Source organism: Globicephala melas, chromosome 3 (genome assembly GCF_963455315.2).
Source record: "Globicephala melas chromosome 3, mGloMel1.2, whole genome shotgun sequence".
NCBI classification, from domain to species: domain Eukaryota; kingdom Metazoa; phylum Chordata; class Mammalia; order Artiodactyla; family Delphinidae; genus Globicephala; species Globicephala melas.
The window spans coordinates 137379970-137618683 of record NC_083316.1 but is presented as its reverse complement, the minus strand read 5'-3'; the positions used below and the strand labels follow the sequence as shown (position 1 = coordinate 137618683).

Here is a 238714-nt window from a genome sequence, read left to right as displayed (position 1 = left end):
CCACAATTTTACTTCCAAATCCTAAAACACTGTGAGGGGCAGTAGAAAGAGTAATACTTGGGTGGCTTCCTGGGTTTGTCATTAACTGGCTGTGTGACCTTTGGCAACTCAATGAGCATTAAAAATATTTAGCAGAGCTATTGGTCTAGGTCATCCTCTCTTTCTTCTACATGTTTAACAAAAATCCATAGTGACAGTCATAGAGAGAACAATTTTTGACATAATCCCCAATGACCGCATCATTTGGTTAAATTTAATTTGACCTTCATTAGAGACAAAACTTGCTGCTACTAGTCAGAATAATATTGAGACTTTAAAAAAGGATGAAGGCCATCCAATGAATATGTACTTAGCTAAACATAAGGCCAAGGAGTTAGACAGAAGACAAGACCAAAGTGAAAACTAATTTTTTTACGTGTCTGGAAGGTGAGAAATAGACGTTTAAATTGGACGCAGGAAGCCACGAGGGGCCAAGCGAATGACAGCTAGAGGAAGGTTACGGCAGCTGTGTTTGTAAAGGGTTATGCTAACTCTGTTCTTCTGAGAATTTCAAAGGACTTCAAGAAAATAAGATACTGGCTCCCTATATTTTTAATTTTGGGGGCTACAGAGAAGTGTTCTTTGGCTGTGAAAATAATCTGTGAGACTTCTTTCAATAAGAGATTTGTATTTTCAGCCTATAGTTTAAAGGAAGGTTTGCAATTCAAGTACTCTAAAAATGAAACATCATGCTACAGAGCCACATGTAAGACATATGAAGAGTGCTGGATGCTTTTAGAGAGCTGATCTGATGGGAGTGGGAGGCAGCAGAGTGCTGGTGTTGCCACATGGGGTGGCCTTATTATACCTAATTTACAGCTGGTAAAATGGAGGCTTATAAAGGCTGAATTGACAGTTGTCAAACAACTGGTCAGTGGTAGAGTTGGGATCCCAATGATGTCTGACACCAGTGTCCATATTCTTAACCACGCCGAAGTTTTAGGCACAGAAGTCTTGAGCTTCACCCACTTCATACCTTTTCTGTCTTGTATCTCTACTCCACACCCCAAACACATCTCTTAATTTCTTTGAAGTGAGGAGCATTATCATGCAAAACATGATCACACTGCTCACAGATACAATTCACATAAAGGGAAGGAAGTGTTGGAGAATGAGACAGGGAAGAGGGGGTCACACTCTTTAAGACAAACAAGTCCAACCAGACACTGACCTGACACCATAGATTAGAATGCAGCATTTTTATTGTAAAAGTCCACATATTAAGCAATTCCCTTTGTGAAAAGGTTTTCAAATACATAGACCAGGAGCAGCTGATAATTAAGAATTAGATTATGTATAATATATATTCATGTTGCCAATACTATGCACACATTGGAAAGCTAGCTTTTTTGAGTGTCCCCATTAACGGAATACATTTCAAGTCGACAATAGTAACATGTTTCTCGTCATTGAAAATTTGCCAACAACTCTCCCAAAGAGTCAACATTTAATATGTTAACAATTCAAAACAAGAAAATAATTCTATTTACATGTGTTTGAGGTTATATACTAGAGCACTGATACAGTAAAGGTTTGTAAAATTGGCAGCTAAATGTATTTCAAGATTCATCCAGATGACTTGATCATGACTTTACATGGTTTTCTATTAACAATGCCACTTTCTCTTCTTTTCTACTCTTTTTAGATTATCTATAGCTATGATTGAATTCTGACTTAGAGCAATGATTGCCAAAAGGAAGAACTTGCAAAGGGTGCTGTTTTAGAAAAATAAGGATTCAGGATGAATACATGAACATGGAGCTCAACTCATTATGTTTGAAGTCTGGGACCACCACTTCATGTGAGTACAAGATCCTTGAATGAGGACACAGTCATAGGCTCAACCTCCATGTAAGTCTTTCATTTGTTCTTTCATTTTTTTAAATGTAAACTTCAGTACATTTTGGTTTTCACAGAGCGTAGATTACTCCATTCTGAACACCAGTCAGGTATGACTCCTGCTTATGTCTGTCATGTGTCCTCAGTGAAGGGGTGGATGGGTCAGAGCTGACTCCCCTCCAAACCTGGAACAATAATACACAGGTTCTAATTATGCCCTACTAGACTCATTTCTGTACATAAATGGAGGATGTCAATATTGTTCTAAAAGGAGTATGGACTTTGCCTAAAGTAAATGTTTGATAAGGAACAAAAATAGCCAAAATTCTTTGGATCCTTCTGTTTACTTCTACAAGATCAAAGAGCACTGCCTAATGCCTATGTGAGAAGATGAATCACTGGTTCCAGACCAGCTCAGAGAGATTCACCAGAAGCATATAAAGCCAGTTCACTTCCAACCACATTTATTGAGCGCCAGCTATGTGCCAAGCACTATACAAGGTGCTGAGGACCCAAAGAGGAAATGACAAGGATTCTGCCCACAAGGCATTCACAGTCACTAGAAGCAGATCTTGAAATGGAGAGTAAGTTCTGTTATGACCTATCATCCTAAAAGGAAGAAACAAAGTAGCAGCGAGCACACACATTTACTTTATTCTCTATGAAACTGGGCATATTTCGAGGTGGCAGATGTCAATCATCCAGTCTGTATTTTACTTAAGGTGTTTCAATATGTCGTACGAGGAAAACATAAGATGTTTGAATCTTCATGCATGAGGGAGAAGGTAGAGAAAATTCCTCCCTCCAATTCCAAACCCTAAACCCTTATAATTACATTCATGATTCTTTTACAGCCCAAAGACACAGAATAAAATACTTTATGATGTTAACTTCAATCCATTTGTTTTGGCTCTAGAGAGATGCATGCATTAAACTTGAAGCATTCTACGTTACTGAAATATTTACATCATTGTACATGTGATGTGGAGGAAATTTTCCTCATATCTTGGGCTGGAGATGAAATCGATTTCTAGTGTAGGCTCCTATATTTAAAGCAGGTTGTGATTTTTCTCAGATAAGGGAGATCTCCTATTGGGATCAAATTTACCACAACTTGACCCCAGATGAACAGAGGATACAGTTTGGGATCTTTTGCATCTAATTGTATTTTGAATTGAGTAAGGATACCACCACTGTAAATAGTCATGGCTTTCACTATTGCAATTCCTGTTGTGGAAAACAAAATCTTGTTTGGTTTCAATGTTCCTGCTCTAATTTCACTTGGCCTTGCAGGTTTGAGACACAGCGAACAGTATAGCTCAAATTACACTTATTTACCACAGGAGAGTTGGGTGCAAACCATATGACATGAATACAATTTACCAGGTTAGAACACAGAAACAAATTCAGAGTATTATAAACCACTCAGGGGATTATATAAGTGGACTTAGAAAGGACATTCTCTCTCCATGAGATTTAGTGAGTAAGACCCACATCAGTAACACCCATACCTCTTCACAGGTAAAGGTAGGAAACCCAGTAAACCAGATTGAACAAGCAGAAGGCAGTGGGGAAGAAGATCCGCGCATAGGAGTCCATCTTGGCGATACGGATGTGTATCCTCCCATGTCTCCAAGCTCCTGTTCGGCAGTCTTCGAAACAGCAGAAAAAACTGGCACAGTCCTTGCCGTCCAGACACTCATACCCATATTCTTCATCTCTCTCTTGAAGGTGTGTGGCATTATTCATTTGAATGGTTGCTGATCGTGGGCGGATATCAATGGTAGGGGCCTGAGATAAGGGTAGGGAAGGAGAGGGATCAGAGTTAGTTATACTTGCTAAATCCTAGACCATTTCTCCACAGTGTCAACCAATGTGAATGATGAATCTGAAAATGAGTACTCAGGGAATTGCTATGACATCATGATCTACAATGGTAAAATTGAACTTAGAAGGATAGCACATTTGCAGAGTTCAAATTTTGAGCTTAAGCAGTGCAGCTGAAAATAATACCACCAAGCTAATAGCTATAGCAAGAAGATTGAACACCAAAAGAACTCAAAGTTTAAAGATTTAAATCACACAGCTACATGGAATCTTATTCTAGTAAATATTAGATGTGAGGTTGGTTACATGAAGGCATTTAATGGTGTTGCACATGAGTAGAACAGAGAAATAAAAACGCGTCAATTTTGAAATCAAATTTTCTGTCATGCTCATCTATATAGGCAAATACTATAACCCCATTACACTGAGCAAATGTATTGAATGCTTTTAATAGAAAATGTCAAGATATATATAAATGTAGAAGTTTCCTGAGTTTATACCACAATGGTATGACTTACTTATGTTTTAATGGAATATATAAGTACTTTGTCTAACGTTCACCATTTAGAAGCTTCAGAATGTCAGCAATATTAACCTACATGTGAGTGAAAAATTCTTTTAAATGTTACTAGCTATCAAACTCTGTCTGGCATGAGAAGAAACTAGTACCAATTAACTAAATGTTAATCTAATCTTTTCTGCTGCACCAATTACAAAATTGCTAGAAAACTCAAACATTTATTTAATGTTAATTTGGATGAGTTAGTTTTAGGGTAATATAAATCCAAATCATATTGTCTGTGAATCAGCTATCAGAATCCAGCTGAGAATAGAAATCTCATTAAATATTGCATGGTAGAGCCAAAGGCCCCTGGATCACCCTAGAAGAGAGGGATGGGTGTTTTAACTTAAAGCATTTCAAAAAGACTGTATTATTTTTATAGAACTGACAGGTAGAGTTCAGGTCAGTGGAGATTATTGCATGTACTTATTGAAAAACAATCCTTTGTTGAATTAGGATTTACAGAGTCAAATTTTAGGGCATACATGGTATATATGGGACATGGTAGGTACAACCAGTGAAACTGGATTCCATTTTTATCTGAGAGGAGAGGGTAAGTCTTGGCTTTGACGTTTAAAGAGGCCCACTTTACTAATGACATCTCATAGAGCTTACAGATATTTTTAGCCTCACGTTAGGTCAAAACCTCTGAATTAATGTAGGGTTGCTGAATCAATTCTAGAAATCTATAGAACTTTCTCCATCTTAAATGTGTTACCTCTAGTGGAATGCTAAAATGTCTGCTCATAAAAAATAAATAAAACACCATGTAAGCATTAATAGTCAAATTCAGCAGTTGCATGCAGTGAATTTCCATTCCAAAAAACATTATACCTTGAAGGAAAACATCCGAAGAAGCTTTGGGTTTGTAGACAGAAAAGAGAATCACATTTTTTTAATGAAAAAAGGAAGAAAAAAAAAAAAGACAAAATAAGATAAATTAAAAATACATTTTGAAAGCATAGCAAGTGAAATGAACTGAAATTGTAAACAAAGAAGGACAGTTCTGAGCTTGGAATAAAGCATATGCCTAAAGTTGGACAATGAAATTTGGTGATTGATTGCTAGTGAAATCTCCAGTAAATTAATCCACAGTGATCTAACTGCAAAGGCCAGTATTGTTCACGTGTGAGGAAGCTTTCTATTGCCCGTTTTCCCTGATCAGAAATACTGATTTCATTTTCTAATTATCATCAAGGAGGCCTTACTAGGAGAGCCCTGACACAATGAACCCAAGGGCATATTAAATGGGAAACTGAAATTTCAGCTTCTCATTCACAGCTTGGGCTCTTGATAGTTCTGATAAATCATCTAATTGGCTTAAAAGGGGGAAATGCATGAAGTTCTCAGGTAATTTCATTTTTGCAGGTTCTTCAATTCCCTTTCTCCTCTGCCTTCTTTTCTTCTGCCATCTCATGACCCTGGCTTAAGGAATCCAAGTGTTTTGTATCTCTGCAACAAAATCCACTCCACAATAGAGAGGACCAGAGGGCTTTGTCCTCAGCCAGTCCTCACATCCCTGTTTGTACTGCCAGGTAATAATGCTGAGTGTCTGCAGAACCATCTTTGGGGGGAAAATGAAATAGCAAGTGAAGGAGGGGAAGAAAACAAAAAACAACACAACAAGGAAAATAAACTAAGGATAGAGAAAATGCAAAGGTAAAGAGAGGCAATACAGACAGAGAAAGAAAGGGCTGCATAAAGTATAGTGAATATTTGGGCAATTAAAGATAACAGTTTCTTTTGCATTAATCATCAAGAATAATGATGCTTCTTCACCTGTTATATAATGTCTTACATTCAAATAAACACGTGCAATTTGTAGAATTTCACCTGGGTTTCTGGAGATGCATCAGGATGCAGTCTAGCATTAGCTAGATTCTGTGGTTATAATTCAGCTCCCCAAAGCCTGTGGGTCAGAAAGCTGGCCACTATCATGACCCTCATAGCCCTTAGAGCAGAAGACCAGGAAAGGCTATAAATTCAGGAGTTCCTTTGCCCCCAGTATTGTAAGGAAATGGACTAATTTTCATGGGGCCTCCTATGAACCAAACACTGTGTTTAAGTGAGCAAACGGGTAGCTACATGCTCTTTTCAACATCCATAATAAAAGACAGTTGCTTTAGGCATTTATATTTATGCTTCATCAACTCTATTTAAAGTTAGGTGGCAAGGTGAAGCCATCCTACCTGTTTCCAAGTCACTGAACTCAATCCAGGTTGGTAACTGCGTAAATCATCAACATCAACCACCATCATCAACTATAATTGCAAAGTACTATGTAATGTTTTTTACATCCATTACCCCATTTATTCCTCACAGCAGCCTCATAAGATATGTCTTTTTTGTAATACTCATTTTATATATGAGAAAATAAAGGGAGGCTAAAAAAATACATTTTAACTATAAAACCAATAGAAGTCCTCTGGCAATGCACACACATACACACACACACACACACATTATTTGCAGCAGTGTGGTGATCCCTGAAACTTTAAGAACCTTGTGGCTTCCTATTAGAAATCACTGGATGAAAAATTTAAGTTAAAACATCAATAATTTAAAAATATTAGTTAAGAGGCAGAAAGATGAAAATCAATGAAACCTAAAATAACAAGCTACTAGAAGATGAATGCATTGTTCAGCCATGGTTATACTTCCAATGAAATAGAGAGAGCAAGAGTCTGCCTTAGTGAATCAGGTCTCTCCCAAGTAACTGATGACCTTAATGAATCCTTATGGCCTGGCCAAACACACACAGTCCCTTTTCATCTTGCAGCCCAAAGTGTGGATAGACTGCAGACAGGCTAAGCAAGACCAAACCAAAACAAAACCAGGTGATCTCTGTGCATACAAATGTCAAAGGTCCCAATAAGAAATGATACATACAGGGTTTTTCTTCTTTTTGTCTTTGTCCTTGCTTGGTTTCCGGTTGCTGACAAAATAATGCAGGGTGCCGTACTCCACCAAAGCAGAGAAGACAAAGATGAAGCAAACAGATACGAAGAGATCCATTGCCGTGACATAGGAGACCTTGGGGAGCGACTTCCGGGCAATGGTGCTGAGGGTAGTCATCGTCAAGACAGTGGTAATGCCTGCAGGAAGACACAACAAAACAGATCATGTGACCACACCAGCAAGGGGGATAACTGTCACTAATAAAACCAGACGTGTTTTGTGACTTCTGAGGAGCAACCTCAGTATTGGGAAAGGAGGTGTAACTCAGATTCAGTCACCCAGTTCACAGATGTGTATTGCCCGCCTGCTACATATCATCTACCGTATGTGCTGAGAAACGTGCTGAAAATGTGCTGAGAAATAAAATAGACACGGTCCCTGCCCACATGTTCCTCGTATTTCAGCGAAAGACACCACCATGGATCAAGTAAGCAAAGAAAAGTATAATTACAAATTATGGTATGTGCCATGCAGAAGAGCAGGGATGATCAGAACTTACTTAGATGGAAGGCCTCTTTGAGGAGGTGATATTTGAGGCGAAGCTTAAAAAATTAGAAGAAACCAACCTTTTGGCTATTAGCACTAAATAAATTAAAGGGAGGTTCTGAGGAAGGGAAACCTTACCTGTTTTTGAATTTTTAAACTACCTGGCTTCTGGGGATGGGTGGGGAAATCATGGTGATGCTGGGGAAATTGAAGTTCAATCATGCAGAGCATGCACAGGAGTTTGCATTTTATTCAGAGTGCAAGGAGAAGTCATTTAAAAGTATTAAATAGAGGAGGTGCGTTGTGTACGACTGACATGTTCTGATGGATAAATTCTTTAGAGGCTATTTGTGATGAAAATAGGTATCTCAGAAGTAATATCATAACTAATATTTACTGAAAACTTCCTCATGCCAGGCACTCTGATAAGCATTTTATGTGCATTCTCCCTTTGAATCTTTACAGCAGATATTTTCATTTTGATTTTATAGTTGAGGAAAAGGAGGCTAAAGGACCAGTGCCATGCGGTAAAGTAGCAGAAGGATTTAAACACAAAAATTAAATGTCTGATTTCAAAACACTTCTTTTCCCCCTTGTGCAACAGTGCCCAAGCAAACAAGTCCTCCCCCATAACTGTTTAATAACAAAGAACAAAATTAAGACAACCTATATGTATCTACAGGGGAAGGGTCAGGGGCTTACCTTCTGTAACAGCTATGTTAATTATAATAAAGGCAACACAGATTCAGTATCTGCATAGGTTATAGCTCCAGTTATAGGAACTTAAGTCACTTCAACAGTCTAAATTTCTGCATCTGTTAGTGATCGTGGAGTCATCCATCTCCCTGTCTAGTCTATATACTTTGTGACAACAGATAAGAAATATATCTTGATGTCCATTGTAATCCCATAGTGAGTATAGTGCTAGGACTCAATAAATATCAAATGAATAAATAAAACAATTGAAGAATAGTGTATATATGAAAGACTAGAGACTCAACCTACATTTGAAAGTAGGAATCCACATTGATGACTTGGGGGAGATAGATACTGTTCTGTGCAATTAAAACTAACACTTAAGAATCTCTTCCTTTGTCCAAGTACTATGTTAAGTACTTGTATAATTAATTATCCCACAAAATCCTCACAATGACGTAAGCACTGTTATCCTTGTTTTGTTTTGTTTTGTTGCAGGTGAAAAAACCTGAGTACAGAAGGAATAAACTAGTTAAGTGATAGAGATGACATCCAAGCCTAGCAAGTCTGACTTTAAACGCAATGCTCTGAACCACATTGCTGTATTTCCTCTCTATAAATAGGTCCATAATATGCAGGATGTTTTTGTTCTTAAGGCAGGTGGGTTAAAACTTTCAAGTGCACAGACGAGTTATATACATGCTTACTTTCAAACACTTTCCAATTTTGTTAAGGGTTTTCATGGTCTATTTTTGTTCTGGGAGCTATTGTAAATTCCTAATTTGGGATATGATGGAGATATGTGGGTCTTCCATGTTGTCATGACGGAAACGTAAGAATGGGCAAGTTTCTCAATTACAAACTGGGGATGGTACAAACTGGAGATGGTAGTGACTGGGGGAACTCCCTAAGGCTCTTGGGAAGACTCAATTAAATAAGGCACATAGAGTGACAATTCCTAGTAAAGTCTCAATAAATAGAAGGTGTTATTATCATTTATTTTAGAGAAGAAAGATCTGCTTCTCAAACTAAAAAAAAGCTTCACTTAGGTTGTCTATACGTTAATTCATGTAGAAGTTTTTGATTATACCTAATCACAGCTGATGTTTTTGTGGGGGAATTTCAAAACTAAATTGGCACTTTGGTCTTCACATTCAGGCCTCAAACCACATATGACCTATGAGAAGTGAAAATGTCAGTATTCACAGTAGATACCATGGATAAGTTCACTTAAGACAATATGGCCTGTCTCATATTATTAAGTTCACTTAAGACAATGTGGCCTGTCTCATATTATTAGGCTACATGGAAGTTCATCACAGCCATGTAAAAGAAGAATCTTAAAAAATGCTTCAAGATATTTTCAGGTCTGCCTGGAGCCACAGAGAAGAGAACAATGAAGAATAGACAAATGGTAGTTTTAAGTGATTTGCCAACCAACAACAAGATCGCCTGATGTGGTTTTTTCGTTTGTTTTTAATGTGTTTAAGCCTAGTTTTGCTAAGCAAAGAAATTAGAGTTCTCTTACCTGAGATACATGAAAAAGATCCATAGCTTCTTTCCATTCCTCCAGCTTTGGCATGAAGTAAGCTCTTCAGGCATGTTACCTTACCTCATAACTTGGGTGAAAAATACCAATTCGTATTGTCCTTGTTTCATCCATCATCCTTACATCATGGTTAAACCTCACCAGCTACCACTTGTGTACCAAACTATACTCAAGTGTTGTAAGTTCCAAAACCAATATTCCCCATTCTGTGGTGATCTGAGTTTAGAAAGCAGTCAGTCTCTGAGCCACATGGGTATATTTATCTCACTCATCAAATAACTTGGCTCTCTAACTGTTCAATGGCAATAAACTTGAAGTTCACAGGTGTTTAATGTCATCTGGTTCAACTCTTGATTGTAAACACTGGAAAAGGCAATTGGACTCAGTGAAATCTAGGTCAGTGTTCTTAAACCTGATCACACATTAGAATCACCTGGGAAATTTTGTTTTTCTTTTAATCCTGACACCCAGCCCATGCTGTCAACAAATTAAATAAGCGTCTCTTCAGGTTGGACTATGGCAGCTGTACTCTTGAAGGCCCCCTACTGAGTTAAATGTACAGTTAAATCTAAGAAGCACTGATCTAAAGAAGTGAGACAGCAAAGCTAAAACAGAGAAACCAGCTCAGCTCAGCACCCTACCTTTTCCCACGACTGGCCTTCAACAAGGTCTCACCCAGAGCAAATCTAGGTGTCCATCAGCCAAGGTACAGATCTACTATCTACTGGCTGTGTGACCTTGTAAATGTCATTTAACCTTACAGCACCTCTGCTTCCTTAGCTCTAAAAGGGTGATAATAACCTTTATTATCATTACAACTTCTATGTGAGGCTGTTGTGAAGAGTAGAAAAAGCATGGGGACCATGTTGAAGACGCCTGACTTATAGTAAATGATCAACAAATAAGAGGAGCACCTACCTGCTATTTGCTTGGGGACCCGTCCCTTGTTCCTCAGCCCACTCACCTTGATCCCTTCTCCCACCATGGTCTTGTGCCAGTGAGCACTCATTGAATAAGTCGTGGAAATGAGCTACTAGAGTGGTCTTAAGAGGGATTTTGACTAGCAGGAACTAGACTTCAAGAGAATAGATCGATCTAAAATCCTTCCCTTAAAATATTTTTGGAATGGGTAGATTGGAATGCATCAGTGCATTTTTTCCATCCATTCATAAGTGCATACATTCCTTGAATAATCACTGAGGTACCAGCCATGTGCCAGGCACTATACTGGGAGTGAAAAAGACATTTACATTCTGATGTAACAGACATATAAGCATGTAATGCAGTACACTACTCACAATCACAGGTAATAGTCCTTAAGTATTAGACTCAGCACATTTTGGGTTTGTCTTAGCATGTAGCATTAGACAGGACATTATAATTGTTAAGTACAGCCTGTAACATAAAGTACCTCATATAACAGAAAAACTCAAAATAACTTTATTTTGAAACAGATGGGAGACTAAATTAGGTTTGGAGGAGAACAAAAATGCAAATGATGTCTTTTTTTCCCAGTAATCATTTCTGCCCTCAGTTTTAATAACGTGGTACAGATCACTTTGTCAGAAAAGACTATAAATGCTAACATTTCTGAGGCCCTACTATGCCTTGTGAACTTTGCATGGAACACCTAATTTCACCTAATAAAACCCCACAGTTAGGTACAGGAAATGATACATGTTTCACATGTGAGTAAAATGTGATTTGTAGAGACTAAAGGGTATATCCAAGGCCATACCATATGTGTGGGTTGAAATCCAGATTCTCTGGACTTCAAAATCCAAGCTCTTCACTATTACATGATACTGCCTCTCTAGTCAGAGTGAGCAAGAAATATGGTTCTAGTTTTCATACAGATGATAAAAGAGGACAGTGGTTTTATAATTCATTTTTCAGTAATTTAAGTCTTTAGGAAATTTTATGTAGTATGAGAATTTTATTCATGGGCCTAGACTCCAATGTCCCTGTGAGTCTGTGGCTTTGTCGTAATCTACGTGAGTCCTCTTTCCTTGTGTGAGGAAAAAGATGTGAAACTCCAAGACAGATATCACCATATACAAGAGATCGAGCAAACTGCAAATAATATTAAAAGTGGAGAGAGGGGTCCCAGAATTTCACAGGTAATTATGTTTTCCCCCAAATAATCTTTTCAATGGTTCTTCTATAAGGAGCCAATTACTGTGTATGTATGTCTTCAAATGTCACAATAATTATGCATGTTGAAATTAATCAATAGCCAGTGGTGTGCTAGTAAATGTGTAACAATTGATTCCCTAGAGAAAAGGTGCCCCTGATTTTTAGTGTTTGCCTATTTCCATGTTGTTAATATCTTCACCATGGTTGATTTCACTACCAATGTGGCATCACTGAACACAACTTGGGGAAAAGATAAACACAATCAGCTCTCATGAGCTGGTGTGAGCAGCTCTAGTGTACTACTGCCCAGAGATCAAAACAAAAAAATCTACTGAAAAGAAAAGGTTTCTTTTTTCCCCCCCAAGTTAATTTAAATTACTTAAAAACTTACTGAAGAAAGCCTATGGAGGTAATTTAGCAAAACAAAACTAGGAAACTTTATACACTGCTTCTTTTTTTTAATATGCTAGTTTTCTTTAAAATGAAACAAATGGCATTTCTATGTAATTGATGACTGAATTAAAAGCAAGTCAGTTTTTAAAGGGGAATAAAGATTAGTCATATTTGGTACTTACCTTGGGACAGTACAACACAAAGAACTGTGTCTCACCTAAAGAAGTTCTGGCTGGAACAGCATCCTTATTGATCCAGAAAGACACCCAGGATAGGACAACGATGAGTGTGCAGGGGATGTAGGTCTGGATGGTGAAGTATCCCATTCTTCTGCTCAGGTCAAAATAGACAGTCATGACCACGTAATCCCCTGGAACAGAACAAAGATAGACCATGAAAACCCTTAACAAAATTGTAAAGTGTTTGAAAGTAAGCATGTATATAACTCGTATGTGCACTTGAAAGTTTTAACCCACCTGCCTTAAGAACAGAAACAACAAAAAGCAAACCCCAACCTGTACTGAATTCTGATCCTTTTAGAAGCAATGTGATTACTGACGGAAGGAAACATTTTTGAGCACATTGCTCATATTTTCTTCTTTCGTGTGATTTTTGACATTGCCTTCTCTGCCTACTTAATACACACAATGTGAAATTTTTTGTTTGGTGGAGAGGGAAAGAAACAGTGTTTCTGCTCTGTGCCTTTCTCGCCTGCCTGCGGTGAATCCTAAGGTTTGTAACAATTTCCTCTTGCTCTCAGGACCTTTCTCCATACAAACCAGAGAGAAATATCCTGGTACTTGGTACTAATAAATGACTGTTTTACTCAGTTTATAACCACATTTCTGTGCTGAGTCATTTTCTCATATGTCCGTTGAATCCTGTGATTTTCCTTCATAGCAGTTAACTTCAGTTTGTAATTTCTTATTCATTCGTGTGGTTATTTTTGTAATATCTGTCCCACCTATTAGACTTTATCTTCATGAGTCCACAGACTGTGCCTCCTCTAGCCCATGATTGCCCTATCAGTACTTAGCATCCTGCTTGATTCCAAATAGGCATTCAGTAACATTTGTTGAGTAAATGATTAAATGAATGAATATATTTAAATATAGAGAAAGAAACAAAAATCAAGAACTTGTATTCTGGAACATTTGGGTTACAAAGGAGTTTATGTAAATAATACAGAGAGTAATCAAGGAATCCAAGAAGGACCGTATAGCTGTGCATGAGAACAATGTAATGTGACATAATCCCAAGTCTCTGATTTGTTAAAATCATGATGCATGCATTGTTTTTAAAATTCCATGTCTTTCATTTTGTATGATTCCAAGTGAAATTTTACAAAATTTTAATTTTTGAAGTTAGAAAATATACTGTAGAGACATATCCCAGTTACTATATATTTATGCTTCTTTATAGTACTGTTTGAGAACATCAGTTTCAAAGACTATATACACTCTCCCAATGTGAGGCAAAACATGAGACCACTTTTCAAATGCTGCTTCTTTTTTCTTTACTAAATTGTGATTTGTCCTAAAATGCATGGACAATGAAATCCAAATCATGTGTTTTAGTTGAATTACTTGGCTTCATGTCTGTGTTTCTCTACTTACTTAGATGATTTAGATCTGATTCGAAAATAAGGCGCTTTAGAAGCTTCACGGGGAGAAGACTGACTTAGCTGGGTGGATTTTTACTACCTAGTCCACTTCTTCCTTCCCCCTCTCAAGCTTCACTCCACACCCTTCTAAGCTGCTGAGACAGAAAACCCTTCACTGGGTACTCTTCAAGGGAGTAAAGACTCCTCTAACCCTGCAGTGTTTCCTAAGTGGGGTTATGAATACATCCTAATACTGCCCTTCGGTGGACTGATGGCCTGTCACTTGTCTAATTCAGTATCCTGGTTAAGGCAACATTAGTGACCCAGACACTAATTAGGGAATTAGGCTCCCATGGGAATATTGGTTCCCTGTCCAAGAGCAGTGATTAGCCATTATTTAGCAATTATCCCTGAAAAGTTAAAGGTAGGAATTTTCTTATTGAGCATAACTAGATTTTGGTTAGTTCCCTGAGATGATGCTTCTCTGTGTTGATTTATTTGGACTTAAGCTATTTAAAGTCATAGCATTTCATAAATTTGTTTGGTCTTTGTTTTTGTTCTAATTTAGAGTATAACAGACGCAGGCGATGATTGAGGAATAAAGACATTTAACTTGAGATGATCCCTATTAATATCTATCTTTTTCTTTCCTGTTTCTTTGATCACAATACCAGAGGCGAATTCAAGTTTCTTATTCTACATAGGAAACACAAAGAAAGAGATGTTTTCTTTTTAAATACTAATATTCAGGGGCACTTTTTCTCCCTATTTTCCAAGCCCTTGAGAATACTCTGCGTATTTTAAACATGTTTTTAAATGAAACTTTATGAATTATAGTATTTTAGATAAATCTAGACAATTTTAGTAACTCCTTTTTTACTCCTTATCATGTAAGTGAATGAGAATCTACACTTTGGCATTAATGATCTGACTCTTTTTAAAGGTGAACTTTAATTTTGCCTCAAGTGAACAGATAATTATCTCAATTTAATTCTCCACTTCCCTTCAGGTCAGAATCTAAACTTCTACAGCCTATTTATCTATCAATTTCTATTTTAAGGTAATAGCTTCTGAGCATCTTTCATCTTTGCCAGCAAATCCAAAGCTTTTCTGTCACTAGATTATGGATTCAAACTTGGGAACAGGCCATTTAAAAGCAAGGCAGCTTCACAGTGACAGCCTGATGCCTGTCATATCTACGGCTCTATCACTTTTTGTATTCTTAAAAACTCTCTGGCTGAGAACCCTATAAAATCAAATCTCTTGAAAGTGCCACATCAGTGATTTCCCCAAGCCCAAAAGGATTAAAGTCAAAGGTGGTTATTTCAGCCACTTCAAATTTATTCTATTGATTTATTCTAACATATATTTAAAGTCATAGCATTTTATAAATTAGTTTGGTTCCCTGTTTTTGTCCTAATTTAGAACACACAGAGGCTATGACTGAGTAGAGAAGACATATAAGTTGAATAACACCCATTAATGTTCAGTTTTTATTTTTTGTAAGATTCTTATGTCTAGTTTTAGGAAGACAGCAACATTAGTGAATAATGAACTTCAGTTATTATTTTTTTAGTTGTGATGTTAACCATTTGAAAGCTTTAAAATTCAGATTTGTTGGAGTGTTTAGGCTCTTATTTCATACATGAAGCTATCTCCTCTTAAAAACTTAAAGAGTCCATGATAGAGACATCTTCCCCTCCAGTGAATGCCTGAAATAATAACTATTTTCTGTTTACCAGGAAGGAGGACCTACTATGTGCAGACACTGGGCTGTATGGTTTGCAAATATTATCTTTAAACCTCCTAAACGTTTTGTCAGGATGCTGAAAAAACTAAAACTACTTTGTTCCTCTTCCAAGTTTCTTACTCTACTTAAATATAGTTGAATAGAGTATATATTCCCCACCAGGTTAAGTTGAAGGCATAATTAGTGTTAATATTCTCTTCCTTACATTCCTTTCTCTAGTTTCTTTTTTATTTGTCAACAAATATTTTAATCGTTTTTATACAAAGAGCACTATATAAGGTAATGTGGAGATACAGACCGATGGAATCTCACAGACTGATTCTAAATTAAATGGATTAAATGAGAACAAGATTATTTTGTCTCTTACTACAACTCAGAGAGACAGAGAGAGAGATGTATTGAGACAATGCAATAGATCTTCCTTTATCACTCCTCATTGAATCTGAGGCATAATTCCACAGGGCTGGTTTTGACCACAGGCAGGCAGGAGAGTTTGTTGGCTACAACTTCATTTACGAAAAGTGTTTTCTGAAATTAGATCTGTACCTCACCTAACACACAACAATAAATTTAAGATCTACTGAAGATTCAGATTTAAGCATGAATATAAATACTACTTAAGGAAAAACTATACTAGAACATCTTCACAACCTTAATGTGGAAAAGGCTTTGTCAAGTACACCATAAAACAAACATAAAGGAGAAAAAAAATTACAGGTTTACCATGTAAAACTTAGAACTTCTGTATTATAGGTATTTTTCCTTTAAATCATTTTAGAAGGCAAAATACCACATTTGAATAAAATATTTCCCAAATAAATAAGAAATTAAAGGCTAATATCACTTATACATAAGTAATGCTCTTAATTATTGAGAAAGAGACCCACATTTTTAACTAGGCTGAAAAAAATGAATGGACAATTCGTAGATACTAAATACAAGAAAAGATTCTCAACTTCAGTAGTGATCAGTGAAATGCAAAGTAAAATCATAGTATTTCATTCTTAGCCTATCATATCAGGGAAAAAAATAAACTGGTAATTTCTAGTACTGACAAAACATGGACAGAGAACAGAGCTACACACTCTTGGTAGGGGTGTACACTGACGTAAGCTGGAAGGTAACCTGGAAGCACATAATATATTTTACTTCTAGATATTTGGAATAAACACTGCAAAAAAAAGTTTATTAAATATTGCCTTTCAATTGGCACCAAGTTGTTTTCAAGATTTGCTCCGTGCCCAAAAGTATGAGCAGAATACCCAGTCCTTGGGCAGAATCCCAATCCCTGACCTTATGCACCTAGAGCATTGTGGGAGAGGAAAGGCTTTCAAATTCAATCAGCTGCTAACGTCTATGCACGTCACTACTCCCAAGTGTTTCTGCATCTGTCACTCGCCAACCATTCCCAGTCATGGCTTAGGCTCTCAGCTCTTCTGGAATTACATTCAACGTTTTTCTGGCAACTAGGTCCTTGGAGGTCAAGAGAGGGCAAAATAGCTAAACTGTAATCCTTGCCATGAGGGAGTCCTCAGGCTTAGAAAGACATATGAATATAGTGTCACTACTCCAAGGCACAAGGACTCTAATAAAACAGATGCTAATTTATCTTACATACCTTGATTAGATGAAGTTTCTGGCAAGCACATTTTTGAAAGTTCTGCTTAAATGTTAATCTTCCCAAACCTTTAGAGATCCATGCTTCTCTTCACAGAAAGTCCAAACTCCTTAGTGTGGCATGCAAGGCTGTCTGTAATTTGAGTTTAATCTAGGTTTCTCTCCCTCTCATTATTCCCTTCATGTTCTCTAAGCCCTAGACAAAGTAAATATTTTCATTTCATGCTTCTATGATTTTCCTGTCTTTATTCTTCCTGGCATCATATCTCTCCCAGATTCCCAACTTATCTCTTCAATCCTTTTCCTCATTCCAACCTTCCAGGTGCCCCCAACACCAGCACACCCTGCACACATATACCCCGTACTGTGACTAGACCTGTGCTAAGTGGTAGCCATCTTAAGTAAAATTGAAAACTAAAAAAAATTTTAAATTCTATTTCCTCAGTTGATCAAGCCACACTTCAAGTGCTTAACAGCTATTTATATATTTATATATAAAATTATAAAAGTTACTAAATTATAGAAAGCTCAATTGGACAGTGCTGGTCTAAGCTAATCCTTCTAGAATGCATTTATGCTCATGCCATTCCCTTCAAGTTTTTCAGAATAAAATCCATTCTACTCAACACGTGATTCTAGTCCATTTTGCCCTGGTCCACAATGAACCATCCCAGCTGTGTCTCACACCATTTATAATCTCTCCACTTTATGCCCACCCAACCTGATTTACCTTCTGCTCTCCCGAGGGGTCCTGTTCATTCTTTTGTCCTCATTTGCCTATGTTGCCTCCAATTTCTGAAATACTTTCCACACCTCCAATCATGTCATATACATATACCTCCAAACCCTTCCACTATTGTCCACTGATATCAGGACACATTAAAAGTCTTTAACTTGTCCTGTAAGATTTCGTGTCGTCTTTTCCCTGACTATTCTCCAGCTTCATCTTAAATAGTATTTCTTTACACTCCAGCTGGGGTTCTTGGAGTTCCTTAAATGCTCTCTGCTACCTCTCACGTTAGGGTCTTTTCACATGCTGATTCCCTCAGCTCAAAGTCTAATATCCCCATCTCTACTTAACTCCATTCTTTCTTCAGATGCCGATTAATGTATCCCATCATCAGAGAAGCCATTATTCGATCAGATGTTCTCAGTAAGATCTCATAGCACCACATGACTCTCATAGAGCTGATCTTAATTGGAAGTATATGATTGGTATGAATATTGAATTACATTTTAGACTATAATTAACCCATGGGCTCCATGACAGAAGTAGCTATAGCTATTTAGCTCACTATTTCATTCTCAGCATCTAGTACAGTGCCTGGTACACAGAAGGAATTCAACAATTATTTGTTAAATGAATAAATACTGTAGCTCAGATGGCCATGAAAAAAAATTCCGGATGAACTATACACCCAAAGCATTTAAGACCAAGGCAGAGGTCAACATGGGCTTTTAAAATATTAAACGTTACTTTAGAAATTATTGCCTCTGGAAATATTTTTTACTGGATACCTTGCTGAACTTAATCCCCAAAGATGTGGATATAAGGACACAGTGAGCTGTTAGTAGTCTTAGCTGCTTGCCAAGAAGAAAAAAAAGAAGAAAAATCAGCTGCATCAGAGTGGCTACACCATTCTGGCTTATTAAAGAATCGATTGGTGATTTGAGCATCTCAGCTAGATGCAATTAGGGAAGGAAGAGGACAAAGGGCTGAAAAAGCCATCACAGTCTTCCACATTAAGTCTAATACGTGTGCTTTCATTTCAAAACTTCACCATTATTATTTCATCTGTTGTTTGTTCAAGCTCATATGGTAATGAAAAAAGAACAAAATAGCAATTGGGGAGAATACAATGAAAAATAAAAAGTGTAATTTATAATTATTTTCCAGGCTAAATCTATCTTTTCAAGACTCCCTGAGACTGTCTGCACTGAGGAAAGGGAGCACAGATTGTCTTGAAGAACAGGAGCTGCTTCAAGTTAGAAGCCAAGGTGGAGTCCAGAATTCCTGCAAGGGTGACTTGTTGGGGTTTAGCTGTTAGAAAATGGGGAGTGAGGGAAGCAGGCAAGGGCAGCAGAAAAAAGCTAAGCATGGATTTGCTTCAGCCTGAGGAGGAGAGCTTCCAGGAGGTTCTGGAACAAACTGCACCACAGAGTTAGTCCCACCCTGAGGCCAGAGCAGCAGTCATTTGTACTCCACAGGCTAAGGTGGGGTGGTCTCAATCTCCTAGTTCATATGGCTCTAGGCTGGTCAAAGGCAGTTCTCCAGAGAAGCGGACAGTCATGAGCTGCTAGCAGCCAACCCTTGCAGCACCCGAGCAATGGGCGCACCAGCTCAGAAAAGGTAATGGGAAGGAGGGGATATCAAAAGTGTCCACTGCAAGGACTGTGGTGTCAGGCTGGGTTCTAAAGGTCTAGTCCTGTCACTCACTGGTTGTATGATTTTAGGCAAGTGCCTTAACTCTCTTCCTTATCTGTAAAGTAGGGATGATAAGAGAATATACCTCATAGGGTTATCATGACCATAAAAAGAGTTAAGATATATAACGTGCCTGGTAAATTCCTGGCACACAGTAAAAGGCCTATTAATGTCCGTTATGATTACAAAGTAGTGTAATCTGTGGAATATAATTAACACCATTCTGGCACATACAAGCATAGAAGTGCTACTAAACATTCAAAAGAGAACGTTAGAAAGGGTCAGCGTTTATACAATCAAGTCTATCCTCTTCAAGTTTCAACAATTGAGACCCATTGAAAGAGACAGGTGTTTTATCCAAGGACACAGAGTGGCAGACCCAAGACTCCCGCCTCCCAAACCAGTACTCTTTTTGTAGTAAACAGCCTGCCCATTTTGAGCCAGTGGTAAGGATCATGGAGAAACAGCAAAAAAACAGAGAGTTGAGCAATTACTGAATGGGGTTAATATAGAAAACTGGTATGGATGACTGGGGGCCCCAATCATAACAAGAAAAATTCCTCTCATTTGTTCTTAAACCTTATATAATAGACCTGTTACTTTTAGGAGGATTGAAATTCATTTGTCTAGAATGCCAGCCTAACAACCATTCTAGAATTTTCCTCTTGGAGAACAGCTCTAGATGAAAGGAAATTCAATATTGGCAAAGCCTCCAGATAGTGGTTTTCTCTAGGTTCAAACAGGACCTAGGTATTTGCTAAGATCTCAGTTCTCTGCACTCTTTTCTAGAACACTTTTTTTTTTTTTTTTTTTTTTGCGGTACACGGGCCTCTCACTGCTGTGGCCTCTCCCACTGCAGAGCACAGGCTCCAGACGCGCATGCCCAGCGGCCACGGCTCATGGATCCAGCCGCTCCGCGGCATGTGGGATCCTCCTGGACCGGGGCACGAACCCGTGTCCCCTACATCGGCAGGAGGACTCTCAACCACTGCGCCACCAGGGAAACCCTAGAACGCTCTCTGTATTAGTGTAATAGCTTCTATTCCTTACCCTCTGAAAAAGCCACCACTGATTCTTAGCTCAAGGAGGCTTTTGTAATTTTGAGCCCATCATCAAATTCCCACACTGTAGCAAATGAATCCACCTTGGGATTTATATAAATAAAACAACTCTGGCTTAGAAATCTAAAGGTGAAGATACAAATGAATGCATTTGTTACTTTTATCCATTCAAAAGAAACGCAACGTCCCAGTGTATTTAAACTTAACTCTTACAAACATCTGACTAGATACTAAAACGTGTTTTACATAAGGGCAGAGTAGTTCACTGTAGTGGAAAATATACAGGATCCAGTCTGAGAATTCAAGTATTAGTGATGTCATTAACAAGGTGCAGGGATTTGGGTAAATTGTTCAAATTCTCCCAGTAAAATACGGATAATCACACCTATCACTAGGGCTGTGGTGAAAAACCATATTTTCTAATGGTAGGGAACGTGTTTTGTCACCTTTCAGAGACAGTGTATAGATGAGTGGTACATGCAGCTTCCTGTTCAGTGATTTTTGTTGTTGTTGTTGTTGTTAGCGTCTGTTAAAAGGCTACCTGCAACTGTCAGGAACAATAGTTAAGAAGTCAGCCTTGTTCTTGTTTATATGAACATATCATTTTAATATAGTTCACAAATTTATGTCACAAAAATTGCATATTCTTTTCTGTTCAACTTGGACTCTGAAGTACAGACTAATCACATAGCAACATGGCTTGGTATTGAAAGGTAACAAAATATCCTTTTATGTGTGGTTACTCCTTATGTAGCATATTACAGTGATACCACCAGATCTCACAATGTTTCTCTTTGAGAAGTCTCATTTCAGGTAAAATTTTAAAATGTGAATTCATATTCCACTTAGTTCTCCTGGCTTCAAGTTGCTGACTGGAAATATTTTTAATAGCTCAGAAAAGAGATACCAATAAGAAACACACACCATACTAGAGTAATATCTGTCAACTTTGATAAGAAAATTAGACTGGCTTAATGGAGGTATCAGTGAAAATCTGAGAAATCCTGAGAAAGATAGCAGTCATTTACTTCCAGTCAACCTGAGGTACATGCTAGCTGGGGAAGGACTTTATGCTCCTTGTAATTAGAAATTTCAATTGATTTGTCACAGTGATCATCCCAGGGCTACAGAAAAGTGACCAATATGTTATATTTTGCCATTCTGGCATAGAAATGATGAGACTGTACTCCTTAGGAGACGAGTAGAAATCCCAGGCATCATCTTTGGAAAGAAGCAAGACTTCCCAGTAGGAAAAGGCATGGTTCATAGTTCAGCCCCCGGAAAATGAAGTCTTTAGGCATAAGCGGCCACAGGTTTTCATCATCTCTCATTTTTTCCTGACCTATTAAATAGGAATTTCCACCCTTTCAGAAGTACTGGATAGAAAACATTGCCCGCTGACTTCTTCCCAATTTATTCATTCTGTGTTATCTGATTGATGAAATTGGCACAGTTAGCCAATTTCCTTACTTGTGTTTCCTTATTAGATGGATCTGACAGTCACTTGTGTCTGTTCTCCATTTGGTTAGCTCTCCTGAGTCAAACCATGGACTCATTTTTAGAGGTTAATCTAGAGCTTTATCTCACTTAGTCCCTGCTACAGGGACTCAGTGGGAGCCAGCCAGTTAAGCAAATATGTTGGTCTTGCACACCCAACTCTCCTTTGAGTTGGTTAATACCAAAGATTAGATTTGGATGAGCTACAGTAAGAATCCCAACTCTGACTACAAATTTATCCTCTAAACCAATGCTACCAGCAATGAAGATGATATTTGAACTCTGTTGAATTTATGAATGCATCTCACAAATGGTTTCAAAGTCAGGAGACAAAGAGAAATATTATTAGTAATTGTACCTCAAAACCCAGAAAACTCTTCTGGAGAAATAAGCATATTAGCAAAAATACTTTATTTTCTCATTTTTTTTTCACTCTTTCAATGGGCCTGGCATAACTTTGCCTTTGAAGGCAGACGTGCTTAGTCTAACCCAGGCACTGACATTTGCTTAAAGAAAAGACACCACAGAGGTTGAGAAACCTAATGTTACCAGAACACCAAGCTTTCTAAAGTGACTTTGAAAGCAGCTGGAAAAAGAACATCTGAATTCAGGCAACTGCAGGCAATCATTGCAAAAGGTCAGATCACAAAATGTTCCCAAAGATGTCAAATCACTCCTAGGGATACTCTGCACAATTGTAGGCTTAAAAACTTGATCTCACTTGCTCTTCGCTCTATGCCCAAGCACTCCATTTTAAAGGTTTGTTTTTTGTTTGTTTGTCTTGTTTCATTTTGTTTTCCTTCCTGCTGGAATTCTTTCACCCAGGAAGTTGTGCATTTTGTGATATTCAAGGTAGTTTTTAAGATGTCTGTCAAAAGTCATTACTACCGTAAAATATATCAACTACATCATAAAATATATCTACTACATCATAAATTGTATCTACTACATAGAGTTGGTTCTAGAAAAGCACTGCGACTCACAGTCAGTGTGTGGGTTCTAATTCCTGTCTGGCTATGATCTTGTGTGATCTTGGGTAAACCTCTTTCTCCTCTTTTGTCTTCTTTACAAAATATGACTAATTTAATTAGATAACAGACCTTGTGGAAATCCTATACCAAATGTTAAGTATTATTTTAATATTGAAAAATTATTCTTAGTGATGTTATTTAAATCTGCATATTTGAAATATATGTCCAGATTTCACCAATGGGAGTTTTAAAATCTATTAAAAAAAAAAAAGAAGGAATGAGACATTTAACCAAAAAAAAGAAAAAAACACTAGCTATTTCTTAGTTGGACACTCATTTGCTCCATAACCTTGAGCAGATTATTTAATGTCTGTTGTCTCGGTTTTCTCACATGGAAAAATGCAGATGATAGTCACCCTTACATCACAGAGTTGTGATGAGGATTAAGTAGAATGATTCCTGTAGAGTGTTTATAACATAGACTGAGACACAGTAGGTGCTTAATATGTGTTCCTGAATGTTATGACCATTTTTTTTCCTTTTTAAATGTCTTTACATAAGTCAGACATATGTATGACCTTGAGAATTTAGTTGTATATAGAGCTTTTCATATTGATTTATATTTACAATAAATATTTGTTTTTCTCCACCTGTCAGAAAATCAAAAGCTTAATCTCATTTTTTCCTCCTCTGGTTTTAAACCTAAAGATTCTATAGCTCTACACCTGACAGGACCTCACCTTTTGCTCTGTAACGGCCACTTGGGGTAAAAGAAAAGAGAGCAGAATAATCCATTCTCTTCCTTCCCCTGAGAAGACTCCATTACAGACAAAAGCATGAGAAGGCCACAGTGCAGCCGTGAGAGCAGAAGCCTCCCTATTTGTGGGCAGCAGGCCTTGTGCTTGAGGTGTGAGTCTTTGCAGACTCAAGAGTCCACCTCAGAGCTGGTGAGACGACATCTGTCCTGCCTCTGCTTCACTGGTAGCACAATCGCTTCCTTCTATCCACCAAAACACCCCTGTAGTGGACTTGCTTGTGTAATCAATGAAAACAATATGAAAACTTGAAAAATGTAGGCAACCACATCCACTTTCAGATTACATTTGGGATTCAGACCTCAGGGCTGTCTTGGTTTTCAATTTATATGTCCAAGAATAAATTCTAGCATCATTGTGTTTGCCACATAGAGTGTTGTGTCTCTTCCATTATGTACAGGACAGTCTAGACCAGGGGGTTGATGCCCAGCATTCTCTGTCCACAGGGAAGATGAGGATTTTGTTTCTGAGCAAAATGGGCCTCTATGAGCAGCTGTTCTGAGAGGACGATCGTGTGAGTTGTAGTATGCAGCATTTGCTATCTGACTTCTGCTATGGCAGGAGTGATGTAGGAGATTATCAAAAGCCTTCCAAATCCATGTGTTGTTTTTTTTTTTTTGAGTTGGCACTTGCTTTATTTTCGCAGATGGTATTCTGTGTCTAATCAGCGTCAAGAACAATGGTGTAATGCTCTGCTCACCAAAACTGGAAGTGTCTTTGGCCTCGTTACATAGGGAGTTTTTAATGCTTTCATTGCTGAATTAGAATTTGGATTTGATCCTACAGTGTCAGAGCTAAAAGAGAGTTTAGAGATCAGGCCAGTTTCTTCATTTTCCAAAAGAGAAAGTGGGGCTCTGGGGAGTACAGGGGCTTCCCAAAGATCAGGGTTCTCACCATGGAACTTGCACCAGGAGCCACGTCCCTCAATTTACCCTGAGAACCTTTTCGTTTTCATTAATACTGTCATTTAAATAACTGTGAGTTGTAAAACTGAACTGTAGTTTTATGCATTAAAGATTTAATTTGATTTTCTCTCTTCTTTCCCTTGCTTGAGTTTCTGAATAAACTTTAGAGTTAACCAATGCTTACTGTGGAGTAACTGCTTTTATGATTTGCAAAGAAACAGAATAAAATAATAATAATCCTTAACTTTAGACAGTTATGTTATTTGCTAAGCACTATTGTTCTCTCAGCATTAAGGAAACAACTTCTCAAGCAGCTGCTCAGGAGAGATTTCCCAAGGAGGATTTGGTGTCGGCATTAATGAAATTGTAGCCCACTTGGAATCTGGTGTTTAAATAGTGAGAAAATGGAAGTCCCTTTCTTCCCCTCTACAGCCTTCTCTGTAGGGAGGAAAAATCTCACTGACTCTTTTCAAGCAGTTTCTATAGGATGTGCACTTTGTAGAATTTATTAATGTATAGCTCCTTCACCCCCCCAAAATTCTGTAACAACATACTGATTTTTGTGGCATGGAAGTAGTAATGGGAAACATTTGTAAACTGGTTTGCAAGTATAGGACGTTACAGAATTGAAAATAGCTGCTTTAAGTTAAACGTTAGTATCTTTAACCTTTGCAAAGGTAGGGAAGATACTCTTGGTGATGTTTTAAGACCAAACATTAAAAAGAGAAGATCCCTTCTCTGCAAAAAGAGAAGGTCTCTCTCTTTTCTTCTTTGCCCTGCGTCAGCTTTTTTTTTTTTAACATCTTTATTGGAGTATAATTGCTTTACAATGTTGTGTTAGTTTCTGCTGTATAACATAGTGAATCAGCTATATGCATACATATATCCCCATATCTCCTCCCTCTTGCATCTCCCTCCCACCCTCCCTATCCCATCCCTCTAGGTGGTCACAAAGTACCGAGCTGATCTCCCTGTGCTAGGCGGCTGCTTCCCACTAGCTATCTATTTTACATTTGGTAATGTATATATGTCAATGCTACCCTCTCACTTCATCCCAGCTTACCCTTCCCCCTCCCTGTGTCCTCAAGTCCATTCTCTACGTCTGTGTCTTTATTCCTGTCCTGCCCCTAGGTTCATCAGAACCTTTTTTTTTTTTTTTTAGATTCTATATATGTGTTAGCCTACGGTAATTGTTTTTCTCTTTCTGACTTACTTCACTCTGTATGACAGACTCTAGGTCCATCCACCTCACTACCAATAACTCACTTTCGTTTTTTTTATGGCTAATATTCCACTTTATATATGCGCCACATCTTCTTTATCCATTCATCTGTTGATGGATACTTATGTTGCTTCCATGTCCTGGCTATTGTAAATAGAGCTGCAATGAACATTATGGTACATGATTCTTTTTGAATTATGGTTTTCTCAGGGCATATGCCCAGTAGTGGGATTGCTGGGTCGTATGGTAATTCTATTTTCAGGTTTAAGGAATCTCCATACTGTTCTCCATAGTGGCTGTGTCAATTTACATTCTCACCAACAGTGCAAGAGGGTTCTCTTTTCTCCACACCCTCTCAAGCATTTATTGTTTGTAGTTTTTTTTTGTTTTTTTAGTTTTTTTCGGTACGCGGGCCTCTCACTGTTGTGGAGCACAAGCTCCGGACGCTCAGGCTCAGCGGCCATGACTCACGGGCCCAGCCACTCCGCGGCATGTGGGATCTTCCCAGACCGGGGCACGAACCCGTGTCCCCTGCATCGGCAGACAGACTCTCAACCACTGCGCCACCAGGGAAGCCCTGTTTGTAGATTTTTTGATGATGGCCATTCTGACTGGTGTGAGGTGATACCTCATTGTAGTTTTGATTTGCATTTCTCTAATGATCACTGATGTTGAGCATTCTTTCTTGTGTTTGTTGGCAATCCGTATATCTTCTTTGGAGAAATGACTATTTAGGTCTTCTGCCCATTTTTGGATTGGGTTTTTTTTTTTATATTGAGCTGCATGAGCTGCTTGTATATTTGGGGGATTAATCCTTTGTCGGTTGCTTCATTTGCAAATATTTTCTCCCACTCTGAGAGTTTTCTTTGCATCTTGTTTATGGTTTCCTTTGCTATTCAAAAAGCACTTAAGTTTCATTAGGTCCCGTTTTTTTGTTTTTGTTTTATTTCCATTTCTCTAGGAGGTGGCTCAAAAAGGATCTTGCTGTGATTTATGTCATGGAGTGTTCTGCCTATGTTTTCCTCTAAGAGTTTTATACATGTGTCAGCTTTAATGGACAATTCATAATCTATGCGAATGTCAAAGTCACCAAGCTTATGTGTAGTTCATCTTTTGTAGATACCAAAAAAATTGTGGTAACCTAAACATTCCCCATATTTCCTCATAGTTCTCTTATATTGTCTAGCCGTTGTTCTTATTAAGAAAAGACACTGGGCTTCCCTGGTGGTGCAGTGGTTATGAATCCGCCTGCCAGTGCAGGGGACACAGATTCGAGCCCTGGTCCAAGAAGATCCCACATGCCGTGGAGCAGCTAAGCCCGTGTGCCACCCATTACTGAGCCTGTGCTCTAGAGCCCGTGAGCCACAACTACTGAGGCCGTGTGTCACACTACTGAAGCCCATGCGCCTAGAGCCTGTGCTCTGAAACAAAGAGAAGCCACCTCAATGAGAAGCCCATGCACCACAACAAAGAGTAGCCCCCACTCATCACAACTAGAGAAAGCCCGCGCCCAGCAACGAAGACCCAATGCAGCCAAAAAATAAAGTAAATAAATTTATAAAAACAAAGACAAGACACTGATAAAGAATAGAATATAAATAGACCCCCTTTGTTCCTAGTTGTAAAATCATTCCTTTAAACCACTATCACTTTAAAGTAAGTAAAAAATGTATTAAAAGGAAAAGAGATAGCATATAGCTTAGACTATTTAGAATTAGAAGGAATCTCAAGCATCATCTAGTCCAGCTGAAACTTGGAGACTTAAAATTATACCTCCAGGGACACAAAGGATCAGATCTAAAATACAAAATTTCAGTAGCTTGATTCTCAATTTGAAATTTTCTCATGGTGACTTTCCATTAAAAGCATGACGCCAATTTTGGGGTGCATGATACTGAAATGATAACACAATAAACCCATAGAAATATGCAATTTTAGACATCAACTTGTTCAGTTCTCTTATCTTAGAAATGAGGAACGTAAGAGAGGCCCCTCACTCCCCAACCTTCCTCCTAGAGAACTGGAAGCTCTCAGTTCATCCTCTGTCATAGGTTACCACACGTAATACTGCAGAAGATGGAGAGGAGAGGAGTGGAAGGAGGTTGGCTTTGGGGGAAATTGATTATCTGCCAGCTGAGAGCTGGGCTTGGAGCAAGAGTATTTTTCAAGTGCTGATGTTTCCTTCCTGTATGTTATGAGAAGGGAAGCCAGGGCAGTTTCTAGCATTGTTCCTTGAAGAGCTGTGACATGCTGTTATGTAAAACAAACCCCGAAAAGGGAAGGGATGCCAACAAACAGTCTCACCACACTTAGTCAACTGTCCTCCATGGAGACACTGACAGTGTGTCTCTGCCTGCACGAGTAAAAGCACACCACTTGCTGAACGTAGGTTGAATGACCCAGATGAAAATCTGAGCTGTAATCAATATACCTCCCCACTGTATCTTAGCCAGGGAAGAAAATTAGGGATAGCTAAGCAGCAGAGATACTTGGCTTGGCAGGTAGCCGTATTTGCTAATCCCCGGGGAAGGAAAAGCATTCAGGAAGTCAGACCAGCAGTTATAAGAAAACAGTTTTCCATTTTTCTGCTTAATTCTGAGGATCTAAACAAAAGCATGATAGAGGCTGAAATTATATCTCACGTTTTCCGTTTCTCTGGCCTTTTCCTCTTGATGCTCTCTGTCCTGTGTGACTGACGATCTCCTTTCCACCCACTGCCCAACTTCACACAGGCCTTCCTGACCTGCTTTCCCTGAACAACACTGTTTCTGAATCATGTTTATGCAATGAAAATAGTGTGGGCTTTGAGATCAAATCTGGATCTGTACCCTGACACGAGTTCTTACTAGGTAGATAACTTTAGATAAGTTACTTAACTCTTTGGACATGTTTCTTCATGTCTACACTTAACTGTGTCACATTCCCTTCCTTCTGGTTGATCTAGGCGAAAGAAGACATGATAGACTAATTGTCTAATGATTGTCTTTCCTAGCAGCATTGCCTTTTACAGGGGAATTCCTGTAGACACAATACCTTAACTCAATGGACAAGAGTTTTAATGTTGGGATTCCTGGTGTCATAGCACATATGAGTCCAGAATCATATCCAGCTCCATCAAAGCCACACGCTGAGAAGACTGTCTAATCCACCATTAAGTCCAAACCTCGATATTCCTCATGTCTGGAGATTTGTGCTTCCAGGGGTTGGATTACATGATGAATAAGAATATTCCCAACTCTATATAATCTTACAAAAAGCTTAAGTGTAGTCATAAACTCTAAAGCAAATCATATCAGTGTTTAGATAAAGAAGATAGACTAAAACATCCTAATACGAACCTAGAATACTCTCAATTTTTTTAGCATAGTTTTAATTTGGGAGAAAAATCCATTTACCCCAAATATCTAAAGTTTAGGCAATAGTGAAGAGATGAGTCTCATGCCAAAAGAAATGACATTCATATTCAAAACACATAGATTTGTCAGTGTGTGATTTGATGACTTTGCTAAAAACAATCCTTAACATGAATCCAGGAGCTCCAGGCAATTCTGGTCTCTTAATCTCCATTACTTATGTGTCTTAAGATATTTTTACTGTTATCCTTTAAGAGTGCCACTGTTGAATTCTAATGAGGTAGATTTGCAGGGATAATGATGTCTGGGAATTACATCTGGAATTTTGGAATAGTGAAAATAAAAGTTCAGGAAGCTCAATTACTACTGGGAGTTAAATAGCTTTATAGCAACTGATGTCTATTGATCACCTGCTATAAGCAACTCCCAGCTTCCCTGAGCCGGAAGCTGCCTCATGGACACAACCTTGAGAGAGTAGGTGTTGTTGAGACCATCTGGATAGTATATTAGACTGAACCTAGTTAAAGCCTCTATAGAGAAGTTTCTATAAACACTTATAAGATTCTGGCAGGCAGAAAACGGAACTACTTGTCCCGTGGCCACCCAGGACAAGCCTCGTGAGTGCTTGATGCTTCCTGTGTGGGGAGAGTTCTGCTGTCTAACCAGGTGGCTTCCCTGCCAGTCCTCTGAATTGGAGTCAGAAACATATGGATCCTCTTTTTAATACAAGGGGGAAATCAAAGCACACTGGACTTGGGGTCACAAGGCAGGGAATGAATCCCAACTTTGCAGCTAAGTAGCAGTGCTATGACCCTGGGTCTTAGTACTCCGGCCAGGTGTCAGGCATGATATTCTGAGGTGGGAGAGCCGAGCTCAGGACACTGCTCTACCAGAGACCTCCCAACAGCACGTAATATCAAACAGTGAAAGCTCTCCGAGAGATCTCCATCGCAACGCTAAGACCCAGCTCCACTCAATGACCAGCAAGCTACAGTGCTGGACACCCCATGCCAAACAACTAGCAACACAGGAACACAACACAACCTATTAGTAGAGAGGCTGCCTAAAATCATAATAAGTTCAGAGACACCCCAAAACACACCACCAGACATGGTCCTGCCCACCAGACATGGTCCCGCCCACCAGAAAGACAAGATCCAGCCTTATCCACCAGAACACAGGCACCAGTCCCCTCCACCAGGAAGCCTACACAACCCATGGAACCAACCTTAGCCACTGGGGGAAGGAACCAAAAACAACGGGAACTACAAACCTGTAGCCTGCGAAAAGGAGACCACAAACACAGTAAGTTTGGCAAAATGAGAAGACAGAGAAACACACAGCAGATGAAGGAGCAAGGTAAAAACCCACCAGACCAGACAAATGAAGAGGAAATAGGCAATCTACCTGAAAAAGAATTCAGAGTAATGATAGTAAAGATGATGCAAAATCTTGGAAATAGAATGGAGAAAATACAAGAAACATTTAAAAAGGACCTAGAAGAACGAAAGAGCAAACAATGATGAACAACACGATAAATGAAATTAAAAATTCTCTAGAAAGAATCAATAGCAGAATAACTGAGGCAGAAGAACGGATAAGTGACCTGGAAAATAAAGTAGTGGAAATAACTATCGCAGAGCAGAATAAAGAAAAAAGAATGAAAAGAATTGAGGACAGTCTCAGAGACCTCTGGGACAACATTAAACACACCAACATTCGAATTATAGGGGTCCCAGAAGAAGAACAGAAAAAGAAAGGGACTGAGAAAATATTTGAAGAGATTACAGTTGAACACTTCCTTAATATAGGAAAGGGAATAGTCAAGTCCAGGAAGGGCAGAGAGCTCCATACAGGATAAATTCAAGGAGAAACACGCCAAGACACACATAACCAAACAATCAAAAATTAAATACAAGGAAAAAATATTAAAAGCAGCAAGGGAAAAGCAACAAATAACGTACAAGAGAATCCCCATAAGGTTAACAGCTGACCTTTCATCAGAAATTCTGCAAGCCAGAAGGCAGTAGAAGGGCATATTTAAAGTGATAAAAGGGAAAAACCTACAACCAACATTACTCTACCCAGCAAGGATCTCATTCAGATTTGACAGAGTAATTAAAACCTTTACAGACAAGCAAAAGCTAAGAGAATTCAGCACCACCAAACCAGCTCTACAACAAATGCTAAAGGAACTTCTCTAGGCAGGAAACACAAGAGAAGGAAAAGACCTACAATAACAAACCCAAATCAATTAAGAAAATAGTAATAGGAACATGCATATTGATAACTAACTTAAATGTAAATGGATTAAATGCTCCAACCAAAAGACATAGGCCAGCTGAATGGATACAAAACCAAGACCCATATGTATGCTGTCTACAAGAGACCCACTTCAGACCTAAGGACACATACAGACTGAAAGTGAAGGGATGGAAAAAGATACCCCATGCAAATGGAAATCACAAGAAAGCTGTAGTAGCAATTCTCATATCAGACAAAACAGACTTTAAAATAAAGACTATTTCAGGAGACAAAGAAGGACACTACATAATGATCAAGGGATCAATCCAAGAAGAAGATACAATAATTGTAAATATTTATGCATTCAAAATAGGAGCACCTCAATACATAAGGTAAATGCTAACAGCCATAAAAGGGGAAATCGACAGTAACACAGTCGTAGTACGGGACTTTAACACCCCACTTTCACCAATGGACAGATCATCCAAAATGAAAATGAATAAGGAAACAGAATCTTTAAATGATACATTAAATAAAATGGACTTAATTGGCATTTATAGGACATTCCATCCAAAAACAACAGAATACACTTTCTTCTCAACTGCTCATGGAACATTCTCCAGGATAGATCATATCTTGGGTCACAAATCAAGCCTTGGTAAATTTAAGAAAATTGAAATTGTATCAAGTATCTTTTCCAACAACAACATTGTGAGACTAGATATCAATTACAGGAAAAAAATCTGTGAAAAATACAGACACATGGAGTCTAAACAACACAGCACTAAATGACCAAGAGATCACTGAAGAAATCAAAGAGGAAATCAAAAAATACCTAGAAACAAATGACAATGAAAACACAACAACCCAAAACCTATGGGATGCATCAAAGGCAGTTCTAAGAGGGAAGTTTATAGCAATACAATCCTACCTGAAGAAACAAGAAACATCTCAAATAAACAACCTAACCTTACACCTAAAGCCATTAGACAAAAAAGTACAAAAAGCCCCAAAGTTAGCAGAACGAAAGAGCTCATAAAGATCAGATCAGAAAAAAATGAAAAAGAAATGAAGGACAACAGTGAGAGGCCCGCGTACCACAAAAAAAAAAAAAAAAAAAAGAAATGAATGAAATGGTAGCAAAGATCAATAAAGCTAAAAGCTGGTTCTTTGAGAAGATAAAATTGATAAACCATTAGCTAGACTCGTCAAAAAAAAAAAAAGGGAGAAGACTCAAATCAATAGAATTAGAAATGAAAAAGGAGAAGTAACAACTTACATTGTAGAAATACAAAGGATCATGAGAGATTACTACAAGCAACTATATGCCAATAAAATGGACAACCTGGAAGAAATGGACAAATTCTTCGAAAAGCACAACCTTCCAACAGTGACGGAAGAAATAGAAAATATAAACAGACCAATCACAAGCTCTGAAATTGAGACTGTGATTAAAAATCTTCCAACAAAAGCCCAGGACCAGATGGCCTCACAGGAGAATTCTATCAAACATTTAAAGAAGAGCTAACACCTATCCTTCTCAAACTCTTCCAAAATAGAGCAGAGGGAGGAACACTCCCAAACTCGTTCTATGAGGCCACCATCACCCTGATACCAAAACCAAAGATGTCACAAAGAAAGAAAACTACAGGCCAATATCACTGATGAACATAGATGCAAAAATCCTCAACAAAATACTAGCAAACAGAATCCAACAGCACATTAAAAGGATCATACACCATGAGCAAGTGGGGTTTATCCCAGGAATGCAAGGATTCTTTAATATACTCAAATTAATCAGTGTGATAAAACATATTAATAAATTGAAGGAGGAAAACCATATGATCATCTCAATAGATGCAGAAAAAGCTTTTGACAAAATTCAACACACATTTATGATAAAAACCCTGCAGAAAGTGGGCATAGAGGGAACTTACCTCAACATAAGTTGAGGTAAGGCCATATATTACAAACCCACAGCCAACATCGTTCTGAATGGTGAAAAACTGAAACCATTTCCACTAAGATCAGGAACAAGAAGAGGTTGTCCACTCTCACCACTATTATTCAACATAGTTTTGGAAGTTTTAGGGACAACGGAGAAGAAAAAGGAATACAAGGAATCCAAACTGGAAAAGAAGTAAAGCTGTCACTGTTTGCAGATGACATGATACTATACATAGAGAATCCTAAAGATGCTATGAGAAAACTACTAGAGCTAATCAGTGAATTTGGTAGAATAGCAGGATACACAATTAATGAACTGAAATCTCTTGCATTTCTATACACTAATGATGAAAAATCTGAAAGAGAAATTAAGGAAACACTCCTATTTACCACTGAGACAAAAAGAATAAAGTACCTAGGAATAAGCCTACCTACGGAGACAAGAAACTGTATGCCAAAAACTATAAGACACTGATGAAAGAAACTAAAGATTATACAAACAGATGGAGAGATATAGCAAGTTCTTGGATTGGAAGAATCAACATTGTGAACATGACTATACCACCCAAAGCAATCTACATATTCAGCGCAATCGTTATGAAACTACCAATGGTGTTTGTCACAGAACTAGAACAAAAAATTGCAACATTTGTATGGAAACACAAAAGACCCCAAATAGCCAAAGCAATCTTGAGAAAGAAAAACTGAGCTGGAGGAATCAGGCTCCCTGACTTCAGACTACACTGCAAAGCTACAGTAATCAAGACAATATGGTACTGGCACAAAACCAGAAATATAGATCAATGGAACAGGATAGAAAGCCCAGAGATAAACCCACACACCTGTCTTCAACTTACCTATGACAAACGAGGCAAGGATGTACAATGGAGAAAAGACAGTCTCTTCAGTAAGTGGTGCTGGGAAAACTGAACAGCTACATGTAAAAGAATGAAATTAGAACACCCCCTAACACCATACACAAAAATAAACTCAAAATGGATTAAACACCTAAATGTACGACCAGACAGCATGAAACTCTTAGAGGAAAACATAGGCAGAACACTCTGTGACATAAATCACAGCAAGATCCTTTTTGACCCACCTCCTAGAGAAATGGAAGTAAAAACAAAAATAAACAAATGGGACCCAATGAAACTTAAAAGCTTTTGCACAGCAAAGGAAACCATAAACAGGATACAAAAAAAACTCTCAGAATGGGAGAAAATATTTGCAAACAAAGCAACTGACAAAGGATTAATCCCCCAAATATACAAGCAGCTCATGCAGCTCAATATCAAAATAGCAAACAACCCAATCCAAAAATGGGCCTAACAGTCATTTCTCCAAAGATTTACAGATTGCCAACAAACACATGAAAGGTTGCTCAACATCACTAATCATTAGAGTAATGCAAATCAAAGCTACAATGAGATATCACCTCACACCGGTCAGAATGGCCATCATCAAAAAATCTATAAACGTTAAATGCTGGAGAGTGTGTACAGAAAAGAGAACGCTCTTGCACTGTTGGTGGGAATGTAAATTGACACAGCTACTATGGAGAACAGTATGGAGGTTCCTTAAAAAACTACAAATAGAACTACCATATGACCCAGAAACCCACTACTGGGCATATACCCTGAGAAAACCATAATTCAAAAAGAGTCATGTAGCACAATGTTCGCTGCAACTCTATTTACAATAGCCAGGACATGGAAGCAACGTAAGTGTCCATCGACAGATGAATGGATAAAGAAGATGTGGCGCATATATAAAGTGGAATATTAGCCATAAAAAGAAACGAAAGTGAGTTATTTGTAGTAAGGTGGATGTCTCTCTCACTAGAGTCTGTCATACAGAGTGAAGTAAGTCAGAAAGAGAAAAACAATTACCATATGCTAACACATATATAGAATCTAAAAAAAAAAAAGGTTCTGATGAACCTAGGGGCAGGACAGGAATAAAGACACAGATGTAGAGAATGGACTTGAGGACACAGGGAGGGGGAAGGGTAAGCTGGGATGAAGTGAGAGGGTAGCATTGACATATATACACTACCAAATGTAAAACAGATAGCTGGTGGGAAGCAGCTGCATAGCACAGGGAGATCAGCTAGGTGCTCTGTGACCACCTAGAGGGGTGGAATAGGGAGGGTGGGAGGGAGATGCAAGAGGGAGGAGATATGGGGATATATGTATACATATAGCTGATTCACTTTGTTATACAGCAGAAACTAACACACCATTTTAAAGCAATTATACTCCAATAAAGATGTTAAAAAATATATTAAAATAAAAAAAGCCACTCCCAGTGGTAAGAACTGCAGATGCAAGGGTAAACAAGAATGTCCCGGCTGAAAAAGGGCCACTCACGTACTTCAGGAAAACTGGCAATTTGTGGTGCCGTTATAAGTGCCCTGAAAGAGGAGAATAAAGGAAGAGAGTTCCAAACATTCTCAGAGGTTGCTTCATGTCAACTCAGTATGAAGGACAAATAGCAGTTGTCAAGTGAAGAATACAAGAAGAACATTCTACAGAGGAAGCAGCAAATGCAAATTCCCTAAGGCCCGTAAGGGCCTGACACGTTTAAAAAGCTATAAACAGTTGTTGTGACTGTGATGTACAGTGTTTGGACTAGGTGAAGGAGAATGTAGAGAAGGAAAGCTTGGAGAAGTAGATATTGAGTTTCATGTATGTCATACTAAGGAAGTTGGAATTAGTCCTAGGGCAATGTGTAGCATGTCCCAGGCCTTCTATCACCATTATCAAGCTGAGTAGGGAAACCCCATGCTAGGATAATATCTGCCTTCCCCAAAAGTGTCCACTTCATTTAAAGGTGTCAAGTAGAATCTCACACTTGGTATAATCCCATCCTCCCCAACATAGGTCAAGAGTGAATCAATGCACTAGTCTAAAACAATGACTCTCTAGGCCTTTCCAGTCATCAGGTGTCAACTACTGTGGTGGGCTGGACCATACACTGGGGAAACCTGTTTCTTCAGAATGTCTTTCCTCCTTTATAGGGGAAGATTAAGTTGCAGATAACTCCTCCCCAGGCATATCCTCTACAACCACATCAACACTAGCTACCTTGAATCTACCAAGTCTAATCTTAATATGCCCAGATTTTCTTCCCCTAGTTACTTGAAGATTTTTAACTCCTGGCTCACTGCCACACTCTCTGACATCTCTGATATCAATTCTCAGTTTTCAGTCTACAAAACTCTGTCCCATGAGTTCCCTGAATTCCTCTGGTCTGATGCAGTGATGTTGATCTCAATACTACTTCATTCACCCACTTGTGTGGCATATTCAACACCACGTTTTAAAAAATTAATAATTGCAACTTTTCCATAATCTCTGTTTTACGAATCTTGCCATATGGTTAACATCTCATTTGCTTCTAGTTAACTCCCTCAGGTAGTCTGGTCTTCAGAATCTTTTGACCTAACAGGGATCTTTAATCCATTGTTTCTATAACATTTTTACTCTCCCTCACCCCATCAATATTTTCTCTCTCTCCTTACTCTGTGTCAATTCTTTGATCATTACAGACCCTCTTTTATACTGTCTCAACTCTGCTGCCATTCATCAGATTCATCTGGCAAAATCACCACCTTGGTTCAACCCAAATTTTCTTGTGCTTGATGTCTATTCCCAGCCAAAATGACTTTTCTTGCTGTTGCTTAGACAGTGCAGGCATCCTTTTGCCCTAGTGACATTACAGTAATTACCAGTTAGTGTCTAGAAATCTGGGAATCATAACTCTCCAGAAATGTGTCCAGGACCCCAACAAACCTTATATATCAGGACTTAAAGTATAGCTTCTACATACATTTGTACTGAGGACCTGTCAGTGTCCATGTCACCCACAATGTCAGTGGGAAATGGCTTAGTCACTAAAATTTAGACACCACTGATTATTTTATAACTTCATAACAAAATTTTAAATGATTTGTAAAAATAGGCACTAACAACAGAAAGGATACATGAGGAGACAGCAAGGTAACGGCGAATATCCAGAGGATTAAAAAGGACTCCAGTATCCAATATAGTTAGCCAAAAGATTCAACACAAATAAATATAAATTCTAGGAATTAGGAAAAAAAATAGACAATAGATTCCTTTAGTTGTTCCTTTACCAGAAAGTGAAAATCTCTGTCATCTCAGGTTACAGCATATTTATCCCAAAGTCTTAATCATTTCATATTCAATTATTTGAACTACTGAACACAGATGAGGTACAGCTGAAAAGGTAGCATGACCCAAGGTGAGAAACCTTGTCTTCCAAGCACTTTTTCATATGTTTAGGTGAAACTATACACACAAGTCCCTCCATTCCAAAAGGAACAGAGGACAGTGTATCTTATTTCAAGACTGTTCTTATGTTTAGGAGATGCTCTTTTTAGGTCACTTATGAGATCCCTTGAGCCTTTTTGCAGAGGAGTAATTTCAACTCTATTTAATTGCTACAGGAAATATTTAAGAGGAGCAGGAATGAAAGAGTGGATCTCTACCACTGTGTCAGGTAGAAAATTAAGAAAAATAACCAATTGGGGGGATTTTAGGTATAGATTTTCAATTTGGTCAAGGTGGAGGGATGCTGCATATCTACTCCTGATGTTCCCATCCCTGTGAAGGAGCTCTGCTAGAATAACTGTTAGCCTTTCCACATCCTTTTAGTCCACCCCAGGCGAGATGGATTTACTGGGATGAGTAGTGAGCTTCAGAAGGATAAACTGGACATTCATTGCCCAACTCCTTCCTGTTCCTCCTCCTTTTTGGGAGTGAGAGCCCTACAGGGCACATGTGTTCTACTCTGCTTTTCCAGGCATGGCTAATCTTAATTCTTCTGGGTGGATAATTCTAGTTCTGGGGTTTAATGTTATAAAGTCTGCTATCTCACAGGTGTTTATGAGATTTTCCAGTTATCAGCTTTGCTGGTAATAAAGAGGATACTGTGGTCACTTTCTACTTATTCATTTGTGAGATTTTCCAATTGTTTTTGAACACGAGACAAAAATGAGGTGCTCCTAACTGGACTCCTTAAACACTCAACATTCACAGTTGCTTGAATAAGCGTGGTCCTTCTATATCTGAGCCTTTATTTGTGCTATTATCCTTGCCTAAATGCTTCTCCTCTCTCTTCAGCCTATCAAAATCTCACTTCTAGATGATCTCACTTCTAGCACTCTATTTTCCAGGGGGACCTTCTTTGGTTTACCAAGCATCTCTGTTCCTATACTGGGCATTACTTTAACTCTAGTTAGTCCTAATCTTGATTTGCTGGTTACTACTATATTTTGCTCATGTGGACATAAGAGATTCACTTTTTCCCTAGATTTTTTGATGACTGTAGTTTGAAGACATGGCTTGTATAGTGGGAATTATTTCAAATATTTCACACAAATAAAAGCCTTAGCACAGTTATGAGTACATTCTTTGGAGTGTGGCCCATTTTCAAGTCTTGGCTTTGCCACATTCTAGGTGACCCCAGCCAAGGTTCTTAACCACTCTGTGTCTCAGTTTCTCATCTGTAGAATAATAATCTAATTCTTCATAGTTACTGTAATGATAAAAAGAGCAATGCCATAAGACACTTAGCTTAACTCCTAACACATGGTCAATACCCAATAAATGATAGCTACAGTTAGTCTTTATAAATATCCCTGTGTGCAGAGCACGCACATGCATATATATGTTCCTTTTCATTTTTGATATAACTCACAAGACATACTGAACTAAACCAGAATGTTTTGTATTTGTCTTGAAAATGTGTAATTATTTTTTTAGTGGTTAATGCCCATCAAATTCCATAGGAAAATACTGTTAAATATAAAGTATTCTATGAAAATCCCATAATCATACAAAATAGTTAAAGGATAAACAGAAGTTTCATCGATACATAGAAAATTCTGAAAGATTTCAACAAGTATGACTGTATTCCATCCATCAGTAATCCCAGATAAACATACCCTTGACGTTCAATATATGTTTAAAGCAAGACGGAGCAGAATTTAGAAAGGAAGTAATATTAGAAAGATGATTTTCAGACACTGAATCTGTGCCCCATCTTTTCACAAAGACAGTTGCTAAGTCTTTGTAGAATATCCAAACATTTAATTAGTCATCTTTGAACTAAAAGGACTAAGCACTTTGTTTTCAAATATAAATGATTATCATGTTCAATATGTTCTAAGGTGTTTTAATATTGGTGCTCTCTCGATTGTGCCAGAATCTACCTGCCACACAGGTACTGTGAGATAACATTGGTTTTAAAATGCCTTGACTTTAGACAGATTAAAATGTAAAATAAATATGCACCTTAAAATCAATAAAGTAAGGTGATTTTTCTCAGTAATATTTATTGAGAATATATGTCAGATTCTATGCCAGGGTGTAAAACAGATGCCAAAAAAGGCAGTTTTCCTGCCCTAATGAATACCAGGAAAAATTATGTGGGAAATGTATGAAAAATACAGTTAGGGCTTAAAAGCATCAAAGATTTTTATCAAAATTTTTATTCATAGCTAATTTTGACTTAACTGCAATTAAAGAAAAAATTCAAAAATAAAATTTTAATGGATGCTAATAATGGTAAGAGTAAGAAAAATAATCATACTGACTCCTACTTCAAACTATAAAAGGAGGAGCTTATATTTCACCAAACCTCCTGATGAGATAAAACTATAAAAGCTGGATAAAGTTTTTTTTAAAGGAAATGAAAGCATATTGTTTGAAACAGGAAACAGGAAACAAAGGAGGCATCCAGAATCTCTCTCAAAATGTTAATGAGAAGAAAACTGCAGTAACTCATATTTTTTGATTCAGCAGTTTCATGATGCTATGGTAGTAAAAAACAAAGTTCCAGGACAGACCAGAGAGAGGGGTTTTGGAAAACAGTCTATGCCATCAGTTGATTTTCTAATTATTGTTTCTAGTATATAGAAATAATTTTCTATTGACATTTGATTTTGTGACCTTGTTAAATTTTTATTCCAGTAGAAAATCTTCCAATATTTTACAATGTATAATGTTTGCTATAGTTTTTTTTTTTTTTTTTAAACTATTTATTTATTTATTTATTTATGGCTGCGTCAGGTCTTAGTTGCAGCACGCGGGATCTTTCATTGTGGCACATCGGCTCTTTGTTGCGGCACACGGGCTTCTCTCTAGTTGTGGTGTGTGGGCTTCTCTCTAGTTGTGGCATGCAGGCTCTAGAGCATGTGGGCTCAGTAGTTGCAGCACATGGGCTCTCTAGTTGTGGCACACAGGCTCAGTAGTTGTGGTACGCAGGCTTAGTTGCCCCCTGGCATGTGGGATCTTAGTTCCCTGACCAGGGATCGAACCCACGTACCCTGCATTGGAAGGCAGATTCTTAACCACTGCACCACCAGGGAAGTCCCTATATGTTTTTATTTTGGATACCATTTATCATACTAGAGAAATTTCTTTCTATTCTCATTTTACTAATTGTTTTTTATCATTAATGGGAAGTAGGTTTTCCAAATGAATTTTCTGCATCCACAGAGATGATTGCATGCTTTTCCCTTTTTATTCTCTGACTGTGATGAGTCTGACATATATTGTTTGAGTTTATATATTAAGCCAGCCCTGCATCCCTGGAATAAAACTCTACTTGGTCATGAAATACCATCCTTTTTATATAACATTGGAGTAGATTTGTCAACGCTTGGATTACAGTTTTACTTCTGAGTTCATGAGCAAGACTGGCCTGCATTTTCTTTTTTCTTGTTCCTCTTCTCACTCCTCTTCTTCTTTTATTTGTTGTTGTTCTTGCTTTTGTTTTTCTTGCTTTTGTTCTTCTTGTTCTTCCTCCTCCTCCACCTCCCACCTCCTCCACCCCTTTTTCCTTCTCATTCCCTTCTCCTCCCCCTCCTTCTCCTTCTTCCTCTTGCCTTATTATGCCTTTGTCTATTATTATGTCTAATAAAAAATGTGCAGGACCTATACACAAATGCATGCATGCATAAACACTTGTGGGTGCAGACACAAACTAGAAAGTTTGAGATAAAACTAAAGAAGATCTAAATAAAGGGATGTATGTATATACCTTGTTCATGGAAGGCTCAATATTATAAAGATGTCAGTTATCCATAATCTAATTTGTAGATTCAGTGCAGTGTCAATCATAATTTCAGGTACTTTTAAAATTGATAAGATCTGGGTTTCCCTGGTGGCGCAGTGGTTGAGAGTCCACCTGCCAATGCAGGGGACACGGGATCGTGCCCTGGTCCGGGAAGATCCCACATGCCACGGAGAGGCTAGGCCCATGAGCCATGGCTGCTGAGCCTGCACGTCCAGAACCTGTGCTCTGCAATGGGAGAGGCCACAACAGTGAGAGGCCCACGTACTGCAAAAAAAAAAAAATTAGGTCGTTTTGAAATTTATGTAAAAATCAAAAGAACCAGTGATAGCCAAGAAAAAGAATAAAGCTAAGGAACTGTAAGACTAAATATCAAGATATTTATAAACAAGAGTAACTGAAACACTGGCACAAAGAAAATCAGACTAGATTTCATCTCAGAAACATACATGCAGTAACTCAATTTATTACAGAGTTGCCACTGAAATGCATTGTGGAAAGGACTGTCTTCAAAAATTACTGATAGATCTGTTATATATACATTTGGCAAAAGTTGTTTCTTGATTGCTACATTACTCCTTACACAAAAATGATTCCAGATGGATTATGGTCATAAATATTAAAGGTCTAACTGTAAAATGTGAATTCTAGAATACACGTAGGAAAATTTCTTCATGACATTGGGGTAGGCAGATATTTCTTAAACAAGGTGCAAAAAAAAAACCTACTACTAAAATTTTAAAAAAAAAACTATTGCTTTAAAGTAAGAAATTCTGTTCATTAAAGGATATCATAAGTGAGAATGGAAGTTAAAGAATAGGAAAAGATATGTATCTATTTGTTAAAAGACATGTATCCAGAATATATAAATAAATCCTACAAACCAATAAGAAAAAGATAAAAACGATGGACAAAGTCTTAAGGAGGCACTTCACAAGGAAGAATAGGCAAGTGACCAATAAGCATATGAAAAATTGCTCAACTTCAGTAGTCATCAAGGAAATGTAAGTTAAAACTACAATGAAATACCACCGTTCGGGGCTTCCCTGGTGGCGCAGTGGTTGGGAGTCTGCCTGCCGATGCAGGGGACACGGGTTTGTGCCCCAGTCCGGGAGGATCCCACATGCCGCGGAGCGACTAGGCCCATGAGCAATGGCCGCTGAGCCTGCGCGTCCAGAGCCTGTGGTCCACATTGGGAGAGGCCACAACAGTGAGAGGCCCACGTACCGCAAAAAAAAAAAAGAAATACCACCATTCATCCATCAGAATGGATAAAAATTTTTTTTTAATTAAATTTTTAAAAAGACACTGGAAATCCCAGTATTGCCTAGTATGTAGGCATACTTCATGATTCAGAAATTTCACTCATGGGTATATGTCCATAAAAAAATCTATAAATGTGTATTTATGTCAAACCTAATCTCCCAATTCGTCCCACCCTCCCCTTCCCCCTGTGTCCACATGTCCATTCTCTATGTCTACGTCTCTATTCCTGCCTTACAAATAGGTTCATCTGTACCATTTTTCTAAATTCCACAAATATACGTTAATATACAGTGTTTGTTTTTCTCTTTCTGGCTTACTTTGTATGACAAATTCTAGGTCCATCCACATCTCTGCAAATGACCCAATTTCGTTCCTTTTTATGACTGAGTAATATTCCATTGTATATATGTACCACATCTTCTTTATCCATTCATCTATCATTGGACATTTAGGTTGTTTCCATGTCCTGCCTTTTGTAAATAGTGCTGCAATGAACATTTACTCCAATAAAAAAAGTAAAAAATTTATATATGCACCAAAAGACATATGCATGAATGTTTACAGCAACATTATTTATAGTAGTAAAAACTAAAACAAGTTCATCATGAATAGAATAAATTGTGGTATATTCATGAAATTGCATATTATGTATCAGTGAAAATAAATGAACTAATGCTGCTCAAAACATAGATGGATGCACTAAATCTAAGATACCAGATGAAAAGGTATACACACTATATAATCACATTTATGTAAACTTTAAAACTCTGCTAAGAAAATAAAAATCCGAATAGTGATGGGGGTAGTGATAAGTGGGTAATAAAGATTTATTAGGGAGGCTTCTGCGGTGTTAGTAATAATATTCTATATTTTATCTGGTTAGTGACAACATGGGTGTATTCCCTTTGTTAAAAATTCATTGAGCTGGTACAGTAATCAAAACAGCATGCTATTGGCACCAAAACAGAAATATGAATCAATGGAACAGAATAGAGAGCCCAGAAATAAACCCACACCCTACAGTCAATTAATCTTTGACAAAAGAGGCAAAAATATATAATGGAGAAAAGACAGTCTCTTCAGCAAGTGGTGCTGAGAAAGCTGGACAGCCACATGTACATCAATGAAGTTAGAACACGGCTTCACACCATATACAAAAGTAAACTCAAAATGGCTTGAAGACTTAAATATAAGACATGACACCATAAAACTCCTAGAACAGAGGCAAAACCTTCTCTGACATAAATCATAGCAATGTTGTTTTAGGTCAGTCTCCCAAGGCAAAAAAATAAAAGCAAAAATAAACAAATGGGTTTTAATCAACTTATAAGCTTTGGCACAGCAAAGAAAACCATAAACAAAACAGAAAGACAACCTATGGACTGGGAGAAAATATTTGTAAACAAGGCAACCGACAAGGGCTTAATTTCCAAAATATACAAACAGCTCATACAACTCAATAACAAAAAAACAAACAACTCAATCAAAAAATGGGCAAAAGACCTAACAGACATTTCTCCAAAGAATACATACAGATGGTCAATAAGCACATGAAAAGATGCTCAACATCACTAATTATTAGAGAAATGCAAATCAAAACTATAATGAGGGCTTCCCTGGTGGCGGAATGGTTGAGAGTCCGCCTGCCGATGCAGAGGACATGGGTTCATGCTCCAGTCCGGGAGGATCCCACATGCCGCAGAGCGGCTAGGCCCGTGAGCCATGGCCGCTGAGCCTGCGCGTCCGGAGCCTGTGCTCCACAACGGGAGAGGCCACAACAGTGAGAGGCCCACGTACCGCAAAAAAAAAAAAAAAAAAAAAAAAAACCAACTATAATGAGTATCACCTCACACCGGTCAGATTGGCCATCATTAAAAAGTCTACAAATAAATTCTGGAGAGAGTGTGGAGAAAAGAGAACCCTCCTACACTGTTGGTGGGAGTGTAAATTGGTGCAGCCACTACAGAGAACAGTATGGCGGTTCCTTAGAAAACTAACAATAGAGTTGCCATATGATCCAGCAGTCCCACTTCTGGGTATATATCTGGAGAAAACTCTAATTCGAAAGGATACATGCACACCAGTGTTCACAGCAGCACCATTTACAATAGCTAAGACATGGAAGTAACCTAAATGTCCATCAACAAATGAGTGGCTAAAGAACATGAGATATATGTATATATATAGTCACGTATCCAATATATATATTGGAATATTACCCACAAAAAGAATGAAATAATGCATTTGCGGCAACATGGATAGACCTAGAGAGTATCATACTAAGTGAAGTCAGAGAAAGACAAATATCATATGATATCACTTATATGTGGAATCTGAAATATGATATAAACAAACTTATTTACAAAACAGAAATAGAGTCACAGACATAGAAAACAAACTTACGGTTACCAAAGGGGAAAGTGGGGAAGGGATAAACTAGGAATTTGGGATTAGAAGAGAGATACTACTATATATATATATATACGTAAAATAGATGAACAACAAGGTCCTACTGTATAGCACAGGGAACTACATTCAATATCTTGTAATAAACTGTAATGGAAAAGAAAAAAAAAATTTAAGTGACTTCATAAAGCTGAAAAAAACCCCACTGAGCCGAAAACATTGTTTTTGCACTTGGTTATCCTTCAATAAAAATGTTCATTAAACAAAGCAAAATATTGCTGCAGCTAGAAAAGCCATATTAAGCAAAGTTTTAGCCTGTAAGTGGTATCTAGATCTATTTAATTGTTATTTGGCTTTTCTGATTTATACTCCATTCATTTCATGGAACTTCATAGACCCCACAATAAATAGTCAGTATTTTTCCTCAGTTTCATTGGTGGAGCCTGTAATGCCACTAATGTAAATGAGACAAAGTATATGATGAATTATGGACAGAGAAGCAAAGAAGAGACTCATAAAATATTTGAAAAGTCTCTACATGTATGACGAAAGTTTCATCAATGATATGATCCCTATAGTGTGTGGAACACTGGATATCACAGCAATCAAGCCCTGTTGTTTCTAATCTTTGCTCTGCCACTATTAAACCCAGTGTTTCAGAAGTGCTGCCTGGCTTCATAAAGCCTCAACTTCCCCATTTCTACTGAACAGATTGGGCTTCCAGTCGAAGAATTCAAAATATACACTGCAACATGCTTATGGAAGAATGTTAAGACAAAGACACAAATGAGCAACTTTTAGAATTATCTTTGGAACTTCTTTTAAAAGATTCCTATTTTATACTTCTTAGCTCATACTCCTCTATATTTTGCTATACTTGTTGTTGATCTCAGTGGAGTTTACAAATACCCAGCTGGGTGAACAGTTTTATACCTCTTAGCCTATATTTATCTTTGCTTTGCCATTCATGTTGTCACTGACACCCACAGAGGTTACTCAAAACTTACTCAACACACAGTTTCATTTTCTTGGGGCTAGTAACTTCCACTTGTGCTGTGTATGAGGATGCTCACACGTGTATCTTGATTTTCCTGTCTCTCTGCAGCTATTTTGCTAAGAAAATAATTCAATTCTAGAATGACTTGAAGATACTCTTTTGTTACATAAAATACTGAATGCCCATGTGCTATATTTTGCCCCCTATATAATTCATTTATTCCAAGTAAACTCTGAGGTACATATTATTTTCTTCATTTTATAGATGAAGAAACATCCATTTAAAATAAATAATGAGTGACTCACTAAACTGGTCAATTGGGAGTTTGTGGTTTAAAGCTCAATTTTTCCAATTACTTAGCCCATGTTTTCCCCATGCTTGTTTAAAGAGCTGCGGCCAGTTGGAAGTTAATGATTCTAAGGTACAAATTAATGTCTACTTAGGTGTTTCCCTTTGAAATATGTGAAGCTCCATAGTACTGTCTGACCACAGAGACGCCTACATTACCAAACAACTCTTAATATATTTGGTCAGATGTTGTAGTAAGAAAGAAACCATGCCTTTGGTTATACTCCTGCCATTTCTAAAAGGAGAACAAGAGTTTCCTTAGTATTCCTTGCTCTCTCTGGATTAATTTTCTGAAGAAGGTTAATGCACTTTCCTTTTCCAGAAGATGTTCGGACACCTCCACTTAGAAAGCCCAGATGCCAACCACTGGCAATAAGAAAGGTACAATTAAATATGCCAGGGCATATCAAATATAATAGAAGGGACTTCAAATGGTACCCCTGGAAGTAGGAATGCAGAATGCATTATACAGTGTAACATGGGAAGAAATTTGTTGGGGTGAGACGGAATCACTTATGCAAGAGGAAATAAGAAAGCCAGCTTATGCTTAGAATCTGAGGCAGCACTTCTCAAACTTTATTACACCTAAGAATCACCTTGGGACCCTGTTTAAAATGCTGATTCCAAGGCCACACCTCTGGAGATTCTAATTCTGCAGATATGGGGGAGGCAGTCTGGAAGTCTATACCTTGATGAAGTAGCTGGAGTGATGCTGGAATATCCATAATGTATTGTGAGAATTCATACTCTAAACAAATCAAAGAGGTAAAGGACTAATTAACAAACATTTGGAATAAAGCAACAGCCGAGTGATTCCAATCCTACCTCTTTTTATTTCAAAGCCCTTTCATTGCCATAAAGGGGAAAAGAGTCAATCGTCTCTCTAAGTCATTTTAATGACTGCCATGAGTGGTAACACAATCATTTGGATCAACTGCAGAGATTTAAGTAAAGACTTCATTCTTTACCCCACACCTCTTTGGGGGTAGATATGCTTTGAAGCAATTTTCTAAAAATATTTTACAAAAGTAACACAAGGCGTATGACACAGTCATGGAACAATTCAGAAGGGTCTGGGGCAGTAGCCATAATCAAACATATTTATGTTTCTGCAGGAAAAGGTATGGACGCTTATACTTTAAATGAGATTAGGTCTATGACAAGCTTCATGTCTTTTCAGGTTAGTTCTTTCTGTCAAATGAGTTGAGATCAAGTCGTTATTTTTATGATAATGGAAAAACTTTAATTTTCAAATTAGTACTGTAGCTTGAGAGCAAATACTGTGGATAAGATACTATGGACTTTAAAAGCTGTAGTTTATTGAATACTTAATATTTGTCTGGCATTGTGGGTAGTATTTTATATATGATTTTTTGTTCTTGCTGTTGTCTTCACAGTATTCCTATGAAAAGAAATGTCTTATTAGTCTTACTGTAAAGAAGAGGAAACTGAGGCCCAGAGAGTTAAAGTGATTTGCTCAAGGCCAGGCTAGTGAGTGGCAGAGCCAGGATGAGAACACAGCTGGTCTGACTTTAATGATAATATTTTTATACCATGGTATACTGCCTTACTCCAAAGTCCTCTCTTCACAGCTAAATTAAGAACTAAAATTTGCTTCAGTGATAATATAAATACAACTTTGAAATCTCTTTCCATTAATTCCTAAAATATTTCATTAAATATATGTTATGCTTTTGTATAGTTCTTTGTGCAGTTCACAAGTGTTCTCATTTTCCTTTCTGCCTGGACCATGGTAGAAAACCACTGAATCATCCCCTATGAAGATAGACACGGCCTTGTGATTGCTTTGGTAGCATCATCTCATTGGATTGTTACAGCATTCATAATCTGCTGGTTACCCAGCTTTCTTGCTTTGCATCTATATTATTGGCTTCAGTTTCCATTCCTAATCTATAAAGTGACCAAAGTAAACATCATTTAATAATGTTGTGTAATAATTTTGCTATTGACAATGCCACTGTTTCCAACTCTGGGCCATTTCTACCAACAAAACATCATTAAAGAAATATAAGAAAGGGGTACCATCAAGATGGTGGAGGAGTAAGACGCGGAGATCACCTTCCTCCCCACAGATACATCAGAAATACATCTACACGTGGAACAGCTCCTACAGAACACCTAATGAACGCTGGCAGAAGACCTCAGACCTCCCAAAAGGCAAGAAACTCCCCATGTACCTGGAAAGGGCAAAGGAAAAAAGGAAAAACAGAGACAAAAGGATAAGGACGGGACCTGCACCTCTGAGAGGGAGCTGTGAAGGAGGAAAAGTTTCCACACACTGGGAAGCCCCTTCACGGGCGGAGACTGCGGGTGGCAGAGGGGGAAAGCTTTGGAGCCACGGAGGAGAGTGCAGCAACAGGGGTGCGGCGGGCAAAGCAGAGAGATTCCCGCACAGAGGATCAGGGTCGAACGGCACTCACCAGCCCGAGAAGCTTGTCTGCTCACCCGCCGGGGCGGGCAGGGCTGGGAGCTGAGGCTCGGGCTTCAGTCGGAGTGCAGGGAGAGGACTGGGGTTGACGGCGTGAACACAGCCTGAAGGGGCTAGTGCACCACAGCTAGCCGGGAGGGAGTCCAGGAAAAACCCTGAACCTGCCTAAGAGGCAAGAGACCACTGTTTCCGGGTGCCCAAGGAGAGGGGATTCAGAGCACTGCCTAAACGAGCTCAAGAAACAGGCACGAGCTGTGGCTATCAGCACAGACCCCAGAGATGGGCATGAGACGCTAAGGCTGCTGCTGCAGCCACCAAAAAGCCTGTGTGAAAACACAGGTCACTCTCCACACCTCCCCTCCAGGGAGCCTGTGCAGCCTGCCTCTGACAGGGTCCCGTGATCCAGGGACAACTTCCCCGGGAAAACACCCGTGCGCCTCAGGCTGTTGCAACGTCACAGTGGCCTCTGCCGCCACAGGCTCACCCTGCATTCCATAACCCTCCCTCCCCCAGGCCTGAGTGAGCCAGAGCCCCCGAATCAGCTGCTCCTTTAACCCACTCCTGTCTGGGTGGGCAACAGACATGCTCAGGCAACCTACATGCAGAGGTGGGGCCAAATCCAAAGCTGAGCCCCAGGAGCTGTGCGGACAAAGAAGAGAAAGGGAAATCTCTCCCAGCAGCCTCAGGAGCAGCAGAATGAATCTCCACAATCAACTTGATGTACCCTGCATCTGTGGAATACCTGAATACACAACAAATCATCGCAAAATTGAGGCAGTGGACTTTGGGAGCAACTGTAGACTTGTGGTTTGCTTTCTGCATCTAATTTGTTTCTGGTTTTATGTTTATTTTCGTTTAGTATTTAGAGTTTATTATCATTGGTAGATTTGTTTATTGATTTGGTTGCTCTCTTCCTTTTTCAATTTATATATATATATATATTTGTTTTCTTTTTTCTCTTTTAGTGAGTGTGCATGTGTACGCTTCTTTGGGTGATTTTGTCTGTATAGCTTTGTTTTGCCTTTTTTTTTTTTTTTTTTAGCAGTACGCAGGCCTCTCACTGCTGTGGCCTCTCCCATTGTGGAGCACAGGCTCCGGACGCCAACACAGGGGACACGGGTTCATGCCCCAGTCCGGGAAGATCCCACGTGCCACGGAGCGGCTGGGCCCATGAGCCATGGCTGCTGGGCCTGCACGTCCGGAGCCTGTGTTCCACAATGGGAGAGACCACAACAGTGAGAAGCACGCATACCACAAAAAAAAAAACAAAAAAAACAAAACAAGACCTGTACATATGCTGTCTACAAGACACCTACTTCAGACCTAGGGACACACAAACACCAAAAGTGAGGGGATGGAAAAACATATGCCATGAAAATGGAAATCAAAAGAAAGCTGGAGTAGCAATTCTCTTATCAGACAAAACAGACTTTAATATAAAGACTATTTCAAGACACAAAGAATGACAATACATAATGATCAGGGGATCAATCCAAGAAGAAAATGTAACAATTGTAAATATTTATGCACCCAACATAGGAGCACCTCAATACATAAGGCAAATGTTAACAGCCATAAAAGGGGAAATGGACAGTAACACAATCACAGTAGGGGACTTTAACACCCCACTTTCACCAATGGACAGATCATCCAAAATGAAAATAAATAAGGAGACACAAACTTTAAATGACACATCAAACAAGATGGACTTAATTGATATTTATAGGACATTCCATCCCAAAACAGCAGATTACACTTTCTTCTCAAGTGCTCATGGAACATTACCCAGGATAGATTACATCTTGGGTCACAAATCAAACTTTGGCAAATTTAAGAAAATTGAAATCTATCAAGTATCTTTTCTGACCACAATGCTATGGGAATAGATATCAACTACAGGAAAAAAATATCTGTGAAAAATAGAAACACATAGAGGCTAAACAATAAACTACTAAAAAACCAAGAGATCACTGAAGAAATCAAAGAGGAAATTTAAAAATACCTAGAAACAAATTACAATGAAAACCCCATGACCCAACACCTATGGGATGCAGCAAAAGCAGTTCTAAGAGTGAAGTTTATAGCAATACAATCCTAGCGCAAGAAACAAGAAACTTCTCAAATAAGTAATCTGAACTTATACCTAAAGCAATCAGAGAAAGAAGAACAGAATACCCCAAAGTTGGCGAAGGAAAGAGATCATAAATATCAGATCAGAAATAAGTGAAAATGAAATGAAGAAAACAATAGCAAAGATCAATAAAACTAAAGGCTGGTTCTTTGAGAAGATGAACAAAATTGATAAACCACTAGCCAGATGCATCAAGAAAAAAGGGAGAAGACTCAAATCAATAGAATTAGAAATGAAAAAGGAGAAGTAACAACTGACACTGCAGATATACAAAGGATCATGAGAGATTACTACAAGCAACTCTATGCCAATAAAATGGACAACCTGGAAGAAATGGACAAATTCTTAGAAATGCACAAACTTCTGAGACTGAAACAGGAAGAAATAGAAAATATAAACAGACCAGTAACAAGCACTGAAAGTGAGACTGTGATTAAAAATCTTAAAACAAACAAAAGTCCAGGACCAGATGACTTCACAGATGAATTCTATCAAACATTTACAGAAGAGCTAACACCTATCCTTCTCAAACTCTTCCAAAATATAGCAGAGGAAGGAACACTCCCAAACTCGTTCTATGAGGCCACCATCACCCTGATACCAAAACCAGACAAAGATGTCACAAAGAAAGAAAACTACAGGCCAATATCACTGATGAACAGAGATGCAAAAGTCCTCAACAAAACACTAGCAAACAGAATCAACAGCACATTAAAAGGATCATAAACCATGATCAAGTAGGGTTTATCCCAGGAATGCAAGGATTCTTCAATATATGCAAATCAATCAATGTGATACACCATATTAACAAATTGAAGGAGAAAAACCATATGATCATCTCAATAGACGCAGAAAAAGCTTTTGACAAAATTCAACACCCATATATGATAAAAACCCTCCAGAAAGCAGGCATAGAGGGAACATACCTCAACATAATAAAGGCCATATATCACAAAGCCAGAGCCAGCATCATTCTTAATGGTGAAAAACTGAAACCATTTCCACTAAGATCAAGAACAAGACATGGTTGTCCACTCTCACCACTCTTATTCAACATAGTTTTGGAAGTTTTAGCCACAGCAATCAGAGAAGATAAAGAAATAAAAGGGATACAAATCGGAAAAGAAGTAAAGCTGTCACTGTTTGCACATGACATGATACTATACATAGAGAATCCTAAAAATGCTACCATAAAACTACTAGAGCTAATCAATGAATTTGATAGAGTATCAGGATACACAATTGATTCACAGGAATCTCTTGCATTCCTATACACTAATGATGAAAAATCTGAAAGAGAAATTAAGGAAACACTCCCATCTACCACTGCAACAAAAAGAATAAAATACCTAGCAGTAAACCCACCTAATGAGACAAAAGACCTGTATGCAGAAAACTATAAGACACTTATGAAAGAAATTAAAGATGATACAAACAGATAGAGAGATATGCCATGTTCTTGGATTGGAAGAATCAACATTGTGAAAATGACTCTACTACGCAAAGCAATCTACAGATTCAATGCAATCCCTATCAAACTTCCAATGGCATTTATCACAGAACTAGAACAAAAAATTGCACCATTTGTATGGAAACACAAAAGACCCCAAATAGCCAAAGCAATATTGAGAAAGAAAAATGAAGTTGGAGGAATCAGGCTCCCTGACTTCAGACAATACTACAAAGCTACAGTAATCAAGAGAGTACGGTACTGGCACAAAAACAGAAAGATAGATCAATGGAACAGGATAGAAAGCCCAGAGATAAACTCACACACCTATGGTCACCTTATCTTTGATAAAAGAGGTAAGAATATAAAATGGAGAAAATACAGCCTCTTCAATAAGTGGTGCTGGGAAAACTGGACAGCTACATGTAAAAGAATAAAATTAGAACACTCCCTAACACCATACACAAAAATAAACTCAAAATGGATTAAAGACCTAAATGTAAGACCAGACACTATAAGCCTCTTAGAGGAAAACAGGCAGAACACTCCATGACATAAATCACAGCAAGATCCTTTTGACCCACCTCCTAGTGAAATGGAAATAGAAACAAAAATAAACAAATGGACCCAATGAAACTTAAAAGCTTTTGCACAGCAAATGAAACCATAAACAAGACCAAAAGACAACCCTCAGAATGGGAGGAAATATTTGCAAATGAAGCAACTGACAAAGGATTAATCTCCAAAATATACAAGCAGCTCATGCAGCTCAATATCAAAAAAACAAACAACCCAATCCAAAAATGGGCAGAAGACCTAAACAGACATTTCTACAAAGAAGATATGCAGATTTCCAACAAACACATGAAAAGATGCTCAACATCACTAATTATTAGAGAAATGCAAATCAAAACTACAATGAGGTATCACCTCACACAAGTCAGAATGGCCATCATAAAAAAATCTACAAACAATAAATGTTGGAGAGGGTGTGGAGAAAAGGAAACCCTCTTGCACTGTTGGTGGGAATGTAAGTTGATACAGCCACTATGGAGAACAGTATGGAGGTTCTTAAAAAAACTAAAAATAGAATTACCATACAACCCAGCAATCTCACTACTGGGCATATACCCTTAGAAAACCATAATTCGACAGGATTCATGTACCACAGTGTTCATTGCAGCTCTATTTACAGTAGCCAGGACATGGAATAAACCTAAGTGTCTATCAACAGATGAATGGATAAAGAATATGTGGCACATATATACAATGGAATATTACTCAGCCATATAAAGTAATGAAGTTGAGTTATTTGTAGTGAGGTGGATGGACCTAGAGACTGTCATACAGAATGAAGTAAGTCAGAAAGAGAAAAAAAAAATACAGTATGCTAACACTTATATATGGAATCTAAAGAAAAAAAATGGTTTTGAAGAACCTAGGGGCAAGACAGGAATAAAGACGCAGATGTAGAAAATGGTCTTGAGGACACGGTGGGGGGGTAAACTGGGACAACGTGAGAAAGTGGCATGGACTTATATATACTACCAAATGTAAAATAGCTAGTGGGAAGCAGCCGCATGGCACAGGAAGATCAGCTCAGTGCTTTGTGTCCACCTAGAGGGTTGGAATAGGGAGGGTGGGAGGGAGACACACGAGGGAGGAGATATGAGCATGTATGTATATGTATAGTTGATTGGCTTTGTTATACAGCAGAAACTAACACACCGTTGTATAGCAATTATACTCCAATAAAGATGTTAAAAAAAAAGAAATGTAAGAAAATATATTCTGCTTATAGTCTGACACCAGAGATTGCTCTTAACCTCTAGGCTTAATATTAAATGAGAAACGGTAAATTTGATGTTAATATATTTTTTAAGTGATATCTCTTTTTATTTATTTTTCTTCCTATTACTGGGATTTCATTCTAATGTTCTGTAGGCTTAAGAAAAACAGCACCAATGTTATGGATCTTTACAAGTCATTTACTCACTAGCCCCTCCCTCCCTTCTTCTTTGACCAAAACACCCTAATTTCCTTTGGAGAATTTCCTGTTCTCCTTCGTCAGTCATTGAATTTGGGTGGTACACACCCGATTCCACATCCTAGGGTGTGGATTTATTTTATTTTATTTTTTTATACAGTAGGTTCTTATTAGTCATCTTTTTTTTTTTTTTTTTTTGCGGTACGCGGGCCTCTCACTGCCGTGGCCTCTCCCGTTGCGGAGTACAGGCTCCGGACGTGCAGGCTCAGCGGCCACGGCTCACAGGCCCAGTCGCTCCGCGGCACGCGGGATCCTCCCGGACCGGGGCACGAACCCACACCCGCTGCATCGGCAGGCGGACCCTCAACCACTGCGCCACCAGGGAAGCCCTAGTCATCCATTTTATACACATCAGTGTATACATGTCAATCCCAATCTCCCAGTACGGTGGGGATTAATGTGAGGGTCCTGTTCTCATGCCTAGAGCAATTGGTTTAGTGATGTGAACCTCACCCAATTTAAAGCTAATAGAAGAGAAATACCAAGCACTCCAAGGAGAGAGTATCTTTGACAATGCGGTGGGATGATATAAGGTCTGGTCTCACTGCAGCCATTTTACTACAACAAAGTGAGAATTTGGACCTCCATGGTGGTTTTGTGTAGAGTCTGAGTATGAAACCAACACCATGGATAAAAGATGGGAGACATGGAGAGAAGCCAGATCTTTGATAAACACTTTTTGACTTACTGAATCTGATATTCGTGACTTAAATAATCAGTCTGACACATATTTTGATTCTAAAAGTAAATTTTACTTAGACTACATCGAGACAAAAGCAATATAAGGATCTTTCCATAACTTGAAAAATGTTGACTGTGTTTTCTCAAGAAGACCAAGTGACCAACTAGGCTTTTGACATTTCCCCAAGAATGCCCTGAGCTTCCACCAAAAATCCACTCAAAATCATGCCACAAGAGGTGTCATTTAATACATTTGTGTTTTCAGTGTATTTACAACCCATTTGGAGAGGCAAGAAACATAGGTGCCATAATTAAAGAAACACAAAGTTCTTAGCTGCATGGTGGTGAGTTGTCAGTACAATAAAAATGGTAAAGATAGCAATATATGCAGCAACAGTTGGGGAAAAGGTCACATACAATGTCACTAGATCTTGGGTTTGAAGGTTGTGTGTGATTTAGCCATAGAGAAAAGGACTGAGTGTTTCAAGGAGGGGGAATAGAATAGTAGTGGGATGACAGTGGAGAAACAGAGACTGCTCCATCATTTACTCTGTCAGCTATGGGGCAAGGCCCGTTTCCTACAGTGTGTCCTACAGTGTGTCCCTGTGCATCTCATGATAATCCTGTAATGCAGACAATATTAACACTTGGCCAGTTAGTTTAGTCTTGGTTTGGTTCGATTTGGTTCTTACAGGTATAACATTGCAACAGGTCTAACTCTTACAGTTATTAGGACATAGGATCTATGAATTGCACTTAAATATTCAACTTCCTCCTTAATTTTAACCAATACAACTTCCTTTTGACTCTGAACAATTCAAAATTACTTCAAAGTATACAAGTACATATTTTGTTAGATTTTAAAAGAAGCATATGCATCAGTGTGTTTGTATGTGTGTTTCTTTGTGTGTCTCTCTATGTACCTTATACAGTCAGCAAAATATTTCAAGCTCTAGGCTAATGGAATAAGGAAAGATAGATATTAAACTTGTCTCATTCAATTCCACAAATTGTATTATGCTTCTTTATGTAATTTTAATAATTTCTGAATCTGATTTTCGCCTTCAATAACATGAAGACATTGCAGTGTTAGTGATGGCATTAATTTATCCCTGCATGCATGCATGTTTCTGTATGACCCTTTGATATCTAGCTCTTCCACATTATACAGGCATAGACATTCAAGTGCCAAACTAAGCTTTTTCAGTAAGAACAGGAATTAATTTTCCTGATGTCATACTCTCACTCTCTATTGAAGGCCAACAATTGTGAGAAGTAGAAGCCCAGAAGTGTGAATCATTTTTCTGAGATATGCCTACAAATCTTAATTACATCAAACCTTAATCCCTTACTCTCATGAGGACACGCTGATGTTCTTTCTGCTCTGTCCACGTCTCTAATAAAACCTAATATCTCCCTGTTTTCAAGATTCAGTTCAAATGTTTCTATCTCCATGATTCATTTTGCTAGCTATCTTCCATTCTACAACAGACATTTATTGAGCATCTGCTATGTGTCAGGTCCTGTACTAGCTGCCAAGGAGATAATAATGAAGTTGGACTTTATGGCAGTTTATCTATGTTCAGTCCTATAAAGGAGAAGCCCTCTCATCAAACAGAAAGAGCTTGTGGTAGGTTAGTTAATCAGAAGTGATCTTTTATCAGGTTTTAACAATTTATACAATGTTTTAAAAGGATTTTAACCTAAAAACCTACAAAGTGCACACTTTATCCACCATTAAAATAGGCTCAAGGCTCTTTTTCATTGAACAAGAGTCTGCCAGTTGGTTTTCAAAGTGTCACCTTTCACACATAAATAGACCCTAAATTAATGGACCACACATCTAAATTCATCCAGTTAAGATATATCAAGTGCAAAAATTGTTTTAATATTTGTCATTTTTATAATCATTCTTAACCCACACCTAAATGTATGACTTCATGTAATAGTTAATATATCATTAAAATAGTAGTTCAACATTCATGAACGGATTTGGGCAGAAACCCAACTTGTTTTGGGTAAATATTAAATATGACAGTATTATATGGACATGTAATAGAGTAAACCACGAGCCTAGAGTATTCAAATTGCCAAGGACGTCAGTCAACACTTTCTACAGAGGGAATGGAAAGGGTAGCTGTGTAGACTAGTTTAAGTGAATTAAATAAGGAGAGTAAAGAGAGCGTCTACAGTTTTATAATCATTGAATAAATAACTAAAATAAGTAGGCTTTAAGCTTCTTGAAAGTGAGATTCTTACCTCATATAACTTGAAATCTAATACCTCTTGGTACAGATTTTATTTATCATCTATGCCATGGAATACTAAATGAATAATAAAGAAAGTAACTAACTGAAGAATACCTTGGTTAATGAAAGCAACGTTGGATTTCAGTACCATGTTTCAATGGAAATTTTTCATCTAACCTGGCTGGTTTCCTTCCTGTACAATGCTGTACAAATGATCCAATAGAGTTCAATGATTATATAATGCAATTATATAATATGGTTTACCAAATAGAATATTTCAATTATTATTTTTATAGGCATGGAAACCACGACTCAGGCTAGAAACATGCCCAAGCCTATGATGCTTGCAGAGATGGCATCAGAGCTCAACTTATCTGACTCCTCATCCAAAATTCTCCCAACTCTACCGCTTAGACTAGAAGGCTGCATTATTCAAGTAAAAGCCACAGTGCTGGGGCTTCCCTGGTGGCGCAGTGGTTGAGAGTCCACCTGCCGATGCATGGGACACGGGTTCGTGCCCCGGTCCGGGAGGATCCTACATGCTGCGGAGCGGCTGGGCCCGTGAGCCATGGCCGCTGAGCCTGCGCGTCCGGAGCCTATGCTCCGCAACGGGAGGGGCCGCAACAGTGAGAGGCCCGCGTACCGCAAAAAAAAAAAAAAAAAAGAAAAAAAAAGCTACAGTGCTGGAGTGCTGACTGTAACCTCCTAATATCTCCTTTGTACAGAGAAATCTAGTAGGTATAATTTCATATTTAGACATGAAATTGTACCACTAGAGCAATGGATCTCAAAGAGGTCTCAGTACTGTCCTTGACCATGATCTATTATATTCTCCTAGGCCACAGAAAAGACTCCTGAGGGACGGAGGGTAAATTCAAAGGTTGGATGCAACGTCAAATGATTATCATATCTAGAGCTACAGACACGTTATATTTGTCTAGATGCAAAGCTCATGCTGGTACTTCCATGGACCAAAAATTGAATGTAAAAGACAGGGGAAGACATGCAGAAACCATGCAGCATCTCACTCAACATGAAATTGGCACAGCTATAGAAATGCCACATTGGCTAACGTTTTAGCAAAGGTTTCCCAAGCAATCCCCAGTTCGCTGGGCTGGCAGGTGATCTATACAGACACGTCTCTCCCACCACCTCTGTCTGGGAGGCACCAGGCATTGCATGAATGGCGGTAAGCATCCTAACTGCCAGAAAGAGGGGTGGGTGGAGGTAGGCACCTCTCTAAAATAAGCCCCTGGAGCAGTCACAATTATAAACTACAATAGCCCTTAAACTGGATAATGACTGTACCAATGCTTTCAAATTATATTCCAAACACATACTAAGGTACTTTCAGAATCTGAGATATTTTAAAGGTAATGGCTTCTCTAGTCAGAAAAAGAAAAAAAAGTGAGGATGACATGCTATTGAAGCATATGTGCATTAAGGTGTTCTGGTGTAGTAAAAAGTATGGATTTTTGTGTGTGATGCTTTACCAGGCTTGTCACATAGAGAGTAACGTAAAATACTATTTAAAATTCGGTTAGATCCAGCTCATTGTCATTCCATTGGACTGAGAGCTGCTCAAAGGCAAGGACCACGTCTAATTGCTTGTCTTGAACCCTATTAATGATGCTTGGAACATAGGAGCCCTGAATAAATAACCAAGGAGCTCAGCTTAGCTGACCCTAAAGAAAGGAGCTAACCAGAGCTTGGAGCCACTCCTGGGAGAGTTTGGCAGTGTTGCATAGATGTATACAGGCAGGTTTGCAGTCTGGACTGAGTCCGAATTCTGGCTCTTCCACTCACTGGCCATGTGACCTCGAGCAAGTTATTTATCCTTTCTGAACTTCCATTTTTGTAATTTGTAAAATGGCTGTATTAATATTCTCTGCATGGACTGAGAGAATAAATAACATTGCCACTAGGAATCAATAATCTCAATAGCAAAAAAAAATAGTATTCGGGGATTTTTTAAACGTTTTCCTAAAAGGTACATTTTCTTTAAAGCGATGAAAGTCTTGAGTCAGTTAAAAGAAAAAAGTGTGGCAACCATATTTCTATCCAATATGTTTTGAGTGGGTTTACCCACTAATTTGCATGAATTCCCTAATCTACGTTGAGTTTCTATTCCTAGAGTTGGTGAAATTCAGTGGTAAATAAGCCTCTAAGAAATAAGGAAGCTGACACATTCAGGTGCCCAACAGGTGATCTTTACAAAAGAACAGCGCCCTTGAACCTGCCTTTGGCATAACCTAGTACTATTTTGGCAAGTACCTCCTAGGCAAGCTGGTCTCAACTTACAGTGGTTTTTAAATACATTTTAACTACGGAATTCTTTTTCTTCTTCCTCTTCATCCCCTATCCCTCACCAAAGGCATCCTTGGAAAGAATCTTACAGAACAGAAAGTTTAAGAACCTGGGATTTGTGGCATGTTTGATCTGATTTCAACCCCTACTTATCTCATTGGCTGTGAAGACTCAGATTAATTTCCTTGAGTCACAGTTTTCTAATCTCTGAAAAGAGGGTACTCATCATATTTGCTTTGAGGTACTTATGAGGATACTTGAAAGAGATACTTCATAGAAATTTCCATAGGCCCTTTGTTGCACATAGCATGTTTTCAATAAATAAATCTAATTATTACAATACTGGATAATGGTGATGTCTTAAAATACAAAATACAGCAATTATCTTGCTAGAAATGTTCAAGGAGGCCATCAGTTCTCAAGAAATCAACATTTGTTTCTCTCAGTCCCAAACAGAACAGAGACTAGCACTAATGCAGAGTTCTGTAACTTTCCTTGCATCCCTTCCTAGAGGCAAGAGACTGCCCTGAATGCTTTGAAATGAAAGGATAATCCTCCTAAAATTTGTTTCCAAATCTCTACATGAATTCTCATTCCAAAATGTTTTCCATCCTACACTCCTCATCTAACAGTTTAACTTTTGATTCCCAGGAAAGTTAGAGGACTGAATGTAGCTTGCTCGCAAGCTCGCAAACCCCCCACGGACTTCAAAACTGTCAAAGCTACAGCTCCCTTATTGGCTTTGGGTGAAAATGCATTCATCCCAGGGGCCACCCAAATTCCATCCTTCTCTATATTCCTCTGAGTGTAACTCCCTTCATCCTTTCATTTCCACATTTAGCCTTGATCTTTTAATAGCAGTTTCCCCACCAAGAGTAGCAAGAAAGAAAAAAGAATTTCGCCTTTTATGTTGCTTTAATAATATACTTGATTGTTATCAGCTTGTCATCCTTATTAAGTTCTGATGACAAAATCTGATCCTAGGAAGCCAGGAGTGAGAAACAGGAAATTGAGTCACATTCCCAGTCCAGCCTTGCTCCTTCTGGAGCTGGGATAAATAATTAATTTTCCTGATGTCTCAGTCGTTACTGGCACAAAGGGGTGTGTGTGTGTGTGTGTGTGTGTGTGTGTGTGTGTGTGTGTGTGTGTGTGTGTGTGTGTGTGTGTGTGTGTGTGTGTGTGTGTGTGTGTGTGTGTGTGTGTGTGTGTGTGTGTGTGTGTGTGTGTGTGTTCAGCTCTGAGGGGTCCTTATGGATAATAATTAAGGCAATGATGATGATGTTTGCACGTGCCACACTCCCAACTTGTTGTAAAGCATTTTCACATCCATTCTCTCATTTGATTATCTCCATACATTTTTGAGAAAGGACTCCAGCTAATGTCATGTACATCTTACTGATAAGAAACTGATACACAAAGGGATTTGATCAAGGATATAATGTAGCATGTTAGAGGCAGTCCTGGAAGTAGAACCTGGGTTTTAAGACTCTCTACTCCAGCTTTCCTTTCACCACTCCATAATATTTCAACTAATACTGCATGGTATTACACCATCAAAAAAGCTAAGCCAATGTAACTTACTCCTCAGAAAGCAACAATTGCCAACATTTTCTAGCAAACACAGAAAGTAGCAGTAGGTCACCTTTTAACTCAGTCATTCTTTCCCTCTTGATTTTTATTTTTCTTCTTTCTATTTTACTTCAATATCTGATGCAAGAGAGAGGAGCTGCCAAAGTAAACTTTTGAGTTATAGAACTTAACAAAGAGGCTTGGATGAGACCTGGAAACCAATTATTAGGTGCTTCATTTCCTATGAAACTAGCTGCGAGACCTTAGGTAAGCCATTTTACTTCTCTGGACTTCATTTCTTTAATCTCGGAAATAAGGTAACTTGACTGGGCAAGTCCAGGGTCTCTTTGACTTGGGTATTTTTGTCTTTGTTACATAACTATGGCATAGAGCAGGGGTCCCCAACCCCCAGGCCATGGACCACTACTGGTCCGGGGCCTGTTAGGAACTGGGTCGCACGGCAGGAGGTGAGCGGTGGACAAGCAAGCGAAGCTTCATCTGCCGCTCCCCACCGCTCTCATTACTGCCTGAACTACTAACCCCCATCTGTGGAAAAATTGTCTTCCACAAAACCGGTCCCTGGTGCCAAAGATGTTGGGGACTGCTGGTACAGAGTATTGTTAGTAATGCAAAGTGAAAAATAATGAACTCCTCTGATGCATCTAGCAAATGTGTGTGTGTGTTAGACACTCCAAATTACTCAGGGTCAGTCAACAAGTCAGCTTAATATCACTTTCCCAAATCCTCAAGCACTTTTCTTCCAAAGCCACTTTATGGGACAGCTATTAAAAGAGCACTCCCACTCACACTTCTGCTTTTTGCACACAATTCAGCTTTCTCCCTTTTCTTTGGTCTAACTGGAAGGTTACAAAGCAAACAGGAGTGGATCATTGCATCAATCACTACCTTCTACAAACTTTCAATAAATTATAAATACTTTTCTCAGAGTCATTAAATATGCCTGGAATTTTCATGCAGAAACTTTTTTTTTTAATTTCAAGAGTTAGAGAGAGGAAAATATAATTATATTATGATCATATTGTCATCTATCTCCGAAACTATTCACAATTTCCTAAGCATTTTCAGATACTTACCTCAGTTAAGTCTCATAGCAACTCTGATAGGACAATTATAACTCTTCCATTTTAGAGATAAGCAAAGTAAGGTGCAAGAGGTTATATGATTTGCCCAGATGTATATACCTATTAATAAGGTCTGCTAGGACTTAAGGCCAGACCTTCTCACTCCTAACCAAATATTTTTTTTCCCTTCAAATTTTACTAAGAGTGATGTTTTACTAATATAATATTGATTTAATTTTATCCAGAGTTTTCCCCTGAGTCGTAGATACTATTTCTAGTATCTAGAAAGTATTTTACCTAGCTTTGTTCAACACACTTCTATTACTTCCTCATTCTTATCTTTGAAAGAAGAAAACTGGACCTATCAGGTTAGAGTCAGTTATCAACACTCTGAATATTGCCATCAACTTGAAAAACAAAACATACCAGGTTGTTACAATACGCAAATCACATACCTTGAAAACATGTGTCCTTTATTATGTGTTACACATACACACACAACACACACACATCTATTCATGTGAATAGCCTTCTTCCTTAATGAAAAAGAAATCACTACGTCCTACAAATGAGACCCAACAAAAACTCTATGACCCTCTCTCAGAGCACAGGTTCAAATCCTAGCTCTGCCACTTACCAGCTATGTGATCACAGAAATAGCAATAAGATCTACCTTCTAAAGCTGTTGCAGGTTTACATAAATCTTGAAAAGTACTTAGCATAGTGCCTGTTGCATGTGAACTGCTCAGTGAAAGCTGTCTTTAACGTACACATGATCATATCATTATCAACACTATTTATTTCTGTGTAGATTAGTAGTGGCAGATTTTTTAGAACCAAAATATCTCCTACTATTCACTAATACAGTATAGCCAATGAAATGAAAATTTCTTTTTATATTAGCTTAGTCTTAGGTAGTGGCCAGGGTATAGTAGCTTGGGGACATAGATGCCCATTGATTAGTTCTAGTTCCATTATAACCAGCCATGTGGAAATATTTTAAATTATTGGTAGCACTATATTTCATGTACTTCATCTATAAAACAGAGGAACAGAATTAATTGTAAGAATGTTTCAGAGAAGAAGTAGTTAAAATTGTAGCACACTATTAAGATTAAATAAAAGAAAGCATTTAAGTTTTACTTGAAACCACTTTGTTTATACTCTTTTCTAACATAGGACTATTAGAAATATTAAGGATTTTTTTCCATGCAGAAAGTTACAGTAATCAAGAAAGCTTGACCTTTTCATTATTTTGTGGCCATTCATTATTAAATCATGTTCAATTATCTCCCCCTCCTGACAAAAGGATGATTCTGGTTTATTGTTTCTTAGAAGTTACCACTGCCTAATATCTGTAAAATTGAATCTAGTATGGGACCAATATTTACAGACTTGTTTTCCATTATAATTAATAAAGCTGTCCCAGCAGTACAGCAAGGGAAATCTTCCCCAGATTTATAAAACTTGACAGTTCCCATCACCTTATGATAATTTTCATGTTAATATTGTGTCTTCTTACCTGCTCCTTCTGAAGCCAATTTTACATAAATCATGGCTCTAGGTCATTGACAAAGTGAAGCAGGCTTGTCAAAAACAAGAGGAGAATTCCTTTTCAAGAGGAGTATTCTCAGAGTAAGAGACATTTTTATGCCTGGGCTCTATTTTCTTTGAGAGTAACTCATTCCTTTCCCTTGCTGGGGGTGACTTATCCTGACGTGTGATCTCAAGCTATAGGTACTTACATGGCCAGGTAGGCTGGCTAGGTATAGCATGAAGAATTGTACTAATGGGAAATTTTGGTTACAGTTTTGTAGTTTTAAATATTTGCTGTCTTTTTCTACCAAATCCATCCCTATAGAGGCCTTCACTTGTGGCCCTTTGTCTAAGAGAAGCATGCATCCCACCTTATAGACTTCAGTGTTGCTCATGTGACTTGCTTTGGCAAAAACAAATGATTTATGCCTATCAAGCAACAGTAACTTTTTTTTTTTCAGTAACTCTACCACTTTATTGACTTTAGCCAACAGCAGAATATCTAATATATTAACAAAAAAGTACTACTGGTTGTTATCAAAATTCTGCCAATACATTGTTTACTTTTATTTTGAATTTCATTTTATTTATTTTTTATACAGCAGGTTGTTATTAGTTATCTATTTTATACATATTAGTGTATACATGTCAATCTTAATCTCCCAATTCATCCCACCACCACCACCACCCCACGCCGCTTTCCCCCCTTGGTGTCCATACATTTGTTCCCTACATCTGTGTCTCTATTTCTGCCCTGCTAACCGGTTCATCTGTACCATTTCTCTAGGTTCCACATATATGGGTTAATATACGATATTTGTTTTTCTCTTTCTGACTTACTTCACTCTGTATGACAGTCTCTAGATCCATCCACGTCTCTACAAATGACCCAATTTCATTCCGTTTTATGGCTGAGTAATATTCCATTGTATATATGTGCCACATTTTATTTATCCATCCCTCTGTCAATGGGCATATAGGTTGTTTCCATGACCTGGCTATTGTAAATAGTGCTGCAATGAACATTGTGGTACATGACTCTTTTTGAATTATGGTTTTCTCAGGGTATATGCCCAGTAGTGGGATTGCTGGGTCATATGGTAGTTCTATTTGTAGTTTTTTAAGGAACCTCCATACTGTTCTCCAGGGTGGCGATATCAATTTACATTCCCATCAACAATGCAAGAGGGTTCCCCTTTCTCCACACCCTCTCCACCATTTGTTGATTGTAAATTTTTTGATAATGGCCATTCTGACTGGTGTGAGGTGATACCTCATTGTAGTTTTGATTTGCATTTCTCTAATGATTGGTGACACTGAGCATCCTTTCATGTGTTTGTTGGCAATTTGTATATCTTCTTTGGAAAAATGTCTATTCAGATCTTCTGCCAATTTTTGGACTGGGTTGTTTGTTTTTTTGATATTGAGCTGCATGAGTTGCTTGTATATTTTGGAGATTAATCCTTTGTCAGTTGCTTCATTTGCAAATATTTCCTCCCATTCTGAGGGTTGTCTTTTTGTCTGTTTATGGTTTCCTTTGCTGTGCAAAAGCTTTGAAGTTTCATTAGGTCCCATTTGTTTATTTTTGTTTTTATTTCCATTTCTCTAGGAGGTGGGTCAAAAAGGATCTTGCTGTGATTTATGTCATAGAGTGTTCTAACTAAGTTTTCCTCTAAGAGGCTTATAGTGTCTGGTCTTACATTTAGGTCTTTAATCCATTTTGAGTTTATTTTTGTGTACAGTGTTAGAAGTGTTCTAATTTGATTCTTTTACATGTAGCTGTCTAGTTTTCCCAGCACCACTTATTGAATAGACTGTCTTTTCTCCATTGTTCATCCTTGCCTCGTTTGTCATAGATTAGTTGACCATTGGTGCGTGGGTGTATCTCTGGGCTTTCTATCCTGTTCCATTGATTTATATTTCTATTTTTATGCCAGTACCATACTGTCTTGATTACTATGGCTTTGTACTATAGTCTGAAATCAGGGAGTCTGATTCCTCCAGCTCTGTTGTTTTCCCTCAAGATTGTTTTGGCTATTCATGGTCTTTTGTGTCTCCATACAAATTGTGAAATTTTTTGTTCTAGTTCTGTAAAAAATGCCACTGGTAATTTCATAGGGATTACATTGAATCTGTAGATTGCTTTGGGTAGTATAGTCATTTTCACAATATTTATTCGTCCAATCCAAGAACATGGTAAATCTCTCCATCTGTTTGTGTCATCTTTGATTTCTTTCATCAGTGTCTTATACTTTTCTCAGTACAGGTCTTTTACCTGCTTAGGTAGGTTTATTCCCAGGTATTTTATCTTTTTTGTTGTTGCAGTAGTGAATGGGATTGTTTCCTTAATTCCTCTTTCTGATCTTTTGTTGTTAGTGTATAGGAATGCAAGAGATTTCTGTGCATTAATTTTGTATCCTGCAATTTTACCAAACTCATTGATTAGCTCTAGTAGTTTTCTGGTGGCAGCTTTAGGATTCTCTATGTGTAGTATCATGTCATCTGCAAACAGTGACAGTTTTACTTCTTCTTTTCCAATTTGTGTTCCTTTTATTTCTTTTTCTTCTCTGATTGTAGTGGCTAGGACTTCCAAACCTATGTTGAATAGTAGTGGTGAGAGTGGACAACCTGGTCTTGTTCCTGATCTTAGAGGAAATGCTTTCAGTTTTTGACCATTGAGAATGATGTTTCCTGTGGGCTTGTCACATATGGCTATTATTATGTTGAGGTAGGTTCCCTCTGAGCCCACTTTCTGGAGAGTTTTTATCATAAATGGGAATTGAATTTTGTCAAAAGATTTTTCTGCATCTATTGAGATGATCATATGGTTTTTCTCCTTCAATTTGTTAATATGGTGTATCACATTGATTGATTTGTGTATACTGAAGAATCCTTGCATCCCTGGGATAAATCCCACTTGATCATGGTGTATGATCCTTTTCATGTATTCTTGGATTCAGCTTGCTAGTATTTTGTTGAGGATTTTTGTGTCTATTTTCATCACTGATATTGGCCTGTAATTTTCTTTTCTTGTAGTATCTTTGGTTTGGTATCAGGTGATGGTGGCTTCACAGGATGAGTCTGAAAGTGTTCCTTTTCCTGCAATTTTTTGGAATAGTTTCAGAAGGATACGTGTTAACTCTTGTCTAAATGTTTGGTACAATTCACCTGTGAAGCCATCTGGTCCTGGACTTTTGTTTGTTGGAAGATTTTTAATCATAGTTTCAATTTCATTACTTGTGATTGGTCTGTTCATTTTTTCTATTCTTTCCTGGTTCAGTCATGGACTGAAATTCTAAGAATTTGTCCATTTCTTCCAGTTTGTCCATTTTATTAGCATAGAGTGCTTGTAGTAAGCTCTTATGATGCTTTGTATTTCTGCGGTGTCCACTGTAACTTCTTTTTCATTTCTAATTTTATTGATTTGAGTCCTCTCCCCTTTTTCTTGATGAGTCTGGCTAAAGGATTATCAATTTTGTTTATCTTCTCAAAGAACAAGCTTTTAGTTTTATTGATCTTTGCTATTGTTTTCTTTGTTTCTGTTTCATTTATTTCTGCTCTGATCATTATGAGCTCTTTCCTTCTGCTAACTTTGGGGCTTTTTGTTCTTTGTCTGATTTCTTTAGGTGTAAGGTTAGGTTGTTTATTTGAGATTTTTCCTGTTTCTTGAGGTAGGATTGTATTGCTATAAATTTCCCTCTTAGAACTGCTTTTGCTGCATCCCATAGATTTTGTATCGTCGTGTTTTCATTGTAACTTGTCTCTAGGTATTTTCTGATTTCCTCTTTGATTTCTTCAGTGATCTCTTGGTTATTTAGTAACGTATTGTTTAGCCTTCATGCGTTTGTGTTTTTTTATATTTTTTTCTCTGTAACTGATTTCTAATCTCATAGCATTGTGGTTGGAAAAAGATGCTTTATATGATTTCAATTTTCTTTATTATTATTATTTTTTTTTTTTTTTTGCATTATGTGGGCCTCTCACTGTTGTGGCCTCTCCCAGTGTAGAGCACAGGCTCCGGACACGCAGGCTCAGCAGCCATGGCTCACGGGCCTAGCTGCTCCGTGGCATGTGGGATCTTCCCAGACCGGGGCATGAACCCGAGTCCCCTGCATCAGCAGGCGGACTCTCAACCACTGCACCACCAGGGAAGCCTGATTTCAATTTTCTTAAATTTACTGAGGCTTGATTTGTGACCCAAGATGTGACCTATCCTGGAGAATGTTCCATGTGCACTTAAGAACAAAGTGTAATCTGCTCTTTTTGGATGGAATGTCCTATAAATATCAATTTAATCTGTCTGTTCTATTGTGTCATTTATAGTTTGTGTTCTTATTAACTTTCTGTCCATTGTTGTAAGTGAGGTGTTAAAATCCCCCACTATTATTGTGTTACTGTTGATTTCCTCTTTTATAGCTGTTAGCAGTTGCCTTAGGTATTGAGGTGCTCCTATGTTGGGTGCATAAATATTTATAATTGTTATATGCTCTTCTTGGATTGATCCCTTGATCTTATGTAGTGTCCTTCCTTGTCTCTTGTAACATTCTTTATTTTAAAGTCTATTTTACCTGATATGAGTATTGCTACTCCAGCTTTTGATTTCCATTAGCATGGAATTCTTTTTCTCTCCCCTCACTTTCTTTCTGTATGTGTCCCTCGGTCTGAAGTTGGTGTCTTGTAGATAGCATATATATATATGGGTACTGTTTTTGTATCCATTCAGCGAGCCTATGTCTTTTGGTTGGAGCATTTAATCCATTCACGTTTAATGTAACTGTCGATATGTATGTTCCTGTTACCATTTTCTTGATTGTTATGGGTTTGTTTTTGTATGTCCTTTTCTTCTCTTGTGTTTCCCACTTAGAGAAGTTTCTTTAGCATTTGTTGTAGAGCTGGTTTGGTGGTGCTGAATTCTCTTAGCTTTTGCTTGTCAGTAAAGCTTTTGATTTCTCCATCGAATCTGAATGAAATCCTTTCCAGGTAGAGTAATCTTGGATGTAGGTTCTTCCCTTTCATTACTTTAAATATATCATGCCACACCCTTCTGGGAGTTTGCTGAGAAATCCGCTATTAACCTTTTGGGAGTTCCCTTGTATGTTATTTGTCATTTTTCCCTTGCTGCTTTCAATAATTTTTCTTTGTCTTTAATTTTTGTCTATTTATTACTATGTGTCTTGGCATGTTTCTCCTTGGGTTTATCCTGCCTGGGACTCTCTGCACTCCCTGGACTTGATTAACTATTTCCTTTCCCACGTTAGGGAAGTTTTTGACTATAATATCTTCAAGTATTTTCTCAGGTCCTTTCTATCTCTCCTCTCCTTCTGGGGCCCCTATTATACGGTTGTTGTTGTGTTTAATGTTGTCCCAGAGGTCTCATAGGCTGTCTTAATTTCTTTTCATTCTTTTTTCTTTTTTCTGTCCCACGGCAGTGAATTCCACCATTCTGTGTTCCAGGTCACTTATCCGTTCTTCTTCCTCAGTTATTCTGCTATGGATTCTTTCTAGTGTATTTTTCATTTCAGTTATTATATTGTTCACCCGTTTGTTTGTTCTTTTTTTTTTTTTTAACATCTTTATTGGAGTATAATTGCTTTACAATGGTGTGTTAGTTTCTGCTTTATAACAAAGTGAATCAGTTATACATATATACGTTCCTATATCTCTTTCCTCTTGCATCTCCCTCCCTTCCACCCTCCCTATCCCACCCCTCTAGGTGGTCACAAAGCACTGAGCTGATCTCCCTGTGCTATGCAGCTGCTTCCCACTAGCTATCTATTTTACATTTGGTAGTGTATATATGTCCATGCCACTCTCTCACTTTGTCACAGCTTACCCTTACCCCTCCCCATATCCTCAAGTCCATTCTCTAGTAGGTCTGTGTCTTTATTCCTGTCTTACCCCTAGGTTCTTCATGACATTTTTTTTTTCTTAGATTCCATATATATGTGTTAGCATATTGTATCTGTCTTTCTCTTTCTGACTTACTTCACTCTGTATGACAGACTCTAGGTCCATCCACCTCATTACAAATAGCTCAATTTCATTTCTTTTTATGGCTGAGTAATATTCCATTGTATATATGTGCCACATCTTCTTTATCCATTCATCCGATGATGGACACTTAGGTTGTTTCCATCTCCTGACTATTGTAAATAGAGCTGCAATGAACATTTTGGTACATGACTCTTTTTGAATTATGGTTTTCTCAGGGTATATGCCCAGTAGTGGGATTACTGGGTCATATGGTAGTTCTATTTGTAGTTTTTTAAGGAACCTCCATACTGTTCTCTATAGTGGCTGTACCAATTCACATACCCACCAGCAGTGCAAGAGGGTTCCCTTTTCTCCACACCCTCTCCAGCAGTTATTGTTTCTAGATTTTTTGATGATGGACATTTTGACCGGTGTGAGATGATATCTCATTGTAGTTTTGATTTGCATTTCCCTAATGATTAGTGATGTTGAGCATTCTTTCATGTGTTTGTTGGCAGTCTGTATATCTTCTTTGGAGAAATGTCTATTTAGGTCTTCTGCCCATTTTTGGATTGGGTTGTTTTTTTGTTATTGAGCTGCATGAGCTGCTTGTAAATTTTGGAGATTAATCCTTTGTCTGTTGCTTCATTTGCAAATATTTTCTCCCATTCTGAGGGTTGTCTTTTGGTCTTGTTTATGGTTTCCATTTGTTCTTTAATTCTTCTAGGTGTTTGTTGTTTAATTATTCTAGGTCTTTGTTAAACATTTCTTGCATCTTCTCCATCTTTGCCTTCATTCTTTTTCCGAGATCCTGGATCATCATCAGTATCATTATTCTGAACTCTTTTTCTGGAAGGTTGACTATCTCCACTTCATTTAGTTGTTTTCCTGGGGTTTTATGTTGTTCCTTCATCTGGTACATAGTCTTCTGCCTTTTTATTTTTTCTCTTTCTGTGAATGTGGTTTTCGTTCCACAGGCTGCAGAATTGTAGTTCTTCTTGCTTCTTCAAGCAGAAACTTTAAGAATCATTTTATTCTTTTGTTATTTCACCTTTGACTCTGAGAATGGCATGCCACAGAATGAAAAAGCACAGTGGAAAGAGCAATACAAGAATATGTATAATATTATGTATAAATTTTAAACCACTGAGATTTGAGGGTTATTTTCTATCATAGCATAGTCTAGCTTGACCTGACAAATACAGTCTGATTCTACCTTACATGTGTGCAGCCAACTTACATAGATAGATAGATAGATAGATGCCATAACAATAAAGAGAAAAGAAATTACACACTAGGCAAAAATATAGCCAAGGACAAGTCTTTCTGCAAACACAAATTCAGAACAGCTCAGTCATCACTGGATTGGAAAACTGGCCTCTCAGCAAACACAGGTATCTGTTTAGTAACTTATTCTGTGGTCTTGGAAGAAGTCTCTACCCTTTCTGGATACTTTTCTACAAGATTGCTTGTACATCATGCCACCTGGGTGATGAATATCACCTTATAGAATTACTGTGAAAAGTGAATGAGATGATATATATATATATATATATATATATATATATATATATATATATATATATATAAAGGTCTTACGAATGCTAGCACATTATATTCTTATTATTATTACAGAGTTGGTAGTATCAGTACTATTTTAATGGACTGCTGATTCATAGCAGCCCAATTTATATAATTAAACACAAAATAATAAATTAAGTTCATACCATGTGCTCTTGATTGCAAGTGTTATTTCTGTTTGAGGAGGCCAGGTGTCTATTCTTTCTCTTCTATGAAAGCCATGTCACAGCCATTGTCCTATCTTCATCCTCTGCAATTTCTCATTCACATGAATTCAATGAAATTCCACCCTCGCTATTCACACCCACGGTGGGCCTATTTTTCCCAGGCCAAATTCATTTTTTTCATACCTTACCTAATTTACCAACCATCTCTATGGCAAACCCCTGGGCCTCTTCCCCCACAATAGCTCCCAGAGTTCTCTATACTTGACAGATAAACTAGATCTATTAATTGCTGAGTTTTACAGAATAAGAAAACATGAAGAAATTTCTCTTAGGAACTCATGGGAACATGGAAAACCTAAATACCCACCAGACATTTGCTTTATGACAGAGCTGCTAAATATCAGGAAATACAGAACAGCATTTTAGGGGTGAAAAGGACCTTCACATTTAATCTAGTTAAATTTTTTATTTTGAGATGAAGATATTGAGGGCTGAAAGAGAAGATGACTTGCTCAGGGCCATTCAACTATATGGTAACACAACCACAAAGGAAACGCTTAAAAGGAATCATAGTTTTTTTTTGTGCTATATCCAGTTGCCTTATTTTATCAAAAAAGATGAAGGAAAAAGTGTTCATTGGCTATGCAAGGCTGCTAATCAGTAATGTGCAGGAAAACTGCAACACACGTTTTAGTTGCTTAGATGTAAGCTGAAAGAAAAAAATAAAAGGAAAATACAGAGAAGACTAGATGCACAGATGTCCATATATAGAACTTCACAACTCTGTTCAAAATCCATTTTCCATGAAAGCAGGTGGTAGAGATAAACTGAATGAACTTAAGATCAATTTGCATTGCATATACTAGGTATTTATGATAAATAAACCCATTTGTAGAATGTGAAAAGCAAGTGAGACCTAGGTTGGCTAGGTTCTGACACTTCTCTGCAACTCACTGTCTACTCTCAGGCAAACCTTGGTTGATTAATAGTTTTCACATTCATTTCTTACAGAATCATTTTGTGATAGAAATTCTCTCTGCCTTTTAAAAGTAAATGAATATTCTTCATTTCCACAGATACGTATTTGTTCTCATTTGCGAAATGATTATCTTTTATTTCCCCCTATTTCGAGTGAGATATATATAGTTCGAATGAGATGCATATGGCTTTCTAAAATAAGGAAACAGTAGTTCAAAAAGAAAATCATATAGTCCTGAAAATACAACAGGGGGTGTTAGGAATTTTGGTAAAGGAGATTGTGTGCCTCACCCACTAGGACAGGTGAGAATTCAACTCCACCCAATCATTTTCAAATGCAAATGACAACCCAGATATTTAAGATGTAAAGATGTTTAAGATTTGCTTATGAAATTTCTCAATTGTTCAATGTTGATGGAAATAAACAAAATTTAACTCTGTCCATGTCTAATTATCTGTGCTATAGGCCATAGTTACACAATTGACTACCAATTTACAAACAGTGATTTTTACCTCTTTGGAGTAATTACCCAAAGTAAAATTACAACTGGCCTTAATTTTTGATATTTAGCCCTAAAATTTTATTTTTCTATCAATCTAATTTTACTCTCAGTTACTAATACTGGTAACAAGAAATCACCAACTTAGAAAATGTAATCATTAAGTGGTTACAATGAATGTTCGTGATTGCATTATATGTTTAGCAAGGAGGTATTTCACAGCTCATGCATTACACATTGTCTTTTATATTACAAAGCTCTTCACCACTTAGCAGTGAACAGTAGATATGATGAAAATCAAAGTGGATGGTGCTGTAAGTCATACAAGTAAAGGCAGATTAGAAATCATGTTTGGAAACTATTCCAGTAAACTCAGTTATCTACATTGAAGCTTTCATCTTATTATCAATGTCATTTATTATATTTCAGTATTCACAAATAAAGATACCATCTTATAGAGCTGATAGAGAAATGCTTATGGGCAAAATAATTAGGTTTGTGGAGGGTAGGGGAGAAGAACTAGAGAAAATGCTATTTTTTAGTATTTCTTTGACATTTTTCTGAGAGATGATGTATAACAAGGAGTAGTTAATTTTGGGGTGGATCAATTCGGAGACAAATGTGAAAAATTAAACATTTATGATGTGGTTTATATGTTAAACATGAAGCACTGTCAGTTTCTTGAATAACAGAGACACCATATATAAACGTAAACAAGGGGACTTCCCTGGCAGTCGAGTGGTTAAGACTCCATGCTTTCACTGCAGGGGGTGCAGGTTTGATCCCTGGTCAGGGAACTAAAATCCCACATGCCGCAAGGCATGGCCAGGAGAAAAAAAAAAAAGAACAAAATAATGCCATTTGCAACAACATGGATGCAACTAGACATTATCATACTAAGTGAAGTCAGAAAGAGAAAGACAAATACCCTATGATATCACTTATATATGGAATCTAAAATATGACACAAATGAACCAATCTATGAAAAAGAAAGAGACTCACAGACATAGAGATCAGACTTGTGGCTGCCAAGGGGGAGGGGAGGAGGGAGAGTGATGCACTGGGAGTTTGGGGTTGGTAGATGCAAACTATTATATTTAGAATGGATAAACAAGGTCCTACTGTATAACACAGACAGGGAACTATATTCAAAATCCTGTGATAAACCATAATGGAAAAGAATTTAAAAAAACATATATATGCGTATAATTGAGTCACTTTGCTGTACAGCAGAGATTGGCACAGCAGTGGCATAACTATACTTCAATAAAAAAATTTTTTTTAAGTAAGCAAAAAAATAATATACTTAGTCATGCTTAACATATATGTCAATTCTCTAGTCCTTGGGCTTTTCTGATCTCTTTCTGCCCTGGATTAATAAAACTAACTGTTCTTGATTTCCTAAACGAGATAGACTTCAGGAGTGGCAAATGAGAATAGTGAACAGATTCTGCTCAGCCCCAGCATGTATACCCCAGAAATGCTTTTCCGGGCTATTACACCTGCAGTGTGCTGTGACCTTCATAATAACCTCCTTTTGAAGAAAAGAAAGTTAAGTGTAAAACAAAATTAAAAAAAACAAAGCATTATTTTCCTCACTGCTATTTGATGCCCTTTTCAGTCTCTGACATGCTCAAATTTGCATAGCTGCAATGCTGGATAGCATTATTTTCTGAAAATGCAAAAATAAGATGAAGGAATTATTTGACTGCATCAAATAGAGTGAAAGAAACATTCAGTGAGTCTGTGTACAGAGCACAATGTCTATAGAGTCAGTCTCCACCATCTCACATTTTCATGTTTTAAAAAATTATTTAATGGTTTACATTTATTTGGGGACAGCAGCTGAACAGGAGAGCTCTTTTAGTTGGATCAGTCACATTGATGAACATGTCTTCTAAATGTAGCAAAAGAAGAATTTCGATTGAATTAGGAAACACCATATACTTGGATAAAAATTAATGTTGTCTTGACCTGGTTGGTCTTGATAGACAGTCAAAATAAGATATTAGTCCTCAAAATTACTGTAAATAGTAGTCATGCAATCCTTTTATTATGTTTTCTTTCTGATGAGACTTTTCTGCAAGTAACACTATTATACAAATATACTGGATCCAACAGTTTCTTAGTTAAGGCCAGATTTGCCTGGTGATCCATAGGTTCACTTAGAAGTGAATAATAATATCTTATAAGCAATAAATATGTTTCTGAAAAAGTAAAATATTGTTGCTAAATTGTTTCTCACTTGATTTTATTGCCCCAGGTAAATATAATTGCTATTCCTATAAGTTAACATTTTGTTGATATATGTATATAGTTATCATATTAAATGCTATTACTTCATTGCACTGTCTCCATAAAAGTAGCTATTATCAAGTTTAGAAATAACATTTTTATTTTAATTGATTCATCTCTTTACCTCATGTGTTTGTGAAAGGCAGTGGGGTAAAAACTTGGGATCTGGGTAAATAACTCTATTGAATAGCCTTGAACAAATTATGTAGCTCCTCTAAACTTAAGTTGCTTCATCTGTAAAATGAAAAATATTACTTCTCTGAGAAGCTTGTGAGAAATAAAATGATGTCACGCATGTTTCACAGATGCTAGAAAGTCATAAAACCCACTGTCCCTTCCTAGCATACAACTGAGCTACACTTCCCAGACCCATTTTTATCTCCACAGGAACACACAGCTAGTTCTTGCCCATGGAATGTAAGCAGAAATGAAATTTGTCACCTTGAAAACAAACCATCTTCCTTAGACTTCCTATGACTCCTCTGTGCAGCCCCTCTCCACCTCTGAAGCCCCATTTCCTCACTAGGTACTGTCAGAGCAACCTTGGAATTTAAAATTCCAATGTGGGATTATTATTTTTTTTTTTGCTGTACGCGGGTCTCTCACTGCTGCGGCCTCTCCCACTGCGGAGCACAGGCTCCGGACGCGCAGGCTCAGGGGCCATGGATCACAGGCCCAGCCGCTCTGCGGCACGTGGGATCTTCCCGGACCGGGGCACGAACCCATATCCCCTGCATCGGCAGGCGGACCCTCAACCACCGCGCCACCAGGGAAGCCCCAATGTGGGATTATTTTTTTAATAGTTAAACCTTTTTTTTTATTTCAAGTATAGTTGATTTACAATATTGTGCTAGTTTCTGCTGGACAGCAAAGTGATTTTGTTAGATATATATATTCTTTTTCATATTCTTTTCCATTATAGGTTATTACAAGATATTGAATATAGTTCCCTATGCTATACAGTAGGACCTTGTTGTTTATCTATTTTATATACAGTAATTTGTATCTGCTAATCCCAAACTCCTAGTTTATCCCTCCCCCACCTTTCACCTTGGTAACCATAAATTTGTTTTCTTTGTCTTCAAGTCTGTTTGTTTTGTAAATAAGTTCATGTTATCATATTTTAGATTCCACATTTAAGCGATATCATAGGGTATTTGTATTTCTCTTTCTAACTTACTTCACTTAGTATAATTTCTAGGTCCATCCATGTTGCTGCGAATGACACTATTTCATTCTTTTTTTGTGGCTGAGTAATATTCCATTGTATATATGTACCACATCTTCTTTTCCATTCATCTGTTGATAGACATTTAGGTTGCTTCCATGTCTTGGCTACTGTAAATAGTGCTGCAGTGAACACTGGGGTGCATGTATCTTTTCGAATTAGAGTTTTCTCCAGATATATACCCAGAAATGGGATTGCTGGATCATATGGTAACTCTATTTTTAGTTTTTTAAGGAACCTCCATACTGTTTTCCATAATAGTTGCACCAATTTGCATTCCAATGTGGAAGTTTTAAATGTAGTACATGAATATTCCAGTATATATATATACTAATCACAAAACAGATTTTTAAAAAGGAGTGGGAATGTCATCCCTTTTAAGTTAAAAGCCTAAAGGAGTTTATCTTTGCATTTGACTTGCTTTGAAATTGTTGAAAACTTGATGAAGGGAAACATTCTAGGAAATCATTAATTTATAAAGAAAGTTACTCCTACATTGAGACATCTATAGTGTAACCTTGGTTACATCAAAGATTATAAATAAGTCCAAGGACTTTAAAGAAGCATCTAGTCAAATGCATTCTCTTTAGAAATAAGGAATTTTCATCCCAGAAAGGGCAAGTGACTTCTCCATGGCCATTCCTCGCCCAGCTCTTTATGTAATCCATTCATTTTCCTCTCCTGAAACCAAAGTTAATTTTTCTAAATTGAAGTTTAAAAATAAAATAAAAATCTATTACTGTGCAGTCTTTCACACTGATTTCATTTAATATATTAGGTTGCTTCAAGTAGTTTGAAAAGTTTATTATTGACTAAAATGGGCTCACAACTTACTGTGATTCCAAAGTAACCCAAGACTGTAGGACTGGGTTACAGTTGTTTATTTCTCTCCTATCATTCAGGTTTATTAATTTTTTTATTCCAATCTCTTCAATAAAACAATTACCATTAACTTATATATGTTTTCATTTCTCTTTTTATTCCCCCCACAATAGTTTATGTCAATGATGAGTATCTTTACCTGTGTTTGCCAAAGACATGTAAGTTAAAACACAGCCTAGAAGGTGGAGCTATTTTTTTCTTTTTTAAAAAATAATTTATTTAATTTATTTATTTTTGGCTGTGTTGGTCTTCATTGCTGCGCATGGGCTTTCTCTAGTTGCGGTGAGCGGAGGCTACTCTTCATTGTGGTGCGCGGGCTTCTCATTGCAGTGGCTTCTCTTGTTGCAGAGCACGGGCTCTAGGTGCACGGGCTTCAGTAGTTGTGGTGCACAGGATTAGTTGCTCTGCGGCATGTGGGATCTTCCTGGACCAGGGCTTGAACCCGTGTCCCCTGCATTGACAGGTGGACTCTTAACCACTGTGCCACCAGGGAAGCCCTATTTTTTTTTTCTATTTGGAGAATTATTTGCCCAATATGTATACACTGATATAGGCAGAGAAGGTTGAACTTGAGCTTAGTATTAAGAAAAATGAGCACGAAGACGTGAAATAGGTTCAACTTATCCAAAAAACCTCAAGAAAATAAAGGATATGGTGTGAGAATAATGGGCAATATTTGAAGATATAGGGTAGATTACATATATTTTAGAAATTAAGCAACGAACATGGACTTCATCCACGGAGCTGGTGTTTCTAAAATTGTGGTCTGCATGCCACTGTTGAAAAGTCACATGAACTTAGTGGTACAGAGTTCTTTTTTAAATTTTATTTTAGTATTTATGCATTTCTTGTAATAGAAATCAAGAAAATAAAACTTGCACATGGAATCGAAGCCAAAAAGGTGGGTTAAAGACAAAAAGGAAGTATATAATAGTTAATGTACATGGGAATGCCAAAAAACTATGAAACAATGACGTTTACATTTCTAAGGACGATATGGAAGATTAAATGGTTTTCTAGACTTATCATGGTGACCATTTTGAAATGTATAGAAATATGCTGTGTACCAGGAACTAACATAGTGTTGGAGGTCAATTAGACTTCAAAAACAAACAAACAAACTCACAGGAAAAAAAGATCAGATTTGTGGTTATTAGAAGCGGGGGTGGTGGAAGGGAGAACTGGATGAATGTAGCCAAAAGGTATAAACTTCCAGTTATAAGATAAATAAATACTAGGCATGTAATGTACAACATGACAAATTAACACTGCTATATGTTATATTTATAAGTTAAGAGAGTAAATCCTAACCATCACAAGGAAAAAATTTTGTTTTCTTTTTTTTTAATTTATTATGTATATGAGATTATTGATGTTCACTAAAGTTATGATGGTAATCATTTCATGATCTATTTACATCAAATCATTATGCTGTATACCTTAAACTTATACAGTTCTGTATGTCAATTATATCTCAATAAAACTGGAATAAAAAAGATTTAACGTTTTTCTAGTGTAGGAAGTACATGATATATTTCTTTTTGATTCATAATAATGGCAATGGTGTCCCAAGAAGGTAGGTTCTCCTAAGAAACTCATTTGCCCATTTTTCTAACCCACATCTCAGGATGAGAACATCAGGAACAAAGCTCTGCTTGATACCAAAAATCATGTAGATAATTTGGTGACATGTCCATGGCAATATGACTAGAAAGAACAGGTCTTCTACTTGAGAGAAAACAATGAGTAATGGAAAAATATATAGAATTCTGCATTTCTTATTTAATTGAGGGAAATTTTATGGTTTTATCAATATAATTGTCACAAGCAATCCATTTTATAATTACCTACTAATCAACAACTCTAAGCAAATCACCAGGCTAATAGCATCATGGATACAAAGATGATTAAAAGAAGGCTTCCACTGGGAAGTCTATGACTAACTGGAATGAGAGGGCAGAAAAGAGGGAATAAAACAACTGATAAAAAAATATAAGGTGGAAATTCTGTTTTCATAAAGTAGGTGAAAATGCCCGGGGGGAGTCTGATGATGATGATGATGGTGCCTTCCATTTACTGAGTCCTTTCTATGTGTTAGGCACAATTTTAAGCATTTTCAGTGGATTATCTTACTTAATCCTGAGAGTAACCCTGTAACATTGGTGATATTGAGCTTAGATATATTCAGTAATGTATACAAATCAGTGTTCAAACCTGAGCTGTCTGGCTCCAAGAGTGCGCATTCTGGCATTAAGGTCTGAAAGGTTTCAATGAAGAGAAGCTGTTTTTTTATGTTTTAAAGTCATAAAGAAGGTAGGGCTGAGTTGATAAGCCATTCAAAAAAGAAAGGAGACTGAAATTCAATGTGTGTATAGGATTAGCTATTTATATTCATAAAAATATTAACAAAGTAGTTCTGTCACAAGCTGAGAAATCATAGAAAACCAAGCTGGAAAGTTCCTGAGATCAGGGGCTTACATATTAGGAACAATAGCTTGTGCTTAATTGAATCTCCTGAATTCTTGGGACATGAGGAAAGCCGTGGTTCAGGAAGACTTACTGGGACACAGTGCGAATAAAAATAGTGCAGTGGTTAAAAGCATGAGTCTGAAAGCAAACCACCTGAATTCATGTCCCAGCTGCCAAATCTGATCCCTGCAAGTAAATGAACCCCTAGAAGTCTGTTTCCTTAACCGCAGTGATACCTTCAGTGTTAATGACATTAAATATGACTATGGTAATGAGAATTAAAGTAGGTCATGTATATAAAGTGTTTGCTATGGTACATGTAGTTAGTGCTCAGTAAGTGCTAGCTTTTATGATTAATGTATAAAGGATAGACTGTAGAAAAGAGAGACTGACAGCAGGGATGTAGTTTAATAGGCTCCCAGCAGAGTCCAGATGAGAACAGACACGATCGTGAACTAGGACAGTGGCAATGGCAACTGAAAAGAGGACAGTTACGCAAGATATTTCAGAGGTATACGTGTCTTCATGATTCATTAGATGTGGGAGGCGGACATGTGACTGAGTGTTCACGCCTGGCTCACTGGGACAATGACGGTGCTATTACCACATACAGAGCAATCAGGAAGAGGTGATGGTTTGAAGAGAAATCATGGATCCAGAATCTATCTTGATGTATTGACCAAGAATTAAAGGTATTCTTCAAGTCTTATCAATCTACCACCGAGGCAATATTTTTTCTCAGGAGTGACACACATATAAATGGTGATAAAGATGATTCAGGTGGTGTATACAGAATTATCACATAGCCTCGAATTACGTGTAAGAAAATTCCTTCCTGCTTCTTCTACCCTTCTGTTTAAATCAAGGAAGTGTTTTACTTTGGTGCTAGTTACCCTCTTCCTTTTCTCTACTATCTCTTTCTTTCTTTTTCCACATACTCAGAGCCCAGGGAACACAAATATGTGCACTTAAAATTTAAGAACATTTGTTCACTTTTCATTATATTCTTATACCAATTTCTATTTATGTCAAATGCTTCTCATTTTCCAATTATGGTCCTAATGTGAATTTTCCTTAAAAAAATCATTTTACTAATAACAAGGAATCAATTTAAAGAACAAATATACTAAGGAACCCACAGTACAGTCACCACTTAGATATAACAAAATCATGAAAGGTGGACTTGAATGAGTGAAGGTTAGCAATCTCCGCAGTAAACTAGGCCTAATTTTAGGCACTATTCTCTCCTAGTTTTGACAGAGGCTTCTCAAAGGGAGATACATTTACTATAAGTCTAAGAGAAAACCACATTGTTGTAATGGTCAAGATTCAAAAAGGCTATAATTTTGATCTTCTGATAACTTCCCAAGAAAGTTGTTAATATAACTTCCTTGTAGATATTAACTAGTTATGGAGCCATGCTTTGAAGATAAGAATGGCATCAGAAATAAAACAAAGATCACACAGAAACTTCCAATCATTACAAAATCAACTGTCACAATAATCAGGCTGCCTGTCGGCATTGGTGTTAACTTTCAACTCAGCCCTTTCTCTTCCCAGAGGCAACTGGAATGATACCACACACGAAAAACAAACCAGCAAGAGCAGGGAGTGTACAAGAAGTCCAAGGTGGAGGCTAACCCCCATATTAAAATTCACAAGGAGTTGATACAATCAATTAAATGATGCTACTCAATATCAAATCTGATATCAATACGGTTTTGCTTTGATTTCTCTAGGAAGAGTGATAGCCTTGTTATACCTTGATAAATTTTCTTGCCATGCTTTAAGTAAATAGAGTATTTTCTTTTGGATGTATCTCTTATTAGACAGTAAATACTCTAGATTATTCTCAGTATGAGACTTTGGGAAGGGGATGATGTCAAACCCTATGATATAAAGCCAACACTTCCCTCACCACTGTTTGGTTTTAATGCCACTCCGGGCTTAAATGACTGAACAAAAGATCTGCTAGTCATAAATTTGTGGGTTCTGTTTTAGGGTGCTGTAATAACTATACAGATATGAATATACAACAGAACTTAATGCCCAATTTCTTATTCTGGAAGCATACAGACTTAGAGGTTATTTTTACATGTGCTGTCTCACAGATGGAAGACCTGTTCTAAGGCAGTCCTGAATCTGTTTTGGGGACCAAAATAAAGACTGTTCTAGTACTTGATGGTCAGTATTTCCAATGAATAAGCGAACATAAGGCCACATTTAAAAAATAAACTAGAGCATTTCTTTGATTTTATTTCAGATTCTTTTTGCAACATAAGAATTTTTTTTTTTTGAAGAAATCTGCAAATGCCAAAAACAATGTTAGGTTTTTGATTTAGAGGATGATGCTTATGAAGGTAGAATCTTAAATTTCCATTTCTGTCTAGGTCTGTAATTTGTTTCTCCTTGTACAACAGACCAAGGCCTTTTTCTAAATTAGTCAACACAAAAGTATGCCCTATTAATTTCAGGAGGAAGACAATCAGGTATGCATGAATAAATCAATAGAAAACAACTTAATTCATGGTAACAAATACAAAAAGTATGTCTTAATATGGTAAGCTATGAACACAATGTTTATATTTGAAATTAGGACATTTAAATTCACATAACTTTAAAAAGGAGCAGCTGGAATAATCTATATAATCTATACTCAGGGGCTCCCCTGGTGGCGCAGTGGTTGAGAATCTGCCTGCCAATGCAGGGGACACGGGTTCGAGCCCTGGTCTGGGAAGATCCCACATGCCGCGGAGCAATTAGGCCTGTGAGCCACAATTACTGAGCCTGCGCATCTGGAGCCTGTGCTCCGCAACAAGAGAGGCCGCAACAGTGAGAGGCCTGCGCACCGCAATGAGGAGCGGCCCCCGCTTGCCACAACTAGAGAAAGCCCTCGCACAGAAATGAAGACCCAACACAGCCAAAAATAAATTAATTAATTTTTTAAAAAATTAAAAAAAAATACGCACTCAGCATTGCAGAGGGTTTGTATTAACCTATAGCCACCCATGAGACAGATCTGGTCTGGAAATATGTTTGACTTACCCCACATAGTTTTTTAAATCACCTTCAATTAATACCATTAAAAATTATGATATTTGATATAAAAATACTATAGATTTTTAGTTTCTCTTGAAAAAAACTGAGGTCCTGACCACATTAGGTCCCATGCATACTTGATATTTATAACTAATACTATTAGGCACTACTACTTATTGAATGCTAAGTGTTAGGTATCATTCTAAGCATTTTACTTTTTTTTTTTTTAAATACATACAGTATGACTGTGAGGCAGATCTTTTGTCCACATTGGTTATCTGTGAGAGCTGGTCCCCTGAGAAATTCAGTAATTTCTTAAAATATGTAGCTGGTAAATGATGGAGTTGGGATTTGAACCCAGGCCTGACACCAAAACCCAGTCCCTTATTCACTGATGAAGCCAGTTCAAAATATTTAATTACTGAACATGGAATTAGTCATATCCACTCTGGTCACTTTTCTGCATTTTTGAGAAGTTAATCTTCTCCATGTGATACTTTAAATATGAAATATATTTCTTAAAAGAAACATTATGCCTATTAAGTATTTTCTTCTTTTTAATAACTGTTACTTATTTTTCATAAGGGAATTAAGCAAATAATTTGCTTATCCAATTTGAATCTAATTTGCTTTACATTGATAAAATCCATTTATATTTATGTATTATACTAGAATACCAATTATAATTTTCTCTAATAAATGAAAACACTTCATTTAATTTTCTGAATATCATTTCTAGACAAGTGTTGAAAGCTTCTAAATCATATACACCAGAATTCAAACTCTGGAAGGGTCACTCAAAATTATTTTCAAGTGCATCTTACCAGAAGTTGTCTTCACTACTTCAGTGGTATTTCTCAGTCCAACAAAGGAAAATTGATAAAGCCTCCAAGATCTTGTGTCACCCACTTCAACAGAACTACGCTTCCATTGATAGACAATTTCTTCACGTGGATAGCCATCTGCCATGAAATAAGAAAGCACACATTTTAAATGATTAAAAATGAACATATGTGGCAACCACCTTCTATGAACAAGACACTGAGGGAGATACCAAGAGAGACAGTTTTGACTTCGATGAGGATCTTGGACTAAAGAGCATTACCATACGGAAAATCAATACAATTTCCCATATCCTAATGGGAAATTAGATTTAAAAACCATGAGGTCAAAATTACCCATGAAAAGCACTTAAATTGCATAGAAGGTATACAATGCATGGTTTTGTATATACTATACACATACTTCACATTGTCTGGGGTAAGATATAAAAAGTAGCCAGTATATAGTACATATGCAAGATATTGTTTATGGTGAAACCGAGTCAACAGGGCAAGATTTTGAGAGTCATGCAGAAAACAGAAAATAATGGAAGAAGAGCAGACTCAAATCCCTCCCCAGGGCATGTCCTTGGAATAGAAGATGATTGGGAAAAATTACCTCAACTATTTACATTATTCTCTCTCTCAATTTGTTGAGGCTTCATTTTAATATACACAGAAATCTGCAACTAAAAGCAGTAAGTAGAAATGCCGAGGGGAAGATACCAATGAGAACTATGTAGATTCCTTACAGCTCAGTTATGTTCAGCCAAAACAACAGAAAGCATTCATGAAAGAAATATTACACTGATAATATAATGATTATCAGTACCTTTTCCTAGCCATAATATCCTAGAAAGCTTTCTCAATGTTTCTTCTAAATTATTCATTTACTTATGGGAATGACGATCATACTTATTTCATGGAATTGATGGTCAATATATATTTGCTGAATGCATAAACATAATTTTATAAGTAAGCTGCAGAATAAACTCAAGTAAGATAGATAGATAAATGATAAAACTAGAAATCTTCTCAATTGTTTGTCTTCTAATAATGCTGCGGAAAGGTAATTTTGATTATGGAGGCTGATTGACTTCTTGGAATAAAATCCCTTGTTTCCTTTTTTTCCTTTCTTTTGGTCCAACTCTTTGTCCACTATATTTTATTAATAAGAAGAAAGAAAAAAGAAAGCCGAATCCCCAGATTGCTATTGAGTGGTGGTAGCACGCTGGTAGGGCTGGATGTGGCAAAAACTGAGAATACGAATGATAATATTAAGGAACTTCCTATGGAGAACATGTTGGTGATTGAATTGTTTTAATAGCAATAAGTAATATTAAGTTGATTTTGGGTTCAGAAGACAATTGTCAATCAGGAATCTGATGGCATAGAAATCACTATTTCTTAAGGTTTAGCTGACTCAGTAGAGGAGTAGTCCCAGTTGGGAAATTAAAAGAAAAGAAATCCAATCTCCTAAACCTTAGGTAAGTTTTCAATAAAAAATATTCTATTCTTGGATGAAGTAGAACATATGAAATAAGATTTATAATGGAAATTTTTCTCAATATATATAATATACAGTGAAGTTTTCCTTCGGTTCTCTCTGGAAATGATGTTTATTGAAAACAGGTGATTGGTTTTCTCATCTTTTTTCTTTCTTTCTTTTTTTTTTTTGAAAGTATTGTTATTATGATTTAGTTGGTTCTTAGGAGTCTCCATCACTCCCTGGCTGGGAAATTATACCTATATTAAAAACTTAAAACTCATAGCCAGTTTTTCATTCTACCCAATATGCACAATTGACAGTCCAAAAATAAGAAGGAGGTGAGCAATCTAACACAAATGCAGAACAAATAGTGAGGCAAACGTAGGGGAAACTGAGGCTTCTTTTCGATTCAGACAGAAAACATCTGCGAAGGTTACTAAAGCTTAATTTGTATTAGAATCATCATGCTCTTCTTGCTATAGTCTATTATCTGATGATAATAATAATTAATAAAATAATAGAGCTTTTGATTAAATCTTATTATGTGTGAGGTAGTGTACCAACCATTTTACATATATCAACAAAACAATATTGAGGTGAGGCAGGTCTTATAATTTCTATTGGGCACCTGTGTCATGAACTCATTGAGAGATTTAGTAATTTGCTCAAGTCTTTAGTGATGGAGTTGGGATTTGAATTGCACCCACATGACACCAAAAATCAGCCTTTTGCTCACCGGTAGATAACTAGTTTTAGGTATTACTAGAACTCCAGGTGGAAGAGGTAATTTTCAATTTTGTTATCTTTATAGATATATCAAAACTGGAATGAACAAACAACATTGTTGGATCTCTGTGTGTCCTGATATGTAAAGGGAGAAAACAACTAGCAAATGTACTGCTACTCTCTTCTGGACCCGCGGAGGGAGTGGAGATGTATAATGCACATTTACCTCTTTCTACTGAGGCCAGGACAAGCTTTACAATCCTTCTCAACAAAGGGCTCCAGGAAACAACTGCCAGTTTATTAAAAGTTTATGCCTCAATGAAATCTATTCGTAATTCCTGATAAAATAGATCCTTTTTTATGACGAAAGAGATTGTCAAAATCTTCAAAGTCAACAACACTGCTTAATGCAATTTTGCATTCTGTTTAAGTCTCCCAATTAACTGATACTGCAATCAGAAAGACTAAGTGGTGAGAGGGCATGCAGAATATAGAATGAGTATTACTTACAACTGGAGAATTCCAAGGGGCAGGAGTGTTCATCCATTGGAAAATTGTGCAACTGTAATTGGCACTCAGCATCAATTGTCAACCTAAACAGGAAGATACGAAACATGAATAGAAAGATTTTAGACTGTTTTAAAAAATGTACATTAGCACAATTTCTAGTGACCATTTGTTTTTATTCCTGGAGAGTATGTCACACATTCTTATTGATAACAAAAGGTGATCCTCACTGAAGAAATTCACCAAGTCCAGGAGAAAATTGTTTAAGACTTAATGTAGTCCATTTACTTTCAAAGACTAAACAATAGGATCTCGTTGACCTGCAACTCCATTTACTCAATATTTATCATCCCATAATTTTTTGGCAAATTAATCGCACACATGCGATTGCTCAGTGAATGCACTTAACTTACTGAATAGAACAAACTGTTTTAAGAACGTAAACTCATTCACTGCTTGCATGTAAATGAATGCAGATAACTCTCAGATCTTATCTGCTAATTAAAGCAGAACTTTCTCTTTATAAGTACTTGTTAGCTGTTAGCTTTAAATTACTATATGTGAGTTTAAAAATACCTATGTTTCACAATGGAGTATTATGCATTCTTACAAAGGAACACTATAAAGGCATTATATAGGATGTTAAAGAGTAGAAGAATATCTAATAGCAATCAAGAAATGTTAAACACATATACACAGACATATCAGAAAAATGTTTGCCAATGAGTCTCAATTATTTTGCATCTGAGGTGCTTACTAAACATACAGATTTTCTTTCCCAGTAGAGCCTGGGACTCTAGGAGGGAGAAAATTTAGAGGAGTCCTAGATGTTTTGACCACCTTTGGGGAAGTATGAGTATATTGTTAAATTGTAATGGTGATGGGTTGATGATTTTTTAAATTTCATATTTGTTAGCTATATTTCTTACAATTACAGATATCAATCTTAAAGTAATAAAAGTTGTTTTATAAACATTTTATATTAAAAGTTTAGAATAAATTTTAATTGGGGAGATTTTATTTTTCTATGGTATAATAGAGCAATTACTGATCTTAAGATATAATTAATAATCATTGAGCCCTTAATTGTCTGCATGGCACTGAGTAAGGTGAATTTTTCTCTCATTTAATAAGAGTTATTATGGCTTTATTGTACTTGGACTTGTCCAAAGTCACAAATCTAGTGGCATAGTTGAGATTTGAACCCAAGATTATGTCTCCAAAGCTAGAGGTTTTAATCACTGTCACTCAGTAATTATATGCTCTTCCAAAGAAAAGATTAGTTTTATTCATAAGTGAAATTATAATTAAATATTTTATTAGTATCATTTCTCCAAATTAAACTGGAATTGTTAAAATTGAAGATAATGTAGATTGCAGATAGGTACATAGATATATATCTATGTGTATACACACATATTCATAACTCATTATAGATAAACAACTCATTATATATAAACAACATATTCATAACTCATTATAGATAAGATAATGCTTATTATAGATAAGCATTATAGATAAGAATAAAATCATCTCTCTATATAGATTGGCAAACTCATTCAAATCTTGAATGAATCTTATGAGAGATATTTTTGAGCTGGGGTCCATAATTTAATATTGTACAGTGACTCTGCAAGTTAATACAAGTGGAAAAATGACTATAGTATTATGAGAACGATAAAGGAACTTGAGATAGCGTGACTTTACTTAATACTTCAAAAGTTAGACTGAGTTCTTATTTAGCAGACAAAATTTGATTTCCACTAGAGTCTAATTCCAGTCATTACCTTACATCTAATTTAATAAAACCCATGATGAAATCAAAATATATGCAATGAATTTCTTTTGTAATTGTGGCTCTTTTTTCTAGTAACTGATATAACTCTGATGATAAAGGCTTTGGATCCAGTTTAAAGTATTATATTTTATATCTTGAATATTACCTATGGCATAAAATATATGTTAGAAAGGCATTTAACATTAACCATTTTGAAGCTACAAGTTCCTGGATAGTAAGACCTAGAAGAATCATACTATTCATAACTATTATTGAAAATATATACAAATAATTTAAATATCTGCTGTGCTTACTTTTTATTAGGCTCATGTCCCTGTGAGAAAACAGAGTTCTCACATCAGTCAAAGAAAATGTTATACCTATGTCCTTTGAAAAAGTTCATTGATAACAGAAAAAAACCTAATTTTGTATCATCACGTACTATTTTGATCAAGCATGCCAACCCTGATTTAGGCTTGACATCTTTCGTTCTGTTTTAAGAGAACATGATTGATCTTTGCTTTATTCCCAGCAATTACTCCTTTCCTTTTCCAAAAGAATACCTTAAAGTGTAGAGCACTCGACCATCATTCCAAATTCTCAGCATCCTATTGGGGGTGGTTATCCAGTGTGCATCGGCCTTTTTGGAATTTCTGAAGAAAGTATCTGGAATCCAGATCTTCCCCACCATGTTGCTATTCAATCGGAGGACTTTAATGGTGCTGTTAAATTTCAGACGTCTGTCATACCACGTTTGGGCAAAAAATATATCAATTGTATATTCCTGTTTTAAAGAAAAAGATGAAATGGAACATCTTTTATATAGTAGGATTGTATTGTAGAGCATTTGTGTGTATTTATCACATATGTTCTCATTGCCAAAACAAAGCAAAGCTACTTTGGCTTTGAATCGTCCAAAAGAAAGCTTGGCTAAGGAGACTCACCCATCTTTTGTAGACAATACATTATGAAAAAATAGACCTAAGTGAATTCTGGTAAAAGATCATAGCCCTGACACAGTTGTTTGCATTAGGTATTTATGGAGCAGTTTCTCATGTTATTTTGGGCCAGCTAATTCTTTGTCACAGGGGCTGTCTTGTGTAATTTAGGATGTTTACTACCATTCCTAGCGTCTACCTACTAAGGTGCCAGTAGTGCCAAAAACAAACCCCACCCCCAAGTTGTGACAACTAATAATATCTCCAGACATTGCCAATTGTCTCTTGAGGAGATCAGTTACTCAGGTTCAAAAACCACTGCTACAGAGTAAAAGAAAGTCCAGAACCGTTCTCAAAACAGTTCTAAACCAGAGCTCTGGAAGCTAAGCTGCCTCACCTCACAATTAAGTGAGGATCCTAGAGAATCTATCTTGTTAGGCAGTATGAAGATAGAAAAGGGGAACACACTATACACAAAAAGCACTTTGTGCCCTGTCTGGCAGACAGCAAACATCCAAAGTAAGGTAACTATTTTTAGTTTTTACTATTACAGTTGTTGTCTTCTTTTTATAAACAAGAGGAAATGCACCAATTAAAAGACAATCTTTACTACTGTACTAATCTCTATCACAGAACATATTTAAAAAGTGCTATGATGACAAGTGACTCTGTAATAATTATACCCTCATGTACGTATATATCACTAAAGTGGCAACTTTAATCAAAGAAAAGAAAGTGTGACGTGAATTAGTCCTGGAATCATAACACCCAAGATCTAATTTGCCTATCATATTTAGATATTATTTAGCATGATTTTATAATTCTATTTTAACCATGTCTGTAAATGAGAAAATTAAAGAACAAACCCTTGGTGTTCTTAGAACATGACCTCCAGTGTTCTTAGAATATGAGAGTTGGGGGATGGGAGTCATTCACATTTCCTAGTCTAATCCCCTCAACCCACCACCATGTACGATGAAGAATACAAAAAATCAGGATGAGACTATAATTTTCTTCCTTTGACTAATTTGCATTGTTCTGGATTATATCCTTGCACTCCTGCCCCTGTATCTCACTGTAATTCACTACATTGTCACTGGAGTAAGTCATACCACTTTGTTTACTGGTTAATTGCATATTTGCAGTCCACAAGTAATGAGAGGGGAACTTCTTCTATGAAATTCTTTATCAACTAATCAGTGATGTGGCAATAGGTAGAGTAACTCAATAATTTCTGATCCACATTTTGGCAAACACACACACACAAACAAAAGGTTTAAAATTCTTTAAACCAGCATTTCATAAACTGTGATCCTGGGACAGTAGTTCTGGGCACTAGTATTCCCAAAACTGTAAGTTCTGTGTTTAAATAAACTACATATATAGCTGATTCTTCTTAGATATTTACAACTTACATCAGAATTTTAGTTGTAAAGAAGTAACATGTTAGCATTTGTTTAATAGTTAAACAAGCAAACTTACTTGTATGGAGTATGCAGGTGGTGGTATACTTTTTTTTAATCAGCCCAGTTGAAAGCAATAAATGCTTTTCATCTCTCTGACTCAGCAGAGCGTCCTTATTGCTTGCTTGGCAAACACTATTTTAAAGTTACAGTATCACTATGTTATGTTACGTTATGTTATGTTATATTATGTTATGTTCTACTCTATTCTATATAGGCTCCAATCTAATTTCTTATTTCAGATTTGGATAGAAAGCTTTATAAAAGAACAAAGTTACATTTATTGTTAAATCTAATGCACTATTTCTTCTGAGAAACAACTCTGATTTGAAGCAAACTATGATCTCTTCACACCTTGAATATTCTAAAAAGTAGTAAAGCACTATATTTTATTTTGTAGTAAGCAGGACCTACCAAATAAGCAGTGAGTGTTGAATTTTAAGATTATAGCATTTACCCAAGGTAATTTTATACATATTATCACATTTAATTTTTGTAACAAATCATTTAAAATAATTATCTTTATATTACAAGGGAGAAAAAAGGATCTGAAAGATTCTCTCTCCCTTCCAAATTTTTTTGTTGGTATAGCCCTTGCTATTTCCGTGTTACCACATTTCCTCTCTAATATGTTAATAAAATAGACAAACAATTAGAAACTTACCATATTGATAGCATTCACTGGACCAATGCTATTCACATACATGTCTGTGTGAATTAATGTTGGTTTCACTGTAAAGAGAACCATAGAAATATGTGCATATGGAGAAGCATAATATTTTAATGCTTAGTCCTTGTTATTCTAGAAAGATTTATTTATTTTGCTACATTAGAAGTGATTTATTCACAGCTAACTTGTTGCTAATGACTAATTTGCTACATTTAGCTATTTATTTTCAAAGAAGTATCTTAAGCACATAAATACAATAACAAAGCATAGCAGAGTTTTGAAACTGATTATCTTTTTAAGACTAGATAAAAATGAATACATAAGAAAACACTGCTCAGATTTTCTTCATCCATCTCTCAGATATCCTGAATTTTATTATTTTTCCTTTAAGTTCTAGAATTGATTTGGGCATTCTAACTTGACTGGGCCCATATAGAAAAAAATAGCTACTTAGTGATCTAGAAATTAATATGCATTAGAAACATGGAGGCATAAAAAGCAACAAGTATTATGAATTGTTTTTGAAACATTCCTCCCTGTTGATTCCTTTTATGACCACTTTATCCTCATTCACCTCTAGCCAATACAAAATCAATCTTCCTCAATGATTTAAAGAATTCTGTGACTCATCAAATAATATGAGGAAACCATATGGAAACCCAATACACACCACCTATTCGTCAAAGAGGACTGATATTAAAAATCATGTAGTACTACATCCATGGCCTAATGAATATGCTCCATTTTCATTTAACATTTAATGAACGAGGATTCATAATACCATTCATTCTGGGCTTCAATTCAACAAGTACATTTCTCTCATCTTTATCCATTTTCCTTGAAGTGCCATGCTGTAAGTCTCTGTGACGGATTGGATTCTTCACTCCTCCCTGCATCTGTACCCTTGCCTTCACATCAGTGAGGCTACTTCTCTGCCTCTGAACTTTGAGCCTGACCATCTGACTTGCACTGGCCAATAATATATGGACGAAAACATTAAGCCTTATGAGTTTCTATTTTCTCTCTTGTTCTTTGCTATTGTCATGAGAAGGATACTTCTAGCTAGTCTGCTGGTCCCAGGAGTGGAATGAGAGTACAGCTTTCTTAAATGAGCAGCTCCAACCTGGCTGAGCTTAGATTAGACCACCCCCAGCAAAGTGCTAAATAAATGCTTATTACTGTATACCACTGAAATTCTGTGGTTGTCTGTTACACAGCTATAGATAAGCAGTATGTCCTTTCTTTCTTTTTTTTAAATTAGTTTTTATTGGAGTATAGTTGATTTACAATGTTGTGTTAGTTTCAGGTGTACAGCAAAGTGAATCAGTTACACATATACATATATCCACTCGTTTTTAGATTCTATTCCCATGTAGTTCATTACAGATTACTGAGTTCCCTATGCTATATAGTAGGTTCTTATTAGTTATCTATTTTATATATAGTAGTATGTGCTTGTTTGTTTTTGATGTTTCTTCAAAAAGAAGTTGTCACTTTTCTTCTATAGTCTTTGTCTGAGATGTCTAGGAAAATTTAAATTTCTATCTCTCAAGCTAACTTGAAAATCATCTTTCTTCATTTTGAACTTATCAGTGCCCTGTCTACCCCCAGATCTGAATGCTGTTTATACATTCTTTATTTTTACAGTATTTAGTAAAAGTATCATTTATATCCTTCTGGTTATTGAAATGGGCTGATGCTTTCTCCTCATGTAGTAGACTTGCTTTTATCTAACACACATCACAAAAGGTTCTAACATACCTCCTATATCAGGTCGAAGTTTATTATCATATCCTTCCAGGAGGTTGTTTAAGATGACAGTGACATCACCCTCCGGAACCTTTGGAGTCAAGACCCATGTTTTGTTAGAAGCATAATCTTCATAGTCATCATCAGATTTTTGGCTAGTGAGGCTAAGAAAACAAAATATTGGTCAAGAAACATACAGACTCCATCCAAGTTGAATTTTACTCACAGACCACTGGTAGGAAAGGAGAAATGAAACAGGATGACAGGAATGCGTTACACTGGATTACAGTGAAGATTCTCAGCTGAGGGTTAGTCTAGCTAATTAAATTTCAAAGATGTAGATTAAAACCTATTAAAGTATACTCTTCAGTTTTCCAGAATGCTCTGTCCTCCCATCTATAAGTATACCATGTTTTACCAGTTACTTTTGCCTTTCCCATAGTTGATGTTCTTCCTGTCCACCTGCCCAACTTTACAAAGGACTTATAAAAAAACAAACAAACACGGGCTTCCCTGGTGGCGCAGTGGTTGGGAATCTGCCTACTAATGCAGGGGACACGGGTTCGAGCCCTGGTCTGGGAAGATCCCACATGCCGCGGAGCAACTAGGCCCGTGAGCCACATCTACTGAGCCTGCGCATCTGGAGCCTGTGCTCTGCAACAAGAGAGGCCCGTCCACCGCGATGAAGAGTGGCCCCCGCTTGCCACAACTAGAGAAAGCACTCGCACAGAAACGAAGACCCAACACAGCCAAAAATAAAAATAAATAAATTAAAAGAAGGCTCAACATTAAAAAAAAACAACAACTCTGGCCTGAATCATGAAAAAAAAAAAAGACCACAACTGTTTTTGTGAAAGCAATGCTTAAATGATCATAATGTAGTCTAGGAGTTCAGGCATAATGTCTACTTCTTCCTCCTTTGAGAAGTTAACTTGCTCCAACCTATTAATGAAAGTAAGAGACTGGTAATTAGATTCACTCCCACAAACTGCCAGACAAGTCTCTCCCCCCTCAACTGAACTACCAAGGAGAGGCTCAGTCTTGCTGCCTTTCCTTCCTCCAGGGTGTGTGTACGTGTTTTTTTTTTTTTTTTTTCCCCTCACTTGCACTGAAAGCAAGGGCGGTTCATTTATCTTTGATTGTTAAGAACCTGGTACTATGAAGAAAGATGTAACTGTAGACTTTAAACCACTCTTTATTACAGCAAAAGCTCCTGAGCTAGAAACTCACACTAATGGTTAATGTAGTACAATGATAGAAGTGAAATGACCTATTTTGAATAATCAAAAAGTGACATAATAATCTATGATTCAGTTTTCTATGCCAAAACCTGTCAGAAAAGCCACAATGGGACCAGAAACGAAGGCTGATTTTGGAAGGATACTGGAATTCCTATAGTTTGCTTCTCCCCTGCCCCAAACTCCATCCTCCTCCCCTCCACAAACAAAATGATTTTATTTGCCAGATCTAGGGGCAATGTAAAACCTTGCAAAAGCTGCCATTTTAATTTTTATCAATATTCAGTAAATACTGGTTACTTTTGTTGCTTATGGTGAAATAAAAAAATACAAAATAAAGTTTCTCATCCCATTTCTCATCTTCAGTTTATTTTCTTGAAGATATGGTAAGAAAGAATCTTGTCAGAAATCAAATCACTGCCACAGTACCCCGAACATGTATCATATTCTCAAACCATATATTACACTCAATTATACTCATTTGTCAAGATAGATAAATATATACATATATAACATATGTATATGTATAGATAAATAGATAGATGACTAATTATGGTAGGAGAAAGCTGATTATGTGATTAATCTGGTTTGACAATGAGGATGGGAGATGAAATTTTAAAAGTAATCACTGGCATGAATCAACTTAGTAAGCAAGTAATCTTTTTATTCCTTTAAAGCTTTATGAATAGGAAACATAAAAACTGAATCACACATTTGCATAAAACCTGACATAGCCAGTCTTATATCTTGCACTTCAGTTAACATAAGAACTTTAAACAAAATTTGAATTTCATAGAGCACCCCTAGAGGGTATGTATGATGGGCTGGACAAAGCTTCAACCACCTCTCAAAGAGAATTACTTCAATGCAGGCAGAGAGCAGTTGTCTGATACGAAAATTCCTCTTAAGCCTCAATTCATTATTTCTCTAGAGCACTGATGAACTCTGTGTAATAGAGTTCTAATCCTATGACCTAAATCTTACTGCTTCTTCCTCCTTTGAGAAGTTAGCTTGCTCCAACCTATTAATGAAAGTAAGAGACTGATAATTAGATTCACTCCCACAAACTGCCAGACTGGCATGAATCAACTTAGTAAGCAAGTAATCAATTCATCATTTCTCTGGAGCACTGATGAACTCTGTGTAATAGAGTTCTAATCCTATGACCTAAATCTTACTAGTTTAAGAAGAAAAAAAAAGTTATCTGACAAAGGAATTTTCAAATCCCCCTGACAACTCATTGAGAAAAGAACGTAGTTGGCCCACTGGATGTTGGATGTCATCATTATGAAATTTTATCGCTATTTAATTTGTTCAGGCAAAAGTGCCTTTTCAAAAAAATCTCAACTTCTTCCTTCCTTTCTCTCCGTCTCTGTCCTTCCCCTTCCCCCTTCCCTCGATAAAAGCATCCTATTAAAGTTTCTTCAAGGAAAGGGAATATATATTAAACAGTTTGGTATGCTTGTTCATTGCACTTCCTCATACTAACAAATAAATAATCCAGGTGTGATGGTGCCATGTTACCATTATTACTATTTTCTGGCAGACCAGGAGGGAAAATACATTAAGTGAAAAGAAAAGGGATACTTCTGGGACTTCCCTGTTGGTGCAGTGAATAAGACTCCATGCTCCCAGTGCAGGGGACCCGGGTTTGATCCCTGGTCAGGGAACTAGATCCCACATGCTTGCTGCAACTAAGAGTTTGCATGTCACAACTAAGGAGCCCACATGCCACAACTAAGGCGCTGGCAAGCTGCAACTAATTTCCTACTTTAGTTCTTCTGACTCTGAATCTCTCTGTTGTAAATTAGATTTTTAATTTTCATCTTTACATTTTTATGCATGATTTGAATTTATGCATGATTACAAACATGTAATGAGTTCATGTTTATAATCAGAAACAAAAATCAATTTTATTTAAGAATAAAGAAGCTTTTAAAAACAAACAAATACTGAAGAGATGTACAGTGAGAGGTTGCTCACAATTAGAAGATTTTACTTGAATTTTGGTACATATTTTGGATATTTGTCACTGTGAAGATTAATCATGCAGTTTATACAATTTTAATCCAGGTATTTCATATTTTCACGGATTCAATAAGCTATGAGTTTTGTAGGAAGAAAAATCTAGTCACTGTACTCTCCTAGGGTAGTAAAACAACAAACATCTGGGTGAGAAACAAAAACATTTGTCTTTTCATTTGGGTATCTTCAAATCCATTGGTGTTTGGTATCATAAACACAGAATATATATTTTTCTTTCTCTGCCTACCATCTTTTCTTCTCTCCAACTCCTAAACCAATATTGGGCATGGCTTATTCCTTCTAAGTTTTCAATTTTCAACACAAGAATCACCTTCTGAATAGGAGTAGAGGTCATTCCTGTTCTATCTACCTTTGTCACCCACCTGACCCTTTATATGTTCTAGCCAGTCCTTTGACTGATTCATAGCATTTGTTACAATGTATGTTTACTGACTTGCTTATTGTTTGTTTCCATTACTAAACTATAAATTCCATGAATGCATGGAATTTACAATTAAAATTTGTGAAAAGAATCTTTTTTTTTTTTGCTAACTACTTTTCCTAAGATAAATAATATTACCAACAACGGCTATTGTTAAATATTTACCATGTTCTACAGATAACTTTAAGGACTTCACATACATTCTCCCACTTAATCTTTAAAACACTGATATTCCTACAATTATTTCCACTTCGCAAATGAAGAAAAACGATGATATTTACCAATAGTCATTTTAGTTTGCCAAAACCAAAATGTTTAACCATTATGCTGCTAGGCTTTGAAAAAAGAAATGGGACAAAAGAATCTGTGACTGTACATTCATCAAAAAAATAAGATCATCTAAACCAAATGGCTGCTCAAGCTCATTTTCCCTTAGGACAATAAATTAGTTTATGCCTGAGTTCAATAAAAGTAAGGCACCTTCAGCACAAAGTTAATAACATTCAAATTTCATAAACTTGCCACTGCAGATACCAATGATTTGATCTCCCCACACTGAGGAATAGAAGCAGAGCTTGTAATTTAACTTAATGGATGTGTTCAGCTGCCTCACTTAAACTCTTTCATGACTTGGAAAGCAATGCACACTGCAAGGGTAAGGCATAAGCTAGTTCATTTCAAAGAATGTCTTCCAGGCACAGCACAAGGTGGACTTTTGTATAAAGTATAGGAACAGCTATGCTAGGTGAGTATATATCCTCGGAGGGCACAGGGGACTTACAATCTGATCATGGGAGGAGGAGACTTCCTCTGTACTGTCCTGGAGGACCAGGGATTCCTGAGAAACACTGTGGTTCAGTGAGTAGGAGCACTGGGGCACAAGTTACTCTTTCATACACAGCCTTTAGTGGCCTATGGGATTCTATTATCCCCTATTAAGGACATGTAAGAACCTGTGCAGAACTTGTTGGGAAGGGTGCTCTACACACAGGTGAGTATGTCAGTGTGTACATGCACAGAGGGTAGAGGGCAGGGGGGGTAAATTCTAACTATCGATTCTGGGTGAATTATTCTGCCTACAATGATCCCCTTAGCTCACACCTCGTTCAATTTTTTTTTTTTTTTTTTTTTTTTTTTGCGTTACGCGGGCCTCTCACTGTTCCAGCCTCTCCCATTGCGGAGCACAGGCTCCAGACGCGCAGGCCCAGTGGCCACGGCCCACAGGCCCAGCCGCCCCGCGGCACGAGGGATCCTCCCAGACTGGGGCACGAACCCGTGTCCCCTACATCGGCAGGCGGACTCCCAACCACTGCGCCACCAGGGAAGCCCCCTCGTTCAATTTTTTGATAATTAGGTCAACAGCTGTTGGTAAGTGTGTTTATTTGACTGAGTCAATTATCAGATTATATATTCCTATGTATGAAATGCAAACGGTTTATTAGCAATCGCCAATGACCCGTATCAAATCAATTTCTCTGGGGGTTTATTAGCTAAGATGAATTTTTTTTGCAAGTATCAAAACATTCAAACTAAATTGGGAGGGATATATAACTTTAAAGCTTAATGTAGGATAAGCCTCATGGTGCTTTGATTCAGCTTCTCAACTATGTATTTAAAAACTCAGACTCTTGGGCTTCCCTGGTGGCGCAGTGGTTGAGAGTCCGCCTGCCGATGCAGGGGACGCGGGTTCGTGCCCTGTTCCGCGAGGATCCCACATGCCGCGGAGCGGCTGGGCCCGTGAGCCATGGCCGTTGGGCCTGCCAGTCCGGAGCCTGTGCTCCGCAGCGGGAGAGACCACAACAGTGAGAGGCCCACGTACAGCAAAAAAAAAAAAAAAAAACCTCAGACTCTTTCTGTCTCACCCTTCTGTCCACCATGCTATCACCCTCAACCCAAAGATGGCTTGAATGTACAGTCACAAGATGCTAGCAACGACTCCTTACCTCTATGCTTCCTTGTTTATATCCATGAAAACAGAGATAAACTCTTCCAATTTACTTTTCTAAAAGTCCCCAGAGGGTCTCATTTTGTGAATCACTGGCCTGAATACATATGAATTCATACATATGAAGCCATGTCTATAGCTAGAGGGTGGGACTCTGTTCATTATTTTAGTATAATTATATATCCTACCACTAGTGTCAAAGATGAAATCGACATCCCCAAAAGCATGTGGACTTCACAGAGAGCAAATGAAAACTGGGATATTCACAGGAGGGAAAATGTGGAGAAGAGAACCACAGCAGTCACTAGGAACAGAGGGTGTAAATAGGAAAAAAAATATCAGGTCATGTTCTAGGCATATCATTGAAGTCCATTTTCCTACAGTTAGTGCCCTCACTGCATTTGCTGTTGCTGTTGTTGTGTATTTGTTTTAACTCACTCATAAATAAAAGTGGGAGAATGTGGAGTGGCTAGCATTCATACACTGCTGGAAGGAAAACATTTTGGCATTATATTCTAATGATGAACACCTGTGTATCCTGTTAACCAGCAAGTGCATCCCTAGATTTATTCCGAAAAGAAATGCACGCACACATCTACCCCAAGACGTGTACAAGAATGTTCACAGTTGCATTATTGGTAATACAAATCTATATAACCTAAATCAATAGTAGAATGAATAAATAAATTATGGCATATTTACATAATGAAACACTATACAACAATACCAACTAGTGAACTACCACTACGTGCAGCAACATAAATCTGAAAAATAAGCATTTGAGCAAAAGATGCAACACATACACCCAAGACACACACACATACGCTGTGTTTCTGTTTGTATAAAATTTAGTATCAGGTAAAATTCAACTATGGAGGTCAAAGTCAGAACAGTGATTACTTTGAGGGAGAAGAAAGTAGATAGAAATCAGCAGGGAGTTGAGGATGTCTTCTGGGGTGTTGGCAATATTTATTTCCAGAAAGGGTGGGTGGTAACATGGGTTTTTATTTCAATTAATGACGATGCACTGGTCCGTATTTATGTACTTACGTACTTTGTATACATTTTATTTCACAATAACAACAAAAAGAGTGTTTAAAATTTTGGTTTAGACTTGAATGTTAATAGCAAAATAATAGGCAAGAAATATCTGTCTTCAACAAGAAATATCTGTCTTCAACAGTGTTGTTTCCCAAAACTTTGCAAGTGTCTGGTGCTTGACAAAACACCCAATGAATACTTTTTCAAAATACTGAATGAATCAGTGAGAGTATAGATTATTTTTAAAGGTTCAATATTTGTGAAAATTAACTTGGTAAAACTCACTCTTTACAAATGTGCGTATGTCACAGTTATAGGTAATATTAAAATGAACTGCCTATATAAAATGCCATCCAGCAATTGTCATCACTCTCGTCATTAAATGCTATTGATTCCTTGCATATGAAAACTCAAATAACATATATTGAAAATATTGATATTTAGGGAGGTTAAAAAGGAAATAAGGCCAAGGTTAACCCAAGAAAGCAATTCTAAAGTCATGTTAACTGTCTATGGCTGTCAGAATAAAAATAAAAGTGTTGTTGCTAAATTGTGGTAAGAAAGACATATCAATGGATACAGGAATTCTTATGTCATAAATAATAATACATTTTGGTAATGACAATAATGATTGTTAAACTGACACATTCTTAATTTATTCCTTTACTTATAAAGCACTTTTATGCGATAATTTACAAAATGATAAAAAATAATAATCTCAGAGAGCGGCCAAGATGGCAGAGTAGAAATACCCTGGGCTCACCTCCTCTCACGAGCACACCAAAATCATAACTATCTGCAGAACAACCATCGATGAAAAAGACTGGAACCTACCAGAAAAGACCTTCTCCAACTAAAGACATAAAGAAGGAACCACAATGAGACAGGTCGGGGGGAGGACTCGCAATACAATCAAATCATATATCCCCTAGTTGGAGAAAAATTATATTGCAGAGGTTCTTCCACAGAAGTGAGAGTTCTGAGCCCCACGTCAGGCTCCCCAGCCCAGGGGTCTGGTAGCTGGAAGATGAGCCCCTGGAGCATTTGGCTTTGAAAGCCAGCAGGGCTTTGCAGGAGCCCCACAAGACTGGAGGAAACAGAGACTTTACTCTTAAAGGTGCACGCTAAACCTGATGCACACTGGGACCCAGGACAAAAGCAGTAATTTGAGAGCACTGTGGGCCAGACCTAACCTGCTGGTCTTGGAAAGTCTCCTGGGGGGAAGGGGGTGCTGTGGCTCACCCTGGGGACATAGACACTGACATCAGATGTATTGGGGAACACAGCAGCTGCCACAGCTCATTGGCACCAAGACCTGGCCCTACCCAGGAACCTATAAGTGCCAGTGCTGTAACGCCTCAGGCCAAACAACTAACTGGGTGGGAACACAGCCCCACCAGTGGCAGACAGGCTACCTAAAGACTAAAGAGCCCACATCCACCTCTAGACACGCCCGCTAGACATGGGCACAGGTCACTAGAGGGCCAAGACCCAGCTCTACCCACCAGTGGGCAGGCACTGGCACCTCCTGCCAGGAAGCCTGCACAAGCCTCTAGATCAACCTTACCTGCCAGGGGGCAGACACCAGAAGTACGAAAATTATGATCCTACAATACAGTTCAGACCCTACCCTGGGACCAGCTGGGCCCTGGCTCTGCCCACTAGCAGGCCAACGCAACCTTCAGGACACCCCAGCGGTGTGTGTCAGAAACCGCACCTACTACCAAAGATCTGAAATGAGCTCTGGGACCCCTGGGCCCTGCAGCCAGATTCCAGGAACCAGCTCTGCCTGCCAGAAGTCCAGCACTAACCCCAGGACCTGGCTTCACCTGCCAGTGGGTAGGCAATGGCCCCAGAATCTCTGACACCCTGACTCTGCCTACCAGTGAGCCAGCACTAGCCCTGTGGCCCCCTAGGGTTCCTCAATCAGCCACCACATGACCAGGCCCCACTAAACAGCAGCCGGCAGCATCCACGCAAGGCAGGGCCTGGCAACCAACCAGACTAGGGACCAACCAAGCCTACAAGACAGCCCACATAGTCAGCCTGCCACAGGAGAAGGACCGAAGCAGCCCTCTTAGGGGGAACCACCAGAGCGTATAGTTTGGGTGCTGAGAGGGGAGTGTACTGCTAGGACTCATAGGACGCCTCCTACAGAAACATAACTAATCTACCACAGACATAAAAATGCAAATAGCAGCTTAGACAAAATGAGACATCAGAGGAACATATTCCAGATGAAGGAATAAGACAAAACCCCAGAAGAAGAAGCGAAGTGGAGATAGGCAGTCTACCTGAGAAAGTGTTCAGAGTAATGATCTAAAGATGATCAAAGACAGGTTCCAAAAAATTACACACATTCAAGTTACCAATTCTCAACCTGTCTAAAAACCAAATACCCCTTCAAATAGATACAGTCCACCCTATTCTATTTAAATATTTTTGTTTTATTTTATAGAAATTATTTTGCTGAATTCAAACAGAATTTGATTTAAGAAGAACTTTTTGTCCTGTGGTGTGTTTTGGTTACTTTTTTTTTTCTCCTTTTAAGGACTACATATTAAAGTTAATTCTGTGCACAGCATGCCTAGATACTGAATTCAGGAGTTCAGTCACATTGAGTTTTTGTGCACAGAGAGATTTGACCTTTGGCCCTTTACTAAAGATTTAGGGAAAAACAGGATTGTTAACACTGTAAAAGTTTCCTAACGTAATCAATCTTGTACTTTTTGTATGTTTTTTATATACATGTATATTTAATAAGCACAAGCTTGGTTGTATTTTTTACAGTTAATAGGAAAATGTTTTGTTAAAAAGGCTACAGTTGGAATTGAACAAAGCAGAAACGAAACTGAGAACTGTGTTATTTTGTGATTAAAAGGAGCAGGTATCTAAAGAAAAAAAAAAAAAAGATGATCAAAGAACTCAGGAAGAGAATGGATGCATAGAGCGGGAAGTTAGCTTTTAACAGAGTTAGAAAATATGCAGAACAGACAGAGATGAAGACTACAATAACTGAAATGAAAAATACACTAGAAGGAAAAATAATATTCTCAATTTTTTGCTTGTGTACACTCTGCCACAGGTAGGAAGTGGTAAAGTGTACATGGCTTCAAAATCTGAATTATCCTGGGGAAACTGAGACAACTTATCTTGTACACTGTACACCCAAGTAGAATTTTTAGAAGGCAGTTACCTGAATTGGGGCCCCAAGTATGTTGGTCTCATGCAGTAATTTTTTTTTCTACAAGATAACAGAACTTAGATACTGTACTTGCATTGTTGTTGAACTATTACAACATGGTGACAAACTAGCCAGCACAGCTTTTGGGGCTGCTCTCTCTCACTCTAGAAACACAAATGAAGTTTGCATATCTTACTATCTATCTATCTATCTACTTATTTATTTATGGCTGTGTTGGGTCTTCGGTGCTGAGTGCTGGCTTTCTCTAGTTGCGGCGAGCAGGGCTACACTTTGTTGCAATGCACAGGCCTCTCATTGTGGTGGCTTTTTTTGTTGCCTTCATGGGCTCTAGGTGCACGGGCTTCAGTAGTTGTGGCACATGGGCTCAGTAGTTCTGGCTCGTGGGCTCTAGAGCGCAGGCTCTGTAGCTGTGGCGCACGGGCTTAGCTGCTCCGCGGCATGTGGGATCTTTCCGGACCAGGACTCAAACCTGTGTCTCCTGCATTGGCAGATGGATTCTTAACCACTAAGCCATCAGGGAAGCCCTCTTGCTACTTTCTGACTATTGACATCCAAGACCAATTTTAACCACAGAAGATATGCAAAACATAAAGCTACTGTCAGAGAAGAATATAATTATTTACCATCGAGAAATAGTTCAAAAAGGAAATACTTTGAATTTCTTCATTTATATGATTACTATCATTCACTAAGAATGTACAATGTCCAGCACACACTGAATGTCTGATGCTGGATACAGACCAGTTGTTCTTACCCTGGCTGCATGTTAAAATTACCTAGAGGGCTTTTAAAAAATAATAATAATAATACCAGGGCTTCCCTGGCGGCGCAGTGATCGAGAGTCCGCCTGCCGATGCAGGGGACACGGGTTCGTGCCCCGGTCCGGGAGGATCCCACGTGAGAGGCCCGCGTACCACAAAAAAAAAAAAATTCCAGTGCTGAAGGCTTACCTCTTAAGTTACTAATTTAATTAGACTAGGATTAGACCAAGCCATTGATATTCAGCTAAATCTAAGGTGTAGCCAGGATGAAGAGTTACTGCAAGAAAACATGACTCAGTTGCTTGAACTTTCTTTTCTGAATAAATAGCACGTTGGTAACTGCTCTCAAGTGAGTCAAATAAATGTCACTTACTATAGTGTTTCAAGGTATACTGGAAATTCAAATTAGCATCATTTGCAATTAAGAGCCTATGTCCTATTAAGATAACTTCCTATCAGTGCTTCCCAAAGTCTGGGACACCTGATGCTAGTACCCAAGACAATTTTAAGTGTCACATATGCATAGCATTAAAACACATTGAAATTCATAATTAGAAAGTTTTTCTCTTTTAAATTTTCTTTCCGCTCATCCAATCATATTAAAGACAAAGTCTTAGTTACAACCATGTTCTCCAATTCGCTAACCTACTTTCTAAAGAACAACAACAAACTTAGCACCTCTGGTAGACAATAATGTATAACTGAAACTTGATAACATTGTTCTGGCTTCACTGTATTTACTTTGCAGTTTTCTTCTGTTATGAAAAATGAAACTGATTTTCTGGGCTTAATTACTTTTAAGTTTATTAAATAAAATAATTAGATTTAAAAGACATTGGCTGGGACTTCCCTGGCAGTCCAGTGGTGAAGACTACTCCATGCTTCCACTGCAGGGGTCATGGGTTCGATCCCTGGCCAGGGAACTAAGATCCCTAAGATCCCAGCCCACACATGCTGCATGGCACGGCCAAAAAAACTAATTAATTTTAAAAAAAAGACATTGGTTTATGAAAAATATTAAGTAAAAAAATAACCAAGTGTCACTTAGATGTGGCAAAAATCATGAAGGTGGTTGAATCTGGGGAACAATGCCTTGTGAATCTAGATTCCTCATTCCTTCAGTTAATCAGCCTGTATATGAGACTCTTTTGTTCAAGTACAGTTGCAGATGGAAAGATGTGCAAAGTACAATGCTGATATCAAAACACCTCTCATCTATTTGGAGAGACAAACAAATATCTGAATAGCTAGAAAAAAATGCAACACTTATTAACAGCACAAGGCAATAAGAAAAACATTGTCACACGGTAGAACGTGACTAATCTGTTTGCCAGCACCTCCAACTTGATATGAATGAAGGTTATTTCTATCAGCATGCCTCTGTAATCAGTTCCAAAACTCAACTTCTATGGTAAGACTAATATTTTTCTCTAGAGCATAAAATGTTTTGGGGAAATTATAAAACTTTTCATTCCTCTTCGAGCAAAATAGAAGGTAATATATATAAACATGCAAAATTGTCCACTTATTTACAAGGGAGCAACAGGTAGGTAAGAGAACAAATGTGTATTTTCTCATAGTCCATGAACAAGAGGTCAAACTGTTCCAAATTTAGTATAAAGGTCATCGAGAGCCAGTTTATAAAAATGAAGCCTGATTATATTGCATGCAATATCAACATTTATTCAGATGTATATTCAAGTGTATCAAACTCAAGTGAACTTTAGATGTATTGAAAATTCATATCACTATAGTCTGTTCTATCATAGCAAGAAATGAAATATCCTGATTTTGCTAAAATATAGATGTTTGAAACTATGGAACAAATTTGGTCAGGTGGCTGACTGTATTTTCATTTTCATGTAGGAATTTTATCAATATGTGTCCATCTGAGTGACCATGATTCTGGGAATTTTTCTTTCTCTACATTTTTTCTTTTCTTTTCCCTTGTTTCTTTTCTAGAAGATCATGCTGTAGTCTTTAAGTTCAAGTCATACAAATTTGACATTTGTTCCTGTGGTGTGGCCACTTTTAGAAGATTATTCTTAAGTTTTCATTATTTGACTCTTCCTGGATAAAACATTTTCTGTAAGTCAGTGTGTTATCAATCACTTGAAAAAGTAAATCAAGTCTTCTGTTTCAGTTTTGTTGCTCTCATTTTTCTTCCTCCTCATTCCCTCTACCTTCATTATATCAATAGTCCATCTTTATCTCTACATAAATTTACATAACTAAGAATTATGAATACTCCAGATCATAGAAGTTGTGTATTTATTCACTCACTTGTGATTATTCACAGATATCTCCTATGAGCTAAACACCATTCTCAGCACTTGGAATTATTACTTTTTTTTCCTATGAAAATATGGTAGATGTTTTTTAAAAAGTTCTGTGCTGGCAGTGAGCATAAGTAAGTATTCTATGGATGTATTTTAGAAAGTCCAAAATTACTTTTGTTCTTAGAATTCTGGAACAATGTAAAAAAAAAAAATCCCAATGGATTTTGAAATCATCTTAACTTCACCCGAAGTTTAAGGGTGTTTTAAATCAGCATGCTGGTTTCATAAAAAAACTAAAAGTTTGTATAATAGAAAAAAGGTCAGTTTGTGTCATTCATATTTTTGCAAATTTAGATCCCTGTCACACGATAGCTTAAATGCTTTAAATGATAAAGAATTCATATTACAAAGAAAATACCTTAAGGGAATAACAACTTACTGTCTTTTCTCAGTAGTATATTTTTACCTTTTTCAAGAGACTGCAAACCTATTGCACAAATTAAAAAAGGAGCTCCCACAGAATCCATGCTTCTCCCTGCATCTTCCCTATCATTATTCTTTCCACTCTTTCCAATATCCTCAGGTACATGATCACAAGTAATATCAAAGCAGATCTCATAACCATTAAGAAACTTCTGATTGGGCTTCCCTGGTGGCGCAGTGGTTGAGAGTCCACCTGCCGATGCAAGGGACGTGGGTTCGTGCCCCGGTCTGGGAAGATCCCACATGCCGTGGAGCGGCTGGGCCCGTGAGCCATGGCCGCTGGGCTTGCACGTCCGGAGCCTGTGCTCCGCAACGGGAGAGGCCACAACAGTGAGAGGCCCGCGTACCGCAAAAAAAAAAAAAAAAAGAATAAAACTGATGGTATTATATGAAGTATTTCCCAGAATTCAAAATATTCACTATGGCCTCAAAGTTGTACCACAGGAAGCAGCTTTCTGACTCCCAAATCCTATATCCTGACTTTTTCATCCATGATCACTGTCCTCCAGCCATGTGGGCTAATTTTAGTTCCTAAACCACACCAAGTTTTTTCTCCATTCAGGGCCCTTGCAATCTGCTGTTACCTATAATGAGAGAGGTCTTCCCTTCAATCTTTTCATGGCTGAATTTTTTTAATACTCTTATAATCTCAACTTCTTATCCATTACTCAGAGTGGCCTTTCCTGAGTATTCTATCTAAAACAATTTTTTCTTTTCTCCATCATAGCACACCTTTTAGTTATTCAACATTTACCACAATTTGAAATTTGTTTGTTTACTATCTGCCTGTCCCTAGACTGCAATGTCTAAGAGGATTAAGATGTCTGTATTTCTTCCTGTTTTATCTCCAGTCCCTAGTACAGTGCCAAACAAGTATTAGGAATGCAATACCTATTTATTTATGGCAGAAAGGCAGGAAGCCTTCATAGGAAATGTGTCTTCCTTCATAGGAAGGAGGAAATTTGTCTACTTTACATTTATTTTCATTCTGCATTTAACATAGTGCTTGAAAGCTCAACAAGAGTCAAATAATATCCCATGTTAGCCAGTTTCAAGGGGAAAATGGACAGAATCACATGGATATGTGGATTTAAAAAATGATTGAGTGTAAAATATCTATCTGGTTACACAAATTTACTTAGATCAGAGGCAATAAGTGAAACAAATCAATATATATGTAGGATATTGTCTATAAGAATATATATAAAAGTATGGTTATAATATATGATATATATAATGTAGTATTATGTTTTTAAAAGCATGTCTTTATTCTAAAATATACATTCCACAAGTACAAGGACTGTGTTTGCCTTGTTCAATGCTATAGCTTCTGCATGTTGCATAGTGCCAGGAACACAGTCACTGGGGATTAAACAAAATGTGATTCACAAGATAGCAATTCAGAAGGACACTACTGAGGTCACCTGAGTCAGAGTGTATAATTGTTATCTTGAAACTTCTGCTTTATGTACATCTTCATTTTTCTGAAATATTTCATTGATACTTAAACATCTATTAAGAATGTGCTTGGGAGATTACTTATAGTCTGAAGTCAAGGAGAAGGCAGGTGCCTAGAAGGGTGATTAATTGGAAAGGGCAGAAGAAAACCTCCAAGTGTGATGGAAACAAATATATATATTGGAAACTAATATATGTATGTATATATACATATGGGTGGTGGTGATACTGGTGTACACATTTGGAAAAGATTTTATCTAACTCTACACTTAAACACTCAACAGTTATTGAATCTAAATTATGTCCTTATTTAGGAAAATATTTGTTAGGAAAAAAGTCTCTCTGCTATGTGGTGAATAAATCAGAAGGTAGCAAAGCTGGCATCAGAAAGGTACTTTAGGTGGCTGATGCAGTAACCTAGGTGACAGAGGATGTTGGATTTCACTCTATTATCAGATCCATAAGGCACACACAAAAAATGAAGACTCAGTTATGACCTTGAATAGAAAAATATCAGTTCTCTCTTTTTTGCATATAGTTAAAGAACCTGTCTTCAGAAAGAAGTCCCATGTGTCACCACATATTTTATTGTTATTGGGACCTAATCCACACGTGTTAGGAATTTTATCAAGTTTTTAGTATTGATCTAAAATGAATGAACAGTATAGTCATTCCAGAAACTTATGGACCTTTATCCAATTTTCTCATCTTATACAAATTAAGACAGGGGACTAGAGAATTACTGAATTTTTATTAAGAAACCCCTCTCCTGTACTTTACCCAAATTTAGCGTTTAACAGGGGTGGAGAGACTATTTGTGTCTCTAGGAATATCCCCAGGAAATAAATAATGACCCTGAGGTAGTAACAAAAACAACATGTAAGAGAAGTTTACTATGTGCCATGTACTATGTATTATGTCAAGTGCTACTCAAAAGTAGCTTTTGAAGAATTATTATATTCCTTTTTTTATATGAAGATACTAAGGATGAATGCAGTTAATAAATTTACTGAGGGCCATCAAGTAGTAAATGTCAAGGGCAGAAATATGAATCCTGGTCAAGTATGGCTCCATAGCTTATGCTCTTCAGGACTACACGATTCTGTAGGATTTGTTTGTTTTTTTTTGTTTTGGTCACCAGCCATATATGCTGAACTTAGAGTGAGGTACTATGGAAAAGATTCTTTTTTCCCTTTTTTTTAACATTTATTTATTTATTTATATTTTTTGGGCTGTGTTGGATCTTCATTGCTGAGCATGGGCTTTCTCTAGTTGCGGCGAGCGGGGGCTACTCTTCATTGCGGTGTGCAGGCTTCTCATTGTGGTGGCTTGTCTTTGTTGCATAGCACAGGCTCTAGGCCCATGTGCTTCAGTAGTTGCGGCACGTGGGCTCAATAGTTGTAGCTCGCGGGCTCTAGAGCACAGGCTCAGTAGTTGTGGCACATGGGCTAAGTTGCTCCGTGGCATGTGGGATATTCTCAGACCAGGGCTCGAACCCATGTCCCCTGCATTGGCAGGCGGATTCTTAACCACTGTGCCACCAGGGAAGTACCTTTTTTTCCTTTTTTAAGAGAAGATAAATTTCAGGGAAAAGGAGATGCAGTTTTTATTATTTAATTAAACAGTAATTATTGAACATTTATTAGGAGCAAGACACTTCTCTAAAAGCCTGGAGTATAACAGTGGAAGAAACAGCATCTCTGCTCTCATTAATCCTGGATTCTAGCTGAAGAAGACCGAAAATAATAAATCAGTAAGCTACATAATAAAAAATTTTCTACTTAATTACTGAAGACTAAGGAAAAGTAAAACACAGAAGAGAATAAGTGGAATTGTGAGTATAGGGTTGAGGGACATTTGCAGTATTACATTGAGTAATCAGTGTAGGCACTGAGAAGGCAATATTTGAGCAAAGATTTGAAGAAGGTGAATTAACTAGTGGATATCAGGAAGAAATGAATTGCACGGGTAACGTAATATTAAATATACTTTCCCCATTGTTATCATAACTGATGTCCCAGCACTGAGAAAAATAAGTGAGAAGTGTTATATTCTCATTTAACACAAATGTGGTAGGCGGCCAAGAAGAGGCAGAACTTGCTAGAGAAGGCAAGAAACCAGTCCTGGGTTCTTTTTCCTTCACCCACTTTGGGGCTGTAAAATAGGAGTCTAAGGATTCAATAAGAAAGCAGTTCTTATGGAAAAAGTTTATTGGCCTAAGTGTAGAAAGAACGGTGCAGTTTCATATCCCCTCCTCACAGTGATATATGTTCCACCTCTACCTCAAGGCAACTAGAAAACAAAGTCAAGAAACCCACTCATTGATGTCTACCATTTAGGGGAGACTAACAGGGGTAATTGCTATCTCTACCCAAAACAGAAAACTTACACATCTGCTTCTTAATGCTGTTTGAACACAGGGTAGATAGAGAATTCTTAGCAAAATTTGGCCTGTGGTCTCTAATTTAAGCAGTCCAAATGACTAATGTAGCCTGATTTTTTCCTGGAAAAGTCTAAAGGTGATAGGCTGGCTTGAACAATCCCAATAGTGAATCTGAGTGAGAAAAGGACCTTCACTTTCTGAAGGCGACAAGCAATTTTCCTGAGTTTGTTTTTCATTCATTCATTCCTCCTGAGCTAAATGGATGCCAGAAAAACAGTCTATTTGGCAAGAAAATGCTAGTAGAAGGTCAGGGTAGATGTGTCTTTAGAGTGGAGCTGAGGGCCTGTCATAAAACATCAAGCCCTCATACAGCATGACCCATGTCAGGGAACAGTGCAATTCTAAAGGTCCCCAGGAGGAGGAAGGAGGAAGAGGGTTAGCTCCACAGAATCCATCCAACCCCCCATGAAAGAATGACTAAACATTTAGGCGTTTTTCACCCAGAGAACAATAAGATCTTTCCGCAAAGGTAACTGCCCTTCCTCCCTCCACTCTAATCTTGAAAAAGCCAAAAGCAGCATAATAAAAAGAGAAGAGGAGCCTAACAAAAAAATGAAGAAATAGTGTCAGGCAGGCAGCAGAAATCTTAGGTCAGGGCTGATCAGAGAACAGAAAAAAATTTAAAGTGAGTGAGAGTTTGAAGGATCAATTTAGATGAGACTTTAATACCTGAAAATGAGATCATTATAAACTGTAAAATGAATGGAAAATTCATTGCTTTTACGTTAGGTATTGTCCAGGTGTGGGGAAGAGAGATTCAATAGATGACATTTAAAGAGAATCATAATTTCTAGACCATAGCTATCTATATCCAGCATTTTCAATAAATCAGTTACTGGAAAATTCAGGCATATTTTAAGTATCATTTCATAATAGAAGGCATAAAATTAAAGATTTTTAAATTAATAACATTTAAACATGGCTGTATTTCTGTTATTCACTCTCCACATTTTTAGGGGTGAACATTACATACTACAATATACCAATATCAATTAAATGTCTTACAGATATAAAACAAATGGTGCTTATAGGGTTAAGGGACTTCCCAAAGATAATTTAGTTAAAAATTATACCATACACAAAAATAAACTCCAAATGGATTAAAGACCTAAATGTAAGACCAGATACTATAAAACTCTTAGAGGAAAACATAGGCAGAGCACTCTGACATAAGTTGCAGCAATATCTTTTTCGATCCATCTCCTAGAGTAATGAAAATAAAAACAAAAATAAACAAATGGGACCTAATGAAACTCAAAAACTTTTGCACAACAAAGGAAACCACAAACAAAATGAAAAGACAACCTACAGAATGGGAGAAAATATTTGCTAATGATGCGAACGACAAGGGATTAATCTCTAAAATATACAAACAGCTCATGCCGCTCAAAATCAAAAAAACAAACAACGCAATAAAAAAAGCGGACAGAAGACCTAAATAGACATTTTTCCAAAGAAGTCATACAGATGGCCAAGAGGTACATGAAAAATTCTCAACATCGCCAATTATTAGAGAAATGCAAATCAAAACCATCAATACAATGAGATATCACCTCACACCGGTCAGAATGGCCATCATCAAAAAATCAACAAACAATAAATGATCTAGAGGGTGTGGAGAAAAGGGAACCTTCCCACACTGTTGGTGGGAATGTAAATTGGTGCGGCCACTATGGAGAACAGTATGGAGGTTCCTAAAAACTAAAAACAGAACTACCTTATGATCTAGCAATCCTACTCCTGGGCATGTATCTGGAAAAAACATGGTTTGAAAGGATATGTGCACCCCCGTGTTCACTGCAGCACTGTTTACAATAGCCAAGACACAGAAGCAACTTAAATGTCCATTGACAGATGAATGGATAAAGAAGATGTGGTACATACATACAACGGAATATTACTCAGCCATTAAAAAAATGAAATAATGGTATTTATAGCAACATATATGGACTTGGAGATTATCATACTAAGCAAAGTAAATCAGACAAAGACAAATATCATATGCTATTACTTATATGCAGAATCTAAAAACAAATGATACAAATGAACTTATTTACAAAAAACAGACTTAGAGAACAAAGTTATGGCTACTAGGGGGGAAGGGTGGGGGGAGGGATAGATAGGGAGTTTGGGATTGACACACACACACTGCTATATTTAAAATAGATAACCAACAAGGACCTACTGCATGGCACAGGGAACTCTGCTCAATATTCTATAATAACCTAAATGGGAAAAGAATTTGAAGAAGAATAGATACTTACATATGTATAACTAAATCACTTTGCTGTGCACCTAAAACTAACATAACATTGTTAATCAATGATACTCCAATATAAAACAAAATAAAAAGTAAAAAATAAAATAAAATAATGAAAAATTTACCTGGATGTAGAATAAACTAAAAGTGTCTAAATTTTTATAATTTCTAATAATTTGATTAATAAAGTATGGGTTTATGAAGGTTATGAAGTAATTATTTAAATAATTTAAGTAATTAATTAAATAATTTGTTGTGGAATTTAATGAAGAATAATCAATTTCAAATGTACACTTTTTTAAAATTCAACAATTTTTTTCTGAAAATTGTTGAATTTTAAAATTTAAGAATTAATTTTAAAATTAAGAATTAATTTTAAAATAAAGAATGCCTATTTTTATTAATAAAGTTAAGTTAAAAGAAGGTAATTTAGTTAAATGATAATTTTTACCTGGAATCACTGAGATGTTGTTATTGACTTTAAAAATTATCACTTTAAATTTTCCCTCTAAGAAATACTAAGGAAAATTACTTTTCTATTAAAAACAGGAAATATCTGAATACTACCTCAGATTTAAAATAACTTGTTTGTTCTTTCTTTTGGAATAATTTAAGAAGAATATATATTTACTCAATCTCTTTAATATAATGGGAAAAGTATTCTTTTCTGAGATTAAAAAGGGCATTACCCAAAGCTGATGATTTGTGTGTATGTGTATGAGTATAGGACACTTTGCTTTTAGAATGATGATTACTTGAAAGGAACTAAATACACACTTGCTAATTCTAAGAATAAGATGAAGGGGGATACTGGAAGACAATAGGTAAAATAGATTTAAAAAAAAACAGTTGATAATTTATTAGCATATAATTACTAGCATCTATTCTCTTGCTGAAAGATTATAATTTATCAATATTGAAAAGTCACTGCGGGAGTTCCCTGGTAGCCTAACAGTTAGGATTCCAAGCTTTCACTGCAGTGACCCGGGTTCAATCCCTGGTCGGGGAACTGAGATCCCACAAGGTGTCGGGTCTCCTTCTGTACACATTTTTATAGGTCATACACGGTGCATTTTGCATGTAATTCTAAAATCCCCAAAATATTCACTGTATTTTTCTTATCGTATTATATCCAAGTCTGAAATTAACTGACGTTCACAACTGGTATTTATATTTAAGATGGTCATGTGTTTTTTCCCCGTTTGATTGTAGTTGACTATTTATATTGGATTGACAAAGAATCAGACATGTCTCAGTTGGAGGTGGTGGTAGGAAAACAGATCTACTTTTATGCATATATAACTTGAAGACGTACTGGATGGGGGTGAGTGGAGCAAAAGCCCATCAACTGGCCATTGGTTAGTAAATTTAGTTTGTGTTAAAATAATGTCATAAATGATGTGTTACTTTATTTAATTATCCTTAATATAGTTCTTGTCTATTACATAATTTTTTAAATAGTAAAGAAAAATAGTTTTCAGAACATTAAAAAAATTTTCACCACCTTTCTTCCCCGAAAATACCATTCACTTTTCAAGTGACAACCTCTTCAACCGAGGGCAAAAAATCCAGCAAAGACTATTATAACCAAGAAAAGAATGTTGAAATATTAAAACTGATCAATTAGATGACTGTAGATCAGTTTCAGCTAGTTTGTGGATCTCACTCAGTTTCTCTAGCCTATGCCTTCATCAAGTTAGAAAGCTGATATATTCTCTCATAGCACCGTATGACTTTCCTGTGTAGCATTTACCTGAGTTAAAACTTAATAATTATTCGTATATTGGTTTGATCATTGCCTGCACCCCATGAGATTGCAAACTCCATGATGGCGGACATCAAGACTTTTGCCCCATAAGTATATACCCAGTTCCTAGAACAGACCTGGCTGCAATACTATTCCTTTAATGAATTAAGAATTAATTCATTTCTATAGTTTATATCTAGAGTTTTTTCCCTCACTTATGGTATTTCAAATGTGTTTTCAAAAGCAGTTTATATAAAGGGACTGTTAACCTGCACAAAAGATCATAAATAAGAGTAAGTCATTTATTTCTTCCTACCAAGATAACACTGAAAAGTTATATTCAGTTTGTTTTGGCCATTTTATTTAAATATGCCTAAATAAATTACAGAACTTGATATTTATCTGTCTCACCACATAAACTTTGGTTCTACTACTATACTTGAGTTCATGGCAGGGTTTCAATTATTACAAAGGACCTTTGCTTAAAAAGCATTCTTTATTTTCCTCACTATGTTATTTGGTATTCAGATGGTTTTCTTTATGAATTGGTGGAGAATGTAATATCAGCACTATTTACTTAGCATTTACATGGTACTTTATAGAGTTCCATAATGATTTTTATAATAATATAGAATTATTACCAGATTTTGCCCTCTTATTTCATAATACAGTGGGGATTAATATGATTTTGAGTTAAATTTTATCTAAGCTACGAATGTATAACTTAAAAGGAGGTTTTTATTTCCTTTTAAAAGATGTGTATTCTCTAGAATATGGAAGAAATGAATAGCAAATAACTTTCCCAGTAAAGCCTTTTACACCTCAAAACAATCCAAGTATTTTCTTACTTTTACGAAGAAAAAGGGTGACTATTGTTGAGTGGTGTGGGGTATTGCACTAGGAATATGGCTGGGGAAGTCTCAACCCTTGCTCTACAACCAACATTCAAGAAGACTTGGACAAGGGGCTTCCCTGGTGGCGCAGTGGTTGAGAGTCTGCCTGCCGATGCAGGGGACATGGGTTCGTGCCCCGGTCCGGGAGGATCCCACATGCCGCGGAGCGGCTGGGCCCGTGAGCCATGGCCGCTGAGCCTGCGCGTCCGGAGCCTGTGGTCCGCAACAGGAGAGGCCACAACAGTGAGAGGCCCACGTACCACACACACACACAAAAAAGAATATTTGGACAATCTAAAATGTTATCTTCCTTATCTAATTTACAAAGCTATAGAGAGAATAAAAGTGTGCACGAAAACATTCTCAGAAAAAAAATAAAGCCTTAATTTGTAGAAAGTGTAACTTTTTATTCCTCTAGAAATTAAAACTTAAGCACTTTGATATTAAGTTTTCACGTGCCACAGTTAATCGAGCTGTTGCTCGTTTGACTGAGGTGATTAAAAAGGTCAACTTTAAATATCTATATATTGAAGATAGAGCTATCCAGATATTGAAACAGTAACATTATTTCTACTTTAATATTCAGAATGGTTGCCTCAATATAGAATTTCTGTAGGAAAACTATGGGACAACATTAAGCAAATTATCCTATAAATTTTCTCAGTGGAGGACAAATTCTCTTCTTTGAAAATGGGATGACAAGCAGTAGTTAAATTTCTGGGTCATGACTGAATTGCAGATTAAACTATGCTTTATTTATATATAACCATTAAGAAAATATACTTTCTTAATGTATTTTTCCCCAGGGACTAAATAATATCATTTAACATGTTATTAAACTCATGAAACAACTGAAGAGTGGTTTATTTCTAAGCATATCTGTTTAGAGCTTTCAATCAAAATTGTGAGGTAAATTTAGAAATGGAGTGACTGATGGGACTGAGGACCTCAAACCACACTACTATATGGATTCAACATTTTAATTTATTCAGTGGGCTGATTGGATGCAAGGTATCTATTCTAACTTCTATTATATGAAGGTGAAATCAGATAATTATAAAAACTAAAATTGACTGGTAACTTAATAATCTAGTCTAGTTACTACACTTATGAGCAAACAGTACTGATGAAATGAAACTGATCAAAAAATTCAGAAGGAATAAAACAAAACAGAAAACACAAAATTCAGAAGTCATTAGTGACAGATCTAAAATATAATCAGTTATCATTATCTTGTATGTATACATTTTACAATATTTTTTCAGAGAACAACTCCAAATCATTTTTTATTTATACAGAAAAAGTGTATTTAGCAAAAGATACACTGAGATCAGAGTGGCTATGGCCCAAGAGACAAGGGAGGGAGGTGAAAGGCCTTCTGAGATCCTGCTATGGGAGAAGGGGTCTGGAGCAAAGTGGTGAAAAGTACTGGGTTAAGTGCTGAGTTGCGGGGGAGGGGCACTACAGAAGGCAGAGAGCTCCAGCTGCATCAACACTGTTGGCAGGTCATGCGTGGAACTCACAGTGACTCGCTGCAAACTATGGGGGGGCGGGAGGGGGGCGGGTCGATTAGTGCTGCTGACTGGAGTGAGAAACATGTCCTGGTTCCTGGAAAGCACCCACCAAGGGACCCAGAAAGGAACCCCAGGATGGTGGGAAGTATATATAAATCTATACACCTATCATTATAGGACTCTATTTCTATCCACATACATAATTATCATTATTTGATGTTACTTCTAATTATCTGTTGCCTTTAAACAAGTCATTTAATCTCTCTATAATCTTGGTTTCCAAGTCTGTCGAATGTGGTTGACAACAACTATGTCGCAGATTTTAGTAAAAATTGTGTGTGTGTGTGTATATATGTTATGTATAATATAATTATATTTTATGCATTTAAAATATATAACTTTTGTATATGTTAATTAAAATCTATTATATGTTAATATTTATATATTTAAAAAATTTGATTCAGTGTATGTATATACATGACACAAGTAGATTGGAAAATCTGAAAATATTGTATTGTGACTATCTGGTTTCTGACTTTGAAGATGTCACATGGATCTCTTCTAACCCAGTAGCAGAGGATGAATTCTTTCTTTCACATTTACCTGAATAGGTAATGTGCCCATCCCAAATGAAATCCTGAATTTTTAAATTGTTCTGATACCTGGGTGGTCAAACAATTCCTGAACTGCACTAATTTTAACTTTTTACCAATCTTCTGTGATCATTGAATTCAGCAGAAGTACTTTGGATGACCATGTAGGGGAGGAAAAATAATTTTCCTTCTACTCTTCTAGGTTCTCGGTTGAGACATCCTTGTAATAAAAAGATTCACAAGAGGAAAAGAAAAAAAAACAGAAAAGTAACAACATGTATATTTCCTGTATACATGGGAGATACCCAGAAAGCTGAGTAAGTCCTTCAAATGGCCCAAGCCATCATCTTAAATACCATCTCCAGCTAAAGACAAAAGATGTTGGGAGGAGGGGAAGCCAGTTATGGGAGGTTATTAAGTAAAGCACAGTCAACAAGGGGACGGTTGTTAGGCAGATTTAAGCCCCTGCCTTCACCATTGGTAAGTTTCTAGGTATTTAGGCAAACTCTTCTTTCTGGTACAGGGAGGGAGACACCCTTAAACATGGAGATTTCCATTATAAATGTGAATGCCTCTTACAAAAGGGTAACTTCCACTCAGTTTTAAGCTTCACCTGTATCTGCTGTTTCTTAAAAATAATCAGCCTTAAATAATCCTTATGCCAAAGAGGCATATTTTGTGTTGGCAAATTCTGCTCCCCTTCAACAAGTATATGTCATTCCAATAAAGCCTACTTGTACTTAAGCTGTGGAAAGTCTGCCTTGGAATGACTACGAAGTTATGATGGTGAGAAGCAGCCACAGCCCTAGTAAAATAATATTTACAGCAAAGATAAAGTCTCTAAAGTCAGTCTTAACATTCTTCCAGTTTGAGCACAAATCCTTGATATGAAGCAAATTTTAAAATACGGAGAACAGAGACCTCTACCACTAAATATTCTGTAATTCAATCATTTTGAGATTAGGTATTCTAAACTGAGTCTAGGATATCAGAGACACATACGTAACGAATTTAAATTAAAAGCTAATTTTTAAATTCCTGCCTACAATCCAGATATTTTGTCTAGAGGGTAGTGGGCAGCTGGATCCTGGGAAATACTGGGTGATAAATATTTTTCTTTTTTTTTCCAGATAGATGTTTGCCTCAGCGTAGACTATTTGAAATGTTATGTCTATAAGCAATTAAATATGCTGAGGAAGTGATTTCATTTTTCTTTTTCTAATAAAACCAAGTGGAGAATTTGGAAGGATAGTAAATAACAAGCTTGTATGGTTCAAGAATCATACAAGTTTAGCAAGTTTCCCAGACCATTTCTATGATAGCATTGTATATAAGATATGTGACAGTTTAGATAGTTTTGAGTTTAAGAAATTAACTATCCCACATATAAGAAGAGATATTGGCTATTAACATCCTCATTTCAATGCTTCATATTCCTCTTTGTTTTACTTTTGTAGAGACACAAACTAATGAATTTAGTCATTTTAATGAGAGCGAAAAATATTCTTTGGAGTTATGTAAATGAAAAGTCATTTAAATGTTTCTTTTTTTAAAAAAAATTCCCTTCAAGTTTCTAGGTAGTTCTACTACCACTGTTTACCCAAAAAGCCTTTTTCAAACTGCTCCCAGAATCCCACATTTTTCTAGTCACTTATCTTTCTTCAAGATCAGCTTCAGAGATCAAAGCTCCTATTTTCATCCAGCTCTATTCAGCCATTCAAATGGCTTTTTTTTTTAAATGGGATTGCAGCAAACTGAAACTCTGATCACATTCTCTGCACCAAACTGCAATGACTCCATTCTGTTATTACTGAGAAAATGTGAATATCCTCCTATTGGAGAGTTTATATGACACATAACTCCCATTATTTAGAGCTGTTTAAAAAGCTCATCTAAGCTACTATGATAAGTGAAAATTAAAATGTATCACTAAGTATTACTTTTTATATGATAATTGGAAAAGAAAAGGTGGGACTGTTGCAATAAGAAGACATCTTAATATGATAGTATTAGGAAAAATAATAAAATTGCACATTTTAGGTTAAAATAAGACCATTGGAGTAAAATATATAAAAATATTCTCATCTATTCAGTTATAAAGTTGTTTACTAAGATGGATGTAAGTGTGTAAGAAGGAAAGACATATTTCCCTATGTCTTGACTAGATTTTAATCCACAGGTTTCATAAATGGTAAGAACATGAGAATATTTCCTATCAACAAGTAACTATAAATTCTCTAATGTCTGAAACAAATTAAGAGTTACATACAACATTAAATAGTAAAATATGTGTGCAAATTTTAATTAAAAGAACTGTTTTTCCAGTATTCCACTAAAATGTATTACACATAAACCATTTCCAGTAAAAAGCCTTCTTCTAAGAAAACTACTTAATCTTACACTCTTAAAGAAAATATATTCTATTTTTATAGTAAAGCAGGGAGGTATGAAAAGTGCTGGTAGAATTAAGCAGGCCCCTCTCTCTGCTTGGAAACTCCAAAGACTCCAAAGAGAGACTTTCACTCCTTTTTTGCTTGGGTCTCTTTTTTACTGAAATCTGTACCTCCTCATTACCTACCCTAGAGAATGGAGGACCAGTGAAGTTAACTAGAAATTTTCAATAAAATAAAATAACCTTTTAACCCCCATCCCTTTTATCTCCCGTTGTTACAACTACTACATAAGAGTGTCAACTCCCAGGAAAACCTTAGGGCAATGGCTTGATTTCTTCTATAGCTAGTTTTTCTTTCTTTCTTTCTTTTTGAGCAGATTTGGGGTAATATTTTTACAGCTTTATTTCAAAGTGACAGTATAGAAGAGTGCAAGTAATATAAGTACAATGGACCTCTGGAAATCCTGATGGTACGTGTTGGGCAGGGGGGTTGTTTTGGTGGGTGGATAAATGATGAACTATATGTGAAGGGATAGTTCTTTGATACCTTTGGTGCAGGGAAGTTCAAAAAAATTTAGGTGCAAAACACTTCGCAACACACACCTGCTCAGGATTTTGGGAAATCCACCACCCCCTTTTCCCATCTTTTCTATTCAGTGCAACAAGGCTCTAAGACATTAATGCATAACTTCACAATTTTGGCATCACATTCACCTGGCTCAGCATATTTTTCAACACTGCAGCAAAGCCAACTCTTTTCCAGACATATATCCCTCCATGCACTGATTAACTACATTCTCTACCCCATGCCCAGCAATGCCCCTCCTATCTCAAGGAGGGGTTAGGGATAATCAGAGCAGGGTCCCCAGATGTCACTAGTGCTCTTCGGCTCCATCGGCCTTCTGTCTATACTATAACGATGTCCTGTGTAGATGTAAAGTTGTCCCGTGGGGTTAGACAAGCCTCGTTCCATTTGGCCCTGACAGGACTGCTGTCCCTGGTGCTGAACCCTGTTAGCCCACCAGGGAGTCTGCTGCCAAGTCAATGGGGCTGGATAGAAAACCTGGCTGGCTGATCTTAAGAATGCCCAGGTGCAGGAGCAAGCAATACTTTGGATACAGGAACAGAACCCATCCACACACACACACACACACACACACACACACAAACACACACACGTCTCCCGGGTGTGCGCCAGGACCCCATTTGCAGTTTTCTCCTCCAGACCCGCACCCAAACGCCTCCAACATGGCCTCAAATGCCGGCATGTATCAGCACAGCCCACCTAGACATCAGACTGCAGTACTATCAAAATGCTACTCCCCAAACACAAAGTCTTTATGACGTTAGCATTTCCATTCTAAAACAAATAAAGAAAATCCAATAAATTAATAAATAAATGAAAGTGACCTTTCTCTTTCCTCCCTCCTTTTTCCCGCCCCAAATATTCACATTCCCCTAAATTACAAAGCCCCAAATCCTATAAGAGTCTTTTAAATCTGGGTGGTCTCCCGAGTTCCTCTGTCCCCACCCCTTCCCCCAACCTCTCTGAAACAAAACGACGCCGGAAAGGGCATATCTTACCCCGGGTAGAGCGATAGCAGGAGCAGAATCCACACCGTCATTTTCTGTGAAAATACAGGAGTCGAGTAGACTGAGCTTCCTGTGCTCCATGTATTTGTCGAACTCATCGCTTTTTTTTTTTTTTTCTCCCCTGCCTCTAGCCTCTAGGTTGCAGAAGAATCCCTCCCCTTTGTATTATTATTATGCTTATGAACTGATGGTGGCTCCCCCCACCTGCCTCTAGTAGGTCCCGTCACTGGGGAGCTGTATTGCTAGCAGCTTCGGGAATTAATATTCAGGGGGCAGAAATAAGATCAGCACAAACGCTTGCAGATACCATCAAAGCGTCAGCTCAGGGAGCATCTTCCAAGTCCCGGGGAATAATATAATTGAGGCAGGGGGAGGGTACAGGGAGAGACGCACAGGAGACAAATAAGGGAAAGGGAAACGCATGCACACTCGTACACATACTCATGCCCCCCACGCTCACACATACTCCTCCAGGTCCATCAATTGAGGTTTGTTTATTTGATTTGTTTTGATTTTTCTTTTAGAGGGCAGCAGGTGTGTGTGTGTGTGTGTGTGTGTGTGTGTGTGTGTTTAAAAGAAATGCACGAGTCTCTGCGTGAGTTAACTATCACGCAGATTAACTATGAGGTCAAAGTGGAAGCAATGCGTGCTGCTGCAGCAGGAATTAACACATGCGTGGTGTCTTTCCAGCGCCTTTTAACCCTTTATTGCCCACAAAAGTATGCAAGGACGGGCTTTCACGGGGACAAGAGGTGCTTAGGAAGACCACATACTATATCACCAACGACAGAAGGTTTCTCTCTTCAGATCTGCCAAGAATCCTTATTTAAAATCATGCAATATTAGAAATCACGGTTACATTGTAGAGGGAGGGGGAGCAGACGGTGGGGGAGGATTGGCTGTTTCTCTGTAAACCATCCCGTAAGAAAACAGATTTGGTGAATTTTCAATTTTAATGAAGGGAGAAAACATTGATAGAATTACAAAACAAGAAGAATCTATGATCCCCAGTATTCACTCCTTTTTCTGCTCTCCATCTTTAGTGAAAATGTACAAATACAAACTTCTTGAAGGTTGAAGAAAATAAATGCATGAAAATAGCTGCCTGAGTAAAGTCTACAGACCACAAAATAGGAGGCTGCTCTTTGAAAGGAGGTTGGACAAAGGGGAAGGTCAAGAGGACATTAACAATATAAAGGGATTTCTGTTTGCTCTATGGGATTTGACTTTTGTTATTGTTGCTCTGCTTGGTGACAATTCTGAAAATTTCTGGGGTGGATGAGTGGTGTTAGCATGCTGCCTTCTTGCCTAGAATGTTACCATGGATACTGATACATGGGAGATATCCCTTTATGCCAACCTAGCTCATCCATCGCAGAGGAAATCCCATTCACTCATCATGGAGAAGAAAGTGGAGGAGTGTTTCAAGGTTCCTGCAAAATTGAGACCACAGCAAAGATGTTCATGTAGAAGTACAAGTGAAGAGGACGGATCAGATCCCTTCCTGGAACATAGCAGGGAGTCATTTCAAAACCAGTGCCTTTTCTACAAGAAAGTCTTCCAGGTGGGGAACTTGAGTAAGGAGTCCAGGAGGCATAGAAATAGAACATGGGATGAGTAGGTGCACACTTCATCTACAATCCTAAAATATACTTAAGGAAAGCAGAGAGAAGTACTGGTGGCTTCCTTGAGGCTGAGGAGACACATTCTGAAGCAAAAAAGCCCTAACAGACACGCCTGGAAACCTGCATGCCTTTAGAACTTAGGCAGTTATTTTACGGCGTTTGAACAAAATCCAGTTAAAACAACAGCATTCACATGCAGTAGCCAATTGACTTCTTTTTTGGTGATTAAATTAGAGGCAGAACAAATGCAAATCCGTTTTTTTGCAATTTTCTTATTCCTTACTGCACTGTGAGGAATTTTGGCCTTCCTTATATTTATAATTTTCTTTTTCTTTTTTTTTTTTTTTACAGAAAGAGCCTAGGTTGTTAATAGGTGTATACTGTTGTGTTTTCAGTAAAGACATTCTCTAATATTTTGGTAGGCCAACGCTTACATGTTCCCATGCCTACAAAAACCAAGCAAGTGAGATAAGTAAAAGAAAAGGGCTAGTTGTGAAACAGTAAAGTGGTGGAAACCATGCACACCGGGGTGGCCATACCCCATCTGAATGGAGTTGCCACTGCTCTGTTCCAGGCAGTTGCCGGAGGAAATGGGAATATAACTGTGAGAAATGTCCTAATCTTTAAAATACAAAGGAGGCCAAACCCAACATATATGCAAGGCCACTAGGTTGTAAATAAAAACTGATGTGACAATTCTGCCTTCTACCAAATACAACATTTCCAATTTTCCAATGTAAGTTTTTTCCCCCCCTTGAGTTTAGTGATAAGCATACTGAAGCTGTGAGAATGAATGCTATCACGTTCACAAAGTAGTAATTCAAATTCTGATTCCTTATTGGTATCATAATGATCCCTGTAAATTATAATCTATTTCAATAATGGAATACCTCTCAGCATATTAAGAGAATCCACAGAGGAAATTTTACTGTTTATAGTATCTGGGTACAATTTTAACTGTGCTATTCCTGGCTAGTAAGTTTCAGTTTTCCTCTGTGGAGCTTTCCTATCTGGCGGCTGCTCTCTGAAAAAAAAAAGTATTTTAATAAATTTTCTAAGATTTTGCCACACATATATTCACTGGTATTTATAAGATACTTCATCTAGTAATTTCTTTTGTAATCACATTTTAGCTATTATTTAATCTTGCCCATTTTTAAGAAGATATGTTGTGATACATATTTAAATTCCCATTATTTGATAAATGTGATGTTCATATTTTCATTGCAAACAATATATGTGTATATATGCCTACATTTTATACTAATATTTTTACGTTATTAAAACGTAGAAAGATAAAAACTACCACCTGCAACCTCTTATTCAAACAAGCCCTTGTCAATATATTGGAGAATTGTTTGGCAGGTTAATTTTCTCTGAATGAAGTTTACTTTTACTTTGATATTATTATTATTACTATTACTATTATTATAATTACTACACACAGAAGTGCATTATAAGGTCAAAGTTTGGATCAATTTGGTTGTTGACACCAAATCTCTTATCACTTGCAGAATTAAAATACTTAGGTTAATGATGAAGTAGACTAACCATCCTGCAGATAACATTTATAACTGGGCGACAAAACATTAAATAAACAACTATGTAAAGTACTAGAAAGTCACCAAAAGCAGGCTGAAAGTGGTGAAGGTTTGACCATAAAAAGAGGAAACTGAATTGGATGAGATCTAGGATTATGAGGATTTTCCCTGAGGATGCTTAAAAAATGATCAAGTTCTCCCTATTTGCCTGGAACTTCCCTGGTTTTAGCTTGGAAAGTCCCCTATCCCTGGAAAACCCTGAATTGCAGAGGTAAAGGTTGGTTAAAATTATTAGAAGGCAACAATCTTACTGATTTGAGGTTTCAGAGGAGAGTTGGAGCTGCCAGAGCAGCTCAAATTAAGGGCGGGGGGGTGGGGTGGGGTGGGAATCATAGAAACAAAGTAACAACAGAAAGGTAAGACTCCAGATCTACATGCAAACTTTGTTTAGATATTTGTTTTTGAATGGAAAGAGCAGAAGGGCACCAAGAAGACTGCAAGAAAGCAAAAACTGAAAGACTAAAAAAAAAAAAAAACTGGAAGACTGAAAAAGTTGAGCCAGTGTTTCGGCTGCCATTCCCTGTACGAGATACTGAGTTTGGAGTTTGAAGGATTTGCTCTAAGCCTAAGGACAAAACTGAAACTAACCTGAAAACAGTAGAAAACTAATCTTACACAACATTAAAGTGATTTGTCAATAATTTAACTCCGGGAATTCCCTGGTGGAGCATGGTTAAGAATCTGCCTGCCAATGCAGGGGACACGGGTTCGAGCCCTGGTCCGGGAAGATCCCACATGTCACAGAGCAACTAAGCCCATGCGCCACAACTACTGAGCCTGCACTCTAGAGCCCGCAAGCCACAACTACTGAGCCCATGTGCCACAACTACTGAAGCCTGGGCACCTAGAGCCCATGCTCCGAAACAAGAGAAGCCACTACAATGAGAAGCCTGCCCACCACAATGAAGATCCAATGCAGCGAAAAATAAAAACAAATAAATTTAAAAAAATTTTAACTCCTAATAGAACAAAAATCAATATTCTTCAGAGGAGTATTATAATCTGAATGTTGGTAATATATAAAACATCTGAGAACATGGTAAAAAAAAAAAGACGTAAGACATACAAAGTACAAAACAATAAGACATATTGTTTTAAAAATTGCATTTAGTACAAACCAACCAAACCTGAGATGCAATGAGCAAATAAGGACATTCAATCAACTGTTTTAAATAGTTCAAGGACTTAAAACAAAACATGGCCATGATGCTTATATGATCAATGAGTGTACCGTAGGGACTCTCAGAAGAGAAATGGAAACTATTTTTTGAAATAAAGCAAAATAGAAAGTTCTAGAACTGAAATTTATAATGCCTGAAAGAAAAAAAATCATGCATGTTTTAATATCAGATTGGCAATTGAAGAATAACAGTAGAAGAAATGATTGGTAAACTTGAAAACATGTCAACAGAAATTATCCAATATGAAAACCAAAGAGAAAAATATTGAAAAAAATTGAACTACTGGAAACTGTGAGACAATATCTAGCCTCCTGATAAAGTAGTGTAGAAGGAGAAGAAAGAGAGAATAAACATAAACATATTTAAAGTAATATTGGCCAAAAACTTTCCCAAAGTTTGTGAAAATATTCCATATAGATCCAAGAAGCTTAGTAGACCCCAAGCAGGGTAAACACAATGAAAACTATACCTGGGAACTTCATAGTCACACACCTAAAATCTAAAGATTAAATGAAAATTTGGAAAGTAGCCAGAGAAAAATGAAACATTACAATTGCTAGAGGTTAATATTACAATGATGGCTGACTGATCAAAACAACAGGTCAGGAAACAGTGGATGATACCTTTAAAGTGCTGAAAATAAATTATACATAGAATTGTATATCCAGTAAATAGGTCCATCAGACGTGAAAGGAAAAAAAAAGACATTTTCAAATAAAGGAAGGCTGAGAGAATCTGTCACCAGCAGAGATGAGATGAAAATAATGCTAAGGTAAATTCTTCAGGCTGAGGAAAGTGATGGCAGATGGGAACCCAGATCAATGGCAAGCGCCCTGAAAATGGGTAACGTGAGGAAACTATATAGTTTTATATATATTTCTTTTAGGTGACACCTGACTTTTTAATGCAAAACTTATAACACTGCATTTTGGAGTTTATAACACATATATGTATAAAATACATGTCAACAACTGCACAAAGTAGCCTAGAGTTGGGGTCAAATAAAATTATACTTTTGTAATTTCTTGTCTATTTCATGAAATGATATAGCAACTGTACACGGGGTTTGGTAAGTTAAAGGTGAATATGATAATCTTTAAAGCACCACTAAAGGTAATATAAAAAGTTGTACCTAAAAATCATTAGAAAATTTAAAATAAAATACCAAAAATTATTTTGTAAATGCAAAAGAAGGTAGAAAGTACCAGAGGGGAAAATAATGGGACAAGCCGAATGCGAATAGCAAAATGGTGGTAGAAAATAAGCATGAACACAAGGAGTATTACAGGAGATAAAGAGGTATTCTTTATGATGACGAAAAGATCAACTCATCAAGAAGACATAAATATAATATTTTACACACCCAGTAACAGAGCTTCAAAATAAATAGAAGCAGAAACGGACAGAACAGGGCTTCCCTGGTGGCGCAGTGGTTGAGAGTCCGCCTGCCGATGCAGGGGACGCTGGTTCGTGCCCCGGTCTGGGAGGATCCCATGTGCCGCGGAGCGGCTGGGCCCGTGAGCCATGGCCGCTGAGCATGCGCATGCGGAGCCTGTGCAACGCGAGAGGCCACAACAGTGAGAGGCCCACATACAGCAAAAAAAAAAAAAACAAACAAAAAACGGACAGAACAGGAAAAATAGACAAATTCCACAATCATAGTTGGATACATTAAAAGTCCTCTGACTTAACATTTGTAGAATAATATACCCAATAATTGCAGAGTAAAGTAAAAAAGGTACATCTTTTTCAACTGTTCATAAAATAAGCCTCAATAAATTTCAAATTTTTGAAAGCTTGTATATTTTCTAACTACAACAGATTTCAATTAGAAATCAAAAATGTAAAATATGTAGGAATGTTTCAAAAAGCTTGAAAATTGAAAAAATAATACTTCTAAATAATATGTGAATCAAAGAAGAAACCACAAGAGAAGTTGGAAATGCTTCAAAATAAATGAAAATGCAACATAACATTTGTTTTGTGAAGCTAAAGCAAGTCTTAGAGGAAAATTTATGCCTGTAAATACACTGAATAAAGAAAACAGTGATCTAAACTTCTGACTTTAGAAGCTAGAAAAAAGAATAAAGAGCTCTATACATATATTCATTTGATTTTCAATAAAGGTGAGGCATTTTGAAGGGGAAAGATGAATGTTTTAAAGTAATGATGTTGGAATAAAGGATTAAATTATTTTAAAGAATAACATGTGCCCTTTATTTTATGTCACATGCAAAAGCTAAAATTATTAATTTTAAGAAAACAGAATATCTTTATCACTTTGGGGTAGGCAAAAATTTCTTAGAGAAGGTATAATGTATTAAATATAAAATATGACTGATAAATTGGTCTTCATAAAAACAAAAAATATCTGTTCATCAAAAGACTACTAAAAGATGAAAAGGCAAGTCACATACAGGGAGAAAATATTCACAATATAAGTGTCTTACAAAGGACTTGTATCCAGAATAAAGAACATAAAGAAATCTTACATCTTAATAGTGAAAATGCAAACAACCCAATAGAAAAAGGTCAAAGTACTTGAACAGACTCTACGAAAAAGTTATAAGTGTATCTAATAAGCACATGAAAAGTTTCTCACCATCAGAATTCATTAAGAAAATTCAAATTGAAACCACAATGATATCTTTCACATGCACTGTAATGGCTAAAATCAGCAAAAGTGACAATGACAAATTTTTTGAGGCTACAGAAAAATCCTCATGCATTTCCTAGAAAGAATATTAAATAGTACAACTATTTGAAAAAGATTATGGCATTTTCTTTCAGTGTTAAACATTCACTTTCCATATGACCAAGACATTCTACTTCAAGATGTATATCAAAGAAAAATAAAAGTATGTTTACCTCAAAAAGCCCTGTGTAAGAATTGTATAGACAAATTTGAAGCAATCCAAATATCAATAGAAGAATGGATAATCAGATTCCAGGGTATATTTAGAAAATGGAAAAACATATTATTCAGGAATAATCTAATGAATAATTTATTCACATATATTAATATATAATATACATATATATACACATACACACAACACATATATACATTCAACAACATGGTTGAATCTCAAAAGTACTATGTTAAAAGAAGCCAGGCAAACACCAGTATATATTATATGATGCCATTTATATGACCTTCAAGGGAAGCAAAAGAAATCTATGTGATTAAAATCAGAACAAGGTTGCTTATCATGGTGAGGCACAGGAGAAATTTCTGGGTACAGGAAGTATTCTTGATTAGGAAAGTTATTACGCAGGCTTATACACTGATAAAACTCATAAAATTATGTACTTAAGATCAAATCATTTCACTGTCTATTAATTTCACCTTAATAAAGTTTCTATTGATAAAATAAACATTATCCTTATCAACAGCATAATCTGTGACAGGCAAAGTGCTGTGTGACAGGCCTTATTTGATCCTCATAAAAAAGCCAGAAGGCAGGTAATATTATTGTCAAGTTTTTACACATGGGAAGATTAGTTTAGAGAGGCTAAATTACTTGTCCAAGATAACCCACAGTACCCAGTTTATAGTCTATGGCAGAGCAGATTGTAAACCCAGACAGTCTGATCTAAGAAACTGATCTCTTAAGCATGGTTGTATACAGTTTTCCAATAACATAACTGTGGCAATAAATAACATAGTTACTAATTCACTTCCTTAATCATGAGCTATAATAAAACTTCAGAGGAAACATGATTTAATACAAAGATCATAGAGTCTGGAGTCAGAAATCTTAGTTCTGTCATTAACTCTATGACTTGGGAAATTATTTCATTTCTCTAACGCTTATTTTCTCATCAATAAAGTGATGGATGATACAGGTGATATATAAGGATCTTTTCAGTTCTAAGCATTCAGTGACCTATAATTTGACTAGGATTTCCTTGGGAGTGAGGTGGGAGGAGATATCTACAGCTCCTTCAAGGAAGTTAGCTTAACAGCATGACATTAATAGGGTCAATGTCCTTGTTATTGCACACTAAAATAAACTGGAAAAAAAAAAGTTTGACTCGGTCATCTCAGTCTTAGTCTTCTTAAATCTTATGGGAGAGTTAAAGTACCTCATTGCTCAGGATATTAGATGAGTCTGTCAGAGTCTATTTCTCCCGCTCTGAATTTGAGCTGACCTCAAATTCCCTTTGTCCACCGGAATGTACAAATATGTCAGTTCTAAGTCTGGGCCTCAAAGAGCCTCTTTATTTCATTCTTCATCCTCTTATAATGCTCCTGTCATCATGTAAGTACATCAGTTCTTCACGACAACATTGTATTTGTATACTTGTCAGATCCAATGCTCTCTCCCCAGCATCTAGAAGAGGGCCTGGTACATACTATAGGCTTATTGACTATTTGTTCAAATCTAAAAGTTGAGTCTTAGAAAGTATCCTCTGGAAACATTGTGTCAGTTTATATTTGCAACAAAAATGTATGAATGCCAATTTGGCCATTCTTTTTGAAGCCATTCTTTTGAAGATATATATATCTCCACACACACACATATATATACACACAGGTTTTGTTTCGTTTTGTTTTTTTTTGTCAAAAGTAAGGCCTGAAAAACTAAGGCATTCTCAACATTGACTCAGAATTGCACATGATATAAGAACTTGATCAATGCTGTGGATTATCTTGTGATGATTTTCAGATGTTCTAGGCAATCATGACACAGTAAAAGACTTTTTTCAGGCTAACGTCTCTCACTGCTAATGATATGCCTTCTAGGGACTTTCTTTTAGACTTTGGAGTCACAGGGGCATCATTCAGTGTGACCATTAGTGGATGGCACTCTTGGGACAGAGAGGCCTGGAACCACAGTATGAATTTCCCCCTCCTGGCTTCAGAATCCCTTCAAGTACCCAATAAAAGAGGATTTTAAACTGCAGGGGAATAAAAAGGACAAAGGAAAATGACAGCAAATGATTATAGTGATAATTTATGGCATTCTTGGAATTCTTTTAATTAATTTCCCTTTTGGGGGGTTCAGTTAAAAGGTGAATCAGTTCTTAAATGACTGATTTCATCTCTTAAAAAATTTAATTATAAAACACAAATATAAATAAAATCATTATTGTAGCCATCACAATTTATTTGGCACAGTTTACAGCAGAAGAAAAAAACATAGAAACTCAGGAAATACAATATGGGCCTACCAAACTATAGTTTAAAACCATCAGACTACTTTATTGAGGAAAAATATTTCAGCACTTCAAATTAATACTTCATAGAAAATATGCTTTCTTTAAACTTACAGAAAATATGTAATAATTTCTATTGCCTTTGTCAAAAAATAAGAGGTTTCAGCAGGAAAAATTAATCCATGTTTTTTTTTTGTTTTATTTTTTTTGCGGTACGCGGGCCTCTCACTGCTGTGGCCTCTCCCGCTGCGGAGCACAGGCTCCGGACGCGCAGGCTCAGCAGCCATGGCTCACGGGCCCAGCTGCTCCGCGGCATGTGGGATCTTCCCGGACTGGGGCACGAACCCGTGTCCCCTGCATCAGCAGGCGGACTCTCAACCACTGCACCACCAGGGAAGCCCTATCCATGTTTTAAGTTTTATTAGAAATTTTATCAGTCACAACTGATAAAGATTTTTTACATTTGTCTCATCTGCATATGAGCAAATAATACTAAGCTCATAGAGCTGTGTGGGTTAAATGAATTAATACATGTAAACAATTTATACAATTTCTGATCCGTATTAAATATTCAATATTATTATTATGTGTTTTTCTATTATCGGACAACATTCACCAAAATTTATTAGTACCTAATAATTACAGGCCTCAATCTAGACATCATTTAAACAAAGTTGCATTAAATACATATTTCCTGCCCTTGAGGAGCTTATAGTTTAGTGACTTAACTTTCTGCCATTCTCACTCTCACTGGAACACAATGTAATAAGTCCTTTCCCAATGCTCTTCTATGTTTCACAAATACATATCCAACTGCCTTGTAGACCCCTTCACTTCAGAGTCTCCTGGAACAACAAGTTCTGTATATCTGAGACATAAGTTTGTAAAAGGTCTTTCTCACAAAACCTCATTTAAAGTCTCTCTGTGGACTCCTCATTTCTTCCACATGAAATCCCAGGCATAGCTTCACAGCTTTCCCTGGCCCTGTAGCTAATAAATTAAGAGGTATTTAACAGGGCTTAACATGTACTGACACAATTCAACTTAAAACTCTAAACACTTTGCAATTTAAAACATTCCTGCTGCACTGAAAAGATTTACTTCAAGATAAGAAATCTGAAAAGAAAAGGGGAAGACTAAATGACATTTCTTATTTTTCTTGGTATACCTTCCCTCACTCTTTCCCTAACACAAACACTCCCACACACCCATATGTACACGTGTAAACACAAACAGCTACATGCCATATAGCTGCTTTTTAACAAGGAGTGGGGTGAAGGGTAGATATCACTTGACTGGTACATTAAAATCTGGTGTCAGAACCGCAGATACACAATTACTCTCTCTCTTTTATGAGGCATTTTTGAGAGTTCTTAAGAGATACCCACTAAGCTAAGGGCTACCAAGAAGTTTCCTGGTGTAGAAAATGTATTTGAGTGGTGGTGATGATCTCCCTCAGTTGTTGCATCTCTAGGAGATCCCTGTCATTTTGAACAGAAGTCCTTTATGTGAAATATTTCAAGATGGCGCACAGCCAACCCCCTTTCCTGGGAGCCACATATGACTCATGGAAAACACACAATTTTGTTGCCAAGCTCTGAAAGGGCAGAATGTTTCCAATGTACCCAGTCTCTTCCTCTGTTACCAGAAAGCTCTAGCCATAGTCTCTTGCCTTTAGACTGTTACAATTGAGTCATGTACAGATCCCTGTGTCCTCCAGATTCTTCAAGGAACACATGTCATTCCCTTAAGTAGTTTTCTTGAACTCCAAACCTGTGGCTCAAAATGAGGGGTAAATTCACGATAGCTAAAAAGTGGAAGCAAGCCCAGTGTGCATCAAGAGATAAACGGATAAGAAAATTGTGCTACATATGTATGTATGATGGAATATTATTCAGCCTTAGAAAGGAAATTCTCACACATGCACAGAATGTGCATAATGAGGACATTATGTTAAGTGAAATAAGCCAGCCACAACAAACATTGCATGATTCCACTTATATGAGATATTTAGAGTTTTCAAAATCCTAGAGACAGGAAATAGAATGGTTGTCACCATTAGTGGTGAGAGAGGAATGGGAAGTTATGATTAAATGGGTATAGAGTTTCAGTTTTACAAGATGAAATGAGTTTCTGGAGATGGACGGTAGTCATGGTTATACAATATTATGATAATAATTAGGAGAGAGAATTCCTTTGACATTATCTCCTCAATTCACATGAGTAAAGCAGCTATTTACTTATAAAGTTTATTCCTACTTGTTGAAATCCTATTTTGAGGAAAAAAAAATTGAACTTAATTATCCAGAAACCTAGCCAAACCAGTATGCTTTCAAGTCAGTTTATCAAATCATTCATTCATTCACTTAACTAATATTGTTAATTGTCAACTAAGGTGTCAGACACTGTGCCAGGTGCTGGGGCTATAAAGGTGAGTAAGCCATGATTTTTGTCCTCAAGACCCACACAAATTCATGAGAAAGGCACTGTGCATACACTTTGGAAAAATGATTGAAGATGGTGAAATAAATGTTGACATTCTGAGAACTTACACATGGCTGGTTGTGGGGACTTAATACTGAATGGAGTATCAACTAAAACTTTGTGAAATTACTGTAGTTCATTGATGTTATGTTTGTGAAATTAGATAGTTTAACACTTTTATTACTTCAGACATTTCCATTAATCAGTATAAAGTTAATTACTCAGTGAAAAATTATTGAATGTAATGTAAGGCCTGAAATTGACTTTAGAAAATATGCAACCAAAGCTCCTCTTTGTAATAAAAAGGCAAATTAGGCCCAGAGAAATTTAATGACTGATCCAAAGTTACCGAGCTGATTAATAACAGAGCCAGGATGGGCAATGCAGATTTCCTGACTACTAGGCCTCATCTGCAAGAAAACTACTGACTACTATGACCCCCACCCCCAAGAAGAAAACTTCATTTTGTAGATTAAAACAAAGGTGAAGATTATCACTATAAAGTATTTTTCTTTCAGTTCTTCTTATGGAATACGCTGCAATATGTGAGATTGTTTTCTATTTATTTAATCCAATCTTCAAAGGATGATTTACTTTTTGAGTCCTGATATTTAACTCTTCTATATAGCAGAACACCATTTGTCATTTATGATACTGGGGATACAGAAGAAAAGTGTCCTAGGGCATGGAGGGGATTCAGTTAGGTAGTTTTCGCTGGCTGAGAGTTTAGTTTAATGATAGAACTTGGTTTGAGCCATTGAGTTGGTGACAGTCTCAACCTCCTATTCTTCCCTTCAGATTGTTTTCCTTTATTTCTTTCTTGGAATCTCAATTCTACCCAGGTACTTACCCAACTGACAACCAACTATTTTATTTTGGTTACTTTCTAAAAAGTACTTATACCTTAGGTCTACAGCAATGTAAGCAGTGATTATACGTTTTATTTCTATTTGAGAAAAATTTGCGTTTTATTTCTATTTGAGAAAAATTTGTTCATTTTAACTACACTAGCATAAGGCTTTTAGTATGAGCAAAGAAAAATGAAAAAAAATGTTCCTTTCTAACATAAGAACTCAGACTTTCAAACATTTTTCATTTTCCTTTAGACCATGTTAACCTTGTCATCTCCAGCTGCCTGGGGAAAACCTATTTAGTCATTTATCATTTTATTTCAGACTCTGGGCTTCTGTCTTTAAACAAATGAAAAACTTTTGGAAAATTCAAACTCCAATGTGATATGTAGCTACTTAAAGGGACTATTCTTTTTTTTTTTTAAAACATACTTAATAAATACATAAGGAATTAGTGAATGCTTTTACCTTAGAAAGTACTGACTGTGCCAATGTTATTTCTGAGAAATGTAAGTCTTTATATTTTTATAATATTCACATGTGGCTAGTTGTAGAAGGAATCCATACTCTAGGTACAATGTTTGGAAAAATACTGAATAAAAATATTTGAAATTCCCCTTTAATGCTATTCCATTGGTCATAACATTCTTTGAAACCCTAATTGTGATGACTAGATAATATTTCATCATTTTTATGTTCCAGTTTTTTAACAAGTCCTCTTTTATTGGGCATCTACACTGTTACCAAATATCCACCATTACAAATAACATAGTAAGGATATTCTTGTATGTAAAGCTTTGATTGTCTCTCTACTTAGTTTCCTGGAATCATTTCTAGACATCAAGTTGCTGAGTCAAAGGACAAGTATTTTTATAGTTCTTGATTTTTTTTTTTTTATCAATATTGCCAACTTGTTGGAATGTGGCAGCAACCAATTCTTAGAAATGGTCTCTCCAGGGTAATAGCTCCTTTCTTCCACTTGCTCAACTACTGAAGTTTCAATGTTCTCATGTTCTCTTTCCTCATGAGATACCTTCCTACTTCACCCTGTGTTAATTACTTCATTTAACATACGGTATGGAAAACTTATCATGTGCCAAACAATATGCTCTAGATGTCCTGATGGTACACCAGTGCATAAAGCAGGAGGGGGTTTGTCCCTTCTTTGGGTTTGTTTTCTAGTTGGGGAGATAGATATTAAACAGAAAACACATACTAATAAATATGAACTAACAAGTTGTCATAAGCACCACGGAAAAATTAAATAAGTTGCAATGAGACATAGTAACAGGGTGGAGGATGTGACTATATTGAGATGGGACTCAAGGAAGGCCACATGTAGTCCTTAACAAATCCTGCTTTCTAATGTGTCATTTGTTCTAATTAATATGTGCCTAATAGCAACTCTCTCCCCGTTTATCATAATACTTCACATCAAAAGATATCAAAGCCAGTAAGTAAATGCATTAGATTTTACTTCCATAGTCACAGGAAAATATTTTTGTAGCGTATAGCTTCAGACAAAAATCCAGAATCCATAAAGGTGGGTGAGGTGAAGAGAAATCTTCATAACAAAAGTGAACTGTAAAAGTAATCAAAGCCAAACTATAGACTATGAATTTTTTAAAAAAATATTTGACTCTAAAGTTAATATATTATTCTGCAAAGAGCTCCTATAGTTGGTAAGTAATTTTATCCCAACAGAGTAATGAGAAAAGGATCAGACTGGTGCAGCCTCTCCCCCCCAAGATGGAAAATATCCGTGGCAGACATTGATGGTTGCTTAACCACAACCAATTACCACTTTATTTCAAAAAACAATTAATTTTGTCCTCTACCCTTCTCAGCACTCACACTCACTGCAGAGTATGCTGGCCCTCGTTCCAATTCCAGGGTTGAATCCTGGTGAGTCATTTGGTTTCCAGTGATTGGCTTAATCGTGAATTTCTGACACAACTCAGGCCAATAAGAGGAGAAATCTGCTGCTAAAATTCTGCAGAAGACTTGCCCACTATTTAAAAAATAGATCAAAAGATCCATTTCTGCCTCCGGATGGTGTCAGGTCTAAAACGGACACCTGGAAGAGATGCAGCTCCTTGTAAGCACCTTGGAGAGCTAGGTGGGGATGGGATAGCGGGGGGCGGGGGGGGAGACCTGAAGACGACTCTCCTCATCCCCCAAATTAGGGTTACACAAGACAATGACTTTTCTTATTTAAATAAACTAAAATTGACACTCTGTTAGTTGCAACTCAAAGTAGACTGATAATATGTCAAACACTGTCAATGGTAACATAAATCATGGTAATATTTTTGGATACTCATCAGCAAACAACTGTAAATAAATTAAGATGTTCACCTCCTATTGTCCTAGCTAGCAATACTAGAAAATCTTAGGCATATGTCCAATTTAAATATAGTATATACCTTGTAACCTTACTTTTAAAAGCAAAATAATAAAAGCCTAAATAAACTTGGTACATTATGGAATATCATAGAGTTCTATGGAGCACTATAAAGCTTTAAAATGTAAAAGGTGGATCTATAATACTTAGGTTGGAAAGTGTTAATGTCAATACAAGTTAATCTATCTATGTACTTATCTATCCATTCATTTATTTATTGTATGGTCCCACTTTACAAAAGAATCATATATGAAACAAGTTTTAACATCATACTCTTAGGCAGAAAGGGAAAATTGTGATGGAATTCTGAACAGCGTTCAATCATCTTAAAGATCATCTACTCCAGTCTTCCCATTATATGAAATGGGAAACAGTTCTGAAAGGGGATGTGACTTGCCTCAGTTCTCACAGACAGAAAACAATCCCAGAATCCTGAATTTTACACTGTATATGGATAAATTTGTCCCTGATGAGATAAATGTGAGAGTGATGCCAAACTGGCCTTATGTAGAGGGGAGATCACAATAATATTATTTCAGGGTTTCAGAAAAGTTCTCTTCTACTGATACATTAAGTGACGCTTCTAATTTCTTTAGGGACAGCATGCCATAGTGCTTAAGACATCGAGGGCTAGCTAGAGTCAGAAACATTTAAATTGGAATTCTGAATTTGTCATTTCCAGGTTTTCAATCTCGGTTAGTTGTCTTAATCTGAGAAATGGCTTCTTGTTTTATATAATGGAAATAATCATCAGAGCAATGTGTAAGAACTGTTTCAAAGGCTTAAGAAACACATTAACATCTGAAAAATATTAGAATTTACCATCCTACAGTTTTGTACTGCCAAAGTCCCCCTAATCTTTTTAAGAGGTACACTTTATACCAAAGATTTGCTGAGAACTAAGATTTCCAGTTCTCTGTCAGCAGAGCAGTGCTTCAGCACAAGATAAAGAATGGAGAGGTATCATTCCCCTATATTTTTCTACACATTGGCTGATGCTTCAATTGCAACACCTGATTATCCCATGCTCATGTGTACAAACAATTCATGTGGAAGTTGCAAGAGTCATTAATAAATATAATTGCCAGTTGAAGTTTAGCCAACAGCTGACATTACCACCACAGTTCATTTTCTGAAGGCTTCACAGCATAAGCTTGGACTGATGCTGAATAGTCCACAGACTATTCTGTGGACTGAATAGAATACAGAGGGATCATGTTGAGTGATAGTTTTCCAGTTTGACAAAACTATAAACGTCATCCAGTCAATAGACCAGGAACTATGGAATCAAGCAGTCCGTTATCTGCCTTATTTTTTTATTTGTTTAATTTATTTAATCTATCCAGCTTCTGCATGCCATATTATTTTTGTTTATGTCCTAGCAGACAGGATTCCTCCATCCTCTATTATAGATCAAGGGGCTGTAATATCCCTCTCCCCATGCCTAGCCAAGTGGGAAACAAGCAGTGGACTCCCAGTCAGTCAGCACATGCTTCCACATTAGACTCAAAGATGAATGGCTGATTTAGAAATTGATCAAGGTGGTAAATGTGGTTAGTATCAAATATCAAAACTATTCCTGACATACAGCCTTGGTTGTATTCCCTGTTGCCATATTTCCCTGATGTTACTGGAAGAAAATTGTGACTAGAAAGAACATTATCATAGGATAGAATTCAACAGAGTTAAATCTGGAATCAACCCTTAATGCCCATTTAATCCAACCCTCTCATTTTATGACAGCAACACTATACTCTGTGACTATATAGGTTACCTAAATTTGCTGTGTCTTGCACATTACTAATCATCACATAAAAACAAAAATAATCATCCTATATATACACAACCTTGAAAAAGTTGTGAAGGAAATTGGTATGTGCAAAGTTACTTTGAAAATTCTGAAAACCATAAGGCATTAATAACAGCACGATAGGTTATTTTTCCCCCAGTTTCACACTTAAATAAAACATAGCTCCCTCTGGAGGGTTAAATAATTTTATTCCATTTCATTCAGAACATTCACCTGACTTCTCTCACCTTTTGGCCTTATCCTTTTATGAGGACTAAGAATCTAAAAACAACCAAGTAGGATGTAGGTCGCATGATATTTGTAGAGAAACTTGATTGAGACATACTTCTATATTTAAAGTGAAAATTCTTTGGCCTGATTAAAGAGAAGATGAATCTACCCAAAGACTCCTTTTTTTTCTTCTTCTTTTGTTTAACTCTAGAGATCAGATTAATATTATAGGGTCTAGATCAGGGGGAAAGAAAGGTACAGCAGGATGAAAAGGAAATATTAAGGACAAAGGGAACTTTTAATAACACCTTGAGAGATCAAAAGATAAAAAGTATGCTTTTAAAAAATACCTTTTTTCCTAATATTTTTATAGAGTGTATATATACATATATATACTCAATTTCACTTCAGTTTGCTTCTTTGCCCATTCTGCCACCCCATAATATATTCTAACAATCTATTTATATAGCCTAAATTCTCTAATTACTATACCTTTTTTAGAAAGGGTAGAGCATAGAATAGAATAAATTTTAGCAACATTTCTCAAAGTCTATTATACAAATCACTAATCCCATGAGATGATCCTCCAAAGGAAAAAAAGCATCATAATCAAATGAATTTGAGGAACAATGTGTGCAATGTCTCCGATTTAGAGGAGAACCAAAAAAGAGTTTAGAGGTTTTACATCCTCTAAAATGTTCTTCCGTAAAGAAACCTATTACCTTTGGCAATATACTTCCCAAACATATTTGCCAGTGAAAACATATTTTGCAGAACTTATGTTAGGTGGAATCAACGTTATGGTGGTTAAACATCTGAGCACTGGTGAAACCTGCAGCTGTGGCTAGACATGGGTGTTGAAGGACTGACGTGGACCTTGGGCATCTGACGTGTAACACAGGAAGATGAAATCTGTGTGAGTTGACTTTAATACTTTCTAATTCCTGCAACTCTTTTTTGAAGCCTGATAGCTTGACTTCCCTTGTGATGGACAATTCACAATGGAATAATAGTGATATATCATCTTACAACCAGATTCAATTCATCAGACATACGTCATAGCTCTTGAAAAAGGGTGTCAAATGCATGAAGTATTGACCTGGATTTAGTGCCTGGCTGTGCACGCACGCACACAAACACGTACACACACATGAAAACATACCTCCAAGAAAATGCATACTAAAAACTTGGCTAAGAATCTGGCTTCTGTGAGAGTCAAAATGATACAGTTCTTATCAGTATTTTTTTAAATATAGTATATGCCAAAATTAAGATAGTATATGCCAAAATTAAGATGCAAAGCCTAAGGCCTCACATTAATTACACCACAGATGACAAATAGATAATGACAGTGGCTAATGTCAGGAATTTAAAGTAATACTGTGTGTTTTGTTCCATCTCTTTTTAAATTTTGTTTGGAGTTTTGTTATTTAATCAAAACAATACCTATTTTAAACACATATTAAACAATTTTGTCTCATTCTCATTAAATGATTTTTAAATTAAATATTTAATAGTTGTAAAAGATTACTTATAAAATATATATAAAGTGTAAAGAATAAAGATACGGTGATCGCCTGTGGGCACAACACTCAGTTTAATAAAAAGATTATTATCATTATCCTGAGGTCCTCTGTGTTCTCAATCCTTTCCCCATCTTCTTTACATCCTCAGAATGGCCACTGTATTGAGTTTCTTTGCTTTTCTTTAGCTGTATATGTTTATATCCCTAAAAATACCCTGTTTCATTTGGAATATATGTTAATAAAATTATATTATATATTCTTCAATTATTCTTTTTACTCAGCTCAAATCTTGTGATTCATCCATGTTGTTTAATGTAGCTATAATATAATGATTTTGGCTCTGCTATGGGACAGTTTGTTGAATTAATATATCACAAGTTATTTACCTCTTCTAATGTTGATAGTTATTTGGATTATTCACTGTGTTTTCAGTTACAAACTATTCTTTTATAAACTTTCTTGAATATTTCTTCTCGTGCACATATAGAAGGATAGAGAATAGACGAAGCATATACTTAGAAATGGAATTGGTGGGCCTCGGGTATGTGCAATTTTATAGGGCACTGCTAAATTATTTTTCAAAGTCATAATAACAATTTACTCTCCCACCAGCAATATAGTCCAATAGCTTAACACTGTCACTAACATTTAATATTATCTATTCATTTTTTTAAAAATTTTTAAATTTTATTTATTTTTATACAGCAGGTCCTTATTAGTCATCAATTTTATACACATCACTGTATACATGTCAATCCCAATCTCCCAATTCATCACACCACCACCCCAACCCTCCTGCCGCTTACCCCCTTTGGTGTCCATATGTTTGTTTTCTACATCTGTGTCTCAATTTCTGCCCTGCAAACTGGTTCATCTGTATGATTTTTCTAGGTTCCACATATATGCGTTAATATACGATATTTGTTTCTCTCTTTCTGACTTACTTCACTCTGTATGACAGTCTCTAGATCCATCCTCGTCTCTAAAAATAAACCAGTTTCATTCCTTTTTATGGCTGAGTAATATTCCATTGTATATATGTACCACATCTTCTTTATCTGTTCTTCTGTCGATGGGCATTCAGGTTGTTTCCATGTCCTGGCTACTGTAAATAGTGCTGCAATGAACACTGAGGTGCATGCGTATTTTTGAGTTATGGTTTTCTCTGGGTGTATGCCCAGTAGTGGGATTGCTGGGTCATATCGTAATTCTATTTTTAGTTTTTTAAAGAACCTCCATACTGTTCTCCATAGTGGCTATATCAATTTACATTCCCACCAGCAGTGCAAGAGGGTTCCCTTTTCTCCACACCCTCTCCAGAATTTGTTGTTTGTAGATTTTCTGATGATTTCCATTTTAACTGGTGTGAGATAATACCTCATTGTAGTTTTGATTTGCATTTCTCTAATAATTAGTGATGTTGAGCAGCTTTTCATGTGCCTCTTGGCCATCTGTATGTCTTCTTTGGCGAAATGACTATTTAGGTCTTCTGCCCATTTTTGGATTGGGTTGATTGTTTTTTTAATATTGAGCTTCATGAGCTGTTTATATATTTTGAAGATTAATCCTCTGCCCGTTGATTCATTTGCAAATAATTTCTCCCATTCTGAGGGTTGTCTTTTCATATTGTTTACAATTTCCTTCGCTGTGCAGAAGCTTTGAAGTTTCATTAGGTCCTATTTGTTTATTTTTGTTTTTATTTCCACTACTCTAAGAGGTGGATCAAAAAAGATCTTGCTGTGATTTATGTCAAAGAGTGTTCTTCCAATGTTTTCCTCTAAGAGTCTTATAGTGTCCGGTCTTACATTTAGGTCTCTAATCCATTTTGAGTTTATTTTTCTGTATGGTGTTAGGGACTGTTCTAATTTCATTCTTTTATATGTAGCTGTCCAGTTTTCCCAGCACCACTTATTGAAGAGACTGTCTTTTATCCATTGTATATCCTTGCCTCCTTTGTCATAGATTAGTTGACCATAGGTGCGTGGGTTTATCTCTGGGCTTTCTATCCTGATCCAGTGATCCATGTTTCTGTTTTTGTGCCAGCACCATATTGTCTTGATTACTGTAGCTTTAGAGTATAGTCTGAAGTCAGGGAGTCTGATTCCTACAGCTCCGTTTGTTTCCCTCAAGACTGCTTTGGTTATTTGGGGTCTTTTGTGTCTCCATACAAATGTTAAATTTTTTTTTATTTTAGTTCCATAAAAAATGCCATTGGTAATTTGATAGGGATTGCACTGAATCTGTAGATTGCTTTGGGTAGTATAGTCATTTTCACAATATTGATTCTTCCAATCCAAGGACATGGTATATCTCTCCGCCTGTTGGTATCATCTTTAATTTCTTTCATCAATGTCTTATAGTTTTCTGCATACAGGTCTTTTGTCTCCCTAGGTAGGTTTATTCCTAGGTATTTTATTCTTTTTGTTGCAATGGTGTTTCCTTAATTTCTCTTTCAGATTTTTCATCATTAGTGTATAGGAATGCAAGAGATTTCTGTGCATTAATTTTGCACCCTGCAACTTTACCAAATGCATTGATTAGCTCTAGTAGTTTTCTGGTAGCATCTTTAGGATTCTCTATGCATAGTATCATGTCATATGCAAACAGTGACAGTTTTACTTCTCCTTTTCCAATCTGTATTCCTTTTATTTCTTTTTCTTCTTTGATTGCCATGTCTAGGACTTCCAAAACTATGTTGAATAATAGTGGTGAGAATTCACATCCTTGTCTTGTTCCTGATCTTACAGGAATGCTTTCAGTTTTTCAACATTGAGAATGATGTTTGCTGTGGGTTTGTCGTATATGGCCTTTATTATGTTGAGGTAGGTTCCCTCTATGCCCACTTTCTGGAGAGTTTTTATCATAAATGGGTGTTGAGTTTTGTCAAAAGCTTTTTCTGCATCTATTGAGATGATCATATGGTTTTTATTCTTCAATTTGTTAATATGGTTTATTACATTGATTTATGTATATTGAACAATCCTTGCATCCCTGGGATAAATCCCACTTGATCATGGTGTATGACCCTTTTATTGTGTTGTTGCATTCTGTTTGCTAGTATTTTGTTGAGGATTTTTGCATCTATATTCATGAGTAATATTGGTCTGTAATTTTTTTTTTTTGGAGTATCTTTGTCTGGTTTTGGTATCAGGGTGATGGTGGCCTCATCAAATGAGTTTGGGAGTGTTCCTTCCTCCAAAATTTTTTGGAAGAGTTTGAGAAGGATGGGTGTTAGCTCTTCTCTAAATGTTTGCTAGAATTCACCTGTGAAGCCATCTGGTCCTGGACTTTTGTTTGTTGGAAGATTTTTAATCACAGTTTCAATTTCATTACTTGTGATCGGTCTGTTCCTATTTTCTATTTCTTCCTGGTTCAGTTTTGGAAGGTTATACCTTTCTAAGAATTTGTCCATTTCTTCCAGGTTGTCCATTTTATTGGCATAGAGTTGCTTGTAGTACTCTCTTAGGATCTTTGTATTTCTGTGGTGTCTGTTGTAACTTCTTTTTCATTTCTAATTTTACTGATTTGAGTCCTCTCCCTCTTTTACTTTTCTTTTCTTTTTTTTTTTTTTTTTTTGGCAGTACACGGGCCTCTCACTGTTGTGGCCTCTCCCATTGTGGAGCACAGGCTCCGGATGCTCAGGCTCAACGGCCATGGCTCACGGGCCTTAGCCGCTCCGCGGCATGTGGTATCTTCCCGGACCAGGGCACGAACATGTGTCCCCTGCATCAGCAGGCAGACTCTCAACCACTGCGCCACCAGGGAAGCCCTCTCCCTCTTTTTCTTGATGAGTCTGGCTAATGGTTTATCAATTTTGTTTATCTACTCAAAGAACCAGCTTTTAGTTTTATTGATCTTTGCTATTGTTTTCTTTGTTTCTATTTCATTTATTTCTGCTCTAATCTTTATGATTTCTTTCCTTCTGCTAACTTTGGGTTTTGTTTGTTCTTCTTTCTCTAGTTCCTTTAGGTGTAAGGTTAGATTGTTTATTTGAGATTTTTCTTGTTTCTTGAGGTAAGCTTGTATAGCTATAAACTTTGCTCTTAGAACTGCTTTTGCCGCATACCATAAGTTTTGGATTGTCGTGTTTTCATTGTCATTTTTCTCTAGATATTTTTTGATTTCCTCTTTGATTTAATCAGTGATCTCTTGGTTATTTAGTAATGTACTGTTTAGCCTCAATGTGTTTGTGTTTTTTACGTTGTTTTTCTCTGTAATGCATTTCTAATCTCATAGTGTTGTGGTCAGAAAAGATGCTTGGTATGATTTCAATCTTCTTAAATTTACTGAGGCTTGATATATGACCCAAGATGTGATCTATCCTGGAGAATGTTCCATGCACAATAGAGAAGGAGGTGTAATCTGCTGTTTTTGGATGGAATATCCTATAAATATCAATGAAATCTATCTAGTCTATTGTGTCATTTAAAGCTTCTGTTTCCTTATTTATTTTCATTTTGGATGATCTGTCCATTGGAGTGAAAGTCCCCCACTATCATTGTGTTACTGTCAATTTCCTCTTTTATAGCTGTTAGCAGTTGCCTTATGTATTGAGGTGCTCCTATGTTGGGTGCATATATATTTATAATTGTTATATCTTCTTGGATTGATCTCTTGATCATTATGTAGTGTGCTTTCTTGTCTCTTTTAACATTCTTTATTTTAAAGTCTATTTTATCTGATATAAGTATTGCTACTCCAGCTTTCTTTTGATTTCCATTTACATGGAATATCTTTTTCCATCCCCTCATTTTCAGTCTGTATATGTCCCTATGTCCAAAGTGGGTCTCTTGTAGAGAGAATTTAGATGGGCCTTGTTTTTGTATCCATTTAGCAAGACTGTGTCTTTTGGTTGGGGCATTGAATCCATTCACGTTTAAGGTAATTATCGATATGTATGTTCGTATGACCATTTTCTTAATTGTTTTGGATTTGTTTCTATAGGTCTTTTTCTTCTCTTGTGTTTCCCACTTAGAGAAGTTCCTTTAGCATTTGTTGTAGAGCTGGTTTGGTGGTGCTGAATTCTCTTAGCTTTTGCTTGTCTGTAAAGCTTTTGATTTCTCCATCGAATCTGAATGAGATCCTTACAGGGTAGAGTAATCCTGGTTGTAGGTTCTTCCCTTTCATCACTTTAAGTATATCATGCCACTCCCTTCTGGCTTGTAGAGTTTCTGCTGAGAAATCAGCTGTTAACCTTATGGGAGTTCCCTTGTATGTTATTTGTCATTTTTCTCTTTCTTCTTTCAATAATTTTTCTTTGTCTTTAATTTTTGCCAGTTTGATTACTATGTGTCTCGGTGTGTTTCTCCTTGGGTCTATCCTGTATGCGACTCTCTGCCCTTCCTGTACTTGGGTGGCTATTTCCTTTCCCATGTTAGGGTAGTTGTTGACAGTAATGTCTTCAAATATTTTCTCTGGTCCTTTCTCTCTCTCTTCTCCTTCTGGGACCCCTTAATGCGAATGTTGTTGCATTTAATGTTGTTCCAGAGGTCTCTTAGGCTGTCTTCAGTTCTTTTCATTCTTTTTTCTTTATTCTGTTCCACAGCAGTGAATTCCACCATTCTGTCTTCCAGGTCACTTATCCATGCTTCTGCCTCAGTTATTCTGCTACTGATTCCTTCTAGTGTAGTTTTCATTTCAGTTATTATGTTGTTCGTTGCTGTTTGTTTGCTCTCTAATTCTTCTAGGTCTTTGTTAAACATTTCTTGCATCTTTTTGATCTTTGCCTCCATTCTTTCTCTGAGGTCCTGGATCATCTTCACTATCACTATTCTGAATTCTTTCTCTGGAAGGTTGCCTATCTCCACTTCATTTAGTTATTTTTCTAGGGTTTTATCTTGTTCCTTCATCTGGTACCTAGCCCTCTGCCTTTTTATCTTGTCCATCTTTCTGTGAATGTGTTTTTTGTTCCACAGGCTGCAGGATTATAGTTCTTCTTGCTTCTGCTGTATGCCCTCTGGTAGATGTGTCTATCTAAAAGGCTTGTGTAAGTTTCTTGATGGGAGGGACTGGTGGTGGGTAGAGCTGACTGTTGTTCTGGTGGGCAGAGCTCAGTAAAATTTAATCCCATTGACTGCTGATGGGTGGTGCTGGGTCCCCTCCCTGTTGATTGTTTGGCCTGAGGCAACCCAACACTGGAGCCTACCTGGGCTCTTTGGTGGGGCTAATGGCAGACTCTGGGAGGTCTCACACCAAGGAGTACTTCCCAGAACTTCTGCTGCCAGTGTCCTTGTCCCCATGGTGAGCCACAGCCACCATCCGCCTCTGCAGGAGACCCTCTAACAGTAGCAGGTAGGTCTGGTTCAGTTTCCCCCGTGGTCACTACTCCTTCCCCTGGGTCCTGATGCGCACACTACTTTGTGTGTGCCCTCCAAGAGTGGAGTCTCTGTTTCCCCCAGTCCTGTTAAAGTCATGCAATCAAATCCCACTAGCCTTCAAAGTCTGATTCTCTAGGAATTCCTCCTCCCATTGCCGGACACCCAGGTTGGGAACCTGACGTGGGGCTCAGAACCTTCACTCCAGTGGGTGGACTTCTGTGGTATAAGTGTTCTCCAGTCTATGAGTCACCCACCCAGCAGTTACAGGATTTGATTTTACTGTGATTGTGCCTCTCCTACCGTCTCATTGAGGCTTCTCCTTTGTCTTTGGATGTGGGGTATATTTTTTGGTGAGTTCCAGTGTCTTCTAGTCGAAGACTGTCCAGCAGCTAGTTGTGATTCTGGTGCTCTCGCAAGAGGGAGTGAGAGAATGTCCTTCTACTCTGCCATCTTGGTTCCTAATTATTCATGATTTTTTAAAGAGGTATTAAGATTACCATTTCATAGTCTCTAATCAGTGACTAAGAATATAAACCTCATAGTTCCTAATCAGTGATGAAATTCATAGTCCTTATCCTCTCAACTAGAAAATATTTACATTCATCAATACACATTCCTCACAAAAGATTCATATATACATAGTTGAGAATGCAATGAAGCTAACTTCCTATGACATGGTTCAACCTTTGTTAATTTAATTAATGAATATATTATGTCTAAGGATTGGGATGCTGTCAATTACTTTTCACTAACAATGCCCTAGAATAAAAAGCCAAAATGAAAAATGTAAGTGCAAAGTTAACTAGCATGTATACCTAACACATTGGAAAAAAATCACATAATCTTTCCTTGTTGAAGGAAGGTCCCATCTTGTTAATATAAAACATAATATTTATTCATAATGAATGTACATTTTAAGTTTAGAACTTTCAACTCACGTATAAAATTGAGACCAAAGAAATGTAATGTTTTCTGTCCAATGACAGTTGAAAGACCTTGAGTGATGGGAGGTGCGCAAATGGGTATTTATACAACCACCCTTGTGACTTGTTTATTCAAAAGCATAAATAAATAGATAGATAGATAGATAAAACCTGCCATTTAAAAGTTAAGCTACAATGAATATATATATGAATGCATATATACAATGAATATATATTTCACCTATATTTTGGAAATATTTTAAAGCTTTCTTCTGCATGAATATACCTCAGGCAAATATAGCAATGAATGGCCACCATCAAAAAATCTACGAACAATAAATGCGGGAGAGGGCGTGGAGAAAAGGAACACTCTTGCACTGTTGGTGGGAATGTAAATTGATACAGCCACTATGGAGAACAGTATGGAGGTTCCTTAAAAAACTACAAATAGGGCTTCCCTGGTGGCGCAGTGGTTGAGAGTCCGCCTGCCGATGCAGGGGACATGGGTTCGTGCCCCGGTCCGGGAAGATCCCACATGCCGCGGAGCGGCTGGGCCCGTGAGCCATGGCTGCTGAGCCTGCGCGTCCGGAGCCTGTGCTCCGCAGCGGGAGAGGCCACAACAGTGAGAGGTCCACGTACCGCAAAAAAAAAAAAAAAAAAAAAAAAAAACTACAAATAGAACTACCATATGACCCAGCAATCCCACTACTGGGCATATACCCTGAGAAAACCATAATTCAAAAAGAATCATGTACCAAAATGTTCATTGCAGCTCTATTTACAATAGCCCGGAGATGGAAACAACCTAAGTGCCCATCATCGGATGAATGGATAAAGAAGATGTGACACATATATACAATGGAATATTACTCAGCCATAAAAAGAAACGAAATTGAGCTATTTGTAATGAAGTGGATAGACCTAGAGTCTGTCATACAGAGTGAAGTAAGTCAGAAAGAGAAAGTCAAATACCGTATGCTAACACATATATATGGAATTTAAGGGGAAAAAAATGTCATGAAGAACCTAGGGGTAAGACAGGAATAAAGATACAGACCTACTAGAGAACGGACTTGAGGATATGGGGAGGGGGAAGGGTGAGCTGTGACAAAGCGAGAGAGAGGCATGGACATATATACACTACTAAACGTAAGGTAGATAGCTAGTGGGAAGCAGCCGCATAGCACAGGGAGATCAGTTCGGTGCTTTGTGACTGCCTGGAGGGGTGGGATAGGGAAGGTGGGAGGGAGGGAGACACAAGAGGGAAGAGATATGGGAACATATGTATATATATAACTGATTCACTTTGTTATAAAGCAGAAACTAACACACCATTGTAAAGCAATTATACTCCAATAAAGATGTTAAAAAAAAAAAAAGAGGCATGTACCACAATGTTCATTGCAGCTCTATTTACAATAGCCAGGACAAGGAAGCAACCTAAGAGTCCATCAACAGATGAATGGACAAAGAAGATGTGGCACATATATAAAATGGAATATTACTCAGCCATAGAAAGAAACGAAACTGAGTTATTTGTAGTGAGGTGGATGGACCTAGAGTCTGTCATACAGAGTGAAGTCAGTCAGAAAGAGAAAAACAAATACCATATGCTAACACATATATATGGAATCAAAAAAAAAATGGTTATGAAGAACCTAGGGGCAAGACAGGAATAAAAAAGCAGACCTACTAGAGAATGGACTTGAGGATATGGGGAGGGGGAAGGGTAAGCTGGGACCAAGTGAGAGAGTGGCATGGACATATATACACTACCAAATGGAAAATAGATAGCTAGTGGGAAGCAGCCGCATAGCACAGGGAGATCAGCTCGGTGCTTTGTGACCACCTAGAGGGGTGGGATAGGGAGGGTGAGAGGGAGGGGGACGCAAGAGGGAAGAGATATGGGGACATATGTATATGTATAATGGATTCACCTTGTTATAAAGCAGAAACTAACACACCATTGTAAAGCAATTTTACTCCAATAAAAATGCTAAAAATATATGCAATGAATGTCTCTCTGTGCCAATTTAGTATTTATTGTAACTTAACTTGAAAGCTATAATTATATATATATTCATATATATGCATATATATATATATTCATATATATGCATATATATATATAAATATATATATGACTTTATTTCCATAAAATGGACCTTTGGTATTGGTAGTTAGGTCACAGGAGGTGTACCTTTTAAAGTATTTTAAATTACTTGCTTACAATTATCTGGAAAATGTTGCAATGTTTTACATCACCACTAATAGTGTTTGAGATATAGTATGAGGGTACTTGGGGTTGCAAGTTGACAGTGTTGACATCACTTAACTTAAAGAAAATTTATAATTTCTCATAACTGGAAGTCACAGAAAAATACAGGTGCTTTCCCCACAATAATAAAATTATTTAAATTATATTTAAATAAATACCTCAGTTTCCAACTATATTTACAGGATTGAGAGTCACAGTGTCTTTGCTTCAATACCATTTGTGAATGTGTGCACAACTTTGTTGCTTTTTTCATGCAAGGTGGAGGGATGTAAGGTCAGGAAAGTAGACAGCGATTCCAGGTCCGCTGTGAGGCTGCACACGCACTGAGCTCTCAGCTCTGCCTGTGCCCCACCACAAACACTCCAGTGTCCTCACGTGTTGTGCAGGTAAGCGGGGGTGTTTCATGTGAGTTATGATAAAATACTGAATAATTCCTGGGATTTAACATAACTGAATAAGTTAACAGGAGTTACCTGGTAGGCAAATGAGGTCACACTTGATTCTCAGAAGATTCGTGGAAAAGAAAGCATCGTTATTTAACACCATCACAAAGAGAGAGCAAGTGGGAGAAAACAGGAAACATTTATGTTTCAAATAACCACCCCTGATGGACCTTATAAAGCAGGTGCTAGAGAAACAGAGGACGGAACATCTATGGAACAAAAATCCAGGAAGGCATAATGACTGTTTACACAAGCTATAAAGGAGTTAACAAAAAAGGAATTTTGGTTCAAATCTTGCCTTCAGCAAAGGTTCATTGTATATGGCACCTGTCACATCTTGTGTCTTTTACACATTTTGAGATTTGTTTTGCAAATACAGCTATTTCAAAACCATGTACACAAGTCAGAGAATTCAGGTTTGCCCATGCTTACACAGTAAGGCTGAAGCTCCAGTGAAGTGAAATTCTTTGCAATAAATCTTCAATAGCACCTTGTCAAAGCTAACACAAAATAACTAAAGGAGGCAAAGAGAGTAGATGGCTCTATTCTTGCCTTTAGAGATTATAACACTTCAATTAACAGGAGGCAAAAAAACACATTGCACCTTTTTGGCAATAAGAATATATATATTCTTTTAATCATAGTTTGGCCATAGTAAAACAATATGGAAGTACACTTTACCAAGCTATTTCAGAGTTTAATAGTTGCATCAAGCTATCTGTTTGCCTTCATTTGTCCTCCAAATGAAGAATATCCTTAAAGTCAGTGGTACGTTTTCCTCTGTGTAAGGCAAGTTTCTAACTGCCTCTACTTACAGAGCTTTTATTTGATGCTATCAGGAAACATTACAAATGAAAATTTAACTCAGAGGTTGCCCTAGTAAAGTTAACGGTCAATAAACATAGCAGTGTATTATCACGGTGGTAAGAATTTTGTGGCTATTGATTTATTAAAAAAATTTTTTTTTGTTCTTCTTTGTCTAATTGCTTTAGGTGCAAGGTTAGGTTGTTTGTTTAAGATGTTTCCTGTTTCTTAACGTAGGATTGTATTGCTAAAAAATTCTCTCTTAGAACTGCTTTTGCTGCATCCCATAGGTTTTGGGCCATCATGTCTCCATTGTCATTTGTTTTATTATTTTTATTTATTTATTTTTTTTGCGGTACATGGGCCTCTCACTGTTGTGGCCTCTCTCGTTGCAGAGCACAGGCTCCGGAGGCTCAGGCTTAGCGGCCATGGCTCAGGAGCCCAGCTGCTCCGCAGCATGTGGGATCTTCCTGGACCGGGGCACAAACCCGTGTCCCCTGCATTGGCAGGCGGACTCTCAACCACTGCGCCACCAGGGAAGCCCTTTTTTAAGTATTTTTTGATTTCCTCTTTGATTTCTTCAGTGATCACTTCGTTATTAATGTAATTATTAGTGTATTGTTTAGCCTCCCTGTGTTTGTATTTTTTACAGATCTTTTCCTGTAATTGATATCTCGTCTCATAGCGTTGGAAAGAAATCATAAAGATCAGATCAGAAATAAATGAAAAAGAAATGAAGGAAACAACAGCAAAAAATCAATAAAACTAAAAGCTGGTTCTTTGAGAAGATGAACAAAATTGATAAACCATTAGCCAGACTCATCAAGAAAAAAAGGGGGAAGACTCAATTCAATAGAATTAGAAACGAAAAGAAGAAGTAACAACTGACACTGCAGAAATACAAAGGATTATGAGAGATTACTACAAGCAAGTCTATGCCAATAAAATGGACAACCTGGAAAAAATGGACAAATTCTTACAAGTGCACAACCTGCCGAGACTGAACCAGGAAGAAATAGAAAATGTGAACAGACCAATCACAAGCACTGAAATTGTAACTGTGATTAAAAAATCTTCCATTAAACAAAAGCCCAGGACCAGATGGCTTCACAGGCGAATTCTACCAAACATTTAGAGAAGAGCTAACACCTATCCTTCTCAAACTCTTCCAAAATATAGCAGAGGGAGGAACACTCCCAAACTCATTCTACGAGGCCACCATCACCCTGATACCAAAACCAGACAAGGATGTCACAAAGAAAGAGAACTACAGGCCAGTATCACTGATGAACACAGATGCAAAAATCCTCAACAAAATACTAGCAAACAGAATCCAACAGCACATTAAAAGGATTATACACCATGATCAAGTGGGGTTTATTCCAGGAATGCAAGGATTCTTCAGTATATACAAATCAATCAACATGATACACCATATTAACAAATAGAAGGAGAAAAACCATATGATCATCTCAATAGATGCAGAGGAAGCTTTCGACAAAATTCAACACCCATTTATGATAAAAACACTGCAGAAAGTAGGCATAGAGGGAACTTTCCTCAACATAATAAAGGCCATATATGAAAAGCCCACAGCCAACATCGTCTTCAATGGTGAAAAACTGATACCATCTCCACTAAGATCTGGAACAAGACAAGGTTGCCCACTCTCACCACTATTATTCAACATAGTTTTGGAAGTTTTAGCCACAGAAATCAGAGAAGAAAAAGAAATAAAAGGAATCCAAATTGGAAAAGAATAAAGCTGTCACTGTTTGCAGATGACATGATACTATACATAGAGAATCCTAAAGATGCCACCAGAAAACTACTAGAGCTAATCAATGAATTTGGTAAAGTAGCAGGATACAAAATTAATGCACAGAAATCTCTGGCATTCCTATACACTAATGATGAAAAATCTGAAAGAGAAATTAAGGAAACACTCCCATTTACCATTGCAAGAAAAAGAAAACTGGACAGGTACATGTAAAAGTATGAAATTAGAACACTCCCTATCACCATACACAAAAATAAGCTCAAAATGGATTAAGGGCCTAAATATAAGGCCAGAAACTATCAAACTCTTAGAGGAAAACATGGGCAGAACTCTCTATGACATAAACCACAGCAAAATCCTTTTTGACCCACTTCCTAGATAAATGGAAATAAAAACAAAATAAACAAATGTGACCTAATGAAACTTCAAAGCTTTTGCACAGCAAAGGAAACCATAAACAAGACCAAAAGACAACCCTCAGAATGGGAGAAAATATTTGCAAATGAAGCAACTGACAAAGAATTAATCTCCAAAATTTACAAGCAGCTCATGCAGCTCAATAACAAAAAAACAAACAACCCAATCCCAAAATGGGCAGAAGACCTGAATAGACACTTCTCCAAAGAAGATATACAGATTGCCAACAAACACATGAAAGAATGCTCAACATCATTAATCATTAGAGAAATGCAAATCAAAACTACAAAGAGATATCATCTCACACCGGTCAGAATGGCCATCATAAAATAATCTAGAAACAATAAATGCTGGAGAGGATGTGGAGAAAAGAAACACTCTTGCACTGTTGGTGGGAATGTAAATTGATAGAGCCACTATGGAGAATAGTACGGAAGTTCCTTAAAAAACTAAAAAGAGAACTACCATACGACCCAGCAATTCCAGTACTGGGCATATACCCTGAGAAAACCATTGTTCAAAAAGAGTCATGTACCACAATATTCACTGCAGCTCTATTTACAATAGCCAGGACATGGAAGCAATCTAAGTGTCCATCCACAGATGAATGGATAAAGAAGATGTGGCACGTATATAAAATGGAATATTACTCAGCTGTAAAAAGAAACGAAATTGAGTTATTTGTAGTGAGGTGGATGGACCTAGAGTCTGTCATACAGACTGAAGTGAGTCAGAAAGAGAAAAACACATCCCATATGCTAAACCTAGGGGTAAGATGGGAATAAAGACACAGACCTACTAGAGAATGGACTTGAGGATATGGGGAGGGGGAAGTGTAAGCTGTGACAAAGCGAGAGAGTGGCATGGACATATATCTACTACCAAATGGAAAATAGATAGCTAGTGGGAAGCAGCCGCATAGCACAGGGAGATCAGCTCGGAGATTTGTGACCACCTAGAGGGGTGGGATAGGGAGGGTGGGAGGGAGGGAGATGCAAGAGGGATGAGATATGGCAACATATGTATATGTATAACCGATTCACTTTGTTATAAAGCAGAAACTAACACACCATTGTAAAGCAATTATACTCCAATAAAGATGTTAAAAAAAATTAAGCCTGAATTGTTTTTTGTTTCATTATAAAGTAAACATCAAGGAAGTGTTTGGTTCATACAAGCTGCAAACAGTTATTTGGTTCAGGAAAACCAACTACACTGCAGTGCCCAAAAGACTACTGCGTATTCTGACTACATTTCTCCCATTCCCCTGGTTGATGACTGCCATTCCTAACATATTAGGGAAGAAAGAAAGTGACTACCAGCTCATGGATTGACACTCCCCTTCCACTAAGGCAGATCACCCTCCTCTCACTATTTGAACCATGCACAACAAGACTAACAATGGCAAAAGAGGCCCTTTGAAATGGTAAGGAACAAGTATTAGAAAAAAATCACTTTTTCTTTGAACTTATACTACTGCAGGAACCAATTATTCTTTAAAGAAAATAAATGTCCTTACTATAAAGTGATATCTGTGATTAAAAAGAACATTAGCAATAGAAGGATTCATCTACATCTGAGGAGCTCAATGACTCTTCCTCTGAAGCAATATTAAAGACATGGAGAACAAATCTGAATTTGAATTAACCAAACTCAAGGCTTGACAGGTATGAAATTCAGGCTTCAAGATGTTGAAGCTGAGTTTTATTAAATTATTATTATTTTATTAAATCCAGTGTTACTTCCACAAAGAAGGGCTCCCCTGACCATGTTAAGTTTCATTCCATTTCTATCATATTTCATAATTTTCATAGAACTTATCACTATGAGAAATTATTTTGTTTTTCTTATTATGCTTACTGTCACTCTTCCTTACTAGAATGTAATTTCCATAAGGCAGGAATTTTGTCTGAGTTGTTTAAATTTCTACTGCTTGGGGGTTGGGGGTGGGGGAAGGCATTTAATAAATATTTGTTAAATGAGTTAACAAATGAGTGAATAATGAAAATGAATACCCCATAGAGGTGGAGGTAGAAGTGGTCTCACTCTCTCTGAACTTGTAATTTAGTTGTCTAGTCAAAAACTTAACTTATTGAGTTAAATTTGCATAACTGTCATATTAGCTCAAAGACAAAATGGCAAAGTCATTGAGATCCCTAGTTCTGGGTCCAGGAAGACATGGGGTAAACTTGGCTTTGACACTGACTAGCTCTCAGAATTGTGACAAATCACCTAAGTATCTGGGGTCACAGTTTCATTTGCTACACAATGGGGATAATACTTTATAAAATATTGGGAGAGTTACTACAGATAACCTATGTAAAGTGTTTGACAGTGTATTAGGTACTCAGTAGGTGGTAGTTCTCAGGATTTTTTATTAGCAATCTGTAGGGCTCCTGCATAAAGCAAGTTCATTTGTTCACAGGTCATCAAGTACAACAAAGGTCAGATAAAATTCTCCTCAGTGTCCTTTAATCTTTAATTCTAGATGTCAGAGTTTATATTTAGAATGGCAATATCTATTATATGACAAGTAATGAGTTGACACTAAGGGAGATTTTCAACACTTTCTTCTTAGAGGCAATTTAACCACCTATATTTGGGAAATATTTCAAAGCATGAATATACCTCAGGCAGTTACAGCAAGGAATGTCTCTGTGGCAGTTTAGTTTTCTTTATTTCAAATTGGGTTGAGCTCACTGGAGGTAAATGATAAATCAAGGACATTTACTTGCAATAGGTTTGTAATTTTACAAATGCAATTCTGGTAAATACAAATGACTTGGCTTTATTTTTTAACATCCACAAACATCACTTCAGAGTGGAGAGAAGGATGTGAGTTGAATTAAGTTAGAATTTGAACGTCTGCATGACCTTGAGACACAAGCACTGCCTCTAATTAAGCTTTGCGGGGTTTTTTTTTTCCCTTTCTTTCTGCTTAGGAAAAATATCACTTAGTTTTTCTTTGGGTTTCGAAAACACATTCTTGAAGGAAAATAATTTCTACCTTAAGATATTTAAGCTTTAAATTGAAAATTCTGTTAAGTAACTTTTCTTGTCAAGTAACATTATTATTTAAGCCCTAAAACACTGCACTCCCAGAAGACATCACTTTGTGCATCTTAAATACAGATAATAACAGCAGCTACCGATTGAGTACCTCTTAATTACACATGTTAATGGAAATGGGGAATAGTTCCAAAAATTTCAAACTTCAAGCAAGCTTCAAATTATGTATATGTCCCTGATCAGAGTATATCTAAGATTTAGGGAAGAAAGAGAAATGAGAAATGACTCACCAAATTAAAAGCAAAAACACTTGCGATTCAGTTAAATGTTCACTTTTTGAGACAGAGACAATGTAATTTGGTTTTATATATACATATATATATATATGTGTGTATATATATATACACACACACATGTATATGTGTGTATATATATATATACACACACATATACATATATTTTATATATATGTGTATATATATATATATATATATGTTGAAGCAAAGCAACATATAAAGATTCCCCCCACCCCTTTTCTATTTGCCTTCATTCCAAGTCCCCTACCCCCTCACTCTCTAAACTTTATACCTCCCATCTGCCTTTGAGGTCAGCAGAGGAAATTTAGCATTACAATATAAGTGATACTTTCTTTTTTATAATTGAACTATAAACTTCATGTGGAAGTAAGAATAGGAAGAGATGGCTACATATTCTGATAAAGATGGAGTAGCTGTCATTAGACCATCTCACTGTTTAAAAAAAAGGAGAGAGAGAGACTATAAAAGGTGTATAGGATATTTTAAAAAAATCAGTTGTTTGCTGTTTTGTGTATTCTCAAGGGCAGGTAAAATTATTGAGAGAAGGGATGCATAGGAGTTGGACTCCACCTTTACTTTGGCTTTTACCTTGAGAGCATGTTGTAAACATGGGTCAGTAAACTATAGCCACCACCCCCATTAAAATTTTTGTCAATCCCTGTTCTAAAATGTGGTGCAGGGAAATAGGTTTCAAGTAGAGAGCAGTGGTCAGTCAGGCAGAGAACATAGAGTTGGACTCGAGGACTGCCCACACAGCTGAGATTTGGAAAACCTGGCCAGAGAGAAAAGAAAGCAGAGGGGATCTTCAAAAGTCTGTATAAATCACCACATTTCTTCCATGATGCCCAATGCACATTAAATAAAAGTATGTGAGAAAGAAAGAAAAAGAAACAGGTAATCAAGAGAGGAAAAAGGTTCAGCCATAGCATAACCAGATATGACCCAGATACTGATTGTAGACAAAGTCGTCAGCATAACTATATGTTAAAGACCACTGAGAAAAACATGGAAAAATGAAGAAAAATAGAGAATTTCAACAGATAAAAGAAATTTATTTAAAAACAATGAACATTCTAGGACTACAAAACTTAATATTTGAACTTAAGAACTGTTTGGGTGATTTTTAAGAGCAGACTGGAGACAGAAGAAAGCAGGATTTGTGAATTAAAAGACAAATTAACAGAAAAGATCCAAACTGGAGTACAAAGAGATTGAAGAAAGTCTAAGAAACGTGTAAAGCACAGTCAAAATTTATAACATACAATTAGAGTTTCTTAGAAAAGAGAAGAGTAACACTAGAGCATAAATAATATTGCTTAAAGAAATATTATCCAATCATTTTCCTAGTATGATGAAAAAATCAATTCATAGCTTCAAGAAACTCAGCAAATCCTATACAGAATCAATACAATGAAACCACACCTAAGCATATGATAACCAAAAAGTGGACATCTTAAATAAACATAGCTAGATGAAAAATACAAAAACAAAAGGGAGGAAAAATATGACTGATGGCAAACTTTTAACAAAACTTGTGAAAGTACAAAGTGGATCTTTACAGGACTAAAAGAAAAGAAAAATACTGACAACTCAGAATTCTACACAAGTAAAATATTTCCCAGTAATACGGTGAAAGACAAAGTTTTGTTTTGTTTTTTTTAAGATAAAAAACTGTGATATGTATGAATAGTTTATTGCCAGCAGGGCTAATCCACAGAAACTAGCAAAAAGATGTCTTTAGATTAAAGGAAAATGATCCCAAATGGAAGCATAGAATTTTAAGAAATAAATAAAAAACACTAGAAAGGCAAACATGATAGTAAATACAAATGAATATTAGGTATTTAATAAAAGAAAAACATTATCTTGTGAAATTTGAAATTTATAATGTATTAAAATCATATTTAGCACAAAGAATAGGAGGTAGTAAATAATGATAAAATGTTTCTTTTATTCTTTGGGAAATGGTAATGAACCAATTCTAATTCAATCAATAGTGCAATAAATCTAGGATGCATATTTTAATCTATAGAGTAACCACTAAAAGAATAAAATGAACAAAAGTGTTAGTAAAAAGCTAATAAAGACATAAAATGGAATAGTTAAAATACTAAGTTAATCCAAAGATATGTGACAAAAAATAGAGGAAAACACAACTTATGGGAAACAAAAAAAAATAGTAGACTTAAGTACAACTATATCAGTTATCATGTTAAATGTATATGACAGGGGAGTTCCAGTTTCAGCTCAATTATATACTGTAAATTATAGGGCATCATTTTTTAAGTATAATTGATATGCTAAGAGAGGAGATAATTGGAACCATATGAAATTTTTAATTAAAAACAGAGAAGGCACAAAAATTTTAAAAAAGCAACAAAGAACAATTATAAGAAACAGAGGACAGTTTCAAACATGGTAGATGTTAATCTAACTAGAACAATAATCACTTTAAATGCAAATGGTATAAAAACAAGAGATGTTAGAGAAGAAGAAAGATCCAATTATACATGGTCTAATAGAAACTCATTTTTAATATAAAGATTTAGCTAGGTTAAAAGTAAAAAGATGGAGGAAGATATACCATGCTGATCATAATCAAAGAGAGCTGAAGTATGTCAGTTTCAGACAAAAACAAAAATGAAATCTACTACACAACTAAAAAAAATTTTTTTGATTAGCCAAAGCTTCAAACAGGTGCTTCTCAAGGTTATCAACTGAACAGCAAACAAAAAATGAACAATGTCATTAATCATCAGAGAATTACAAATCATTAACACAATGTAATACAACTATGCACCCAAGAAAAATTACTAATAATAAAAAGATGGACAACACCAGTGTTGCCAATGTGCTGCATGTTACATTGCTAGGTTGCTAGGAAACTGGTATTGCCACTTGGAAAACTATTTGGCAGTTTCTAAAAAAGTGAAACATATGTATACTCTAGGATCCTGGAGTAGTACAACTGAGTATAAATTATAAATTCAACAAAAGTAGTTCTTAGGTCCACTGAAAGACATATACAACATGTTCCAGCAGGTTTATTTTTCCCTGTAACAGTCTAAATTAAAAATAGCTCATATGTCTATCAACAGTAGAGTGGATACATACTGTGTATATATGACTTGTATATACATACATCTGGGAGTGAAAACATCAAAATGCTAAAAACTATTCTCTGTGAGTGGTGAATTATGAATGATTGTTTAAAAATTAAATTTCTCTTTTCTGTTTCCTAAGCTTTCTGCAATGAGTGTGTATTACTCTTTAAAATTTGAAACACACATACAAACCAAAAGCAAACAAAAAGAAACAGTGAGGTGAAGCTTTCTTCAGAAAACACTTCACGATCAATTTCACAAGAAAACTTCAGTAAACAAGAAATGACACTCAGACATTGCGAGCATTACCTTTACAAATTAGCATATACACTTCCGTTTAGTTTTGGGCAAAATAAAAGACCCTGGAAGGATTTTTACACAAATTCTTTCAGCCCTTGAGAAGTCTCAAGCCCATTGAACCTTGAGGCATTGATGTCAGGGTGTAGTCATCCTATGTTAATTTAGACCCATACTGATAGATAACTACTAAAATTAGGATCTTTCCTTTGAAGATGACACAATGACAGCCTAAGTGAATTTTGCTCCCTCTTGAGTTAAAGCTAGGAACAAGGTACCATCTGGTAGGTGTATGTACTCATGTCAGTACGTAAGAATTCATCATGTCCTTCTGAGAACAGTAAAGTGGCTGCAAAATCAAAAGTTCACATTTTGAACAGTGTTATTTCACAGGTCTGTTTACTTTATACCTAATGTTCTTCCTAATATTTTCAGGAATAAAGAACAATGGATTACAGAATATATTTCATAACACTGTAATCATGATGATAAATCTGAGCAAAAATCATACACATCTTGAAATATGAAATGGAGTTTCAATATGGGTAACCACACATATTCCCAAATATATTTGACATTTTGTTACAGTAAGATGATGAAGGATGGCATATGACTTTTTAAATGATTTTCTATAGAAAAATAATTATTTTACATAGAAATAATTTAGATAGCATTTGACCATTTATATTTTTCTCTATATATGTTCATCTCTTATCTACTCCAAGCTTCTTTATGAATGTTAGAAATATCCTAACAAAATAGTAGCAAACTAAAACCAACAACTTAAAATGAATAATAACGTTACAGGCACCACAGAAGGGGAAGGAGGTAGTTTAACTTTAGAAAATTAATGTATTAATTAAGAGATTAAAATAGAAAATCCCTTTACGTTGCTTCCAGGGATTTTCTATTTTAATCTCTTAATAAATGTCCATTGACAGATGAATGGATAAAGAAGATGTGGTACATATATACAATGGAATATTACTCAGCCATAAGAAGGAATGAAATTGTGCCATTTGCAGAGACAGGGATGGAGCTAGAGACTGTCATACAGAGTGAAGTAAGTCAGAAAGAGAAAAATATCATATATTTATGCATGTGGAATCTAGAAAATGGTAGAGATGAACCTATTTGCAAAGCAGAAATAGAGACAAAGACGTAGAGAACAAATGTATGGACCCCAAGGCGGGAAACGGGGGAGCAGGGGTGGGATGAATTGGGAGATTGGGATTGACATATATACACTACTATGTATAAAATAGATAATTAATGAGAACCTATTGTATAGCACAGGGAACTCTACTCAATGCTTTATGGTGACGTAATTGGGAAGGAAATCAAAAAGGAAGGGATATATGTACACGTACAGCTGATTCACTTTGCTGTACAGCAGAAACTAATACAACATTGTAAAGCAACTATATTCCAATAAAAAAGAACAGAAAATCCCCTGATGTTGATAGATTTTTTTAAAAAGTTTGATAAAATTCGGTATATTTGTTTTTAATTTTTAAGTAGCAAACTAGGAAAGTCCTGATGAAATTTGTTTACAAAATTTCTATCAAGATTTCTACTAAATAGAATACATAGTTGCTACAGGCCAAAGCTCTGACTGTATCAACAAGATAAAGCCAAATGTACTACAAATATTGTGTATTTAAGCCACCAGAGGACAAATGCAGTGCAATAAAGATGGGGAAACAATGAGTACAAATAACATTTCAGAGAGGGGAGAATCTTTCTGAGGTGAGTGGATAACTGCCAGCTGGCCAACTGTTTTTCTTGCTGTCACTGTTGTTTTTCCCTTGGGAGATTTTGTTAATTCTGGGCTTAGGTTGAGGCTCTCATTTATCCCAGGAAGATGGCTTATATTGGTAACTGTAAAAGTTTCAGTGAGAGTACGCAGCTATGATAACAAACTGGAAAACTGTAGACTCTGAAATTCATGGCTGGTTTTCCCCAGGGGACATTTCCTGCATTTGGAGACTGCATGGGAGCCTGAGGATCTAGGACAAAAGCAGGGTGAAACCCCTGGAGTTCTCACTTTGCTTAGGAGACAAAGAACTAATGGAGGCCTGCCTCAGCTCCAGTATGTCTCCCTCTAAAGACACTGGCCAAATGTTGAAGCTTTCTAGGGCAAGAAGCTAAAAAGCTAAGTTCAAAACCCTGGAAGGGCTAAGTGGAGTCTCCTGGATTCTTTTAGTGCCAAAGAGACACAGATGGGCAAGCTCCCAATAAAAAGCCAGTGGGAATAGGAGTGAGTGGCACTTGCTCAGAATAAGAATGATTATCACAGAATTCAGTATGGTGATTACCTCCAGGGATAGAAGGATGGTTTGAGTGAAGAAGGGAATCAGGGAATCTTCTAAGAAATTTTCAATATTATATTTTTGACAGTGGTTTAATGAGTTTTCACTCTTTAATTAAATATGAATTATGTAATTACATATTGACACATTTTTATGTGGTCAAAATGTCACAATAAAAAGTAAAGTTTAGGGCTTCCCTGGTGGCACAGTGGTTGAGAGTCCACCTGCCGAGGCAGGGGACACGGGTTCTTGCCCCGGTCCGGGAAGATCCCACATGCCGCGGAGCGGCTGGGCCCATGAGCCATGGCCGCTGAGCCTGTGCGTCCGGAGCCTGTGCTCCGCAACGGGAGAGGCCACAACAGTGAGAGGCCCATGTACCGCAAAAAAAAAAAAAAAAAAAAATCCCAAAAAACAAACAAACAAACAAAAGTAAAGTTTAAACAAATACCATAGGTTACAATAAAAATCAGAAATAGCAATATAATCAACCTCAGGTCACCTATATAACAATCTTAGATAATTTGTAGGTAACATAAAATGATGCTAGAAATTCATGGGAATTCTTTCAATTTCACAGATAAAAATTTGAAATATTCACTTGGTTTGTGGTTTTGCAGTATTCTGGGGGTTTTTCCCCCAAATATGACTTTCAATGAAAAAGACAAATCAAGAACAATATTGTAAGATCACTTAATCATAAACTAGCAAAATAAATATAGAATAATCATTCAGAAGAACAGCTTCTCATTGTTATCAACCTGACCTTAACTTTTAAAAGTAGCCTAAGGTTACTTAGTATTGGCAAGTCTATTCATCTGCTTGAGCTGGCATTACAAAACACCATAAGCTGGGTGTATTTTTTCACAGTTCTGGAGGCTAGAAGGCCCAGATCAAAGTCCAGCAGGGTCAGTTTCTAGGGAGAACTCTCTTTCTTGCTTACAGAGTTCCACTTTGTCCTCACATGGCCTTTCTTTATAAGTGAGCTAGAAGAAAGTGAGCTTTCCTGTCTCTTCTAAGGACATTAATCCTATCATATCTGGGCTCCACCCTTATGACCTCATTTAACCTTAACTACTTTCTTGGAGGTCCCATGTACAAATATGGCCACACTATAGGTTAGGCCTTTTTTTTTTTTTTTTTTTTTCGCGGTACGCAGGCCTCTCACTGTTGTGGCCTCTCCCGTCGCGGAGCACAGGCTTCAGACGTGCAGACTCGGCGGCCATGGCTCACGGGCCCAGCCGCTCCACAGCACATGGGATCCTCCCGGACCGGGGCACGAACCCGTGTCCCCTGCATCGGCAGGCAGACTCTCAACCACTGAGCCACCAGGGAAGCCCTAGGTTAAGCTTTTAACATATGAATTTGGAAGGTACACAAGCATTCAGTCTGTAACAGCAAGACATATATATATATTTTTTTCTTTTTACAAAAAATGAATATATTGATAAAGATAAAGCATCTGTTTACATTTTATGATGATTGGTTGCATGTCTGTCCTGAGGGAAGATGGGTGATATTCATACTTCTTCTGGTTAAAGTTCACTATTGATTACGCATATTCCTCTCTTGCTTTTTGATAATGTATCTCCGTAAATATATTAGGCAGGAACTTGGTTCACAGGAATTAAAAGTACTATAAAAAAGAAGTTGAAATTGGATCTCGTTATAGACCCATAGCTTAAACAATGGAATTGCAGGGTAATAGCGCCTGCCAGAGTCTCGGTTGTGAGGATTTGACAATCATTACTCCCTTCCCACAAGCAAATGCGCTGGTAGCTGTGAGGTCCTTGAACTTCCAGAAAATTGAAGATATCTACTTCCAAGTAGAGATTTAAAAACTGGAAGAGTAATATGTAGAAGTAAAGTGGGCAATTGTAGCTGATTAGGTATAGGGGTCGTGTGAAACTTTTTGTCCACTCTGTAGTATAGAGTCCTGAAATTGCTTCCTCACTATAATTACAGTGAATCCAAGCAAAGTCTAACAGAGCATGGAGGCCTCTTCCCTGTCCAAAAACCTCAATATGAAGGTAGATTCTGAAGGAATCTAAAATTTTAGAGTTAATCTTTTCTTTTATTTTTCAATTTCCGTCCTTCTTTTTATTGTTCAAGATTAATGGCAAGCAAGATTATCAATTTCACGCTGCAGTACTGTGCTTTTATTTCATATCTTGTGGTTTTGCTCAAAGTGAAGGGGGGAAAGAGAGGAAGGTGACTGTGACTTTACCATATGAATGAAAAGTCAACACATTTTTTCCAATCCTCTTTTCCCTTAAGCTTTCAATCATTTTGCAATTTCCAATTCAATCTTTAAACTATGAAAAATGCTTTAGGTAATTTGGGTAGCCCACCAAAACACTGACATTTTCAAATGATGTTTAAAAGGCTCTCTAACTTGAAACTTTAAAAATGAACCATCAATTTTCGTCTCACTGTTGTTTCAGAACTGCAATTAAACCTGCCATATGTTAGCTAATCTGCAAATAATACATCTGTGATCATTTGTGGAATTGCCCTCCTCCACACTTCTATTCCAAGCTCCACATAAGCAAAGTGCCTTGTGAGTTACAGTTACCACGCTTTCCTTCCAGGGGCTGAAGATTTTGAAGGCCTCCACGTAGCCATGCATTATCTGAATTTAGCATAAGAGGATTCGGTTCATGGAGGGGAAGGGAGACAGAGGGATGATAGAATTTTTATCACCTTCTCATCAACAGTCAAAACAATAGCCTTTATTAAGTATCTGCAATTCACTAAACAGCTAAGTTAGGAACCGTAAGTGTAATACGTGGTTTTAACCCCAAGCAATGTATCATACGATTGAAAAGACAAGGTACAGACAAGCACACACAACCACAGATTCCATCAGGTAATATATTCACAGGAGAAAACTATGGATTCAAAGAGTTAGGAGAAAGGAAGAAGAATCACATCTTTGCAGCTCATCTTCTCTCCTTCTGGAAACTTCATTTTTCAAGATTCCACTTACCGTCACTTCATCTATACATACTTTTCTGCCCCCCACCCTTGGTCCTACCTGCACCCATAGACAGATAGAAATCATCCTTCTCTGTGTTCTCACAGCACTTAGCACAGATTGCCAAAACTTTCACTTTCTGAGCCCTTCCCTAAACCTTGTACGTGAAGAGGATTACAACTTCACCAAAGATGTTTTGTTGTGTTTCTCTTCCACAGTGTGTAGGAAAGTGTTGTCCCCTTTTTTTAGGTAAATGATTTTGGTCTTGAAGAATCTAGAGCAAAGGAGGATGGGAGAAGGATGAGAGGTCTTTGGACCAAGTTCAGGAGGGAATGCTTATCTCTGCACTTAGAGATTAAAAGGATATATTCACAAATTTTCTAGGCACTTATGAATCAGGCCATCTATAATGGCCTCCAGAACATGTCAGTTGTAAATCATGCTGCAAAACGGCAACAGTCATTAAAGACTAAATCATATGGGTTATGGCTCCATAACCACAGATCCACGGCTTCATGGACATGCAACACAACTATTTCACTTGTCGCAATACATTGAAATAATCTATTTCAATTTATTGTGCAGCAATATTTTGATATACAATAACTACTAGAGATGTCTTTCCCTATCAACTATCCTCCCTGCCCACGCTGCCCCTCTTTTTACATAGCTAGTCACATTAAAATAGATCAGAGTGATGAATCAAAGGTACAGGAAAAAGAAGTAAAAAAACAACAACAAAAACCCTCAAAACAAAAATCAACCTCTTGAAACTTTCTGGAGAGAATTTAACCTTGAAAACAAAAGATTTAGTTTTTTGGGGTTTTTTTTTTGTTTTTTTGCGGTACGTGGGCCTCTCACTGTTGTGGCCTTTCCCGTTGTGGAGCACAGGCTCCGGACACGCAGGCTCAGCGGCCACGGCTCACGGGCCCAGCCGCTCCGCGCGACATGTGGGATCTTCCCAGACTGGGGCACGAACCCGTGTCCCCTGCATTGGCAGGCGGACTCTCAACCACTGCACCACCAGGGAAGCCCCAAAAGATTTAGTTTTTATGAGCTTGCTAATTTAGAAATCAAAAGGGTAAGCTTTGAAAGGAGTTTATACTATAAAAAATATATTTGAAAGAAAATATAGACAATCAAATCTGCTCTCACCCTTAAAGCCTAGGAATCACATTCAATAAGGTTAGAGGGTTTTGTGGGACTCTATAAAAAGGTAACACACAGTGTGAAGGGACATGTAATGACTGCTTGCCCCAGGAGCCAATGGGTATCTGTGGCACACCCACAGACTCGTCGTGAGCACCATCTAATGCCTATATGCAGGTTATAGTCCATTCAGAGCTGCTAGCCCAGGTTAACACATTCAGCAGAAAGGATGTGCAGTCTGCCATTCTCTGTCCAAATTATTCCTTGTAAACAAGGTCCTTCCTTTAGTCAATAGTGCAGAATGCTAAAAACATCAATGCAAACAAAGAAGCAGGCAAAAAAAATAGTTATGAAAAACAAGGAGCAGAACTCTAGATACTTAGAACAGGTGGTAGTTTGAGAGTAGAAACGCTCAGAGTGTACACATATGTTGGACTATAAGGGACTGCCTGAAATCTTTTCCTATATTCGTGGTTCTCAACCAGGATGACTTTGTCCTTTCCTTCTGGAGACACTAGACCATGTCTAGAGATATTATGGGTTGGCACACCTTTGCAAGGGGGATGTACTATGGGCACCTAGTGGGGAGACGCCACAGCAATGCTGCTAAATATTCTACAATGCACAGAACAGCCTTTCTACAAGAATCAGTTATTCAATTATTTGGTCAAAAATGTCAATAGTGCTGAGGTTAAGAAACCATGCCCTAGAGCATGACTTGTAGTAAAACCAAAGTTTGTTATGCTTACCCTGAGTTAGACTATAACCTACTGGAGGGTGCCTAAGAAATCTTACCTTTGTCTAGATATTAAGGACAAGTGGAAGAGAGGAATATTCTCTGTAAGTGGGAGAGAAAACTCCCAAGATGTTTTCTTTAAATTCTTCATAATAAAAACCACCATCATACTGTTTTCTTTTTATCAACATATAAAATACCTATGAAGAGGTCTCCCTATATATTACAGTAAAATTATTTTTTCTGTGTAACAATTGATACCAAAACTTAATGGCTGAAAACAATAAAGATGTATTTTCTCACAGTTTCTGTGAGTCAGGAATCTGGGGGTAGTTTAGCTGTGCTCCTCGGACTTAAGGTCTCTCATGAGGTTGCAAAGAAGCTGTCAGACAGGTCTGCAAACTTAACTGGGGCTAAAGAATCCATTTCCAAAGTCATTCAAATGATTTCCAGGCTTTAGTTTCTTACCGGATGTTGAACTGACAGCCTCAGTTCCTAGTCATACAAAATGAGTCTGTCTGTACTTAGCTCCCAACATGGAAGTTGGCTTTCTCAGCAGAAGTGAGCCAAGGAGCAGAGAGGGAGGGGAAAAAAGGAAAGGGGGGGGGGGGGAAGAGATAGAGAGAGAGAGAAAACACAAGATAGAAACCACAGTCTTCTATAACCTAATATCAGAAGGGACATTATATCACTTCTGCACTGTGCTATTCATTAGAAGAGAAGAATTTCAGCTCACACTCAATGGGAGAAATACCCAAGGGTAAAAAGACCAGAAGGTAGAGATCACTGGGGAAACAGCACACCCTCTTTTATTGATTAGGATGCTGAAGATTAAATGAGGTTCAGTGATTTCATATCACTATGAAAGGTGGATCTGGTAGTTGAACCCAGGACTCCCAGGACTATAAGTAGATCTTTCTCTTTAAAAATAATTTATTGAAATCATTTGAGTATATTTATGAGGTCATACATTTTATTACTTTAAATTTTTAACAATACTGTGATATATTTTCTACCTCCCTCCTTTAGTTAAGTTTAAATTCTGCCAAATAAAAAAATCATATTGATATCTGTCTCATGGAGTTTTGGGAAGAAATAAATTAAAACCACACATAAAGTTTGTAGCATAGATCACCAGACTGGCATGTTGTATATGCCTGACCAGTATTACCTGGTAGCTATTATAGGGCAAATTAACCACCTTATTTTTATTATATGTGAATCATACATTTTTCTAAGTCCTAAAAAATAAAGTATGCAAAGTCTGCTCTATAAACTAGAAACTAAAGCATAGTATGGTAAAGCAAAATTCCCATGGCAAAATAGCTAGTAGGGGGGAAAATTGAGATTCAAACTCAGATCTGTCCAACTTCAAATTAATTGCTCATTTCAGTATGAAACTACATCTCATATATAGACCGACTTCTAAACTTCTCTATTATTAGCAGTAACTCCTAATCTAGCTATAATTGTAAATTCTTTAAGTAATTGCTTAATATGGCAAGAAAAAATACTAGTTATATAATACTTTATTATTTTCATGTCTGTTATAGGCAAAATAACAGATTTGTTCAGGTTAATAAGTATTTATTAAGTACCTAATATGTCTTAGGTTCTGCACTAGTTTAGAAAATAAGTGAAAATTAAGATAAAATTTACAAATTTCCTAAATCTCCCAAATTTAAAAAGTATGATGAATTCAAATATTGGTAGTTACAGCAAAAAATGGTAACCCGTTGCTGGGATTATAAATTAGCAAATTAACTTTGGACAGTAATTGGGTGTTATCTACTATAATGGAAAATATTGAATATCTGATTCTACTTTAGGTTCATAAGCCAGATATTCATTTGCACATGTGAAAGGAGACATATGGAAAGATATTTACTGCAATATTATTTGCAGCAGAAAAAAAGGTAACACCCTAAAGTTCAACAAGAAGGTGAATGGTAATTATGGTATATCTATGCTCTGGAATTGTATAAAGTTGTTACAGAGATGAGGGAGATTCATATCTATTTTTCCAGAAAGAATTATAAGACACTGTGGAGAGAAAAATGTCTCAGAAAAAGCATGCTAATATTCAAACACACAGAGAAATTTATTTGTATTTCCCCCATTTTGCTAAAGAGGAAGCTATCTGCATAGAGAGAATAAAAAGCTTTCCAAGGCTCATGAAGATCCTTGAATACAAACCTAGAATCTATCTGGTACCTACAGACCATACTATAGACCATACTCTTGCCAGGAGATATTTTCCATTCACCTGATAAGGCTGCTTGGAACCCAAGAGTCTCCAATTTCTGGAGGGACCAGGCAGAGAGAAAAGAAAAAGCTTTCAATTCTACCCACAAGTACAGTTTACCAAATTGCTGTAAGTCATAATTAACTTGAGAGGAAGGGCTTCCCTATATCTGGAAAACACAGATCAAAACCAGTAATATTCCAGACAAAAACCATAAAAATTACAACCATATTCACCCATTCACTAGGTAACCAATCCTTCTGTTAACTTTTTATGAAGCCATCAAGTTGTCCCATAGGATGCTTTAATTTCTTACCCAGTTCAGTGGTATGATCTGAAATTTATCACAGACCTGTACTTATCAAAAGGCCCTTCCTATGAACCTTTTTAAAGATGAAGCACTTTTACGAAAGCATCAGAGCGCAACAACAGTCTATAAATGACAAAAGAACTAAAAAGGCAGTTAAACACCTGATTACAATGTAATCGATAAAGCAACTTGGTTGCAATAACTAGAATTCTGACTGATTATAATCAGAACCCTTAAAAACTTTAATATCTGGTAAAAACCAAGAAGCAAGTAACTGTGAATGTTTGTCATATCAGCATTTCCTGAGCGGAAATCTTATGCTTTAGTCTTTCTCTCCTAAGAAGGCAAAGGTAGGCAAACAGACCCACGCAGCAATTAACGTTACAAGATTTTATCCCATTTGAAATGACCCGGATAGTCAACGAATTCTCTTCATTTAACTTACTTTCACGTAACCAAAATCTGGAGAGGCTACTTTAGATAGACATTCCCAAGACATAATTATTCCTATAGAGTTTACCTACAAGCTCTTACCTCATTTACATTTACTTATAGTTTTATCATATCAAGTTACTTTCCTTTCTGACAAATTTGCAACAGACATAATAAGGTCTTATTTGACTTTTAGTAAACCTAGGTACAACAGAAGTATCATACTTAATACTGATGACTCTAAATTAATCAGACCAACAAGCTTATGTACCTTCAATACCAGCCATCAATTCAGTACTGCTATTTCCCAGATCACCTGAACCTGAAATTCATTTGGGACAGAGCCCACACGATCATTTACATCTCAAAGTCACAAGAAGAAGAGAAGTACCAATTCCTTCTAGAAAGTTAACTTCCTCTAAGGGCATATGCAAAAAAACCCCAATTTTGTAATGTCAAAAGAGCCCCATCTTGGACATTTTCAGGGATTTTTTTTTTTTCAGTTTCTAAATAGCCAATTCAGTTTCAACAGCTAACCGTAATAGACAATAATACAAATCATTCACTCACATTCACATGCCTCACTTTCAGAGGAACCAGAAGCAGCATTCAAGCAAAGCTTCGCCTCGCTGTCAGCTCTGCCTCTGTGGCCTTTCTTAATGCAAAAAGCAACAGGCAGCCCACAGCTGCGGCCACTTCTTTCTTCCCCTACTGGAAAGACGGCCAATATCTCCCCAACAGCCATAGGGGCGTCTGTGAGTTCTGCCTACTCCCTTGGCGGATCCTGTCCATCAAGGACAGCCACCACAGGGCCCACATTAGTGGACAGCCACCCAGGGTTTCCTCCGCAATTTGAGGGCTCACCCCTGGAACTTTCAGGACATTCATGGGCGGCCCCCCTGGGGTTACCACCTGGAACTTTCAGGCCCCACAACTTTCCATCCCTGCCCATCCCAGTCCTTACATCTCGGCGCTTACAGGAGTCTCCTCGGCCTCCTGGCCTGCTCCGCCAATTGCTGGGCTGCACCCCGCAGGCCTACAAAGCCTGTACTTGCCCAGCTTCAAGACCCAGGAAAGAGCCCGGAGTCAGCAACAGAGACATCAGTGGTTTAATGGAAGGGGGAGCTTACCTGTCCGAAGCAAGGTCCTGGAGCGACACCCCAATGTGTGCAGAGACGCAGGCAGGATGTGGCCGCAGTCTTCACTCCTGGGAGGAGAGGGAGGTTACCAGTTATAGGGGGAATTGATGTCAGGTGGGCTCATCCGTTACCCGGGAAACTAGCAGAGGGGCACGCCCCTCACCACCACTTTGATAAGCTATCAGGTGGAGATGTTCTAATCTGAAGGTTAGGGCAATCACCAGCTGGGGCAGGGGCAAGTATGTAGGGAGGTGAGTCATGTGAGTAGGGTGTAGGTGAAGCAGGCACTGGCTGAGCAGGGGATGTACCGAGAGCAAGAGAACATCCATCTTGGGTGACCTGTTTATATAATACTCCTGGACCAGGAAGAATTAGTTACTAGACATGAAGAGAACCACAGAGATTGTCACATATATACCTAAGGGCCTGAGAGGGACTGTGAAGGTAGTAAGAGGGACTCCCCTTGGCTTTTCCTCTTCCCCGCCACTACTGCCCCTTTCTACTTTAACAGAGCAGCTGTAAATTGTTGTGGGTTTTCATGTGAGAGTTTGATGGGAAAAATTTTTTAAGTGTTTTATGGAAACACCCATGTGAATCCAAATACCTCAGATTAAAAATAAGGAAACTGGGCTTCCCTGGTGGCGCGGTGGTTGAGAGTCCGCCTGCCGATGCAGGGGACATGGGTTCGTGCCCCGGTCCGGGAGGATCCCACACGCCGCAGAGCGGCTGGGCCCGTGAGCCATGGCCACTGAGCCTGCGCGTCCGGAGCCTGTGCTCCGCAACGGGGGAGGCCACAACAGTGAGAGGCCCGCGTACCGCAAAAAATAAAAAATAAAAAAAATAAGGAAACTGAAACCCCGAGAGGCAACCTAGGTTGCCCAGAGTCAGAAAGCAAAGAACCGTAAATCAGAGCTCCGTCCTCCAAGTCCAGAGTGCCCTCTAGGTCACCACGCTGCCTCTATGTATTCTTAGATCTTAACCTGGGTGCCTCTGAACTATGAGAAAAAGTTCCTACTGGAAAAGGCCGCATGCAGGAAATTATCTTAGGGAGGCACCAAAGACCAAACAAATGGCAGTTGGGCCAAAAGAGGGAAACTAAAGCTGCAGATGGATAAGAAAGCGTGAGGAGAATTGCTTCAAAGCATTTTTGCTTTCAACATACGTTTTCAGAGGTTCTGCTTTTCTCCTGGAGCTGGAATAAATTTTCAAAGGGGACTAATTGCACTTTCTTAGGGGAAAAAAAGAGTAATTGCTTCGCAGTTTAATTGAATGAGGATAGATTAGTTTCCGCCGATGGTTTGTTTCCTTTTAGTAGTGGAGACTCGCTGAAAAAGAACAGCGGATGAGCAGAGGAAACCAGCTCTTAGGGCCCAGACTGATGGGCACCCAGAATATAAACACTGGTCTCATTTTCTCTGTTGAAATTCTGGGGCATATTTGTCTTCTTTCATTCACCCTTCATCATTAGTTCCTGTAGCCTTCACAAGTCACCAAATAGCTCCTAACCCGGAAATACTTTTTCATGATGTTGTATGAAAATATTGGACTAGAAAACAGGACACCTGCCTTAAATAAGCTGGGGAAAATCCCTTTTAACCTCACAGTGTCTCCTTTTTGCCATCTATAATGATAACTAAAGAAAATGAATTCATTCCAAGAGTATGTGTTGATTAGTATTTAGGGAGTAACAAATCTCTGACGCTGCATATTTCCTTCCATATGAAAGGAGATCACTTCATGTACCTATTGGCTTCTCTTTGCCTCTGTACATACTGATCTTCTGGGAAGACAGTGGCCTTATCTGATTAGCTCCTTCCTTTTTTCATTGTAAGCTAGGAATCTGATCTGATTTTCCAGGGGTATATTTTTTTGCATCAGGCCAGTCTGGTATTGCCTGAGATACAGAAGGAGAGTCAACTAATTCTCCAGTTAGTTGACCCATTTGGTTCTCATCCTAGCTTACAGCCAGTAATGTAGATAATGCTTTCACCCTCATCTACCACTCTGGTTCCTTCTCTCTCTCTGTCTTCCTGGAACACATATGGAAAAGATGTGGCCTCTCAGAGAATGTGACACCTTCAATGTGTCAGCTACTCAGCTAGATCTGGGTTGCAGTGGTGACAAGGACAGAGAAAGACTCTTCAAATGGAGCTTGCAGTCTAGTGGAAGAGACATAACATAAAAAGGAATAAACACATCTCTAAGATAATCATTTTATAATAATCTTATGAGACAGAGTAATTACCTGAGGGGGGTTACTTCAATTGGGTAGTAGTTACTTCGATGTATGAACTAGGTCTGAATAGAGAGAAATAGGCAGGTATGTGAAAATTTGGGAAAAGAACATTTCAGGCAATAGGAAGAGCAAGTGAAGAAGATCTTAGCATGTGCAAGGAACAGGAAAAAAAATGCTAATATAACTGGAGAAAGTGATAGATGGGGAAAATGGGATATTAGAACAAAGTGATAGGTAGAAACGTATCTGTTCAAGTTAAAGTAACGCAAGTAACACTATTGGATAAAATATCACAGGCATGCTACATTTTTTTTTTAGGTGAGTGTAGGGAATAGATATTCAGATCTTAAAGTGAAGTTTGAAAGTTTAGAAGAACAAGGAGTTTGATTACTGAAAGATTTAAATGGATATTTTCTTTGTTTTTGTTGTTTTACTTATTTTTTTCATGCCCAACCCTCATTCTCCATTCTCCATTTTCATTTTCAGATCTTCCTATGAACAAGCACAGAAATGAGGCTGTCTGTGACAATTTTGTTATCTCACTCTGTAACATGCACACACAGACATACAGAAACACACACACACAGTCTGAGAGAAAAAAGAACCTATTGGAAATTTTCAAGAGATAAGTGACTGACAGCTGGAAGTTACAACATCTGGGTTGTTTTAAGTCTATCTCTGCCCTTAATTGTGGATTGACACAAGCCCCCTTGATCTGTTTCTTCACTTAGTAACAGAAGAATCTCGACAATTCCTTTCTCTCAGCTACCAAAAGGACTTAAATCCTTTCACTTCTATCTCTGAAACATTTTTTAAATTATCTCTCTCTTTCATCCCCATGTTAACTAGACAGAATCATTCTGATCTTCCTCTTATTTTTTTCTATACCATTTGCCTCTTCTTCAACTTTCACAATTTATAGAAGTTGAATAATAATGCAACAAAGAAAGCAGAAGGCAAAGAGAAACGATGAAAAGCAAGATTAAAGTACGCAGCTCATTTATCTAACGAACAGCACAAAGCTCCTTTGAATTTATTCATTCTAGTAACAGCAGGTTGAGAAAGGTAGAGTAAACACACTTAATTCTGCAGTGTTGACATTGAGTAGGAGCCAGGGCATTGAGCTATTTAAAAAAGCAGACCATACATGGATGGCATAAGAAATATTTTGTGTGGCCCACACAGTTTTTTTTTTTAATAGATTAGATGCTCAGATTTAAATTAGAGGAAATTTCACACAACATTCAAATATTCAGCCTCTCTTTAATATTTGGAAGGTCTGGCATATATGGCCTACATTTTTGTACCACAGCAATTATCTGACACTAGTAGAAGCTGTTCCCTCTGGAGAAGATATGAATACTTGTGACTTTGTTCATCTCTACCTTGCTTACTTCATGAATTTATATTGCCTGCCTCGCTTCTATAGGCAGTGGAATTTATGTCTCATGACTTAAGCCAATGGAATGCAGGCTGATGTCCCTAAAACAGCAAGGGACTTAGATTAGGCAGACATGGCTCTGTGTACTTGGTCTTTACTTGTCCTGTGGTCATGCACAAATCCCAGATCAGCTTCAGTTTCCTCATTTGCAATATGAAAATGATAATATTTACCTCACAAGGCTGATATGCAAATGAAGTGTTTCAAATTATTTGAAAGCACAGTGAAAAACAATTTAGAGCTTTCTCATCAAATAGTTATTGCTGAAGAAGATTCGACAGGAATTGTAGAAGCAGTGCCGTAGTAAGAACTAGTGTAAGAACAGCAGTGTATGGGCATCTATTTTGGAATGTTCCAGGCATCCATACAATCTTCTATTAATAGCATGTTGATTTTTTTAAACATCTTTATTGGAGTATAATTGCTTTACAATGGTGTGTTAGTTTCTGCTGTATAACAAAGTGAATCAGCTATACGTATACATATGTCCCCATATCCCCTCCCTCTTGTGTCTCCCTCCCATCCTCCCTATCCCACCCCTCTAGGTGGTCACAAAGCACCGAGCTGATCTCCCTGTGCTATGCGGCTGCTTCCCACTAGCTATCTGTTTTACATTTGGTAGTGTATGTATGTGCATGCCACTCTCTCACTTCGTCCCAGCCTAACCTTCCCCCTTCCTTGTTCCTTGTGTCCTCAAGTCCATTCTCTACATCTGTGTCTTTATTCCTGTCCTGCCCCTAGATTCATTAGAACCTTTTTTCTTTTTTTAGATTCCATATGTATGTGTTAGAATACGGTATTTGTTTTTCTCTTTCTGACTTACTTCACTCTGTATGACAGTCTCTAGGTCCATCCACCTCACTACAAATAACTCAATTTCATTTCTTTTATGGGTGAGTAATATTCCATTGTATATATGTGCCACATCTTCTTTATCCATTCCTCTGTTGATGGACACTTAGGTTGCTTCCATGTCCTGGCTATTGTACATAGAGCTGCAATGAACATTGTGGTACACAGCATGTTGATTATTTTTCCACTGGAGAACCAACCCTTCCATAATAACAATCCATTTGATTTGGTTCTGGTGGTATTGAATTCACCTCTGGCTTTAGGAGTACTTGTGTGACTCAGACGGGACTAATTTAAAGCATTGCAACTGTCTCCCTCTGTCCTCCCGCATACATGGATAGTGATTAGTTCAGGTGTGGGCATTAGCCAAGCCAGAACTAGTGATATAGTTGGGCTAGTCATGGGCTTTTACTGAGATAATTAAAGGAGTATTTTTCTCATGACTTTGGACTGTCAGGAGCCACCTAGTGGACAGAGTTTGAAAGAAAGCATATCTAACAGTCAAGGAAAACTGGCTGAAAAAAAAAAGGATAGATAAGAAGCAAAAAGAGAAAAAAGACTTCATGATATTGTTTGAAGAAGGATTAAGTTGTTTCTGAATCTAGCCCTTCACTTTCCAGTAAAATTCTTCTCCCCCAATGCTTGCTTGGTTTGATGAATATATTCAAAATTTGTTTCTGCTAATTGTAAATAACACACCGTTATTAATCTTTATTGATATCTGTTTATCAATCAACTACCTATCGCCTCCAGAAATAGTCATTTCAACATCATTTTTTTGTTTTTTTTTTAAGAAGATGTTGGGGGTAGGAGTTTATTAATTAATTTATTTATTTTTGCTGTGTTAGGTCTTCGTTTCTGTGCAAGGGCTTTCTCTAGTTGTGGCAAGCGGGAGCCACTCCTCATTGCGGTGTGCGGGCCTCTCACTATCGCGGCCTCTCTTGTTGCGGAGCACAGGCTCCAGACACGCAGGCTCAGTAGTTGTGGCTCACGGGCCTAGTTGCTCCGTGGCATGTGGGATCCTCCCAGACCAGGGCTCGAACCTGTGTTCCCTGCATTAGCAGGCAGATTCTCAACCACTGCGCCACCAGGGAAGCCCAACATCATTGTTTATTAAATGGGATCACTTGGAAAGAACCCACATTTCATTTATTTCTCAATGTTTTGTATCCCCTTTTTCCCAAGTTAAGAAATAGGAATTTTCACTTTAGTATTCAATTTCATTTTAGACAAGATCGGGCGCATTCAGGGTGGTATGGCCATAGATTGGGATGAAGTGAGAGAGTAGCATTGACATATATACACTACCAAATGTAAAATGGATGGCTAGTGGGAAGCTGCTGCATAGCCCATGGAGATCAGCTCAATGCTTTGTGATGACCTAGAGGGGTGGGATAGGGAGGGTGGGAGGGAGACTCAAGAGAGAGGGAATATGGGGATATATGTATGCATATAGCTGATTCACTTTGTTGTACAACAGAAACTAACACAACATTGTAAAGAAATTATACTCCAATAAAGATAGTTTTAAAAAGCTGAAAAAAAATTAATTTTAGCATTTATCTAAACTATTGGGGGAGGGAGGGAGCAAATAATAGATATTAAATAGTCTAGGTCCTTCTAGGAACTTTCAGTGTCTTTGAGTCAGAGAACAACATATAAGGTCAAGAATCTTTGAGGACACAGTCTTCGCCACCTCAATGTCAGTGAATTGCGTTACCAGTCAGCCCAGTTTTTGAACAGCTGGGAAAATTTCAATATGAGCTCTACATTTGATGGTATGGAATTATTAATACTATGAGATATAGTAACAGTATGTTCATTAATAGACAAGAATCTTAATTCTTAGGTGGTGCACGTTGGAGTATTTAAAGATGAAGTGTCATAAAGTGTGCAAATTCTTTAATTTTTAAAAAAATATATAGATATGCACTGATAATAGCATCTTTTGTTTTGGGAAATTACTTCTCCATCATGGTCAATTCTTATGTTCAGTTTTCCAGATCCAGAAGCGCTAGACTCCGACCTGACTGTATATCCTCATCCCCTTGTCCACAGTGATCGGTTCAGGATGGGCCTGAGACTAGAGATCAGTGAGACACATTCTCTGTACTTTGGCTTGCTAAACTTTGAGTCTATGAGTCAGGAGATGTCAACAACAATTTCACCAGTTTATAGTGAGGGCCTCTATGAAAATGAAGCCAACACAGAAAAAAATAATAAAGAAATAGAAACTGATGACTGATAAAACTATTTGATTCCTTGGATCCAGCCATGCCCAGTATCTGCCTTGAATCTTTCATTTATACAAGCTAATAAATTCATGTTTTTATTTCATCTAATTTGAGTTGTATATTTCCATTTGTAGGTGGAGTACTTCCTACCAATAGACTACAACATCAACACTTTATATAGCCTTTAGTTTTATAGTCCATTATATTATTCATGAATGACTCACACCAATTAGTCTTCTCTAATTCATCCCAAAATGCAAGTTCTTTAACAGCAGAGGCGATCCATGCCTTATACCCCTAAAATATCTCCCATTGGACCTTTACATATTATTATATAGTAGATACTAAATGTATGATGGCTGCTAATACTTATTTGTTGATTGATGAGGAATAATTGTGAATGGTTGCTCTTTGTTAAACACATTTGATCATGAACTAGTGACACAAGAGGAGAAAGCTGCCCCCAGGTTGGGGGGCAGGGGGAGTTAAATACTTTCTATCTTCACCAGTATTATTCAGAAGTCCAATTTGGCTTATTTTATATTTTTTTGTAGTCAAAAAGCACTAACATTCATAATAATTGCCTAAGAATAATAGTGAAACTGATAATACCTAGCTAATGTTAACTGAATACTTTCTATATGCCGGATACTCTGCAGGCTACTTCAAGTGTATCATCATCTAATTTTATCATATAACAACCCTAGGAGGTATTTAATTTAGTATTGTTCTCATTTTACAGAAGAGGAACTTGGAGATGCTCATGATTAAAGGTTTTTCCTAGTGTCTCATAACGGTGGTGCTAGGACTCAAACCCACGTAGATTCCAAAGACTATGCTTTGAAGTAAGTCCATAAATATTTTCACAAGAGAACAGGAGTTAAATCACCAAAGATTTATATTTTATCAGGTAAGGAAGATGTACCTTTAAGTCAAATCATTCCAAATGCTCTTTCCTTTCTGATAAAAGTCTAACCAGCACTTTTTGCATAGTCTAGTAATAGAGGAATACTTGAACCCATTTTTTATCTGTACAGATTTACTAGGAAAAACTCTAAATAAAACAAGATCTCTCTGGCTTTATATGAGAAGACATAGTTTTTCAGAAAAGAGTGTCTTGGTAAAATTATCCAGACAGCAACTGTTCTTCATGTCTTGAGAGCACCACATTGGCCTCATGTCCTTTACAGGACATGAACTTATACAGAGTGAGAGTTCATTAGTTTTCTGATGAATTAGAAACATCTGTGAGTCTGATAGATTGCTCATTTAGAAAGGACAAAGTAAAATACTATTAATTCTTTATTAAGGAAAAAGAAATAACAACATTTCCAGGAAAACTGATATATTTATCCAGCTAACTGAAGGTTTATATTCACTAAATGTATTGGAAGCTATTCTTTATGTGAGATTTAATTTATGCCACTGTGATTGGCTTTTTAGAAATAAGTAAACATTTTGTTTCACTTATTAACATCTAAGTATACATTCTCTTTTAGGGGAATTTAGTTCAGTTTTCTACTACAATACATATCAGTTACTTAACCTTGAAGAATGAATATATGATATAATGACTATATAAAAATCAACAATGTTTTAAAATTAAAAAGAATGAAAATAAAGAGATTTCTAAACCCAGGAAAGTTTACTCTGAAATATTTTAAGAATTAAATCTTATTTTCCTTCAACTTTTTTAAAGAACAGTTGGTTCTTGAAACAGAAAAGTAACAAGATGGCCTAAAACCTTTTTGAACTTTAAAAGGTCAATCTTGATTATATGGAGTTAGTTTTAGCTGTGCTTTGTAATATCTTTAGCGATCAAGAAGAGAGAAGATTTATGCTTTTACTCTTTCCTTAGATGATATAAAGATCAAGACCTGGTATTAGATTTTTATTATTCATTATGGTATAATATATATTTATAAAGTTTCTTTTCTAACAATTATTCATAATGAAAATAATTTCCAGAGCCCATATAAAAGAGTCAAAAATGAAAAATATTAGAAGAGAAGGATCTATAATCTGTTTAACTTGTTACCATAAATTGACTTTGGTGGTAATACCAAAGCAAATAATTTCTTAATAAAGCTTACACAGATTATGGATTCTTTAAGTATGTAATTAAACCTATTTCATAGTCTAAGGTCTGAGTGACAAAGCTATACTCTGGTACAATGTAAGACAGTCAACATTTTATTAAGGATAAAGGCCATAGCAAATCTGATTAAAGGAGGCTTTTAAAACATTGATTTTAAAACTTTATAGGGCATGAAACAAATGCCAAAAGAAGATGAGTCCTGTTCCTGTAAGCCTTGGATAAAAGGATTATGACTTATGTGCCACCTGTATTTCTTTTTTGTTTTATAATTGGAGTATGGTTGCTTTGACACCTGTATTTCTGATTTGGTAGGTATTTATGAATATGAAGAACAATATTATTTCTTTACAAAGAATATGCATTAAAAAGAGATCTGTGCTCTTTCAAAAAAGTTTGTGGATATCTTCATGAGATGACTATGCTCCAGATTCATTATCTCCATTGTGAATATGAGAAAACCTAACTGGAAGACTAACGGGAAAGGGTGTGGGTCAGATATCCAGGCTAATAATATGTATACGAGAGCAGGCCTGGGAATTGTCCAGAAGCAAACCAGACAAAACATTGAATCCAATCAGTGGAAAATGATTTTATTTGAATCTTGCAGGGTTTAAATTATTTCAGTCTCTAGGTACACATTTTCTTTTAGTTAAAATGAAACCTAATAGAGCTGGAATCAAAATAGCGAAAGAAATTGATTAAAGTACTTATTTTATAGAATTATTTACCTTTATATTAATAGCTGAATCCTTTAATATCATAATATTAGACTCATAAATAAACTAAATTTACACACAAAAAAAGTATACACAAATTTTCAGAACCAAGTCTATCACCTAATTAATAGCTGCTAGTAGTGAGCAATGCATATGAGGAAGTCTCTGTTTCAGCACATAACAGGCATTAAATTATACAGTTATCACCGAGTAAAGTGGATACTATTATTTCTCCAACTTATTAAACTAGGCACAGTGAGATTGAGAAACTTAACCAGCTATTCCCCTCATAAGTGGCAGGAGTGAGTCTAGCACCCAGACTTGTTCCAGAGCCTATGTTCTTAACCATGACACTTCACTGTCTCTTTCAAAAATGGAAACAGTCATTTTTTTTTTTTTTTTAACATTTAAGAGAGTTGCTTCTACCTAGCTGGTATTTGCTAGGAACAAAAATGTGTCATAGTGACCCTTGTAGAATACAAAAAAATTTCATCTTCTCAGGATGACTGTGAAAGTCCAAATTATCTAGATATTTACCATTCCATTCTCTAAATCTCTAATACTTTATGTCCAAAACATCATCATATCTCACCTGGAGAACCTCTTGCAAAATACCTCCAACTGACATTTCCTTTCAATTTCGCTCTCAGATAATCTATTATCCACACAGCAGTAAGAAGGAGGTCTTTTAAAATGTAATTTATATTATGTCATCCCAAGTTTAAAGTTGTCAATGGCTTTTCACTGCACCTTTTACAAGATCTGAATCAGTTCCCTTTTCCAACACCACCCCATGCCATGTTATTCCTCATTCAACATTGTCCTGGAATACTGGCCTTCTTTCTTTTCCTCAAAGATTCCAAGGCCTCCTCATCCTCCAACTTACTGCTATCCTTTCTGCCTGAAACATTGTTACATTCAAACTAACCCACTTGTCCAACGCATAATCATATTCAAATCCACAAATGACTAGCTCTTTTTCATCTTTCCAATCTAAACTTAGATACTGTCTCCTCAAAGAGGGCTTCATTGTTTTTCACTATCACAGTCTATGCACAGTTCATCAAATCAGCAGGTGTTTTCACAAAGTGGGGGTCCACGAGCATCTAACATATGGGCCACATAGAGTGGATAGCCAACTCAGTATTTCCCTCGAGGTAGCCTCTTTCCCAAGACTCATTTCTCCAGTCTCCTGGATGGCTTGCCATTCGTTGGTTTGCAATGTTGGTAATTGCTGGGTATAATCGAAAACTATACACGGAGGGCAAGGAGAGACTGAGACAACTCCAGATTGGTAGGTAGCTGTTTGAATAGGCAAATGAGGCAACCACAAGCTGAGTGTATCTCCACACCCTTCTGCCAGAATCGTAAAAGTCTGTATATTGGGTGGCCAAAAGCTTCGTTTGTTTTTTCCATAAGATGGCTCTAGTAGCACTTAGTTGTCTTTAACTTCATTCAAAACAATTTTGTTAGATTGTATGTGACAGCTGTCATATCAGCGTGCATTTAAGAAAAGACTTATCAAAATTGGTGAATTTTTGTGTAGTCATTTTAATACTGAAAATGGAAGAAAAAAAGCAACATTTTCAGCATATTATGCTTTATTATTTCAAGAAAGGTAAAAACACAACTGAAACGCAAAAATAGTTTTGTGCAGTGTGTGGAGAAGGTGCTGTGACCAATCAAACATGTCAAAAGTGATTTGCGAAGTTTCGTGCTGGTAATTCCTCACTGGACAATGTTCCACGGTCGGGTAGACCGGTTGAAGTTGATAGCGATCAAATGGAAACAATAATTGAGAACAACCAACGTTATACCACACTGGAGATAGCCGACATACTCAAAGTATCCAAATCAAGTGCTGAAATCATTTGCACCAGCTTGGTTATGTGAATCATTTTGATGTTTGGGTTCCACATAAGTTAAGCGAAAAAAACCTTCTTGACCATATTTCCGCATGCAATTCTCTACTGAAACGTAATGAAAACGTTCTGTTTTTAAAAGAAATTGTGACGGATGATGAAAAGTGGATACTGTACAAAAAGTGGAATGGAAGAGATCGTGGGGCAAGCGAAATGAACCACCACCAACCACACCAAAGGCTGGTCTTCATCCAACGAATGTGATGTTGTGTAGGATTGGAAGGGAGTCCTAGTATGAGCTCCTTCAGGAAAACCAAACGATTAATTCCAACAAGTACTGCTCCCAATTAGACCACCTGAAAGCAGCACTTGATGAAAAGCATCTAGAATTAGTCAACAGAAAACACATAATCTTCCATCAGGATAACACAAGACCACATGTTTCTTTGATGACCAGGCAAAAACTGTTACAGCTTGGCTGGAAGTTCTGATTCATCCACCATATTCGCCAGACATTGCAACTTCGGATTTCCATTTATTTCAGTCTTTACAAAGTTCTCTTAATGGGAAAAATTTCAATTCCCTGGAAGACTGTAAAGGCACCTGGAACAGTTCTTTGCTCAAAAAGATAAAATGTTTGGGGAAGATGGAATTACGAAGTTGCCTGAGAAATGGCAGAAGGTAGTGGAACAAAGGGTGAATATGTTGTTCAATAAAGTTCTTGGCGAAAATGAAAAATGCATCTTTTACTTTTACTTAAAAAACCAAAGGCACTTTTTGGCCCACCCAATAGAAAATTTAACAGAGTTCAGTCATGTACACAGTTCAGATGGCCTCAACAAGACCTTACTCTCTCCAGGCTATGTCCTTGAAACAGCTCCTAGTGTGGGAATGGTGTACAGAACGTACATTCTGAGGACAGGGAAGGGGATGAGGGGCCTTCAACTGCTCGGGTCCAGCTCATGGATCAACTGACAGTCACATCCTCTGGATGATCTCCAACACAGTAGCACTCCCAGACATTTTTATCAGAAAAGTGAAAACTTCTGTCCACTCAAAAACCTATATAAGATTGTCATAGCAACTTTATGGAATAGTAAAAACATGGAAATGACCAAAATGCCTTCAGCAGGTGAGTATTTAAACAAACTGCACTATATCCATTACTTGGAATACTATTCAGCAAGAAAAGGAACAAATTATTTCACTCATGATGACTGAAAAAAAGATAAAATACTCTATGATTTCATTTATATAATGTTTTCCATATTCTGAAATTATATAGAGGAAAATAGATTAGTGGTTACTATAGTTTAGGGATAGTTAAGTGGAGGAGTTGGGTGTGACCATAAAATGGTACTACCAGGGAGATCTCTGTGGTGCTCAAAGAGTTCCATATCTTAATTTTGGTGGCAGTTACACAAGATACACATGTGATAAAATGATATAGAATTGTATACACACATTGTACATGTAAAATAAATTCCTTGTTTTAATATTGTACTATGATGTGTCCATTAGGGAAAACTGGGTGATAGGGGCACAGCACCTCTCTGTGCTATTTTTCAACTTTCTATGAATCTATACTTATTTCAAAATAAAAAGTTAAAGAATTAGAGTACATGTAGTAGAGGAAAAATGCTGAAAAACTTAAAAGGCAAAATGACAATGTTTTGGGGTACAGGGCATGTAATCCTTATAACTAAGAAGGCTTATGATGTTTTCTAACAAAAACTTCCCAGCGAAAGCAATAAAGAAATGCTTTTTCCAAGATTGTGGTCATGGTGGTATATTTTCTCCTAGGAGGAGAGGTATTGAGGTTTGAACACAGTTATCTTTTTATGTGTATTACTTTTTAATAAATTCAAAAGGCCTACATTTTTCTACCTGATGTTTGATTTTCTAATACATGTCCATTCAACCTCTAAAGTGACTAATATTTAATAAAGATATTTAGTTACACAGCCCTGTTAAATTCAAAGTTAGCATCACAAGGCACACTTAAAGTTACTGACAACTGCGTTATGGTTACTATGCAGCAGGAAATTTTGGTGAAAAAAAAAGATGATAAAAAAGGACGAACTAAGTTATATCAGACAAGAAAAAAGTCTAATTAAAATCCAGTGTACCAGAAAGTAGTTCAATTAATACCAACTTATCTACTGGGGTTTTTAGCTCCAAGTAAATTTCCAATGACATGGAGTAAAGTTTTTACTACACCATTTTTCTAGCTCAGCAACTCTTCCATCTACACTTAAATTTATTATATACGTTTGACCATACATCCTCTGGACACTTGAAACTTGGGTTTTTCAGTACGTGACATTTGATACTCACTCAATCTTTAAACTTATATGCATTTACTCATTGAGAACTTCAAATAAGATTTAATGTTCCTACTGAGCATGAAAAGCAGAAGAGTAAATAAAAAAGACTCGGCCCTGCCCTCAAGGGGCTCACAATCTAGTTGGGAAAGACAGAGAGATAAAAAGGTGATGACAATGCAGTGTGATAAGGACTATGATAGAGAAATACAGGGCACCACAGAGGCACATGGAAGGTCACTTGAAAAATGTTGGCAGTAGGGGAAAACAGGAAGTAATACCTGGACTGACATTGAATGATCAATAAATCTTTCCCTATGGAGACAACTGGAAATCGTATTTCAGGCTTAGAGAAGAGCATGCATGATGGTCCAGGGCCAAAAGCCTTACCATCAATGGGGACTTACTGGAGTGTTCTAACTGTTCTTCCTTTGGAGTTAAGAAACAACAGTTTCTATGGAGTTTTGCCTTTCTAATCCAGGCTAGAAAGGATAATAGCAGTGGGAATGGAAAAAAGTGCATGGTCTTGTGAGACAGTTAGGGAAGAATCAGCAGGACATTATGAATGTTTAGATATGACTGAAGAGACTTAAAAGATTTCAAGGATGATGTTCAGGTTTTTGTTACAGCATCTGCTCTGCCCATTGGCTTGAAGGTCAAACCAAGATTATTCATGCAGGATGGAGAGGTAACATTAACCATTTTTGGAAACAAGCAAGCAATTTTGTATGCGTGTATATACACACATATACAGTGGGGAATAAGCAAAATACAGAGATAGAGACAGAGATAAAGACAGAGATACCCGATAGCAAATAGTTGGAACATATGAGGTGCAAATGAGGGCTGTGGGAAGGTCTACAGAAGAACAGCTTTACTGTTTCTAAATGCACTTTTCTTCTCAATAAGCCTAAGTTCTTTTGTCTGAAAATGTTCACTGACTACAAGAATTTGAAGAGTCTGGACACAGAGCAAGCTGGAATTGCTAGGAAGTTAATGCCCCAGGAGTTACCCTCAACTGATGAGGGACAGAGTTGATGGAAAAATAAACCAGCTCCCAACTTCTCTGGTGGTATTAGGACACCTATGTGTATGCCAAATGCCCGGCACAGACCAAAGATAAATACATAAACATTTATACTATCCAAAAGGAAGCATTAGCTTCTCTTTCCACTTTAAAAATACAGCAGGTATGCCCATGATGGGATTAGTAGAAGTATATGAGTTCTATGTTCCAGGGGCCAGTAACCTAACTTCATACACTCACAGGAACTGAACTCTTTGCGGAGGGTTGCACTTCACTTTTGTTCTGTAGGAATTTTATTTTCCACCACCTGTTTCTTTCATTCTCTTTACCCCGAGGCTTCTAAGATCTGTCTGGTCCTCCTCCAGGAGCAGTACTCTTTCGAGATGGTCATTTCTTGTTCTGACCAGTTTCAAGTCCCTTGCTGTTGATTTCCCTGTAGCCAGTGTTCTGACGCCCCAGGATCTTGGATCTATTATTATTTCCTCCCTCAGGTGGGACTTCCTCTTTTAGGGAGTGCTTTCACCTGTTTCCCACCATCACTGGGCCCTCACTCAGTGTAGGCTCTAGAGCAAGCTGTGCCAAGCCTGGGCATTTAACTTCCTACTTACGTGTAAATCGAGAGTAGTAGTACCCCATGTTTCTTCATTTTACTGTATGCATAAGTTAATAGGTTTTTTGTTTTTGTTTGGAATCTCTTCTTATGGATCTGCTTGTATGGTTATTGAAAAACATATTTTAATTTAATTAGCTGCCATTATCCTATGAATCTGAAAACCCACTATTAGGAATTCTGAAGTACTTAGCTTTAAGGAACCTAAAAATCTGCTCATGGCCAATCTCAGATATCAAAGAATGAGACAATAGTCACTGGAAAAAATAGAAACAGACACCTCTTAGTACCAAAAATGAGAGCAAGAGTAACAGGTTCTTTTTTTCCCTAAGTTCTCTTTATGTTTTCTCATTTGATTATTAGAGTGGGGGAAAAACGACATTGGGAGAGGTCTGGGAAACAAATCTGTTAACATTTTTGAATAATAATTATTGCTATTTGATGAAAGCCAGATTTCTCCCTTTACTATGTAAGCTGGGCAGGTTACATAACTTTCCATTTTAGTTACATCTCAATTATTTAGAAATAAATTAGATAAGTTCTAGCAAATTCATAGAACAGTCCCTGTACATGGTAAGAGTTCAAAATATAGTAGTCATAACTGTATGATAAGAGAATCAGAAATAAATTATTCAATTACATTTGAGTAAGTTGTTTCCTGCTTAACTGGCTTCCAAGTTTCTACAATTTCTTTTGCCTAGCTGTGATTCTGCCAGCACTGTCTCTAAGTGCTCCAGCACCATCTCTAAGTGCTCCAGCAAAACAGACTTGGTTCTTTGTTGTGCCAATATGTTTGAAGAGGCCCTCTTTGCATGTATCAACAGAACTGAAGCAGCGTGTAGATTCTGAGATGCATATATTTAAGAAAAAAAGAGAGAGAGAGAGACACTGTGCTGTTACATAGAGAGGAAAAGGACAGACAATGCACGTGTTCTGGTTTTTAAAGTTCAGTGTGTTTGGAGCACTGTGAAAATGACTGGCTTCTGGGTGTGCCAAGTTAAAGCCAGTTGGGCCAGGTATTGCTAGAGCCCCTCCTAAGGGAGGTAACTGATGAAGGTGGGAGGCTGGTTAGCATGTTCTCCTCATGCCTGTGTGTGTGAGTAACTAGTAAAAACTCAACACTCTTCCAATTTGCAGTTGGTGGAATGGTTTAGAGCAAGACAAATGTTCCTCTTGTAATACTAGGAAAAACGCTTCTAGTTCCAACAATGAGGAAAATGGTCCAGTTATTTCTGTGGATATGGAAACACAACTGCTTTTAACACAAAGAGAGCTGATTGAGTGTCATCTTAAGATAACCATGGACATTTTTCTCAACTAAGTCATTCCATAGCAATTCATGCACAGAATATTCCTTGAAAACTAAAAAAATAAAAAATCTGTATTCAGAAAGCATACACATTCAACTTAAACCATTAAAGACTGCCCTGTTAAATTTAATGTGGGGCTCACAATAAAATTTCAGAATTTCCTGTCCTACTTCAGGGCTAATGCTTGTCACCACTTGTTGCTTCAGTAAGAGGCAAACACAGTCTTAATTTAAGTTGATAAGCTATTTCTTTTTATATATAAATTTATTTTGTTTATTTTTGGCTGCATTGGGTCTTCGTTGCTGCACACGGGCTTTCTCTAGTTGCGGTGAGTGGGGGCTATTCTTCTTTGTGGTGCGCGGGCTTCAGTAGTTGTGGTGCACAGGTTCAGTAGTTGTGGCTCACGGGCTCTAGAGCGCAGGATCAGTAGTTGTGGCTCATGGGCTTAGTTGCTCCGTGGCATATGGGATCTTCCCAGAGCAGGGATTGAACCCGTGTCCCCTGCATTGACAGGCGGATTCTTAACCACTGCGCCACCAGGGAAGCCAGATAAACTATTTCTTTTCCAGACAAATATTAAGGGTATTATTTTCAATTAATGAAATGATATATCTAGATTTCCATCTTTGTAGATAAGTATTATTTATCCATCTAATTAATTCAGATGCCTTTATGGTTTTCTTTTTCTTTGAAAAGGAGTCATCTTAAAATACTTTCAAAACAAATTGCTTTAAGGAAATAAATTGCTTTAAGAAAATTTTAAAAAGGGCTTATTATAATCCTATGAAATATTCTTAAATGGCTATTCCTGTCAGATAAGTACAAAAGAACATCAAACAAATAAAAGGTGTTTTATTACATTATATATGATGAATAAATAAGCATTTTATCCAAAATATTATACTAATTACTTGTTTCTTTTTTCTTTACAAGGGAAAAAATGTTGGCATCAGTGAAGAAATCAGAAAGGATATAATTTAGGAGAAAGGACTTTGAGAAACTATTGAGAAGTGTGTAATGCTAATGTATGCATTTAGTTATATGTAGCCTTAGAAAAGATTTATCTGATTGGTTCTAACTGAGAATGATGTTTTCTTCTCAAGAATAAAACACCTATCCATACAAAACTGGAGACAATCAATCCACTTCACCTTTAACCAAGAATTATATCAATAGTAGATAATGTTTATTGATTCTGGATCAATCCTTTCTGGAGAAAGGCCAAACTACTGATACCACGTTTTTAAATGTCTACTTGTTAACTTGAGAGATACTCTCCATGAAAAAAGGTCAATGGATGTATCTTAATATGCTCCTCTTTCCTTTTAGGGGGGACAAATAATAATTAGAAACTAACTGATAGCAATCAGTAAATAATTTGACTGATTGAATAAACATTGATGCTAAATATTAGGTTAAGTGATAATTTGAATTTTAGAATTATAAAATAACAGAAATATAACTGTTCCTTCAGGGAAGGGACTATTTCTTATTAGCCTGTGTATTGTTGATATCTAACACGTACCTAACACATAGCATATGTTCTATAAAGATTTACTGAATGAGTGGATAGAGGGAAAAATAGATTCAAGTTAGACTGGGCTCCATTCTATGCTTTTAAATTTTGGGAGGCTAGTGACAAAGGCTATCATCATATTCTTCTCTCATTATTAAAAAACATGGTCTTTTTTTATTCTACTTATTGATTTATTTTTCTTGTTTCTTCATAAAATAGACTGAGAGTACATATTTTGTCCATTATATATGACATTCAAACTCACTGTCAGGCACTTGGTAAGTCAATATTGATGATATTTTATAAAATATAATTGGGTTTGAAATATACTTGGCCTGATAGTCTAAGAGATTTAAGTGATACTTAATATAATAAAGTACATTTCTTTGTAGTGTCATCTAGTGACCTTGCTAAATATTTCCTCTAGCATCTCCCAAATTTAAAAGGGAATCCAAGTTCTGCCTGCTTTCTGAATTAAACTTTAGAAGAAACATGCAGAGTCAATAAATCCATAGATCTTTGAATATTTAAGTAACATTGTGGTATACTCTGTTCAGTAGACTTTTTTTAAATGCCTCACATGCCGTAGACACTCAAAAAATTATTTTGAATGAATACAAAATGTGTGAAAGACAAGTTGATGAGGTTATGGGTTGGCTTAGAGAATAAATTACATCTGTCACAATGGTGATGCAAAATTCAGCCAAGTTTAATATTTCATTTTCACTGTAAGTAATTCATCTTATTTTTTTCCATTAAATTTCAGCCTGCTTTTCTGTTGTATTTAATTCTTTAAGGAGTCTTAAAATAAAGAGAAAAGAAAACTAACAACAAAATCAGTTGTAGACATCTTATTGTTGAAATCAACAAATGGTTCACTCACCTGACAGATTATAGTGTTCTAACTGAGGATACTGGCTTCTTCTTGAAAAGAAAGCCACTTCTCTAAAAGGCTCAGCAACAGACACAAGGAATCTCTTTAATTTTCCCATTAGCTAAAACTAATATCTGAATGTCCTAAATCTAACATTCTAATAACAAGAACAACAAAACATATTTTAAAGTTTTAAATTTAAGATTTTAAATTTAAGATTAAAATGATTAATATTCCAGTCAGGTTCTAGAAAACCACAAGATCAGTTTGCTCGTTTAATCTGGTCAGGTGTGGTTTTATAAAACAAATAGAAAGTCATTTTCTTTGAACACACCTCTGTGAAACTCTACTGGATCATGATGAGTTATTTCAGAGTCTGTTGTTATTAGGAAGCAGTGTAAAGCAACATAATAATACATGATTTTTATTATCAATCATGCTCACTCCTAAAGTATTTCAGAAGAAGTAATTCCTAGCTACAACTAGCTAGTTGGAATGACTAGCTAGGAATACTAGCTAGTAATTCCTAGCTAGTATTCCTAGCAACAACCCTACACAGCAAGCATTTTACTACTGAATTTTTATAGATGAAGAAACTGATGCATAGGAAGGCTAAGAAACTGTTCCAGAGTGACACAGTTAATAAATAGTAGTTAATAGGCAGTAGAGTTGAAATATGAACACTGACAGTCTGGTTTCAGAATGCCCAGAGCTACTCTCCTGTAGTTGTACAACACAGAAGCTAGAGTATGGTAGACAAAGTTCTGGTCCTAGTAGTCTTGGACCAGCTTTTTGACTGAGTTCCTCAATTTCAAAATAGAGACATTATGTATTTCCTATGGCATAATGCAGTATTTGAGAGCATAGATTCTGGAGCTAGACTGGGTTTGAAGACAAGTTCTGCTACTCACCAGCTATATCACTTGAGCAAGTTGTGTAGCCTATTTGTGCCTCGGCTTCCCCATAAATACTAAGGAAATAATAATATGCATACCTCATAGATGTTCTGAGAATTAAATTAATTCCCCTCTCTCTCTCTTTCACTTTCTCGTTCTCTTTCTCTTTCTGTTTGACTTAGAAGAGATTCTGGTAAATGTAAGCACTTTACAGTGCTTGTTAAATATAATTAAAAAATGTAAGGATGAAATTAATTTGAATAAATAATGTGACTGTAAAGCACCAAGTAGAAACCAAATAGAAACCAGGCATTGTTGTCTTCAATAGAGAATAGAGGATATTCAGTAAAGAATATCTCTATTTTATTTTCATGTCCCATCAATCTTATCCTTAGATTCTGTGCTTTATTCTAAACTAATTTTAGTTATCGTAAAATTCCAGTTTTTGTTCTTAATGCCTGGCCTCAGTACTTCTTCCTAATATCTGGACAACCTTTCCTCTCTGTATCTTTTCCCTCCTTCCATACTGCTCTCTATTATCATCATAATCATAGCATCATTAGCACCATGAGGTAGCTTTTAACTTAGCCCTCAGTTTCCCCGGGAAGCCTTCTCTGGCTTGTTCAAGATCAGTATGGGAGCCCTCACGCTATGTTCCCACAGCTCCCTAGGCTGATCCTGTCATAACACTCACCACCAGTCTATACGACAATTAATTTTCTACTTGCCTGTCTATTATTTATCCTCAACTAAGCATAGCTTATGAAATTCTCTATCCCTCTAGCACCTACCACACTTCCTGACATGAAGCATTTTTTTGTATGTGTACTGAGCAACTGGAATCTTTCTTTTTCAATTGATGAACAATAAGGTCTAGATCAGTGGTTCCCAAAAGATGGTATGTGGAAATATTTTCTCAGCCAGTGAAAACAAACAAATAAATGTATGTATGTGGTCACTTTTCATAAAGGTAAATTTAGTTACTTTTTTTTTAAGTTCTGATATTATGCCCATGATTTTGATAAAAAATATTCTTCATTAAGTGAAAGTAATAATACTTATTTGTAGTCTTTTAGAAAATTAAAAAGCTGGCAACTTATTACTCCTGGATCTCTATTTTTTAAAATTTAACTAATCCATGAGATCTAAAATTCTGGTGTAAAGAAATTGAGGCATAGAATATGGACCTAAATGGGTGATGCAGAAAAGTATGATGGTGAAGAGGTTCTAAAAAGGATGTGTGGTATCTTTTTTTTCCATAATATTGCTTAGAATTAGTGAAAAATTTATTGAGATAGTCATGAATTTTAAACTAGTTATTATAATCTAAGTGAATATTCTATTTATTGTACCTGTTCCAATACCTAGATTTCATAGACTGAAGTGATAGAACTTCTTCATTTCAGTTAGGCATTTGATAGAGTTCCAAGAAATATTACTATTGGACTAGTTGTAGAAATAGTTCATAGCTAATAATGGAGAGAGGTGAAATCATAGCCTATAAGCCATGGATATATGTCACTGTCAGCTTGGGATGTTATGGCATTTTCTTTGGATCAGACACATTCAAAAATTTATTATTGACTTGGATGAGGACACTGAGAGCTTGCCTATTTAATTTTTTTTTTTTTTTTTTTTTTTTTTTTTTTTGCGGTACGCGGGCCTCTCACCGCTGTGGCCTCTCCCGCCGTGGAGCACAGGCTCCAGACGCGCAGGCCCAGTGGCCATGGCTCACGGACCCAGCCGCTCCGCGGCATGTGGGATCCTCCGGGACCGGGCACGAACCCGCATCCCCCGCATCGGCAGGCGGACTCCCAACCACTGCGCCACCAGGGAAGCCCGCCTATTTAATTTTGACATGACAGGTATAAGAAACAAACATGATTGATTACAGAATCAGATACAAAAAAGTCCTTGAGAGGTTAAAGTAATTGATCATTTTAAGTAGAAAAAATATTAAGTGACAATACAAATGTATGCTTGTTGCCAGAAGGAAATTCACGGGAATTTACTCATCAAAATAAGGGTAGAAGAGATGTAGGAATTTTAATTCGATATGAGCTAATAGTAGAAAGTGCCTAAAAATAGTTGTGATTTCCTTTTGTATTAATAAATTAAAGGATGGAATCTGTATAAGGGAGAAAATTCTTTGCTTTTGAGTAGTGGATAGATACCACATTGCAAGATGGTTTGATAAAGCTACCAAATGTTGAAAAGGATTGACCTGAAAGAAGAGAAGATTTAGAAAAATTTTGTCTGTATCTTCAAATATTTATTTGAGTTAACTTTTTCATTCTGGGGTATGTGTGTATAATGTAAGTGTGAGTGTATGTCTGTGTGTTCATATGTTGTCCAAACTTACAGATTATAGAAAGGTATCCATGAAGAAAAATGTTTTTTCATTTATTTATAAAAATATTTCAGATTATGTCATGTCAAAGTAAATGACTGTAGAGACTGTCTATTATAGAGGAAGTAATAATGAAGTCATTCTCCTGCAGGTAAAGGTAAAAAATAATAGTATTTTACATCCTCCCAAGCAACTGTTGAGAAATGCAATTACTGTTCAAACTTATTTAAATATTGTGAGCTGTAAAATATAGATCCACTGTAATAATCTTGCATTTGATTTTTGAAGATAAGGTCATAAGTGAAGGTGTAAGCCGTGTTAAGAGGACGATAAGTCAGATTTAAATATCTTTTATACATTTCTTCCTCTGAAAATGCATTTTATTCATGATAACTAAAGAGAACAAATAATAGAAAGCTGAGAAAATGGCTTTATAAAATATGTTTGGTTAGTGTTGACCAAATATTCTGTCTGGGTACTGAAGAAGAAGGAATGGAGTCAAATATGTCACTCTAGATGGTTTCTTTCCCCAAATATTGCACTTCCATCTTGTTCCCACTTACTCTAATAGGCCTGTGGGGTGAAATAAGCATGCTGGCAAATTTGGAGTTACTGTAGTAGAGGAATACTCTGTAACTTGAATAAACGGACTTCCTCTCTTCTTCACTACTTTTCTTGTACTATGGGTGTCACACTTCATTGGTCCAGCCTACGGGTAATGTATCATCATGATGAATGCCACCCAAGTCTATGAGACAATAGTCTAGTGAAATGGGGATTCCATTATGAGCTGTAGTTCATTTCTGATTATAACACAAATTGGTTGAGTCACCTTGAGTAAATTGGGCCATAGGAGCATATTGGATCTTTCGGCTGCATCTTCGCTTGCCTCATGTATAATGAATGTATTGCATATGGTAACCTTTCAATATGAATAATCAAAGTTATTAAAAAGATAGTAACAATACTGTAGTATTTTGTAACTAATATTGTTGATTTACTAAATTCATCTCAATAGCTAGTTTCTTTATCGAGACTATGGAATGTTTTTCTATCTGTACATTGTATATTTTTCTTTAAAATATTGAAAAATTATTTTTCTTCATTAAGGTATAATTGACAAATAAAAGTATAAAATGTTTAAAGTATATACTGTGATAATTTGATGTATGTACACATTGTGAAAGGATTCCCCCCATTGAATTAATTAACATATCCATCATCTCGCATATTTATGATAACAGTAGAAAGAGGAAATCTTTGATAAGACAATGTGCCATTCTTCTTCAGAAACTCTAACTAAACTAAATAAACTGTAAAAGGGAAACATTGATAATTTCCAAAGAAGAAAAGAGAGTAATGTGAGAGATGTTAGAAACTTACAGAAAGCCTAAAACTTAGAGTTGGATTTAGTTGCAAGGCAGTGATGCACAGTACTGTATGATATCACTTATATGTGCCATCTAAAAAACCCAATTTGTAGAAATACAGAGTAGAATGGTGATTACTGTGGGATGGGGAGTGGGAGAAATGGGGAGATGTTGGTTAAAGAATAAAAACTTCCAGTTAGAAGATGAATAAATTCTGGGGATCTAGTGCACAGCATTGTAATTACAGTTAACAATACTGTATGATATACTTGAAACCTCCTAAGAGTAAATCGTAAATGTTCTCTCCACAGAAAAGAAAAGGTGTTATATGACATGATGAAAGTACTAGCTAACACTACAGTGGTAATCATATTGCAACATACAAAGGTATCAAATCAATATACTGTACACCTTAAGCTTATACCATGTTGTATATCTATTATATCTCAATAAAGCAGGATGGGGGGCAACAAGAAAAAAAAACCCCTTCTGATTTTCAAGGTTTCACAGAATAAAAAATAAATGCTTTCAATGAAATGGGTTTACAACAGATCATAGATGACATACAAAAAGCACCAAGCACAACACATGATAAATGGCCCTCATTAAATGGTACTGATCATTAACCCTAGATATAACACTAAAGGTAAGAACTTACATAATTACAAACTCTGTGGTACAGTCTGTAAAAGGCTGGTAATTTAATTATGCCAATATATCCTGTAAACAAATGTATATTCTGAATATATTTCAGAACATATTCTGAATATATTCTGAAATATTTTCTGAATATATTCTGAAATATATTCAGAATATTCTGAAATATATTCTGAAAACAAATGTAAGTGTTAGATGATTACATATGAGCCTTTGTATACTGGATATTTATTGTTTTTGTCATGCACATTCATTCTCCCTTCTTTTGGCAGGGGGTGTTTAGGTGGGTCTGAGCCCACCTTTGTCTTCAAGGTATCATATAATTCAGTCCAGGGCAATCAAAGCATCACATTCTCTGTCCATAGTTATTACTCTCAAGATAGACACATGGCCCAATCAAAGCTTATTCTTGTCTATATGTACAAGGGTTTTTCAAGAGAGAGACATTCTTTTTCCTACAGTCTTAAACTTCTAAATGTAGATACTGTCCGGCAGGCAACTATCTCACTTTCATGGGGAGGCAGAGAACAAAGCCAACATGTCTGAGTACCTGAATTCAATATGTGAATAATAAATCCTTCTCCTTTTTATTTGCTTACGCTAACCATCCTCTCTGCTTTCCTAAATCTTTTTTTTTTTCTTTCTCAATGTCTAGTTCAGATTTGAACAACTCTCTTTACCCAACCTCTTTAAAAAAATTTTTAAACATCTTTTTTGGAATATAATTGCTTTACAATGCTGTGTTAGTAGTTTCTGCTTTATAACAAAGTGAATCACCTTTACAAATAAATATATCCCCATATCTCCTCCTTCTTGCATCTTGTAGAATATATTAACATTAATATATAGCTCCTTCACCCCCCCCCAAAAAATTCTGTAAAAACATATTGATTTTTGTGGCATGGAAGTAGTAATGGGAAACATTTGTAAACTGATTTGCAAGTATAGGACATTACAGAATTTAAAGTAGGTGCTTTAAGTTAAAAATTAATGTCTTTAACGTTTGCAAAGGTAGGGAAGATACTCTTGGTGATGTTTTAAGACCAAACATTAAAAAAGAGAAGATCCCGGACTTCCCTGGTGGCGCAGTGGTTGAGAATCCACCTGCCAATGCAGGGGACACGGGTTTAGGCCCTGGTGTAGGAAGATCCCACATGCCACGGAACAAGCAAGCCCATGCGCCACAACTACTGAGCCTCCGCTCTAGAGCCTGTGAGCCACAACTACCCAGCCCACACACCTAGAGCCTGTGCTCCGCCACAAGAGAAGCCACCGCAATGAGAAGCCCTCGCACCACAAAGTGCAGCCCCCACTCGCCGCGAGAGAGAGCCCGTGTGTAGCAATGAAGACCAACACAGCCAAATATAAATAAATAAATAAAACTAAAAAAACAAAAAAGAGAAGATCCCTTCTCTGCAAAAAGAGAATATCTCTCTCTTTTCTGCCATGTGTCAGCTTTTTTTTTTTTTTTTGCGGTACGCGGGCCTCTCACTTTTGCGGCCCCTCCCGCCGTGGATCACAGGCTCCGGACGCGCAGGCCCAGCGTCCACGGCCCACGGGCCCAGCTGCTCCGCGGCATGCGGGACCCTACAGGACCAGGGCACGAACCCATGTCCCCTGCATCGGCAGGCGGACTCCCAACCACTGCACCACCAGGGAAGCCCAGCTTTTTCTTTTTCTAACATCTTTATTGGAGTATAATTGCTTTACAGTGTTGTGTTAGTTTCTGCTATATAACAAAGTGAATCAGCTATATGCATATGTATATCCCCATATCCGCTCCCTCTTGCGTCTCCCTCCCACCCTCCCTATTCCACCACTCTAGGTGGTCACAAAGCACCAAGCTGATCTTGCTGTGCTGTGCTGCTACTTCCCACTAGCTAGCTATTTTACATTTGGTAGTGTATATATGTCAGTGCTACTCTCTCAATTCAGCCCAGCTTACCCTCCTCCCTTCCCGAGTCCTCAAGTCCATTCTCTACATCTGTGCCTTTATTCCTGTCCTGCCCTTGGTTCTTCAGAACCATTTTTGCTTTTTAGATTCCATACTGTGTTAGCATACGGTATTTGTTTTTCTCGTTCTGACTTACTTCACTCTGTATGACAGTCTCTAGGTCCATCCACCTCACTACAAATAACTCAATTTCATTCCTTTTTATGGCTGAGTAATAGTCCATTGTATATATGTGACATATCTTCTTTATCGATTCATCTGTTGATGGACACTTAGGTTGCTTCCATGTCCAGGCTACTGTAAAGAGAGCTGCAATGAACATTGTGGTACATGCCTCTTTTTCAACTATGGTTTTCTCAGGGTATATGCCCAGTACTGGGATTGCTGGGTTGTATGGTAGTTCTATTTTTAGTTCTTCAAGGAACCTCCATACTGTTCTCCATAGTGGCTGTATCAACTCACATTCCCACCAACAGTGTAAGGGGGGTTCCCTTTTCTCCACACCCTCTCCAGGATTCATTGTTTGTAGACTTTTTGATGATGGCCATTCTGACCAGTGTGAAGTGACACCACATTGTAGCTTTGATTTGCATTTCTCTAATGATTAGTGATGTTGAGCATCCTTTCATGTGTTTTTTGGCAATCTTTATGTCTTCTTTGGAGAAAGGTCTATTTAGGTCTTCTGCCCGTTTTTGGATTGGGATGTTTGTTTTTTAGATATTGAGCTGCATGACCTACTTGTATATTTTAGAGATTAATCCTTTGTCTGTTACTTCGTTTGCAAATATTTTCTCCCATTATGAAGGTTTTCTTTTCGTCTTGTTTACGGTTTCCTTTGCTGTGCAAAAGCTTTTAAGTTTCATAAGGTCCCATTGGCTTCTTTTTGTTTTTATTTGAATTTCTCTAGGAGGTGGGTCAAAAAGGATCTTGCTATGAATTATATCATAGAGTGTTCTGCCTATATTTTCCTCCAAGAGTTTTATAGTGTCTGACCTTACATTTAGGTCTCTAATCCATTTTGAGTTTATTTTTGTGTATGGTGTTAGGGAATGTTCTAATTTCATTCTTTCACATGTAGCTGTCCAGTTTTCCCAGCACCACTTATTGAAGAGGCTGTCTTTTCTGCATTGTGTATTCTTGCCTCGTTTATCAAAGATTAGGTAACCATAAGTGCATGGGTTTATCTCTGGACTATCTATCCTGGTCCATTGATCTATATTTCTGTTTTTGTGCCAGTACCATACACTCTTGATGACTGTAACTTTGTAGTATAGGCTGAAGTCAGGGAGCCTGATTCCTCCAGATCTATTTTTCTTTCTCAAGATTGCTTTGGCTATTCGGGCTCTTTTGTGTTTCCATAGAAATTGTGTAATTTTTTGTTCTAGTTCTGTGAAAAATGCCATTGATACTTTGATAGGGACTGCATTGAATCTGTAGATTGCTTTGGGTAGTATAATCATTTTCACAATGTTGATTCTTCCAATCCAAGAATATGATATACCTCTCCATCTGTTTGTATCATCTTTCTTTCATCAGTGTCTTATAGTTTTCTGCATACAGGTCTTTTTGCCCCCTTAGGTAGATTTTTTCCTAGGTTTTTTTCTTCTTTTTGTTGCATTGGTAAATGGCAGTGTTTCCTTGATTTCTCTTTCAGATTTTTCATCGTTAGTATTAGGAATGCAAGAGATTTCTGTGCATTAATTTTGTATCCTTCTACTTTACCAAATTCACTGATTAGCTGTAGTAGATTCCTGGTAGCATCTTTAGGATTCTCTATGTATAGTATCATGACATCTGCAAACAATGACAGTTTTACTTCTTCTTTTCCATTTTGGATACCTTTTATTTATTTTTCTTCTCTGATTGCTGTGGCTAAAACTTACAAAACTATGTTGAATAATAGTGGTGAGAGTGGGCAACCTTGCCTTATTCTGTGTCTTACTGGAAATGGTTTCTGTTTTTCACCATGCAGAATGATGCTGGCTGTGGGTTTGTCATATATGGCCTTTATTATGTTGAGGTAAGTTCCCTCTACGTCTACATTCTGGAGGGTTTTTATCATAAATAGTGTTGAATTTTGTCAAAAGCTTTTTCTGCATCTATTGAGATGATCATATGGCTTTTATTCTTCAATTTTTTAGTATGGTGTATCACATTGATTGATTTGCATATATTGAAGAATCCTTGAATTCCGGGGATAAATCCCACTTGATCATGGTGTATGATCAAGTGAGTTGTTGGATTAATGTGTTTAATGTGTTGTTGGATTCTGTTTGCAAGTATTTTGTTGAGGAGTTTTGCATCTGTATTCATCAGTGATACTGGTCTCTAATTTTCTTTTTTTTTTGTAGTATCTTTGGTTTTGGTATCAGGGTGATGGTGGCCTTGTAGAATGATTTGGGGGTGTTCCTTCCTCTGCAGTTTTTTGGAAGAGTTTGAGAAGGACAGGTGTTAGTTCTTTTTGAGATGTTTGACAGAATCCACCTGTGAGGCCATTTGGTCCTGGACTTTTGTTTGTGGAAGATTTTTAATCACAGTTTCAATTTCATTACTTGTGATTGATCTGTTCATATTTTCTATTTCTTCCTTGTTCAGTCTTGGAAGATTAGACCTTTCTAAGAATTTGTCCATTTCTTCCAGCTTGTCCATTTTATTGGCATAGAGTTTCTTGTAGTAATCTCACATGATCCTTTGTATTTCTGCAGTGTCAGTTGTTACTTCTTTTTCATTTCTAATTCTATTGAGTTTTCTCCCTTTTTTTCTTGATTAGTCTGGCTAATGGTTTATCAATTTTGTTTACCTTCTCAAAGAACCAGCTTTTAGTTTTATTGATCTTTGCTATTGTTTCCTTCATTTCTTTTTCATTTATTTCTGATCTGATCTTTATAATTTCTTTCCTTCTGCTAACTTTGGGATTTTTTTGTTCATCTTTCTCTAATTGCTTTAGGTGTAAGGTTCAGTTGTTTATTTGGGATGGTTCTTGTTTCCTGAGGTTGGATTGTATTGCTATAAACTTCCCTCTTAGAACTGATTTTGCTACATCCCATAGGTTTTGGGTCATCATGTTTTCATCGCCATTTGTTTCTAGGTATTTTTTGATTTCCTCTTTGACTTCTTCAGTGATATCTTGGTTATTTAATACTGTACTCTTTATCCTCCTTGTGTTTGTATTTTTTACAGATTTTTTTCCTGTAATTGATATCTAGTCTCATAGTATTCTGGTTGGAAAAGATAGTTGATACAATTTCAATTTTCTTAAATTTACCAACACTTGATTTGTGACTCAAGATATGATCTATCCTGGAGAATGCTCCATAAGCATTTGAGAAAAAAGTGTATTCTGTTGTTTTTGGATGCATTGTCCTAGAAATATCAATTAAGTCCATCTTGTTTAATGTATCACTTAAAGCTTGTGTTTCCTTATTTATTTTCATTTTGGATGATCCGTCCATTGGTGAAAGTGGGGTGTTAAAGTCCCCTACTATGATTGTGTTACTGTCAATTTCCCCTTTTATGGCTGTTAGCATTTGCCTTATGTACTGAGGTGCTCCTATATTGGGTGCATAAATATTTACAATTGTTATATCTCCTTCTTGGATTGATCCCTTGATCATTATGTAATGTCCTTCTTTGTCTCTGTAATAGTCTTTATTTTAAATTCTATTTTGTCTGATATGAGAATGGCTACTCCAGCTTTCTTTTGATTTCCATTTGCATGGAGTATCTTTTTCTCCATCCCCTCACTTTCAGTCTGTATGTGTCCCTAGGTCTGAAGTAGGCCTCTTGTAGACAGCATATATACAGGTCTTATTTTTGTATCCATTCAACCAGTCTGTCTTTTGGTTGGAGCATTTAGTCCATTTACAGTTAAGGTAATCACCAATATATATGTTCCTGTTACCATTTTCTTAAGTGTTTTGGGTTTGTTATTGTACGTCTTTTCCTTCTCTTGTGTTTCCTGCCTAGAGAAGTTCCTTTAGCATTTGTTGTAAAGCTGATTTGGTGGTGCTGAATTCTCTTAGCTTTTGCTTGTCTGTAAAGGTTTTAATTTCTCCATCGAATCTGAATGAGATCCTTGCTGGGTAGAGTAATCTTGGTTGTAGTTTTTTTCCCTTTCATCACTTTAAATATGTCCTGCCACTCCCTTCTGGCTTGCAGAGTTTCTGCTGAAAGATCAGCTGTTAACCTTGGGGATATTCCCTTGTATGTTATTTGTTGCTTTTCCCTTCCTGCGTTTAATATTTTTCCTTGTATTTAATTTTTCATAGTTTGATTATATGTGTCTTGGCATGTTTCACCTTGGATTTATCCTGTATGGGAAACTCTATGCTTCCCAGACTTGATTGACTATTTCCTTTCCCATATTAGGGAAGTTTTAAACTATAATCTCTTGAAATATTTTCTCAGTCCCTTTCTTTGCCTCTTCTTTTTCTGGGAACCCTATAATTCGAATTTTGGTGCATTTAATGTTGTCCCAAAGGTCTCTGAGACTGTGCTCAATTCTTTTCATTCTTTTTTCTACTACTCTGCAGTAGTTATTTCCACTATTTTATCTTCCAGGTCACTTATCTGTTCTTCTGCCTCAGTTATTCTGCTATTGGTCCCTTCTAGAGTATTTTTAATTTCATTTATTGTGTTATCACTGTTTGTTTGCTCTTTAGTTCTTCTAGGTCCTTGTTAAACGTTTCTTGTATTTTCTCCATTCTATTTCCAAGATTTTGGATCATCTTTACTATCATTACTCTGAACTCTTTTTCAGGTGGACTGCCTATTTCCTCTTCAGTTGTTTGGTCTGGTGGGTTTTTACCTTGCTCCTTCATCTGCTGTGTATTTTTCTGTCTTCTGGTTTTGCTTAACTTACTGTATTTGGGGCCTCCTTTGCACAGGCTTCAGGTTCATAGTTCCCGTTGTTTTTGCTGTCTGCCCCCAGAGGGTAAGGTTGGTTCAATGGGTTGTGTAGGCTTCCTGGTGGAGGGGACTAGTGCCTGTGTTGTGGTGGATGAGGCTGGATCTTGTCTTTCTGTTGGGCAGGACCACGTCCGGTGGTGTGTTTTGGGGTGTCTGTGATCTTATTATGATTTTAGGCAGCATCTCTGCTAATGGGTGGGGTTGTGTTCCTGTCTTGCTAGTTGTTTGGCATGGCGTGTCCAGCACTGTAGCTTGCTGGTCGTTGAGTGTAGCTGGGTCTTAGCCTTCAGATGGCGATCTCTGGGAGATCTTTCGCTGTATGATATTATGTAGGTCCAGGAGGTGTCTGCTGGACCAATGTCCTGAACTCAGCTCTCCCACCTAAGAGGCTCAGGACTGTCAGCTGGCCAGAGCACCAAGACTCTGTCAGCCATATGGCTCAGAAGAAAAGGTAGAAAGAAAAGAAAGAAAGAAAGAAAGAATAAAATAAAATATAATAAAGTTATTAATATAAAAAATAAGAAAAAAATAAAAAGGTATTAAAAAAAAAGAAAGAAGAGAGCAACCAAACCAATAAACAAATCCACCAATGGTAACAAGTACTGAAAACTATACTAATAAAAAAAGAAAAAAGAGAGACTGAACCCTAGGATAAATGGTAAAAGCAAAGCTATACAGACAAAATCACACAAAGAAGCATACACATACACACTCACAAAAAGAGAAAAAGGAAAATAATAGATACATAAAAATAAAAGGGAAGAGAGCAACCAAATCAGTAAACAAATCTACCAAATGATAATAAGCTCTAAATACTAAACTCAGATAAACATAAAACCAGAAACAAATTAGATGCACAAAGAAACCCGAAGTCTACACCTGCTCCCAAAGTCCACTGACTCAGTTTTGGGATGATTCATTGTCTATACAGGTATTCCACAGATGCAGGATACATCAAGGTGATTGTGGAGATTTAATCCGCTGCTCCTGAGGCTGCTGGCAGAAATTTCCCTTTCTCTTCTTTTTCCGCACAGCTCCTGGGGTTCAGCTTTGGATTTGGTCCCGCCTCCTAATGTAGGTCACCTGAGGGCATCTGTTCCCCGCTCAGACAGGACGAGATTAAAGTAGCAGTTGATTAGGGGACTCTGGCTCACTCAGGCCGGGGGGAGGGAGGGGTACGAACGCGGGGCGAGCCTGTGGTGGCAGAGGCCAGCATGATGTTGCAACAGCCTGGGGCGCGCCATGTGTTCTCAGGGGGAAGCTGCCCCTGGATCATGGAATCCTGGCAGCGGCGGGCTGCACAGGCTCCCGGGGGGGAGGTGTGGATAGTGACCTGTGCTTGCACACAGGCTTTTTGGTGGATGCAGCAGCAGCCTTAGAGTCTCATGCCCATCTCTCATGCCCACACTGATAGCCGTGGCTTGCGCCCATCTCTGGAGCTCGTTTAGGCGGTGCTCTGAATCACCTTTCCTCACGCAACCCAAAACAATGGTCTGTTGCCTCTTAGGCAGTTCCAGACTTTTTCCTCCCGGGAAAGCTTCCCTCCCGGCTAGCTGTGGTGCACTAGCCCCCTTCAGGCTGTGTTCACACAGCCAACCCCAGTCCTCTCCCTGGGCTCTGCCCTCCTAAGCCTGAGCCTTAGCTCCCAGCCCCTTCCTGCCCCAGTGGGTGAGCAGACAAGCCTTTCAGGCTGGTGAGTGCTGGTCAGCACTGATACTCTGTGCGGAATCTCTCTGCTTTGCCCTCTGCACCCCTGTTGTTGTGCTCTCCTCAGTGGCTCTGAAGCTTCTACCCTACCCACACCCTGTCTCCACCAGTGAAGGGAATTCCTAGTGTGTGGAAACTTTTCCTCCATCACAGCTCCCTCCCAGAGGTGCAGGTCCCATCCCTATTCTTTTGTCTCTTTTTTCTTTTGCCCTACCCAGGTATGTGGGAGAGTTTCTTGCCTTTTGGCAAGTCTGAGGTCTTCTGCCAGTGTTCAGTAGGTGTTCAGTAGGAGTTGTTCCACATGTAGATATATTTTTGATGTATTTGTAGAGAGGAAGGTGATCTCCACATTTTACTCCTCTGCCATCTTTAAGGTCCTCCTTACCCACCTTCTTAGTTGAATTCCCAGAGCACATATGGCCAAGATAACACACATTTTGGGCATTTCCTTCTAGTCTACCTTGGATTGCTGCAGCTTATTTTTTCTCATGCCCATATTTTACCATTACCCTCGATGCTCCCCATAACATACAAATGTACATACACATACACACAGTACACTCACACACAAACACACATCTTGGTTAAGAACTCAATCAGTATGGGGAATGTACTTGTACACATTGTATTCCCTACAAGGCTAACACATGTTACTTTTTCCTGACCAGATGCTTAGAAAACACTAATTGATTTACATGTATTTCTCAAAATTTCTTCAAAGTACAAAAAAATAGCCAAAGATGAGTTTGATCCCATGGTGACCTTTGAGATATTCAAAAGTCTACATGGTTTTATAAAAGGGAATATGTTCTGATATTATGACTAACTTGACTTGAAGGAATGAGAGTATGTCATTAAATATTATGCCAAATATGATATACATACATAGAGAGAGATCCCTTGGGCAAAGGCATATGTACAGGCACCAGAGATAATTAGGAAATATTCTTTGAAATGTGTCTGGAGCCAGGGAGATAATTTAGAGCCTGAGAACTTCTTTGGAATTATGCTTCAACTGCAAATATCAAAACAACTATATTACTTTTATAACTATATTTAATACTTTGAAACGTTAAGTGATTTCTAGATTGAGACTTTTGGAATCAATAAACATGCAAAATGAAGAGGTTGCAAATGGTATATAAACATTTATGTCAGCCAATATATGCAATGTCATTCCATGAAAATCAACTTAAAGATAACAATATTTCAATATTAAATATATTTAGGCTTAAATGTACTATATCTACCAGCTATTTGAAAAGACATTAGCTAGAAAAAAAGTTTCTGTTACTTTTTTTCCCTGTTTCATTGACATTCTACCCAGTAAGAGATAAGCATTGATCGGTAGCACTGATTAGAGCTGTACCTTTATATGAGAGATATTTTTTATTAGATCTGTATATATGATTGATATCTCTTATAGCTACCCAATTTTAGAGGTTGCATTTGAAGATAACCCTGAAAATTGAATATCATTTTTTAGATGATTCCCTGCTACTTTTTCCTTCAAACAATCCTAAAGACAAACCAATTAGAAGTTAAATACCAATTTCTAGTTCATAAAATTTTCATAATAAATACATGTGATTTATCATAAATTGCTGATAAAATACATTTTAACATTATGTGTTTGCATGAGAAGTCCAAATACCACAGAAAATAAGATTTTCTTGGTATATTCGTTTAAAATTTTGTATTCTGCCACCTTTTTTCCACTTGATTTTAATCATAGTTTATTTTAGATTATGTAATAATAATTCCTGAATAATTTACCTATTCTGCATTTGGAAATCTTTAAAATGTTATTTTTCAATGTTCCTAATCTAAACTTGAAAATATGTGTCATTCTTTTTTGATTAAAGTTATTCTTTAGTGTGAATCTGAGTAAACATAAGCATGATTAAATTTAATTAGATTTAGTTACCATGGAGAATGTATAACAACAAACAAGTAAATAAACAGGAATATCCTTAGCAGTCCAAATATAGGATGGGTATTCTGAGCACACATCTTGATAGTATATTGCTTATTCTTCATACATATGGGTCATAGTACTCACATGCATAAATCTTTTCCCATCAATTGTCTTACAGTGGTATAGAGAATGATATATCAGCATATTGGAGGTTGTATTTTATTCCATTATCACTATCATCTTTTAGAAGACATTTTTCTGTACTGTCTTAAATGGAGCTAACTTTTTTTTTTTTTTTTGTGGTACACGGGCCTCTCACTGTTGTGGCCTCTCCCATTGCGGAGCACAGGCTCCGGACGCACAGGCTCAGTGGCCATGGCTCAAGGGCCCAGTTGCTCTGTGGCATGTGGGATCTTCCCGGACCGGGGCACGAATCCATGCCCCTGGAATCGGCAGGCGGGCTCTCAACCACTGCGCCACCAGGGAAGCCCCAAATGGAGCTAACTTTTTATTAATACATTTTGAAAAAGCTACAAATTATATTACAAATATTATTGTACCTTTATACAAATAACTCATTATTTGCATGGCCATTTTAGTGCCTTTTATAAAATGTGACTTTAAGTTTTATATTTTATCCTAACCCCTCAGCTGCTTTACTCTTAAGTTTCTAGTTGAAAGCCATTTCAAAGGGAGGGTATTGTATGGATTTAGTAACTAATCTTAATTTTATTAAGGACAACAACAATAGTAATAATGCTACATTTATTACATTATGTACCATATACCAAATATAGTGCTAAGTAGTTTTATGAATAATCTCCTTGGTTCATACAGCAGCAGAAAGGACATGGTAAGATTATTCCCCCAATTTAAATTGAGGAAAGTTTGAACTATAAGGATTTAGGAATTTAAAAAAGATCCTGCCTAGCTAGTGGGAAGCAGCCACATAGCACAGGGAGATCAGCTCAGTGCTTTGTGACCACCTAGAGGGGTGGGATAGGGAGGGTGGGAGGGAGGGAGACGCAAGAGGTAAGAGATATGGGGACATATGTGTATGTATAACTGATTCACTTTGTTATAAAGCAGAAACTAACACACCATTGTAAAGCAATTATACTCCAATAAAGATGTTAAAAATAAATAAATAAATAAAAATTAAAAAGACTCTGCCACTAATAAATGGCAGAGCTAGGCTTGAGCTCAGGTGCGTCTGGAGATTTGAATGGTTATAAATGGAAGAAATGTATCAGGAGTATGATGCAGCTTTTGTTTGTAACAAGTGATGAGAATGTGAGAGGATAAAGGACACATAGAAGTTCAATAACATTTCTTTCTTAAGCCATAAAGGGTTCTTATTTTTTTAAGATAAAACCTATAACAGTATTTTAAATAAAAATCTCCCAGGCTAGAATAAGTAAGATTAGAAGTGAAATATATTAGCTGTATAATTGTATTTATTTTAAAGTATTTATAATTTTTAATGAATATTGGCGACCAAAGGAAATGTATAGCATGATGTTTTTAATCCAGTGTGAGTGGGAAACAAATAGTACATGGAATTATGACCCCACCATTTTGTTCCTGCTCTTTTGAGCCAGACCTTTTAACTCTCAGTTTATTAGGGAATATTTTAACCCAATTATACCAACATTGATGGATTTTTATCAAAAGTTTTTTTCTGATACTATCCCAGAGAAGCAAATATAATTCTTTGATTTAATATTATGAACAGGACAGTTTAAACATGATTGTAAAGAAGAACAGTTATTTTCTGACACATTTTACAATGAAGATTTGCTTAATTTACTGAATTTTTGTTTATTTTGAATCTTGTTGATTATAGTTTCTGTGGTTTTGTTTCTTTTCATTTCATTGTATTATATTTTCCAAAAATGAAATTGATAAGGCAGCAGTCTCATAAGGAAACAAACCACAGAAAAACAATTTTTTTCAGACATAAGTTTTGTCAGTAAGAATTGATTCTCGTGACAATTTTAGGCAATAAAAAATTTACAAAGCAGTTTTAGAAACTGTAAGTTTTACTCCCTGTTGATTGTGTCTACAAAGTCATTTTTTACTGGGTCAATCAGTGTAACTTTTAAATGGTATTTACATTAATTTTTAAATTTCTGTCAAAGTTCACTGCCTGCAGTGCTAGCTGCTCTCTATTTTATTTTAGGTTGATGTTCTTATGTAGTGATATGGACTATGAACTGAATAAAAGATTTATGATTTGTATTTTATTACTCAGCTAATTTATAAAAATTTACAGCAGATTATCTCATATATTTCAATAGTGAACTATGATTCAAGATGGGTAGATATTATCATTGTAATAGTTTTTCTGTATATTTCTCAGCAGTTTAAATCTGTACTTGAAACATCCATGCTATTTTCAAACAAAAAGCAAATGAGTGATAAGATCAAAATGTTTTCTTAGTAAACAGGTTCTTATGACCAAATTAATGTAGATAGGCAAATTCAAGACTTGGCTTTACTGGAAAAGTGCATGCCAAAGTGCTCAAAGTGATTCACCTTGATCTGAGTGGTGCTAGTATGGGTAATTTTATTTTCTTCTTTTCGATAATCTGTCTTTCTATATTTTCTGTAATAAACGTGTATTACTTTTGAAATAAGGAAAAGAAATGAAGCCAGAAAGCAAGCAAACAAGCAGAGACAAATGATATACAGACTTAGAAAGGCCTTCTGGGTGTTTTGTAAATGGCAGTCAATACATCACAATTGCAGAGGCAGATTCAGGTTTTGAAAAAGGTAGTAGCTATGTGTGCAAAGTCCCCAAAAATGGACCATTCTGGAGGCTGGGAGCCCAGTTAAGGAGGCTGTCATTGCATTGCGGGTGAGGAATGATGGCTCCTTGAACTGAACAGGGCATAGAGATGGTGCAAAGTTAGCAGATAACAAAGAGCTATAGCAGGAGAAAGATATCACCCAGTAGAAATAAGAAATAATAAATGTCCAAAGGGAATGGGTTTCAGCCTGAGGCTCTCAATTGGCTCTCAATGTCAAGAAATAAAACACACACACACACACAAAAGAAGAAGAAGAAGAAGAAATATATGGTTATGTGTTAAGAATCCTATAGAAAAATATTCTTAGTGTTTCTGGATATTTTCATTCAAAAACATGGATTTCTCTAGAGAAAAGTTATCCCATCCGCCTGGAGTTGGCTGGAAGTGAAGGTTGAGGCTGCCACCCCATGCCAGGATGCCAGCCTTCTGGGAAATGAGCAGAAGAAAGAGGTTGGGGATGTCCCATGGTACAGTACTTTTACTTTATGTAATTTACTATGTTGGTTCATAGGTTTCCCTAGAAAGAGGGTGAGTTTTCCGTCTTCTCTCCCCAACTCTCAGTAATTCCATTATCTGATTCGGGAGCATATCAGAGGAAACTGACTATGCTCAGCACCACCCCTTCTTCTCTGTCATTTTGGGAGCCAGCATGCAACCACAAGCAACCTCACGTTCTCTGTGCTCTAAACGTTATGGTGGAGATGACTACAGGGAAAACCTAAAGCTTCAGAGTTCTGATTTTGATAGAGTATGTAAGTCAATATAATTCTTCAGAGAAAAATCAGGAAGTCTAATTTTGTTTCAGATCTAAAGGCATAGACTACCAAGTGGTCTCTGCTCATCATAAATCTTATATTTTGATTTCCACCTATCAAAAATATGTCTATATCTCAGACGATTCTAAACTCAGACATGAAAGAAGGTTGTTACTTATTAGGACTTCCCAAATCCCCAACCCGCTGTGGTTGGGATGTTGTCACACCTGCTTCTTGGTGCCCTCGTGTGGAGCTCACCAGATTCAATTCATCCAGAGAATGAATCTGCTGTCTGCCATCAGGTTGGAGAGGTGGCTTGTAGCTGCACGCAGATGTAAGTGAGTGGGGGAGAGGCAGGATGTGGGTAAGGAGATCTGGGGTGGAGGGGAGGTCTAAAACTTCTTAAATAGCTTTCCAAGTCGTTCAAGTTTTCAGGTCCCTTCCTCAAGTCCTACGGTCATAACTATCTGGTATTTCCAATGGTGAACCTTTTTTTTTTTAATTGAAGTATAGTTGATTTACCATATTTGTTTCAGGTGTACAATATACTGACTCAATACTTTTATAGATTATAGTCCATTTAAAGTTACAAAAGAATGGCTATACTTCCCTGTGCTGTACAATATATCCTTGTTGCTTATTTATTTTATACACAGTAGTTTGTGTGTCTTAATCCCATACCTCTATCTCTCTCCTCCCCACTTCCCTCTCCCTATTATTAACTACAGGTTTGTTCCCTATACCCGTGAGTCTTTCTGTTTTGTTACATACATTTGTTTGTTTTATTTTTTAGATTGCACATATAGGTGATAACATAGAGTCTTTCTCTATGTGACATTTAACTTAGCATTATACTCTCTAGCTCCATCCACATTGTTGCAAATGGAAGAATTTCATTGTTTTCTTGGCTGAGTAGTATTCCTGTGTGTGTGTGTGTGTGTGTGTGTGTATGCCACATCTTCTTTATCCATTCATGTATTGAAGGGCACTTAGGTTGCTTCTATATCTTGACTATTGTAAATAATGTGGCTATGAACCTTGGGGTGCATGTATCTTTTTAAATTACTGTTTTCATTTTCTTTGGATATATATCCAGCAGTGGAATTGCTGGATCATATGGTAGTTCTATTTTTAGTTTTTTGAGGGAACTCATATTATTTTCCATAGTGGCTGCACCAATTTAGGTTCCCACCAACAGGGTAAAAGAGTTCCCTTTTCTCCACATCCTCAAGAGCAGCCAAGATGGCAGAGAAAGACACTGAGCTCACCTCCTCTCACAAACACATCAAAATAACATCTGCAGAACACCATCTATGAAAAAGACTGAAACCTACCAGAAAAGACCTTCTCCAACATAAAGAAGGAACCACAATGAGAAGGTAGGAGGAGCAGACGCGCAAAGTAATCAAATCCCATCCCCCGCCCCTCAGGCGGGCGACACACGCGCTGGAGAATAATTATTTTGCAGAAGTTCTCCCACAGCAGTGAGAGTTCTGAGCCCCATGTCATGCTCCCCAGCCCGGCGGTCCAGCACCGGGAAGGCGAGCTCCCAGAGCATTTGGCTTTGAAGGCCAGCGGGGCTTCATTGCAGGAGCCCACAGGACTGAGGGAAACACACTTCACTCTTAAAGGCACACATAAAATCCCAGGGCAAAAGCAGTAATTTCATAGGAACCTGGGCCAGGCCTACCTGCTGGTCTTGGAGAGTCCCCTGGAGAGGCAGGGTGGCTGTCCCTCACCCTGCGGCCGTTCATCCACATGAACATGGCGTCTGCGTGTTTGCCTCGTTAGCACCGATTCGGCACCTGGTCCCACCCAACAGCCTACAGGTGCGGGAGCTGAGAAGCCTCGGGGCCAAACAAGTAACGCGGGAACAGAGCCCTCCCCGTGAGCAGGCAGGCTGCTTATAGACTGAAGAGCCCTCCTATGTCTCTACAGTCGCCCCTAGACACGGCCCAGCCCACGTGACGCCAGGGCCCGGCTCCACCCACCAGGGGGCAGACTCCGGCTCCTCCCACCCGGAAGCCCACGCAAACCTCTAAAGCAGCCTCAACCACCAGGCGACCGACACCAGAAGCAAGAAAACTAGGATCAGCAACCCAGGTCAGACCCTACCCTGGGACCGGCTGGCTGGGCGTTGGCCCTGCCCACTAGCAGGCCAAGCCAGCCTTCGGGACAGTCCACACCCCATACGCAACTGTGTCAGGAGCCGTCTCCCCACCCCCAGCCCAACCACACCCCTACTCCGGCCTGAGGAAGAATGTGAAAAGAGCTCTGGGCTTCTGGGGCCTTGCCGCCGGGCCCCAGAACCTGGTTCTGCCTGCCAGTGGTCCGGTGCTAACCCCAGGGTCTGGCTTCACCTGCCAGTGGGTGTACAACAGCCCCAGAGAATTCAGAACCCTGACTCTGCCCACCAGTGAGCCAGCACTGGCCCCGGGGCCCCCCTAGGGTTCTACAACCAGCCATCCACATCCTCGCCAACTTTTGTTATTTGTAGACTCTTTGAAGACAGCCGTTCTGACAGGTGTGAGGTGATACTGCGATTTTCTTTTTGTTTGTTTCTCTGTTTTTTTTTTTTGCGGTACGCGGGCCTCTCACTGTTGTGGCCTCTCCCGTTGCGGAGCACAGGCTCCGGGCGCGCGGGCTCAGCGGCCATGACTCACAGGCCTAGCTGCTCTGCGGCATGTGGGATCCTCCCAGACCGGGGCACGAACCCGTGTCCGTTGCATCGGCAGGCGGACTCTCAACAACTGCGTCACCAGGGAGGCCCCAATACTGCGGTTTTGATTTGCGTTTCCCTGATGGTTAGTGATGTTGAGTGTCTTTTATTGTGCCTGTATGTCATTTTGGGGGAAATGCCTATTCAGGTGCTCAGCCCATTTTTTGATCAGGTTTTTTTTTTTCTTTTGATACTGAGCCATATGACTTCTTTGTATATTTTGGATATTAACCTCTTATTGGTCATATTATTTGCAAATATTTTCTCCCATTCAGCAGGTTGTCTTTTCCTTTTGTCGATGGTTTTCTTTGCTGTGCAAAAGCTTTTTAGTTTAATTAGGTCCTATTTGTTTATTTTTGCTTTTATTTCCTTTGCCTTAAGAGACAGATCCAAACAAATACTGCTACGGTTTAGGTCAAAGACTGTTCTGCCTATGTTCTCTTCTAGGAGTTTTATGGTTTCAGGTCTTGTATTTAGGTCTTTAACCATCTTGAGTTTATTTTTGTATATGGTATGAGGAAATGTTCTAATCTCATTCATTTACATGTAGCTGTCCAGTAACCATATGGCCTTGTGTGCGGGGCATTGCTTCTTGCTGAGAAAAGTCATGGGCATACATGTTCAGCTTTCTCTGCTTTGTCATGTCAATTACCACTTGACCATCTGATTTCTGTCTCCCAATATTCTGTTGACAACTCTATGCAATAGTTGTTTTTCCTCCATGCATTTCATCATTTTAGATATGTGCCTGTATTATTGGCTTATGGACATTTTAATGGGGGTGTACAGAGGAAGCGGTGTTTATAGCCCAGTGTTGAATTGGCCATATTTTACCGGCAGTCCTCAAGTGTCATTACCAAGTGGTTAACTAGCCAGAACTGAAGGTATCAAATTCTTCTACAAAGAATCATTAATTAATAACAAATCTTAGCAATCATTTTAAGTACTTTATAGAAATGGTGGTCAGATGAATTGTTATTTCTTATTTATCACTCAACTTACATTCTGAGATGAGTGTTATGACTTATGATGCATTAAAAAAAAGTTATTTAAGATAAATAGGAGAAATTTTGTGGAAAGAGTGCTGACCCTGGAGTAAGAAACCCCTGATTCTATCCTGGTGCTATTCACTGACTACTTGTGTAGCTGTGAAATGTTGAACCATAACTGTGCTGTAAATTGTAAAATGAAGGTGGGAATGTGGTTATAATAGACTGGCTTTGGGCTGACATTTAGTTTTAAATTTCTGTGTTTCCTTCCCTTTTAACATTTTAGTAAACATGCCTAAATCAAAAGTTTGAGTGCAAATTACATGCTCATTAATAAACAAAAGGCGAAATAATATAAAGTAACATTTAGTGCCTACTTATTATGTACTAATTTTCTGTGTGTCTTAGTCTGCTTGGGCTGCAATAATAAAATACCATAGACAACAGATGGTTTAGACAGCAGACATTTGTTTCTCAGAGTTCTGGAGTCTTGGATAGTCCAAGATCAGGGTGCCAGCATGGTAGGGTTCTTGATGAAGGCCTTCTTTCTGGCTTGCAGGTGGGTGCCTTCTCCTTGTGTCCTCACATGCTGGAGAGAGAGCAAGCTCTGCTCTCTTCGTCTCTTTGTAAGAATGCTAATCACATTCAGGTGGCTTCGCCGTCATGAAGTCATCTAAACCTAGCTACCACCCAAAAGCCCCACCACCAAATACTATCACATTGCGGGTTGGGGCTTCAACATAAAAATGTTGGGAGGACACATACATTGGGTCCATAACATTATGTGTTCTACATGTATTAATTTGTTAATTCTCTTACCAAAACTATGGGACTAAGAACTTTTAATATCCCCCTTTAGAAGCTGAGGAAATTAAGACACAGAGAAGTATAGTAATTCACCCTAGATCACATAGCTAGAAAAGCTTATACCAAAACTGCAAATTACAAAACATGTTCTTAACCACGGTGCTGTACAGTTGTGATGGATTTTATGTTGCAGCTACTCAGTGAAATAAGTTATATCTATATCTTTCTCATTAGGTTTTTGCTTTTTTTCAATGTAATATACCATTTTATTCACTCTAACAGTTAGTTTCAGGGACGGGACTGAAATGATCCTAGGTGTTGAGTATGACATGACAATAAATTCTAATTCTTATTCTAATCTTTGTGCTTTTCTGAAATGTCCAGATAAATTTTTAACAATAAAATTTCCCGAAGTAATATATTTTGTTAGAATATAAACCTCAAAAATGATAAATACAATACCACTAATGCCCCACATATAAAAAATATTCTGTAATTGTGCATGAAAAAATACTTAAAAACAAATAAACTCCTAGTAGCTAAAAAGCATTTAATCTGAGTTCATATTTTAGCAAATAGTAACAAACATACTTTTATTTTAAATTTGGCAACAAATATTTGTTCCAGTTTTTTTTGCTGCTTCTGTTTTAGTGATGCCTTTAAACTCTCTAAACCTCAGTTTTATGAAAGAGTCAGCACTAGAAGAGGCTGCACTAGGAAAAACTTTTTTTTAAAACTAATATTTTATTAGTTTCATTCTATTCTGTCTCTGCCTCCCCCTCCCTCTCCATCCCTGCTCCCCCTTTCTCAAAGAACAATTTTCAATTTTGTTCTATTAATTCCCAGATCATTCAGTCTGACTACTCAATTTACCTTTAAGGAAAATGTTGAAGTTACATGATTCTGTGCATTGATTTTTGGAAAATGCTTCAGAAATGATTTACGATATAATGATAAAATGCGTTTTCAAAACATAACCAATGATGGAATCTGGGGCACTAGGATAGGAATGAAAAGAAGTGGTCAGTTGATGATACAATGAATAATTGGCAAAATCAACATTTAAATTCATATAAAAGAAGTAATTGATCTCCAGATGCTTGAGTGTAGGCGCTCCATTATTAAACCTGACTAAAATAGAAAGGAATTAAGCAAAACAAGTAAGTTTACAAGAAAAGAAGGCAAAATTTTAGTAAAAGAAATTGATGTTAAATACGATTAAAGAACTAAATATTTTATATTAATATTTAAGTAATGCAAATTCAGTTTTAGTATTCATATCTGATAAAACTACAAGGATATGCTATACATGTATGTAAAGTGAGTCTGTAAGTGTGAAATGTTCTTGAAATCTATGCTGAAAATGTCTCATTAATTTAGAGGAGGGACTATAAACATAACTGCTACTGGGGCCAGCAGATAAGATGAGGATTAGTTGTTGTGTAAGAAAAACTAGAAAGTTTTATTTGAAGATAAAACTCCAATGTAGGTCTTCCCTGGTAGTGCAGTGGTTGAGAGTCCGCCTGCCGATGCAGGGGACACGGGTTCGTGCCCCGGTCCGGGAGGATCCCACACGCTCTGCGGCTGGGCCCGTGAGCATTGGCCGCTGAGCCTGCGCGTCCGGAGCCTGTGCTCCGCAACAGGAGAGGCCACAACAGTGAGAGGCCCGCGTACCACAAAACAAACAGACAAACAAACAAAACTCCAATATAGTAAACCATTTAAATAACTACACGTGACTCAGCACATGCTTTACAAAATTTAACATGGTCAATTTGCTTTAAATAATTTTCAAAGAAAAAATAAATAAATGTTGAAAGAATTGAAATTCCCTGGGTAACCATCCCAAATCAAACCAGGCATTGTTCTAAGACTTTACATATACTACATATATTAACTGACCAAATGCTCATAACATTTTTATGAAGTAGCTTTAATCATTGTCATTTTTACAAATAAGGGAATCAAATCAAGACTTTATGATAGTTAGAGGAGAAGGATTTGAACCCCAGCTAGCTAACTGCATGTGACATTGTACACATAGCTTATTGGGGCAAGCACATTCAAAATCTACCAGATGTTGTCCAAAACTGTTGTATTAATTAACACCCCCAAAAGTCAGGTTTGAGAGGTTATGATTTTCCACATTCTTGTCCATAGTTGGTATTCTCAGACATTTTAATTTTTGTCAATTTGATTATGGTGTACATTGCATTTCCCTAAATCTGAGTAAAGTTGAGTATCTTTTCATATGCTTATTAGCTATATAATGTTTTTCTAGATTTTTCCTTATTACATTTTAATTAACTAAATTAAGGTGTAATTTAAAAATAACAAAAGTCTATAAATTCAACAAATTATGACAAATTATTCAACTGTTTAACCTCAGTGAAGCTCATTTTCTATCATTACCGCACATGCTTGGATCCAGACAAACCTTGACTTGCTTTCTGTCGCTATCAGATTTTTCTTTTCTAGAATCTCATGTAAATAAAAATCATACAGTAGCTAGTCTATTTGGTTTGGCTTCTTTCACTCAACATATTTTTGACTTTCATGTATGATGTTATGTGTATTAGTACTTTCTTCCATTTATTTATAAATAGTGTTCTATTAAATAAATATATTACAAACTGTTTATCCATTCACTTGTTGAAGGACATTTGGATTGCTTCTCACTTTTTTGTTTGTTTGTTTTTGTTATGTTTTTTGCTATTATGAATAAAGCTTCTATGAGCATCAGGTACAAGTCTTCACGTGGACATATGTTTTCATTTCCCTTGGGCAAATACCTAAGAGGGCAATTGCTAGATCATATGATGAGTCCACATCCTTCAATACTTTTCATTTTAGCCACTTCAATGGGTGATTAGAGCCATTCATTGTGGTTGTAATATGCATTTCCCTGATTAATGATTCTTCTCAGGGAGATTACAATGATCCATGTAGGATCACCCTCTCTGGACTGTTAGGAAGTTGAATCTAGACAGAAATCTGGGGTGATCACAGGGCTCATCTTATTTGTTTCCCTTTTCTTGGTGATCCCAGTCCTTGCTGTCTTTCCTACGGTGTCTAAAAGCTGCAGACTTTTGTGCTTTTCCAGTTTTCTAGCCGTTTACTATGAGAAGGGAAATTAGATCCCAGTTACTCCATTATGACCAGAAGCTGAAGACTCTTTATTGTTCCTTTTCAAAATAAATACTAATATTTAGTATTAACTACAATTAGTAGTTAATTGAACTTAGTATTGCTAGTGAAATTTGGTTTAATTATAAAGAGTTTAGAAGTTTCTGTTTTTTTCATTATTTATATTCCATATTTCTGGATTCTACATTACTTAATTAGGACTTACTTTTGTAAACTTAATTTGGTGATAAACTCTCACATTCTTTATAAGTCTGAAAATGTCTTTAGTTTTCATCTCACTTTTGAATGATAATTTATGTGCACATTAAATTTTAGTTTATCAGTATTTTTTTTTTTTTTAGTATTTTGAAGATAATAGTTCTCTACCTTCTTGTATTTTTTCTGATGATACCTTCTTATCTGTCTTATCTTTTTCTTGGGTTTTAAGATCATGTTGTTAACCTTAATATTCAGTAGATTGACTGTGAACAGAGAGCAGAATAGAATGTTGGTTACCAGGGGCCAAGAGGTGGGGAAATTGGGGAGATGTTGGCCAAAGGGTACAAACTTGCAACTAGAAAATGAGTTAAGTTCTAGTGATCTAGTGTACAGCATAGTGATTATAGTCAATAACATTGAATTATATACTTCAAAGTTGCTAAGAGACTAGATCTTAAGTGTTCTCACCACACAAAAGAAATGCTAAGGGACTTTATAGAGATATTAATTAACACTATGGCGGTAATCATATTACAATATATAAATGTATCAAATCAGCCATTGTGTGCTTTAAACTTATACTATGTTACATGTTAACTATATCTCAATAATAAGAAAACAGAGAGAGAGAGGGGAGGAGAGACAAAGAGAGGAAGAAAAGGAGAGGTTTACTGGAAGATTGATAGATGATATTCTTTCAAATTTGAAGAGTTCGTTTAAATTGCAACAGTATGTCAAAACTGCCCTTACAATCAGATTTCCTCAATCAAGAGTAAGCTTCAGTTGTAAAAATAGCTCATTTTTTCCCCCTTTGAGGTCAGCTTGTTAAAGATGGAACAGCACAGCACAATGTTTATGCTGAAATGGGTTTTTGAGCTGTGCAGGAGCAGAGGTGGTAATACATGGCATGATTACATTTAATTTACATTTCAATTCTATGTCTCTTGAGCCTGGGATCTGCTTTCTCATTTTCCTTTTTTGTGACAGTGGTGCATAGTGTGATAACTATAGATTTCCATGAGTAGCTCCCAAATCCCTCCTCTCATTGGTATGCTACAGCAACCTTCTCTCTAGAATGTTTCTTTTTCTTCTGTTTTGGAAATTTGGTGATTTTCTTTTTACCTTGTTCATCCCTCTCTGTTCCCAAAACACAAAATTATCTGAAATTTGGGCTGCCGTTATACTAACTTAACATATAAATTTATTGAATTAATTTAAATCAGATTATATCAAAATCTGTTAACATCCATGTCTTCCAGTTAATTGCTGTCAAATTCCATGTGCAGAGGAAATTATTTCTATGTTCTCAGAAATGGGTAAAGAGCACTGATGTGTTTGTTATAGTTGGGGAAGAGAGAGAAGCTGAAATCTAAGCTTTGTAAAACTGCTATCGGTACCAAACCTAAATTTTTAGGACATTTATGACAATTACTCTTACATGTCCACTTACCAAGGTTTGTTTGTTTTTTTTTTTTTTTTTTCGGTACGCGGGCCTGTCACTGTTGTGGCCTCTCCCGTTGCGGAGCACAGGTTCTGGACGCGCAGGCCCAGTGGCCATGGCTCACGGGCCCAGCCGCTCTGTGGCATGTGGGATCTTCCCAGACCGGGGCACGAACCCACGTTCCCTGCATTGGCAGGTGGACTCTCAACCACTGCGCCACCAGGGAAGCCCTTACCAAGGTTTTATACCTTCTTAAATTTTAAGCAACACCTGCAAGTTTGGAAACCTTTTTTTTTTTTTTTCTACATGTTCCCTTTTCTTCTCAGATGGAGATTCTCTTTGAAATGAAATAATTTCATTCTCCCTATGAACCACTGTGTACTACTTACAATTAGGCAGCGAAACTATAAAATTGTGGAATTGAGTCATACAATAAATGATGTGAAAAAGGAAGAACAAGTTGAAAAAATTCAGATATTGTGATTCACAGAATATATACAAATGTCAAAATGTACTAAGCACCTTCTAAGCCAGATTTCTGCATTTAAGTCTTGTCAATAGATATTTGCTGAGCTCCTGCTTTGTTCATGGAAATACACTGGCTACTGTGATACATATAGTATTCCCTTACCCTTTTCATTCTACAGGACTCATATCTCTTAAACCAATTTTCCTTTCTCTGTCCCTTCTACGACCTCCTTTGTACAAATTTCCATCCATCATCTCACACCTGTATGTCTGCAGGCCTCCAGGAAGGTCCACCCCTTAGCCATCCTTCCTTGTACTTTTCCTTAAATACAGACCTGCTCAGAGCATTCTTCCATTCAGTGCCAATCCATTGCCCTCAGTTTAGCATTCAAATGTTTTATCATGACATAGGAGGCATTTCTTGAGTTTGTTGTACTTTATTGCTTACAGCTCCTTTGGCCAACATAGCACCCTCCTGTGCATATGTGTTTTGGCGTACACTGCCCCTCCCATTTCATAGTGTTCTATTAGAACCACCACCAACTGTGTCTCTCCAAGGAGTAAGTACCTGACCCAAACTAGACCGATCAAAATCTTCTAAGAATTGAGCCCAGAGTAGAGTGCCAAAAAAGAACTAAGGTGGTTGTAGTTGAACCAATGCAATGACTGTGCCTTAAAGAAAATACCATAAATTCCTGCTACTGAGTTCCCTGGGAATATTATAGTTCTTATATTTCTTGTGTACTGGCTATATAGCTTTTCCATCAGTTTTGTGATTTAACCATTTCAATAAGTTCTTTCATTTTCTAAAAAGTTATCCATAGTTGATTTTGATTGCTTTCAAGGACATTTATTAGTAGACGCCTTTATAGACCTTCAACCTTATCTCTTAAAATGCCCCACCTTGCATCTTGGACTTACTGAATTCAGTGTTCTTCATTAATTTACCAGCCTTTTTGTCTTATTCTCACAATATACCATGGTTGTTTCTCATCTGGTTCTAGATATTTGCCCCTTATGCCCCCTTTCCATGGAAACCCCCTTCCTCATATCTATACTTCTCTAATTTCTACATACCCTCTAGAACTCAACATTATTTTCTGTATGAAAACTTCCTTCATGTCCTAGATGCTGCTACTGCTACTATGTGTGCCTATATCTTGTTTAACATCTTTTTCAGTTGTTGCTTATCTGCTGTGAAATAGGAAGTTTCATAAGTGTAGTCTATGTCTATCTTATTTATATTTTATTCATAGTACCTAGCTCAGCACCTAGTATGTAAAAACAAATTTGCAAATATTTGTTGAATAATGAGTAAATGAATGAACATAAGAAAAACTTATTTAATTTTATAAAACATTGTATAATCATGCTCCAAATTAAATATAATCCAAGTTGAGGCAGTAAGGCTTCTGGCAAGATAGAAAGCAAGAAAGGAAGGAAGGAAAGGAGGGAAGGAGGAAGGAAGGACGGTAGGAAGGAAGGAAGGAAAGAAAGAAAGAAAGAAAGAAAGAAAGAAAGAAAAAGAAAGAAAGAAGGGAGATTGGTTCAAAATGGTGGAATAGAAGGACGTGTGCTCATTCCCTCTTGCAAGAGCACAGGAATCACAACTAACTGCTGAACAATCATCTACAGGAAGACACTGGAACTCACCCAACAAGATACCCCACATCCAAAGACAAAGGAGAAGCTGCAGTAAGATGGTAGGAGGGGTACAATCACAATAAAATCAAATCCCATAACCACTGGGTGGGTGACTCACAAAATGGAGAACAGTTATACCATAGAAGTCCACCCACTGAAGTGAAGGTTCTGAGGCCCACGTCAGGCCTCCCAACCTGGGGGTCTGGCAATGGGAGGAATACACAGATGTAGAGAACCAACTTATGGACACCAAGTGGGTAAAGCAAGGGGGGGCGGGTGGTGGGATGAATTGGGAGATTGGGATTGACATATATACACTAATATGTATAAAATAGATAACTAATAAGAACCTGCTGTATAAAATAAATAATAAAATAAAATTCAAAAAAAGAAAGAAAGAAAAAGAAAGGAAAGAAAGAAAGAGAAAGAAAGAAAGTAAGAAAAGAAAGAAAGAAAAAGAAAGAAAGAAGGAAAAGGTAACAGATGGAAGCAAGGAAGGAAGGAAGGCGAGGAAGGAATGAATTAGTGCTGGTGAGGTTACTAAGGAAGGATGCAGGAAAAACATGGGGCTTGATATGGTCCATGAAGACAGATAGCATCCAAGGAATTGAAAAAAATGAGAACAGTTTGTCCCCAGCATTGCAGACTTGGTACTTCAAAATGGTGTTTGTGAAACCTGCAGCACTTTTCTAGGGTAGCCTTTCATCACTGTGTAGATGTGTTGACAAATAAGTTTTATTTCACATGTCAATTCTGATTTTTAGTGGGATAATGTGGCCAGTGTTGGCATGAATGAGTATGGTGATTGAATAGCAATAGCTCTCTTGGAAGAGGAATGAGGGAGTTTGAACAGGAGTGACAGGTGTTTTCCATTCATGTGCTGGTATAATCCATTATCCTCTAGTTACCTTTTTGAATTAAAATTTCCCATAAATTTCCCACGGAGATGTAGAAAATGCTCATCTGAGAAATGTATTGAGGGCTCATATAAAATCATAGAAACATAGAATTGTTAAGATGTCTCAAACCTATCTATTCATTTTACAAATTTGGAAGTCAAGATTTGGAGAGGATAAGAGGGCTTGCCCAAGAATGCCCTTCCGTTGATCAGCAAGAAATTATTTTTTCTATTTCTTGGTTTGGAGTTTTCAGGTTACATAATCAAATTTAAGTTTTCTTTTAAATTCAAAGACTCTGAATTAACAAAGTTCACTTATTAGTTGTGATGACCTGCCCAATTTATTTTCACTCCTCCATGTTTAAGTAAGTAACAATTTGTCAACAGTTGGATCACACCATATCACATGTAAAGTTATTAGCCCGTACCTGGCACAGAGTAAGAAATTAAGTGCTAGCTGATACTTTCATTGTGATATTTCAGTTCAAACATAATATTTAAGTGACTCAACTTCCAAATTTCTTGAAAGAACTTGGTATCAATTTTCAAGTCTTGGTAAAATCAGCTGAGTTTAAGGGAGTAGGGCCCCATGTTATATATGTTTAAGGGAGTAGGGCTACCCATTCCACTATGACTTCGTTATGAAACCTTTTCCCCTACTTCTTAGAGCACAGTAATGAAGACAGTCTAGGAAAGTGTAGCTAGGACTTGGGTCACGAATGCAAGTGGTGAAGACAACTGGAGGATAGCAAGTCTGGAGAAAGAGGAAATGTGAAAGAGAAACCAGAGTTATGATATTTTAAGCCAGGTTTTCTCTAATTCCATCTCTTTTGTAACCTGGAGTTCCACCTTCAAGGTTAAGTTTTCCTTTTCTCACTATAAATTTTATGGATTATTATACTTTTATTTGTACAAGCAGAGGTGGTGACAGCAGCAGGCATGGCTTTGGAACTCTGTCTAACATTCTGAAGCCAAAGTTATTATCATTAATAAAATAGTCAGTGATAAGCAAAGCTAGCCAATACGGAGTCCTGGTTATAGGCCAGGCACTGAACTAATTGCTTATTTACATTATCATTGTTAATCACCATAGTAACTCTATGAGAAATACTGTCTCCATTTTACGGATAAGGAAAATGAGATTTGCAGCAGTTAACTTGCCCAGAGTCACAAAGGTGACAGCCAAGTATAAAGATACAGAACCGCCGTGTCTCCAAAGTCCATGCTTTGAACCCTCACAGCAGATTGTATGAAGCACATTACCTCCCTCCTCGTTCCTTGTGATTTGTACACAGAAGGTAACATCTGAGCCTGCACCATCCCCACAGCAATCAGGGTGGAACAAAAGGCAGATCTTTGGGAAACCCTCCAGTCCCAGCTCCTGTCCTGCCTGGGTGTGCTCCAGGTGCGTCATTTGGCTGGGCCGTTATGAACCATGTGAAGCCTTGGCACCTGCTGTTCCTTCTGCCGGGAAGATCCCTCCTCCATCTTAACAGCTTGTTATTTCTGTATCTTGGAAATCTTACCTGACCTCCCAGGTATGAATCAGGTAAACTCTTCAACCCCTCAGCCCCAGGGGCTGCTTACTCCACCTCAGCAGATCCAGGGCCTTTGTACTTACTTTAATCACACTATGCATGATATGGTACTGAATTTGTTAGCTAACTTCCCACTTTCTTCCATAGATAGTGAAATTAGAACAGGAACTCAATTTTATTATACCTTTTTTAAATTGAAATATGGTTGATTTACAATGTTGTGTTAGTTTCAGGTGTACAGCAAACTAATTCAGTTATTTATTTATATTTTCATTCTTTTCCCTTATAGGTTATTATAAAATATTGAGTATAGTTGTCTGTGCTATACAGTAGGTCCTTACTGGTTATCTATTTCATATATAGTAGTGTGTATATGTTAATTCCAAACTCCTAATTTATCCCTCCCCCCACCTTTTCCCCTTTGGTAACCATAAGTTTGTTTTCTATGTCTGTGGGTCTATTTCTGTTTTGAATGTAAGTTCATTTGTATCAGTTTTTTAGATTCCACATATAAGCAATAGAATATATTTGTCTTTCTCTGACTTACTTCACTTAGTATGATAATCTCTGGGTCCTCCCATGTCCCTGCAAATGGCATTATTTCATTTTTTATGGCTGAGTAATATTCCATTATGTATATTATATATAAATATATATATATTTTATATATATATATAGTATGGTGGTGTGTAGATAGGTAGATAGATAGATAGATAGATACCACATCTTCTTTTTTCATTCATCTTTTGATGGACATTTAGTTTGCTTCCATGTCTTGGCTATTGTAAATAGTGCTGCAATGAACACTGGGGTGCATGTATCTTTCCGAATTATGGTTTTCTTCAGCTATATATTCAGGAGTGGGATTGCAGGATCATATGGTAATCCTACTTTTAGGTTTTTAAGGAACCTCAATACTATTCTCCAGAGTGGCTGCACCAATTTACATTCCCACCAGCAGTGCAGGAAGGTTCCTTTCTCTCCACACCCTCTCCAGCATTTATTATTAGTAGACATTTTGATGATGGCCATTCTGACTGGTGTGAGGTGATACCTCATTGTAGTTTTGATTTGCATTTTTCTAATAATTAGTGATGTTGAGCATCTTTTCATGTGCCTTTTGGCCATTTTTATGTCTTCTTTAGAGAAATGTCTATTTAGATCTTCTGCCTATTTTTTGATTGGGTTGTTTGTTTTTTTGATATCGAGCTGCATGAACTGTTTGTATATTTTGGAGATTAATCCCTTGTCGGTCACATCATTTGCAAACATTTTTTTTTCCATTCTGTAGGTTGTCTTTTCATTCTATCCCTAGTGCCCAACACAACAAAGAGAACCTAATAGATTCTCAAAAAAAAGTATCGCATGATTGAAAAATTAATAATAATCATATAATTCCTGAATAATTCTGTGTGCTAAGCAATGTACTAAGTTCTTGCATGCATTAACTCATTCAATTTTTTCAGTCAATCTGGAAGCTAAATAATATTTCCACCCTAAATCAGAAAACGTAAGCCTAGGTAGGATATGGGGTTTACCTTTGTTCACACAGACAGAGGAAATTTGGATTTTGTTTTCTCTAAAGTAGAATCCATACTCATAAGCACTGCACTTTATTAGATCCCTTCATGAATGGAAATAACGCAAGCATCAAGACACATGACTTTAGAACATGGTCTTACAATGTAGGCTTCCACTCTTGCTTTCCCATTTTTCTCATCGTTCTCACAGTATGCCCAGGCTGTTTCTAACTTGGCACCTTTGTCCTTGTGCAGTCCTCTTCGTGATGCTCACAACTTCTGGTCTGCTTATTCACACCTAATCTAGCCACTTGGGAAGAAGGAGCATTCTTCCCTGATGTTTTGAGCTCGCATGGGTATACTCACCTCTGAACTCATAGTGCATTTTGTCTCTTCTATTTACTCTTTTTCTTGTGGTTTTAGTGAAATTCTGTTGAGGTTAAGAGGAGAGTCTTTGCAGTCAATCGTAGCTGAGTTTGTAGGTGACTCAAAGCAGACTAGCTTTGCCGTTGGGTTAATACTGATTTTACATGTCGGATCCCTCCATGGTCGGTCTCTGGGCCAGTAAGAGTCTCAGGATCCAGGGACAAGTGGAGGAGTGAGCGGCTAGTGAGGCTGTGGATGCCTGGCAAGGCAAATGAAGGTTGCATTGCTGGTGAAGAGAATAAGGAGAATAACAAAAGGCAGACCTGCAATTAAATGGGAGGAAATAAGAATTAGAAATTGATCTGAAACAAAATTCCTGCCATAGAGGTTAGAGAAGACTTTGGGGTGGTGGAGGTGTAACCCATAATGCACATATTTACAGGGAAGTTAGGTTTAGCCCAGGGACCTAACCAAGCCCATGCAGGAGGCAATCCTCTCCAGGGGAGGTAGAGGTGAAAACCACACATTCTATCTGTAATATCTGTAGAAATCTTTGGCTTTGTGGCTCTCTGCCCTTGTCTGCTTCTGACAAACAGGATCTTTTTTTTTTTTTTTAATTTTTCCCCTTAGGTTTTTATTTATTTTTTTATTCTTACAAATAAAAAAAAATGATATTGGACCTGTCCTTAAAAGCAGGTCCCTTTTGCTCCCAAGGACATTTGTACTGAATGAAGAGAAGCCAAATGGAACAGGTGGAAAGGGAGTATTCACTTATTTCTCCCATGTCATACTAGGATGCCCCAATCTCCATGCCACCTGCCTTGTTTAGCAGTCCTCATTAAAGAGAACAGGGCCTGGCAGTCTGTGAAGGCTGCTACCTGGCACTGCCTGGACTGCTGTGGGCTGGTAGCAGCCTTATGGTCTCCAGACAATCTGTCATTTCTGCTTTGTCCCAATAACCTTTGGCAAAACAAAAGCAAACAAGTACCTGAAAGCCAAGGATGCCAATACAGAGAATTTGCCCTTTCTTTATTTTAAAAAGTGCAGGTGTCATTGACCCCACAAGAAGGCATTAGCTCTTCAGAAATTTCATTTAGAATCTAGATCACCTATGTGCTTGTTATATTTCTAGACCAAAAAAATCCCCACATTTGGTTACCATCTTTGTTATACTTTTTACCCTCTCTTCACCAGATTCTGCAAATAGGAGGAAATATGTGGGGAGATAATAACTACATATGTATGTGTGTGTATGTATCTGCGTGTGCCTATGTTTTTATCTGTCTACTTCTGTATTTTTCTCTCTACGTATGGAAAGAGAGAAAGAGAGGGAAAGATATAAATAGACACATACTGCATGACACATATATGTACACATACATAGTTATTATTTTCCCAAATATAAGAAAGAGAGACAACGTTATAAACTAAAATATATGGAGAAGGCACTGCATCAAAAAGTCTAACAGCTCTGTTTCCACTGAGATGTGCAGTGTTGTAGACTAGGTAGGGGCCTCCAAATGCCTACAAAACTGAAAAAAGATAATGTAAATGAATGAAGCTGAGTCTCAATTTCCTACAACCCTCTGATAAGCCCCACTGGTTTTCACACCAGCCACTCCTCACCCCTTAGGCAGGATTCTTTAGCCTGTGATATCCCGCCTCCTCTTTTGGGTCACCCACCAGGGGTGTGGGTCTAGACTAGACTGTGTCTCCTTCCCTCCTACCAGACTCTCTGTGGTTGTTTCTTTATAACCTTGGTTATAGAAGAGCTGTCGTAGTTCTCAGAGAAAGTGGCTCCATACATGGTGGTAGTTGTTTTTTGGTTTTTTTTTTTTTAGGGGGAAATGAGCTTTATTTGCTCCTTACAACAATGAAAAGTAGATAGGAAAATGTTAGGAATTACCTTTGTTTGATGGCAATATTTCTAATAGTTTTGATGTGTTTGTGGGGCGAGGTGAGCGCAGCATCTTTCTAGTCCAATATCTTGATCTCACCTCCACAACTGGCCCTTCCTAATTTACTGGTGGCAGTCTTCTTTACTAAAAAAGAGAAAGCTTATAACAAATTCCAATCTGTACTTACAATTTTCCATATTTCCATTCCCCTCCCCACCACTTATACCACCCCCTGGCATTAGACAATCAATAGGAAATGAATAAAATTCACATGTTAAAACATACCTAAGCAGAAGACACACTGTTTAAATTATTGTTCCAGGAAAATTAGATTTCAATGGCAGACCCAATAATCTCATTGTTGGGTTTTTTCAACTATTTTTCCACTTGGAAAAATAGGTTTTTTTCTCATATTTTTTTATTGGCATTCAAAAAATGTGCACTATAATCTTGAATCTACCTTTAACAGGGAGTTTATCCATGATGGCTTTCATTATTTTTTATTTATAAAGTAAAGGAATTAATTTAGAGAAAATTTAAGCCCATTTAAACTCATAAAAAGTGACCTCATTCCAATCCTGTTTCAAATTGTGGTTTGGCATTTTGTAGCTACACAGCAGTGGGTTAGTTCATTTATCTTTTTAAACTTCAGTTTTCTCATCTGTAAAATGGGATTGTCATCACAACATCACAGGGATATGAGAATTAAATAATATATGAAAATGATACAGTATAATCCCTGTCACTAAGAAAGCAGTACATTATTGGGAGCTATAGATTAGTGATGATTATCCCTGTTATATCATACAGTGGTTTATTTTCCTATGGAAAGTTTTGTTTAGGATCCGTAGAATACACAGACACTTTTCAAGGGTGCCCTGGCCAAACTTTGTTGGGGAGAAAAAGTCCCATTGCTTTGGGCCACATAGCACTTTAATCTTACCTTTGAATAATCCTTTGCTCAAGAAAAAGTTTTTGAATCACAAATATTCCTGAGAATACTACCTAAGGCTTGAATTTAAAAAGTTTTGATATTTCTGTTTCTCTCTATTTTTTGCAGTGGCCATGAAGGAAAAAAGCTGAATTTATGTGGACAACTGACCTACCTATGTGTGTATTCAGTTTCCACATGTTAATTCACCAACTCCCAGTGGTAGTCTGTGCAGAAATAGGGCTGCTGAGGAACAGAGGCTCACCAAGATTAATAAAAACAATTTTAAATGTTTACCTTTTAATAGTTGAATAACTTTGTTAAAGAAAAATACTCAACAACATTTTGAAGAGACCTTATTGCACCCTTCACCTTGAGATAATTGTGATGCCAGAAATCCAAATTATATTCAACAATGTCGTTTTGTAACCATGAATGTTATAAACATCTAGGCAGTGTTTCATTATTTCATGCCAAGCTCTAAAACTAGATCATTCTGAGCATAAACTATACTTCATCTTTCAAGATTATAAAAATTTGTAATAGTATCTACAGACTTCTCCCTGCTCTTATATTAGTTGAAAATTAGAGCTAGTGGGCAAAATAAAGATAGCTACAAACAGCAGGAACAAATGTTTCTGCTTGACCTACAAATAGCTGTGCTATAATGTAGAGGGGAGAGTATAGTCTTATTTATGATGTCTGAAATTGAATTTCCTCTTTAAAGGACAAAACAATTTAATTTTCAAAAAATATTTGTGTTTTATTATGAAAGAAAAAACCCTCTGATTTAACAGTTTCGTCGAATTTTATTTTTCCATTGAATTTATACTCACTCTTCCATTTATGGAGGGAATTTATTATAGTTACTGGTTTTATACTGAATGAGACAAAATCTCCAAGATTTATTTTAATGAAACTTTGAATTCCTTGTCATTGACAGCAAACTGTATAGATTTTCCTTAGTAATGCCACACTTTATTGCTTAAATCCCCAGTCATCCCTCCTTCCTCACCCCCCAAGTAGTGTTACTTTAGTTTCTGAAATAAAACCAATGAATCCGTAAACATAGGCTGTGGGTAATGTTGATACAATATGCAAATAATAAAATAAAATCTCAAATCTGCTTCTGAGCTCCTCTAGTAACTTAATCACTTAAATTATCCTTATTTCCAAGTCCAGATTCTCCCTTTAGATTTACTTTTTTAATGATTTCTTCTCTTTATTGAGATTCTGTATTTAATGTATATCATTGCTATAATACTTTTCTTTATTATTTGAACATAACTTTTTTCATCCTTTGAACATGCATATTATACTGATTTGAAATCAGCCCACTACAGATGACTTTTTTTCCTTATCCTCCTGTTAAATTTCCATTTCTGCCTCTTTTGCCAGTCTTTTGTTTGCTTTAATAAGGATTGTAACTTCTGGTTACCTTAAGTATTGGCTTTCCTATTCATTTGCCTACAAGACTACTACTATTTCCATGGGTATAGAATTTTTGCATACTTTGGTCCAATTTAAGTAAGAGCCCCCATCCCCCCAGTGGTGAAGATGCATATTTATACAGCTTGTGCTTCACTGGTAGCATTATTGCAAAAATGGAGCTGAAGGGGCCATGAGTGCAATTGCAAATTAAAATGTTACATATGAACATTCTTACAAAAGTTTCAGTAGTGCTTTTTTTTTTTTAAATAAATACCCCTTACATTGTTGTTGATTTCTAGAATCTGGAAAGTTTTGCTTTTAGAAAACCTGTCAAGTTTTATTATTGCTTTTGGGGAGAGGAATTGTTCAGGTCCTCACTGCGCCACTTTAGAAATGTCTACACTAACTACTATTATTCTTGTTTTCTGCGTAAATGAGGCTCAGAAGGAACTGTGCAATGGGTCAAGTCAGTATTTAAAGTGGGGTCTCTGACTCCAGTGGCCATGCTCTTTCTGCTTCAATGGATACCAGAGTGTTTGTGCTGGCCATCCCCATCATCTCTAGTTTGTTTAGGATGACTTTTCCTTTTGACCTGAAATGCCAATTTTTTTCCTGTTCTCATACTTTATATGATGATTAAGTTTTCAAATAAAATATAGACCAAGGAGATCCAGTGTAAGATTTTTAAAGATAAGTTTTGAAAGTATCTTTATAATTAAGTACAAATTATTTTTTTAATCTGGCAAAATCACTTACACAGTGTTGTAAACGAATCAATAAACCTATATGAATTTCTTCTTTTATAACTATGGTAAGATCAGAGAAGGTAATATGCATAAATTATACTTTGATGGACTATTAATTAGGACATGATCTTTTCTATAATAACATGTTACAGAGAAAGACAGGTGAATTATCGACCAAAACCAAAAAGAATCTTAGTATTTCACAATCCTATGGAAACTTTGATCTCTTTTTAGACTATAAATGTTTTATTGAAAAATTATGTGACTTTTGCAAATGTAGTAAATCAGCATTCTTTCAAATAGAGTTTTGACGTTTGCTAACTAATACAGAGGACAACCTTCCCTTTCTCTGTGAAATAATCTTAACGCCAAACATAGTATAGCTATTCAATTAATGATTACCCAATGAATGTGTGGATTTGTGTAGATATTCTGAAAAACAGAGATCACTAATCAGCTGAATTAGCCAAATTCAACTGGCTGATACATTACATGTGACAAACAATAGTTTCAAAATTGGAGTTAAAAAGAAATTCAGAATCAAGTGTTTGGTTTTTTTTATCCTAACACTGTAATACATAGCAATATGAGGACCCTTTCCCCACATGGCACCAAATAGCTGGAGCTGAGGCTAAAGAGCCTGGGGGCATGTACTGTTTTTCACAGTCCCCAAAGCTTCACTTGATGTGATATTGTCTGCTTTACATATACATGTTAGTTCCCTGGCAGTAGACTTTGTGACTGAGTTAAGTTTTAACGTGTTATTATCTTTGAATAAAAAATATGTCCCTTATCATCAGCAGCCTCCCCAACACTAAACTGCCTGATAAATGTTGAATCATCTTTCAAAACGTAGCTCAGCCAACACTTTCATCTGAAGACCTCCCTCCTACCACTTCCCAAGTATAAATGCCCTGTACTTTGTCCCTTTACATCTTTTTTACTGTTATAACTTTAGGTTCACTTGGATTATCTATGAAATTATGATCTTTCCAAGAGCATACTGTTATCTTCATCTCTGTAATCTCAGTAACTACTATAATACCGGAAGGGTTCTAAGATGTCCCAACTGTTTAGTCAGTGGTTAAATGGTTAACACCTCATAGGTTGGCCTTAAATCCCAAGGCCACTGTCCCGTGATGCAGGACTACTTCATTTCCTCTTATATTTCAAGTTTCATCTTAGACATTATTAGTTTCTACAGATTCAATAACCTAACCTTATGAAGAGTGGCAAGGAACCCCTGTTATGTGTTTCATAGCATCCTCTACTTTTCTTACAATATTTTTATCATTATTTTTGCCTAATTCTTTGTTTTCCTCCCCAATGATAGCATTGATTTCCAAATGGAAAAAGGCCATGAAATATTTATCTCTACATCCCTATTGACTAGCACAGTACTTAACACAGGGTAGAGACTCAGCAAATGTTAGTAGAATTTAGTTTAATTAAATTAACATTTGGAGTTAATTTATTTGACTGAATCATGGCTATAACATAATCAACTCAGATGACTGCTCTTGTTGATCACAAGAGTGGATGGATGTTAGAAAACTCCAACAGAAGAGATTAACGAACAGGTATAATTAAATTCAAACAGATGGTCGGTCATAATGCCAAGTCCATTCTTATTCTGATTCCTTTGATAATTGTTATGGTTAGCCTTGACATGGATATAGTTTGATAGCCAAAATAATCATTCACTACGTTCATTTTTATGAAAGCCAACAAATCAATGAATGTTATGGTTCACCTAGTTTTCATGGGTAGTTTTATTTGGCTTGAATAAGTCATTTCACTGGAGGATTTTAAAAGTATTAATTTTCCTAAGTCCTGAATCATTTTTTTAAGAAGATACATGTTGTATTGTAGAAATATAATTTACTTTGTTTTCACCTGGCAACCATTGACATAGAAAGATTTGGCCTCACATGGTCTTGTCTGTAGGAAGCAGGTACAGTTTTGTGCCTATTGTTGAAATTTCTCCGTTGTCTTTCAAGCAATTACAAGTATTTTGAACTTTTATTTTTTACAAAGGTAATTTTTATTTTTTTAACATCTTTATTGGAGTATAATTGCTTTAGAGTGGTGTGTTAGTTGCTGCTTTATAACAAAGTGAATCAGCTATACAGATACATATATCCCCATATTTCCTCCCTCTTGCATCTCCCTCCCACCCTCACTATCCCACCCCTCTAGGTGAACACAAAGCGCCGAGCTGATCTCCATGTGCTATGCAGCTGCTTTCCAATAGCTATCTACCTTACGTTTGGTAGTGTATATATGTCCATGCCACTCTCTCACTTCATCTCAGCTTCCCCTTCCCCGTCCCTGTGTGCTGAAGACCATTCTCTACATCTGCGTCTTTATTCCTCTCCTGCCCCTAGGTTCTTCAGAATCATTCGTTTTGTTTTTTTTTTTACATTCCATATATATGTGTTAGCATACAGTATTTGTTTTTCTCTTTCTGACTTACTTTGTATGACAGTGCCTAGGTCCATCCACCTCACTACAAATAACTCAAACTCGTTTCTTCTTATGACTGAGTAATATTCCATTGTATATATGTGCGACATCTTCTTTATCCATTCATCTGTCGATGGACACTTAGGTTGCTTCCATGTCCTGGCTATTGTAAATAGAGCTGCAATGAACATTGTGGTACATGACTCTTTTTGAGTTATGGTTTTCTCAGGGTATATGCCCAGTAGTGGGATGGATGGGTTTTATGGTAGTACTATTTTTAGTTTTTTAGGGAACCTCCATATTGTTCTCCATGTGGCTATATCAATTTACATTCCCACCAACAGTGCAAGAGGGTTCCCATTTCTCCACACCCTCTCCAGCATTTATTGTTTGTAGATTTTTTGATGATGACTATTGTGACTTGTGTGACGTGATACCTCATTGTAGTTTTGATTTTCATTTCTCTAATGATTAGTGATGTTGAGCATCCTTTCATGTGCTTGTTGGTAATCTGTATGTCTTCTTTGGAGAAATGTCTGTTTAGGTCTTCTGCCCATTTTTGGATTGGGATGTTTGTTTCTTCGATATTGAGCTGTATGAGCTACTTGTATATTTTGGAGATTAATCCTTTGTCTGTTGCTTCGTTTGCAAATATTTTCTCCCATTCTGAGGGTTTTCTTTTCTTCTTGTTTAATGTCTCCTTCGCTATGCAAATGCTTTTAAGTCTCATTAGGTCCCATTTGTTTATTCTTGTTTTCATTTCCATTTCTCTAGGAGGTGGGTCAAAAAGGATCTTGCGGTGATTTATGTCATAGAGTGTTCTGCCTATATTTTCCTCTAAGAGTATTATAGTGTCTGGCCTTAGGTTTCTAATCCATTTTGAGTGTATTTTTGTGTATGCTGTTAGAAAGTGTTCTAATTTCATTCTTTTACATGTAGCTGTCCAGTTTTCCCAGCACCACATATTGAAGTGACTGTCTTCTCTCCATTGTATATTCTTGCATCCTTTATCAAAGATAAGGTGACCATATGTGTGTGAGTTTATCTCTGGGCTTTCTATCCTGTTCCATTGATCTATATTTCTGTTTTTGTGCCAGTACCATACTGTCTTGATTGCTGTAGCTTTGTAGTATAGTCTAAAGCCAGGCCTGATACCTCCAGCTCCGTTTTTCTTTCTCAAGATTGCTTTGGCTATTCGGGGTCTTTTGTGTTTCCATACAAATTGTGAAATGTTTTGTTCTAGTTCTGTGAAAAATGCCATTGGTAGTTTGATACGGATTGTATTGAATCTGTAGATTGCCTTGGGTAGTATAGTCATTTTCACAATGTTGATTCTTCCAATCCAAGAACATGGTATATCTCTCCATCTGTTTGTATAATCTTTAATTTCTTTCATCAGTGTCTTATATTTTTCTGCATACAGGTCTTTTGTCTCCTTAGGTAGATCTATTCCTAGGTATTTTATTCTTTTGTTGCAATGGTAAATGGGAGTGTTTCCTTAATTTCTCTGTCAGATTTTTCATCATTAACGTTTAAGAATGCAAGAGATTTCTGTGCAATAATTTTGTATCCTGCTACTTTACCAAATTCATTGATTTGCTCTAGTAGCTTTCTGGTAGCATCTTTAGGATTCTCTATGTATAGTATCATTTCATCTGCAAACAGGGACAGTTTTACTTTTTCTTTGCCAATTTGGATTCCTTTTATTTCTTTTTCTTCTCTGATTGTTGTGGCTAAAACTTCCAAAACTATGTTGAATAATAGTGGTGGGAGTGGGCAACATTGTCTTGTTCCTGATCTTAGTGGAAATGGTTTCAGCTTTTCACCATTGAGAATGATGCTGGGGCTTCCCTGGTGGCGCAGTGGTTGAAAGTCCGCCTGCCGATGCAGGGTACATGGGTTCATGCCCCAGTCTGGGAAGATCCCACATGCCGTGGAGTGGCTAGGCCTGTGAGCCATGGCCGCTGAGCCTGTGAATTCGAATGTTGGTGTGTTTAATGTTGCCCTAGAGGTCTCTGAGGCTGTCCTCAATTCTTTTCATCCTTTTTGCTTTATTCTGCTTGCAGTAGTTATTTCCACTATTTTATCTTCCAGGTCACTTATCCGTTCTTTTGCCTCAGTTTTCTGCTATTGATTCCTTCTAGAGGACTTTTAATTTTATTTATTGTGTTGCTCATCATTGTTTGTTTGCTCTTTAATTCTTCTAGGTCCTTGTTAAACTTTTCTTGTATTTTCTCCATTGTATTTTCAAGATTTTGGATCACCTTTACTATCATTACTCTGAATTCTTTTTCAGGTAGACTGCCTATTTCCTCTTCATTTGTTTGGCCTTGTGGGTTTTTCCCTTGCTCCTTCATCTGCTGTGTATTTCTGTCTTCTCATTTTCCTTAACTTACTGTGTTTTAGGGTCTCATTTTCACAGGCTGCAGGTTCATAATTCCTGTTGTTTTTGCTCTCTGCCTCCAGTGGCTAAGTTTGGTTTAGTGGGTTGTGTAGGCTTCATGGTGGAGGGGACTGGGGCCTGTGTTCTGGTGAATAAGGCTGAATCTTGTCTTTTTGTTGGCAGGATCGCATCTGGTAATGTGTTGTGGGGTGACTGTGGTCTTATTTTGATTTTAGGCAAACTCTCTGCTAATGGGTGAGGTTGTATTCCTGTCTTGCTAGTTTTTTTGGCATAGGGTGTCCAGCACTGTAGCTTGCTGGTTGTTGAGTGGAACTGGGTTTTAGCGTTGATATGGAGATCTCTGGGAGAGCTTTTGTCATTTGTTATTACATGTCGCTGGGAGTTCTCTGGTGGACCAATGTCCTGAACTCGGCTCTCTCACCTCAGAGGCTCAGGCCTGACACCTGGCCAGAGCACCAAGACCCTGTCAGCCTCATGGCTCAGAACGAAAGGGAGAAAAAAAAGAAAGAAAATAAATAAATAAAATAAAATAAAGTTATTAAAATAAAAAAATTGTTAAAAATAGAAAAGTAATAAAAAGAAAAGAAGCAAAGAATGAAAGAAGAGAGCAACCAAACCAAAAACCAAATCCACCAATGATAACAAGTGCTAAAAACTATTTTTAAAAACACCCCGAAAAACAGAAATGGACAGACAGAACCCTAGGACAAATGGTAAAAGCAAAGCCATACAGACAAAATCAAACAAGGAAGCCTACATGTGCATACTCACAGAAAGAGAAAAAGGAAAAAAAAAATATATATATATATATATAATCATTTTAAAAAGGAAGAGAACAACCAAATCAATAAACGAATCTACCAATGATAATAAGCTCTAAATTCTCAACTCAGATAAACATAAAACCAGAAACAAATTAGATGCAGAAAGCAAACCCCAAGTCTACAGTTGCTCCCAAAGTCCACCACCTCAGATTTGGGATGATTCGTAGTCTATTCAGGTATTCTACAGGTGCAGGGTACATCAAGTTGATTGTGGAGATTTAATCCGCTGCTCCTGAGACTGCTGGGAGAGAGTTCCCTTTCTCTTCTTTGTTTGCACAGCTCCTGCGGTTCAGCTTTGGATTTGGCCCCACCTCTGCGTTTAGGTTGCCTGAGGGCGTCTGTTCGTCACTTAGACAAGGAGCAGCTGATTAGGGGGCTCCGGCTCACTCAGGCCGGGGAGAGGGAGGGGTACGGAATGTGGGGCGAGCCTGCAGCGGCAGAGGCTGGCATGACGTTGCACCAGCCTGAGGCGCGTCGTGCGTTCTCCCGGGGAAGTTGTCCCTGGATCCTGGGACCCTGGCAGTGGCGGGCTGCACAGGCTCCCTGGAAGGGGGGTGTGGATAGTGACCTGTGCTCGCACACGGGCTTCTTGGTGGCTGCAGCTGCAGCCTTAGTGTTTCATGCCCGTCTCTGGCATCCACGCTGATAGCCGCGGCTCATGCCTGTCTCTGGAGCTCGTTTAGGTGGTGCTCTGAATCCCCTCTCCTCGCGCACCCCAAAACAATGGTCTGTTGCCTCTTAGGGAGTTCCAGACTTTTTCCCGGACTCCCTCCCAGCTAGCTGTTGTGCTGTATTCACGCAGCCAACTCCAGTCCTCTCCCTGGCATCTGACCTCCCAATCCTGAGCCTCAGCTCCCATCCCCCACCCACCCCGGCGGTTGAGCAGAGAAGCCTCTTGGGCTGGTGAGTGCTGGTCGGCAGCGATCTTCTGTGCCGGAATCTCTCTGCTTTGCCCTCTGCACCCCTGTTGCTGTGCTCTCCTCCGTGGCTCCAAAGCTTCCCCCCCTGCCACCCACTGTCTCCACCAGTGAAGGGGCTTCCTAGTGTGTGGAAACCTTTCCTCCTTCACAGCTCCCTCCCAGAGGTGCAGGTTCCATCCCTATTCTTTTTTCTCTGTTTTTCCTTTTTTCTTTTGCCCTATCCAGATATGTGGGAGTTTCTTGCCTTTTAGGAAGGCTGAGGTCTTCTGCCAGCGTTCAGTAGGTGTTCTGTAGGAGTTGTTCCACATGTAGATGTATTTTTGATGTATTTGTGGAGAGGAAGGTGATCTCCATGTCTTACTCTTCCACCATCTTGAAGGTCCCTCTCAGTGTTTTGTACTTTAACTTTGTGCTTATAGAAACATTAAGGAATGTAATATATCTGTGGGAGGTTTAAAAACTATAATGCTGAGACTCTTCCTCTAAAACAATTAAACCAGTCTCCCGGGAGTAGATCAGAAAACAAATCTACTGTATTAACAATAGATATGAACAAACTACTATTGTTTCAGTATGTTGACTCTTTTGTATTTATGCTTTACAAATTTTGCGTTGAGGTGCTACTGGCAGCACCAGATACCAGGTGTTTAACAATTCCTCTTTTTGAAAGTGATTCATTTAAAATCATAGTTTAGGATCATACTATTGATACATCTTCAAAAATCTTCTGAGTAGCCTAGATTCTTATTAGCACTCGGAACTTTTAGGTGCTCCTACTTGAAAATATTTTAAAACAAGGCAATGGTAGGTCATATTGATAACATGAAAAGAAAGTCAAGCATTCCATTTTTTACTGAATAATGTTAGCTTTATTATTATAATAGAATACAGTATGACATAAAGTTAAGAGCTTTTGCTAAACTCTGTAAAGCAATACATGCATCTGCCATAAACAATCTCGATTCATGTTAGGTTTTATTGCCACTTCACTGCACTAAGGTGCAAT

At 37.2% G+C, this 238714-nt stretch overlaps 1 protein-coding gene across 2 annotated transcripts; it reads right to left on the bottom strand.

Annotated features, from left to right (window-relative positions):
• Window positions 1-1223: 1223 nt before the first annotated feature.
• GABRG2 (gamma-aminobutyric acid type A receptor subunit gamma2) lies at window positions 1224-122628 on the bottom strand. Of its 2 annotated transcripts, XM_030841216.2 has the most exons (10): window positions 122076-122627; window positions 93785-93936; window positions 92018-92085; window positions 89516-89736; window positions 87179-87261; window positions 84457-84594; window positions 12703-12855; window positions 7157-7362; window positions 5102-5125; window positions 1224-3669 (listed from the first exon to the last, which is right to left on the bottom strand). In XM_030841216.2, the coding sequence occupies exons 1-10, from the start codon at window positions 122180-122182 to the stop codon at window positions 3394-3396; spliced, it is 1428 nt and encodes a 475-aa protein (XP_030697076.1). In that variant the 5' UTR covers window positions 122183-122627; the 3' UTR covers window positions 1224-3393. The 2 variants fall into 2 exon arrangements, with proteins under 2 accessions (XP_030697076.1, XP_030697077.1); XM_030841217.2 differs by lacking the exon at window positions 5102-5125 and having other exon boundaries at window positions 122076-122628.
• Between the last annotated feature and the right edge of the window lie 116086 nt (window positions 122629-238714).

Bases quoted from the DNA above. Each gene is read 5' to 3' on its own strand.
- GABRG2 (XM_030841216.2), bottom strand. From the start codon at position 122,182: ATGAGTTCGACAAATACATGGAGCACAGGAAGCTCAGTCTACTCGACT. The intron at 89,737-92,017 runs GTAAGTTTCTAA...TCTTTAAAACAG, and splicing joins CAGTGAATGCTATCAATATG to GAATATACAATTGATATATT. The intron at 12,856-84,456 runs GTAAGATGCACT...GTTCTGTTCCAG, and splicing joins AGTAGTGAAGACAACTTCTG to GGGATTACGTGGTCATGACT.